We start from the raw sequence: 255,352 nt of genomic DNA on the forward strand, positions 1-255,352 counted from the left end.
CGTGTCTCTGTCTCCTAGTCACGTTGGATTGGGGCCCACCCTATGCTAGTATGGCTTTAATTTAACTTAACTAATTTTATCTGCAATGACTCTATTTCCAAATAAGGTAACTTTCTTAGTTACTGTGGGTTAGTACTTCAACATATGAGTTTGGTAGGGGAGACACACAATTCAACATACAACACATAATAACAAAAACAAAAAAGAAGATACAAACTGATAAAATCAGTAATGAAAGCAAAATCATCACTACTGTTCCCACTGACACTAAAAATACATAAATAAATAAATACCATGAACAGCTCTATGTCCACAAATTTGAGCTCTTAGATGAAATTAATCAATTTCTTCAAAACCACAAACTACCCAAGTAGAAATAGATGATCTGAATACACCTATGTCTATTAAAGATATTAAATAAATAGTTAATAACCTTTCAAAAAATAAAGCACCAGGCTCAGTTGGTTATACTACTGAATTCTACCAAACATTTAAAGCAAAAAAAAAAACCAAAAAAACCAAAACCGATTACATATAATCTCCTACCAAAAATAGAAGCTGAAGGAACACATTCTGACCTATTCTATGAGGGCAATGTCACCCTAATACCAACACAAGAAAAATGTTTAATAAAAAAAGGAAAACTGTAGACTAATATCTCTCATGAATATAGATGGAAAAATCCCAACAAGGTATTGGTAAATGGAATACAAAAATATTTAAGAAGAGTTATATATCGTGACTGGTATGGTTAGGTTTGTGTCCCCACCCAAATCTCACTTTGAATTGTAATCCTCAGGTGTTTAGGAAGAGACCTGGTGGGAAGTGACTGGATTATGGAAGTAGTTTCCTTCATTCTATTCTCATGATAGAGAGTTAATTTTCATGAGATCTGATGGTTTTATAAGCAGTTTTCCCTGCTCTTGCTAGAACTTCTCTCTCCTGCCACCATGTGAAGAAGGTCCTTGCTTCCCCTTTGCCTTCTGTCATGATTGCAAGTTTCCTGAAGCTTCCTCAGCCATGCGAAACTGTGAGTCAATTAAGCATCTTTCATTTATAAATTACCCAGTCTTGGGTATTTCCTTAGAGCAGTGTGAGAATGGACTAATATAGTGAATTGGTATTGGGAATGGGGCACTGTTATGAAGATACCCCAAAATGTGGAAGCAACTTTGGAACTGGGTAATGGACAGAGGTTGGAGCAGTGTGGAGGGCTCAGAAGAAGACAGGAAGATGTGGGAACATATGAAGCTTCCTAGAGACTTGTTGAATGGTTTCGACCAAAATGCTGAGTGTGATGTGAGCAATTAAGTCCAGGTTGAGGTGCTCTCAGATAGACATGAGGAACAAAGTGTACTCTTGCTATGCTTTAGCAAAGAGACTGGCAGCATTTTATCCCTGCCCTAGAGATTTGTGAAACTTTGAACTTGAGAGAGATGATCTGAAATTGGAACTTATACTTAAAAGGGAAGCAGAGCATAACAATTTGGACAATTTGTCTGTGCATGGTGGCTTACTCCTGTGATTCCAGCACTTTGGGAGGCAGAAGCAGGCGGATTACCTGAGGTCGGGAGTTCGAGACCAACCTGACCAATATAGAGAAACCCTATCTCTACTAAAAATACAAAATTAGCCAGACGTGGTGGTGCATGCCTATAATCCCAACTACTTGGGAGGCTGAGGCATGAGAATCGCTTGAACCTGGGAGGCGGAGGTTGTGGTGAGCCGAGATGGCACCATTGCACTCCAGCCTGGCAATGAGAGTAAAACTCTGTCTTAAAAAAGAAAAAAAAAGTTTGGATAATTTGCAGCCTGATGATGTAATAGAAAAGAAAAACCCACTTGGTGCGGTGGTTCGTGCCTATAATCCCAGCACTTTGGGAGACCGCAGTGGATGGATCACTTAAGGTCAGGAGTTTGAGACCAGCCTGGCCAACAAGGTGAAACCCTATCTCTACTAAAAATACAAAAATTAGCCTGGAGTGGTGGCAGGCACCTGTAGTCTCAGCTACTTAGGAGGCTGAGGCAGGAGAATTGCTTGAATCCAGGAGGCAGAGGTTGCAGTGAGCCGAGATCATGCCATTGCACTCCAGCCTGGGTGACAGAGACTCCATCTCAAAAAAAAAAGAAAAGAAAAGAAAAGAAAACTCTAGATTTCCCTCAGGGGAGACATTATTCAAAGCTTACTGCAAGGTACGCCAAGTAATGGGGGTTAATCCCACTTAGAGACAATGGAGAAAATGTCTCCAGGGCATGTCAAAGATTTCCATGGCAACCTCTCCCATCATAGACCTGGAGGTCTAGGAGAGAAAAATAGTTCCCTAGGTTGGGCCCAGGGCCCTGCTGCTGCTCTGGGCAGCCTCAGGATATGGTATCCTGCATCCCAACCATGGCTAAAAGGGACCAATGTACAGCCCAGGCCATTGTTTCAGGGGGTGCAAGCCCCACGCCTTGGCAGCTTCCATGTGGTGTTGGACCCATGGGGGTGCAGAACACAAGAATTAAGGTTTGAGAACCACTGCTTAGATGTCAGAGAATGTATGGAAACATCTGGATGTATAAGCAGAAATCTTCTGCAGGGGTGGGGACCTCATGGGGAACCTCTGCTAAGGCAGTGTGGGGGAGAAATGTGCGGTTGGAGCTTCCATGCAGAGTTCCCACTGGGGCACTGCCTAGTGGAGCTGTAAGAAGAGGGCCACTGCCATCCAGACCCTAGAATGGTAGGTCCACCAACAATTTGCACCACGTGCCTGAAAAAGCAACCAGGAGGGATGCTATACCATGCAAAACCACAAGGGTAGAGCTGCCCAAGGTTGTGGGATCCTACCTCTTGTATCAACATGACCTGGATATGAGATATGAAGTCAAAGGAGATCATTTTGGAGCTTTAAGATTTAATGACTGCCTTGTTGGATTTCTGACTTACATGGGACCTGTAACCCCTTTGTTTTGGTCCATTTCTTCCATTTGGAATGACAGCATTTATCCAATGCCTGTACCTTCATTGTATCTTGGAAGTAACTAACTTGCTTTTGATTTTACAGGATCCCAGGCAGAAGGGATTTGCTTTGTCTCAGATGAGACTTTGGTCTTGGACTTTTGAGTTAATGCTGAAATGAGTTAAGACTTTAGGGGACTGCTAGGAAGGCATGACTGGTTTTGAAATGTAAGGACATAAGATTTGGGAGGAGCTGGAGGTGGAATTATATGGTTAGGTTTTGTGTCCCCACCCAAATCTCACCTTGAATTGTAATCCCCAGGTGTTTAGGGAGAGACCTGGTGGCAAGTGATTGGATCATGGGGGTGATTTCCCTTGTGCTATTCTTATGATAGTGAGTGAATTCTCATGAGATCTGATGGTTTTATAAAGCAGTTTTCCCTGCTCTTGTTAGCACTTCTCTCTCCTGCCACCATGTGAAGAAGGTCCTTGCTTCCTCTTTGCCTTCTGCCATGATTGTAAGTTGCTTGAGGCCTCCTCAGCCATGTGGAACTGTGAGTTAATTAAACCTCTTCCCTTTATAAATTATCCAGTCTTGGGTATTTCTTTATAGCAGTGTGAGAACAGACTAACACAATAACCAACTGGGATTTATTCTAAATATGAAAGGCAGTTTCAGCATTTGAAAATTAATTATTGCAATCCATTCCATCAACAGGCTAAAGAAGAAACATTATATAATCCTATTGATTGATACAGTCAAAGCATTTGGCAGACTCCTACACCCATTTATAATAAAAAGCTTTTAGCAAACTAGGAAAAGAGGAGAAATTTCTCTGTTTGATGAAGAGCACCTACAAGAAAAACTACAGCTAACATCATATTTAATGGTGAGAAAATGAAGCTTTCACCTTAAGATAAAGAACAAGTCAAAGATGTTCTCTTTCTTCACTCCTACTCAAAATTGTACTAGAAGTTCTAGGTAGTATATTTAGAAAAGAAAGCAAATAAATAAGATTGGGGAAGAAGAAATAAAAGCATTAACACTATTAAAACTAATAAGACTGTTGCACCAGACAAGAGATAATGGTGACCTGGATCAATATAGTGGTGGGGATGGAGAGAAGATGGATTGAAGAGGTAAGAAATAAAATCCACAGAGCCTGGGAATGGATTACATATGCATGGTAGAGAGGGGGGTACCCAGGATGACTTTTGGTATTTGATTTGCATAACTAGAAAGGTTGTAGGGCCATTTATAGAACTTAAAGAGAGCACTGCAAGAGAGTAAATTTGGAAGAAAAAACTATAAATTATGCTTTGGTCAAGTAGAGATTGAGATGCCTTAGAGAAGTGATGTCACTCGGCCACTTTATGCTTGTGTGCGTGCGTGTGTGCGTGTGTGTGCATGTGTGTGTGTGTGTGTGTGTTCCTGGAATTCAGAGAAAAGCATAGGGCTAGAAATTAGTTTGTAAATTATTGGCATGTAAGTGGTGATTGAAACCATAACTATGAAGAAATTGCCTAAGGGGAGATTATGGAGTGAGAAGGATGCCAAAAACTGTGCTGTGGCATTTAATGGCCAAGAAGAGGAGAATGAGCAACAAAGGAGACTGAGAAGTAGCTGAAGAAAAGGGGAAGACCAAGGGTAGTGAGTGCTTCAGGAAGGAGGCATTGGTCAAGAATGTTGACTACTGCTGAGACAGTATAATGACTACTGAAAAAAATCCATGAATTTAGCAACAGAGAAGTCATTAGTGACTTTACAGAGGGCTATTTCACTAGAGTGATGGGGTCATATGCCAGGCTGAAGTGGGTTTAGGATTGAGCAGGAGGTGTGAACATTGTAATAGCACAAAAAGAAAATTAAGAATGACTGTGAAGTAAGTGATAGAAACAGTACTACAGTTGCTAGAAGTGAGGAAGTGGAGGACATGGATTTGAGTGAGAAATTCTTTTCATTTTTTGTTTTAAATTACATTCACTTGAGTGTGTTTTAAAGTTGGTGTAAAACATTCAATTGAGAGAAAAGGTTGGATAAACATGGAGAAGAAAAGAGATGATGAATGGTGTAAAGTTCTTGAAGTGAGTAATGGGGTAAAATCCAGAGCAGAGGTGGAGAGATTGTTCCCCTCTCTGGTAGTCAGAGAGATGCAGACCAGGATAGAAGCACAGGGAGGTAAGTATGTTTTTTTTCAAAATGATGAGGGAGTTTCAATCAGGTAACTTCTGTTTTCTCCGCAAAGTAAAGATTTTATATCATTTATCTTGAACGGTGTATATGTAAAATTTAACACTCTCTTCTAGCATATTTGTGAATTCTATTTGCTAGCCACATAGCTGTTTCGTTTTGTGGGTTATGGATTGTATTTTGGTGTGATGTTGCATGCTGTAGCATTATAGATCTCTTCAGATTTTTGATAGTTTATGAAAGACTTGAAATCTTTCTATAGGGAGAAAAATTACAGAGATTGCAACTGAAGGTGATTTTCTTTCTTTTGACACATTTTGAAAAATGGATGCATCATATTCCATCATATAGATGTATTATAATCATTTGCACATTGAGTTTTTTAAACAATACTGTAATGAATATACTTATACCTGTATGTTTCTCCCTTGATATTTCCTAGACATGGAGTCATGGAGTTAAGGAGTTTAAACATTTTTAAATCTCATAATACATATTGCCAAATTGCCCTTCAGAAAGATACCAGTTCATTTAGTCAAACCCAAAAAGGCAAAATATAATTGAGAGATAAATATGCTAATTTTAAACTAGGAGACTTCACAGTATCTAGAATTTGTTTTAAACTGACACTTTCTAAATTTGGACCATAGATGGCACTAAAGGATTAAGGAATGTAACCATGTTTGTAATTCTCTGTTGGAAGGGATCTTGAATGGACATCCCAGCCACCGTCTTTCATAGCAGATAAACTATAAACAGTTCTAGAAAAACAGTCCTTTCTGTCTTTAACATATATAAATCATCTTGGTCACCCATTCTAAACTTATACTTTTAGTTTTAATGGACTGTTGTACTCGTAATTCTGTAACAATGTAAGCTTATTGGAATTTATCTCATCTTCTATGCCAGTGGTCCCCAACCTTTATGGCACCAGGGACCAGTTTCATGGAAGACAATTTTTCCACAAACCAGGGAGTGGGATGCGGGGTTGGGTGGCGGGGGTAATTTCAGAATGATTCAAGCTCATTACATTTATTGTGCATTTTATTTCTATTATTATTATGTTGTAACATATAATGAAATTATTATACAAGCCATAATGTAGAATCAGTCAGAGCCCCGAGCTTGCTTTCCTGCAACTACACGGTCCCATCTGTGAGTGATGAGAGACAGTGATAGGTAATCAGGCATTAGATTCTCATAAGGCGTGTGCAACCTAGATCCCTTGCATGTGCAGTTCACAATAGGGTTCCTGCTCCTATGAGAAGCTAATGCTGCCACTGATCTGACAGGAGGGAGAGCTCAGGTGGTAATGCCAGTGATGGGGAGCAGCCGTAAATACAGATGAAGCTTTACTCACTGGCCTGCTGCTCACCTCCCGCTGTGCAGCCCAGTTCCTAACACACTGGTCCGTGGCCCAGGGTTTGGGAACCCCTGTTCTAGGCTGTGAAGTATACTTCACTATGTCATTTGAAATTTCCTTACAATGCCAGTTGTCTTACACTAAACCTTGCCACCTTTCATTCTTCTGCTTCTAAAACTTTCTCTTTTTAAAGAAGGAAACATATAGGTCATAAGTCAGAAAGGCAAAGAACTCTCATGATCTGATTATAATAAACTTAGCACTGTAAAACTCTGGATATGAATTTACGCGACATACTTAACTTGCTAAGTTGCACAGTGACTTTCTAGCTTTGCAGTGTGAAAATTGCATTTTAAACAAACTATATAGATATCAGGCTGATGTGTCCTGGTAGTGATGGTTTTGAATGTCACCACTGTCCACTGTTTTTACCATCAGTCCTTAGGAGTTGCTTTGGTGACTTCTTACCCAACATTTCTAGATTTCAATAGTCTAACGACTGAGAAGTAAACAGGCTGGCAGGGAGTCAACTTTTCTTGGAAGACCAAATGGCCCCTGCTGGTGTAGATGTAACTAGATTAAGAACTACCTGTCTTAACTTAGCTTTCCCTCTGTAACCTCCTTCAGAGATGACAGTAGAACATGTGTTCACTTATTATCTATTTATGGCTGAGAGACAGGAAAGGGAGGGAAGAAATTGGAGCATTCATGTTTGTGTCTTTTCAAAGATAGATTTAAAATGCTAATGTTTACAGCTTGCCACTTACAATAAAAATGCATTAGATGCAGAGGACATGAGAATTGAATCTACCTGTTAAAACCGGTTTACTGGCCGGGCACGGTGGCTCAAGCCTGTAATCCCAGCACTTCGGGAGGCCGAGGTGGGCGGATCACGAGGTCAGGAGATTGAGACCATCCTGGCTAACACGATGAAACCCCGTCTCTACTAAATGTACAAAAAATTAGCCGGGCGTGATGGCGGGCACCTGTAGTCCCAGCTACTCGGGAGGCTGAGGCAGGAGAATGGCGTAAACCCGGGAGGCGGAGCTTGAAGTAAGCCGAGATCGCCCCACTGCATTCCAGCCTGGGCGACAGAGCAAGACTCTATCTCAAAAAAAAAAAAAAAAAAAAAAAAAAAAAAGAAACCAAAAAACAAAACAAAACAAAAAACGGTTTACTTTAGTTAAAACAAGTAGCCATTGCTTCAGAAACCTTTCAGAGCCACAACACACACACACACACGCGCGCGCACACACACCCCTCCTTGATCTAGGCCTTTTTGTTTCTGTATAAATAAAGGTCTCACTTCTGTGGAGCAGCATGGTATTAGAGATAGGAAGTGAAATTATAGGTACCCCGTTCTAGAAATGTAAAGAATACCACCTCATCTTTCTCTCTCTGCAGATAAAAGAAGTTTGCAGTCGACCTTACTGCAATGGAAACATTGCCTGATAATATATAAATATGTATGTAGATGTTTCTACATATAAATAAATATATATATGAATATACATTAAATATGTATTAAGAGAGACATACTCATTTTGATTCTAGCTTATTAATTCTGAAAAAAATGGAATTGTTTTCCTAGCATTCTTATGCAAAGTGGAAGCCACCTGAACACTGAACAAATGAAATAGCTGATGTTCTGCAACGTTTAACTCCAGAGAGCTTGGAAGCTTTAGCTGGGAACTTTATATGTAAACACACAGCTTCATGAAGCCTCCAGTGTGATTCCACAAAGCAGCCCTTGCTGAAGTTGTCTGGGAGAGAGCAGAGAGTGATACAGACATTTACTCATTAGTTGATGACATTGGAGGGGATTCCTAATGTCTCTCAACATCAGTTTCTTCATCTACAAAGTAGGGATAATGCATCATAGCATTATTCTGAAAGCTAAGGTAGAATATATTTTAGGCATCTGGCAGAGTTTGACATATATTGCACACCAAATTACAACAATAAATTAATTAAGTGCATCCTTGAAAAACCTCTGCCTCAGGTTAGTCTTTTGCTTTCCAATTTAATGTGTTTCAATTTCAATTCAATCCAATCACATAGACTTTTAGCCATAAGAAGCAAGACCCACCAAATACTTCATATCTTTCACCAACCGTTCTGATTAACCTGGCAGTTGCCATGGTAACATTAGCCCAGTCCTCTCTTTGTTATGGAGGCTCCTTTATTCTAAGATTCACTCTTTTTCCTGCTGGACTGCAGGTGAAATAGCCACAACATTAAAGCCAAATCATTATACATTTTCATGAAAAAGTAAATTCTGGATTTTAGTGATAGAATTTTGTTTTAAATCTCTACAGTCGGTCTCTGAATCTTGATGTCCTTCCGTCTTGGCCACAGTTCCTCTCAGGTGGTCAGACCACACAGTTCAGATTCCTGTATTTGGAGAGCCGTGGGCCATGATCAGAGTCACTACCCAACACGAAAATCACCTATTTACACTTCCAGATTTTCACCTTTCAGGGATTCAGTTTAGGGGAAAGGAGAAAGGAAATTAAAGGCAGGAAAATATGGAATACAACAAGGAAAAATGAAATCAGAACAAAAAAAGGAAAATCAGGAAGAAAGGGCCAAGAAAAATTGAAAGAAAGAAAATGAGAGTAAATGAAAGGGAAGAGATAAGTGGTCTACATACTTGAGTAATTACAGAACAGTTTTACACAAATGGAATTTCAATTAAGATGTGTGATTTAGAATGTTAAGTTCTCCTTAAGCAGCTTTTTGTGCTTTATTTTATTATTGTAAAAAAATCTATGAAGCAGTACAAATATCTGTAAAGCAAAAAAGAAAAAAATATTAAGCCTCTGCACCCACTATTCCTTTCTTCTTCTCAGAGATTGCTACTAAATATTTTCTCTATATACACAAATACATAGAATTAGTATTGATTCATATGATTATATCACATGTGAATCATACCAAAAAATGGACTGTGACATATTGTTTTTCAATTAATAAGATATGCAGAACTTTTCTCCGTGTTATTATATTTAGATTTATCTCATTCTTTTTAATGCTACAATGTCCTGTTAGTTTTACTAGTATTTAACTCACCCCCTGCTGATAGGTACTTAGATTTCTTGTTCCTTTTCTTTAAACAGATCATTTGAAAACAAGAAAACCTGAAAACACTACTGGAAAAAGTTTGGACATTTTATTGACATTGTAGGTATTTGCAACTATTACACTGTGTGTAATTACTTGATAGTGCCTACACTAAGTGGTGCTGCATAAAGATGATAAGAGTACACAAGTGAGATGCCATGCTGAGTTCTCCAATGAGGAAACAAATTTTCTTTTATGTCTACTTATTAGTTCAGTTATTTAAGCAAAGGCAACAGCTTGGTGAAAAGATTTGGACTTTATAATATCTGTCTGCCAAGGAGTTATAGATATTTATGGTAAATTAATAAAAGCATGGGCCATAAAACTGAAAGGAATCCTAGAGTTTATTTGGTCCTTCTCGCTCACATTACAGATTAGACAACTGGGACTGGGCACAAATAGTGTTTGGTTTTACCTCAACACTACTGCATCAGCACTACATACACAGTACTAGTTTGCTAACATCATTTCTATTTGTGTAACCTAGTTACTAAATGGTATCTCATTTATTTTAAATTGTTTGATCTTTCCCATCTAATAGGGGAAAGTAGATGTGTGTCCAGGGCTCCAGCTGGGTTTTGTAGGCAGCATTATAGGATCATGAAAGAATCTTGGGCACTTCTGGGGAGGCTGCACAGTAGATATGACATCAGCACGGTTAGCCTTGAAGAGCAAACAAGAATATTCCAGATGGACAAGGAGGCAAATGAGAGCTTTCCATGTATGGTCCTGATATAATCTGTTGGGACGCTTTTGAAAGCAGAAGGTTTGAAATAGATGTATTTTAAGTGTGTGTGTTGGAACAGTGGGGATTTTCCTTGATGGCATGAGAAACGAGGTCAAGGTCAGAAGTTGTTAGACACAAATGAAATCAACAAATGTATGTATCTATTAACATCTAATTATGACTGCCTGGCAGGTCAGCCTCTAAGACTAAGGGCTTGTTTGAAAGTAAGAATCAGGATTTGCAGTTGGTAGATTTCTTAATGTGCAAAATCATATAGTTAAAAATTAAATTTCATTGAAATATTTCAGTAAATATATGTTAATTAACCTAATAAAATTTCACTAAAATAGAACTGTCTAAGAAAATGGTTTTAGGTGGTCATTGTAGACATGAGAATCTTCCTGATCTGGAACCAGAATATATAGGGTCACCCACCCTTCTTAAAAGATATTTATGGACATACAACAATAAAATTCATATTCAATTTTTCTCTTTAAAGTTTATTTCCAAGTTCACCTTTTGCTTCTTTAACTGCTGTTTCTTAACCTTCCCTGGCATCTCCATAATGGTGATGGCATCTCCTGAAGTTGGTGTTTCCAAGGGCATTTCCCCCTTTATTTGCTTTCTATCTCACTTCTGACGTCCACTTCCACCTGTTCCTCATTCCATACAAAATTCAATTTTAATCAGATATTCATTGTTTTTCCAACTACTCACATGCTTCGGAAGGTGTTGTCTTCCCTACCATATCCAGGGAAGTAAATTCTGAGTATTGTTTCAATCAAGGTAATCCCACTCCTCTTGCCAATAATTCCTTTAGGGAAGGGCATGTAGCATGTATGGTCAAGGAAACACTACTGGAATTCTAGTAGAGGCTTCTGGGAAAGTTTTCCTCACACCCAAGGAAGTAGCACACGAAGTGGCTTTTTCCATTTTCTGGATGGTGCGGCATGTTTATATCACTTCTGGAATTGCTACATCCATCCTGTAACCATGAGAGAAGAGTAGAAGATGAAAAAGAACTTGGGTTCTTGATGACATTGTTGAGTCATTAAATTAACCAATCCTGGGAATTTACCTGACCTTTGAACTTCTGTCATTTGAGACAATAAATTATTCATTCAGTCCTTTTAATCTGAGTTTTTTGTTATTCTCTGTCAAAGGCATTGTGATATGTGGTCCAAATTTATTTGTTAAACCCAAACCTCTCCCTGAATGTCCCTCTTGGATATACAACTGTCTATCGGACATTTCTATTTGTAATCCTAAACTAATCCTAACCTTACCTAGTTCTGAACCCATCACTTCCCCCCTTTTAAACCTATTGTTTCACAAGCACTTCCCATCTTGTGTGATGGCATCATCAAGCTCTCAAGACAGAAACACAAGTGTTCTTTATGACTCTTACCTGTATTTGATGTCCCATATCCAATAACTGGGTCTCTACAAGTTTTATCTCTAAGACTTCCACCCTATAGTCCATCCAGCGCTACATCCTCATCTTGATGATAGTAATATCTTCCCTAATTATTTATCTAGTCTCAGCTTCATCCTATAAAATCCATTTCCAAGTTTATGTAGAGTGATCTATTCGAAACAGAAATCTGGTATGATTGCTCACCTGCTCTGATGTCTCATTACTTAGAGAATAAATCCAAGTTTCTTAACTGAACACTCAGGTTCATGCATGATCTGACCTTTGTCCATGTACTCTTATTCATTCATTTTATCCTCAAATATTTCTTGATTGCTGAGATATGATAATCATTGGGAATATAGGCAGATGTTATTCCCTGCCTTCCCTGACTTTGGGAGCTTACAGTCTAGCGAGGAAGATAGACACTAGGCAAATGATCACCCTCGTGATGAGTGTAATGGGGAAGTACAGTATACTAGCTTCTTCTCTCATCAGTACTTGCCTTGACCATTCCCTGTCTTATTCTCTCATTATTACTGCACTGCTTACAGTTCTTCACATAGACCAGGCTGTTTCTTGCCTCTATGCCTTTGCCCAAGCAGTTATCTCTGCCTGAAATTCTTTCCTCACATTTCTTCACTTGGCTAACTCCTTCTCGTCCTTTGAGATTCAGCTCAGCTTCTTCCGGGAAGCCTTCTTTGAATACCCTAGACTCAATTTGATGCCCTCATCTAAGCTTCCATAGTATGCTTTTTGTTCTTCTTTCTTAATGGTGTATCATGTTGCATTTAGTATCTACTAGTATTATTATTAAATTTATTGTATCTCCTTCTTTGACAAGACTGCAAGCTCTTAGAAGATAAAGACTGAGTTATATTTATTTATTCTCTATCTTATGGCACATGAAATATAGTTAACAAGAGTTTATTAAACATAACAGAAATTTCTAATGAGATTTCAACTTCTCAAGGACTGGGCATGTTTTATAATTTTACTAAGTATACCCTCTTGGGTCATTCACGTTTTTTGTTTTGCATGACTATACTTGTCATACTCATTCCTCATATATTACAAATCTTACTCAATGTTAGCTCCTGGAATGCCCTTTCCTCTAAAGTTGGTGTGTTCCTTTCACCCACCAAAACCCAATATGCTGTAAGAATGCTAATTGGATGCTGCCAAAAGGAATTAATCACTCCTTCTTCTGTGGTGTCTCTGCATTTTTACACACTTCTACTATTGCATTTAGAACACAGTATTATAATTAGCTCTTTACATGCTTAGTTCACAGTATAATTATAGTAGCATGGTAAGGGTTTCAATACAGGTGTAATGAGAGAATTGCAGAGGACCTGACCTGCTTGGAGAATGTCACTTTTGGGAAAATCAAAGCAGGGTGGAGGTTGCCTATTTCAGCCTCTTCATGTTTTGATGGGGAAACCGAGGGCCTGAAAGTCTGAGTCAGTTTCCTCCTCTGTAAAATGTCTAGTTATCTGTGAACTGTGAATCAGAAAATATGAATTATTTTACATATAATGAGAATCAAATTTTATATAATCCCACTCTGTGACTCTCTGGTTTCTGAAGGACAAACATTTTGGTAGAGTCTCAGTGAACTGCAAGGAAAAATAGCTCCCAAAGTTAAATTTAAGTTTCTCTGGGAGGCAAATTCAAAGAAACTTGGTTATTGAAAATACAGTAATGTATTTGCCTTCTATAGATGGTGTCTTTATTAAATACAAAGAGGGCAGGCAATTCAGCTCAGTACAATTTAAAAAACTGTGCATTGTCTGTGTTCTAAAGTGTGTGTGCTGGGATGAATGTGATGAGACTCATTGATTGATCTCCAAAGACTCAGAGGCTCAGAGAGCTTCTGTCATAAACCTAAGGTGGGATTCTGCTGGGGATTTTCACAAGTGTGAAAACATTCTCCCAGTTTATGCCCTATTGATGGCAAGCAATTGAGCTGTCATCTTCCCTAGGAGCATATACAAATGAGAAAATTCTTGGCCAAGAATCAACAAACAAGTAAATAAACTCTGCTGGGAGCTCAATAATACTTGAAACTAATGAAGTTCCCAAGGTAAGGCTGACAAGACACATTTGTGTTTGCTCCATTCCAGGGTGCCATGCCCAGAGAAATCATTGGCGCATTGGAATAGACCTTGGACTTGGAGCCAGAGATGTAGTTCGGAAATCAGCTCTGCCATTCATTGGTTTAGTGACTTTAGGAAAGTCGTTCAACTCCCAGAGTTTTGGTTTCTCCATCTGTAAAGTGGGTATACTGGTTCTAGCTCACAGGGTTCTTGTGAAGATCAAAATAAGTCATGGATGTGAAAGTTGAATAAACTTCAAGCTTAATATGGTAATCACAATAAACAGTGTATCTAGGAGATGAGAAAGAAGGAAAGTAACACTGTTAAATCCAAATGCTGTGTCTGATTTCTGTGTCAATGAGGAAGATAGTTTTGCTTTCCTATTTCTTTGTGAAACTAAAACATCTATATTAATGTATATTTGAACACAAACTTTAGCGGACTATGTAGGAATGATATAGGAATATACATGGTTATATATAGCAAGGAAGAAGCAGAAAATAACTTTTAAAAAATAAATTTTAAGTAAAATATAGGGAAATAGCCACCTATATGCTAAGTAATGTGTTATCACTCAATTTTTATTATTTTAAGAACACTTTTTCATGTACATGCTCTAGTGGAACTGAAGGATCATATGAACCTTGATGTCTGAGACTATATTGCAGTTTAACTGAAATTGTTTTATTAACATGGAAGGACACGTCAGAAAACCAAGGAAAACTATATTTTAGTAGTAGGTATTTTAATTTTTTGTATAAAAGTCTATCAGTAGGATATACTCTTTAAAAATAATAAGCATCAGGAATTTGATTCTATTCCAAGTTAGAAGTGGTAATATAAAGTTAAAAACTAACACTAGCTACGATTCTGTTTAGTAATGAGGAAAGAACTTTAGGCTGGCTTTTAAAGATTAATTTGTTAATTAGGTGAACATCTGGGTTTTGGTTCATCACTTCCCTTGGAAACCTTGATTAATTTATGAAACTTTCATCCTCATTTACTAAAAAAGCAGTGAGTCATCCGGTGTTACACACCAATGACAGCAAAAGTTAATTGGATTCTAGATCCTTTCACATTTCTGCTTTCAGCAATTCCTTGCCACTTTGAGTGGAACCATGCGCTAAGGGAGTCCGTGTATTTTTGTGTGTGAGAGAGAGATAGAGAAATGAGAGGAATTACAAGTAATTGAAAAGTGAGTTTGAAAAAATGAGAATATATGTTTGTATTTTCCTTGGTTTGTGGCGAGAAACTCTGGAGGTATACACAAAATAGCCAAACCAAACCCCAAAACTAACAAACACAGTTACCTCAGTGCATGGTTTTGTTTTGTTTTTTTCTAAATAGAGTTTTGATTTGTGAATCGTGTGAATGTACTATTATCTTTTCAGAAAGGGCTGTTGAAGATTGTCTGTGGATTAAAGTGTTTCAGAATTGGGTTTAGGAAGGGGAAGACAGAGACATAGCTGCAGTTCATTGTAGTTAGTGTCTGGCCTCCAAATAAGAGATGCATCAGCAAAGAGAACACCCCCAAGGAAGGAGCGGGGGCACAAGACTGAGAAAGAAAGGGAGAGATGGAGGGAGCTGCGGTGGATGGCTGACTTACTTTCTTCTGGCCCTGCAATAGGATTGCAACCTTTTTTTTGGCTCTGCTACTTACAAATTGCATTCAGCTTAGAAATCCCTCTTTAGATATATACCTGTATATGGCACATGATCTTGGTTGTGGGAAACAATACTCACAGATGAAGGGGACCTCATCACACTGGTTCTTAATCTCTTACTGCTTTTGCTTTGCCTCTCGTTGTTCCTTCATCCTGTTTTCCTTATCAACTTTACTTTTTGGGCAGATTTTATCTTGTGATTTTATGCATTTATATGAGCTACCATGAATCTTTTCTGGAAATGGAAGGAGCATGAATGAATATGTACATAACTAATCTGGGGGAAATGCTAACAGAGGAGTAAGAATACAAGTGATTTTAATTGTTTTATGGTGAGTCTTCTGCATTTCCAAGTATACATATATTTTTACAAGGGGCATGAATTTCTTTTCTAATCAGATATAGTAGTTTTTTTTGTTTTTTTTTTTGTTTTTTTGTTTTTTGTTTTTTTACTAAATGTAGACAATAGTTGTGGTAGACCTGATGGACTTTTCCAACAGAACAATATATAAGGGTAGTAGAGAGAGAGGACCAGAAAGGAGTCGTGGGACTAAAGTCTTAATTTTCTTTTCAGCATGTGCTTCTGTGAAAATGCAGGAGGGGCAATGTACCCACAGTGGCTTGCTTAAAACTTTTAAAAAACAAATTCTATTTTTAGGACTTCTTTTCTTCTATTTAAAATGATAGGCCATTAGAGAGCAAGATGTTTATTTTTATAATTCCCTATAATCTAGACTTGATTGCACATTGGGAAGTAAGGATTAAAAAAACCAATATCTACAATTCAATTTTTGTGTAATATTTTTACTCTATAAGACAAAGAATTAAGACCACATAAAAGCAAAAACAGAATAATTTATTTGAATCCATCTTTCCTTGAAAAAAATAAAAATAAGACTTTAATAGTCATTTCCTTAAGTGTGTACAAATCTTCTCAAAAATACTACTGGTGATTGAAAAAAAAGAGAAAGCATAGTTTTGTTTTTGTGACAACCATCCTTATTACTTTGTTGTACAAATAACAAGACAGAAATTTGGAAATAAAATTGAAACATAAATTTAGGATTCCTAACACTAATAAAAATTTAATAAAACAAAGTCTGCTGAAAAATCTAACAATGTAAAGTTTCCACATTTGTAGGTGAGACAGGATAGTCTCAGTGTTGATGACAGTGGAAGTATAGAGTGGAACTAATTGAGCTTTGCAGAGATATTTCGTACAAAACGAAAGAGGAAACCCCTGTCATTTTCATTCTCCTCATCGGCATGAGAAAGACTGCCCACTGAGGAATATTTCCCCAACATGTTTTTCTGTTGCACAAGACAATGTGTATATGCTGAAAAACCTGCAGTTCAATTTGCATAAATGCCTCTATTCTGCATGTAAAGGAGTAATGAGTAAGATGTGTTGGTCTTGGTTTCTTCACTGATTCCAGATTAATATACTTTTCCACTGTTTTTCCTTAAAATATTTCTTCAGAATTTCACTCTAATGTGCTGTTTAGCCCATGAGAGTTCACCTAGTGAAGAGATATACAAAATATGTAAACAGTTCTATAGATTTTTCAGGTCTGCAGGTAAAAGAACCTTAAATTCTTTTATTCCTTTCCAAGGCTACAAGTTAGATCAATATTTTGAGCTAGCTCAAGAAAATTACATTTATCAACAAATAAATATAAGAGAAGGCAATTACTAAATTTTGTAGGTAATTTACTTTTGAAACTAAAGGTTTACTTAACTTGAATGTCCTGTTTTCAATATACTAACATTAGTCTTGGGTTCAATATAAACCCTACCAAGAGCATTTAATGAGGTCAATAGACAATATTGAAATACATCCAGCCGTAAGTTCAATAAATAAATAATTGGGCTGAGTACTAGAATATGAACACAAACCGGTTTACCAATTTGTTAAACAGCAGTCCAATTAGTTAATAGACACATGAAGTGAAGAAAATAACATTGTTAGAACAGTCTAAGAGCCAAAGAATAAAATTGTTTGGCTATCTTTCCTGTTCAGAAGTGACTGCCAAATAAAAGAAAGCAGTGAAGTTAAGATTCTTTCCCCAGAGCTGGCACATTCACATTGGGAATAAGAGATGGGAGAGTTTCACCAACCACCTATAATAATGCATTTCTCATGAAGTTGATCTTTGAATTTAATTGGACCTAGAGGAGAATAAACCGTAGGTAATCAGGAAAGAAAAATGCTCTCTGCATCTATAGGTGGCATTTATGCTACTGAGAATTATTTATTTTACTAAGAATCACTCATCTTTAGTTAAAATAAGTAAACAGTAGCCCACTAAACTATGAAATCTTTAAAAAATTGTCTTATTTAATGTCTTGCTCTAGCACATAGTAAACGTCCTGGAAATGTTTGTGAATTGATTATAAGTAAAATAAGTACAAACTAGTTTCTGATAAGGAAAAAGGAAGCATTTCGTTTATTTATTTAAAAAATTAGAGTAAGTAACACAAATCTGAATTCGAATAAAATAACACTTTAAAAAATATTGGCTCCCCATTTAGATAAAGTTAGAAGACAGAGTAGGAAAATTTTAAGAAGGATATTACGGATAAGGGAGACAGTTATGGAGAAAGAGAAGAAAAGAGAAGGGTAGACTCAGAAAAGGAGGGATTCAAAGGATGAAGGTAAAGGAAGAGAGAGCCACTGGAAGACAAAGACGTACGCAGATAAACTAACAAACACACAAAAAAAGACTGAGAAGACAAGAAGAAGGTGAGATGAGAGAGTCTGTGGGAGGTGGAGATGTCACTCAGATTGGGCTGGTAGCATGAACTGGGGTCTTGAGGGTGACTGCCTTTTGGAGGAGCATGTCCTAGTAGCAGTTTTGAATACCTTTTGAATAGCAGTTTTGAATGCCTGAAAAAGAACATTTCTGCTTTGTTTTCAGTTCTCAAATCTTATTTATGAAATAAACTTTTATGTTCTTAAGAAAGTCAAAAGAATTTGCTAGTGTCTAAAAGTCATCTAATTTCAAAGGGTGTTTTTTTTTTTGAGAATCAGTTTTTTTGACATGGAAAACAACCCAATCACTATTTTGTGTTCTGAAATTGTAGCTGCCATGTTCACAATTTTGACTTCAAATTTATTTCGTTCTTGAGAACCTTAAAAGATAAACCCCAAGTTGTCATTTGGTTTGTTTACATTCTAATGTGAAAAACTGATGGTTAGAAGAAAGGATATATAGAAAAACAAATGAATTTAAATAGGATACAAATTTTAATTAGATTAAATCTTAGAAAGGAGACATAATCTCAAAATTCTTTCAATGCCTTATATTTAACAGCAAACAAACTTCCCCTAGTTTTCTATTATAGACAGTAAAGAGAATTAGGTATCATTTTAGAGAGTTTTTATTCTTAAAATATCATATAATAATATCCTACTCTTGTGTCCTACTAGATTAATAATGCAATACTTTACAACATTTTTTTCAAACTAGAAGTTTCTAGCTCCATCAGAGTCTGTTCCTTATTCATGTGACTCTAGGTAAATTTTCTCTGATGAGGTTCTCTGAAGTATGTTGTCACTTATTTAGACCTTAAATGATGCACAGTCCCCCCAGGACTAGGTTTCCTCCCCATAAGATAATTTCCCATGGATTTGTTCACTCCTAGCTGCTATTTTTGGTATTTACCCAGAAGTGTGCATGAATTACTTTGCTGGAACTGTTTCTTTTGCCAGAGGGGAAGTTTCTGTATGTGGTTATTGATGTTCTTTTCAAAGTCAATAAATGACAAAGAAATGATGGAAGATGATCTGTGGCAGTTATGCCTGCAGGCAGCTACAGCCCACAAAAAAGAGTTCATCTTATTATTTCAAAAGGTTGTAGGCTTTATTTCTCCATGGCAGGGAGGAAAGAGAAACTTCTTAGTGACAGCCTTGAGCTTAACTGGATAAATAGGTTCCCAGCTTTGTCCTCAGCACAGGTTTTGTCCTCTATGGGTGAGAGGCCAGTCCTCAATGGGGTTCCACTCACTTGGGAATAGGCTACTTTGAATAAGAGGATGGGCATTGGTGCTGACTGTGCTGTGGATCCTCTGTAGGCTTTTATTTTACTGGTCCTATTTTTAGTGACAAATCATCATGGCTCTAAAACTACCATAGCCATTGGAAAATCATTAAGTAATCATTAAGATGGCTACAGAATTGGCATGAATATTCCTTTCATACCCAGATGTGGATTCCTTGGGGAAATATTGTGAGAAAGAAATGTACACAAGAAAAAGTTGATTCTAGAGTTTTGTATCTAGTCCACTGGCCCAAGTGCATGGCCCTAGAAGATACTTGTGTGCTTGCCTGTTTTGTTTCTCAAAATTATGTTCAGGTGGGGAAGTATGCTTAAATGTACAGATGCTGTAATTTCTTGTTTTGGTATTTTTCTTCTGTGCCTTTTAATCAATTCTGGGGAAAGCAAAAGCTAAATGCTTAGCCTCTCCATAGCACCATCAAATGCAGATTCATACTTACTCTGGCTGGTCTTGCTGCTGGGCAGGGATGTGCTGAATAACTTCATATATTGTACTGTGCAAATCTTGTCCCGATATACCATCAGAGACTGGAACAGATCTGCTTGGGATCTAGAAAATGTGGCACATTAAAAATAAAATATCTCAATACTAGTAAATAGTTTTTCCACTATGCTGCATAGTTGAAAACAACTGGCAGTAGTGATGATCAGAGAATTAGAACTATTTATCTTCCCTAGAAGGCTGACATCCTCCTTGCTACACTTTACTGCACTTACCCTATGGCAGTTTATGCAGCAGCATAGCTATAAGGTCAGAAGAAGGATAGCTTGACAAAGCTATGGCTTTTTTCTTCATTTAAGAAGAAAGGTGGCAGTGCTGGAAAGGAAATATTATAGAAAGAAAAGAAATAGCAAAAGAGAAGATGTCAGGACATCTTAGAATCAGCACATATTATTATCTTTTCTATACCGCAGTTACCTTTTTGACACTATTTGCCAATTATGTGCACAAGGGTGGCTTAAAAGCAAGAACAATATACAGCCCAATTGAGGTTCTCCCAGTAAAACTCCAAAATTGAGTAGTGATTAATCACATGGTAAGACTTAAAATTTCTTATATAAATCTCACTCCTTTCCAGTGAATTCCTAGGAATAAAAAGTGTGTATTATTTTACATAAAAAAAACTGAAACTCCTTATTCAAAAATTCAATTATAAATTTTAGCTGTTCAGTTTCCTGCTTTCCAATTCGAAGCCACACCTCAGAGTGGTGCTTTCTGCCATCGTGAGAAGCTGTTTGAAATAACTGATCCATCAAATATTTGTTTTTGTCTTTCGGTTGTGGAAGTGAAGGTGAGCCAATCCTGCCTGAGATTGAATAGGGTATTGCAAAGCCTTTGCAGGGCAGTTCTTCCCTTCATCTGTGACTGTTACCGACTCACCCTTAGGGAGGATGAAATCCAATCAGTCCCTCTCCATTACTCACATGACATTTCTCAAATAAAGTCTGTGGTCAGGAGGCTTACTGGATGAACCTTATACATTGACAGAATCCTCTGAACAAGAGAAGTCACCATTCCCTAATGGCAAATAGTCCTTTTAACAAACGGAAATGAGAATGACTGGAAGCAAGTAATCTGTTTTTATGGTGCCCTTCCTTAAATGGACTCTCATAGCAGAATAAGGAAGCAGAGGAAAATTTGGTTCTATACAAATCTGTAAAAGTGTTAATAATCTGATTTGCTCAGAGAAACATTCTGCATGTCTTAAGCAAAACTGATTGCTTTAAAAAACTTTTTTTTTTTCCCCCCGGACTGAAATGACTTCAACTCCTTGCCATCTCATGCACCTTTAGGGCAATAATAAAGATGTATACTTATATACTTTGGGCCTATATGGTAACTTCCTTCTGAAGCATGAGGTATCTTTAAGAGTGTGATCAACTGTCTTTCAAGGTTGTCAAAAGATATGAGGGGGCAATAAAGGGAAAACTGAGGAACAGAGATAGTTCAGTAAAGTGATGGGTTACAGTCACCCAAGTGATGCAGAATGACTTAAATCAGGGTCTCCTGATCCTCTGTTTATTCAGTATTTATTTATTTGAGACAGGGTCTCACTCTGTTGTCCAGGCTAGAGTGTGGTAGTGTGATCACAGCTCACTGTAGCCTCGAACTCCTGGGCTCAGTGATCCTCCTGCTTTGGTCTCCCGAGAAGCTGGGACCAGAGGCATGTGCAACCATGCTTGGCTAATTTTAAAGTATTTGTTGGGATGGGGTCTCTGCCCAGGCCAATGTCAAACTCCTGGGCTCAAGTGATCCTTCCATCTCGGCCTCCCAAAGCCCTAGGATTACAGATGTGAGCCACCGTGCCCAGCCTATTTATTCAGTTCTCCTGACTTTCAACCTAGTTAGTTCTCTCTTCACTGAGATTACCAGGTAAAGACTATTTATGAATTAGCATAACTTCCTTATTTGTGTTAGCTTTACTTATAAAGGTGAAGTAAGATGCTTTAGCTCCCCAAATCTGGCAATGCCATTCATTATGGAGTAAGTCAACACTGCTTAATGCAGTAATGGGTAACGCAGCCATTTGACCACACTGCCCAGTGCTTAAACGAATGCTGCTTACACCTCTGGTGAAGCAGAATTCTACTTCTTGGTTAATCAGCCACTAGGAAAACCAACCCGGGAAACACCAGAAGCATCTGGAAAAGCAACAAATTCATATATTCCGAAGTCATCCAGAGCATCTTCATGGCCTGAAATGTAAAACAAATACTACTTACAAACCAAATGCCTTAATTTGCTGTTGTTTTTTTAAAACTTTGTAAAACTTATCTTTATTGTCTGCTTTAAATGGTATAGGTACAAAATGAATTTAACATTTCCTAATCCCTATAGTTGTATTGCCATTAAGCAGTGTTGGAAATCACTCTTTCTGAAGCTGAGAATCGAAACTGAATTGGAACAATTGTTCTTAAGGCCAGATGTGAGAATAGCCTGTTGTATCTTTAAATACACATAGGTGGGCAAGCTTGGCCTTTGTAACTCTCAGTTACCAGAGACTCATGGTCACCAGGGCTTTAGCCTGAAGGTCACAGCAGCTCTTGATCCACCCATAGTATCTACTGCACCCCATTAGATCTAACAGAGACCATCAGAACTAAACAGAGCAAATAACTAACTGAAGCTTCCCATACATAAAAGGCAAAATACATTACAATATCAATCCACATAAACTATCGTCTACAGAATGATGGGGGTAGAGGTGGTTAGGAGGAACGAGACAGCCTCTGGGGCCCTTGCCAGCTCTGACATTCTGTCATTTATAAGTCAGGAAGGGCTAGAAAAGAGGAAGAAGGCCCACATTTATTACACATCCAGGCATCATATCAGGCACTCCACCTCATTTTATTTAATTCTCATAGCAACTTTAAGGGGGAAGTTTTTATCCCTATTATTTAGAAGAGGAAGTTGTGGTCAAGAAAAATAATTTTCCTAAGGTGATATGAGGGGAAAGTGGCACATATAAAACTGCAAATCGGCTCCCTGTGACTCTGTGGCCTGAGCAAAAACTCCATTGTTAACTTATAATAACTCAGTACAGTCAATATTGATGGTAATGAGGGTTACAATGGGGACAAAGAAGCAACCCTGGCCCCTGCCAAACCTTCTTTTCCTCTTCCCTTTGGGATGGAGCTGCCAGCATGAAACCTACCTTAGGAATGAACAAAGTGATAGAACGCTTTGGCATTTTCAAAATAATGATAATAGAATCAATGAAGTAGCAGAACTAACTTCATTGATCCTACTGACTGTGGGCAAGTGACTTAATCCCCTTCATGAGTAGTTCTCTTGACTATAAAATGGAGTTAAGAGTGCCTTCCAGGCTGATAATACAGACTTGTGTGACTTATATAAAACCAAAACAGAAGACAGCACTTTGTAAAGTGAAGGCACTAACTCAAAGGTAAGAGACTGTTATGTTAATTTTAGCTCATATTAATTATATTACATTAATAATATATAATAATATTAACACAACTAATTAACATACATTAAAACTGATAATAGCCCTTTTCAGCCTGGCCATTACCTGAAAATGTTTGAGCTTTCCTGTATTCTGTTTCTGGCCTGAAAAGACAAAATAGGTATTTTTGTCAGGGATAATAATTGAGGAAAAAGCATCTAAGGAAAGAACTATTTTCATAGAAACAGATGCATTACCTGCCTTCTAGTTTCTGTTTTATAACTAAAATCAAGAGAGAAGAAAAATGGTAAGATTCCTTTTAGTACACATATACAGCTTCAATTTTTTTTTTTTTTTTTGTAATTTTAACCTACCTTTGTAGGGTTGATATTTTTTCCATAGGAAGAGAAGACACATGGATATAATCAAAAATAGTGATATTCCAGTTATACTTGCTAAAGGTGACAATGATTTTCCTTTTTGTGCAAGCTTCTCCAGTCCTAAATAAAAAGATAAATATATTTTTAGCAATAAATTGCTACAGTTTATAACTTGACTTTTTAAATGCCTTATTTTAAATGAGACGCTATTTTAAAAAACCATATAAACATGTATATTAGAGACACAGAGAGAGAGAGACCAGATGGAAGGAATATACTTATTTTACAACACACACTAAACTCCTTAGGGATACCTGTGATTGGAAATGTGGTGCACTGCCCAAGTTAAAGCTGATTGTGTTGTATTAGATGTAGCAAATATCTCATGTCGTACTTCTCAGTTATGTTTGCCACCTTAACTTAGATCTGTTTCATCTCATCATCTCTACAACCCTAAATGCTAAGTTGTTCTCTCATTTTCCTTCCATTTTGCTTTTTTAGCATAATTCAAGTATGTGAATTTTCTAGGGAGATGGCATGTGAATAAAGGTGTGAGAGGGGAGGTGTTCATTTCAAACACACTTTAGTAATTTTTGGCCAATAAAGAAATGTCTCTTACCATAAATGATGAAAAAAATTAAAAAGAAAAAAAAGAAACATCAATTCTTAAAATAGGATGTATGTGATTTTTAAAAAAATATTTAAAGTCCCACCTTTTGACTAGAATTCACTTTGTTTCATAAGTCATTCCCTTTATTAATATCACTATATAAAATATGGTGCTAATAGCATCTGCTGGGTGCTTACAATATGTCAGGCTCTGTTCTAAGGGTGGATGATACATATTAACTCACTGAATCTTTATAACAATCCTATAAAGGAGAGATTATTTTATCATCCCTTCCAATAGATGAGGAAGCTGAGTCTTGCCCAAAGTCAATTGGGTTATAAGTGGTAGAGTCCAGAAGTTACCCCAGACTCTTAACACTAAATGATGCCTCCCTTTAATATAATTTCAACACAACTTATTAACTGTGGCTATGTTAACACCAGCTTCAGGCTATAATATGTTTAGTTAATCTATCTATCTATATATATATAATCTATATATATAGTTAATCTATATAACAAGAAGTAGTTTTAACCGCCAACAAATGAAAGTAACAGATGTCTTCCATATTAGCATGTGACTCAGATATGGGTGTGGAAATAAATCATGGCAGTTGCCTGTCTCTGTCTAGATTAATATGGCAGTGAAAGTCATGTGATGCCCTTTCTTTGGAGAACAGCCTGGAAAATCTGGGTGTGGTGAAGACCATGGTGGCTACACAGCTCTGCAATAAATATCCAGCCTGCACTGTGTCATCTTTCACCATAAAATCTCTGCTGAGATCTCCAACAGCCAAAATAAGGGGGGAAGCCTTAATCTTTTCTTTCTCTCAGTATAAACCTACATTAACTCTCTTGGCTTTTCCACCTAGAATACTTCCATTTCTTAATTTTACAGGAATCTTTTAATAATGTAGTATAGATCATATGTGCAAAAATCTAGTAAACACATCATGGAAATCGGTTATCTCTTCTAATTTCCCCATACAACACCATTCCCATATTCCCCTTAAGTCCTAAAAGAGTTTGACAAGGTTGTTTTTCATTATCAAAAATCTTCACAATTTCTGATGGGGAGTTTATAAATTTCTGACATGCATTCAGAGAATTGCATTCTTAAAATGGTCTTCTATGGGATTATAATAGCTGTGTCCTGCTTATTGCCTCTAAACAGATTTTAAATTAAACTCTTTCAAACCTTAGCTAGAAGAAATAAATGAAAGGCAGCTTCAAATGAACTAGAATAGCAATTTATTGATCCTAGATATAGACTAGGACATCATGAAGCTTATTAGATTACTTTTGCCTCATAATAAGTTGTAGAATAATTTATATTCTCCCACTGTTAGGTTGACCTTTAGATTGGAACCACTTTGCACTTGGGTAGTCTCTTTGTGAGATCTTAGTCTTTTCTCAGATATTATTCTCTTGTGGGATTGTTCTCTCTAAAGAGCTGTGTAACTTTGGGTGAGCCCCTTGACTCTCAGGGTTTTGATTTTCACATTAGTGTAATGAAGAGGCAAGAGTGACTGGCATTTAAGTTTTCTTCTTGCTCTGATACTCTATGACTTGGAGGAGCCAGAGAAGTTTACATAAAGTTATGTAAATAGGACTCTATATCCGTGGCGTGCTAGTAACAAAGTCTTCAAAAAATTGCACATATATATGTTATTTTAACATGACATATAAACACACACAATAGACTTTTAACTTTAATTTCCATTATTTTCCCCTCATTTCCTGAAGTGTAGGCAATGTAATTACAGAGCAACATTTTTCTGAGTTTTAAAACATAGTAATTTCATTATCATTAAGTCCAAAATATTTTTTAATTTTCACTGCAATTTCCTATTTGACTTATGGGTTATTTAGAAGTCTGTTGCTTAATTTTCTTAAGTTTGAGAATTTTCTAGTGTTGTTTCTATTATCGATTTTTAGTTTAATTTCATTCTTGTTAGAGGGCAATCTTTTGAAGTTTGTTAATTTTTTTAAATGACTATACAAATAGTCATATGAAGAGGGTGTATTCTGCAGTTGTTGCATGTAGTATTTATATTATTTCAACTAGGTGAGGCAGGTTTTCTCTATTCCTACTGAGTTTTTGTCTGTTTCATTAGTTACTGAAATAAATATGTTAAAATCTCTCACTTTGTGATTTTTTGGGTCAATTTTTGCTATTTATTAGGTATACTTCCTAATGCTTCTTGTCTTAAAGAATTTATCTAATTCATCTAATTTTTATATACTTTATCTTATACCTGTACAATAAGTCCTCACTTAACATCAGCTGATTCTTGGAAACTGTGACTGAGTAAAACAACATATAATGAAACCAATTTTACCGTTGGCTAATTGATACAAACAAGAGCTAAGTCTCTACAACATATTTCTGGTCAGAAAAATATCAGAGGTCTACATAAAGATGCCAAACATTTCTAATATCAAACACTGAAATAAATGTGAGCTATACATACATTTAATAAAGATTAATAAAAACAAGTAAGATCATTATTTACTCCATTTTTGGTGAATCCGTGAATGATGGCAGTGGTAGTGGTAATAGGTTAAATCAAGGAATAAATGTTTACAAAGTGAAAATTGTAAAAAGCACCTCCTAGCATCATGCAGTTCAAAAACTAACATCACAAATCTGGTTAGTCTTGTGGAGCACTTTCATATCACATCATTTATTGTCATGCATTGATATAATTATCCTAGATTTTATAAATTTTTATTTGACAATCATTCGTATTCATTCATTCATTCTCCAACCTGCTTATTCTAGTTCAGGCTTGCAGGTGGCTAGAAGCCTATCCCGGAAACCCAGGGCACAAGGCCGGAACTAGCCCCAGACAGGGTACCATCCCATTTCAGGGCACACTCACACACATACCCACACTAACTCAGACAGTGACCATGTAGATATGACAGTTCATTGAATGTGCACATCTTTGGGATGTGGGAGGAAGCTGGAATACCTGGAGAAAACCCGTGTAGGTATGGGAAGAACGTGCAGACTGCACACACACAGTGGCCCCAGTGGGAATTGATATTTTTTCTCATCAATATTATAAGGAAATGATGTTGAAATGAAATAACATTATTAGAAGACCTGCTATATAGCTACGCTGGCTTTCTTTTTTGTATGATTTATCTGTTCATTTACTTAATTTCAACCTTTCAGTATCTTCATACATAAGGTGTGTATCCAGTTTGACATGTTTTTTAGTTGGAATATTTAGCGCACTAAGACCTAGTATGATTAGTAATATATTTCAGTGTAGATCTACAATCTTATTATTTTTTTCTATATTTCCTACCTTTTTATTTCTTTTCTCTCTCCTTTCTTGTCCTAATTTAAATTAATCAGAATTTTATTTATCTTTTCTTCTCTATTTCCTTGTTAGTTATACATTTTTATTTGTCTTTTAGACTTTAGGGATTAAGAATTCTAATCAAAATTAATAGTTTTACCACTTACTGCTTCTACAATACAATAATTAGTTTCATATTACAGTTGGGAAATCTAAGACTCCAGTACTCAAATTTGAATTTAGCAAGGTCTAACAATAATTCCATGCTCTTTCCACCACTCTTGCCTAATCATTATGGAAGAAACAGAAATCCTTCCCCCAAATGAAGCCCAAATCTACTCAGTTCTACTAATTGAAGCAACAACAAATAAATCAAATCCTCTCTGTATATGAGGTCATCTTAATTGTTTGATGAAACTCTCACATCTCCCCTGAGAATCCTCTTCTTCAGATTCAACATCCCCAGATCATTTTGTTGTTCTTTACATAATAGAATTCCAGATTCTCTACCATCCTAGAGGTGCACTTTTGGAAGCCCAACAAAATTTAGTCAATTTCATTTCTAAGATACACATTTAGAAGGACCCATACTTCACTGTGGTTGTCAATAAGATAAAGGCAAATAGAATGCTCTCTGAGACAGTGACCGTGATAAAAAAGCAAAAAAAAAAAACAAAAAACAAAAAACAAAACCCCAGAAAAATTGATAAGAAATAATAAAAAAGAAAGAATTGATAAAAAATACCAAATAATAGAGTGCAAGATTTAACATATATCATATGATTTGGGCACCACTTTTAGCAAGTGAATTCTCTATTTCATCATTTTAGATCTGACAATAAAGTCAAAACTAGCTAAGGGAATTTTCAGATAATGCACAATTAAATATATATTAAATATTTTTTATATATAATCAAATGTACATTTGTTTTCCATTTACAAAAGAAAATTCATAACACCATTTACAGTTACAGATAAAGAAAGAGTCTCAGAGAAGCTAAAATATTTGCCATAGTCAGTAAGTCCTAGAATTGAGAGTAGACAGGTTTTTTTCTGACTTCAAGTTCAACTTTTTCTGTTAATCTGTGGTCAAAGATTGGTTTTTCCATTTAGTAGGTAGGCTCTTGTATATCAGTTTTTCCTCTAACTTTTTCTGACATCAGACTTCATGTGCTTGAAATCTTTCACTTCTTAAATAGCCAGACTGCCATCACCAAAATTCTATAAGCCCTGAAGACTCCTCAAAAAAGAATTCAATGCTAATTTATTTTATTCAAGTTTTTGCAATGTGCTTTACCATGAGCAAAACTGCACAAAAACACTTGAGTAGTCTCGGCTGTTTTTCTCTCTTAGAACATATCCTAATAATTGCTATTTCCAAGCAGTTCTCATTTTAATAGTGAAGCTTCACTCTGGCTGGCATCCGCTCTCTGCCAGACACTTCTGTGATTCTGCAGTCGGGCAGAAGGCTTAATATACAATGATCGCGTGTCTTAGACTAGATAAGATATATATGCTCCCTTCTCCTTCGTTTTTAACTTTTTGTCCCTTTTAATATGTATTTAGTAAAATGACTTAATTTGCACACATTCTGTCCTACAGAGGATCCCACTCTTTCCCTCCTCCATTACTTCCTTATTTCTTTAGGCTCCTTCCTTATTGCCCTCTTGCCTCTTGCCTTGGCCTGTGTTTGCCTTACATCAGAGAGCTTTCCTGTAATGACCAGTGCCTGTCAGCCCAAAACCACAGCTGGGGCAAAGGCCAAGAGTCTTCCCCATGGAGAATGAGGAATAGGGACAATCCTTTTGTCAGAAGAAATGATCTTTCCTGTTAGGCCTCTTCTCTAGAGCATCCTGGCTCTCTGCTCTCAACACTGCTCCTCTATCCGGCAACACACAAGATTTACTAGGTCCAGCATTTGAAATTTGTTCCCTTTCACGCACACAAAAAGCGCCAAATATGTCAAGGATCAAATCAAAGGGCACAGTTGTTGTGGTCTCAGCCATAGGCAAGTGTTTTTGCAAAGATGAACTTCCAGAACCTGAACTTGAAAATAAGACAGCAGGAAATTCTGACCCTATTGCCATAGAGAATGTATAGGGATCGCTTCTGCAGTTCTAGACACTTGCAGGAGCTTCCTTCTTTCTCCTTTCAGAGAGTTTATACTATTCTTTAGCACACAGCATGCCATTCTCCCCATTATTTAAACATGATGGACTCATGTGCCAAAACCATAGTGCAAATGCTATTTGCCTCCTCCTTAGGCAAACAAATAAAATGGAATAACATGTTAAGTGCAAATATGGGCAAGAGGTGTGGTATCCATGGTATTGCAACCCTGCTGTTTGAGACTGCACTCAATGCAGGACAGCCATATGCTACCAGTCTGTGTATCTATTTCTAGATCAAAATGAAGTCTTGAGATCTCTCTCATCCAATCTGTTCACTGATTATGGTAGCTGACTCATGTCCCTCCGGAGATGAGGGTGCCACGTTGAGGAGTGTGCCATTTCTACACTCCATCATAAGCCCACCTGACAGATAAAGTTGTTCAATGCTGGATGCTCATGGAGACATCACCTTAGGTCTCAGGGTCTGAATGTCAGATTTGTAGTTCCATCTTAATTGTCATTTCCAAAGGCCCAAAGTAAAATACATTTCCTAGAGGCCTTGACTTGAGAAATTTCCAGATAGAAAAAATCAGTAAATTCATTTTCCTGCCTTGAGTCTTTTTCCTGTTCTCTTCTTTAAGAAAAGATGGGGAATATAAATAAATGTAAAAAATGGTAGCTTTCTCAGGATCACGTACAAATTGAAAACATTTCCATTATGGCTAAATCTCAAACTACACCCACATGGCCTTAGGGAATTCTATTTATACAACTGAATGCCTTCATTAAATGTGAACATTTGAATTCTGATCAGATGGTTGCATTTCCATAAACATTCTCTATCTATCATCTATCATCCATCTATCTATCTATCTATCTATCTATCTATCTATCTATCTATCCATCTATCTGTCTGTCTATACATTGCATGTCACAATAGCAATTTAAGCTCAGTTAAAACTTTAAAGTAGGGACATCTGCATTCAAGGAAGTCCTTAATTAAGGTAATAAAATATTGTTTTTCAAAACACAAAGTTAATTTATTATTTTAATAATTATTCTTTTCTTGAAACATATCATAGACATTATTTTCAGTTACATGTATTTCCTAACTTTGCATTAATATGAAATTATACACATTGTAGACAAACCAGAATATCTCTACATACATAGCATTAAATTAGATAGGTGATGAGAAAGTACACACTATACTTTATGTGTGACCCTATACCTATCTTTTAGAAAGACCATATGGTTTCATCAACATTCTCAGTTATATCAAAGGAGACAGTTTTTATAGTGGTTAAAAACAAGGGCTTTGGGCCAGGTACAGTGGCTCATGCCTGTAATCCCTGCACTTTGGGAGGCCAAGATGGGTGGATCACCTGAGGTCAGGAGTTTGAGACTAGCCTGGCCAACATGGTGAAACCCCGTCTTTTCTAAAAATACAAAAATTAGCCAGGCATGGTGGCACGTGCCTTTAATACCAGCTACTTGGGGGACTGAGGCGAGAGGATCGCTTGAACCCAGGAGGCAGAGGCTGCAGTGAGCCGAGATCATGCCACTGCACTTTGACCTGAGCAACCAGAGTGAAACTCCATCTCAAAAACAAAAACAAAAACAAAAATAAAAAACAAGGGCTTTGAATTAGGATATTATTTTATCACTAGCAGTGTGAACTTGCCTATTGTCTCTGTTTTCTTTAGGATATTTCCATGAAGATATGAAAAGGTCAATTAATATCTCAAATTAGATGTGAATCATAGTCCAAAGAGGTAAAAGTCACCGTTTGCTGCAGTCTTAGAAAGGCAGAAAAACACAGAACTAATTGTTCTCTCCAGCCTTCCTCTCCCCACTGAAAATCCCTAATAAAACTTGATTATTTCCTGACTTTGTTATTTTCTTTCCACAACTGTGACCTTGGAGTCATCTCTGACTCCTTTTTCCTTTGGCTTCCACATTCTATTGCTAAAACTTTTTGGTCAGCCAAATGTTTTGCCTTATTAAGAAGTAAGAGGTTAATCTATTTCTTACAACTTCACTGGCTATACCAAACACCAGTTCGGTTCTGGAAACATCTCAAAAGCAGGTACTTTGACCTTTTAAATGATTTCAAATTCTTCACAGATCTCAAGAGTTTATTCATTAGAGTAGATGGTCAGTAGGCTCAATTGATAGTTGCAAGTGATGGTCATTTATAACTGTAGGTTGGTGTATGCTTATTGTATTCTGCAGTGGTTCACTGACTTTGAAATTTAGAAAAAACAAATATTTAACAAAACACATCAATACTATTCATTTTCTTTGCCATTTTGTTGCTGTTTGAGTTAAAGCTCTGTGGACATTTGGGGGTTAGAAAATAACTCTAAAAGCCACAAAGAGGTCACTAATATTGACAGCTCTGAATCCCTCTGAAAAATAAGCACCTGCTCTTCTTATTTACTGTAATAACAAATGCTTGGTCTTTGTACAGGTCAAACAGGTTTTTTAGATTTTGCAAAAGGTAATTATCTGACGCTAAGACTATAGCTGTCTTTAGACCTTGGTAATAAGATCTTAATCAAATATTGGGGGCTTCTGATATTATGAGAATACCTTGGCTAAATATTAATGTAGAAAGTTTAGGCCGTGGGAAAGCCTTACTGTAGTACACTTTTATACATTACAGCCATGTTTTCACTTGCAGTGAGCATGAGAAACAAGCTGAAGATGACACCTGGATTGCTACTATTTTACATGCTTAATTATGGCTTGCTGTACAATTATGTCTTGGTTTGCTACTGGGGTGAAAAGCTGGTTAAGCCTATAAAAAATTTAGTAAAACAGAAAGCAAAGGATGTACCTCAGCTGTTTATGTGTTTGCCGCTCATATTAGATTGTGAGCAGGAATTCTTGTTAGAAGGAATTACCTTTCTCATATGGTATTCTTAGTGCCTACTCTGATATTTGGCCCATAATGGGTGCTAACAAATGAATGCATGGGTGCATGGTGCTTATAACACCCTAAAACACATATGCTTTTTGGCTCTACAAGAAATATATATTATTATCTACTGCCCAAATGAAGCAACTCCGGTAAAAATTCTAGAGCTGCATTGTCTGACATGGTAAACACTAAACACGTAGTTATTTACATGCAAATTAAAATTAATAAAAATGAAATAAAATTAAAAATTCAGTTTCTCAGTTGCATAGCAATGTGTTAAGTGCTCAAAAGCCAAATAAGGTTAGCGGCTATCATAACAAACAGTGCATTGTATTCAGATTCAAAAAACCCCACCATGACAGTATATACATTCCAATATACCTAGGCGATTTTTCCTCCTGGTACCTTAAGGAGTCCCTAGGAGGAACCTATCCACTAAACATTTCTTCATCGACCTGTAGGTTTGCAATAGTCTTATAATTCTTCATGGCTCTTCAGGCACTTTTTAATAAATTCAAAACTCTCCGGAGATAAAATGTACTAAACAAGTGGTTGTCACACTTGTGAGTCCTGAATATTCAGATTCTCAGGTGCTACCTAAAAGATCCTGATCCAATAGGTCTGAGGTGTCTTAATGAAGCTACATTTTTAGCAACCTCCCTAGGTGATCTTGATGCAGAGGGCCCAAGGGCAACATACTGAAAAATTGAGCCTATGGATTACAAAAAATTATATTGTTGCATCACTTATTCAACAAAATATATTGAGTTTCTCTGTGTTATGGGTCTTTTTCTAGGTACTAGTGCTATAAAGGTGAAGAAAGAGAAGGCATCAATAGAAAAGATATCAATGAGTAGTAGCTTTTATAAACTTGTTCTTCCACCAGTCATAGGTACCTTAACCACCATGTCCTGTCCAAACCTGCACCCAGATTTTGCCCAAGTGGCATTTGACGTGTGTGCAAAGGAGAGTCTGAGAGGGACTTAGTAGTAGTAGAAGTAGTCATAGAAGAGGAAGAAGAAAAAGGAAAAGGAAGAGGAGGAGTAGGGAGGGAAAAGGCAGGAGAGAGGGAGAAGGAGAAGAGAATACAAAGAAATAAGTAAAGAAAGACAAAAGAAGGAGGAAGGAGAGAAGAAAATGTATCTGAGAAATAGGAAGGAAGGAAATGGACACAACTTGGTGACTGAATGTGGGACCAGGCAATAGGCAAGAGGAATGAGTCTGAGATGACATTTAGCTTTCTGTCTTAGGTTGGTAGTTAGTAGGACCATTCACTTAAATAGGCAATACAGGCAGAATAGCAATTTAGGGGAAAAGAAGATGGTTCAGTTTTGATATGTTGGACCTGTATGGTGCTTCTGGCACTTCCAAGCAGAGACATCCAGAGGAAGCTGGGTGTACGGTTTTAAAGCTTTAAAGATATAGATTTGGGATGTACCAGTGTTACATGAAGCCTTGGAAATGAATGAAATCATACAGAAAATCATACAGGAGAATAAAACCATTATGTAGAGAGAGAGAAAAGAAGGTGTAGAAGGATGAGAATTTGGTGGGCATCAATATTTTGGGCAGTAATTCTTAACCTTTGCAGGTTGATGATATTTCTGATAATCAGAGGATTTCTAGAGAAAGCCAAATTTCACAGACTTAGAGAATTTTGTAATTTCCAAGGTGTTGAGACTCCCCTTGTGAACTTCCATAGCTTTCAGGTGTTTAAATGATGAAAGAGGAAGGGGAGCCCATGAAAGACAGTGAGAAGGGGAATCAAATAGAAGTGGGAAAACCAGATTCCCAACTCATGGAGATTTATTCATCTGACCTAATGCAATGGTAGATACAAACTCTCTAAATGAGCAGGCTGTTTCTCTTATATTTTTGTTCATAAAACTAGGAAAGCAAGAGTGCACATTTAGAAGTAATTTATGGAATTCACTTTTTCTTCATAGCCCTTCACAATTGAATTGAATTTCTCCCCTATTTCATTTTGAGTTTTCTTTCTTTGAGTCCTAGAAACCACAGCTTTGTTAACTTTGGAAAGAGAGATTTTTAGAGTATATGAATAATCCCACAGTGATTTTGTTTTCCACATAGGTATAAGATAGGGGAAGGGCAAGGCCAGCATGCATTCATGTTTTATTAGGATCCCTTCCTTGTATGTCACACATACCTACAGAAGTGATGATAACTGTGAAATGAGTTTCATCTTGCCTGCCGGTTATGTTGTTGTAAGCACAGCACACATAGTCAGTTGTCTTCTGCGCTACGTTCTCAGATGCAACTTCTAAGCGAGGCCCATGCTTAATGATATATGTTGTATTGTCAGTCCTCCTAATCCAGGAGTAGGTGTTGGGGGGATAAGAATCAGCAGAACAGTCAAATAGGATGGCCTCTCCAAGGTCAACAGTAAACACTTCCCCTACTTTTAGCCCTTTATCAGAATTCACTTGAAGTCCATAAGGTCCATCTGCATCAATATAAAAAAAGAAATAGATAAGTAGCATAAGTAATCACAACATAGGTCTTGAGTTTGGGAGAGCTTAGTAGCATTTTACTGTTTTTGAAAGTCTTCATCTTAGAATTGGATGAGCAGGTCCTTGCTTAGACTCCCAATAAATGATGAGGACCTAAATATATTTTATTTTGATATCCATGAAAGTGAAAATTATTTGAGATTTGATTTGAAATAGTGATTTGAACTAATCTGAAATAGTAAAAGCCTGACATTTCACATTTAATTTTACAAATACTGTCATCATAATTGTGATGCTAAGGTTTTGAGTAATGTATTGATAAATCTGCAATCTTGTAGACCAAATCAATCTTTCTGTTCTATGACTAGCTTATTTTTATATGCTGATTTATTTTGTTTTATTATTATTTTTAATTGAGACATGATAATTGTACATATTTATGAGGTACAGTGTGATGTTTTGATCGCATGTTTTGATACACATATACAATGTGTAATGATTAAATCAGTCTAATTAGTACCTCCATCACCTCAAACATTTATTATTTCCTTTTGTCAGGAACATTCAAAGTCTACTGTTGTTGCTGTTTGAAAATACACCATAAATTGCCATTAATTATAGTCACCCTATAGTGCTATAGAACACAAGAACTTATTCCTCGTATCTAGCTGTCCATTAACTATTTTTGTGTCTATTAACCAACTTTTGGCTACCCTCTACCACTCCACCCTTCCCGATCTCTAGTAACTACTATTCTACTCTCTATGTCTATTAGATTAACTTTTTAGCTTCTACACATTAATATTTCTGAAATAGTCATTGTACTTGAAAATATTTTTACAACAGATTATGGCCACTATTTTCTCTTTAACAACCATATTTTCGGTACTATCTATTTTTCTTCTCAGTGCTAGGGTAGGCCATATAAATATTTATAGAAGACATTGTTTCACATGGAACACTGTGCAAATAGACATAGGGGTGTTTGGTATTTTTACAACATTTTAACAGCTAAAGAATTTTTTAAATCCTCCCACCCACGCCCCAGCTAAGCTTAGGATTCCATTTGAAAAAAAAATTACATCTTCCTTATCGTTAACTAATATGCATTGATTATCAATAAACTACTTAATCCCCTGGTGTTTTTTTCCACATTGCAGTACTCCTGTAGCATTTTACCATTTCTATGGTGTTAGGTTGCCAGTAGGTGAAGACGCATTTCCCATTGCTTTCTTCAGAGAATAAGGAAAATTTTAAAAATAATCTTCACCTAGATAGGTTTTCTCATTCATTCTAAATCCTGGCTTATAGTCTAAAAATCTTTGAGTTTTAGGTATGCTTATGTACACCTTTCAGCTGCTCATTACCAACATTTATTGGATATCTGCCATGAGAAGACACTTTAAGTGCTTATGCAGATAATAATATTTAATATCTAAAGCAACCACCAGGAGGTAGATGTCATTATTCTAATTTTAAGATGAGGAAAGTAATATTTAAACAATTTATTTGCCCATGGTCATATAGCTATTAAATAGCAGAGCTGGGACTCTAAAATATATGCACTTAATCATTCATATTACTTCTCTAGAAAGAAATAAAGTGGTATAACTTTCTATATCATAATAGTTTATTGTTGTCTAACTATAGTACTAGTTCTACAATCAATTACTAATTATATATTAATATTAATTCTGTAATCATCCAATCAAGTAATGAATCAAATATTTATTTGAGAGCTGCTAAGTATGAGATAATACATTTAGAATATGGGAGATGGAAGTATAAGACATTCATATTCTCAGGGAATTTACAAACTGGATATGGCTATGGATGGTTTGCTCAGTGATGACCTCATCTTAAAGGCCCTGATTTTTCTTAAAGTATGAGCTATTTATCTCTCCACATGCAGAATAATAGAATGTAGTAACTAAACATTAGGGTAACTGATTTTTTTCAATCATTAGCTAGGCATTCTTCAGAAGTCATTTGAATTTTTTGGGTCTCATTTTCCTCACCTTTTAATATGAAAAGATAGGTTAGAGGACTGATTGCCAAGATTCTTTCTAACCCCTTTGAAATACCAGGATTCTTGCCATGCCATTAAAAGTATGGCCAAAACTGCAATTACTTTTGCACCAACCTAGTAAAACCATTTCGGATATTGGCAAACCAATCCCAAGTTCGCAAATTCCCAGAGTGGTTCTCTATCAGCATTTTCTGTACAATCTGCCACTGAAGAGACAAATTTTCTAAGCTATAACAGAAAACGAATATACAAAACAATAGATTATCTTTAGCTAGAAAGCATAGACTAATCTATGTTTTCTTTCTAGAGTAAAAGGCATATGGAGAAATGTGAAGGAACTCTACAGGTTTTTATTAATATACCTGCATGAGGTAAGCCTGCTTTCAGAAAGCAAACAGAAGTGAGTACTTTCAATTTAAAGTAATCAGGAACTGAAGGTACAGGATTAAAATAAGGAGAGATTTCTGCCCCTTTCCTGTTACTGTATAAGAAGGCTGTTCCCTCATTTCAGGCTGTGACACAGTCTCAGGTGAAACCACTGTGATAAAAGCTTTAGAACAGAGTGCTGTAAAATGGAACTCTTTTATTCTGAATTCCACTAAACAGTAAGTAGGGTAATAGGAACAAAAATTTGTTTTTGCTCACTCAACCAAAATCAATATTGAGATTACTTTGCACATGGTATGATTCTAGGCCTCTATGATAGTGAGGACATCTGAGATGTTGATCACATGCTGTGTATGGCTATTATCTCAGGCCTTGTGGTTCAGAAGGAATCCTTCATGTTGTCAGCATTGATAGAACATTAGGAAAGGAAAGATCACCAAGCAACGGGCACGGTTATGGTTCACATCGAAGGAAACCAGCAGGAGGAATTTACTATAGTTTGGAAGAGCAAGAGACCTGAGTCTATGTACAAAAACTAAAGTCTGAGGGTCTAAGAGTAGAGCGAGGCAGACTTGACAAAGAAGAAAAATGTGGTCACAAAAACACAGCCATTCAATTTAGGTCTTCATCTTCCCCCTGGTTTTTGGGGTATAGAGAATGGGGCTATGAAAACAAATTGTCTAGTAATTTAATACACACAAAAATGAGTGTTACTCCTTTTCAAGCATGCTGATATTACTCAAAACTTTTTGGGGAACTCCTCATTTGGAGTTGCCTTAGGACCCTGCCGCATAATGGAGTATTCTCACAAGCAGTAATTCTTCAATTTCAATTTCAGAGGGTGGGTTTAATTTGTAGAGGAAGCCCATACTCATTTAGAGCTAAGGCTGGTAAATAAGGTCAATTATCTAATTTAATAAGATCATTCTGGTTTAAAATAAAAATACCTTTAAAGAAAGTAATCTGATTATCTTAGCTTATCTTCCTTAATCATGTTTATTTTGATTTTGTTACTTCCTCATTTATTGAGTTTCATGATTGGCGTAATTTTTTCTCTTCTGTCTGTTTTATTTATGTGCTATATCTGACTCTTCAGAAGCAGCCTCAAATCCCTCAAACTTCCTTGCCCCCACCTCAACACCTCTTCCAACTCTTGAACCTAACACTTTGAAGCATTTCAGTTCCTTGCTTCTGATATGTTTCTTAAAAGGTAACATAGTTTATCTATTTACTTAAGAAATGCAAGGTTTTTTGTTTTGTTTTGTTTTTTGTTTTGTTTTGTTTTGTTTTTTTTTTTTTTTGCAGAAAATCCTAAAATTCAGAGAAGCACAAAGATGAAAAGAAAGTCATTTGTAATTTTATTGCTCAGAGAACGAATATCTACATTTCATGGATGATTTTCAAGTCCTTCTTTAATGCATCTTTTTCTCTCTCTCTTTATCACACATGCACACAAATCTAACTACATCTCATACTCTACATGTTGCTTACAATCTACTTTCTTCTGACTGTACTATGATGTTATTTCCTTTATCATTAGAACTCCAGGCTGACTATCCCTCTACTTGGAGGGGCAGCCTAGTACCTTATTCAAGTGAATGGGCCATCCAATTGGAGATATTTGGAGTGATTCAACTAGAGTGACCTCTGATACTGAAGATGAAAGCAGAAGGATAATTCCATTTTGACTTTGGATTATGGTTTACTTTCTTGCCTTTGGCAGAGAGCTCCCAATAGAAATGAACCCTTTGCCTTGGGGATGGCTGTTTACTAAATGACTTGTAAAATCACATATCATCTGTTCTCTTTAACAATTTATGACTGTGTGGGAACAGTACCTAAATTTACATCATGATGCTGTTTGCCGCCCTGTTTGGGAACAGATGGTAAGTATTTACTGTGAATGACCTTTTATTTTCCCTTTAATTTTTATCACTTAGAGCTCTCCACTGCAGCATTGCCATATGTTGCACACAAAATGCAGTGGTTACTGGGTTATTATTTACAACTGGAGCTTGAAGGCGTATCATGAACTGCTAGTAGATACTTGTCTGAGTTATTGGTTTGACATTGTAGTCCACCAAGGCCAATACCAGATTATGACATCACAACCTCATAAGTATATAGTCAGTCTTAATAGATTTTGTTATACTTTTTCTGCCAAAATAAAAATTAGTTCCTACTTTCATGAAAAAACCCTTCATGGAAACAGTGCCTTTAGAAAACAGAATAGTTGATTTTGCTAAAGGTCAGGGAAAAAAGTGCCAAAGCACTATAATGAAGAAGCTGTCATCTTATAATGGGAATTTAGCCTTTTTACAGCATCGTCAAGTAACACTGGAATCTAAAAGGGATATGAAGAAAGATAATCTGTTCCATTTTAGTCCAGTTCAAGAAACTTTATTGATTTCTTAATCTCTGTCAGCTATTGCCCTATGGATACAAAGATGAAGAATGCAGAACTCTGGTTTGGGTTTGTGGTGTTCATGAGAGTCAGGGAAAATAGAATGCAGAGAGGACCAGGAATGAGAGTGCCTAGGATGCTGAAGGAGCACAATGAACCTATTAGTGACACTGAGGTGGTGAGACAAGTGGAGGCAGGCAAACCTTTCTGGAAAGGATAATGTTGTGAAGGAAGAAGAAGGTAACCAGATGAAGAAAGGGAAGTGTGAATAACACCAACCAAGGCACATATTCCCAGCTTGCAGGGAATGATAAAGATTGTAAACATCTGGATGCCACATCAACAGATAGGATATACAACCAATCTTCAGATTACAGTATACATTTTATTTAATTTTTGTTACTCAAAAGCAACAAAACCAACCAACCAAAACAAAAACAGGGCCAAAATAGTGACAGCAAGAAAAATTATTAAATTAATGGGTCTGGGTTGTGTTTGTACATATTGTATGGTAGGTAGTAACTGTTTAGCACAAATAAGAACCTGATGTTTGAGTTTTAAAATCAAATAATCTATAAAGGAATGAGTCCATAAATGAATAAATAAGTGAATGAATGAGTATCAATAAGATAAGATGTTGACCAAGTGAAGGATTCTGCATTTGAATGTAAAAATAGTGAAGACAAAAATTAGTAATGCAATGTTCACAATTAGCAATTAACAAGAGTCAAAATCTTTCTTAAGCCATGTAGATAATTCATCTTTACAATGTGTAAATGGAACCCACATTTGTAAATTTTCTAAATGTTCTATTATCTGTCATTACTCTTTGCATGTGATAGATGTTTCTCTGTGAGATTTTTCATACATAATGTTTAAAATAATGTAAAGAAGAGAGTTCAATCTGTCAGCAAATGACAGATTCTGTGAAGTGTGAACTTACTCAAATTGGGGTATTCTCATTCTTTTAACTAACATCGTGAAGGAAAGAAGTCTTAGGCGCTAAAGCATAATGTTTAACATTTGCAGGTTTGATTATGGCTTTCCTTCCCGTTTTTATATTTTCCACACTATGTATCACAGCATATTCTGTGATAATAATGAGATTGGTGCATAGACTTGCACATGTTGAAAGAAAGATCTTATTTTCATTTTTCCAGATTAATATGAACTGTATAGCAAAACAAAAGTATATTTCAAAAATGATATTTGCATGTGCCTGTAATTGCTTAAGCAATTTTCCACAGGACTTTTTCATTTAAATCTATGGCTAGAGTTTATAGGCAGGTAGGGATGGAAAGACATACAGATAAAGAGCTAGAAGAAATGATTGATGTAAAGAAAATATTTTACTAGAGAAAAATAAAGTATGTTAAATTCAGGAATGGTAATATTTGGAGAGGAAAAAAGTTCTTCTCAAGGTATTTTTCAGTTTCTTCATTGCAGCCTCTGCATTGTTCTGGGTACTTGAAATTGAGATTCTTGCATTCCACTGGGAATGAGGTCACACAATGGACTGAATCACGAAATACAACCTGAATGGCCCCTGGCCAGTATTTCAACTTGATCTTTAAGAAATAGGGTTGTGCTAGTAGACATGTTTCATACAAGACAGTGCCTAGGAGGTATGATTAGAACTACTGAACTACAATAAAGGTAAAAGCCAAATGACATCTGGTACTTATATTCTCTGTGACTATCCTGGGAGATATTCTCAGAAAACAACAACAACAACAAACTCATGAGTTAAAAAAAAATAAACTTACAATATATGATGGGCATAATGATATCACTTTCCATTTCACTGACAGGGTTCCTCACCAGGCAGCTGTAATTCCCAATGTCTTCCTTGGTCACTGGAGCAATATGAAGGGTATTGTTTTGGGGAGAAAAGGAGTAGGTAGAGCCGGTGTGGGCAGGTCTCCCATTTTTTAGCCATTGGTAAACTAGCCGAGTGCCCCCTTCCACCTGGCATGTCAGGGTCATGTTCCCCACATACTCCACGGACCCAGAGGGAGGATGAATCTGCACCACTGGCTTTGTGACAGGATCTGCAATATTAAGAGAGATAGCAATGATTTTTTTCTTCTCATTGAATTATAATAAAACCTTATGAGGTCTTTCCAATATGAAGTCCTGGAGAAATTATTCCAGCATTTTACACTGTAAATGTAGACAGCTCAGGTAATAACTAAAGAAGAGAAGAGAATAAAAAGCCAGGGAAAATGCAAAATGTCAAAATACGAGAATATCCTTTATAGTCAGAGATAATCAAATTCCAGAACTTACTTTTCAAGGATGATCTAATGAAGCCCTTTACTTTATAGGTGGCTGAGAATGGAATGCCAGCTTTCTTATTTCCTGTTCATTGTGCTTTCATCAACACCATAAAGGTACACTTTCCCAGGCAAAATTTATATGGCTATTCCCCTCTATTGACTTGTCCTAATGTCCCAATAGCAGCTGGTTGGGATAGATGTGGTGAACTCAAATTTCTATCATCTGCAAAATATACAGCTAATATATACTATACTTTTGGGAAACTGAGGGATAGTTTTAGCGAATCACATATGTACAATTATTCTTTCTATGTATGTCATGAAGCAATTATAAACTTTAATTGCTTTGCATTTGTGTTGTAACATTATGTTAGTCACTTTAACAAATTAGAGCCTGCATTTCAACACTGACTCAGTCTGAAAATAGGATAAAATATATTCTTGGGCTTTTATCAAATTAGGAGAAAAAAAATACAAATCCAATAGAAATTCCTATTGGGAAGTCAAGTCATAGGAAAATAGTCTTAGTTCATCATCTGCCACACAGTAGGCTCTTAATATTTGTCAAAGTAAATTTCCAAAAATGAGTAAATATTTTCTCTCTGAATTTTAACTGTAAAGTTGATGGATTATATAATCATGGTAGAATTATATAAGAATCTGCAACCATTTTTGGCAATTTTCTTTAATCATTGAAGTTCTTGACTTAATTGATAAAAACAGTGGCTTGCCCAGAGTTACACAGCAGTCAGTGGCAAAATGAAGAGGGCTTCACATCTGGTAATGTTTCTCTTCTGCATTTTGGAGCGGGGTGTATTTAGTAATCCCCTTCTATGTATGACTACAGGACACAGAGAGAGTAGGATGATACATAAGTGAGAGATGATTGTGTCCAATGTTTAGACTTCAATTTCCTGTCAAGCTTTTAATTAGGGTCGATGCATCTTCCTCAGGTAGATTTATTTTGACTTGTGCTTCTATTTTTGTACACTAGAAAATGTGCATTAGAGAACAAACTGACCAATTCTCCATCCCAGAGAAGATAGAAGAAAGTGAAAGGGAAAGGAGGTCGAAAGGTAACTTATAGGGGAACTGAGTAGTTCTGAAGCCTCTAGCACTTTTCAAGGAGGGTGTAATCAACTGGCTCATCTATTTAATTTAATCCTTCATCTTCCCTGGCAAGAACAAAAGATTGGGAAAAGCTTTATGTTCATGATATTATGATTTAAAAAGAAAAACAAATTGTGTACATTTAATATGCAGAAAAATCTTTTATTTCAAATGCACCTGTGTGTGGAACTGTAAGTGGTATGAGATAAATAGGTAACATATCAACAGTCTTGTATGAGAAGAACCAATCATTAGAATAGTCACTGGTATTGTGATCATACCTTTGCTTAAAACAGTATAACTCAGATGAAGAAGTTTTTCTTCTGAGAAGAATTTTGGCACAGGCCCTAAAACCCTATTGAGGCTTTACTAAGTTTTTGGTTGCATTTTCCTAAGCAGATTTAACTTTACTACTAATTAACAAGAAAGGATATTGTATTAGGAGGGAGACAGGACACCATATAGGAAATCTTCATGGAAATTCCCTTTAGATCTCTCTTGTCTTTTTCCCCACAATTGCTCTATAGGCATTTGCTTTTACCTTCTGCGTCTTTACTCCCCTGAAGTCTCCCCGGTCTCCTCTGTGGCCACTCATTTACTCCACAGATAGTTGCTGAATCTACTAGCGATCAGCAAAGGTTTTATGCACTGAGGACAAAGCATCAAATAATACAAAGTCCCTGCTCCCAGGGACCTCATATTCTAGGTGGGGAAGAGAAACAATAAACAAATAAAAATCTATAATATGCCCGGGTAGTAATAAATGCTATGAAAGAGAGAGAAGCAGAATTGGAGAAAGAGAGTGACTCTCTCTCTCTCTCTCTTTCTCTCTGTCTCTCTCTCTCTTTTCTCGGAGTGTGTGTGTGTGTGTGTGTGTGTTTGGGGAAGTGAGATTATGTTTTTTATAGCGTGGTCAGTAAAGAATTCACAGACAAAGTGACATTTGAGCTGAGACCTAAAGGAAATGAGGGGAGCATGCTAGTATCTTGGAGAAAAGCTGTCTAAGTAGAGCAAACAGCAAGTACAAAGGCCCTGAGGAATGAGTGTGTTTTGGCCTGTTCCAGAAAGAGCATGGAGGCCAGCATGACCAGAACCAAGTGAGTGAGGGGGATAGAGATAGGAAAATGGGGTCAGATAGGCACTGGGTATGTGGGGAATTGCAAATTGTTAATACTTTGACTTATACTCTGAGTGAGATAGAAGCAATGGGAGGATTTTAAGCTAAAGGAGGCAGGAATAGAAGCAGGGAGAGTAGGTGGCAAAGCTATTAGGATAGTTCAGGCCATGGCTGATTGTGGTATTGTGTGGGGCAGTACTGGGGGGTGGTAAGTGGTTGGATTTTGTCTATATTTTCAAGGTAAAGCCAATAGGCTTTCCTGTGGACTGGATGTGGGATGTGAGAAAAAGAGGTCAACAGTGACTGCAAGGTTTTGGCTGGAGTAATTGATAGAATGGAATTCGTATTTATTAAAATGGGGAATACTGTTATAAATAAACAGGTGTAGAGAGAAAAAATCAGAAGTTGGGCTTTGGGCACAGTATATTTTGCGTATGTCACTTACCTCAATAAGGAAAACAAGTGTCTGAAAGTTAGCTGACCCCACTGCCCCTCAGAGGACATTTTCAGGCATGTCCATTGTCCCTAAGTATCATTCCTGCACAAGTCTCATCCTCTTCCAAACAGTGTACTGAAACAAAAATCTTCATGACAATAATAGGGCTCTTCCCAGGGTATAGTCTATTGTTGAGAAAATAAGATTTTTCTCCATCTCATCAAATTAGCAACACTATACTTGATAGTTCCCCGGCAAACAAACAATAAGTTATATGTAGTGCTTGATTACCTATTGCTAGGCACTAGGTATATCTCTTACATGCATGTCTTATTTAATCTTCAGAAAGCCTTGTGAGGTAGATAATGTCATTAGTGCCATGAGACATTGAGGCTTTGAGGATTAATTGATTTGTGCAAAGTTGTGAAGCCAGGATCTAAAGCCGAGGTATTTTAGTCTCCTGAGCCTTTGCTAACTACCATACTAGACTGCTACCCACATACACTCACAGGGGACTCACCATCAACCGTGACTTGTATCTTCTGACTGGAGGATAGAGTTCCATTTCCCTGAATGTTGACCTTCACGATGTAATTGCCTTCATCAGAGAACTGCAGTGGGTTGATAAGCAGAGAGGCATTGGGTGGCATCATGGTGAACTTGTGTTGGTATTCCAAGTCAGGAACCACAGACTTATTCACAGAGCCCAGTAAGTATTTGGGCATCGTGTGGGATCTCTCAAATAGCCATATGATCTGGATGTCTGATGCTGGAGTGTGGAAGCCATAGTGGACGGGTAGGTAGAGGGCCTGACCTCTGATGCCATGGACAGTGTGTGATGGCACTGTCACCTTCAGCCCCGAGCAAGCACCTGTTGCAAAGGAAAGGAAAGTTGTGAAGAACTTGAGCCACATTTCACACTCTAAAGGGGCAACTGCAGAGAGAACCTGATCAGGCAATAATCCTTTTCAAAGAAGAGTGGCTTCTAGGTACTGACTATTCTAGTACGGGTTACATATAGAGGTAAATATTTGTCTCTGAAACTTTCTGCACTTTAAAAACTCCACCCAAAGACTGTGCTGATTGCACAAGATAAAAAGGAAAAGCAGAAGTTATTTTCTATGATTGCTACAGAATAATGGGAAAAGGAGAACTAAGAAAGTTTACTACTTCTAAAGTCCAATGAAACCATTAAAACATTTGGAATTATGACTATATTAATGTCTGCCATAGCATATCATAATCTAACCATGTGATTTGAGAAATACTAGGGGCTATTTCCTCCTAACATTTTCCCTCAAAGCCGTCTGAAATGACTGAATATTCCATTATTGGAAGTTCTTCCCTTTAGTCAAATGCTTGCCAAACGCAAATATCCCAAGGAGAGTGGTATTAAACCATTGTCAGTCATGACCAGTTATTTCCACCCAGAACAGGCATCTGGTTGGTGTATTTGAGAAACAGCAAGAGGCAGGTACAGATGGAGCACAGTGGAGGAGGAGGAGCATGATAAGATATGAGGTCAGTGAGGTGGCTGTGACAGACTGGCAGGACCTTAGGATCATGGGAAAAACTCTGGCAATTTTACTCTAAGATGGGGATGCAATAGGAGTTTCATGAACAGAAAAGGGCTATGATTTTTCTTATGTTTTATTAGACCTAGTTTAGCTGCTGTGAGAATACACTGGAATAGAGCTAGAGCAGGAACAGGGAGAACACTTAGGAGATGACTGCAATGTAATAGGCCAGAGACAACTGTGCTGGAGACTAGGGTGTTAATAAAAGACGTCTTGGAAAAAGACTGATTGTGACAGAAGGATTTGCTGACACTTTGAGGGTGTCAGAAACAAAGAGGATGCCAAGCTTCTTGACTTAGACCAACTGGAAGAAAGGAATTGCAGTAAATAAATTAATCATGGGGAAGACTGTGGGGAGAATAGTTTTTTGTGGGGAAGACGAGGATTCAGTTTTGGGCATGTTCATTTTGAGATGCCCATTAGACATCCAAGAGGCAAAGTTGTGAAATCCTGGTTAATGAGAATTTAAGAGAGAATAAGGGACCTGGAGGGCCCTGGGGCATGGAGCTCTGCCCAGTGGAGAGCTCTGGGCAGTGCTGGGGATTTTGGGGCCTATGCATTCACCGCTGTATCTTCAGGTTTCTTCCCAGTTTCTGGCAACTGGAGATTTCCTCATCTTACCTTAAGCCATGATATATTATTTTATGTTATTTAGCATTTCTATGTATTTGCGGGGGGAAGAGAGTCTTCCTTAGCTCGGGTTACCATGTTGCTGGAAGCTCTTTGCTTCAAAATCCTCATATTAAAAGGGGCAATATGATACCCACAACATAGGAACATTTGACATAGTAGAGAGTGAGAGAAATTTAAATGTGGAATATTTTGAATAATGAGAGAAAAAATAGACAACAGAAAAGAAACTATAGACAATGAGTATAGACAACAGTTTTTGGGGAGTTTTGCTGTGAAGAGGAGCAGAGAGATGGGGCAGAGGCTGGAGAAAGATCAAAAATGAAATCAAGAGAGTTTTCTGCTACTGGGAATGTTCCACTGGAAAGGGAAATGTTGATGAGTCAGAATAGAGAAGGGTGAAAGTGGAATAAAATCCTTAAGCGGGTGAGAAGAGATGGAAATTAGATATAAATATAAGTACTTTACAATTTTAAATTTCTCAAATGCAAAATGTTTATCCTCTTTGATCGCTTCCCCTTTTTCTTTTTTTCTACATTTTTTTCATTTCATTCTACTAGAAAGGGAGTGTTTAAGCTTCATCCAAGTCATGTCATGAAAGGTCATCAATATTAAAAAGGGAAAGGTATTAAAATAAATATTAAAAATATTAAATAAAATATTTAAAAGGTCTGTTTGCCTTTTGTGATTTTTTTTCTTGGAAAAACTCAAAGACGTAGGCCTGCTCCTATGAGGAATCCAGTTCTACCAACAGTAAATTTATCTCATTCCTTCCCAGAGTGGAGGTAGGAGCAAAGATTCCCACAGTTTGGGCCTTTGGCTAGCTATTAGTAGAGAGTGAAACTCTGGGGTTGGCGCGAAGTTAGAGCAAAGAATCCAAGAGGAGAAAACACCAAAGAGGAAGATAGTTGGTTAGAGGGAGAAGAGACTCCTAGACTCTCAACTGAAACTTACCGTATGGACTGAAAAGCAGATAACTGTAAGAGAAACATAAAGACATGTCTTATTGTCTCCTTTGCCTCTGTGTGTTTTTGTGATTAACTTCTAAGATTTTTTTTCTTCTGATAATGGACCTACTTGCACACTTTGGTGATTAGTCCAGAACAAAGGAGTTACAAAGATGAGAATTCCCTTCTGTATTCTTTTCTGCCAAGTGTAAGACTATTAAACCTGGAATTTTTCCTAATTTAAGTGATTAGAAGAAGAGAAAACTGGGTGCTGGGAATTCTAAAGAGGAGATAAAGTGGATTGCAGAAAGGAAGCAGTGGTTTTCGCAACGAAACAGTAGGAGAGAGAAAGAAGGATGGGAGAGTAAATCTATGTCTCAAAATTACTAATGTCTATGATATGTGAAGTAGAGGCTGACAGTGGTGGTGAAACTCTTAAAGTCATAGATTTAGTAAGACATTTGGCATTTGGATGGGAGATCAGCACGGGAAAAGATTCCTCTTTGTCTATCTGTTTTCTGCACAAAACAAAATGCATTTATATGCCTTTCATTGAAGTTGAAGATAGGCGGTTCCTGACAAGTTCCTGGTAAGCAACAGTTTAAAAAAATAGGTTTAGTACCTGTTATTACTAACTTAAGATATGTAAATTGGAACTTTCACTGATTGTGTTGTTCCCTCCTTTTTTTATTTTTTATTTTTTTTACACTTGGGTAAATATGAAAATATTTACAAGGGTTTCATGGCTCACTACTGATCTTGGACTCCCATGTTCTATGTCTGCCACTTGCAAATAGCCCTAAAATAATGATTTTCAAGCACCTATTTTCTTAACTTGAAGATTACTGTGTTTGTTTTTTAATAATGTTAAAGATCTACTGAAATATGAAGTCCTAGTAAAGGACACATACTTGGGGTAAAATGGTGATCGGTCAGTTATGTGACCTTAAATAAGTCATTTTAATTCTCAGACTCAGTTTTCTCATATGTGCATAGGAGGTAATACTGGATAAGGTGTAAGGCCTTACTCAACTCTCTTAATTTTATGTTCTTGACATCCTGAGGTGCTTTTCCAAGGGTAGCAGCTACCTATATTTGAAGGTGAAGGGCCCAGAGGGTTTTGACAGGATCCAAATTGAGAGAGGGCCTAACGAATTTTGAAGAATTGAGTCTCAGTTTTTGGTCCATTTACTAAGTCGTCAATACTTGGAAATCCTTTAATAAAACAGCAATTCTGTGTTTTTTTACAAAGAAATCAAGGGGAATGATGGAAGTCCATATAATTGCCTTGGGAATGCACTGGAAAAAGCTGTACCACTGCTAATAGGGAGCAGTTTTGTCATGGATATACTGGTTCACTTAGGACATTTCACAACACAGCCTAGAAACCACCACTAGGCTGAGAAGGTCTGAATGGACTCTGACCAATTTGTGCTTGTCATTTGGGAAAGCCATTGCCAAAGTCCTTCTCTGCTTTTTTTGTAATCAACTTCCTTTGTAGTTATATTTGAAAAGATTGACTGAGATGTATTTAATACTCTGGAAATGGTTGGGAGGCACTATATGACTATGGGGTGACAATATCGCTAGAATAGAAATGTTGATGACTTTTGGATCTTGACCCAGAATGTTGAATCTTACATATGAAAAGACTGGTTAGAGAGTCCATGACTAAAATTATGGGAGGAAAATTTTATTTAATGAAATATTAAATACAATACAAATATTGAAGCTCTGAGAAAAATAAAACTACATTAGTAGAAGACATTTTATATAGCATTTATGATCATTATTTAGGGGGAAAAATTAGTTTTGGGGGCTATTTTAGACTGCATCATGTAACAATACCTTAAATAATATATTGCCATCAGTATCTCTGAATAGGTTCAGTGCTTTCTTATTAAATGAAAAGTTTTTTTCAAATATGTATGCTTTTTCAAATGTTTGTATGACAGTGAGAAATAGCACAGCTGTTACAGTAACTATTTGGTTAGAGATTGCCTATACAATTTTTTATCAGATAAATTATAGGTAGCAAGTTATAAGAATGTCAGCAGGGAATGAAATTTTCTTTATACAGTATCTTATCTCAGTTACGTAAAATCTCTTCATTTTGCAGGAAAGACATGAACCTATCAATATGATACAATCTTTGCTTGTAGTGAAATTTGGGAATAAATAGATAATTGAATGCTTCCTCCACATTCTAGGAACACATACTCTCTTGCCATCGTTGTGTTACCCACTACAGATGTGATGAATTCATGCTGTCAAACACAGTAGTTTACTAATGTTAGAAAACTTAGCTTCATTTTGAGAAATTTTCAAGTGCTCTTTTCTAGTTGTATGAGAAAACCCAAAGGACTAAAACTATTGATTTTAGAAAATCAACCTCTGCATGAACAGATAAACTTCAAGAAAATAAATAATATAAAAAGGCCGATTGTGGTGGCTCATGTCTGTAATCCGAGCACTTTGGGAGACTGAGGTGGCAGATTGCTTGAGCCCAGGAGTTTAAGACCAGATTGGGCAACATGGCCAGACTCCATCTCTATTTTATTTGAAAAAATACAAAAACAAAAATAATAAACAACATAAAAATTGATGAAATTTAAATTTATTTTTAATATTCCAAATATTTGGACTTAAATGGAAATTTAGAGTCAATTTTATTATTACATTCACTATTACTTTCAGGGTATAAGAAACAAAAACTCTTATAAATTATAGCTCTGTTTAAAAAATCTTGACTTTTTGCATATAAGGCATTACACAAATCTGGAGAAACATTTATAATACTAACCATAATCTGACATACAAAATTGCAGCAATAATCCCTCCTTTTACGGACCCTCTTACATTGTATAGCAATAGCACTATAAAAAAGTGTCCAGTGTTAAGGTACACTTGAAGTCCTACTGTAGAATTTATCTATATTCCAGCAACAAAGGACTCCCTAGACCGGTTTCATTGTATTGAATATAAACATCAGATTTCACAAAGTGAACTCTGCTGTAGCTCAAAATAGCTGGCATTTACTTCCCTGTTATCATGCGTGGTATTAACAAGCATAACACAAGTATTGTTGACTGAAAATAAAATCTTGCATCTTTAGAGAAAATAGAAATTATGATGTATTTTGAATAAACTGCACAAACTGTATATTTTAGGCTTCAAATTTTTAAAAATTTTTTAAAAAGAAGAAACAAACAAAAATTCAATATTCCTAAGAGCAAAAAGATTGCCAAATCACCTGTGGTCTTTACAACACACTACCTATGGAGAAAAGCAAATTTGCAGGAGAGAGAAGGTCCTAAGGTATAAAAACTGCTTTAGCTATTTATGAACATGCTATTTTCCTAATGTACATTTGTTTTATTTTAGTTGAATTCCTTAACTAAATTGTCTCGAAGTTCTTCTCAACGCCATCTTCAAAAACAACACTTATAAAATGATAGCAGTCTTACTGTTTTAAAAATAAAAATAAGTGGGACGATGACCCAGGATACCTTCAAAGGCAAGAAAAATGCACAAAGATAGAGACAGTTATAGTAATTATTTACTTTTTCAAAAATTTTAGCAAACAAAATTCTATTATAGGCTTAAATTTGATAACATAAATACTGTAATAACTGGAACAATCACAACTCTGGGAAACTCAAAGGCTTAAAAAAATTTACAAACTGTACATTTCAAATGTGTGAGATAGGTACAACATTAGGTATGAATTTGAATAATAACATTTACAATGCAAACTTTAACAAAATATAGGAGTGAAAGTAAGGCTCTAAATAACTGAAGAAGCCTAAAAGTTAAATTGCTTAGTTTGCTAAGCTGTTCTTAAATTTTTTAAAATGTAGCCTTTTTTGAACTCCTATCTGTTGAATATAAACAAAACAAGAAATTGATTTGACTTTTAAAACTGATAAATAGGAAGAATGGAAAAGAGAACATCTGGTGAAAACAATGTTGACAGACAAGCATTCAGAATGTTGGAAAGAGACTCCTTTAAACTTTAAGGATAAAGAGGAGAATGAGGGAAAATATTAAGGTACAGAAAAAAATTTTTAAGAGGACTAGCCATTGGGCAAAGAGAAAAGCTAAAGGCATTTTGGAGTAACAGTCTTTTCAAACACGTTCTCCCTTTTGTGTAGGAAATTTTCTTGTTAGTTTGGAATCTGATCTTCTTCCATATTTCATAAGATGAAACAGATAAAATGAAGCAGTAAACAGTTTGCAACAATATCTTTAATTAAAAAGAAAACAATTTTCATAAATTATTTGGAGTTTCACTCTAAGTGGTCACAATTTCATGGCCTATTAGAATATTTGCTGAAACAAATACATCAGACTATTGAACCGATATGTATACTCTAAAAAGAAAAAAATCATTACATTTTAAAAATATCTTAATTCTCTTAATGGGTGCTATGACAATAGTTGTTGTTCCAAGAAAACAATAACAATCTATTTATTGAAACTCTTTTATCTTAAATGCTCCTGCTTCTTTGCTGAAAACAGTGTATTATTGTTAAAAGGTTCTGACCTGCTCTTCAATTATCTGAATGCATCTACAGCCTAAAGCAAATATTTACCTTATGTCCACACTTAAAAAAAAAAAAAAAAAAAAACAACCTAAGAAACAGCTAAAACAATTCACGCAGGGCCTTACCGAAAAGAAGGAGGTATAGTTTGCACTGAAAGACCCCAAGTGTGTCACCGAAGGGCTCCATGAAAGCATCCTGTCCCATGCATGCAGTGACCTGTTCTCGGTGGTAACTTGGACCAGCAGCTGCTGGTTTATTTGCTAGGGAAATTAGCAATGAGGTAACAGACCCTATCTTGCCTCTTGCTTCTGTGATTTGAATACAGAATGAATGTGTATACAAAGGACACAGGGAGTGGGAACACCTGTTATGTGCTTTGCAAGAATACAGGCTTATGGCTTTCAGAAGAGTTTCTTAGCAACTACCAGTAATTGTCTATATATTTCATAAATTATACTTAGTTATTAAAAATCACATGAAGGAAAACATCCTTTTAAGTGACTTTACTGAAAAATGGCATGTTTTCATAATGAAAGAATATTGTGAGATTTCCTTAAAAACAAAAGCTGGTTTTCTATCATGCAAAACTATGCCATTATTATTTAAAAATTAAAAAAAATAAGAAAATAGAAGTAGCTCATGTATCTGCTAAACAGTCACAAATCTTTGTGAAGTCACCAACATGTAAAAATTCTACCGACGAATCAAAAGAGAGCTCCACCATATATTCAAAACATATTTTTTCTATGCAGTGTTTCCTATTACAGTGACTGATTTCACTGAATCTTTGAATTCATCTTAGTTTTAAAAGCAAATCACAGGTGTGTTTCCGAGTGGGGCTGAGGCATGGACCATGCATAATTATAATGAAAAGCCCACGTCAAGAGATAGTGTCTGAGGCAACATTCTCACAGCAGATGCATACAGGAAGTGAACCAATGATCTAGAAAAGATCTTACCTCTATTGTAATGTCCACGTTACAGTTTCTCAACCTGGTCTCTTCATTGTCATGGCAGCAGATAGTCTGAGCATGTCTGCTTAATTTACGAAGTTATTAGTTAACCCCTATTTGTAAGAAGGCTCTGGTTCTAGCTTTGCTATATAAAATGTTAATTATATATCCAAATCTGCATCAAATCATCAAATCAAGTAAAATTCCTTGCATACATCAGTTTTAACAGTAAAGGCCCACTGAAGAAGTTCAATGACAAGAGGGGAAGGAAGAATATATCTCAAGCATAATTAAAGTGAAAAAGGAATGATAGTAATTTTGGAATGCAAGTTTGGAAACCCTCTTTGCATTAAGGCTCTGAACTCTTCTAGAAGGACTTCTATAAGCCAAGAAAATAAGTGACTATTGGGAAAACTAAGTCCTCTTCAGAGATCAGTCACTTTCAGATCCCTCCATGCTTCAGAAAAATGGCAAGAGCTCCTCACACTTCCACCACCTCCCTGCAAAATAACAACAATGCCACAACTTGCTCTGTGCTATCTCTAAATCTGGTACATACATCTATTGCAGCACTTATCTCCTTAATCTTAATTTATTTTATTGGATGTTTATTTTCCCTCTGAGCTCTAGAATACAGAGAATAATCTTATTCATTCATGGATCTTGGGCACGTAGCATAATGCTTAACTAGTATTTTTGTTAAGTTGCTCCTCCAGAAAACAAAACTCTAAGTGCTCCTTGGTCCCTGTGTTATGATTCTCAGTTGATGCGTAAGATATACAAATAAATTTGAATATTGGATTGCACAAAATACAATCTGGAAAGTAATAGGGAAGTTCTACAGATATCACATAGGCTCCCCCAACATCTTTTAGATTGATATTAATCTCCAATTGCCTTTATTAAATTAGCTCTTTCCAGTGTTTTTAAATCTAGTGCTGGATTATAACAAAGTTTGTTGGGTCCTTGGCAAAAAGAGAAATAAAGACAAGGTACTGTGTTTTTTCCTTAGTGTTAAACATACTCATTATAAAGGAGTTTTTTATTCTGAGATTTTCTTTGTTGTATTTGAAAATATTCTCTCTTTCATGACATAAGGTGATAGTAGATGCTACATTAACAAATAAATGCCAATATGAAGCTTACTTGTAATCTTTTTATTTCATGGCACACATTGAAATATACGGCACATCTAGGGAAAGGGCTACTGGGATAATCATGACAAAGCGCCCTCTAGTGGTAAACTGTAGATATAAACTCATACCTGCTGGAGTCGCTTCTGATTTCAACATGTTTATACAGGAAGTGAGAAAAAGAGTGCTCAAGCTTAACTTCAACTGTTGTTAATTTTTACATGAGTCTTAAAAATAGTTTGAAGTGTTTTATAATTATAAGATTTTCCTACCGTCCATATCTCACATCACACATGTAACCCACTGGGAAGTTCTGCTGTATCATTCCAGTCAGGAAAAAAGGTCTTGTAGTGTTACTGTTTACCAATCTTAGTTATATTTGCATTTAAAGTGAGAAGGCTGATTAACCTAAAGCAATCTATATTCATGGTGATTAAACTGCAAGCAATGCAAGGAGCCACTGGGATAGAGTGTGCGTGTGTGTGTGTTTGTGTGTGCACGCACACATGCATTTGCAATGGGATATGGACACATATACACCTGTGCAGGTGTGTGTGTGTGTGTGTGTGTGTGTTGGAGGCAGGGCTTTTTATTACCTCTCAAATCACACTACACAGTTCACAGTCTAGTTTATTTAAATTGTAGACTGGTAATACTTCATACAGTAAATGTCTGCTGCATAAATTTCAAACATCCACATTTTTAATCACAAGTAGCAAGCATGTGCATGTTTTGCAGTGGCAGAAACAATTAAGAAGGAGAGGTGGTGAAATGCCAAGGTCAATGTAGATGTAGAACAGTGGGGAATAAGAACTGGGGAGAGAAAATGTTTCTTATTGTTGTAATTAGTAGATTCTCTCCAGTTTACAGGGAGAGTTAGCTGCCAGAGGAGGCTATCATATATGCCTATGCCTGTGCTAGTGTTCACTTCTGTAAAGTCCACAAAGCTACCTCACGGAAGCCTTTATCTAACTTATATGGCTGCTAAATACTATGCAGTACTGTCTTTCTTCCTGGGCACCTCTTTAGGTCACTACTTTACCTTTGACAAGTGATCTGTTTTCTGTTATGGCCTGCTCAAGAAATGTAGTCATATCATCTTGGAGGGGCTGCATCTCTCCACTGCTTTGGTATTTGTGCAGTGGTAAGTAACTTTATCTTTCTAATCAAACCAGGATCTCAGCTTTTATTTAAGCTTCCAGATATTCCTCCTGTTTGGGCCATTAGAAATATGCCCTTATCCTACTTTACTACGAATCCTATTGCCCTGAATCAGATCAATTTACTTAACTCTCGGCTCTGATGTTCCAGTATGCAAAAATGGGGTTAGCACTTCTCTACCAAGGAATTGGTATCCAGCAAACCTTCCCTCAAGATTTGTTGGCAGACCATCTAAACTTTCCATTACTTTGCACTCGCCTATCACTAACAACAGCTCTCAGGTAAATATGAAAATCCTGAATAAATCTTACAAATAAATACCTTTTTGAAAATTGGAAAGGAAATAGCATGCCAAACCTTTTACAAAGTGTTTTTTAGGATGCCAAGTTTTTTGTTTTTTGAGCGTAGACAGGTAGAAATGAATAATGTAAGGTTCAATTATTTCATATGGTGTTAAGGTATGCTGAATTTGGAAATATAGTTTACTTAGACACCAGTGCTGACTTACTTTACAAACTTTCAATATTATAGTTACAGCCTTCAAACTTTTAGAAGACTGTAACCATCTTTATCCATTTCTTCAGTTTATAGGAAATAAAATAAAATGTAGAGTTTTGGAGTAAAACAAAGTTTTAATACTTTCTTGCTTTTTCGGTGTCAAATAGATAGGGATAACACTCATTTTTTCTGAATTTGGCCAATAGAAATACACATATTAGATTGAAAAAAAAACTTTTTTTGGGGATCATCTTTAACTTTGTGTATCTGAGTATGTGAGGGAGAAAATTCTGGGGTTGAATCTGGGTTCTAGTCCTAGATCAAGCTCTCATGAAATATGTGGCCTTGAACCCTTATATAGATACGTTTTCTCATCTTTACAGCATGGATTTGACATACTAGAGCTGGACTGCTTTTGAGAATCACAGAAGATTTTAAACACACAAACATCCCCAAATAAAATAACAATAATAACAGCACACACCTCAGGTGAATCTGAACAGTCAGGTTTGAGAACTACTGAACTCGGATCACCCCTCAGATACGCTTTTAAATTAAATTGTGAACTCCTTGTGACCACAATCATACATTATCAATCTAAAGTGCTTACTATAGTGTTGCCTTGAGCTCAATAATCAAGAAATGTTTATTGACTTGGGTTTTATTTTTATATGCTAATATGGCTGGCAGTTTTTGTTTCTTTTGATGCTTTCAGGGACTTCTAAATATTGAAGATTTTCACATCAAATAATAGTCTGACAACTAAGATTAGAGAAGGTAAAGAATAAACTAAACTAGATTTGCCCTAAATGTGACCAGAATTTCTTTAAGGGGTTAGAAATAACAAAGTCAGAGAAGCATATAGGCAAACATAATTTCAAAGGAATTGCTGAATGCAGTGATGCAAGAATGCACAAGGTGGGGCCTATCATGGGGAGGGGGGAGGAGGGAGGGATTGCATTGGGAGTTATACCTGATGTAAATGACGAGTTGATGGGTGCAGCACAGCAACATGGCACAAGTATACATATGGAACAAACCTGCACGTTATGCACATATACCCTAGAACTTAAAGTATAATAATAACAATAAAAAGAAAAAGAAAAAAAAAAAAAAAGAATGCACAAGGTGTTTCTGTTGGAGTGGAGAACCGGGCAGAATCAAACTATACCTCATAATTGTATAGTGCTTTACAATTTATACATTTCATTCACCTACATCATCTCATTTATCTTTAGAAAGCCCTATATAAAATATTGCAACCTCATTTGTAAAAATTAATAAAACGAGGCTCTAAGGGGCGAGAAAATAGAATTTCAGAATCAGAAATAACCTCTGTTAGTGTCCCCCAAACTTCGGTCATTTGCAAATCACCTTTATTAGTTTTGCCATATCTGACTACCACCCATACTATTGTTTACCCAGTATTTTTTATTAGGTTGACATACTAATTTTTTTTATTCTAAGAAATATTTTTGAAATTATAGGTTTATAAAAGTTTATGTTAACTTTTAAAAAGTTAGCATTACAATAAAATAAACTTAAAAATATTGGTGCCATGCTTTAGAACTTTCTTCAGCACAATACATGAAAATCTTAACACACCTGATGACCAATCCTTCAGTTTCTGCTTGCACATCTTTAGTAATCCTAGGCAAGTTCCTTAATTTCGCCATACCTGCTTCGTCATCTTTAAAATGGGAACCCACAGGATTCTTGTGTGGATAAATAAAGCATATATTTAAAGCTATTAGCAGTTTCTGACAGGTACTCAGCTTTCGATAACTGTTAGCTATTATTGTCAGCTTTAGGGCCGCTTTCTTTTTCTTCTTCTTCTAGTATTCTCATAATTGTAAAGTCCTTTTAAAACTGTGTCCCCAAAGACACCCCTGTTCCTTTCCCCAATTTAACTAAACTGCCAAAAGTTGAAAAGAGGACTTTAAAGTGACACGTATACTCATTATTGTTGTCGTATTTCCCGTCATCACTTGCCTTAGAGTACAGAGGTAAAATAATAGGCGGGCGTCAAAATCCTTCGATTTTAGAGCTTTTGCAGGGGATGCCAAGACTGAGGTAGAACAGCCCTAACCCTGGCGGGCCGCCCATTGGGCAATCTAGAGCACACCTTTCCTCAGGCCAAACCCAGCGCGCCCGGGGTAGTCTCGAGTTCTCAGGTCACCTCTCAGTGACAGCCCTTTCTTGAGTTCCTTCTCCTTTGCGTCAGTCTCTCGTTCCTTCACCCCGCCCCTCTATACCAGGTGAGGTTTCCTCCCTCACACTCCTAGGGGGCATCGCGTCAGTCTGGCTTATATATTGTCTCCTCTGAGTTTGATCTTTCGCTCAACTCCTAGTCACCTATGACTTAGGTTTCCGTCTCCCCAAAGAGTAGCTACCACCTAGTGCAAGCACTTTCCGTAAGACCGGCGATCGCAGTGGTCGCTCTGAGCAGTAAGATTTACCCGCTTAACTGGCGCACCCGCTCCTTTGTTTGCTGGGAGATGTAGTCCCTGGACTGGCCGCTTTAGTTCATTGTTACTACCGCCGGCGGCCAGAAGACTACAGTTCCCAGCATACCCAGGGCAAGACAGGATGACCTGGGTCGGCGCCTCCACGTGACCATCCACTATGGCTTCCCTGTGTCAGGGCCAGCTGTGTAGTGGCTCGGTGTGATTTGTTAGCTATTCGAGGCAGGGTACCCTCCTCAGGACTGAGACATGCAAAAAATTAAATCTCTCATGACCCGACAGGTAAGTCGCGGTGGCTGAAGCAAAGGCTTCCTTCATCTCGGAAGTGAGAGGAGCCGAGATGTTCTGTCCCTAACCGGTGGCGGGCGGAGACCTAAGTTATGGGTGGTGGCAGGTGTCAGGGGGACTGGGAAGCCGGGGCACACCCTGGAAAACTCACCTGGGCCGCCTGGATTGGAGCCCTGCTCCAGCAGGTACCCGCCTCCCAGAATCATTCGCATAAAAAGAAATCACTGAAGGAATCAGGATATCTTTGTCTCCCTTCCTCCTCTTTTTGCCATCTTTCCAGAACAGCCCCAGCTTCCTTGCAAGGTCTTCCGCATCCAGGTTGTCTGTCATATGTGAGCTGATAGCCTGGGTAGGGTGGTGTGGTCTGTGCAGTAGAGGTGACCTGGAAAGAGTGGAAACGGATGATTTGAAGACAGCATTTGTAGCTTTTGGATTTTGGGCAAGTCCCCAAACTTTGTAGCTTACTTGTCTGGATGTGAAAATAATTATTTTTGTTCATTTTATTTCACAGTTCTGTTATGAGGGTCATCAATAAGCTAATATATGTGAAAACTCTTTGTGAAATTCCACTTTAAAAAATTTATTTTTGTCATGGCAAAATACTGATCTTTTCTTTTTTTCCCAGAATGAAAATTCATGAATAAGAGCCTTGGCTATTTTGTAATCTGTCTCATAAATGTTAGGGACCTTGTAATAATGCCTCAGCTTCGTTTAAGAAGTGCAGAAATTTTCTTTTATGTACTTATTGATTATGACTTTATTTTAGCTACCTTTATTTACTTCAACTTTAATATTTCACTAGAATTGGTCATTTTATTATTTTAATATATTTAATATTAAAGATAATTAAGATTAGAGTTTTAAATCAACATGGCTTTTACAAATTGTATATTTCTCTTGCATAATACACAAATGACCCTTACGTGATTATTTTAGTAATGTCAGATTATTTTGTTAATGGTATGAAAATATATATCAAAATGTTCTGTGAATCATAAAAATATTTAAGTAAGTGGCTAGTAACATTTATCAGTTCCTCACGTGTGGAGTACTGGTATTATGCATCCTGCTACGTCTTACTTGACAGTGAGTTTGGGTCCTGCTGTAGCCTGTGGTAGCTGTGTGACTTTCGGCAAGTTACAAAACTTTTTTAAGCATCTGTTTCCACATCTTTAAAATAGGAATAATGTGTACCTTACATCTTTAAAATAGGAATAATGTGTACCTTATGGAGTTAGCCTGATAGTGGTATTTATATGATACAATGAAGTTAAAGAGATTAAGGTGTTAACAGAGTTCCTGGGCATTATCAAGGAAGTGCTTGAACATGGAGACCATTAGTTACATTGGCTACATTGATGGTGGGAAAGCAGGAAAACTGGAAGCAGGCTGTTGCAGTAATTCAAGCAATGGATAAGTTCATGCTGACTTTGGTACCTGTTTGATTTTTAAATCAATATATACTTTTGTATATTATACCACTAATACCTCTGAACTGCCTTTGGGAGGCTGAATTTGGACTTTTGTGTACCAGCTAAGTTTGATGCTCTCTCAAGTTTGTTGCCTGCTATACAGTTCAATGTAGTTAACATTGTCGTAATTGTATGGTAGCTGTGGTTGGTTTAGGTTTTTTGACCTCATTTTGTAAAACTGAGGAGAGAAAAAAATTTCAGATAGGAGTGATAAGTGTATGTCTCCTAAATGTAATGCAATTTGCTGAAAATGGTAACACTTAAGCCTTAGTTGTTTATTGAATTTCAGCATGTCAAACCTGTGTTTAATTGGAATGGAAAAAAATACATTAAAGAACACATACAAAAAGCTGGAACCATACTGTGTACAAAGTGAGGTAAAATTAGCAGTTTTGCATACATATTTAAAGTTACCCTAATTATATATGTTATGGCTTGACTTTCACATATTTGATACTGATGCACAGTTCCTGAATCCATGAGGTATGAAATTAGTGTGCCTCCTATTTACATCGAGGGTTTGAATTAGTACAGTTTGTTATTGGGTTAAATTTAATAGGATTACAAATAAGTATACATGGAAGTATTTCTTTTTTTGAACCTGTAGAATGTGCTAATAATATATATTGAGTTAATGTGGAGAGATGGAAATTAAGGTCTGTGAAATTTAAGTTTTTGGGCATTTCAGCTGTCCTGGGAACTTTGTTTGCAAAATAATGGGAGGAAGGGAGGCTTTGTTAGCCCTCTTTATTTAAATGAGATCTGTTCTTCATCTTTCTCCATTATGCCAGCCTCTGTTCTTTCAGTCCATTCAACAAATGTTTATTGAGCACTTTGTGCCAGGCACTATTGTAAGTAAAAAAAATAGACAAGTGTTAAGGCAGACATGGTGATAAACACTGTAGAGGAAAAGAGGATAGAAAGTCCTGGGAATTGTTGGCGATTTGAGGTCACTTATAATTTTAGATAGGATGGTCATGGAAGGCCTCACAGAGAAGGTAATATAAAAAGACCCGAAGGGAGTGAGGAAGTGAACTCTATGATGTGGATATTTGGGAAGGAGCATTTCCGATGGAAGGAAAGGCAAATGCAGAGGCCCTGAGGCAGGAGCTTGTTTGAGAAATTGCAAGTGGCCAGTGTGGGTGAAGTGAGTGAGGAGAAGAGTAGTGGGAGATGAGGTCAGGATAAGGTTAGATGACTGAGGGCAGGAAGCTAGATCATATAGTACCTTATAGGTACCTTATAGGTAATAGCAAGATCATGGCTTTCATTCTAAGTGAAATGGCAAATAGAGGAATGATATAATCAGACATAACACTTCAGACAGACTGTTCTGACCCATGTTTTAAGAATAGATTGAAGAGGGGAAAAGAGCAAAACCAGGGAGACCAATGATGAGGCTACTATGGTAATCCAGGTGAGAGGGTGGGTGTAGGCCTTCTACCCTAGTGGTAGAAGTATTCAAAGAGGTCAGATTGTGAATATGCTGTAAATGTAGAGGTGACAGAATTTCCTGACAGATGGGGTTTGTGCTGTGATGGAAAGAGAAGCATTAAGGATGACTCAAAATAGTTTGGCCCCAGCAATTGGAAGAATGTAATTGTGATTTCTTCGTATGGATAAAACTGAGGGAGGAACAGATTGAGGGAAGGGACATGGTTCTTGTACTTGTTAATTTGACAGCCTCTTAAATATTCAACTGGAGAGATACAGTAGGCAGTTGGCCAGATGAATCTGAATTTATGGCGCGAATCCAGGGTATAGCTAAAACTCTGGGAGTTACAAACATGTAGATTGCATATAAACTGGTTAAGATCACAGTGGAATGAGTGTAGATATACAAAGAATCTAAGGTTGGAGCTTTTGAGAATCCAGTGTTAAAAATTCAGGGGGAAGCAGTGGATCCAGGAAAGCAGAATGAGAACATGTAGCTCGTGAAGTAAGAAGTCTTTAGCTTCCTGAATGGCACCTGGAATATAGCAGATGCTCAATAAATATTTGTTGCATGAATGTGGGATAAAGAGAACAACCAAGAAGAGTGCCTTGAAGCCAAGTAAAGAATTGAAAAGAGTAAGGAGTGATTAGCTGTGTTAAATGCTGAAGATTGGTCAAGTAAGGTGAGAGTGAGAATGAGAAATGTGCTTTTGGATTGAGCAGCATAGAGGTCCTTGGTGCCCCAACTACAGCAGTTTTCATTAAGTTGTGGGGAGGAAAGCCTGATGAGAATGGGTTCAGGAGAAAATAGGGGGAGAGAAATTAGGGACTGGGTGTAAACACTCTTGAGTTTTGCTGAAAGAGAAGGAAACACAAATCATCACAGATGCTTCTTTGGATGGATAAGACATAGTTGCTGGTTTCATAAATGGAAAATGAGGATTAATGTAGACATAACTGAAGTAGTCTGAAATGTTAATCTGATTTGGGTAAACGAAATACAGAGGTAAGTGTTAATTTATGATGAATTTTCTGTATGTCTGAACTGGGGAATTATCAACACAAAAATCAAATACAAAAGAAAATCAAATAGTGGTAAATGATTAGCATCAAAGTTTTAACTTAATAAAGGCAGAGAACTGCAGTTAAAACCATGACTTCATGCTTTAGAGAGATGAAGATAAAATAAGCATGACTTCACTTGTTAGTAGAAATTTATAAAATTGATAAAGTTAAACATCTAAAGTACAGTTGAATGTCAGATGTGCTTTGAAACATTTATGTAATTCTTCATTTCTGTTTTGATAAAAGGAAAACATTTCTGTCATAAAATATTAAGAATTAGGGTTAATCATCACAGAATGCTTGAGATATATGAGACAGTATTTTTGGCTTCTCATATACATTACCTCTTTTACTTCTTATAATAGCCTATGAATGATCGTAGAATATAATGCACAAAAAGGATAGATAAGTTGTTCAAAACCGCAGCAAGAAAGTCAGGATACAAACTCAAGTGGTTTGCTTCGGAGCCCATTACAATAATCACTTCACTCTACATCCTCCTAACATGTACACGGATTTTCAATTTGTATTACTTTTATTTTGTACATGTGGCAGAAATTTGCCATGTATTGGTATTGAATTGTTACGTGGTGACTACTTTTTCTAGATATTGGTATATATCACATTTACATTGCATTGGTTTCTTTACAGAGTAGCGCTGGGGAAAGAGAAATTAAATATGATATATTTCTTCAGGGATTTCTGTTAGATTAGTTAAGCAAATCTATACAGATGGTCCCCGATTTACTATGGTTTCACTTAATGAATTTTTGAGTTTATGATGATTTTATTGAGATTATTAAATGTATTTTCCACATATGATGCGTTTAAAAAATTTTTTTATTTTAAGTTCAAGGGTACCTATGCAAGTTTGTTATATGGGTAAACTCGTGTCACAGGGGTTTGTTGTACAGATTATTTTTTCACCCAAGTATTAAGCCTAGTACCCATTAGTTATTTTCCTGATCGTCTCTCTCCCCCCACCCTCCACCCTCAGGCAGTCTCAGTGTCTGTTTTCTTCTGTATATTTCCATATGTTCTTGTATGATGGATTTTTTGGAACATAACCCAATTTGTAAGTCGAGGAGCATGTGTACTTTGAAAAATGTTCGTTTAAAAGACATGTCAATTACATTTTAAAAATATATTTTAGGGGTGGTCATGATTTGGAATCAAATTGGGGAGTTTTACTTTCATATGTGTATATATAATGTATATAGAAGTATAGTTTGGTAGCTCAGCCTTGCCTTCTTTACCACTTTTGATGCTATTCTCTCATGACTATTGGTAAGAATTCAAGACAGGGAAGAACAAACTGCCCAAGACTAGTAACATACTTTTTCTCCTTCACTCATTGAAAGGCATATTAAATCTCATTAGGCCTTTCTTTTTCCAGCAAGTATTCCTAGCAATTTTTTTGCAATCAATTACGTGTTCCCATGGGAACAATGTGCTAATTTGTTGGAGATTGAAACCTGACCAATGACTTCTACCTAATAATTTACTCATTTCTTTGTTGTTTACTCTGTTTCTGGAACTTCGCTAGCCACTGGGCTACAGAGGCAAATAGGACTTTGTCTCTCCCTTTCCTTAGGGCTTAAAGTTTGGAAGAGAAAGATACATTTAAAATTTAAAACTTTACTACTTTGGCTGAGGTATTGTCTTGGAAGATGTCTTGCTGAGGTATTGTTTTGGAAAATGCACATTCCTGGTCCAAATCCAGAGAAACCTATTCATTAGGTTTATTTTAGGGCCTATGAATCTTACTGTTAATGAGTTCCCTGGGTGATGTTGATGGTCATGATCCAAGGGTTATACTGAGAAATACTGTGTTCTTTGAAGCTTAGGGATTTAGGAAGACTTTGTGGAGGAGATAATTCTGAAAGTGGTGTATTGCTTTCTCATTTCTTGGAGTGGTAAGTGTGTCTGAGAGAGGGAGAAGGGGAGAGAAGAGTGGGTGGGCTAGATATTCTGGGGGTAATGAAAGACTTGGGGTTGAGGCAGAGCACTTTGTAATAAAAAATTGTAGATATGACTAGTGGTATTTTACAACAGGTAAGAGAAAATACACATCTCTATAGTTTAAAGATAAGCAAGCTCTGCTCTAAGTCTCAAGTAGTCAACATAAGCATAGCATGTATTTTGGTTACTAAGGACCCTCAATATAGGGCACCTAAAGGACAATTTGTATCATAAATCTCTCCTCAAATTAATAATAGCTAATTTTGCCTAAAAACTAATATTGCAGGGACGTTAAATGTCTGCTTTGAATAGTCTATTTTTAAAAAGAGGATTTTAAAGAAAATGCAAATTGCTGATTTCTTTCTATTTTAATAATTTCCCCAGTACAGATAAAGCTTTCAGAATCCCTCAGTTGATGTGAATATAGAAAGTACAGGGCACCAAAGAACTAAAGGACAGGTAGAAGACAGTGAGATATGAGACTTCAATCTTAATTTATGCAGCATGAATTAGATATATTGGTGGGAAACACTCAAGTAAAATGAAGGGATTACTTATATGTTAGCTTAGTTGGTTAGTATATTGTATCTGTAAATCATAATACTATTGCTTGGACTTTTTTCCTGATTGATTTAGTAATTATTATGGTATATACAAGCGCTTATATAGAATGCTTTTTGTTATGTAAGTTTCTTTACTTTTGGCTGTTTTTAAATCATAGATGACTTAGACTTCCACCATTAGTTGTAAAGTTGTATAATACTCTTTTATTTTAAAATACCAGAAGTACATCATTCTCTGATTTAATTATAGTACTATATGTATTAAATGATGATTGCTTTTAGAATGTGTGTTCCATATTTTGAAGCAGGAAAATTTCTATTTTTAAAGTGGTCATTTCTGTTTCAGTAGGTGTATTCTATCCTTTTATAATTCTTAAGCACTATTAAAATTTTCCTTATCTTATTATTTTTTTAAGGGTCTGAAAAGCCCTCAAGAAAGCCTCAGTGATCTTGGTGCCATAGAGAGTCTCCGGGTCCCTGGAAAGGTATTGATCTACACGCGTGAGCGTGACTTTTTATTTCCTTAAGAAAATATGGTTGCCTCTGGATAATGATAATTGATTCACAGAAGCTTTTCTTTCCCACAGGCAGATGGTTGTTAAGATAAGCTAGGTAAATTTTTATTGTACAGTAGGTGTAGGGCTTGTTTCATTACACATTGGGATGCAGTATGTATGATTCATTATAGCAAAGCAAAAAATGCAAACTTGACAAATTTGGAATTTATTATATTAAATTCTTAGCCTGAAAGCAGTTATATATGTGTGTATACACACACACCCAGACACACGCACACACACACTCTTATTGATTTATCTGCTGTAATTTGTAGAAATAAAATGAAATAATTGACTACTGACTTTTTATACTCTTAACACTGTGCCAAAAATCATGATTATATTTTTGTTGTGGAGCAGAGGTTTTTCAATAAACATCTAAACCATAGTGTTTATACTGAATTGTATAAGTTATCTCCTAGATTGTAGGAATTTTAGATTTTAATTGTCTGATATTCATGTGAATTTCTCAGTTTACAAATTTTATATAGGTTATTTGAAAGCTAGCTGGATTCCCCTCAGAATTATTAAGTATTGTTAAATCCCTGCTGTTTTTCTGGAGTATTGCTGCTCGGAGCTGCCCATGTGAATAGCTGCTCCATCACAGATTAAGTTGGCATTTCTGAATGTCTGTTTTTGTATTTTTTTTAATTTGAGAGGGACACGTGAAAATACTGTTTGTTTTCTGCATCAGGCATTTGAATACACCAGGCGTGCTTCTCTTGATCAGCAGTTTAAGGCCTCTCTTTACAGCTCAGTATCAGCTCCTTAGGAGGATGATTTCTCATCTCTTTCAGGTGCCTTGCCTGCTAAAGTGAATTTTGTACTTACTGTATTGCTTTTATTTTGGGTTAGACCCAAACATATTCTCCAAATGCAGTAAAATTATAACCAACTCTTTTGCATGAAATGGTTCAGACAAAAACTTTAAAAAAGCATTCCATATAGTTTTATATAATGTTATTAAAAATTATTGACTATGAAAAGGTTAGGAAATAAGAGATAGCTATAAATCCTAATTGACAATAATTCTCTTTATTTCTTTGACTTAAGAAAAAGATGATCGTGCATTATGAACATACCTTGAATTCGATTGTATTACATATTGCAGAATCAATGTTAAATTGATGAGTGAGCCTCTTTAAAAAAATACGTGACTGTCTTAATAAGAACTTTCTGTTGCGTTTCCACCATGAGCCATGATGTTTTCCCAGTAGTGGTTGGTAGTGAATTTATGGTGATCTCATTACACAGTCTTCTTATTGACTCTATACCCCCAGCTCCATCAGTGACCAGTGCTGTCTCTACTTTTAGGATAACTGGCCTTGGGTAGAGTGGCTAGTCTGGGATCACAAGGTCAGCAAATATAAATCATTCAGGTGAAGAGTAAGCCTAAAGCACTGGTCTCTTTAGCACATACTAAGAAGCTAAGTTAGTTAAATAATAAAACAGTTAATAGTAAAAAAGATATTGATGCTGTAAGCTTACATTTAACCTTACACTAAGAAATCCCTACAAGCTTCATCTGCCTGTTTGTTTTTTTCTTTGTTCTCCTATAGCATAACAAATGATGGAGGGTGAACAGAGCTGCTGCCTTCTTTCTGGGTAGTTCTGAGAACATAAGAGTGCTGGGTCCAGAGAGTGGCAAAGCTCCAGTCAGTAAACTGAGTCTTTGGATAAGGTTTGAAGTCAGTACTGACATCAAGAGTTAAGAAGACTCATATTCAGAAATTCCCTATACAGCATAGCTTGATGTAACTTTAATGTTGAGTATTTTTCACAGTTTAGATATGACTTTGTACTTAGATCATACACATATATTTTAATGATTTATTTTTATGTAATTGCTTTAAAATTAATGTTGCTGCTAGTTCTTGATGTCATTGAAAAAGATCTTTACTTAAGATCTTTTAAAATTAAGATTAAAAGCATTTTAACAAAATGGAAAATGTTAATTCAAATGATTATTTTAAAATAACCTTTGCTTTAAATATAAAATTAATGTATACTCTAAACAGAAAACATGATAAACAGAAAAAGGTATCTAAACAACAACAAAAAAAATCACAAAAATCACCAACACTGTCAAGGTTAACGTTGCCTACTGGTCTTTTCCCTATGCATATTCAACAAATTTATTGAGTTTCTATGTGCTAGAGATACTTCTTAGGGATTAGCAGTATAGCAGTGAAAAGACAAGAGTTCTCTCCAAAAGCCAAAACTTCCCTGTTGTCAGAGAGCTTACTTACATTCAAGCCAGGGGTAAGATTACAAATTAGAATACTGTGAAGGAAACAGGGCGATGAGATAAACTCTTTGAAATTGGCAGTTATTTTACAGGAAGTAGTCAGTATAGCTTTTCCACCCTCCCTCCCCAACCTTTTTAAAATGGTATTATACTCTAGAAATTATTTGGAAGCTTGGGTTTTTAATTTAGTTATATATATGTTACATAGAAAATTCTCACAGTATATTCTAGGTTTAAAAAGCAAGGTACCCATTAGTTTTGCTTAGGGGAGTACTCTTTGAACTTAACAATGTGTGCTATTTAAGTAGTCACTATAAATTTTTATATGGAAAACTTATAAACATTAACTTCATTTAATAGGTCTGCCTCACTCATAAGTGTAAGTACAACTTTTAAAAAACATTTCCCTGGTCTTCAGGAATGGTCTCCTTTCTTTTCATAATGTCATTCTAAGTTGGGACAGAGGATTGATATTTCAGTGGCATTTTCAAGAAAGAAATAGGTTAGTTTGAGTTCTGTTACATGAAAAGGTTCTAGTATAAAGGATAAGTAGGAGAAAAATATTAGGATAAATCATGGCTGTTTAAGTTTAAAATGGTGAAGTATTGGCAAATTTTATGTGCTCCAACTTGCTAGAAAAAGGAGGGTAGTGAAGGAGAATTGAAGGTCACTAGCTGTGCTTGATAAGCCAGATGGTATTATTTATTTATTTATTTTAGAACTATATAAATTCAAAGTGGGAAGAAACTATAGAAACTATCTGGTACAATTTCTGCATTTTATAGACAATCTGATCCTGTGCCCCATTTTTAAGAGCAGATGCAAGTCAAATAGTAATCTGTATACTGGAAATTTGGAATTTGGGTGGATAAAATGGTATAGAAAAGTAGAAAATATTTAAGGTTCTTTTCCGAACTTGCTAGAGGAAGGGAAACTTTTAGACAGATTTCAGGAATTTTAGCTTAAATAGCTCAGTGCCAAGATCAGTGGTGCCTAAACTTTGCTGTACATTTAGAATCAACAGTCCCCAGGCCATGGCCAATTCCAATTAAATTACCGTTTTTGGGTGGAGGCAAGTGTCAGTAATATTTAGAGATTCCCTGGTAATTCCAGTGTGGAGCCAGGTTTGTGAACCATTGGCCAAGATGAGAATATTATCTTAACAATGGAGTAATAGGAAATAGAGGAACTGTTCTAAAAAATAGTTTGAAAGTTTTACTGAGAACTTTTGTAGGATAAGATAGAATGACCTATAATTTCATTCTTCGAAATAGATTCTGTTATATTTCAAATTAGTGGGATTTTCATGCAGAGGTAAAGATATAAGAAATTAGGTAGCATTTTCTAAGCTTGTTATCCATTTAAACATGAAATGTATTTTACTTAATTGGTTACAAGAATTAAGAATAAAACTAGTATTTATTATAATATATGATAGTAGTCAGAGCCAAAATGTTCTTAGTTATAGAACTTAGTAGGACTGTGTTTGAGAGTATTTGTTGAACCCAGATTAAAAAGTAAAAATACCAGTATTCAGAACCTTATAAATCTACATCCAGCCTTTATTAGTAAACACTTTCTATAGTACTTTCACAGTGGCACAATATGAACCTGAAAAAGAGTATTGATACTAATATTGTTTTATGAATTTTTACTGAAACATTGCCTCCTCATAGTATTCTTTAATGATAAGACTTTTCTTGTCCTCAATTTAATTAACTCATAAATAGTAATGAGATTCAACTGTCTTTACTATTACATGATTGGTTTACCTTTGATTTTTTTTCATGAAAGAAAAATATAGGATGAAGTGACAAAATAAATGTCTGTTGCAGTCAACATTTGAGAATATATTTGTTTAAATATTTTATACTTCTTCCATTCAACAAGTATTTATTGAGTACCCGCCTACTCTGAAGCATTTCTGCTTGTATACATTCTAGGAATTTGAGCAGAATGTTTTCTAGAGTTTCTAGTACTTCTGTGAAATCAGATAAACCGATTTGACTTGACTTCTTAAAATCCATTAAAAGAATCCTAAAACCACATGCTAACTGCAGAGCTTGGTTTACAGTTTTACCAAAATTCGTGGAAAGTGTGCTTGAACCACAGTCAAGAGACATAGGTTCAAGTATTAACTTAAACAGTCAGCTTGTTGAAAGGAAGTCATTTTAATGCTTTGTGCCTCAGTTTCTTCATTTGTGAAAAGATGCTATTGAACTAGATGACTTTTTTAGAGTACTTGTAGCTCGAATGTTTTATAGTTTCTATATTGTAATTTTTGTAGGGGAAATATGATAGGAGAAATATACATTCTAAAGAATTTTTTGAGCAGTTTTTGTTAGAAGATTTGCATATTGGTGTCTATATCAGAGAGGATTAGTATTGAGGTTTATGACTAGGAGACTTTATTTAGAGATTGTGATAAAGACTATGTATCATTTAGGACAGGTGTCTTCTGCAGGTGGTACTAAGGGAGGCTGTAACTATGGATCTGCAAAATCATATAAGAGTTTTTCTTAGGTGCTCATGGCCAACGATATTTAGTTGTGTTCCCTTGAACCATTAATGAAATTATGCTTCTCATAGCTTCAGATGCTTTGAGATTCTTAACCCTTCTTTCATAGCAATCATATAAGTTCATTCATACAGTCCATTTGGCAAACACTTATGGTACCAGGCAGTTACTAATCATTGAAAATACAAAGAGATACAAGACTGTTCCTAACTCAACCTGAGTGGGGGAGACAAGCAAAAATAGATAATTGCAGAGGAGTAGAGGCACAATAGAGTTCAGCTAGGAGAGGGTGTGAAATAGGTAGAAGTATATTCAGGATCTTTTAGAGTTGGTGATTAATTTTTTAAAGAAATATTACAGTTTTATGGGGTGAGTTGTTGAGTAGAGGTTGGGGACAAGGATACTGATTAAGAAGAAAAAAGGAACATAAGGTATAGGAAATGGAGAAGGGTTACATTGGAAGGACATTTAAAAAGCAGAATTTGAGATTGATGATTTTATTGGATTTGGAAGGTGGAAGAACCTATAAAAGGCACTGGGATTGAAGGTGCTGTGATGTTGTCTTTTCTCAGAATAGACAGTATTATTATCTTTTAGAGAAAGTGTCTGATGAGATGTTTGAAAACAAAAGAAAAACAAAATTAAGATGTACACACTGGATTTTTCTCCATATATCTTGATTTATGATGTATCTTTTCTTCAGCGTTAGCCCCAGAAAGGACAGGCATTGGCACACATTAAAATACATCATCTTAATCACTTGATTGTGTTATAAAGCTGGATTAAAATGTGATCCAATAACCTTTTATTAAAATGTACTATAAATCATTTTGCCCCAAACCTCTTTTTAAATTGTAACTTCAATAGTATTCCACAAGATGGCACTAAAAGCCTGAAGAAAAACAGGGTAGGCTTTAAAAGATAAGTTTATTTAAAACACACACAGAAACTGATGAACTAGGAATCTTTGATGGATTATTATTGTTGTTCTAGTGGGATATTAGGAGAATGTGCCGTTTCCTCACGTAATCAGACATCTGACAATTCGTTATAAACTTATGTGGCATATGGTTTTAGGGAATCTGTGATCTTGAAATAAGTTCTGAATCCTGTTTCATTTGGAAAGAGATAAAATTTATTTCTGTTCAGTGATTTATGACTTTTGTAATACTGATTGAATATTGAAAACTTCATGTTTTGTTCTTGCTTTTAGCTCTGTTTTAGATTTTGGTGACTAGACACTTTTTTTTTTTTTCTTTCAGTTAGAACCCTAACGTGATGTTAACTTTGGTAAGATTATAGCGTCTGTTTTCCCTATAACAGAATAGATTTTTTTTTGTTGACAAATGAAGAAATGCAAACAGTAAAAAAAAGTCTTTGATAAGGGATTTGCTGTGGCAAACTCCAAATCATGCTTGCAAAATTTCTCTTTCCTTCCCAACATACACATGTACATACACTGCATTCTGCCATTGAGTTATATAATCAGCTATATAGGCACTAACTTCTGCCACTGAGTTATATAATCAGGTGTATAATATGAACTGTGATCTAATGAGCTACGTACAGAAAGAGGAGTTGGTGTGCATTTCATTTTTCTATATATTTTTAGCGGAGTTTTGAAATCTGACCTATGAAGTAAAGATTTGCATTCATATTTTTGTTTGAATAAAAACCTAGTATTGAAGATCATGAGATTCCAAGCTGTTATGTGGGTTTAGAAATTAGGTTAAATTACTTTTCAAAATTGCAGAAAATATTGAATTTAGTAATGGTAAGGAAAACTGTTAAGCTGTCATAACTAACTTTTTAAAAAAGTGAATAGAATTAAGAGCCCTGAATTTGGATTAGCAGTTTTAATTAGTGTGATATTTTAGATAATTTAAAAGTAGTGGTTAAATACAAAATTAGTAGTCTCTCTTTTTTTCCTCCTAAACTTGAAAACCATCCCTTGAGTGATGAACTCTTAAGTGGAAAATTTCTTGGTAAAGTTATAGTCTAGTTCCTTAGAAACCATAAACATACTGGGAATGTATTATAATGCCTTACATTTGAGGGCTCAAATTGTTTTACAGAGCTGAATCCCCAATTCCCATAAAATCTTTTTTGTTGTATTGTGAGGAAAAGTAGCTTGGCTAAATCAAAGATGTTGACTTAAATCTCTAATATGATTGTTTTTCTTCATTTTTCATAAAGTTACGTTTCTGATGTACATTTATGTGCATGGTCATGTAGCTTTATCTCAGACATGATCAAAATAGAAAAATAGACTGGGTGGTATTATCTGCAACCTTATTGCGTGTTGTGACTGCCGGAAAAACACAGCCTCTAACACATTGAATTCTGCTTGGTTTATTACATTAAGAAAATATTGAATATTTATGCCTGTTTTTGATATAGCACCTGAGGCAGTGATATGTGTTAAGATGTTTTATTTTTAGTGAAGAAAATATGGTTCTAATACATAAAAAATATATTGAATTTAAACAAATCTCAGTTGTTGCATTTGTCTCTTGGCGTACATGCAGGCTCTCCCTTGTGACAGTTTTCTATCCTGCGGAAGCCACCCTTTATTGCTTTAACCTGTTGTGCACTTTCCCGATGCAATATTTTTACTTTTGCTTTGCTTTATATTTGTAACCCTATTCCTCCAATGTCTAAATCTGAAATTCTACCTATTCTCTCATATTTTCCAAATGCCACCTCTTCCATCAGATGTGAACCCACCGTCTGATGCCTTCCTTCTGTTTGCATCACCCTTATGTTCTGCCGTGCTTTGTCATTTCTTACTTATTCATCTGATCCTTCCTATTACTTAACTGTTTGAGGGAAGAGCTATATTTTACTCATTTGTGTTCCTGTATGACCTAGTATGGGAAATTTTTACATAGTGAGAATTTAAAAAATTGTTAAATGGATTTTTTTTTTTTTTTTTGGAAAGATAAGGTTATAGAGCTTTGAAAGTAGGCAGGTTAGTTTCTGATGATAGTATGGGAGAGAGATTTGATTTATTCATTTTTTACCTTTTATGCTTTTGTTTTCTCCTCTTTGTTATTCCAATTCATTACTTTAATTGTAGTTTTTTCTCCAGCTTTAATTCTCGGTGATGCTGATATACTTTTTGCTTAGTTGATTACCATTGACAGCAAGTTGTGTGGCAGCACATTTGGTAGCCTGTAGTTGTTAACAAATTATTTTTGGATTTTCAAGTTTTAGAGAGCATTTATATCACTATTAATGTGACTATGTATTTATTAATTACTATGTGACATAAAATTTATTATAAAAATGTTTTAAACATTTTTAAGGCTGAAATATTTTATCCCAGACTTAGTTTGAATATCTAAGATTATTCTAATTTTTTTCTTAAATCACATGTTTAAATATGGTATAAGAAGTTTCATTTGGTATTCATTTTCCCCAATTTTGCCTTGTAATTTTTAAATAGGAAACCTTTTGTTTGTTTTGTTTATGTAAAATTTGGCCTCACACCTATGTATTGGTTCTATTTTAGGTGAAGAATTGTGTATTTTTGTACATCTCCCACCCTAGGAAATCAGTTTCTATTAAATTATGGAGTAATTGTGTTAAGAATATGCAATCTGGATGCTTCTGTTTATTTTTCTAATTTACATGTATAAAATATTCCTAAATCAGTTCATATTGTTATCTCTAATTAAAATAAAGAAATGTTTTACTAAGAGTTTGTGGAAAATTTTGACTATTGAAACAAGAACATATTGTCTTTTCCTTTCCTTTTGTCTTATATTTATTTTTTGGCAATTAACTGTAAATTAATTTTAGTTTGATCAGTGATTACTATCTACGGTGTGCCTTGGCACTGTGGAGCAGCATGATGCAGAACGAAGAGAAATCACAGTTCTCAAGAAGCGTACAGTCTGATTGATCAGGCATCCCTAACAGCGATGAAACGTTTGGACAATGATTAGGTAGAAGCAGAGCTTTACAGACTGCTAGTTCAGTGGGACTAAAAAGAACATGGTGATCGGGATTCTAGTCAGAAGGGGGTTTGAATAAGTTCCAGTTCAGATGTATATTTTCACATAGAAGCTATGAAATTGTTTTAAAGGAGAGGATATTTTATAGGCAAATAATGTTACATGGGGGCATTTGTTTTAGATTTAATTCTATTTTGTATGCTACATTTCTTTTTCTGATTTTCTAGGTTTTATTCCTTTCCTTAGTCCAGGTTTCTTATACTTCAGAGTGTCAGGTGTTCCATGTCAGTTCTTTGAAATTATATGGGGTTGTATGCTTTCTGTGATACTAATTGCTTAGTTCTTCAGGAAACAATAGCATTTGATATACATATACAGATTGTACTCCTTTTACAGAGTCATCATGTTTTTGAAATGTACACTTGTGAGATACTTATAAATTATGTTTTTTCTTTGGCTTTCTTAATAAATTTGGATATTTGTTTCACTGTCATTTTGAGAGAGACCGAGACAGAGAGAGACACACACACAAAGAGAGAGAAAGAATACATGTTTGCCCTTTACAGGTGGGAAAAAAAAAAAAAAAAAAAAACAAAAACTAGGCATGAAGAGACTAAGTTGCTGAGGGTTAATAATGGAATTGCAGCTAAAAATCCAAGTATCTTTACCTTCTTATTAATCAATTAGGCACTATATGGAGAACCTCAGCATGGTGTTATATGTCATTGACATTTATGCTTTTAAAATGAAAGTAATCATTGCAGTCTATTTTAATTTCTAGCTTGGCTCCATTTCTGATTAAAAAAATCATAACAGTTTTTGTAATCTTCAAATATTTTGTCTTGAATGATATCAACTGCATTTATTTGCTCATATTACTGCAGACTGCAGAATTCCTAGGGAGGCAGTGTTGCCATGTCCTCACTTGGGCCTTATTTCCTCCCCTCTCTTAGCTTACAGTATTTGAAGCTGGTATTTCAAATGTCTGTGGACTTTTAGGGAAAGAGATTGCCAGGAAGTTCAGACCTCCTCTTCCATTTCATGTCTTACTTTCATTTCATATTTCCATTGGATGCACGGAGGCTGCCTGTTGATAGGCTAGTTGGTAACCTTCCCTTCCACACGTGTGAGTTTTAACCAAGTCTGTGTGCAGCACCACTGTCCAGGGTGCTAAATGGATTCATGTGTTGTAGATAAACCCCTTTGGGAATATAGCTCCCACTGTTAGGACCCCGGATTTCTTACTGCACTCATAGTAGCTGATCGCAGGCTGACTCAGTGATAGCTATGTCATTGACCTTTTTTTCTCAGTGTATTTTATGAGTTAGTACAGAAGAGGGATTTTTCCTTTCCAAGCATTTTTTATTATGCAGGTTTGATATTTATGAGTTTGCCTTCTCTTTTAAGTTTATTGGAATTTACATTTAAACAGTCAACTATTTTCTTGAGTTTTAGATTTGTTCTATTATTTTTAGCTTGAAAGTACTAATAGGGAATAATTTTATAGTTAATTTTACAAATACAACATGTAAGTTAAACTCTAAAAGATATCTGAGCAGGGCTCTTTTTACAAATAAAAAATATGCCCCACAATAAAATAATCTAGAATGTCTCTATTTGAAAAATATACTGTTCTTTGATCTCTGACAAAAACAAGCAATGGGGAAAGGATTCCCTATTTAATAAATGGTGCTGGGAAAACTGGCCAGCCATATGCAGAAAGCTGGATCCCTTCTTTACACCTTATACAAAAATTAACCCAAGATGGATTAAAGACTTAAACGTAAGACTTAAAACCATGAAAACCCTAGAAGAAAAGCTAGGCAATACCATTCAGGACATAGGCCTGGGCAGAACTTCATGATTAAGACACCAAAAACAATGGCAACAAAAACCAAAATAGACAGATGGGGTCTGATTAAACTAAAGAACTTCTGCACAGCAAAAGAAACTATCATCAGAGTGAAAAGGCAACCTACAGAATGGGAGAAAATTTTTGCAATCTATCCATCTGGCAAAGAGCTGATATCCAGATTCTACAAAGAAATTAAAGAAATTTACAAGAAAAGAAAAAAAACCACCCCATCAAAAAGTGGGCAAAGGATATGAACAGACACTTCTCAAAAGAAAACATTTATGCAGCCAACAGACATATGAAAAAAAGCTCATCATCACTGGTCATTAGAGAAATGCAAATCAAAACCACAGTGAGATACCATCTCACACCAGTTAGGATGGCGATCATTAAAAAGTCAGGAAACAACAGATGCTGGAGAGGTTATGGAGAAATAGGAATGCTTTTACACTGTTGGTGGGAGTGTAAATTAGTTCAACCATTATGGAAGACAGTGTGGTAATTCCTCAAGGATCTAGAGCTAGAAATACCATTTGACCCAGCAATCCCATTACTGGGTATATACCCAAAGGATTGTAAATCATTCTATACAGACACATGCACACGTATGTTTATTGCGGCGCTATTCACAATAGCAAAGACTTGGAAGCAATCCAAATGCACATCAAGTATAGACTGTATAAAGAAAATGTGGCACATATACACCATGGAATACTATGCAGCCATAAAAAAGGATGAGTTCATGTCCTTCTCAGGTACATGGATGAAGCTGGCAACCATCATTCACAGCAAACTAACACAAGAACAGAAAACCAAACACTGCATGTTCTCACTTACAAGTGAGAGTTGAACAATGAGAACACATGGAGGGGAACATCATACACTGGGGCTTATTGAGGGGTAGGGGCTAGGGGAGGGATAGCATTAGGAAAAATACCTAATGTAGATGACGGGTTGATGGGTACAGCAAACCACCATGGCACGTATATACCTAGTAACAAACCTGCGCATTCTGCACATGTACCCCAGAGCTCTAATAAAAAATAAAAAGAAAAAAAGAAAAATATACTGTTCTTTAATCGACCAGATAATTTTTGTGTATTTCCTTAGTATTTTTGTGTTGTTTTAATTTCTGTAAAATGACTTAAAACAGTATTTCCTTTTTGTGTATATAAATGTATTTGAGGTTAATTTGAATTAAAAATCAAATGGCTAACTTGTTATGTGTCTATAATAATGTCTTGATTAACTAGTGTGGCAGGGGAGTGGGTATCTGAATTGTAAAAATTTACTAGTTAACTGAAGCTTTATCTGATTGTGCAGTGAAGTTGCATAGGATATGGATGCTGACATTGGGTTTAGGGATTTGTCTGTTAGGCTCTTCTTCAAATCCACATAACCTCCATTCTGTATCGTTAGAAAGAAAGCATTTTATCATATACAGAAATTTAGATTCATAATCAGATCATTAATTGTAACAGCAATCCACTTTGAAGGAAGCTTCTTAGAATTACAGAACTAAATTTGTGAACCTTTTCTGGAGCCACTGTTTCTTAGTTGAGTGCTGAGATTTTTTTAGCAGAGTTGATGTTTTCTGCTCAGGGCTCCAAAGTTGATTGTGACCCAGAAGTTGTTGAGGTGTTCTTCCCTTATTATCTGTTGTGAGACAGATTTTAGAATGTTATTAAATATTCCAAATGTAAAATGTATATATCTGTGATATGTATGTATGATAGGTTTAGGTAGTCACTTTTTTTTCTTTTGTTGAACATTAGCATTGTTTTCAACCTTCTTGACATGCAAGGAATTGAGGATAAAATCTGAATATTCAAACTAGCTAGTTTTCTTCCCTAGTTGTTAGTCTTAATGGTTGGCTATTTCCTAATTTCCTGTGAACTTTTCTGGTTTCTGTTGGTTTGTTTCCTTGGTCAGAATTGTACCAGGTAGATGTGACTGTTAAGACAAATGATCATTTATTTCCACGCAGGTAGAATTTTAACAGCTACAATTACTATAATTATGATTTTTTTTTTCTTAAAGGAAGAATTCAGGGAACTTCGAGAACAGCCAAGTGACCCTCAAGCTGAACAAGAGCTTATTAATAGTATTGAACAAGTATATTTTTCTGCGGATTCATTTGATGTTGTTAAATATGAGCTGGAGGTAAACAGAATTTCATTAAAACATAACTAAGGCGTATTTTGTTCAGTGATTGGATTTGTGTGATTTGGATGCTTTTTTGAGGCATTTATATATTTTTGGTACCAGAATAGGTCTGTGATTACCACATTGTGATTAAATCAACTGTCAACATTGTTTGGCGATGAAATTATTATTTTTTAGATGTAACTTTAAATACAGCCGTTCAGGGAAACATTTCTGTATTTTTGATTTTCAATTGTTAGCATTTAATGTGTTAGTATGCTCTTTCTATTCTATTTTATATTGTCTATGTTTAGAGAAGCTCAGACTTTTAATTATGAAATATGTATTTACATAATTGTTTAGTGATGATAAAAATTCTTATACCATAGTGTTTATAATACTGACATTTTAAATTTGTAGAACTTTAACAAAAGCCAGAATAGTGAAATTTAGTTTTAGATACAACCAAATGCCGTATGCATATATACTTTATATGCATTATTCACAGTCAGTCCCCAACTCAGTTTGAAGTTTCATCAATCAGTTGACTGAGAGTGTTTCCCTGTATATACAATGGTATGCATTTTTTGGTTAGTTTCCCATACTGTCCTCTGAAAGTTGAGGTAATCTAGAATGTAGTCCAACAATGGTCACACAGTCGTATTTATGGTTTGTAATATTCCAGAGGAGAACTCTGTTTTGAGTTCTGTCATAAACAAATAGAGATATATCTGTGGATAGTAGAATTGGGGTTAGGTTAGTTACTTTCTCACATTCTCCTGACATAGGCTGTGGCAGCAGTGTCTGTTGGCCTAGGGTCCGGAGTCCCAAGTGGTAGTGGGGTTTCTCAGAAGGCAGAGCAGCAGCAGTGGAGGTAACAAGGCTGAATGAGGGATGGAACCAGAGGGCTAAAGATGTATAGGTTTTTGTGGTTGGAGCCTAGGAGGGAGGTTGGGAGAACAGGCAGCATGGAGGGCAGTGGGATGTGACATGTTTTGTATGCAGAGTTTGTAGTTCACTAGTCAGAAGGGTCCAGGTAAATGAAACCAAATTCAACAATTTATTTTTTCCTTTTCATTCATGAATTTTTTTTCTGCAGAAGCTTCCACCTGTTCTCAATTTGCAAGAATTAGAGGCGTACAGAGACAAATTGAAACAACAGCAAGCTGCAGTAAGTAAAAAAAAAAACACATTTCTTTCTGACAAAACTCTAGATGAAACACAACAGAGAGGTATAATGTTGGCAGATTTATGGTTTTAACTAATAATTAACATAGAAACAAATCTTGTTATTTAATATGACTGATTCAAATGATGCATTTATATTAAAAATTTAATGCATATGGTTTTCCTTATGTTACCTTGATAGATTTGCTTCTAGAGCTTGGAAGTTTCTCTCTGGAATCCTAAATGTGATCAAAGAACTTTGAACTTTGTTTTAGATTAGTAAGTACCTTTAGGCTCCTAGGCCCCTTGTCATACACATATGATTTCCCTATCCATAGTTTTGTAACTGAGTATTCCCTTTTGTTTTTTGAGACAGGGTCTTGCTCTGTTGCCCAGTCTAGAGTGCGGTTGCGTGATCATGGCTCACTGCAGCCTATCCCTCTTGGACTCAAATAATCCTCCCACCTCAGCCTCCTGAGTAGTTGGGATTAGAGGCATGTGCCACTAGTCTGGCTATTTTTTTAATGTTTTGTAGAGATGACATCTCACTATGTTGCCCAGGGTGTTCTCGAACTCGGGCTTAAGCGATTCTCCTGTCTCAGCCTCCCAAAGCACTGGGATTACAGCTGCAAGCCACTATGCCTGGCCCTGTAATGGAGTATTCTCTCGGAATAAAAGTCCCCCTGAGATTCAGAAAGTCTGAGTTGTAGTCACTATTTATTTATGATGTTGAGTAAATCATTTAACCTCAGTGACTCCCTTTTATTTATCAGTAAAGTGATAGATTACTTTACTAAGTAACCTAATAAAGAAAATGCAAGAATTTTCTTTAATGCTGTAAAATTCTCTGATTCTATAATTTCTTCATGTTAGGCTAAACCCACTTTATGAAATTTAAACTCTACTGTAGGTATTAATTAATGGTAGCATGTGGTCTTTTAATTTTTTTCAATAAAAGGACCAGTAGTAATAAATGTATCTGTTTGAATTTAAGATATGATTTTTAATAATACAACTGGCAAACAAAGGAAGGTATACTTTTCTATTACACTCAGAAGTCGCAGTGGGTGCTAGGGTCTGCTTGGAGGTAGCAGTGTTGGTGTAGGGCAGTCTTGGGCAGGAGAAGGGATTTGAGCTCTAGAGCAGTGGTTGCCAATTCTTTTGGCACCAGGGACCAGTTTTGTGGAAGACAATTTTTCCATGGACTGGCAGGGGTGGAGTGGGGATGGTTTCAGAATGATTCGAGTGCATTTCATTTATTGTGTATTTTATTTCTATTATTATTACATCATAATGTATAATGAAATAATTATACAACTCAGCATAATGTAGAATCAGTGGAATCCCTAAGCTTGTTTTCCTGCAGTTAGACGGTCCCATCTGATGGGAGACAGTGACAGGTCATCAGGTGTTAGAATCTCAAAAGGAGCACACAACCTAGATTCCTCGCATGTGCAGTTTACAGTAGGGATGGAGGTAGTGCTCTTATGAGAATCTAATGGCACCGCTGATCTGATGGGAGGTGGAGCTCAGGCAGTAATGCAAGTGATGGGGAGCGGCCATAAATACAGATGAAGCTTCGCTTGCTCACCTGCCACTCACTTCCTGCTGTGTAGCCTGGTTCCTCACAGGCCACGAACCAGTACTCTCTATTACTAGACAATCCTGTGGAACCTTTGGAATTCTTAAAATGATGTTTAAGATAATATTGATATTTCTTCATTAATTGAAGTCTAAAACTCATTTACAATTTGATTTTCTTAACCTTAATGGAATCCCTCTTTCTAGACAAAAACAATGAATGTATCTAAAATTTGATTTACATAATTTCAAAGATGCTTGAAGCAGATTAAGAAAATGTGAAAGGATTAATGCAGTAGTGTAGTAGGTGTGCAATGTTTTATTCTCAGTTGGCCTGGGGAAGGGGAGCCAGTTGTGTTTCTGGAGCAAACATTCCCTAAATACTTTCTGTATGTCCTGCTTCATGCTACATGTGCTATCTCTGTTAGTGAAGTTGGCAGGGGCCCTGAAATGGTGGAATTAGAGCCTCATGTTCAAAATCATTATACTTCTAACCTGCATACATTAATATTATTCATGGAACAATACACACAACCTTAGATATCTTCATAGCGTTCCAAAAAACATGTTTTCAACTTTTCAGAAGTGGAGAACCAAACTACTTGCTTGTCTTCTTAGGCAGCATAAAGGATCTAAAGGATATAAGCAAGTTCTTTTTCCCAGATATTGTCTCCATAAATTCATTTGATTAAAAATCTGCTTAACAATTTCATCTTTTTCAATCAAATCCTATTCCCTTAAAGATGGTTACACTTTTTGGTTAATGTTAGGTAAATCAGATAATGATATTCATATTATTAACAATAATAATGACCATTTATTGAGTTTCTGTTAAGGACCAGGACCTGTGCTATGTGCTTTATTATATTACCTCTTTTGCTAATTTCATAACCCAGGGAAATGTGTATGGCCATAGTATGCCAATATCTGCTCTAGAAGTTATTGGGGAGATCTATGGAATATTCTTTTAAAAATTCAAATATAAAATATCCTAGAAAGCATGAAGCTTATTCTTTTGCTTCCTTTGTTTGATTACTTCTTCTTATAGGTATCTAAAAAAGTGGCAGATTTAATCCTTGAAAAACAGCCTGCTTACGTAAAGGTAGGATAACATTTGTTATTTTTTGTAGTAGAATTTTTAAATGTTTGAGTGATTTACACTTGAAACTGTCAAAATATTGTATTTTTTGTCAATAATTCTGTAGCAACATATTGACTGTCTTTGGGAGTGTTTTGTGTGTGTATGTATGTACGTATGTATGTATATTTTTCTTTTCCATTTGGGGTAATTTACCAGACGGAAGCAGCAAAGGGTTTTTATATATGATTCTAAAGTGATCTCGGGTTTTTCAAACTTAAGAGCCAGTGAAAATTTGCTCCCATTAACATTTAAACAAATAGATTCACCAATATTGACCACTCAATGGTGATATAACAATCTGGCTTTAAAATATGATAAAATTGGAACTAACTGAATCTGTGTTTTCATCAGAAAATCAGAGCCTTCAAAATCCATTGAAATGTCTACCAATGTTCAAATGAAGACTTTCATTGTCAAAGCATCTTAGTAAACAGAAATCATGTTTGTCATATCCTTTAATTACCTTGTGAAGTTCTCTTGGGTAGAAATTTAAACAGATATATCACTGGTATTTGTTTATTCCTGTCTACAACAAGTTGGTCTAGATTTCCTTACAAGCAATACTGACTAAATATTTTGTCATCTGTCATTGTGAAAATCAGTTACAAGTAGTCATTTTAAGTAATTTTGTGAAAAATATACTAACATTTTTCAAGTTCAGGTATTTTTGTTGCTACTTTGTTTTTCAAGCAGATTTTCTTTGAATCTGACTAGAGTTTTTGTTAGAGTACTATATAAATAAGATAGAAAAATAAAATTCCTCCAACAGTAACCCGTACCTAATCTTTCCGTAGGAACTTGAAAGAGTTACCTCATTGCAGACAGGTCTTCAATTAGCTGCTGTTATCTGTACAAATGGCAGAAGGTATTGGTTTTGATGATATTTTGTTCTTTACGCTGGACAATATTTCAAGAATAACTATGGAATCTATAATTTATAATTTTTTTTTATTATGGCTGTGGTTTCTAGAATATCATTCCGTAAGCGAACATATATTATGATCTAAAGACTACACTAAGAGGGTTTGTGGGAAATATCTCTAAATGTACTTATGGGTTTTTAAAAAATTACTATTTTTGTATTATTTAGACTAGTACTTCACAAACTGTTTGCCATGAAGGACCTATTTTTTTCTTTCTAAAATTTCCAATCTATTATAGGCTGTGATTTTTTAAAAATGCAATAAAAACAAATTACTAGGCAAATGAAATAAAGAAGGAAAGACCTGTAATACAGTCTTAATTTTTTAAATTATTTGAGTCACAAAGAATAATTATTCTGTTAGCTTTTGCAGTAAGTACCTATTTTGCAGTAAGTGCCTATTCTCAGTTTCTGTAATTTTTTGTTACAGACCACTAGCAGGTTGTGAATTGGCACCAGTCTTCTCGTGGTATTCTGAGTAATGCTAGTTTAGACTGGCCATTGAGTACATTTGTCAAATAGTAGTTTAGATCCTTGGTTTTAAAAGTAATCCATTTCGTTGCTTTATTACTTACCTAATTGTTCTGTGTGGATAGTATTCTTATTATAATAAAAAACTTTTAATTATTTATTGTTCACTTTTGCAGACACTTGAATATTGCAAAGGAAGGTTTTACTCAAGCTAGTTTAGGCCTTCTTGCAAATCAAAGGAAACGTCAGTTGCTGATTGGACTTCTGAAATCTCTGAGAACTATAAAAACATTGGTATATATGGGTCATTTTAAAAAAGTTAAAACTGAATTTTGTGGTTGAAACAGATTTTACCTTTGATATTTGTTTTTTCAGCAAAGAACAGATGTACGGTTAAGTGAAATGCTGGAGGTAAGTTAACAAGTTTTGGAAATTTAGGGTCCTACTGATACTATATAGAAACATTAAAGCAGGCAAAATTCAGAAGTGCATTTTTCTCAAATTGGTTTATAATATAAAGAATATTTTTAGGCATGTAAAGATACTTGTTCTGGAGCCTTTTTCTATTGACATGATATATACTTTATTTAGAAAAGCAAATGTATTTGGGGAAACATTTGTCTTCTGATAACATTGGAATGTTAACTTGTTTGGTTGTATTACATCCAAATAGCAATAAAAATTAACATCTTTTTCACCTAACATATAGTAGTAATTTAAGGACTGTGTGATACTTTAGTTTTGTTCAGTATCGTGTATTAATTGCTTTTCTGAGTGAGCCATCTGTTTTTTCTTTGATGCATTCTTAGCATTTTCTGTCTACTTCTGTCATAAGGGTCTCCAAAGCGTAATGTAATATGTGTGTTTCCTCATAATACTTGAGCTCCTTGGGGTAGGTACTTTGTCGTTATCAGCATCACCAGTGGTTTGAACTGCATCTGTTGAATTTAGAATTGAGCGTAGGGACAAGTTTTTGTGGTTTTCTGTATAATTGCTTTATTACTTCTCAACTATTACTGCTAACTAGGGTTTCAGAAACCCATATGAAAAATTCATTTGGCATTAAATTACTGTTAGGTGATAAAAATACTCTGAGTTTATTAATTAGTATATTGTTTTTTTCTAAATCTATTTCTTTAGAACTATTTATTGATTTCTTGGTGGTAAATTGTTGAATATCAATTACAAATAGAATGCATACTATTTTGAAACATTTTATATAGGCATTACTGAAAGAGGATATGTTAACAGTTAAAGAAAACCTTCCCTGTGAAGCAGCTAATGATTTAATGTAGGATTTATCCATAAGTCATGGTCTTCAGGGGGCTGTTACTTTGAAGGAATAGAATATTTTAAATATTTCTTCTATGTATATATCTTAGGCCTGGAACTAGTTGCTTCTTATATTTTGTCACTTACCTATCATTGATATTCTAAGAGGAATTAACATTTTTTGATTCTGCAATTTTTGGTTAGAATATGAACAGAGGTGTTTTTTTTATCAGGAGCTTTAAGAAAAAAATGTTTGTATTCTAATGACTTCTGTTGTTGTTATCTTAAGGAGGAAGATTATCCAGGAGCTATTCAGTTGTGCCTTGAATGTCAGAAAGCTGCCAGCACTTTTAAACATTACAGTTGTATAAGGTAAGGTCATGTAAAAGGTTTAAAGCAGATTCTCTTGTCAGCTTTTTATGTAGCAGTTGTGTAAAAATGTTAATAGACGTTGAAAGTTAGTATAAAGTGTTGTGTTCTAGTTTAACATTCATATTTATATATGGGCAGTACAATAAAATTATAAATAATAGATTTTAAGGTGTGAAAGAGTAGATAGTTTTCATTCCTGCTTTTTCTTGTCACCTCATTGAAACTCATTTTTCATATTCTTTCCAATCCAACGAATTCTATTTTTATAGAGTTGTAGACAAGAAGAAATTATCTGTTCATGTCTCCAATGCACCTCTTGGGAATTCTTCCTTAACTTTGCCCAGCTTATAAATATTGAGGATATTATTGCAGCTTGTTTTTAAGATCCAGATGGTTCTAGTGTTCGGCTCATCATGATAAAAAGTCTTTTGGAAAATTGAAGTATAATTTCAATGTATACAATAATCATGTTTGTAATAGTTAAGTGATTATGTATTCTATGTGTTATGTCTTTTATTATTAAATGTACAACAGAAAAATAGCCACGGCATATTTTGCTATTATCTCTAACTTTATTAATAGCGTTTTGGTTTGCTTAAAATGAGGAATTTGCATTACTTGTGACAGTCTTGGAGAAGCTCTAATCTCTAGGTGTAATTTCCAACATTCCTCTAAAGCCATCACAAATAAATGTACAATCTAAGTAAAATAGTGTGCTTGCCAAACAAATCCAATATCAAATTAAATTCATACCCATCCCAGATTGCATCCCCTTTGTCTCTCTTGTATGGAAATTCTGGCATTCAGTGAGCATGACTCACTGTTGTTGTAGATGTTGATTGCTCGTACCTGAAAACTGAAAGCATTATAGTAGAGCAAAGCATTAATATAGATTTGAATTAATTTAAAAAAAAATTATCTCATATTATAAGGGTTTGCTGGTTATAGGCTAAGGGCTAGATATTTTCCTTCCAGAAATGCTGTTTAAGTCTCTATGGTATTTTTTTTTTCTTTAAAATGTGCAGATTGAAGTTACACTTTTTTTTTTTTTTTTTTTTTAGATAGAGTCTCACTCTGTCACCCAGGCTGGAGTGCAGTAGTGTGATCTTGACTCACTGCAACCTCTGCCTCCTGGGTTTAAGTGATTCTTCTGCCTCAGTCTCCTGAATAACTGGGATTACAGGTGCCTGCCACCATGCCCAGCTAATTTTTGTATTTTTAGTAGAGATGAGGTTTTGCCATGTCAGCCAGGCTGGTCTCTAACTCCACCATGCCCAGCTTGAAGTTACACATTTTTTATTCCGTTAGGGTATAAATTGAGTAGTACCAGTGACACTTTCATTTTGCCCATTTTGAGAGTCATTAACTGTCATTATTAGAAACCTGATGATGTCATTTACACTTATTAGGTTAAGTAAATAGAGAATTAGTTTTAGTATGTTGAGTGTATTTAGAAATTTCTAACAAGCCATTCTGGGTCCTGAAAAAGCAAATCCATTTGAACCAAAGCATCCGTTTAGTTCATTTTGTAGTGACAAATCTGTTATATAGTAACAGCTTGTTTATTGGGTGAAAGTAATTCAGGCAGTTTACAAAGTGTTTATGCCAGGTACTTTGCTTTAAAATTGTCGGTATGGTGATAAACCACATACAGTGTAATCAATATAATCCCTGGTGTCATAAAGAACATAATCTGTCAAGAAGGACTTATATTAAAGTAGGCGCCCATAGAATTAGGCTGTAGAGAGAAGGAAGTTGTGCATACAGTGGAAGCTTTCGGCTCTAACTCTCCTTCCGGGGTCAAGACTAAGGAGGACCTGAAGGAAGAACAGGAAAACTTAAGGTAGGCCAGGATATGAGGGTGTGAATAGGAAACTGTCTACACCAGAAATGAAATCTTTGTTGTGGAGATACCAAGCAAAATGAAGACTGAAAATATGTATCTATTGGATTTATAGCAACAAAGAGGTCATAGTTGACCTTTTGGGGACAGATTTGGTGGGAGTTGGTTGAACTATCAAGTGTAAGGTGAGGAAATTTTGTGACGAGGACGGATATAGAATTAAGAAGGAGAAACCTCAATATTTGAAAATTGGTGGGAGAGAGTGAGAAGCTGAAAATAAAATAGCATAATAATATACTAAGGCTTTGCAGGGATTATTGCAGAGATTGACTTTGAAAAGGTCACTGTCTATTATAATAGGGAAGAATGAGCGTGGAATTGGTTGGCAGGAAATTGAGGGAGCAGGTGATGTGTTGAAACTTTTATATAATTAAAAATCTATTTTAGCTATGCTAAAGTAAATGTCTTACATGATGAGTGTTAACTGTAAAAAATGTCTTTGAAAGAAATTCTTATTTGGGCTTTTAAAAATTGATATCAAGTGGCTTCTGAGCACTTTTTAAATTAATGGATATACTGATATGTGGAGGAGGTGTGGCTACAGTTATCAAATGAGGTTAAAAGGTTGAAATGAAAAGATTTAAATTAATATTTATTTTAGGTAATACAGTGTATAAGAAGCATGCTATGTTTAGATATGTGAGTCATGCATGTGATAATAAGAAAAATTGGTCTTATTCTCTGCAAATAGGTAAAAATACATCACACATACATTCACATATCCCAAGGAATTCTTTGTAATGGGGTTTTACTTTAGATATCTTACGAAAACTTAGATAAAGTTTTTAAGTTGGTGATTTAGTGACAGTGTCAGGGTGACTTAGAGAGTGGGGCTATCAGTTGGAGCTGTCTGATGGTGACAATAGCCCCTCTGCTAGCATCTCTTCTCCACCCCATACCAGCACAGTGTCCTTTGCCAGCCACCATTCACCTGCCTAACACCATTCCCTCTTTCCCTTCACCTGTTGTTTAACTATTTTGTTTATATGGGAGAACATAATACGTTTGTTCACTTCTTTTGTAGATGATATAATGTGGGATATAAGGATAGAGTTAATTGACACGTAGGTCATGTTGAGTCCACAAAGATAAAATACATTGTTATTCTAACGTTCTTTTATTTTTGTCTTTATAAATTTGATACACCTCTTTTTTTTTTTTTTTTTCTGTGCGTTTTTGCTCTTTTTTCTCTGGTCTTCCCAGTACAGTGTTGCACCTGTTCTTGAGCTCTCTAGTTGGGCCTACTCATACAGGATTCATCCACACTTTTAAAATGTATTTAATTGACTTGGGGCTTGTGGAATTTAGCCAAAGGCAAGATTTAATCTTTACTTGGACTTGAGTGAATTAGAGTGAATAAGCATTTTGCCTTCTAGTAGTCTTAGGAACACTAATTAACTTCCAACTGAATTTATATATTCTCAATTTTAAAAACATTTATATCTATGCTAATTCTTGTTCATGACTAGAGAATCATAAATATTTTCCTTTTAGAAATGATTTTTAAGAGGATCACCCCATGATGTAGAACATTTCTGAATTCTGGTGTGATGTTTTAAAAAATATTTTAAGCAAGTTTATATGCAAATGTACCTACTTGTCTACTTGTTAGTTTTTTCTTGGCAGATTGAGTGTTCCTCTTTTCTTTCCTAGTCACATCATTCCTTTATTGGAAATAAGTTTTTTGTTTTGGGTAGAGAGCAAACTCTCCAAGGAGAGTTACTTGGAGTAGCTGAGATGGAAAAACTTTGGGCTGACTCTTATGATTCTGAAAATAGGAAAAACAGAATTTACATATTTGCTTCTGCATAAAGAGAATCTGCCTCTGTATCTTGTAAGTCTCAGATTATATAACTAGGTAGTTTAACACATGAAATACCAAGTGTAATCGGCTCTCTGTATCCATGTGTTCTGTATCTCTGGATTCAACCAGCTGGAAGTGGAAAATATTTGGAAAGAAAAAACAAGAACAAAAATAACAATACAACCCAAAAAATCACAATGCAATCATAAAAATAATAAAAATAATACAACATAACTGTTTCATACGTTTGCATTGTATTAGACATTATAAGTAATCAAGATGATTTAAAGTATAAAGGAGGATGCGGATAGGTTATATGCAAGTACTGTGCTATTTTACTTAAAGGACTTGAGCATCCATGGATTTTGATGCCTATGGAGGGTCTCAGAATAATCCCCCACAGAGACTGAGGAATGACTGTCATATAATGATGCACCCAGTTGATTGAAAAATGAAAGAGAACTGACACTTCCTCTGCACCTTGTGTCTTCCTTGAGATGTGCCATGTTTCAGCATCTTTAATAAAATATACAGTAATCTGAGTTTTGTTCACTTTTATAACTGACAGAGAACATTTTAACATTGTCTGACATTTCCTGAGTTGATTGACAGAGAGTCATATAGTTGGGATTTATTGAGAATAAGAATCAGAATGTGTTTATGCTAAAGTGCATCTGTAAATGAAGTACTTAATTTCTTTTTCACTTGAAATTTGTCTCAATTTGTTTCAAGGAAAGTTATTTTTAAAAGTCAAAATTGCTTTATTATTGTATTTCATTTGAAAGAAACTACTTGAGGGAGCCTGATAGCATTTTGTGTTATGCACTGTAAAGTTTGCATACTACTGAACTGGTTTGTTGAGTACTGTACTTTAACATAAACAGATGTATTAAATGTCTCATAATCTTTCAAGAATTCCTTCATTTTTTCTCAGAATATGATCCTGGTAGTTTAGTGAAAATTGTAGGTTGTGGAATGTCTTTACGTCATATGGCAAATGAACAAAGCTTACAAATATAGCAATACTAGGAACTTTTCTTCCCCTGTTGCGTTTAATTTCTTTACAGCAAGATGTGTCTGCTTTCTTCCTGTAAGATCAGGGACATAAGGAGCCCTGCCTTGAGTAATGTTTGAACATTGATTGTTTCTGCTAGGTTTCCAGACCTTCTAGCTTGATCCATTGTTTAGATCCTGAGTCCTTGTTGCTTGGTCAGCTTGGACCAAGTTTTGATAACACCTGCACTCTTATCTTCTATTTTAACTTGTTTTTCTCTGCCTCTCAGCACAGTCTGCCGTGCTGTGCTGTTTTAAATAATGTAAAATAACAGTTTCACATGGCAAAAATCCTAACAAACAAGATTTTAAATAAAAAGCAAATGGTTTTCTTTATGCCCCATTCACCCTTCCCTTTCCTAATCCCTGGAGTAAACCAGGGATTTTACAGCTTACTAATTTTTTAAAAATAATTTTAAAAAGTCTATACATTATATATATATATACACACACACACACACAGACCCATATACACACATATATCTCTTTCCTATTTTAACTTTTATCAGTTCACCAACTAAAAGTTCTTCTGCTGAACTCTAGCATGACTTGGCAAACTGTCTTTAAAGGGCCCGATAGTAAATATTTTAGGTTTTACATGTTGTGATGTCTCTGTTGCAACTATTCAACTCTGCCTTTGTAGTCTGAAAGTAGCTGTAGACGAAAAGTAAACAAAGGGGTGTGGCTGTGTTCTAGTAAAACTTTATTTAGAAACATAGACTGCCAGCTGGATTTGGCCTGTGGGTTCTGATCGCTGATCTAGAATTATAGTTAAGAAAGTTGGAGACGTTTTGAACTTATTAGTGTTGGACTCTGAGCTTTGTGGTGATAGATTAGGTCAGGGATTTCTTTTCTTTTCTTTTCTTTTTTGAGACAGAGTCTCATTCTGTCACCCAGGCTGGGGTGCAGTGGTGCAATCAGCTCACTGCAACCTCTGCCTCCCTGGTTCAAGCGATTCTCCTGCCTCAGCCTCCTGAGTAGCTGGGACTACAGGCGTGCGCCACTACACCTGGCTAATTTTTTTCTATTTTTAGTAGAGATGGGGTTTCATCATGTTAGCCAGGCTGGTCTTGAACTCCTGACCTCAGGCAATCCACCTGCCTCAGCCTCCCAAAGTGCTGGGAGTATAAGCATGAGTCACTGCATGAGTCACTCTGGCCAAAGTCAGGGATTTATTAACAGAGTTAAGTGAAGTTAAGTGAAGACAGAGATCCAGTTAGATCCAAAGTGATCTTAGACTTTCTGTTATAGCCTGGTTATATATGGTTTGAAGGATCATATAGACACTTCATGGTACTTAAGAGTTGTTGGTTTAGCTTCAGAATGTTGAAAAATCAGTTTCTCTGAGGTCTGCTGATAAATTCTCTACTTACTGTAAGTAGATTGAAAACCACTGGAATAGGCTCTGATTTAAACAGACTGGAACATCAACATCTTCAGGCCATGGATATACAGTATAAACTTGGAAGTACTTTTACTTAAGCTCATTCTAAAAGTTTTAGAGCTTTACTGAACCATGTACAAATTGGGCAATTGAGTAACTTGTCTTCAGCATATAATAGAATCATGAAACATTAGAGCTGGAAGCAACCCTTGCTATCTAGCCCACCTTTATATAGGAAACTAATGCCCAGAGATATTAAAGGACTTGACTTAAATCATATGGTTCATTAACAACAGACCAGGGAAAGATCATTAAGATATTATCGCTGTGCCATCCTGTCTTTTTGTATAGTCAGATTTGTTCAAAATCTTGATTTATATGCAACCTTTCTAGGACTCATGCTTGTGAGTGTATATGTGTCCTAGATCAGTTGTTTAAAGAACACTATTAATTAGTTCTTTATGGATAAATTATTCTTAATATTTCCTGTAGTGATGGTAAAAATGCTTTGTAGAATTCTTTGATTCATTCCATTCAGCTTGCAGATAGCTTTTAAAGGCTTTTAGCCTTCCATCTTAGAACTGGTAATTTTTTGACCATAATGTAGCATTTATTTATCAAAATGTTTATGAATAGATCCTTTTAACATACTTTGATTAATTGATCAAAATGGATTGAATTCATGTTTCTAAATGATGGGTAAGAGCTTCTTTAAAAGCTGTACAGTTAATGTCCACTATTTAATCACATAACTTTTATATATGTATTTTTAATTAGTAGCAAATTGTTGTCAAATTGCAGTTGTACATTTTGAAAGCATTTTTATTGAAACCAAATTTTTGATTTATAGATTTTTATGTTTATAATCTTCCGCATGCTGTTTACCTTACCACATTTGCATTAAATCTTAATAAATAGGATGTAGAATCATTTACCTTTAATAACAGCCATAAAAACATCTAGGTTTATTATAATTTCATAAACTAACACTAAAGCCCATTTGTTTTGATAGAGAAGTTGAAGAAATCATTGCTGTCACCTGTGAATGAATTCAGATATATTTGTTTTTCCTCCAAACTCAAAATATTCCCTAAAGGAATATGTTTACCAGTTCTGAATTACTCATTATTCCACTTGTCCTTGGCTCTCTGTTTCTGTTACTCTAGGATCAGCCTTGGGTGAAATTTTGAACTTCATATGATAGTGGAACTGTCTTTAATTCTTACTCATCTCTCTTCTCTTGCTAAGGCACCTGCAGACCCAGAGTTCAGTGTGGTTCTTTTTCTTCTAAAACATTCTTTTCCCTTTCCTTCTATCTCTGTAATTTTATTTATTAAGGTAGAGAATAGGGGCTAATGGAATGATGGCAAAATTTTGCCATTTTTCTTTGAATTACAAATTTGACTTAGAATATTTGTTACCTATCTTAGTTAGGTAGTAAATTTAGTTCTGGGAAGTCACTAGTGAATAAGCCACAGTGCCTTAAATGCTTGTGCCTTGGAGACACAGCCACCGGTATTCCTTACTGTAATACAGGATGCTGTAAACAGAGTATTATGAAGATTGTGGGGGTAGTTACTTAGCAGGGAAAGACTTCCCAGATAATATGGCATTTGAATTACGCCTGGAAAGATAGATGGATGCTTGTGAATGAGAAAGGAAGAAGGGGTATTCAAGTTATTGTGACCACTATGTACAAGAACTGAGGGTGTGAAAGTCTGGAGTTTGGTTCAGGTGCTGTGCACAGTACATATGTCTAAAATATAGGCAATGAGAAGTCAATGTGAAGTTATTTTTTTCATGTCAGATTGTTAAAAGTCTTATATGCCATACTAATTTGGGGCTTTTCTCCTTAGTTTAATAGGGAGCCGCCAAAAGATTGAAAGCAGGAGATTAATGTGGTTTTATTCTTGCTTTACTTAAGAACTGCACTCAGATGTCTTTAGGGACCAGGCAGATAACATAAATGTGAGGCTGCCAGATGTAAGACCACAGGAAATGGTAGAGCCCACGGGACTAGAGAGCACTTGCCTTGCCTACAGCCGTTCACATACAAGCCATTTGACAACACTGTGTCTGCCAAATCATGTAGAATATTGACCAAATCCAATGTAAAGTTAGACCCCTGCTCAGAACTATTTCTGACAGCTTTTTGAAGGATGTTGTACAATGTTTGGTTGATGGTATTTGTCAAATAAATGGATGGGTTGATTAAAGTATGTGTGCTGCATGTGCAGATTTGTTAGGAGGCTACTTTTTTTTTTTTTCATTATTTTAAGTTCCGGGTACGTGTGCAGGATGTGCAGGTCTGTTACATAGGCAAATGTGTGCCATGGTGGTTTGCTGCACCTATCAACCCATCACCTAGGTATTAAATCTGGCATGCATTAATTATTTTTCCTGATGCTCTTCTCCCCACCCGTCCCCTGAGGTCCCACCGTGTGTTGTTTCCCTCCCTGTGTCCATGTGTTCTCATTGTTCAGCTCCCACTTATAAGTTAGAAAATGTGGTGTTTGGTTTTCTATTCCTGTGTTAGTTTGCTGGGGATAATGACTTCCAGCTTCATCTATGTCCCTGGAAAGGACATGATCTGATTCCTTTTTATGACTGCATAGTATCCCATGGTGTATATGTGCCACATTTTCTTTATCCAGTCTATCATTGATGGGCATTTGGATTGACTCCATTTCTTTGCTATTCACATGTCTTTGCTATTCACGTGTCTTTGTTATCGTGAATAGTGCTGCAGTGAACATACACGTGCATGTATCTTTATAACAAAATGATTTATATTCCCTAAGCAAAAGGTAATAATGATTGAATTAGGACATAGAATTGAGAAAAGATAAGCACAGGTGGATATGGGAAATCTGAAATGAAATGGTAGAATCATCAGGATTTGATTACCAATTACATATAGAGAGGGAAGAATGCAAGATGACTGAGATTTTCAGCTTTGTTTGAGTAAGTGGTGATGCTGTGAATCGAGACAGAGAACATGGGAGACAGAACAGCTCTGAGGGAGAGAAGATACTGATTTGTTTTGTTTTGCTTTTCTTGGGGTTGGATGAAGATTTATTTAATTCTTTGAAAGTGTTAAGGCACTATCATAGCTATTCTTTTGGGGGAATTATTTTGGGGGCAGTAGTTTTCATTCTTCATTCACTCATTTATCCATTCTTTTTTTTTTTTTTTTGGCAGGAATTGTCCTAGAATCATTTTTTTAACAAAATTTCAGTCCTACCTACAAGTATTCCCTTAATCTGCGTCTGAGGATTTGGCTGTATTTCAGGCACAAATCCTGGTTAGAGATCTTACTTTTTCTAATAAGGTATCAGACCTACACTGTTAATTGTCAAAGGATATAGTTTTGCTCACTTCCAGTTTTTGCCGGAAAATATACTCTCCAGTCCTCAACTTCAATTCAAAGTATGCTTATGATAAATACTATTTGCAGAAAATGATCTAATTTCTCTAGATGTTTGGACATTTATCATTGAGAGCATCCAAAACTGTGTACTTGTATTACATTGGTTTTACTTTTCTGACAGATTGCTATCTATATCTATCTATATCTCACTCTGGTATTATCTCTTTAGCTTGCATTGAAAGGCTCTATAAGAAGCAAATGCAAAGAACCCATTATTGTATGTATTGTAAGGATATTGTCAAGGGTGTTGTGCCTTTGGAGATCAAGACACTGGCAAAATTTTCTCTCAGAACTTAATGCCAACAAAAGTGATTTTTTATATTTTTGTTTTCATTTATTTTTCCCCCTTGAGCTACTGGTATGTTCTACTGTTTTAGACTCTGAATTATGTACTGTGGCCCTCTCTATTTGCTTTGGCTGCTAGGAATTTGAGAGTCAAGTTTATTATCAGTAGATAGCAATTTTAAAAACCTTTGATTTTGGTGTGCTAAATGTCTTTCACTTGTACTATTTTAAGAACAATTAGGTTTTATTCTTTCTTGTTAAAATATGTTCTCTGTGATTGCATTTATTTTGTTAGATATCACATCATTTTTAGTAGTGAGATGTAATTCAAATAATGTTAGTTCTATTGATTTTTTTACTGACCTTGTAAGAATTAAAGGGGGAAAAAAATCTAGATTCAATAACATGTCCTAAGTGTATGAGTATAACTCAGTAAACTTTCATAATGTAAACATAGTTATGTAATTACCACCCAGAAGTAGAAACAGAGTATTTCTGACACCCCACAAACTTCTCTCATGTCTCATCCCAGTCATTCTTCTAAGGTAAGCACTGTTCTGGCTTCTGTCACCAAAATTAGTTTTGCTTGTTTAAACTTTAAATAAATGGAAGCATACAGTATATACTATTTTTACTGACTTCTTTTGCCAAATGTGTTTTTGGGGTTCACATAAATTTTAATTGCTATAAGATTTTATTGTATGAATATATCATATTTTACTTATCTAATTATTCTAGACAATTGTGTTGCCTCAGGTTTTTGCCTATTAAAAATAATGCTGCAAGGATTCTGTGTGCTTTTCTGTTCGGTATGTATCCAGGACTAGACCTGCTGGGAGATATAGTGTGTGTTGTTTCAGTAGATATTAGGGTTTTCCAAGAGGTTATATCAGTTTCCCCTTCCTCTGGCATCAAATGAGTGGTTCTGTTTGTTCAACATCCTTGCCAACATTTGGTGGTGTCATTTTTAATTTTAAAAAAATATTTTTAGCTATTCTTTTCATTTGTTACAGTGTTTTTATAGTATTAATTTGCATTTCCTGAATGACCAATACACTTGAGACAGACAGAATAAAAATACAGGGTAAAGGTCTTCAGATCACTGAGAAAGAGGATATTCAGTTGACTGTTAAATATACAAACATTGTTTTATGTAAAAGTTATCTATTTTAATTCTTCAGTTTTTTTAGTTTTATCTGTAGATTCTTTCTTTCTACTCACACAATCCTGTTGCTGCTGGTAGTGACTCTTATTTATTCCCTTCTAGTACTTTTTCTTATTGCACTGTCTATATGTAGAATTCAGCAGCATGCCTTACTGTCTATACCCTTAATCTTTGAATTTACTGATTAATTATTCAGTTAGTATGTATTTATTTAGCACTTAGTTTGTCTCTTTTAGAAATAGAAAAAAAACTGTGTGTGTGTTTTTTTTTAATAGTGAACTGAATTCAAAGCTGCAAGATACTTTGGAACAGATTGAGGTAAGAAGGATTATATTGTAACCTTAATGACTTTTTCTTTTCAGAAGTTTTTGAATAACATAGGTGCAACATTTTGTTTTGGCTTTTATGTTATTACCAATGTCTCTAAATCACTGTATTTCTTGATTTTCATTTGGGATATCTATTTATGGTCAAGTTTGTGTAAAAATTTACTTGTAAATTATGGGATGTCAAAACAGTATTTGAAAATGTTACCATTTCCAAGAAAAATTTCCAAACTGTTAGTCATAGGTATGTTCTCATAAAATTATATAATAGCCATAATACATTCTATGTATTAATTATATTTTAATTATCAGTTACTTTGTTGTTTAGTATAGTGCTAGTGAGTTAATTTACTTATAAGTAATTATTGGCTGATGAAAATCCTCCAAAATTCCTAAACCTCATAATGATACTCATATAGTTCTTCAAAAATGTAGAAACTAGAAAGCAAGAGATATGTAATTGTGGGCATGAAGCATGTTTTGCCTGTTACATGTATTCAAAATTCATCTCTTTTTCCTTGACAATCTTTGCAAAGGAGGGTATTCATTTTAATAAATAAGAATTATTTGTTTTCTTCTAGTCTTTTATTGTTTTCCTGATAAGAGTATTTATAAAAGTTGAGATTGGACTTTCAAATTACCTTTTGAGAAAGTAATTTTTGACCATAAATGCAATTATTTGCTATTAAATAATTATGAGAATAACAGTTTATTTGATAGTCACAAAAACAACTGCTTTGAGTGGCTTAAGTTAACAATTCTCTGAATATTTTAATGAAGTCTTTCTTTTGATAGCTCAGTATTTCTTCACTCTTAATAGATATTATTCTGTACTTATATTAAAAGCTCTTATTTCAAAGTAAAATCATTGAAATGGAAATCCATAAAGCATAGTAATTTAGATATAAGAGCTTAAATCTTGAGGAATATACTTTTAATTTCTATGTAGTTTTGTTGAGAATTCCTCTTCATTGATTAGAGAAAGATTGTTTTATTGTTTTCCAGTAATTCCAGTAATACTACAAATTCAGTTTATATAAGATTTTAGCAGATGCTTGAGGAAATGTTAAGTAGTAGTAAGAGTAAGATTCATTACAAAACTATTATTTTGTTTCCTGTAAAACACTAGGCATGGGTTTTAAGACATAGAAATTCATATGTTAATATCTTGGTAAACTTGATTATAGTTGCTAATAAATTTACAATTGCAATTTATAACTTTATTTAATTTTGTTTTTGACTTCTAAATCTGGTATGATAGTAAATGTTAACTAAAAGTGAGAGATTAGTCTTAATATTTTCCTCTCATTGCCTTGAAAACATAATTCCTTAACCATTTCTTGCTTCTTTTAATTACATAGGAACAGCTGGACGTAGCTCTTTCCAAAATCTGCAAGAATTTTGACATTAACCATTATACCAAGGTTCAACAAGCTTATCGACTTCTTGGAAAAACACAGGTTTGTTTCAAAAGCATGTTTGGATTTTTCCTTAATCAGGAATTTGTTGCCCTTCATGATTAAGTCTGAATATTATAAATCTCATGTCCTTAAAAAGTTTTATTTAACAAAGTATATTTTTATTCTGAATTAACAGTGATAAAATGGTTATTGTCATAGACTCAGAGGGTATATACTGTGATTAAAACATTACAGGAGTTTGTTTTGAACTATGAAATACTTGTCAGTTTTAATATTTTCACAATTTTATGTAGATTTTCCAAAAAGTATATTATAAGATAATTCAGTGGGAGACAATATGTAGTCTCTTTTAACTCAGCTCTTGGTCTGAAACAGGACTTCCTAATTTGCAGCTTCATGTGTGGTTAGATAGGCCAGCATGACTCCCTCAAAATGATATGTCAGCATTGTACATTTTGTACATTTATCTGTAAAACAGGTCCATTTTATTTATCAGATATTTCAGAGGGCCCTTTTATCCCCAAAATGTCATAATTTCTCTCATAATGTATGGTTTTTCATACCCTTATTGTTCAAGGGCTTCCTTGAAAGACTTGAAACAGGTGCCATGGTTTTGCAAGTTAATTGTATCTTTTGTTTGTATAGGATTATATGTTTACCTAGACAACATTTAATGTGATAGATGTAAATGTTTTCTTCCCTTAAATGCTCCCCTCTTTTAGAAGGAAGTTTAAAAATTTACTAAACAATTTAAACTCTACATTTTGAAATATGAATAAAGAAATTTTACTGTTTATTGTAATTTAGTTTTCATGTCTTAAGCTATACCCAAGAAGAAATCTAAGAAGAAAGAACTTAGCAATTTTGAGGGATATGTTTAAACACCTTTGAAAATAGGATTATAATTTCTCATTTCCCCCATAAGATTAAGTCTTAAATTCCATTAATATTTTTGGTACCTCCTACGCGCATTGTTTCAAGTGTCTGGATGTAGGCTTTTATGTATCTTACCTTTTAGTGAGGGATACTGGCATACCTCTTTTTATTACACTTCACTTTATTGTACTTTTCAGATACTGTGTTATTTACAAATTAAAGGTTTGTGACCAACCTGCGTCAAGCAAGTCTGTCAGTGCCATTTTTCCAACAGCATGAGTGTGCTTACTTCATGTCTGTGTGTCAGGTTTTCATGATTCTTGCAGTATTTCCAACTTTTTCATCATTATTATATCTGGGACAGTGATTTATGTTTAGGGAGCTTCATATTAGTATTGTAATTGTTTTGTGGTCCCTGGACTGTACCCATATAAAATGGTGAACTTAATTCACAAATGTGTGTGTTCTGACCACTGCACCAACTGGCCATTCCCCCTTCTCTCTCCCTCTTTTTTGACCCTTCTATTCTCTGAGACACAACAGTATTGAAATTAGGCCAATTAATAAACCTACAGTGGCTTCATGTCTCTCACTTTAAATAAAAAGCTAGAAAGGATTAAGCTTAGTGAAGATGGCTATGCTAAAGGACAGATTTTCAGTGTACACGAAATGGCCTTCTATTGGAAGAAGATGCCACCTAAGATTTTCAGAGGTACAGAGAATAAGTCAATGCCTGGCTTCAAAGCATCAAAGGACAGGTTGACTCTCTTTTTAGGGACTAAGGCATGTGGAGGCTTTAAGTTGAAGCCAATGCTCATTTATGATTCTGAAAATCCTAGGGCACTTAAGAATTATGCTAAATCTACTCTGCTTGTGCTCTATAAGTGGAGTAACGAAGCCTGGATGATAGTACATCGATTACAGCATGGCTTACTGAATGTGTTAAGCCCACCGTTGAGACCTCCTGCTCAGAAAAAAATTTCTCTTTCAAAATATTACTGTCCATTGACAATGTACCTAGTCCCCTATGACTTGGATGGAGATGTACAAGAAGATGAGTGTTGTTTTCATGCCTGATAATATAACAGTCATTCTGCATCACACGGATCGAGGAGTAATTTTGACTTTCAAGTCTTACTACTTAAATACATTTTATAAGGCTATAGGTACCATAGATAGTTATTATTCTGATGGATCTTGGGAGAGTAAATTGAATACCTTCTGGATTTACCATATGCCATTAAGAACATTTGTGATTCCTCTGCTGGATCTCAGGAAAGTCAATTGAAAAGCTCCCATAAAGGATTCACCATTCTAGATGCCATTAAGAACATTTGTGATTCATGAGAGGGTCAAAATAGCAACATTAGCAGGAGTTTGGAAGAAGTTGATTCCAACCTTCATGATGACTTTGAGGAGTTCAAAACTTCAGTGGAAGAAATCACTGCAGATGTGGTAGAAACAGCAACAGAAGTAGAATTAGAAGTGGAGCCTGAAGATGTGACTGAATTGCTATAATCTTATGATAAAATTGAATGGATGTAAGAGTTGCTTCAAAGACAGTGGTTTCTTGAGATGGAATCTACCAGTGAAGATGCCATGAACGTTGTTGAAATAACAAGAAATAATTTGGGATATTACATAAACTTAGTTGGTAATGCAGCAGCAGGGTCTGAGAGCATTGACTCTAGTTTTGAAAGAAGTTCTACTGTGGATAAAATGCCATCAAACAGCATCGCATGCTACAGAGAAATCTTTTGTGAAAAGAAGAGTCAACTAATGCAGCAAACTTCACTGTTGTCTTTTCAGAAATTGCCATAGCCACTTCAGCCTTTAGCAGCCAGCACCCTGATGAGTCAGCAGCCATCAACATTGAGGCAAGACCCTCGACCAGAAAAAAGATTGACTCGCTGAAGGCCCAGACGATTATTAGCATTTTTAGCAATTTTTTTAAAATTAAGGTTTATATGTTGTTTTTTTAAGACATAATGCTATTACACACTTTAAATAGACTATAGTACAGTGTAAACGTAACTTTTATATGCACTGGGAAACCAAAAAATTTCCTTTGTGATTTATGCCTGTAAATGAATATGATATCAGGTAGTAACAGATGCTACAAAGAAATATAAATCAGGGTATGTGGATGCAGAGATAGAAAGTACTGATTCATATTGGCTGGTCATGGGAGGTTCCCTGAGAAGATTACCATTGAGAAATGCACTGAATGATATAAAAGAATGAATGCATGCAGAATGATGCAGAGGGTAATTAGAGATATGGTTATGTACAACATATTTAAGAAAGAGCAAGATGAGTACCAGTTATAAATAAAGAACAACAGAGCAGTGTTCACGAGTCACATTTATTTTGAGTGCTCTGATAATCTGGTTATGTGAAGGGTTATTTGCAAATAATATACCCTACAGTTATAATTCTGGGGAAAATATTATCTTTGTGTTCTAACTATTATTTGAAAACATGTTTCCCTGGGTTTTTTCAATCTGTTGAAATTTATTTATTTTAATAATGTGAAATTATGTTGTGCATTTTTTCTTTCCACAGACAGCAATGGATCAACTTCATATGCACTTCACCCAAGCCATTCACAACACCGTGTTTCAAGTTGTTCTTGGTTATGTGGAACTATGTGCAGGAAACACAGACACAAAATTCCAAAAGCTGCAATATAAGGATCTCTGTACAGTATGTAGTGACTTAATTACTATTCATATATCTCTGCTTTAGATTTTAAATTTATATTTCCTTTATCTTGGCACCTACCTATCTGAAGATGCTACTAAAATAAAAATAAATCTTTGCCAAAATTTTTTTTTCTCCCAAGTTGTTCTTTTCCTCATAGAGAAATTGGAGGACTCAGTCACACAAATGGTAAAGGTTACTGAGATTGGAGCATGATTGCTTCTCAATCGACTCTGCCATTTCATAGCTTCTTTTATCCATCTCTCTCCGGCTCCAAATTATCTCCTATGATTGCATCCAGTAGGCTTCTAAGCAACCATCATTGCTGGTTTTCTGTACAGATTTTCAACCAGTTTTTTCATGTGTATGAATGCTGCCTTTGTCAGCATCTGTAACTTTTTTTTCTTTTTCTTTTTAAAGAAACATAGGTTTTTAAGTAATATAACCCAACAGGTGAGAAGTGTACTGACTTGGGTTCTGTTTTAGAAGTAGGTCCTGCTGATGAGTTGATGTAGAGTGTGAGGAAAAGAGAGTGATGAATAATTGGGAGAATGGTAGTGCTATTTGCTTTTATAGGGAAGACTGGGAAGGAACAGGACTTAGGTGAAAAATCGTGAGGAATTAGTGTAAAATTAAGTAATCTTCATCCTTCAGTGAATTGTCATGACAATGAGTTGTCAAACCTGCTGGTTATATGTCTGTTGGGTACTAGAGAAATTTTCTTACCTGAGTTACAATAAGTATCCTGGAAGGGTGTATTATATATGATGTATTAAAGATTAAGTTAATAACGACAGTGGATGTATGTTAACATATGTGGCTAAAAATATCTTTTTAAACTAATTGTAGAAACCATGAGGACTGTTTTACAGATTTTATGATTACTAACTTTAAGTGTGATGTAGTTGCATAATTTTGTCTTTAAATGTTCAGTTTTAAGTACAGTTATCATTTGGTAAATATTAATAATTTTGAAATGTGTTGTTTATTGTTATTTTTCTTATGTTCTTACTTTGATAGTATATATTATAAAATTACTCAATCACCTTTTTTATTCTAATAAGTTTTATTAATTTTTTTATTCTAATATTGCTCTCACTAATAGATGGTAAACCAATTTATTATGTTGGCAATTTTTTTCTGTTAAAGCAGAAAAGAACTCTTAAAAATTAGACCAAACATTTTAAGCAAATTAGATTTTTGTCTTTTCATCTTTTTAAATTTGGTTAAATCTGTTGAGTATGTTTGTGTGTGTGTATTTTGCTTTCTTTTATTGACCACTTTTATATGCTTTTAAAACAATCAAGGACATATATTGTGCTCATGCTTCTTGAGAAAGCCCCTCTGTGCATTTATATAATAAAAAGCTGAACAAAATTTTTTATGAACAAAACTTTGTGCTCAAGGTGTTTATCATTATGTTTCTCCTGAGTTTCTTTCACTTTTTAAAAAAGCTGACTGTAGGCCGGGCGTGGTGGCTCATGCTGTAATCCCAGCACTTTGGGAGGCCAAGGAGGCCAGGGGTTCAAGACCAGCCTGGGCAACATGGCAAAACCCTACTTCTGCTAAAAATACAAAAAAAAAAAAAAAATTAGCCGAGTGTAGTGGTGCATGCCTTTAATCCCTGCTCCTGGGGAGGCTGAGGTGTCCAGCTGGGGCGATAGAGTGAGACTCTTGTCTCAAAAAAAAAAAAAAAAAAAAAAAAAGCTGACTATAAAATAATCTTTTGAAGTAGCTGTGTATATATTTAAATTATCAGATAACAAATAGATTATCCTTGATTTCATCTTTAGTAAATACTTGTTAAAATTATCCCCAAGAAACTTCTGGTACTTTATTATAAAATTATACATGTATGTGTGATAGTAGGTGATATATGTATATACATATGTATATAAAATATAGTGGTTAGCTAAGGAGAGGAAAGTCAGAACCCTTAGGAGCTGAATAAAAAGCTGATGAAAGAAAATCTAAATACATTTTCCTGGTAAGAAAAAATATCAAGGTTCTGGCATAACTCAGGTAAGAGAGATAATTCATGAAGGAACCTCGTAGTAGAATGTAAGCTTCTTATTTTTCAATATGTGGCAGTGGGGGATCATTTTAGCCTCTGACTAAGAATAACTGATAATAATTATTGAAGATATACTTGTGTGAGAGCAAATGTGGCAGTGGAGCGTCAGGTGAGCAAGAAGCAGGAGAGTCCTCAAAAGATGTGCAGGGTGTTGACTGACATGAAATGAGAAGAAAGAGTCTAGGCATTTTGGCAGTTTATATCCTCTGCACAGTAGCAATGTTTTGAAGGAAGTGTTTAATTATACATAGAGCTTAAAAATAACATTGAAAATTAAGATGAATGGTACAGAGTTAAGAGGGAGATTGAGTTCCTGTGAACAGGGAATAATTGTGCTTCCTTTAAATGGAAAGAGTGGAAATGAAAAGAGATAATCATCTGCTTGCTTTATTCATAGTATCATTTTAAACCATTCTTAGATATCAGCCTAAATGAGCTACAGTGAAATTGAGCTAATTAAAAAAAAAAAAAAAAAAAAAAAACCCTCTTGGATATCTGGGATGAAATTAGTGTTCCATTTTTATTTACTCTGGTATACAGAACCTCAAGTTCTTAAGGCCAGCAGCATCCTTTCCCAGTCAATTTTCTGCCATTTGTTTCCATTCACCATTGCTCTGAGTTTAAAAGTTTAGTTGGTTTTGAGCTTTTTGAAATTATTTTGCAATTGAATGTACTTTTTTTTCTTTATTAAACCATATTTTTTGAGTGGTTTAATTAGATGCATAGTTTTTATTGGTTGTCTTTTAGTCTGTTTTCCCTGCTTTTCTTGAATGTATTGGTTTACTGCTTTTACACCAGCTGTTTAGGTACTTTTCTAAAAAAAGCGGGTACGTTATTTTGAAACCCAAATAAATTGGTAATACTTAGCAGCAAGATTTCCAAATGAAAATTCATCATACTTCATTTCTGGAAAGGGACAATATAAAGGGCTCATAGTAGTACTTTTATTTACTTAAACTATTAAGCCTTATTTGTGATTGCATTTACATTTTGATGTACCCTACATATTTACACCAATTTGCGGAGATTTATAGACAACATTTGGAAGCTTTTAATTTAGCACCTTTGTAGATAAACACTTTGTGGTTTATTTGAAAGTTTATGAAGTATTCATAAGGATTTTTTTTTCCTTTTTAAAGATAACTTTACTTTGGCAGACTGATGGGTTTTCCTGGGGAGCTTATTTCAAGATGCTAATTAGGATGTTATTGATTAATTTTAGGATAATAGAGTTGGCTAGGCTGCCTGAAGTTTTCTCAACTATTTTTGAAATTGTTCATTTCCAAATGATCTTAATGAGCTTTGAGTTCTGTTTTTATGATGAGTTTCATAATGTACTAAAAATATGTGCTATGTAAAAATATACTCTCTCTCTATATATATATACACATATACATACACACTCATATATATTATTTGGGAGAAAATAAAATGTTTCTGTTAGAAACAGCTTTTGAAATTATTTCATTATGTATTTTCATAGTGCCTGGCACATTGGAGGTGTTTCCTTAGTAATTGGATTGCCATATTTGTCTCCAATTGGTGTGGTGTTGGCACAATTAGTCTGTTTAGGTTAAGTGAGAGGGAAAGAAAACCAACACTGAGCACCTTCTCTGAGCTGTGTACTTTTTACAGGTGCTTTATATTAGTACATTATAGACAAACTGTAATATTGATCTAATGTTCCATTCTTATAGGCTTTTAAAGTTGCATTATTAAAAATAATATTTTTTGTTACTGAATTATAATCCTGTCAGTTTTTTGAGAGTGAAACAATATCTTTAGTAAGGTGCCTATAGAAGATACAGTTTATTTTGTTATTAGTATAAAACCCCAAAGACAGATTCTTTTGCATGAAAACATGTTTCTGTTCCTAAATTCTCAGGATTTTTGTGAAGAATTAATATTTTCTGTCATCCAATACTGTGAGAGTGTATTGACTCTCTTTACTATGGATGATAAGCTGCAGGAAGTTAATGCTAAAGTTAATGTTCATGTTTAGTACCCATTTTGTTTTGCACTCTCTATAGAATTAACTGCTACCTCCTTATCCCTTTTCTGTTTTCCGATTTCTTAAACTGGTATGTTATTTATATGTCTTTATGTTGTTCTCAGTCTTTGTAGGGTTAGAGATGATGTGAGTTATATAAATAGTGACTCAAATTAAGCAGTCATTAATATACATTCTCAAAAATGTGCATATTTTAAATTAGAAAACTAAAACATTAATTGTAGGAAAAGCACAAGCAAAAAGAAGAAAGTAAAAATTGCATATGTCTGCATGCAAAGCTGGTTCTTTCAATGTGTATAAGCTGATAGCTTTTAAAAGTAGTTGCACAAACTGTCATTATAAACAATTTTTCCATTTCAGTATAATTTTTAATGACCAAATGGTATTTCACTGTAAGAGATCCTGTGGATTAATTAACTGGTTTCCTGTTCTTGGATATTTATGTTATTTCCAGCTTTTGTCATTATGAACAGCACTGTAGTAAATATTCTTAAAAGCTAAATCTTTGTGTACATCTTTAATTGTTTCTTTAGGATAAATCACAAGAAATGAAATTGCATTGTTTGTCAAAGCTTTACATTTTAAAGGCTTTTGGTTTGTCTTTCCTAAATTGCGCTATAAAAAATTATATTTCAATTTACACTCCTGAGCAGCAGAGTGTGCGTTTCTCCCTTTCCCTGAGCACGTGAATGCTGATTATCTTTTATTTAATACCATAATTGTCAGATGCCAGAGGTAGCATATCAAAAATAATTTGTGTTGCATACCACTCAGGCATATTTGGGATGGTAGGGAGGTTAAATGACATTTCATTGATTGTTGAGGTTAATTTGCTTGATGTGGTTGGATAGCTGAGTAGACCTTTCTTGCTGAATGTTACAAATTTGAATATTTGGTTGAAGAGAGAAACCTTTTCACTTCAAAGAATATTATCATTTACTTGGTTTGCTCAGGTCAGTTTCAGAATGAACTAAAAATTCAGTTGTCAGATTTATTCTTATCATATATATGGACTACCTAGCTAATTTTGTAGTATATGATTTTATGTAATGATTTCTAGGTTAAGTAGGTTTTGATAATTTTTAAAATTAAAACTTAATGACCAAAAGGTAGGCAAAGAAAGTTTATTCGTTTCTTCCTTTTTTTCCTGCCATTTTCTCTCTGGATCATCAAAAATTGTGAAGAGTCTGAAATTTTATTCTACTTGCAAATTAATAAGCTAGGCTGTTACTATTTCATAGATGCTGGTAGAAGACATAGACTTCATATTCTTAGCACTATAACTTGTTAAGTTCCCTTGTCATTACTGAGCTTTTCTTTTTTCTTTTTTCTTTTTTTTTGAGGTGGAGTCACCTTCTATTGCCTGGGCTGGAGTGCAATGGTGTGATCTTGGCTCAGTGCAACCTCCGCCTCCCGGGTTCAGCAGGTTCAAGTGATCCTCCTGCCTCAGCCTCCTGAGTAGTTGGGATTACAGACTCCCACTACCACACCCAGCTAATTTTTGTATTTTGAGTACAGATGGGGTTTCACCATGTTGGTCAGGCTGGTCTCGAACTTCGGACCTCAGGTGATCCGCCCACCTTGGCCTCCCAAAGTGCTGGGATTATAGGTGTGAGCCACCGTGCCTGGCCTACTGAGCTTTTCTTACACAGTCATCAGTTTTCTTACTTAGTCATCAGTTCAGATCAGCAAGGACACATAAGACTTCAAAGTAATCATCTAGTTAAGGTCACATTAATTATGATCAGAGGTAGAGTAAGAAAAGGTCAAATGGCATAAAGTATCCAAGGGGTCAAAATACCTCTTTAAGGTTGGCAAGGGAGGAAAAAATTGGGTCTTAGATTTCAACAGGCACAACGGGACAGTGTGTGTCCAGGAATGGAAAGGAAATATCATGAGCAATGCCATGAGAGTAGGAAAGCACAGGGTGGGTGAAAGGAACAGTAGATTATCTGGCTTGGTTTAACCGGATTTTTCAGTATGGTGGTTTGTTTGTTTCTAATGCACCCAGGGAATAATGAGTGCCTATGGAGCACATGCTTTGGGTAACCATTTGTCTGGGTAACCAGTGTTACTCTCTTGGCTGGAAGTGGAGGGGTGTTCTCTTCATTTGAAACTGGCCCAGGTCTGGCAAGGCCTCTATATTGTTCATGTCTAAGAACCCTTAACATTATCAGTGTAGTTTAGACTGCTGGGTGATTTTTTCCGGGAGGGGGATTGGATTGGAAGTAAAAAAGAGCCAACCTATGGTGGCACACAGCTTCCAGCAGAAAGGAAAAATAATATACTAGTAGGAAACCATTTTTGGGCCACCTTGCCCAACAGGAAACTATTTTTGAAACCTGCTAAACACCTGATTATTTGATAGTGTCTTTATATTTAAATACTACCTTTTTTGTGTGATCTCAGGCAGCATGGGGGTTTATAGCATCTTATCACTTGAAACTTTGAAAGATAATTATATATTCTGATTATACATGCTTTGCTTGTTTTATAATATTGAGCTATCTATTTGATTAAGGCCATTTAGCAGCAATTAGAATAACCTGCCAACTAAAGAAGAACTTTTTATTTCGCAATTTAACGAGTGCTAGTTACTTAATTCCAAGTTGGGATTATTTATATCATACATATTACATGTCTTATGTGTATATACATATTTAGCATTAATGATAAAATGCCTGGTAGATGAGAATGAGTGTTTTTCTCCCCGTTTATAGTTGTTTTTAAATAATGAATGAAACCAGTGAGTTACAAGGAAAGTTTTGCTAAAAGCATATGCATAGTTTTGTCTATGAGACTCATAGCTTTTAAAGCTTCAGAGGGACTCTAGGAGATTTGCTTTAATATTTGGAGTTTAGATACAGGAATTGCTATGCAGGAGTCATGATCAAGTAAGTTGCGAAGTTGGGCTCCAAGCCCAAAAATGTTTCATCTAGTTCAGTGCTCTTTCCACTATGCAGTACTACCTCTCTGGTTTCCAATGGTTGGAAACTTCTTAAGATAATCATATTTCATATAGGTAGGCCCTCACAGAAGTAATTAGATATTGGAGTAATTAAATTTTAGATACTGGCCCAGACGCTTCTGTAGGTCCAGAGTTACCGCGAGCTGTTTTCAACTCCCTGGGCCTAGTGCTGTTTTGACCAGCAGCATATTTTCAGAAGCCACTCAGATAAGCAGGATTCTCCCCAGCAGCTTCTGATGATGTGAGCTTATAGTGCCAACAGCATTCATCTAAAGATACTGATAACTCTTTGTTGTTTTTTGAAATCAGTCTATCACTGTGTGTGTGTTCTGGGGGCTGGAAGCACTGGGAATTTTGGATCTCTGTGAGGATGCCAAAACATCTGTTCCCTTTATGTTTGTTAGGATGTGATTAGAGTGCTAAATCAAAACGTGGAACAAGAACAAAATAATTCATTACGACCATCCCTAAGATTTTTCATTTTGACGCTCTAATATAAAAAGCATTACTTTGAAATTTTTGTAGGGATTTAGTTATAGAGATTTCTTATGAGTATTAAAGTAAATTATAGAATAAAAAGCAAAAGACTAGCAGCTTTTCCCCCTGTATTTACTGCTTTACTTTGCATTTAAATAACTTTCAGAAGACAATATTCTCTTATTGTGTGCTTCAAACTTATAAAGGCTGCTTATATTAATTTCTGGATTTATACTGTTCTTTGAAAATGGCCTCAACTTATATTTTATAATCAAGACTCAGATGTTGCTGGTTTTGATAAGCTAGTTTATCATTTTTATTTTAACCAGGTGGGTTGGTTGAGATGGTTAATAGTAGAAATGGAAGGTGCCAAGTGTTACTGTGAACTGACAGTGATAAGAGATGGGAAATCAGATTTGTGGATTTTGTGAAAGTGTTAATCAAAATTGGATTAAGGAGTGAACTGTGGTGTTTGAATGTGAAGCATAGTGGAAATGCTGTGAGCTTCTTGCATAGAACATCCAGTTTGTTCATATTCTCCAAATCCTTCCTCCTAGGATATTTGTTTACCTTTTATGATCACCACATGTATTAGACATGTATGTTGTCTCTGTTATAGAGTTTATGGATTTTTTAAAAATTAGGATGCTTAAAATTTCCTCTTTTTTTCTGTGTATTTCTTGGGATATTTTCCAAAGATTATATGCCTATTTTATCTTTTCCCCTCACTTTATAATCTTTGCTAAATAAATTGATGCTACTAGCTTTCAGTTGTAGTGTAGCAGTGGAAAATAGCTTTAGAACACAGAGAAATATTTGGTAATTAAATTGCGATTTCTTATCTATTCTTAAAAAAATTTCAAGATGTGTTATTTAGCTCTTGGGGTGTCTTACTATGTGAATATTTTGTAAATTGATTCAATCAAGACTTTCATTGCTATTTTCCATATGTGATGTGAACATAGAACTGGGTTATAGTATGGTGCTCCTCTGCTATGGTATTCTTAGTATTATGCCAGATGAGTCTCCCCTTAGCCTGAACTGAGTTTCAATGTAGGTATTTAGTAATCAATGAATGACTTCAACCAGTGATGAAACAGGAAGATACAGGTATCTTTAACACGTTTATGAAAGGCGAAACTGAGAACCGGAGTAGTTTATTATCTAAGGCATGTGACTGGTAAGTTGTGGAACTAGTGCCAGCTGGAATCCAGGGATTCCAATTCTTAATTTAGGTCTCTTTCCATTATGCCCTGCAGATGTGAAGAACTGATGTTTGGGTGGAACACTTAGGTTCCTCTTGTTAGCCTGCCTTTTATTTTTTGATTACTTGTGTAATTATTTGCTTATTCTCTGGCTTCATTGAATCTCTTTGGTTATGATTCATTTATGTCTTTGCAATAAAATTCTCTATTTGAAATTTGGAGGTGATTTTTATAAAGTAGAAAATACTGGGCGGCAGTCTTGATTCTCTTTTGGCCAGCAGTTTTTAGGTCCGTCAGTACTGCACTGCAAGAATGGCAGATTTTGGGATCTCTGCTGGCCAGTTTGTGGCAGTGGTCTGGGATAAGTCATCCCCAGTGGAGGCTCTGAAAGGTCTGGTGGATAAGCTTCAAGTGTTAACTGGCAATGAGGGCCGCAGGTCTGTGGAAAACATCAACCAGCTGTTGCAGTCTGCCCACAAAGAATCCAGCTTTGACATTATTTTGTCGGGTTTAGTCCTGGGAAGCACCATTCTGCAAAGTGCTGAGATTTTGACTGAAATCGCCTGGATCCTTCGGCCTGGTGAATGTCTTTTTCTGAAAGAGCCACTAGAGACAGCTGTAGATAACAATAGCAAAGTGAAGACAGCATCTAAGCTATGTTCAGCCCTGACTCTTTCTGGTCTTATGGAAGTGAAAGAGCTGCAGTGGGAGCCCCTAACCCCTGAGGAAGTACTGTCTGTTTGAGAATATCTTGGTCATGAAAGTGACCGCCTGCTGTTTGTTCAGATCACAGGCAAAAAACTAAACTTTGAAATGGGTTCTTCTAGTCAGCTTAAGCTTTCCATCACCAAGAAGTCTTCTCCTTCAGTGAAGCCTGCTGTGGACCCTGCTGCTGCCAAGCTGTGGACCCTCTCAGCCAACGATATGGAAGACGACAGCATGGATCTCATTGACTCAGATGAGCTGCTGGATCCAAAAGATTTGAAGAAGCCAGATCTGGCTTCCCTGTGGGCTGCTTCTTGTGGAGAAGGGAAAAAGAGAGAAGGCCTGCAAGAACTGCACCTGGGGCCTTGCTGAAGAACTGGAAAAAGAGAAGGCGAGGGAACAGATAAGCTCCCAACCCAAGTCGGCTTGTTGAAACTGCTACCTGGACGATGCCTTCCGCTGTGCCAGCTGCCCCTACCTTGGGATGCCAGGCTTCAAACCTGGGGAAAAGGTGCTTCTGAGTGATAGCAATCTTCACGATGCCGAGGAGGGACCTGACATGGGACCCATCTGCTCCTCCAGCCAACTCCTGTCCCTCACATCCCACCATGGTGGCTCCTCCTACTTCCTCTGGATTTGTTCACTCTGAGATCCATTTGCAGAGTGGGTACTTAGCAGACAGAGTGAAGCTGGCTGCGGGGGGCGCAGTGGTGTGTAGTGCTGCTGTGTATGAAAAGACCAAGGTATTATGGGGCCCAGTTACTCAGAATGGGATGGATTTCTTCACCTCATGTTAAGAGAAGGAAGTGTGTCCTGAAGAAGCCCTTCTTCTGATTTAAAATGCTGGCCAGAACACTCTTGAGCCCAGGCATCCTTGAGCATTTACACTCTGTGACAGAGCTCTAGACCCCTGCCCCGAGTCTCATCTCAGCAATGCTGCCACCTGCTTGTCTTTCAGAGTTGTTAGTTTATTCCATTCTTTGTGACACAAGCCAAGTGTCTCACCACCTCCTCAGGGCACCAGAGGACTCACTCACTGGTTGCTGTGATGATATCCAGTGTCCCTCTGCCCCCTTCCACCCCCAACCACATTTTACTGTAGCATTGCATCTGTGTCCTGTTGTCATTTCTGTAAACCTTCAGGTATTAAACTTGCTGCATATCTTAAAAAAAAAAAAAAAGAAAGAAAATGCTAGTTGCAAATGATTTTAGTTATATGATGTTAAAAGGATGAGAAGAATTTGTCACTGTGAGAATTGACACCAGTTGGTTGTCACTGTGAGAATTGACACCAGTTGGTTGCATGGCATAATGGAAAGGGGCTCAATTTTAAAATGAAATAACTCTTTTAACTTATTGCCAGTATAACCATCAGAGATTAACATAGCTGGGCTTAAATTTATTGAAAACATTGTTTTTTGTTTGTTTTTTTTTTTAATCTACCCCACTTACCTTTTTTCCTTAAACTGTTTATTGTATATGTATTTAATAAAATGGTCCTTAAATTTGTTCCTATTTTACAATATAAACAGGCAAGAATCATCTTGTTTGCTGGTGCTGCATATATCATAGTCTTATGTTTGTACACGTGAATATATTTGAAGATAATAAATTTGGGTTCTTTTGGGAGACGTTTAGGTATGTGCAGTGGTTTAGTTAGATCTCTGGATTATTTACACTTGAATCAGTTCAGTGAGAAGAAAGCCTTGCTATAGCTTCACTATGTAACTTTAACTTTTTTTGAAAAAAAGATTCACATAAACATCTGTGTGCATATATCTCATCCAAACCCATTAAATTTCAGCAAATCTTCAAGAGATAACATAATGAAGGACCTCCTTTTTTTCAAATAAATAGGCAGATAATGAGCTGGACAGTGGTTGGGTGGAGAATAGAAGATAGTAGGTCTAAGTTTTAATTTTCTGGTTTGTTAAACTGTGACAAGTATAATAGAAATTAATTATAGGACTATAACACAATTATTTGTACAGTCATAATTTTTCTTTGGGAAAAAATATGACTAACACTGCCTTTCTCTTATCTACCAGAAAGAATGTTGGGCTATACTTAGATCAAATTTGTTTGCATAATATATAAATTTATGCAAAGTTGGGCTAATAAAAGTTAGAAATACTGACTTGTACAGGAGTACCTTTATGTGGGTGTATGATTGCTGAGTTGCAGCCCAGAACTTTTTGGGACTTTTGTTTTGCCTTGTTCTCGGAAAAGGTTTTTAGTCTTTTCCTGATCCTGTGCATTAGTATTGGCTTTCGTCATATGTGTATGGTATAAGAGGTATGTCAGGTATAATTATGTGCTAAAACTAAACCAAGTGTATTAGTCTGTTCTCACGCTGCTAATAAAGGCACACCCAAGACTGGGTCATTTATAAATGAAAGAGGTTTAATTGACTCACAGTTCCACATGGCGGGGGAGGCGTTATAATCATGGCGGAAGGCAAACGAGGAGCAAAGTCTTATCTTACCTGGTGCTGGCGAGAGGGCTTGTGCAGGGGAACTCTCACTTATAAAACCATCAGATCTCATGAGACTTATTCACTATTACGAGAACAGTATGGGGGAAACCGCCCTGCCCTTGACACATGGGAATTATTACAATGCAAGGTGAGATTTGAGTGGGGACAGTCACAGCCAAACCATATCATCAAGGGAAAACATTAAGACTGGCTCATTGTAAGGGTAGCGATTATAAAAGTAAATGTGAGAAATTACCCAAAATTGTTTTTCACAGCTGCAAAGTACTCTTTTGTATGTATGAATAATGTTATACCAATCTCCTGTCTTTGGACATTTAAATATATTTCAGTGTTTTGCAATTACAAATAATCCTTTAATAAATAACATGGTGCATATGTATTTTCACATTGTTTGAGGTATATCTTCAGTATAAATTCCCAAAAGTAGAATTGCTGGGTTGAAGAAAAAATACACATGTAGATCGTGACAAATTTCCCTCCTTGGGATTGTACTATTTTGCATCAGTAATGTATGCGAGTGCCTGTTTCATCACAGCCTTGCCAACAGAGCGTATGTGATGTCAAAGATAAAGCCAGGTACTAGTTAAAGTGTTGAGGGCGGATTTTAATCAGAAGATATTATTGTAATAGGGAAAATAGTCCAGTGTGAACTGACTCAACTTTGATTTATACAATGGTGACTGGGCATTTTTTAAAGGGAAAATGAGGGAAGGGGTTGAGCAGGGCTTAGTGGAGTCAGAAAAGTGAACATTTACAAAAAGTGAGAAGGGGGTTAGTCCATGTGAAACCCATTTGTATTTGCTAACTGATGTTTATGGAAGTTAGGCTCCTACCCTCTCACAGAGACTGGGGAACAGGGGCCCTATCTTCAGATGTTGGAACAAACAGTACATTTTTTTTTTTTCAAGTACATTGGCAACCTTAAGTTTTTTTCAGGCTGGCACTTTAAGGGGGGGCTGAAGTCATCCTACGGGTGTGACTTGAGTCATTAGAGACTCTGTTAGGTGTTTCGTCCAAGTTTTTTTAGGCCATGGTTAAGAAGATAGCTGAGAGGAGCCTCACTAGAGTTTAGTTAAGGAGAGAATGTCAGTGCTCAGCTTTAAGATTGAGATTGGTGAGAATCTTTGAGATTGGTGAGAATTTGCATCTTATTGTAGTTTTAATTTATATTTGTCCTATTACAAGTAAAGTTGAACATGCTTTTCTGAGTTGAAGGGCCATTTTTATATCTCTGTTTATGAAGTATGTTCATGTGCATTTTTTCTCATTTTTTTTGATAGGAGTTTTAGTCTTTTTTTTTTCCCCAAACTTTTAATAATTCTATATAAATGTGAAATATCAGCTCTTTATTGTGAATATATATTATGAATATTTTACAGATTTGTCATTTGTCTTTTGACCTCACATATGGTTTTTTTTTGCTATATAAATTGTTTATTTTATATAGTAAAATCAAATGTTACTTTTATTGCTTGTAAATTTTGTGTTGTAATTAGAAAGTCTTTTTCTATATCACTGTTAGAGAGACATTGATTCATGTTTTCTTCTAGTATAGTTTTATTTTTTACTTTTAAATATCTTATTCATTTGGAGTTTATTCTTACGTATTCTTGAGGAATATGTCTAATTTTATTTTTTTCCAGCTAACTATACAGTTTTCCCAACACCATTTGTGAAGAAAAGACTATCTTCATCTAAGTGATGTGAGATGCCATCTTTATCATATACCAGATTTTTATATACGACCAGATCTTTTTCTGTACTTTTTTATTGGTATCTCAGTAAATTTATAAATTTACTCGGGAAGAATTGACATCTTGATGATGTTGAGACATCCTAACCAAGAATAAGGGATTTCTTTCCATTTGTTCAAGTCTGTTTTTATGTCTCTTGGGGGTGTTTCATGGTTTTCTTCTTGGTTTTCAATCATTTCTTATTAAATTCCTAAAAATTCTCTCTTTTGTTATTATAAATGAGGGTTTCTCATTCAGTATCTCTTCTAAATGTTTATTTGTATACAAATGCCATTGGTTTGGGCATGTACATTTTATAACTTGCTTCCTTGCTGAATTCTTTTATGGTTTGAATTAGTTTTATTATTGGTTCACTAGGAATTTCCGGGCATATTTTTATGTCATTAGCAGATGTAGTTTTATTTTTTCTTGTCCTATTCTTTTGCCTCTGTTTTCTGTAATCTGATTACATTGGCTTGTACTTCTGAATCGTTGTTAAATACCAGCCCATCTGCTGTGAATCAAACAAAGAAATTATTGAATTAGCAAGTGTTCTCATAAATAGCAGTGTAAACAGTTAAATAGTAATGGAGATAATGGGCATCATTTGTGTGTGTGTGTGTGAGACCACAGTGGTTGTGCCTTAGAGTTTTCTCATATTAAGGAAATACTTATTCATTCTTATTTCTTCATGTGTTTTTGTTAGGAGTGGGTTTTGAATTTTCTTAAAGCCCACTGTGAGAAATTTTTTTAAAATCAGCATCTATTGAGATAATCACTTGATTTTTCTCCTGAGACCTATTAATAGAGCAAATTATATTAATAGATTTTGTAAGATTAAGCCATTCTATCATTCTTGGCATAAACCCCACAGTCTGTTTCCAGAGCTTAACTTCTTTATTTTAGTACTTCCTAGATTAGTTTCAAAGATTTGATATACTTAACGTGGAAGTGTAGTAAATCATGTAAGTTAGTATTTTTATTACTTGCCAAAACAATGTTTTGGTGAATGAGTTTAGAGGGAGAGATCATTACGGGAAGAAAAAGCCTTTTGAAAGAGCAAGGACCACTACTAACTGTGACATCATGAGCATCAACCATACCATGGCAATACTTGCCATAGCCTATTTCTACTAGCTGTTTATCTTGGGGAGTTTACTTACACCAGAGTCTTCATCTTTCAATATTTCATCAGCATAAGTTGTAGTCAATTGATCACAAACTAAAGAAATGCTAGAAAATCTCAAATGATGGAGCAATTGCTGCATTATGACAAATGGGAAGCCTACAAAATAAAATAAAATAAAAGGGCAGAATGGCAAGTTGGTTGTTTTTACAAAGGGAAACAAAATTCATGTACTTCGATTAGGGAGAGGATTTGAGTTCATATATTGTTTCATAACCTTGTTTATGTTAGAAGTTATTTTAAAATGTTATTGTCAGACATAGAGTATCTATTCCATATGATTTAAAAATCTTAGAGATTGTCAAAGATATTTACTTAATTTACACAAATGAAATGGTAGAGTTGTAAATCCAACTTCCTTTTTGCAAGTTGTGACTGAGGTCCAGGCTATGTAAAGCTGTATTTGCATGTTTAGGATCATGTCTTTCAAAAAATGCATTTGGGGATGTTTACACTGCTATTTATGGGACCAAGTGCTATTTCAGTAATTTCTTTATGGTTCTATAACTACAGATTGATTCACAGCTTATGGGCTGATATTCTTAATGTGTACAAAAAAGCCATGTTGAGATGGGAAGTATTTAAAATATTTTTTTCTCACCATTGAGTTTTCTCTTTAGATAAGTCAGTTGAAGACATTTTCTTAGTTATTTCTAATTTTTGAATGTATTTGATTAATAACATATTTTATTATAACTGTGTTAGAGTAAACATAATAATTTGAAAGTTGTCTCTTCTCATTTTCTTTAGCATGTTACACCAGACAGCTATATTCCATGCCTTGCAGACCTATGCAAAGCACTGTGGGAAGTTATGCTCAGCTATTATAGGACTATGGAATGGCATGAAAAGCATGACAACGAGGATACTGCTTCAGCTTCTGGTAGGAAAATATTTTTATTTTATTTTAAAAATTGAACTATAAATATCCCACATTACTGGAGTAAGAAGAAAGGAAAGGGGCAGGAATACCTTTGGGATTTCGAGGATTACAGTGACGATAGGCTAAATATTGAGCAAATAAAGTGATTCAGCTACTTCAAATGTTCTATTACCTTTAGAGAGTAACTGGGTCAAAGGACTTTTTAAGTGGCACATAGTACCAGTTTACAGAAGTGTGTGCTGATGGCTTTAGGACTGAATTTATAAATTTTTGTTGTTGTTAATATTATTAGTTGCAAACTAGATAAGACATTGGTCTGTCTAAATTTACTGTGAAATTAATGCTAGATGGTCAATATTAATCTATTTGGCCCATTTTCAAGTTGCAGTAATAAAGCTAGGTTCTAAGAATCAATAATTATATTGATACTTTCCTTCCTGAAAACGAAGCTAGAATTTCATTTTAAAAATAATGTCTTAAAATATTAATATTTGAATGGAAAATATAACTTTAAATGACTATGGTATAGTCAGCTAAATAATAAAGAACAAGTCTTTGAAAAATAATTGTATTTATTAATCATTCTATTTAAATTGCTTCATTTGTATAATTATTTATCTTAAGTGATTATCCTTGAACAGTAGCTGAGATTAAATATTCAGAATACTTATAAAAACAGTAAATGATTTTATCAGCGTTTTGTTTAATATGGACAAAATAAATTATACTGCACATCTTTTTTTTTTTTTGTATTACATACAATTTATTGTAGCTATTCAATCAAATTACTTTAGTAACTTCCAGTTTCTTAGGTGCTTATTTTCTGTTGTTGGGTGAGTGGACAACACACCCAAATCTCACTGTTTGATTAAACGTTTTGGTAGTTTAGAAGGCATTAGTTTAATCTTTGTCTTGACTTACAAGAAGCTTGTAAATATAGAAAACAAAATAAGAGGAAAATTATATGAATGGATTTTTATCTATTTAGAAGTATTATTGGGGAGAGTAAAGGAAGGGAGAGAAAGAGGAGAAGGCAGAGAGAAGGATGGACACACAGCCAGGATTCCAGGTCAGACTATTTTTACCCAAAACTTGTACTCTTACCCTGTACTACCTCTGGGACCATGGGCTCTGCAATCTGAGAGGTCTGGCTTCAAGTTTTCACTTACGTTTACCAAAGGTGAGAACTTGAAGACACTGCTTATTTTTTCCACTCTTCAGTTTGCTCCTAAAAGTGATCAGTTAAAAAGCAAAGCAAAACCAAACCAAACACTTAAAGAGTAGTAACACATGTACCCTACAGGGTCGTTGTAGAGTTTGGACAGCATGTAAGGTACTTACATTGGTGGTGGTTAATATGATGAAAGGAAATGGATCAAGAGATAATATAATAATAGTGAAATACCTGGAGACTGTTAAGACATATTTGCTTTTCTAGTACATTATTCAAGGAGAAACCAAAGAAAAAGTTTGGAATAGAATTAACACATATTTTAGATATCAGAATTTAGGTGACTGTTATCTATTTATTCATCATGGTAAAGCTTGCTTTTTGCTTTAGGCCAATAGTTTACATTCATTGGAGTACTGAGTCAAACTTAAAACTCTATTTGATCCTTATTACTCAACCCTCTTTGCTAAAATTTCTTCACCCTAATATGTATGTTTTATGGATATCAAGTGCTCAAGTAGTCAGCTGGTAGTATCTAGGACTGTAAAAAGTTATTTGTTCACCTGAAATTAATCATATTATATTCAGGACTAAAATTGTAGAAATTAGTAAATTGAAAATTACTCTTCATGGAACTTCATAAAACTGAAGAGGACTCTAGACTTTATCTGCTGTATCTCTTTAATGATAATATTTGATATTGTTTGATAACTTAATACTTTAATGTTCTAAGATAAAGCTCTAAAGCTGTAGTTCAGATGCACTGCTTTAGGCTGCTGGATCCCTAACAGCCATACCATGCGTGTAATAATAAGGCTTATGTTTTAGGAGTGCTCAGAGGCAAACTAGTCATGTATCTATGTATCTGAGGCCTGGCATTTCCAAGGACCTTTTACTAGTTATCAGTGGACACCTTCCCAACCTGAGACAAGATGATGACATACTTGCTTAGGTGTTCTACACAGGATATTCACACAAAAGCTTCATCTTTTTAATATGAATGTGTATGTGTATTTTTCAGTTGTCTTTAGGGGGAGATTGGTGGCAGATCACTGATCTTACCTATTAAACTAGACATTGTTAAATTATCTGGAGTGGATAAAACTATTATTCGTCATGAAAAATATAAAATATATGCATTATCACCTCACTGCCTGAGCTGTTAATGTAGACTGCCCTCTTAGCATGCATGCTAATTGATAATTTGGTTAATTGGTCCTGCAATGCCCTTCTCACAGCCTTTTACATGGTCTTGCAGTAGGCAGTATTAAGAACCTGGTCTTTGGGCCCACACTGACTCAGGTAGATTCCCAGCCTCAGTCACATATGATCTCAGTGGTCTTAGGTATAGTTAGCATTTCATAGTCTAAGTTTATTTATCTTACCAAATGGGTTTACTTCTAATACCTATTGTTTGACATTGTTTTGATTGTATAAATATCAAACATATTTTCTGTATCTTACATAGACTTATAATGTATGAGAGGCGAAATAGAAAATATTTGGAAAACAAACACAAATTGGATTAAATCTAAAAATATTTATGTCTTTTATTTTTAGAAGGGAATAATATGATAGGTACTGAAGAAACTAATTTTGATCGTGGCTACATAAAAAAGAAATTAGAACATGGACTTACACGAATATGGCAGGTTTGGTTTTTTTAATATTATTTTTTTCACAGAAGCAATATAATTGTCATGTCAAAGTTGTTTTAGAAATTCAGTTTTAAGTTTTCTATATGTGTATTCTTTGCAGATTTAATCATATGTTTCTGTTTGGAATTAGGCTATCATTTAATTTCTGTAATGTATTTGGTGATTGTATTTGCACTATGAATGGCAGGAAGAAAAAAGACTTAATTTGAAAATCTCCATTGGAAATATTCATATATGCCTTGAGTACATTTTTTGTTTTAGAGGCCCAGAGAATTTCCACTATCATAAAGAAATGTATGTTTTCTCAGTGAGATGTTCTGTTTATTTTTATTTCATTTATCTGTGTTTCCTTAATTTTTTTTTCCTGTTAATTTTAGAAAAGGAGTAACTAAGTAGGTAGCATACTTAGGTCAGATTATAGCTCAGAATGAACAATTTGTTTTTTTTTCTCAGTCAGTGATCTTTGTGCCTTGAGGGAATCTTACATGCTAATTGGCTGAATATATCTGGTTTTAGCCCATTTGGGCTCCTATAACAAAATATTCTAGACTGGTTAGTTTATAAACACAGAAGTTTATTTCTCAGAATTCTAAAGGCTGGAAGTCAGAGAACCGGGTGCCAGCGTTGTTGGAAGGGCCTGCTTCCTGGTTCATAGACATTGTCTTGCTGTATCCTCAAATAGTGGAAGGGATGAGGGAGCCCTCTGGGGTCCCTTCTATAGGGGAACTAATGCCATTAATGACGACTCTACCTTCTTGATTTAATCACCTCACAAAGTCCCCACTTTCTAATATATTATCACCTTGGAGGTTAGAATTTCAGTATAGGAATTTTGGGTAGACACAAACATTCAGTCCGTAGCAGTATCTTATTAAGTTTTTCTTTGCAATTTAGTAGCTCAGTTGTTATAATCAGATAATTTGTTACTTCTTAGATCACAGTGTAATTTCTTTGAAGATAACTTACTCTTTTTGGACTTCTTTGAACCCTGGAAGACTATAGACCCTTTGGCCGTGTTATGGTCTTTTAAAATGTATTTTTGATTTTTCTAATGAGGCTGATCTTTATTTTGACCATCTTTTTTTTTTTTTTTCTTTATATTTATTTATTTACTATTTTTTGAGGCAAGGTCTCATGTTGTCACCCAGGCTGGAGTGTGGTGGCAGGATCATGGCCTAGTGCAGCCTCGACCTCTTGGGCTCAGGTGATCTTTCTGCCTCAGCCTCCTGAGTAGCTGGGACCACAGACATGTACCACCATGCCTAATTTTCTTAAATTATTATTTGTGTACATGGGGTCTTGTTACGTTGCCCAGATTGGTCTTGAACTCCTGGGCCCAAGTGATATTCCCGCCTTGGCCTCCCAAAGTGTTGGGATTGTAGGCGTGAGCCACAATGCCCAGCTTGACCATCTTTTATAGGATGTGTTTTGAAAAAAATTGTTTAGGAAAACTTATTTTGAGAACGTAAATTTCTTCATGAATCAGTATTTATAATTTAGTGCTCTTCTATTTTTGATAATTTTGTATTGGATATGCTATTTGATTTTATACTTTAGTATTTGAAATTTATTTATGTAGTGGTTGTAAGAGGTTTGACATATATTTTCTCATTTGACTGTATTAAACTCATATAACCATATTAAACATTTATTAAAATTAAATAAATAATGTATCATTGTGGATTTAGGCTGACTTTTTTCTGAATATTAATGCATAAAAAGAAAGGAAAATCTTATAGTTATTGAATATACACCCAGGGTCAGATATGATTTGTTTCTGACTTAGTCTCCCAGTAGGCCTTAATTGTACTTAGTTAAAATTTTACAATCTATGATAGAATTTCTGGTAATTCAATGTACTTGGAAATACTGACTTGGCACTTTATGTAGCTAGTTTCCATTCAGTTTGGCAACCTGATGGCATTCCTGATATAGGAAATGGGATTGTCTCTATTATGTCTCCCTTAAGGATGTTGGCTATTGGCCTAAATAGATACTTATTAACAAATTAGGAATATATTCCTGTCTCATTTTAATCTGGAACTATAGAGTAAATGGTTCTGAAAACTTATTTTCTGTATTTTGGGTTTGCTTGATTTTTTTTTTTTTCTTTGTCTTACAGGATGTTCAGCTAAAAGTAAAAACCTACTTGCTTGGAACCGATTTGTCTATATTCAAATATGATGATTTCATCTTTGTTTTGGACATAATCAGCAGGTAGTGTTTAAGATCTTGTCTTATTCTTTAGTTTGAGTCATTCAACCATGATAATCAAAGAAATCATGAACCTAGTGAGCTCTCATCTATAACTTCTTTATGGAAATGAAGATAATTTTTGCTGCTAAGTTTGTGAGTGTATTTAAATATTTCTGCCCTTTGGATGTTTGTAAACCTTTATGAATTTGTGGTCTTTAGAATTTTTTTCACATATCCAAATTTTAGCGATTTTTTTTAGTCTTTGAAGAAAGAGAACCCGCACTTCTTTTTCTCTATAAGGATGTTGCTGAAATTTACTGAAACCTTTTTATCCAACTAGGTTGATGCAAGTTGGAGAAGAATTTTGTGGTAGCAAGTCTGAAGTTTTACAGGAATCTATTAGAAAACAAAGTGTCAATTATTTCAAAAATTACCATAGGTAAGAACTCTAATAAAATATGAATGGACTTATTTAGGTAATGAGAATACTTTTGTCTAATACTTAATCTTATAGCATTAATTGATTTTAAACCATTACTTTTGAATTTGAATGTGTTGCAGCTTTTTTAAGATGGCTAAGGATTTTTTTAACCAAAATATGATGAAATGTTCTCATTACATATTCATTGTACATTTTAAAATATTCTTTGTCTTGAGGGGCTTAAAATATTGAACTGATTTCTTTATGAGTAAAACATGATTATTAGATCAAGGTTCACAGAAAGAATTTGGCTGCTGTTCCATTACCTGCATACATATGCGTGTGCTTATAAGGAATTTAAATCAGTGCTCAGTGAGGGGGTGCTTGAGAGTATCTATCTTTTAGAAGTAAGAAGGCTTCTACAGGAGAGGATGTGATATTCAGAATTTCGCTATAAAGCCAAATTTGTATACTTCATTGCTTTGCAAAACAATCACTGCTAATATTTAAAAGAGTGACTAGGAATGATTTGGGTAGAGGAGGAAGGTGGGAAAGAATGTTCATAATAGTGGTGTGATTATATGCTTACAGCAGCAGTAAATTGAAGGAAGGGAGAGCTAACATTAGATTTTTCTTCATATAAGCTAGACCCCAAGTTGTATCCCTTACATGTATTTTGTCCTTTGAGTTGAGTTTCATGTTACTTTTTATTCTGAACTTTTACTTTTTACAATTGAATTTAAGTTTTGATTTCCTTATTTGGTGCCAAAGAGAGTCATGATTTGAAATTCTGCTTTTGCTCCTTGTTCATAGTCAGTACCTGCTCACAGTGATATATGCCGTGTCAAAAGAGAGATGACTGAACACCAAACTGTTGATTATTATTAAATATATTTGAATACAAGTTGTCTATGTTAATTGTAAACAAGTAAATTGTTTGAAAAAGATTTAAGTTGAACTATACCAAAGCAAAGCCCTTGAGTTTCACAACTGAGAGTGTTTAAAAATTTTTTAGAAACTTAATTGAATAAACCTCAGGGAAACGGTGGGAAGGGACCAACAGGAAACCCTAACACTGCGTTTATTTATAACTTCCTTGTCTGCTAAAACTTAAGCCCTGACTAAATGAAAAGGCTGGCCCTATTAACATTCCTGTATAGAAGGGGGAGGGGCCTGTTAATCATGGATAGGGAAATAAAATGGAAACACAAAGGAGCCAGAAGCCTCACTTTCCTTGCAGTATGAAGGCACACCAAATGTCTCTCTTCCCAGAGATTGCTTCATATCCAACATGACAACTGGGATGACTTTTGGTGTTCCCAGTGTCTAGGATGTGTGTACAATATAAAAACACTGATTTATTTAGTGGCTTCCATTCTGCATTCTGTTTTACTTATTATCAAAAGGTGTCTGTCATCTGTAGCAACTAGCTAGGGGCATTTTGACCATAATGGAAATTCCTCACAGAGTTCACATTAATGAAATTAGAGAATACAGAAACGAATCACTTAAATCTTCCCCAAACACTCAACATTTTAAAGAACTTCTCTTAGAAACATTTGTGAAACTTATTTCTCATTGAAGTGGCTGTGCTATATTATTAGAAGTAAAGCTGGGTTGAGTAATGGTAGACTTGGGTTATTGTCCCATTTTTTGCTGCTTACCAACTGTCTGATATTGGCAAATCACTTAACCTCTCTGGCCTGTGATTCTATGAATTGTAAAATGAAGTGGCCAGATTAAAAGGTCTCCATAAGTGTTGCCTAGACATCTTGACCCGTTTTCTTGCAGTATTGTATATTGTAAAAATTGGGGCAGGTTAAACAGCAAAGATTTAATTATTACTTAGTATTCTTCTTTTTCCCTAGTATTTAAACAGAAGTTTAAGGTAGTCTAGTTTCTGTCCTGTCTGTAGTCATTTTTGCTCTGACAGTTGCATCGGGAAAATTATGGTGGAAGTCATTTCGTAAAGTTGGTGCAAACCATCAGTGTGTTCTAAGGTACATTTATTTCTTTACAAAACAAGGTAAACTTGACACGAACTTTAGAAATGATGCTAGTGTCCATACATTGAATTGACTAAAGTCATTACATTAGCCAGTGATAAATCTAAATCTGCAAAATCCCAATTTAATATTCCCTTTGCCAATCATACTAAATAAATACTGAAAAACTATATGGAACATGGTGAAATATAGATGAAGTGTGTTCTTACTTTGCTAATAGAAGTGTTTAAATGTGCATACAGTTTGTTTCATGGTCCTCTGCTGCCAAATAGAGCTCTTGAGGATGAAGAAATTCTTGAACCAAATTATTCTGACTTTGAGTCCATTTAAGCTATTGGTTTGAAGTTACAGGGATAATAAAAAGATAAAAATAGGAGCAGTTTCTTTTTGGTGGGGCATCTACTTATGAAATGTATTAATGTTAGTTGTGGTAGTCGTATAAAAGTTTGCATTCCACTATCTTTTTCTAGGATAAAACTGTATGAACATATGAGGGAACACAGCCCCTATTATTGTTTCTACTTCTCAAAAGTATAAGTTTCATTTCCCCCCATTTTTTAAAATATTCAGATACTAAGTTTATGTACACCCAAAGAACACTATTCTGTCAGATGTTGGAGAATTTCTAAAAGCATAAATATTCTAATTTAAACATTAATGACATAAAAATTATACAGCAATGTATAGTTGTCAAAATATTCTATTTAATAAGTACATTTTATTTTGTAATTACTCTAGTAATCAAAGCTTATAAAATGTTTTCAAGGATCCTAAAATTGCATTGACTGGTGTTAGAAGAGAGAAGTCACCTATCTTTTTAGAAGAAAATACAACAAAGTAGATGAAATAAACAAATTCCTTATAAAGCCAAACTTAATGAGCTCACAAAACAAAATATAGAAAATATGAATAGTCCGATGTCTTTTGAAGAAATTATATCTGGGCTTCAAAACATTTCCATAAAGAAATCTCCAGGCCTGCTGATGTCACTGGTAAATTCTACCAAACTTTAAAGGAGAAAACAATACTAACACAACTTTTTCATAAAATAGAGAAAGAGGGAATGTTTTATAACTTATTTTATGAGGCCAGCATAGCATTGATACCAAAGCATAACAAGAGGACATTAAAAAAGGAAAATGACAGACTAGTATCTCATAAGAACATAGATGCAACATCCTAAACAAAATATTGGCAGATTTAATTCAGTGATACCTAAAAAGGTTAATATGCTGTGAACAGGTAGGATTTATTATAGGAGAGCGTGAGTTGGCTAAACGTTAAATTAAGAAATTTAATTTACCAATTGACAGAATACAGGAAAATATCATAGTTATTATTTTAATAGACGGAGAAAATAATTTTGATAAAAATTCTACCCCAGTTCATGATTTTGAGAAATTGTGTTTTTGTGTAATTTTAACTTTCCTTCTAATTATGTTCTCATATTTAAAGTGTGCCCTTTGTTAACAGCTTATCAAGTTTGGTCTCGTTTTGTTGTTGTTGATGTTGTTTTACCAACTGAGAAAAATATATATAATATAAAAAGTAAAAATATATATGATTGATCCAAAAAATGCAGAAAGAGAAAATTTCTTTAAAATATTTAACATTTTTAGATATCAAACAGCAATATGATGGGTTTAAACCTATTAATAATTATGTCAATAAATACATTAAATGTAAATGGAAAAACGGTTATATGAAAACATAACAGTTGTCAGACAAGATTTTAAAACAACATTAGGGGCCAGGCGCAGTGGCTCACGCCTGTAATCCCAGCACTTTGGGAGGCCAAGGCAAATGGATCACGAGGTCAAGAGTTCAAGACCAGCCTGGCCAAGATGGTGAAACTCGGTCTGTACTAGAAATACAAAAAAATTAGCTGGGCATGGTGGCAGGTGCCTGTAATCCCAGCTACTCTGGAGGCCGAGGCAGGAGAATCGTGTGAATCTGTGCGGCAGAGGTTGCAGTGAGCCAAGATCACGCTACTGCACTCCAGCCTGGGCGACAGAGTGAGACTGTCTCGGAAAAAAAAAAAAAATACATTCTTGTAATGGTTACCGCCAACATTTCAATATGCACTTATGTTCTACTGTAGTCTACCTTAGGTGGTATACTTCCAGAATAATGCAGGAACCAACTTTGTAACTGCGTTTACCTTCTCTTACCTTTTTGGTGTTTTGTCATATACTTTTACTTCATATATTATTTTGTATACATTTTTTATGCCTAGGGTTGACTACGCTTCTTCAATCTGGGTTGTACCTTTTATCACTGTATTAGTTTTAAATTGCTGTGTAATAAATACCACAGCAGATTATCCCCTAGGGCCTCCAGAGAGTGGAGCTCTGCTAACACCTTGATTTCAACCCACTGATACTGATTTTCAGGCTCTGGCCTCTAGAACTGTGAGAGAATAAATTTCTGCTTGTTTAAGTCACCTAGTTTGTGGTAATTTGTTACAGCAGCCACAGGAAACTAATACAGAGTAGAACTACTGGGTCCTGTGGTAACTCTCTCTGTTTAACATTTTGAGGAACTGAATCACACTTTTTTCCAAAGTCATGATACATTTTACGTTCCTACTAATACTGTATGAGGGTTCCAATTTCTCCAAAACCTTGTCACCACCTGTTGTTTTCTGTCTCTGATTATGGTTGTCCTAGTAGGCATGAAGTGGTATCTTATTATGTTTTGGGTTTGCATTTCCCTGATAACTAATGATGTTTAGCAGCTTTTAAGGTGCTCATTGGCCTTTTGTATATCTTCTTTACAGAAATGTTTGTTCAAAGCTTTCATCCATTTTGAATTGGGTTATTTGTTTTTTATTATTGAGTTGTCAAGTTTTGTACATTTAGTTCTTACCTTAGGACTGTGATCCACTTGAGGTAATTTTTGTATGTGGTATGAGCTATGAGCACAATCACTTTTGGGAATTCTTGGCCTTTATGTCTTCAAATATTGCTTTTGCTTATTCTCTGTCCTTTCCATCCAATTGCCTGCATAATAAATGTTTTGACTATCTCACATATCTCTTATGATCTTTTGTTTCTTCCTTTTTTTTTTTCGAATTTTTGCTTCAGTTTAGATATTTTCTATTGATCTTTGAGTTCATGAATGCCATCTTCAGCCACCCCTAGACTGCTGTTTTACTTATCCAATCAGTTTTTAATTGGAAGTGTATTTTTCAGTTCTTGAATGTCTATTTGATTCTTTTATTGTTTGTTTTTCTTATTGCAGTTATTTGAAATTCTCTTTTCTATGCATTTTATACATTTTTTCTATTTTATTTAACTTATAATAATTATCTTAAAGTCCTTGTCTGTTAACTCTAGTATTTGGAGCAATTCCTGATTTTTACAGATTCATGTATTTATTGTCTCTTTATTTTGAACCTGTGGATTTAAAAAAATCTAGATTTCATTTTTAGCATGGTACTAACAACTTGTGGTAGAAAGAGGAAGAACAGGGCAGGCACTGGCCCTTTTGTCAACTGAAAATAAGGTTTGTTTTTCTGGGACTGCCTATATCATGTGCTGATTACTCAGGATAGACAGTAAGAACAATAGCATTAAAGAAAGAAGAGATCAGTATGGCATAAGTGATTAGTGGAATGTCAAATATATATGTGTCTTACCTGCTCACGTAATTTGTAAATGCTTTGTAGAGACAGGCACTGAGCTAAATGTTTTCAGAAAGTGATAATTATCTTGCTATTGTAGCTTTACTAGGTATGATTCAGATCTGTGCTGTTTAACGTAACGTGTTAGTATTTATGATCTCATATAATCTGTAGATTTTTCTTTATGTTTTAGCATCGATATATGTATCAGCTAAGGATATTTATGTGAGTTAGAGACAAGCTTTTAATTTAGTCCCCTAATAAAACTGTCATTTCCTATGCATTACTTTTGCAATATAGTAAAAATATTTAGTTTAGTAACATTTGAGAGAGTTTTTCTGTCAAGGATGATAAGATACTAACTAACAAAAGTAAACATTTCTGTCTACTGTATTAATCCCAATGGGTTCTCAGAGTTGATTATGATCATGACATTAATCCTATAATTATTTGTATTGTACATTATTTCCTCAATTCTTGTGTGCAGTGCACTTTTCTCACTTTTTGGAGTGTTCATTTTCTTTTTTTAAGAACACGGCTCGATGAACTGAGAATGTTCTTAGAGAATGAGACTTGGGAACTTTGTCCTGTTAAGTCAAATTTCAGCATCTTGCAACTTCATGTAAGTGTTTCTTAAGAACAAAGAAATCTGTCGTTTAGTCATCTTTTTTACCCTTTTTCTTTGAAAAAAAAGTCTGCAAATATATGGAAACATTTATAAAATAAATTAAGGAGCAGTCTCTTATCTTCCTTCCTTGAAAGTCATTAGTTTTACAGGAATGACCCTTTTATGGTTGTGAAAAATCAGTCTTCTTTTATAAAATTCAGTTTACATACTTCAGGAAATCTCTTTTGCCTAAAAAGAGTTACAGTTAAAGTGATATTTTTTGTTTGTTTTGAATTCCAAAAAGGGCTGACTGCTGTATTTAAATTTTGCAAATAATTAATTAGCTATATTTTGGCATAGTTTAATACATATACAAATATAATACAAATAATTATATTTATAGAATTTTTTTATTCCTTAAAGGGGCTAGTAAGTTCCTAATTTGTGCTGCAATTCTTTGCCTGTAATGAAAAAATGCCTCAGATATAAAAGAGGCACTTATAAAAAATACTGTTAACTAATTTGTATTAGTTAATCAGTTCCTCAAATACTTACAGAATAAGCAATCTGTGAAAAAGTCTTTAATTAGTTTGATTTTTCCCTTGGTTGAAACACATTGTAGATAAATATTCCTGTGTGAAAGATTGTGTTCTGCAAATACCAAGTGTCAAAATGCAGTGCATATAGTTAGATTCTTGTTCAGAAAGTACGGGGTCTTTAGTTTTTGCCTTTGGAAGGAATAGCTTTCTAGAAAGCAACTTTCTTACTCTGGATAAATGTACAGAATACGTAATTAGAAGTTTTTTTTGATAGGGATTGATTGTCTTTATGCTCATATTGTACAATAGCTTCTTATCCAGTTTTTTTATATTGTTTTCCTATTATAGAAATATTAAAAACACTGGAACATAGTGATTATTAAATGCTTTAAAGACAGCAAAATTGATGTTAATGTTAATTAGTATTAACATAACAATTAACATTAAATTAACATAGGATTTACGAGTTCTCAAAGATTTAAGGTAATTCCTTAACATTATTTAGAATTCTAAGTTTAACATTCATTTTAGAATATCTATTAAATAATTTTATTTGAACTCCTTTTTAACCATCAGATTGTGTGTGTGTGTTGCGACATTGTCACACTTAGTATAATTGTAAGACATGTTTTTTAAAAAAGGCATGTTGAAGCATTCCCATCTAGGTGAACATTATCTCCTTTAAAGTAGTTACCTTGAAAACTATTCACAACTTAGTGTTCACCTGACATGCATTCCTGTGGATTGGATTTTCTAAAAATTAGTCTCGTTTATGTATATTCACTCCTTGTTTAGAATTATAAAAATAATGGCATGATTCTTAGGCATTATTAATGTATATGATTAAATGTATAGTTGAAATGTAAAAGGAAAATAAACACATATCATTTAATACAACAAGTCAATGTACCTTTCAAGAATTTTAAGAATACCTTTCAAGAATATCATTGAAATTTATATTTGGGATTTAAATATTGGGATTATTCCATTTAGTGAAAAGAAAAATGTTTGTTAAATTTTGTGATAAATCATTAAATCAAGATTTTGGTAATTCAAAGGAACTTTAGAGATTATTCCCGCTTTTCCTCTAATTAGCTGTGTGAGGTTGAACTTTGCACTGAATCCCTTCAAACTGCCTCAGTTTCCTCATGTGATTAATGCATAATTTAGACTAGGTCTTACAACTCTTTAGCTTTGCTAGGAGTAGAGGACACATCATATGACTTTGGCATATATGTTCGTGTTGTCTGTTTCTTGGTATATAGAGAAAAGTAAATGAAAGTTTGTAGGCATCAATGTAACACATATACACTTCATACTTTGTTTCTGATGTATTTGTATAGAATATCTTAAGTGGTGCCAACATATGAAAAAGCATAGTGTTTTACTTTAACAATTAGTTTTCGTAAATGACTTTATTGATTAGGATTTTTGCTGTTCTGTTAAAATTTTTAGAAGACATCATTCAGATTTCTTAAGCTATTTTAAAAGATGATCTCCGCAGTTTCTTAAAGGAAGCCAAAAGTAGTTTGATGCAGATGATACTGTTTTAAGTGATATCATTCGCTGAGTTGTCTTTAGGAAAGCCTTTAGACATGTATTTCTAAGTGTGTACTTTTAGATAACTTGAAAGATTTAAAAGTCAATAACTTGAAGATCAAGATGTTGTTTTTCTGCTAAGTCTACATTTATATTGAGGGATTCAGTTTATGTGTTAGAATTTTATTGTTGCTAAAAGGTATCTGGCTCCTTTTTTAACATCTAGGAATTTAAATTCATGGAACAGTCTCGCTCCCCATCAGTTTCACCTAGTAAGCAGCCAGTCTCAACTTCTTCAAAAACAGTGACCTTGTTTGAGCAGTACTGTAGTGGTGGGAATCCATTTGAAATTCAGGCCAACCACAAAGATGAAGAAACAGAAGATGTCTTAGCTTCTAATGGGGTATGTGGTGTATGTGAAACATAAGTGAGATTTTTTTTAGTTTAAAACTGTTCTACTCAATGAGCAAGGCAATTTACTACATTGGCTATGAATTATTATTTAAAAAGATATCCATTTACTACCCATTTATGTATCCATTTACTACCACCCTGCCCACCTATATACTTAATGTATCTATGATATTACATTTATAGATAATGACTTTACAATATGCTTTGTTGACCTTGTCCTCTTGAATAGTAAATTTTCCCTTTATGTTTGCTTTATGTTCTTATTACATGATGTTCTTATCAGGTTGCTAATCAAATAGTAGTATAATTTCTTCACTGAATATTTATGTGATATATTATGTGAATATGATGTGATATATTGTGAGATGAGTGAGGGAATGGATATCATCTACCCTTTTTCTCGCCACCCTTTATGGGTCACAGATTGCTTTTGTTCCATGTCCCTTTGTCTAAGAGAAAGTGGTAATGTCTTGCTTAATTGCTTGGCAGGGATATTTTTTTGAGATTTAGAAGTACAATGTTTTAACAACACTTTTTAGGACCTCAAAAACAATATTAACTGGATGTAGTGTGAATTAATGTAAAGGATTTGAAGGCAGATAATGAATATCATCTTTATTATTTATGCGCTGTGTGGCCCTTGGCAAATTATTTTAACTTTGTGACCCTCAGTTTCTCCATATTTACAGTGAGAGGAATGCTTGCTTCACAGCTACTTGCATGGTATTTTCACAGTATTTTACTTGATTTAATAAGTTGTTTGATGGTTTCTTCTGATCTTCATAATTTCCATAATGACTCAATATAATTTTTATTTTTGATTGATGAAGCTAAAGTGAAAACCATTCAGATGTGACAAAAATATGTTGAAGGATTTGTCTTTATATTTTATGTTAGTTTTAGAATTTATTTTTCATTTGGTGAAGATGAAATTCATGAAGTTTAAATTGTTTCATAGTAAGCCATATTTAAAATTATGATTCAGTGATTCTTTGTGACATTTTGCCTCTGTGAAATTGACTAAACTGAGAGGAATTTAAAGTCATTCCAATTATTTTGGAATGACATATCTCTCTATAAAAGTGATTCACTAACTAAAACTTACATAACCTTTGATTCCCATTATTTGCAGCAGTGTGTTCTATAAAGTTGCTGTGAGTATTGATTTAACAAATACTCAGCCATTACTCCCAGAGCAAATATAGGATTAGGTTCCTATAAACCTCTGGTTACAACATATTTATCAGCCCATCAGTACATAATCTGAATTCATAGTCAACAACACCATAACTCTTGCCTAAATGAAGCTTATCAGACACACATATTTTATTTCTAAGGCACATCACAGCCTTCTTGTGCTTAGAAACACTAGACAGCACTTCAGGGCTACACTTGTGGTGGCATTCTAAACAGTTAAATCACCAACAAAAAGCACAAAAATACAAAGCACTTGGCACTAAATAGGTCATGAAAAGGAAACTTGTTTATAGTATGAGAGCCTAAGCAAGAAGACAGAGCATGCTTTGTATTCAGCTGGGAACATGCATGTTGGATGACTCAAACTTTTCACTGTTCTGCACATTTATGAATGACTCCAGAAATACCATAAGTGTTGACTTTAGGGTTACAAATAAATTTCAGTGAGCAGGCAAATTTGCAAACATTGAATCCTCAAATAATGGGTATCTGTGATACGATGTGGTCACAAAACTCTGTTGTTGTAATCAGGACATCCTAGTTTGTGTAGAATACCTTTCTGCATAGCATCAGGATCACATTGTGTATAAGTATAAAGGAGTACCTGTAAGGCTTGTTTGCAGTTATTAATGTGTGATCCTCATCTTCCCAGGTGCAACTTATGTCCTTGAGAATCAGGGTCCACATCTAAATACGACCTTTTTATTAACAGACTCTAAAAAATAGTTGTTGAATTAGGGGACTAAATTATTTCCATGTTGTTATCATACTGGTTTTCTCAACTGTCATGTGGAGATAAAACTTCCTCAGAGAAGTGTCTGTACAATTAAATGAGATAATTCATGAAAGAACTTAGCATAATACTTGGTTAAAAACTCAATGTTAGCTATTATTTAATCATACTAATATTAGCCATTATTTAATCATATTAATCTATAACATTAATAGATGATGATGATGAAAGTGCTGTCACTGCTTCCTTTACTGTGCATGAATTCCACTGTCCTTTCCCGTGCTGGCATTGGGCCATGGTGCCATAAAGATGATGAAAATGTTAGGAAGACATCTTTCCTCTCAGGAGTAAATCCACCATTTTTGTCCTCATTCTCAGCAGGTCACTGTGTTCTAAGCTTAATTTTCTAAGCTGCCCTTGAAATTAACTCTTATAGTGAATTAAAACATCAGCATGTGTGTTGTGCATGTTTATTAAGCTGAAGTAATACTTCCAGAGTGCCAGAATTGGATATTGAACCTCTTTTTAATGAATTTTATTAGCAAATTGGAAATAAGTATGGTGAAACTTCTGAGAGACTTTAAGTAAAAAAAAACAAAAAAAACAAAAAAAACGTGCTTATGTGTACTCTTCTTCTCTTTTTAGGCCTAGTGGAATGTTTGTTAGGTTTTCATTTATGGTGATTTTATTTTGTTGCACATTTTCAAGCTTTTATAGGTGTAATATTTTTCTTTTGTGCTGATTAAGGTAGAATGATGAAGACAATGGAAGAATAATCAGATTCTTGGTGACAACATTAAAACTAAACTACGGATTTTCTTGTATTTAGCGGTTTCTTGTAAAATTGAGTACTTTCGCTGTGTTGAGACACCCCACGAAACGAGGCCCTTTATACTCATTTTTTAATATCCTGTGTTTTCTTCAGTATGAATCTGATGAACAAGAAAAGAGTGCCTATCAAGAGTATGACAGTGACAGTGATGTTCCTGAGGAACTCAAACGAGACTATGTGGATGAGCAGACAGGAGATGTTCCTGTGAAAAGGTGATTGTTCTTAAATTGTGTGGTATTTAGCATTTTATCTTGTGCTCTTAACATATAGGATTTCCTTTAAGGTTAAGAAGAAACAAAAATTATGTTTTTTGGTACTTATTATGTCACCTGACAGAAGTTAGTATGTTTTAAATGATTCCTGGAAGGCTAAAAATGTGTTTTTCCTCCTAACATTTCATAACTGGATTTCATGAAAAATAAAATAGTTATATGAAAAGTTCTGCCTAGCAAAACCTTTGCCAGCATCTCACAAATCAGTTCATTTAACTATGAACTGGATTGTTAATGTGTCAAAAAAGAAATTGATTTAGCCATTTAAAAGTTCTTAAATGGCTAGTTTTAATGTAGCTTTCCTTTGAGTTATGTAGTGTGTTTGACATTGCTTTTTGTAGCAAGATTCTAATTCCTTTTTTATGGCATCACGAAGTTAGTCATTTTTAAAAATCTGTTAAAATTATTGTCGAAAATATTGGGCATAATCAAAGAGATTAGTTTTTGCAGAGGAAAAAGCCTTTAGATTTATAAAATCAATCCTGCCTTTGGTGGCCATTTATGCGATTTACATAGATAAATAAAAAAACCTCAAGGAGAAAATGATCATTTGTTTTGTATGTGGAGTTCTTGCTTCAATCTTGTAAACACAGAAAATCACCACTTATTTCCCCTGTGTCATTTTTGTTCACTATTTGAACTTTCCACCAAGATGTCCTATTAGTGGTTGAGTTTTGTTTTATGATAAACTGACCTCTTCAAAACTATGATAATTATAACAGAATTTTTTCTTACCTTTTGCCAGTTAAATGGGCCTGTTTCTGGAATGTTGAAATGACTTGATTTCATGACTATCATACGTTTAGTGACTATAAATGTACTTTTTTTTCTTAATGGTAGTAACGATAAGTATACTCTTACCGTTTAACGCCAAGCTACCTATTTAATACTGTTTAACTTGAAATCCCGACTGAAATAATACTGTTTTCAAAAGTGAGCAATTCACCAAATTGTAGCTATTTTAATTGAAAAAATTTGTTCTATTGGTTTTTGCATATGTATGATATTAAGTGTCAGTATGATCTACTGTGAACTAAATAGAACTATTTTGTTGGAATTCTTTATTAGATGTTTTGGGCATATTTTGGCCAAAAGGAAAGGTCTATTTGAATTGAAATATACAAGTAAGATAGTGTCTGCCATGTGTATATACCTCCTTTTTTGGTAGGGTTACTGCAGCCCCCTAAACTTACCCCTAAGAAGTTTGAATTGAACGAATTAGTGCCTGAAGCCAATACATTAAGAGTTATTATCAATTCTAACTTGTGTCTCTTGAGTTGACCACTTTTTCTGGCATTTCACCACTACCATTATAGTTTATCCCAAAATTATCTCTGTGCCAGATTATTAAATCAACTCCTTTACCTTGGATTCTTGTCTCTAGGCTTGCCCCATTCCAAACAACTCTTAGATTTAAATTTAGGGTTTTTTTTTTCATAGTTACAAATTTAATCTTGCTGTTTTTCTGGTTAGCTTTTAGTGACTCACCACTGTATTCAAGATAAGGTTCATATCCCTGAGGTTTGATTGCTTTCAGGGATATCCGGCCTTTACTTGCCTCCTTTCTTATTACTTTCCCCTCTGTTCATTTCTTCTACTTGCGAATGTGGTGAACTCCTTGTACTTTTCTGAGCACACTCTGTTCTCTCTTATCTCTAACCCTGTTTTATGCTGGCCCTTTTTTCTGTGCTGACCATATAACTTTTACTTTTCTTTTGAACCTAACCTAATGCTGCCCCTTAACCCCAAATACTGTCACCAATATTCTCTACTTAATTCAGATTCTTAGGAGGGTATTTTTTCATGTTTATAAGTTTCTGAAATCAAGAAACATAGTACATCTGCACCTACATATGTAATTATCTTGGAAAATTTGTTTTTTAAAGTGGTTAGTTTTTTTAGTGGTTGATAATGTTTTATAATCGAACAAATGCATTATGGTACTTTATTTTTTTGCTTACTTATTTCCCTTACTTATGGATTGTAAATTTTATAAGGATAAGAAGTTAATCTCTGTATCTTTACCTAATGCATAGTACGATTTTCATTAAATAATTAGTTAATAAAGGCTATGGACTAATCTGAGTAACTTATTGGTTTATTACTTGACAACTCTAGCAACTCTGTTTTGTTTTTTCATATAAAGTGTTTCTCGGGAAACTCTAAAAAGCAGGAAGAAATCAGATTACAGTCTAAATAAAGTGAATGCCCCTATCTTAACAAATACAACGTTGAATGTAATAAGACTTGTTGGTAAGTAGCTACACATTTAAAAACAAAGAAAAAGAAACATTATAACAGTTAAATTAGTTTGTTACTGAATGACTTTTACTTGTGGTTTTCGTTGTCTGGTATACTGCAGTGCTCTCTGCAATAAGGGATTTAAGGTTATCATATGTCTATGCTTCTCATTTTATTTTATTTTATTTTATTTTTATTTTTTATTTTTATTTTTGAGACGGAGTCTCGCTCTGCCGCCCAGGCTGGAGTGCAGTGGCCAGATCTCGGCTCACTGCAAGCTCTGCCTCCTGGGTTCACGCCATTCTCCTGCCTCAGCCTCCTGAGTAGCTGGGACTACAGGCGCCCGCCACCTCGCCCGGCTAGTTTTTTGTATTTTTTAGTAGAGACGGGGTTTCACCGTGTCAGCCAGGATGGTCTCGATCTCCTGACCTCGTGATCCGCCTGTCTCGGCCTCCCAAAGTGCTGGGATTACAGGCTTGAGCCACCGCGCCCGGCCTTATGCTTCTCATTTTAAATGTTCCAAATACTATAATACTAATAGTAATGCCAGTTTCTCTTTTTAAGTTACCTGTTTATTAAGTCTTTGTATCTTCCAATTTTTCTAAAATATTTCAGTTAATTGAAATGTGATGAAAAATTCTCTAGGTAGGTTAGAGGTACATGTAAGATAAGATAGTACCATTTCACATTTATACAATATTTTTCTACTTTGTTGTTTCATAGATCTTTACAGTATTCTGTCAGGCAGAGTGAATAGTGACTTTCTGACATTTTCAGACTTAAGGGATTTACAAGCTAAATGTTCAGATTATAGGAAATGTTGTTCTTATTACAGATAAGACATTTATTGATGATTTTGTAGAAGGGAAACAATATGAAGAAATGACATTTTAAATATTCGGGTTTGAGGATGATGTGGATTTTTTTTTAATGTCAGTATTTCAACATCTTGTATGTTTTTAGCCTTTCTATCTCACTAATAAGTCTATCTATTTGACAAATAAGTTATGGAGATGTCTTCTCATATTAACCTTCATTATTCCAATCAGGAATTTTAGTGGTTTTCTATAAAAATCTCTATCTATGGAGATGGTATTTACCTATTGCCTTAGCTCTGTTGAAATAGTCCATGTTCTTTAAGATAATTATTAAATGTAATTAATGAATAGGATAAAATGTATAGAATGCTTTTTAGGAGTCACGGTTTCTCTAGAAAGAGCAAAAAATGTTACTGAACTGAGAAGAAAAGAAAGGTATACATTTTCATGATGCTCAGAAAAAAGGATAGATTCTAAAAAGCTATTCTGTGACTAATTATTGCCAGGAAACTAAGCTTTTCTTCTTCTTCCAAGAGAACTGACTGAACATAGTGTCAGAAATAACTCTCTAGAATTTGTAGAATCAGAATTGGAAGAGTGCTGAGAGGTCATTGGTGTAAGTTCCCATGAAGTCGGTTGTCTTTCTGTAATGTGGCTGTCTAGCTTCTGTTTCGTGATTCCCAGTCACTGGAAACTTAGTGGTTTGCAAGACTACTCATTCTATCATTAGACTGATTTCATTAGTAGAAGTCTCTTCCCCAAGGTAAACCAAAACCTGTCTCTCTGTGTTCCTAGCTTTTGGTCTGTCCTTTTGGTCTAAGAGTTCTGCCCTTAGAAGCAAGAAGAATAAGTTCGTGCTTTAAAAAAATTTTTTTTTCTATTTCTATTTATTCTGTTCTATTTCTTTTATCTTCTCTTTCTTCTATTCTTCCATGTGATCACTTTTCAGATATGTGGTGGTAGTTGTCCTGTCCTTCCTTTTCTCATACCAACCACCCCACGATCCATTTTTCAGGCTTCATGGGCTCAGTTCCTTTATCTTGTCCTCACTGATAGAAATTCAGACATTTCAGAATAATTGTCATCCTCCTTAGCCTTCTAGACTCAGCACTTTTCAGTGTCTGAACACATCACTTGAGATGTAGTCAGCTTTTGCTAGATTATGTTGAAGTAACAAGCAGCTCTTGGTGCATCAATGACTTTCAACCACAAAGTTTTATTTTTCACTCGTGATACGCATTGTCTCCTGATTATATGTAGCTCTGCTCCGTGTGTCTCTTCATTCTAAGATGTAGGTTGAAAGAATAGTACCAACCAATCTGGAACATGGGAAGAAGAGCAAGAGCAAACTCTGTTATGACTCCTGAAGCTTCTGCTTCCATGTGTCACCCTTGACTTCCTCTGACATGTCATGGCCAAAGCAAGTCAGGCTTGGCAAAGGGAGGGAGAAGTATGCTTCTGCCACAGGAAGCACTGCAAGTCAAGTGGGCAGGACTGTATCATGCTCTTATGGGAAATTGGGAAAAATAATATAATTAAACACATCTAAACAGTTGTTTATATTTTTTACCTTACCTAGTTCAAAAGGGGCTGGAGGTAGTCATGTTGCTGTTTACTCTGAAGGCATATTTTCATAATAATCAAATAAAATAAAATACAAGGATAAGGCAAAGTTGAGGAATGGGCACATCATGCTTTATCATTCATATTTAATGCAGACATCAAATACAGTGCTTAACTTCTTGGTAGGCATAAGGGAATTCACAAAACAATGTATTCCACTATCCTTATTATCTGTGAAAAAGATACAGGCCTTTATAATAATGGTAGAAATATGCTCCTGGTGCTGAATTCAGACGATAGTAACAACAAATTCTTATATGAAGATTGCTGATCAACATAGTGGGCCTTGCTTTTGAACAGTGGGTTTATAGGAACTGAGAAAGCCACATTCAAGAGCCTTTAAAGTATGGCACAGTCCTGAATAAAATCTTACTCTGTGAAGAGAATTTGACTATTGCAATTTCAGCTTTCTACACTACCATATCTTTTACTGGACTTGCAATTAGGAAACAATGCCAAGAATGACAATTTAACTTTTATATCTTTTCATTTAGGACTGGGATTAGGTGCTGCCATTGTCACCTCAGTTGGGATCCCCAGTAGACTTTTATTCTTATCATTTTCTCTCTCCCTGGGATGTTTTTATCTTCAGTTTTTAGATATATACAAAACAGAACTTTAAGGAAGCCACTGTCTCAGAGGTCTCTGACTAGTAAATGCACTATTCCATCCACTGTTGTTATTGCATAGAAGTGCCTGAAGATTATAAACTGGCAAAAGTCATGCCTCTTCCTACAAAGGGAAAAGTATGGTTATGTAAATAAGACAGATTAATTTTTGATACTTGAGAAGATGAAGAAACTAATTATTGAGTATTTCGGAAACACATATTAGAACATTAAAGGCATATTTAAAATGTCCCTTTCAAGTAGTATTTACTTGGCAGATAATTAGCAGAGAGTAAACAAAAGAGTGTTAATGGGGCTCCCTTACCCCAGGTGGTAACTAAATTTATTAGAAAGGCTCAGGGAGGCTTTGCACTAGTGGAGAGAACTGATCAGAAGACTTGCTTGTATTATATAAAGAGAAAATTCTGTCAGCCTGATGGTTTCTTGCAGACAGAGAAAGAGAAATTTTAGGAAATGTGTCTCATCAGTGAAATAGCCTTGGTATTCATGGTTCTCTCTCCTGGAGACAGCTCTCACTTGAGCAGGTATGATAGGTCTGAGGAGCAGGAGCTAGATTACCAAAGTCCATGCTTATAACAACTGCCGACAACAACAAAATTACCACTTTAGTAGCTAGAAAAAAATATACCCTAGCACGTGCATCAGTATTTAAAATGAAAATAGGATATGTGCATCTAAGGGATATTTAGGTGTAATATATATTCTTTTAGGTATAATATACATTCTTTTCCTTGGGGGAAGGTAAAATACTAGATGACAGACTGTTGAAGTTTCCCAGCACTTTAGTTTGCTGGCATACTCTTTATCATTGAGCATTTTAAATTGAAAGGTAATGCATGAAAGTGGTTAAAAATTAAAATACCGCAAGGTATAAGCAGAGCCCCTGAGCTGCAAATCTCCTTCCCCAGACAAAACGACTCAGTTTCTCCTGTTTTCTTCTGGAAATATTAGTGTTAGTACAAATATATTTAATATGTGTATCTCCTCTCTCCTATTTTTTTGTTGTTGTTTTGTTTGTTTCGAAAATTGGATTACACTATACTGTTTTTATGTTTTTGTCTGGCTTTTTTACTTAAAATATCTTAAGGTTACACTTAAAATAACTTAATGTATTACTTAGTATGTGTGGATTTCATTCTTTTTTCCTATTGTATAGATGTAATATTATAAGTGCCACAATTTATACGTCTTCTACTTTTCAACATATAGGTTACGTCATTTCATACTACAAACTGCGACAGCAAGTATCCTTGAAGAAATATCTTTGTGCATATACCGATAGAGCTATAGAACAAATTCCTATAAATGCTTCCTCTAGCTGGATGAAAGAGTATATACATTTCCAGTTTTGATGGACATTCTCAATTTACCAATGAGGTTACTAACGAGCTTACTAACAGAGTTCTGTTAGTTTACTCATTCATCAACAGTATTTGAGGGTAGCTCTTTTCTTAGTCTCAGCAACACTGTATATCCTCCAGCTTTGGGTCCTTGCTAGTCTGATAGGTTAAAAATGCCATCTCATTCAAAAATGTGTTTAATTATGAGTGAATTGAAGCATCTTTTCATATGCTTAAAAGACATTTCTATTTACTTGCGAACTACTTATATCCACTGCTCATTTTTATGTAATAAGGAAATTATAGGTTTTAATTTCAACATTAAGGAAATCAGTTCCTTTTTTGCCATGTATATTGCATCCATCAGTTTTAGTCCAACAGATTTTTTGTTTTTTTGAGTCACTACTTTGTTTCCAGCTAGCTGTTGGAGATACAGTCATGAAGAACCCATAGTCTTTCTACTTAAGGAACCCAACGAGGGAAATAGCATACAAATAAAAAAAATTTACAGTGTGTTGTTATAAGCATAAATAAACAGAAAAGAGGCGAGAGAAAGAATGATGATTAATTTTCCTTTTTGGGTGGGAAGTGAAAGGACTGATTCACTGTGGGGACTGACACCCTAATTGAGTTTGAAAGATGAATAAGTTCTCATAGATGAAGAAGTTGGTAAAGGCATTTTGGACAGAAAGAACATGTGCAAGACATGATGTATTCAGAGACCCCAGTAGTCTAGTATGCTGGAATGTAAGAAACATGATGGAGGCTGGAGGCAGAAGCAGGGGAGACGTGACGAGAAAGATGGGCAAGAACCGATTATCAGAAGGCCTCATAGACTGTCCTATGCAGCTTGGACATAAGCGCCTTCAGGGATTTCTAACAGGGGAGATACCCCAGCAGATTTGTTGTTTTTAAAAAAGTGTAAATAAGGGATTGACTTTGGCTAAGGGGAAACTGGAGAAGGTCAAAGACTGGATGGCAGACTGTTGAAGTCTCCCAGGCAAGGGATGATGAGGACATAAGCCTGGATATGGATGGCAGTGGCCATTGTAATAGAGAGAAGGGCAGATTAGAGAGATTTTAGAAATACAACAGACAGAATCGGTGAATCAGTGATGAGCGATCACTCAAATTTTAGGATTGTGCGATTAACTAGTGATAATGTCAGAAATGAAAAAGGAAAGATGAGAGGAAGACCAAGTTTGCAGAGCTGATGATAGGGTAGACTTTGGACGTATAGAGGTACCTCTGGGACGTTTAAGTAGAAATAGTCTATAGGTAGTTACATAGATGGATGTGGAGGTCAGGAGAAAAAAGATGATCAGGATACATAATTTGAGTCATTGTTATAAAATAGTTAAAACCGTGGTAGTGGATGAGTTTATCTTGGCAGAGGCTCTTAACCTTTTGAGTTCATAAAAAATCAGACAGAAGTTCTACTACCCTTCCTACACACAAAAATGTATAACACAAGATAGCTGAGTGTGGAAACCTAGGAAACAGTAGTGGATATGGATATATTAGAAGGGCAAACACAAGATCAGACAGTGAAGAGGTCATGAATGAACAGCAGAAAGGCAGGAGAAAAATTAGGAGGTGAAGTAGAAGTCTTGAAAACCAAGGCGTGAGAGCCTGTGAAGAAGAAAGAAGAACTGTGCTTTATTGTTTTATTCATCTTTTATGGTGATCTAGCCTTTGATTTTTAAATTTTGGCACGCACCAGAATCACCTAGAGGGCTTGTTAAAACGCAGATTGCTGGCTGGGTTTGGTGGCTCACACCTGTAATCCCAGTACTTTGGGAGGCCAAGGCAGATGGATCACTTAAGGTCAGGAGTTTGAGAGCAGCCTGGCCAACATGGCAAAACCCTGTCTTTCCTAAAAATACAAAAATTAGCCAGATGTGGTAGGGCACTCCTGTAATCCCACATACTTGGGAGGCTGAGGCATGAGAATGGCTTGAACCCAGGAGGCAGAGGTTGCAGTGAGCCAAGGTTGCAGCAAGCTGAGATTGCACCACTGTACTCCAGCCTGGGTGACAGGGCAAGACTCTGTCTCAAATAAACAAACAAAACACAGATTGCTGTCCCCCACTCCCAGAGTATCTGATTCAGTAGCTCTAGGGTATAATCTGAGAATGAGCATCTTTAACAAGTTTCCAAGTAATGTTGATGCAGCTGGTCTAGGGACCACACTTTGAGAACCTTTGGTTCCTTTCTGTTATTTTCCTAATTGAAATGTAAAACAATGTGTATTTAACGGGAAAATTCTTGACTGCATAATTAAAATGGTAGCTTCTTTTGTTTTTTTTGAATATAAGTTGTTTTTAAAGTATCCTTGTTTCAGATATTTGGATAAAATTAGAGTTCAATGAAGTCATAGTGTAGTCTTACAGAAGTATCACAATACTTTTTTATGTGTTTTAAAATTTTAAAACCATGTTTTATGATTATCTTTTAAGCAAACAATACTTTCATATGTAATGTTTAAGAAAAAAGTTTCTCATTCTCTTTAAACTACATGCTAGTATTTCTGTTTATAATCATATTATAATAATGATATAATTATATCATTAATATACTATAATTAATATACATTATATAGTATATATAATATGTACATTAATATAATAGTATGTAGATAATATATACACTATACTATATATTATATATATGCTACTATATATACTATATGTAGTATAATATATATACTATACTAATATATATACTATATATTATCTACATACTAATACTATAAGATAATACTATGAGATAACATATATTTAGATGTTATTTACATGAATTTATATTTTTAACATTTAAAAATATTTTCTGAATTGCTATCTGTATGTACAGCCTTATCTTTTGAGAGCATAATCCTAAAAGCACCATCCCTCAGTACGTGTCACAAGAAAATGACATTGGAGATTTGGGGGGCTAAGATATAATATTTAAAAAATAAAACTGGTAGCCAGGCACTTAGGTAATGGACTTGTTAATTTTTTACTCTGGTCTTCACTTCATTATTCAGTACCTTTTTCTGAATTGTCCAAGCTGAACCAACTTTCCTTTCCTTTATGCCTCCTTTATAGCTTTTCCAGTTTGTCTTATGTGCTATTATGGCTTTATATGCCATTTATATTCATTGATGGTTTCTTAAATTAGTGTACTGAAATAAGAATAATGACTATTCTTCCGACTCAGAATCTGTTCCTGCTTGTGTCCCATCAGGTTATAAACTCCAATAGATGAGAGCCTTAAATCATTTTTGTAGCATCTATATGTGGCACCTGGCCAAGTGCTTTTTACTTTTGTAGGAACCCAATAGATGTTGGACTGATAAAACTTAATTTTTAAAATCTTCAATATAGGAGAAACCCATTTTCTCTCTTGTCATATCCACAATGGGAAAAATTTCTCCCCCGTATTTCCAGCATTGTTATGGAACTCCTACACTCTTTTACAAATGACACTATACAAACAACATCAGTTCTCTTTTCCAGGAGTTTCCATTTAAAATAATTTCTTTGAAAATGTGTAAGTTTAATAGAGTAAAATACAATATATTTAAGAAAATATTTATTTTTATAAGTTTATATATAGATATATAGCAAAAGTAGAAAAGCAAGAGAAAAAATGATACACACAAGGTACTGCCCATTCCCCTGAATCCTAGCCCTGTGAAATCTTGGGTCAGAGGCCAAGAACATTTCTTTATCACTATATCATTCAAGAGCACAATATCCACCAGGTGCAAAGAAGATATCTTTCTCATTCCTTTTTTTGGAAGATGCCAATATCGTATTCCTTTTCCTCTAAATATATAATCAGATATAGTCACAGAAAAAAAAAACAATAAATTAAACTTCTGCATTTACAAACTTGCTAATGTATTTGAAGCATTCAAGTGTGGTAACCATACTTCTCTCTGTGTCTCCCACTGATGAGTTGGCTAAGGCAGGCCCACTATTCATTCTCTTGTTTCTAGTTCTTGTACATGCTGCTACTTGGTTGGTTTCTTTGCCAGTCCCTCTGTGTATCTCTTCCTCATGGTTTAGTTATTTCCCAGAAAAGACTGATAAGAAGTAAATGTTTGAATTCGTGTCAGTCTGAAAAATGTCTTTTTTTTTTTCTCTTTCACTTGAATGACAATTTAGCTATGAATAGACTTGTAGATTAAAAATTATTTTCTCTGAACTGGAACTTCTAGCATTCTATTGTGTTGCAGATGAATTTCTCTCTCTGTCTGAAAGGTTTTAATGTTTTTTTCCTTGATGCAGAATTTTATGTTGATGTGTCTAGGTATGATTTCTTTTTCAGTAAGTGTGTTTGATAGTTTGTGGACTCTTGATCTGAAGACTCCTGTGTTCCTCAGCTATTACTGACACTAGTATTTCTTTGATAATTTCCACCTTTGTATTTTCTTTGTTCTCTCTTTTTAAAACAATTTCCTCCATTACTAAAATTGGTCCTTTATATCTGTTTTCTCAAATGTTTCCCACAGTATTGTCTTTTACTATACCTTTTAGGAGACTTAATTTAACTTTTTATTTTAAACATTATATTTTTACCTTTAAGAAGTCTTTTATATTCTCTTTTTTTGATAATCTTTTATTATTGAGTTCTACATAATTATTATATTTCTGTTTTTAGCTTGAATTATTCTGTTTTGTTTGGGATCAACTTTTCTTTTTATTTTCACACTCTGAGTTTTCTTTGTGTGCCTGGTGATTTTTGATTATCTATTTAGATTTAAAATGGAAGGCTTACATAGCCATTGTGGGTTTCTTGTGAGTAATTAGAACTATGTTCGAGCTGGCTCTTTCTCTTCAGTAGAAATTCTGACTGGGAACTTCGTGTGAAATAGGAGAGGGCTTGGGTAGATTTACTGGCAGTCTTTATGGGGACGGATCCTCTAAATCCCAGAATTAGGTAGAAGCCTTAGCTTTTCAGTTTTTTGTTTTTTTGTTTTGTTTTTAAGTTCGTTTGCCCCCCCGTCTTTTTTTTTTTTCCTCTCGGTTTGTTTATCATTTCTTTCTTTTTCTTTTCTTTTTTTTTTTTTTTTGAGACGGAGTCTTGCTCTGTCGCCCAGGCTGGAGTGCAGTGGTGCATCTCCGCTCAATGCAAGCTCCGCCTCCAGGGTTCATGCCATTCTCCTGCCTCAGCCTCCCGCATAGCTGGGACTACAGGCGCCCGCCACCACGCCCGGCTAATTTTTTGTATTTTTTTTTTTTTTTAAGGGTTTCTATTTTGTTTTGTGGGTAAATTCTAGCAGCCTACACCTCTAACTGCTGGAGAGGAGAGGGGAATAGTGGTGGTGCTGGGGAATGTAGACTGATAACAGCTTGTCCCATGTGAACCTGTAGCTTGATCCTTTTTCAGCCCCGTTTCTCACTCCTACCATTCCAGCTTGATTCTAAGTAGTTACTGTCCTAGTGAATAGCTTCCACCTCCTTTGTGGCCCTCTTATGGTTTTATTGCCTTCTTATGTTTTTCCATCAACCTGTTCCTATCTACTGTCTGTCATCTAGAACAGACGTTTTGAGATGTCAAATGTTTTGAGCTGCTGGCTACTTGTTTTTGTAAATAAAGTTTTATTGGCACACCCATGCTCATTTGTTTGCATATTGTCTTTCTGGAGCTGCTTTTGTGCTACATTGGCATAGTTGAGCAGTTGAAACAGAAGACAGCAGAGCTAAATAGTTACCACAGAGACTGTGTGATATGCAAAGCCTAAACTATCTACTCTTGGGTCCTTTACAGGAAAAATTTGCCCATCTCTGGTCTAGAAATGTTTTGACATTTTTCATTTTCTTGTGCTCAAACCTACCAGCCTCACCTTCACACCCTCTTCATAGATAAGTATTAATTCATTGTAATGTTCTCTTTTAATTCAGTAAGATCTGAGGAGGCATATAAGCCTCCTCAAGCCTCCAAATGTCTACTGTCTGCCTGTTCTGTCCTCTTGAACTGGAAAGACAGAGTCCTCATTCTTATACTCTGTAATATACTGATGGTCTGCTTATTGATTATTGTCTTCCATGTATGACCTTTTGAGGTGCAACAGCCAGGACTGTGTGTAATTCCTTGTTCCTTAATACAAGGCCAAGTATACAGTAAGCCTTCACAACATGTTTGTTGAATGAATAAATTAATATCCTTATGTTTGAATTTTCTTTTCAAGGTGGTGAGGAACAGCTATTTTTTTTTCTTCTGAATACACATGTAAAATTCCTTTACCTATTAATAATTCATTTTTATATCCTTTTTCAAGATTAGGTGTATAAACAATGGTTAATCTTATCGGGAATGGAGAGGACCTCGTGTTCGAGAGGCATGCCAGCCTACTTATTTGCATTCTACCTCTTTCTACTTTTTCATGTTTGTTTTTTTTTTAACTGAGTAATGCAATATATTATTTTTTCTTCACAACGTTGCATTATTTTATATGTTAACAAGTTGTGGCTTAAGTAACCATATGTTTTGTAGCTGAGGAACTACCTGCATAATGATCCAGAGTGTTTTAGGAACAGTATATTTCAAATATTTTTCAAATGTGATTTTTCAAGAAAATGTCTGACTGTGTGAAATGATTGCAAAGGATGATTGTGAAACAGAAGAATTTTAAAATAGGAATAAGAATAAAATCTTAGTTGAGTAGTTTTTACTGTGTTTTGATGTATATTTTTGTTTGTGTTTCTCTTCTCGACCATCTGACTATTATTTAAAATCATTTCCCACATAAATTAAGAACGACGCACTAAGTTCTTAAAGAAATGATTTTGATAGTAGACATTTCCATTGGAGTACATTTGTCATTTCTTGTACTGCAGTGAATGTGTTTTCTCTTGAGTCATGGTGTCTTTAATAGTACCAATTTAAAATGATAGCAGTACGTGAAGTAGAGTCAGCACCTGAATTATTGGCTTATTTGGAAATTAAGTAAATGGCCTCTTTTAAGATCTTCTGCAGAAGAAAGTATAGAGCATTTTTAATAGCTATGTTTCTTTTCCTATTATTTCCCATAAAGAAGAAACAGAATTGGGGACTTGTAGTTATTTGTTATTTGATTCATCCCATCTCTCTTGAACTCTTCCAATACATTAGCAAGTTTGTAAATGCAGAAGTTTAATTTATTGTGTTTTTTTTTCTGTGACTATATCTGATTATATATTTAGAGGAAATGGAATGAGATATTGGCATCTTCCAAAAGAAGGAATGAGAAAGATATGTTCTTTTCACCTTGTGGATATTGAGCTCTTGAATGATACAGTGATAAAGAAATGTTCTTGGCCTCTGACCCAAGATTTCACAGGGCTAGGATTCAGGAGAATGGGCAGTACCTTGTGTGTATCATTTTTCCTCTTGCTTTTCTACTTTTGCTATATATGTATAAGCTTATGAAAAATAAATATTTTCTTAAATATATTGTATTTTACTCTATTAAGCTTACACATTTTCAAAGAAATTATTTTAAATTGAAACTCCTAGAAAAGAGAATCAATATTGTTTGTACAGTATCATTTGTAGAAGAGTGTAGGAGTTCCATAAAAATCTGGGAAACAGTAAAATGTAGTCAGTGGAAAATATCATTGTAGTATTTACATTAGTATTCTTCAGTATAATTTTCCAAGATGATGGAACTATTCGTAATCTGTGCTGTCCCATACAATAGCCATTAGCCACATGAAACTACTGAGTACTTGAGACATGGCTACTGTGAAGGAGTGCAATGTTTCTTTATATTTAAATATTTTAGTACAGTAATTTTATTGTCCTTTTGTAATTATAGACTAACATTTTAATTTTGTTCTACTTAATTTTTGATTCTTTTTTCTTTCCAGGAAAATATATGCAGATGATGAACATTCTTAAGCCAATTGCCTTTGATGTTATTCATTTCATGTCTCAACTATTTGATTATTACTTGTATGCAATATATACCTTTTTTGGTCGGAATGATTCAGTAAGTCCACCTTTAGAGGGAAAAAATTTTTCTTCTAAAATTTATTTTATAAATTTCAAAGTTTTTTGTTCTCTTTGTAGAAGATACACAAATAACATTATTTTGGGGAATGCATAAAAAACAAAATTATTGATACCAGCTTTCTGTCTGCCTTATTGCCTTACTTTTATATTAATTTTAAGCTTTCGTATGCTAAACACATTCAACTTTTTGGAAGAAAAAGTGCAATGTCTGTTTCTAACTTTGACATGTTTTGGCAATGAAAAATGTACAGATTGCTTTATTTAAATCTGGCTCCATGTAAAATACAAAACAGTAAATGAGACATTTTAAATATTGGCTAACAACCTTAGCAGTCACTAGTACATCTAAAAGATAATGAAAAATATTTATTAAAATAATTGAAAATCTGAACTGAGCCATCTACCTGCCATAGAATTAATGTTTTTCTGCACCTCCTTTTTGCGTTTCCAAAACTGTTATTGAGTATATCTTTTTCTACTACTCACAGAAAATAACACAATATTAGGCAAGTAACTAATTTGATACTTTAAAATTAATTATGTGATTTGCATAGATGTTTGACAGTTTTCTGTGTAAAAACATTCCATTGAGTCCTATGAATATAATACTGTTATATTTCACATCTTTTTAAAAATGTAAATTTCAATGTATAACTACATTCATTATATAAATATTTATATCCTTGCTGTGACCACAAGTATGTCAAAGACATAATCATTTTATATAGGACCCGAATTTCTGGGGTTCTTAATTCTGAAAAATATTTCTTAGAAAGAATGCTAATATGACCGGTGACAAAATGTTGCTGCAGAATTTATATACTATAAAGTATGTATTAATTCATCACCCTGAATTTGGAAACTCACTAAATATTAATCAAGGAAGACCTTGTAGCGTTTTAGCTAATTGTCAGAATGTTTTAGTCTTGTAGGTGAGCCTTACTTTGTCTTTTGGGCCATGCCTCTAGACCAGTCCTGTCTAAGAAATTTCATAATAGTAGAAACATTCTGTATTAGCAATGTCCGGTATGGTAACCACTAGCCACACATGGCTGTTGAGCACTTGAAATATGTATGACTAGTGACTTAGGAACTGAATTCTTAATTGTGTCTAATTTTAGTTAATTTACCTTTAAATATAAATAGCCACATGTGACTACTATCATATGGGACAGAACAGTTCCAGAACACATTATTGATAAGGTGTGTTAAAATAAGATCTTTCTGAAACTTTTGGGAACCAAATGGTTTTGGATGTGATTTCCCAGCTGATTATATACTGACACAGAATTTTTTCAGAATGGCATTCTCTAGTACCCCAGAAATTTAGCAAAGTATAGTTACTTATTGTAAAATATATTGCATATTTGATTTAAGATTTGTTATGAACACAGTATTCTGATATTTTACATTTAAACCATTTTTAATTCTGTAAGACTCAGTAAGAGCTATTTAATTATACTGAAACAAAGAAAATCTATACATAAATAGCACAAATAAGCACATGCATGTGTATAATATTGAAGTGGTAGTTTTTAATTTCCTAAGAGAATAAGCTTTTCAGGCCCATTAGAAATCATAGAAGTTTTCATACTCATAAAAATAAATAAATACTCCAAATTTACCCTATTAAGTGTTGAATCTTAGTGGTACCAGGGGAGGGGGAATCAGGTAATGTGTAGAATGGGAAGAACAGGTTATATGGTTGTATCTGCTTCTCTGTCAAAAGAAAGGGACTTGTGTGAGAGAATTTAGATGGATGCTTCTTGTGGAAAAATAAGCATCTTTTTCTCAGGGGTTCTGGCTTCTAGAAATCATTGGTTGGGGACACAGTATATACATTAGTCCAAAGGATTCCTCCTATTAATACTATTTCCTCCAGAAACTCCTGCTGTTAACTGAACTGGTTATTACCTACTTCCTCATGCTCTATTTTATATCTGATCCATTGGATTCTATTATAATAATGTTATTCATAGTATTGCTTTATCTTGCCTTGTCCCCAGCTTTCCATTGTTCACCTCTTAAGTTATGTTTTCTTTGGTCTTTCTGGTTCACATTTTTTTGTGAAGACCATCTGTAACTTACTTAAAACAGTAGTAAACACATAGTAGACACTCATGGTGTATGGATTGATCTTCTAATTATTTGCCATTCCAGTAAATCTTATGAACATTCTTATTTGACAACAGTTTGTGAGCCTCGTTTAAGGTTACCTTTCATTAGTAAAACTGTTTCTTTGTAGAGAGCCTATAAATAGGTATCTGTATATTTAAGAAATGAATTAACTTCCAATTCCAGGTATGACAGACTAAAACCTTTCTAGATAATATTTCCTGCAGAAAACAACTATAAAATCTGAATGTTATAGAAAAGGCAACTATTTGAAGACACTGGAGAGTAAACAGAAGCAGCAAATAGACTCTGGTGAGGGGTCCATGCTAGTCTGCAGATGGGAGAAAGGGGAGCTATGAAAATAAATTTTATCCCCGTGGCTTTTTAGCTCAGGGCTAAGTGCAGTCCATGTGGCCCACGGGTAGAGACAAGCACAGGAAGACCTGAAGTTTTTATGGACTGGAGAATCAGAAAAGTGGAGCCAGAAAACTGGAAACACTAAAAATAGTAGAGGAGGCTCAAAAGAAAAAAATCCAGAGAGGGGATTTCCAAATTCAGTCCACCTATATCTCAGACTGTGAAATATGTGATTCCATGATCCATGATTACATGGAACAAACTGACTGCAGCTCAGTGAAAGAAAAAAATATAAACAGAGACCAAAGCTGCTGCACAAGAGACAGTTTATAGTTAAAGCCCAGCCAAGAAACTTATGTACTGAAAACAAAGGAAATGATGTTTATGGGAGAAAAATGACAGTATCCAGAATCTCCAGAATGAAATCGGTGATGTAATCTAACTTTACGTAACAGACACAGCACCAAATCAATCTAGTTTAACTCTAAGATACTGGAACCAAGGGATAAGGATTTTAAATGGGCTTTTATCACTGTCTTCAATGAATTAAAACAAAATATATTTTAAATGCTTGAACATCTCAGCAGAGAAATAGTAAATTCTGGTAGTGACAATTAAAAAAAAAAAAAGGAAATCCTAGAAATGAAAAATATAATTTCAAAAACAACAAAAAAGTTTATATACTTAATAGCCAAATGGACATGACAGAAGAAAGAATATGTGAACATAAAGATAATCAAAATTATTCAAAGTGAAAAGCGTAAAAAAGGATTAAAAAGGATTGAAAGGAAAAAAATCTCACAGACGTTTGATTATATCACATGGTAAAACATACATGTGATTGGAATACTAGATGGAGAAGAAGAGAGAGAATGAGTCAGAAAAAATATTTGAAAAAACATTGGCCAAAATTTTGCAGCTACAAGGTGCTAAATGGACAGCGAGAAGAGGAAGCATAAAGAAATGTACAGCGGAGTACCTATGATGAAAATTTTTCTTGAAAAACATAGTAGATATATTATATAAAAGGGACCAATAATCTGATTAACAGCTGACTTCCCATTAAAAGGCTATGGGGGCTTTTTGTACCTTGAAGGTACAAAAGAAAAAGAAATACTGTCTATTCAGAATTTTATATCCAGTAAAAACATCATTTGAGAAATGAAAGTGAAAATTAAGATACTTTTAGATTAAAAGAACAAAAAACTAAGAGAATTTGTCACAAGGGACATATAAAAATTCCTAAGGGAAGTTAATGAGACTGAAGGGGAATGATAACACATGAAAACCTAGATCCTCAGAAAAGAGTGAAGAGCATTGGTAATGGAATCTACCTGTGGAAATTCAAAGATAATTTTTTCTTTTTCCACTTACTTTCTTTATAAACCACAGGGCTGTTTAACAGTGAAATCATAGCATAGTCTTCCTGGAGTTCATAATACATGTAGATGTATTACATTTAAAAACTATAACAAAGTATGTGGGGAGGGTGTGGACGTATAAGATTGCAAGATTTCTGTATATTAGTAAAGCAGTGATGAATATCATAATCCATAGGACAACCATGAAACATAATACAAATAACTTTAACTCTTTAGCTAACAGGAATATTAAAGTAGAAATCTAAAAATATATTTATATAATTACAAAAGGCAGGAAAGGAAGAACCAAGGAGGGAAAATAGAGATAAAATATAACAGTAGGTGCAAACTCAACTAATCATTGCATTAGATGATAATGGACTAAACTCTCAAATGGCAGAGATTGTCAGAATGGATTAAAAACAAAGTCCACACTAAAAAACAAAAAGACGTACTTTGAATATAAAAAAGAGGCTGGACAGGGTGGTTCAGACTTGTAATCCCAGCACTTTGGGAGGCTGAGGTGGGAGGATTGCTTGAGCCCAGAAGTTCGAGACCAGACTGGAAAATTTGGTGAAACCCAGTCTCTACTAAAGAGACAAAAATTAGCCAAATGTGATGGCTTGCACGTGTAGTCCCAGTTACTCAGGATGCTGAGGCAGGAGGATTGCTTGAGCTCTGGAGGTCGAGGCTGCAGTGAGCTGTGATCACACCACTGCACTCCAGCCTGGGGACAGAGCGAGACCCTGTCTCCAGAAAAAAAAAAAACAACCAACCAAACAAAAAAAAAACCCAAACAATTGTGCTGAAGATCCTAACCTTTGTCATAAGATAAGAAATATAAGGCATATGGATTGGAAAATAAGTTAAGTTGTCCTTAATTGCAGATGGCATGGCAAACCCTAAGGAATCCACAAATAAGCTTCTAGAACTAATAAATAATTCAGCAAACTGCTAGAATATAAAGTCAGTATACAGAAATCAATAATCCAGTTTGAAAATGAAAAAAATTTTTAAAAAGCTTTACTTACAGTAACATCAAAATTTTTTAAGAAATTTAACAGATAACTTGATAGGTTTGTACACTGAAAATATTAAATCATTAGAAAGGGAATTAAAGGCTATGTAAATAAATAATGAGATACACCATGTGCATATATTAGAAAACTCAGTGTTGTAAAGGTGGCAGTCTTCCCCAAATCTATAGGTTCAGTACAATCCCAATCAAAACTATAACAAGGTTTTTTTTTTTTTCAAGAAATTTAGAAGTTTATTTTAAAATTGATACAAAAAGCCAAAGATTCATAATGGCCAAAACATTTTTGAAGAACAGAGTTAGAGGATTTTTATACCTGACTTCACAAAGACTTAATCCAGAGCTACAGTTGTTGATAAAGTATGGTACTGGCCTAACAGTAGATCAGTGCAACAGAAATAGACACACTTACATGGTCAATTGATTTTTAAAAACGGCACTAAGGTAGTTCATTAGAGAAAATAGTTTTTTTAGCAAATGGTGTGGGTACACTTGGATATAAGTATGAAAAGAAAAAAAAAGCCTCAATCCCCCTTCTTCATACCATACACAAGAATATAAACATTGTTTATAAGACCTAAAGAAGTTCCAAAACTATGAAACGTCTAGAAAAAACTAGGAGAAAATCTTTGTGACATTTGGGTTAGGCATATGCTGCTTTGAAAAGACACAAAAAGCATGAAGCATAAAAGAAAATATTGATAAAATGGGCTTCCTCATGGTTAACAACGTTTGCTAAAGAGGCAGAAATACGAAAAGTCAAGTCAGACCAGGAGAAAATTTTGCAAACCATATGGAGAAAGGCCGTGTTCACACAAAGTATAAACAACTCTTATAGCTCAATAAGAAAACAACTCACTTAAAAAATGGGAAGAGATTTTATCGGGTATCTGCACTGCAAAAGAAGATATGAGAATGGCTAATTAGCACACGAGAAGATGTTTGACATCACTGTCATCAGAGAAGTGCATGTTAAAAGCAATTGCAATACGTCTGTGCAACCACTAGAATGGCTAGTTTAAAAGCACTGACAGTATTAAGAATTGGCAAGTTTGTGGAGTCTTTTAGTCTGCTCCAACTTCCGTAGCAAAATAGTGTAGACTTGGCTGCTAAAGAACGGAAATTTATTTCTCAGAGTTCTGGAGGCTGGAAGTCCAAGATCAAGGTGGTGGCCAATTCTTTTTCTGGTGGGGGGCACCCTTTCTGGCTAGCAGATGGTTGCTTTCTGCCTGTGTCTTCACATGGCCTTTCCTTTGATCACGTGGAAGGAGATAGTAAACTCTCTAGTGTCTCTTCTTAAAATGTCATGAATCCCATCATACCAGGGACCCACCCTCATGACCTAATCTAAAACTGATTTTATCTCCCAAAAGCCCCATCTCCAAATGCTATCACATTAGGGGTTAGGGCATCAACGTGCATTTTGAGGGAAAACACATTTAGTCCGTGACATGGAACAACTAGAATTCACATACATTGTGTGTGGAAATGAAAACAGTATAGCTACTTTAGAAAACAATGTGGAAGTACCACATTGTTAAAAACATATTTAGTATATGAATTAGAAAGTCCATTTCTAGTTATTTACCCAAGAGAAGGGAAAATAATATGTGTCCAGAAAAGGACACACACATGAATGTTCATAGTGACATTATTCAAATAGCCTAAACCTGGAACCCAAACGTTAGTTGACCGAATAAGTAAACTGAACAAGAGATTGTACTGTATCCATACTACTAAATACAATGAAGCAATAAAACACTACAAAATACCACCAGACCCAACACAGATGAATCTCAAAAGCATTCTAAGTAAAACACATCAAACACAGAAGATTATATACTATGTGAATCCATTTATATGAAATTTTAGAAAAGGCAAAAACTACAGTGAGAGAAAGCAGGTCAGTGGTTAAGGGTGAGGGAAGGGGATAAGGGCAAAGGGTATGAGGACATTTTTAAGGGTGAGAAAACTCTATCTTTTTATGGTGCTGGTTGCAAGATTGTATGCAATTACCAAATTCATCAAACTATACTTAAAAAGATTGAATGTAATTTATATATAAATAATACCTTAATGAAAAGAGAAGAAAAATGGATTAATGAAGTTTATAAAACCTAGAGAAAATAAAAGGTATTACATATCATAAAATTAGCATATAAAATCAGTTCATGTTTTGTTGCACAGTGTTATGGCACAACTATTTTCACTTAAGACTCTCTGACACATGTAAATAATTTCTCATTCTTGTGTCTCAAATGGGAGAAGAAGAGGAATAATAAATGTTCATGTATGCTTGTGTGTGTGTATATAGTCACATAGTCATACATACATAATTTCTGACTATGTTAATGACATACATTTTATAGCTTACTCTTAATAATGTTTTAAATGTATTGGCTCATAGAGAACATTGTAACATTTTTCCAAATGCCTTTAACTATGTATGATTACCTCTAAATTACCTTTATTTTCATCAATGGAATCATCACACAGGGAGCTGACTAACTGGCTTTTCATGTCTTATTCTTACCCTTCTCAGTTATGCTCTTGTGAAGGTTTTTATAAATGCTTTGGCTTTGTTGTAGTGAATAGATTTCTATCTATACTGTGAAATGTTTACCAAGCCTAATAGAAAATTGTATTGATTTTTGAATGAGGATTTAAGCTATCACTAATTTGTATAAGAAAAATAAATGAGCAAAAAATATAAATAACTTTATGTTGTTATGCTGCTACATGAACACAGCACAGCATATCTTACATACAACAGAGTATAATATCTTTATCTAAAATCTCAAGTTTTACAACTAAATGTAATGACTCTTGAGAAAGAAATTCTGGAGAACTCTCTTGATAATTCTTAAGATTGATACTTGTTAGTGTGTCCTGTGAATGCACACAGGTAAATGTTTCTTTGGTTCCCTTGAGATTTGACTCCTTTGCTTGATGTATTAGAATTTGTAAATGCAATTTGGAAACCCTCTGAAGGCTAAGTATCTGAGTGAAAACTCATCAAATACCTTGGTTAATTTGAAGATGTAACATTTGCAAGATGATCTCTAGAATGATGTAACAAGCCTTTTTCTTTTTCAGTTGGAATCCACAGGACTCGGCCTTAGTAGTAGTAGACTAAGAACAACTCTAAACAGAATACAAGAAAGCCTTATTGATCTAGTAAGTAATGAATTGGAATATATTCTTTTGGATTATATAAAATGCAAATTAGCTATTCAATCAGTTTTGTATAAATGTGTCTATATGTATATTGAGTAGCGGAGTCCTCAGAATTAAATGAGTACATATAGGAAGTAAAACAGATTGCTTATAGTCTGATCAGAGAGAAACTAGTATACATAAAAGAATATGATATTGGTCATATGTCTAGCACAAGTTCAAAGAAGAGAAAGGTTTATGTGAAAAACTAATATCAGAGGAGGACTAAAGGAAGAAGTGACACTTGTGCTAGACTTCGAAGACCAGGCTTAGGATTAATGGGAAAGGGAAAAGTCTTTAAATTAAGGTACACAGGGTGAGCAAGGGCCTTGAGGTGGGTGCAGTACGAAGTTTGACAGATCTTAGGATTGGGACACTGGTATATGCTGCAAAGTTAGGTTGCATTGAGTGTTTGGGACACTTTATAAATGGCTTTGAAATTCAAGGAGAAAGTTTGGGTTTAGTTGCTGTGTAGTAGGGAGCCCGGTTTTTGACTATCATCATAGGATGAAGTGCATGTTTTAAGAAGACAGGTTAGATAGCAGCACAGGGTTGACCTCCTGTAGTGTTTCCGCTAACATAAGCATTTAAAATGAGAAAAACTTTCTCATGGTTGGTCACTGTAGCCCGAAGTTTATGTTGTTTAGATGTTTCTCCACATCTATTTTAACCCCAGGCTTCTCTGAATTTTCCTTTATTCCTTCAACCTAACACGAACAAGCGATCATTTTCCTCATTTTTCATAAGCTCTACATTGTGTGCATACTTCTGTTATTGAAGCTTTTTATAAAGCCATGATTATTCTTTTAAGGAATACTTATTGTAACAATTGGTATATGCCAGGCATTGTTATAGAGCTGGGAATTCATCAGTGCACAGAAGAGATATTTCCTGTCTTGGAACTTGTATTTTATTGGAGCAGAGAGACAAACAAATGTATAACATAGTGTCAGATACTCATTGAATACTAAGACAAAACTGAAGCAGTGATAGGATGGGGATCTTGAGCAGAGCTGCGAATAAAGTGAGTGAGGCATGTGCTGATATCTCAGGTGAGCGCTGTTTGGGCAGAAGAAATAACTGGTATCCTTCTCTCTTAACATTTGGAGATCCTTTTACCCAACATATTTTTAAAAATATAGTCATATCACTTACCTTGGCACATAGCATTGCTTCAGTAAATGTTCATAGAGTAGATGAATATACTCCAGTCCCTTAGTTTCTTGTTTCTTGGCATAACTTGGCTTGTTTCCTCGGTTATGATATTTGTTTAATCCTTGATCTTCAATTTCAGAGTCAAGGCTCCTTATTTGACCCAGCCTTTTTGTTTCTCTTTTTTCTTTTCTTTTTTGTTTTTAGTCTTTGTTTTGTAAAATCCACTGGTCTCAGCCCCACTTGCAGTTTTCTGTGTTTCAATTTTGATTCTTCTTATTCGATACTTAAGTATAACCTTGAGCATCAAATCTTATTCTCCAGATCTTATTCCACAGCTAAAGTTTTTCTTGTTTCTGACTGAAAGGCCCAAGATTAATGGGCCAAATTTTACCACTAGAGCCATTCACCCTGGCATTTCTGTGTCATTCCTGCTAGCTACTGTCTTGTGATCATCAAACTCCAGTTCTAGATTTGACCCTTAAGATGTGGATTTCTGCTTCAGAAATTGCCACATAGTGTATAATGATTACTCATACTGATAAACATTGGTTTGTTATTTTAGAAAATATATTTGTCATTTATTAGAACTTGCTTGATCTCAGGATTTTTTTTTTTTTTTTTTGAGACGGAGTCTCGCTCTGTCACCCAGGCTGGAGTGCAGTGGCCGGATCTCAGCTCACTGCAAGCTCCGCCTCCCGGGTTTACACTATTCTCCTGCCTCAGCCTCCCAAGTAGCTGGGACTACAGGCGCCCGCCACCTCACCCGGCTAGTTTTTTGTATTTTTTAGTAGAGACGGGGTTTCACCGTGTTAGCCAGGATGGTCTCGATCTCCTGACCTCGTGATCCGCTCGTCTCGGCCTCCCAAATCTCAGGATTTTTTAAGCTGGTATGTATTAATTTTCTTCACTTCATTAATTTGCATTTACATTGGCAGAATGCATTAATTGATTTCTTGCTACTCAATACATTCTTTGGCTACTGAAATAATTTATAGCTTAATCAATCTGAAACCAACAAGATGGAAGAAATATTTTTCCTTGTATTTCTCTTGCATGTCACTTAAAATCTTAATGAATACTTTTTTGGTAATTTTATTTTCTCCATATAGATATTCTAAGTTTTACTTCTCTTTAAGCTGTAAAAGTCAAAATAGAATCATTGTGGTCTTAAAAATGCTGCCTGAAATAATTTATCATATAAATTCAGTGTAAACTAAGAAAATTTGTTTGTCACATCAAATAAAAGTTTAAGAAAAGTTGTCTAATAGGAAAAGTAAGAAAGGAAGCTGGTATAGGTGATAGTGACAGCAGGAAGGTGAATTTTTAGTAACCCATTTGGTTATGCTAACTAAATTGTTTGCTTTAAGACCTTTAGCCAACTTATTTATTCATTTATTATTTATTTACTTATGAGACAGAGCCTTACTCTGTCACCCAGGCTGGAGTGCAGTGGCAAGATCTCGGCTCACTGCAACCTCCACCTCCCAGGTTCAAGCGATTCTCCGGCCTCAGCCTTCTGAGTAGCTGTAATTACAGGCTGTCACCACCACGCCTGGCTAGTTTTTGTATTTTTAGTAGAGATGGGTTCGCCATGTTGGCTGGGCTGGTCTTGAACTTCTGACCTCAGGTGATCCTCCTGCCTCGGCCTCCCAAAGTGCTGGGATTACAGGCGTGAGCCATTGCACCGGGGCCTTTAGCCAACTTTAAATTTTTGATAATAATATTTTAAATCTGTCCAGAAAAATTCATAAATATGAATTCTCTTTGTAGTAGCACATTGGTGGTAGGAAAGGTTAAAAAATATGACTCTCACAGTGAGAATAAAGGTGGTTAAGGTTTCATTTTTCAGTCTTTAAAGGGTTATAGCCTTTACTTACTGCACTCTTGTAAACTGAAAAAGCCAGTTTAGCAGCTTTTTATTTAAGTGTGCAGTAAGCACATACCATTTATTTATGTCAGCTTGACATTTTCGTAACTCTCTTGTTCTCTTCAAGCGTATTTTCCTAAATATAAACACAGAACTTTAGTCTTTAAGCAAATAATTATCATAAATTTTATGCCTCAAATGCCAGGCATACAACTGGGAACAAAGGAAGGTATTTTAATGAAAACCTTTTGAAGTGGGGGCAACAATTCCAGTGATCTTCTAAAGAATGCTTTTGTGAAAGAGCTCCCTGAGTAGAAGGGAACTCAATGCATTTGTGTTGGAGGCATTAAGGAGGTAGTTAGGTAAATGCTTTTGGCTCCTCTTGTCATATGAAAGATAACTGTATTCTCTCGACTATAGATATACCCTCTCCTTGCCTTCCATTATTTTCTAGAGCCACCTCCCTGTTCTATCCCTAATTAACTAGTTAGTACCTAAATTCAAAGAAACTTTTAGTTTTATAGATATATTGTGTATATGATATCTAATCCGAAAGAGTGAAATCTAAAATTAACTGCTATTATAAGTGTTTGGTATTCATGGAGATCCTTGAGCTATTTTGAGTTTGAGATTATACAATATTGTCAGAAAATTCATATTAGATTTAGCTTAATTATACACTATTTTAAAAGCAGAAGTGTTTGATGCTTAGAAGGAGTTTTGTTATACTGTTGGAGTATAATCTTCCAAGATTTTACTCATAGAAGGAAACTTATCTGTGCTCATTTAACCTGCACAGCATTCATACATACCTAGTAACCATAAGCTTCTGCTTGAACATCTCAAGTGATGTTTTTTTGAGAACTAATAACCACCCAAAGCAGCCCTGCTTGCCTTACATCTGCCTGGTAGAATGTGCTTTGTTATAATGTAACCAAATATGCTTATCTCTTGAACTATTTTCTCTTATTTCTATCTCTACTTCTTTTGGATCACTTTAAGTAGCCTAGCCATTTTGCCCAAGTGAGTCCTTTCTTCTCCCAGTTCCTTTATTCGTTTTTCATGTTTCAGAGTTTTACATCTCCTCATCATTCTTTGACTTGTTCTGAAATAGTTATTTACAACTCTGAACTAAGAAGAAAATTGAGAACACTATAAGAGGTATGGGAAGCAGACAGAAAACGAGCTATGTGATGAGGGTGCAGGATGAGATACAAGATAGTTGGATAGCTATCTTTATTACTAATTCATTCAACAATACATATTGCATGCCTAGGTACTTTGTGGTAGACTGATGGCCCCCAGAGGAGGTAGTTAAGGAATAAATGAAGATCTAATTTAACGTTAGATTGTGTTGAGAGCAATGAAGAAGTTAGGTGAAAAGTACAGAGAGAGAAAGGGTGTAATGTTATTTGGGCAGTTAGAGAAGATCCCTCTAGGAAGGACCACTGAAGCAGATCCCTAAAGGAAATAGGAGCGTGAGCCACCCTTATTCAACAAATGTTTATTTAGTGTCTGTTTGTTGAACACTCTATATGGTGCCAAGCACTGTTCCAGGAATTAAGGATACAATTGTAGGGGAAGGTGGGGAAGCCAGACAAAACTCCCTACCCATGTAGAGTTTATTTTCTAGTAGGGGGAAGATAATTTGGGAAACAGTGTTTTAGGCTACAGTTAGTTGTAAACAGGTAATATCATGGTAACATGTTTAGACTTTTTCCTGGAAGGAATGGATTAAGGCTTTAAAACCAGGGAGTGTTATGATCACATCTCTATTTGAAAAGCTCACATCAGTATTGTTGAAAAATCAGTCAGTTAACTGTATGGAAACTGGCATAGAAATAGGAGAAGCTAGAGACAGAGCTCTCTATTCATGGGCTTTTAGAATAGTCCAGTCAAGACTGCTAAGGAACCTGTGACCTGTTTAAATAGTAATATCGGGAAGGAACAAATGAGAGGTGTCTGTTTAGGCATGTTTTAGTGATTAGTGATTGATTGAATGTGGAAGGTGAAGAAGAAGTGAATGACTTTAAGGTTCCTTACTTGTTTCTTATCAATAACTACCAGAATTAAATAGGATAGACAACCAATTGGTGCCAAACAGTATTTAATTTTGTAAAAATTTTTTCTCCTTTTTTTTTTTCTGCTGGAGTAGGGTTTTTTCCTTTTTAGAGGGAAATGAATGATGGAGATATGACATTAATTAACTTGCATGGATCCATGATCCTGCTTCTCCCTAGAGGAAGCACAGCTATTCCCAAACTAACCTTTAAATGCTAATTGAGTAATTAGAGATTGAAAAGAGACACTGTCTTTAGGAGAAGATAGGAAATGAAAAAAAAGATAAAGAATTAAACCATTTTCTAAATTGAAAGGTTTTATAAATTTTATTTGCATTTTGCTAAATTTATAGGAGTAAATTATATGTATGCATTTGATGTCTCATTTATTCATATGGAAAATAATTGGAGATTCGTTACTATAAAGTTGCTTTAAAAAGTAATCTGGCTTTATATATTGTACACTATTAGATGTGTTTACATCCAGTTTTGTGCTAAATTTTCTTTGAGGTTCTTTTAAAGCTATTTTGCATTTAAACATTTAGTTTTGCTATCTGCCTACTCATATGTTCTCACCTTTAAACTCCATAATAGAGATAACCATGGAGTGTTTTCCACACTGAAAGTAGTACATAAACTGCAGGGGTTGTATTATATAATGTTTAGCATCTCTTCTAACTCTGTCATTCTATGGTTCAATCAACATTTTAAAACTTTGAGTGGGGGCAGGGGTTAACTTGTATTCAGGTTAACTTTAAAAAACATAGCTGCACTTTTGTACTATGAGCTATTGCTTAACTTACACAGCTTTTATTCTATTTTTTTTCTTTTTGTAAATTTCTCTCATGAAATTTTTTTTCAAAATGTAATGAATGGAGTTTGTTGCCATGTCAGTACTGCAAAACTCTATACTTAAACTAAAAGTATAATGAACATTTGTAATTCAAGCTCATTGTTATTAGAAATATATTTGGTTATAAAAGTTCTTAATGACCTTCACAGTGAAGTGACTCTGGATTATACTGTCATCAGTAACATTAAGATTCCTACAGTCTCACTGCCTTGACCTCTCTCCTTTGTGCCCCAGAAAACAATAATTAAAAGTCTCTTTCTCTGACCTGTAATGCGGCAACTATTCAAATAACTATTATGATGATGTCAGTATTCTAAACAGCCTTCTTTCATGTTCTCTGTACAAAGGGAAACTTATTCACTGAAATAAGTTTATATTAAGTTAAATATTGAAATATTTGGAGTGATTGGTAACTCTTGAGCTGGCAGTCTTCTGGTACTCTGTCAGCTCCTCCAGGTAGCCAGCCTTGTGCATCTTTACCCATGATCTCAAGATATTCCCACCCTCCTGGCAAAAAAGATGGCCAGTATGCCTGTGAGTTGAAGTGTGTTTTTGTTTTTTTAACTGTTTGCTAAGAGCTTATTAAAAAATGAGTCCCTTGCTATGTATTGAGGAGAAGTTGAGTAAGTGTATCTTTGAAACTCTTCCTTTGCCAACCTGTTTGTTTACAATATAGGGTATGTTTATATGAAGTCAAAGAATGTACATAACTCATATCCAAGGCACTCCTTGCCTGGCATCAGAATACCTAGAAAGGTAAATTAGTAATGAGAAGATTTCTAGTGAGTATATCATCAGACGAAAGTAAAACTGAGAAATTTGAAGTCTGATGAGTTTTCCTGACCACAAATTAGACTGTATCACTCCTATTGACTACATGGCTGTATACCTGAATCAGTGGTTCTCTCCTGGACAGTGCTGAAGGGCCTGGCACATCCTGCTTCCTGGGTATCCCTTTCCTTTGTTCACATTGACCATCTTCCTTCTTATCAGTAGTCTGTCCCCAGATATATACAATACATTTGGCTCTGTTCCAGTTTATAACTTCATTCTAGTCCTGCCTCCTTGAGATTATATACCAAGGTAAACTTCATTAAAATTTAGGTGCGAGATGGTTAATCAAACCATAATTTTGGATTTTATCAGTGTGGTTCTCAAGGAGTAATCATATTTCTCTCATTTACAAGTTCTTGAGGGCCATCTCACTATTGTTGCTATGAAACCTCTGTCAATTCATAAAGAGTCCTTGTGTTGACAGACTTTAGGTCATGCACAGATGGTAGCATTTAGATTTGGATGATATTATATAGGCTCATTGTCAATTAGGATTAAAAAGAAGGTTCCAATAGTTACAAAACATGACAGCAGGATAAAAAGAACTGAATCTAAATGTAATTAACGTATGCCCCAAGAGTATTTTAATTTTAATTCTAGTTATGTCAAAATCACGTGATTTATTACTGTTAGATTTGTTATTCCAGGTTATATATGTATTGTATTTTCAGGAAGTTTCTGCTGATCCTACTGCCACACTCACAGCAGCAGAAGAAAGAAAGGAGAAGGTGCCAAGTCCACACCTCAGTCACCTGGTGGTTTTGACATCTGGGGATACATTGTATGGGTTGGCAGAAAGAGTTGTAGCCACGGAATCCTTGTAAGTTGTTCAAAACAGTTGCATTGCCATTAAATATTTAAGAAAGTTTATAAAAGTAAGCATTGTTTAATTAGACTTCTAGTTAGCTGCATACATCTACCACTTCTAAATGTCACTTATATGTTTCTGACAAGTATATTCTAACACAGATTACCAACTGATTTTTTAAACTGCATGGTTGGTTTTTCAGTTATAGAAATGGAAAGAAGGAAATCTTTTAATTTTCAGTCTTTAACAACATGATCCACACTTTAAGTATAGCTTTAGGAAGTGTTATACTATGCTTCATATTTTCCTATTGATGACTCATGATCCTAGGAGAAGCTGTAATTGCATTGTCAATTTAGTGCTAAGTATAATTGACCCTTGACATCAATAAGAATGCTTCCTGACCTTTATAAATCCCCAGAGTTACTAATACAATTAACCCATATAACTTCTGCATTTCTATAAAATGTAGTCCAATATAACGTAAGAGTTTTTGCATTAATAACAAAAAGCAGAAAAAGACAGTGCCTGGATGCAGTGCATCTGCAGGCAGTAGTCCAGGCTCCTTCACCAGCCCACTGACTCCCATTCCTGTATCCAGCCTCTGGCACCTGTCGTTCATTTGTGATACTCAGCCAAGTTACAGTTTGCTGCCTATTAGAAATGTTGGGGTTACTTCTGAAAAGTGTCAGATATTAAAAGTGTCAGATATTAAATCTGAGATTTCAAGAGTCTGTTGTATATAACTGAATGAGATATTTAAAAGAAATCCTTTAAAAAATACCCTTGTGTTCTTTTTTCAACCTGCTACTCTGGGCTCACATCTTACATTTGAAGCACATGACCCTACACCTCATCGTAAGCTGCTTGGCTCCTTTGAAGTTGCTTTTCTTTCTCTTAAACTTCCATTCAGTCATAAACTCAGCATTATTTATTGTGTAGATTATAAATGAACATGTCAAGTGGTATTACAGGGTCATCCACTAAAGTGGAAAGTAATTTTTATTGTTAAAGTTTTGCTCAGAAATGTTAAAAAAATACTTACATGAAAACATGACAGGCTCTAAATCCTACACAATTTGTTTACACAGTGGGTTATTTATTCCCTTTAGGGTATTCTTGGCTGAACAGTTTGAGTTCCTTCAGCCACATCTGGATGCTGTGATGCCTGCAGTCAAAAAGCCCTTTCTTCAGCAGTTCTATTCTCAGGTCAGATATCGTCTTGTATGTCATTTCAACTGTGAGCAAGATAGGACACAGATTATTTAGATTTGTTTGTTTGTTTGTTTAACTAGAAGTCAGTCTTGAAAACCCAGGAGAGCCAGATAGAGTGTTCATTTATTCACTCATGAATTCCTGTGTTAAATACATACTATTGAGCACCTCATGTAACTTTTAGACTAGTGAGAGAGAAAGCACCAGTTAAAACTATTAAAATAAAGCATGATAAGTACTGTGGTAAGGGGAAAGTGCCATGAGGGTATTTAACCCAGAGTGGAGGACAGGAGAGGCTCTGGGTGGGAGAAGGTTATCTAGAAAGGCTATCTAGAGGAAGTAATGTTTAAACTGGACCAGCAAGGTAGAGAGGGTGAATGAGGGATGGGTTCTAGACAAAGGGAATGGCATATGTGAAGACCCGTGAGAAAGAGCATGGTGCATGCGAACAGCTGAGGAAAGCTCGTTGGAGTAGGGAGGAGGTCTGGGAATGAGAAAGATGGCTGGGGCAATCAGCAGGAGCCGCTGGCATATAAAGCACCCTGCTTCAGGAGTTGGACTTCATTTGGAGGGCATGGAAGCTCCTGGAGGGTTTGAAACAGGTGAGTGGCATGGCTGGATTTGTGTTTTAGAAAGAGTTTTCTGGGGGCATTGTGAAGAAAGAACTGTAGACAGCAGTCCTAGAGACAGGAAAACTAATTTGAAGGCTGCTACAGTATTGCAGGGGAGAGATGGTGGAATCCTGACATCATGTAGTGGCAGTGGAAATGGAGAGAAGTAGAAGAATTTGAGAAGTAATTGCTAGGCTCCATGAAGAGCTCTAGTTCTTTTACAGTTGCAGTGTCAATGGCTTCAAGTTTATTGAATGTCTCAAAATTATGTTTTGAGTAAGGCCTTTGCCTTCACTCAAATATTTAAAATATTTTTGTAATTTAAATCTCCAAATATATAGTGTTTTATTTTCAGATATGATATATACTGGAAACAGGGGCAAGTATTCTTTATCAATATGATACTTTTAGAAAATAATTGTTTCCATTTCTGTGAAATTTATTTCAGACAGTCTCAACTGCCAGTGAACTACGCAAACCAATTTACTGGATTGTGGCTGGTAAAGCCCTTGATTATGAACAGATGCTGCTCCTCATGGCTAATGTGAAATGGGATGTAAAAGAAATTATGTCACAGCACAACATATATGTAGATGCACTATTAAAGGCAAGTGTTCTGGGAAACACCTTTGCTAAAGATCAATCTACTAAGAGAAGTGTTCCTTTATTGCAGTTGCTCTAAAATAGTAAGATTATAGTTATTACCACATTTCTAGCATTGTGGTATTAAAGACCCTGAATTGAAATAGGCTTATTTTCTGAATTTGTCTTCTATTAGATCTAAGAATACATCATAGACTTTTTTAGCTTTGTTCACTAGTTTCCCATTTTGAATTGTTGTATGTCGTGGCTGACTTTCATATTATGTAATCCCAGTAGCCATCACTATAATGACAAGAAGATATTTCAGTTTAATTAGAAATTATTTCTGTAGTTTAGCATAATATTCATTAGCAAGAGACCATGCTTCTGATTATTCCGAGTAGAAAATCACACTACTTTTGCAGTGTGTCATACAAACACCTCTTTGGAGTCAGTGACCTGTGTGTATACGTTTCCTGGAAAGAATTGTGGTTTTTTTTTTCACTTATGCATGAATAGATACCTGTAGATCACCTGGCATGTGCCACACACTGATAGAAGTGCTGGCAGTATAGCTGTGAATTCGGGAACTTATGTGCCCTCAAGGAATTTACATGCCAGGGCAGAGATAGCAGTAAAGAGATAAATTGAGATATAATGTCAGATGATGAATAATGCTGTGAAAAAAACCAAAATCATCTGAAGAGAGACAAAGAATGACAGGATGTGGGTGGAAGAGGAAGACCATGTATTTGTCATGCTCGGAGAAGGACCCTGATAAGGTGAGACTGGAGATGAGGCCTGCGGGAAGTAAGGAAATAAGGTGTGGAAAGAGCATCTGAGAAAATGAAAGTAACTTTCAGAAAAATTTTTTCATTTTTGTAACTGAAAAGAAAAATGTCCCTTCTTAACCTCCTCACTTTAATCTCATTTACACAATCATTCTTACCTGCTTAGACCAAGTCAACAAATAAGAGCCTAGGACATCTGAGAACCAATGAACAGAACCATAGATTTAAAATGGAGATGGTAATGGAGTTTCTTCAGTCACCAACTCCCAGCAATTTATGGTCCCCTTCGGAGGCCTAGGTTGAAGACCGTGAGGCTGTCTCCAGACTCCGGGACTAATCATGCCAACATCAGTAAGCAATTGCTAGGAGTTTCCATAGAGATCTTAGCGGGGAGTGACACCAAGGGTGCTCTGTATTTTCCACTCTGGAATTCAGAGATTATTGACCTTGAAAGATAATCAAAGCAATAACTTGGTTTCTAGAGCACCCAGGAGATTTCAATTGCAAATTTTCATTTGGAATGTAAAAGACAAATGTGATTTATAAATAATGATACCCCCTTTTTTTTTTTTTTTAACAATTCTGTTTTTGAAAAAGTGGTTCTATTTTTTATGACATGCTGTCTTAGTCCTTTAGGATACTACAACAAAGTTCCACAGACTAGGTGGCTTATAAGCAGAGCAGTTATTTCTCACAGTTCTGGAGGCTGGGAAGTTCAAGATCAAGATCACGGCTCAGGCAGATTTGGTATATTGTGAAGGTGCGATTTCTCATAGATGTCACCTCACATGGTAAAAAAGGCAAGGCAACTCTCTGGGGCTCTTTTATAAGGGTGTTAATTCCCTTGGTGAGAGCTTGGCCCTCATGACCTAATCACTTTTAAAAAGCCCCAACTCCCAACACTGTCACCCTGGGATTAGGATTTCAACATATGAATTTAGGGAGGACACAACATTCAGACCATAGAACATACTAACCATGGACCTTATAGGGGTGCAAGAGAAAAAGACTTCTGTGCTCAACAAATACACATACTATGAGGAGGCTGCTTTTTTCAGTTATTTGTTATTCCAGTTATAAGAAAGAACTCGTGTTATTCAGATTATTAACCTAGCCCAATTTTTAGCAGCTTAAGGCCTTCTTTAAGCATAAAGATTAATTATCTGTGATAACGTTTGTTCTTTCTGTTACTTTTCTAAGTCTCAGCATCTAAGTCTAGACAGTTTGCTTATGTTGCCCCAAAAGAATCATAAGAAAAATGAAATGTTTGTATGATTCATTTTATGACAAGCATTTTTGAACATTGAATTTAGCAATAAGTAGAATGTTATTTTGTACAGAAAGCATTTTATACATATAGCTTTATCTTTTAAATATTGATGAAAAATATTGAATTATGACTCTTGAAATCCAAAGCAGTTTAAGGAATGCATAAATAAATACAGTAACAAATACTACTACTCTCCTAGATCCATGAAATGAAACAACAAAGAGCAATTATTTATACAGTTTTGATTTTTCAAAGATAAATTTCATGAATTGACAATCCACTTCTTTTTAATGATTAAAAGCAATTAATTGTTAAAAATAAATTAGCAAGAAAAATTGTGATTTAGGAAGAAGAAGCAAAAGAGCAGAAGATAACACAGTTATCATTATGTGACTGCCTGAGTGGTGATCAGATTAGATTTTTTTTCTCCTATGTATTGTTAGAAAAGTTGAACACATGTCAGTCATGTTAAACATTGTGTAGCTTCTCTATTCAGGTAACTAAAGAAAAATGTCATTTTAAGATTTCTTTTTTTTTTTTTTGAGACGGAGTCTCGCTCTGTCACCCAGGCTGCAGTGGCAGGATCTCCACTCATTGCAAGCTACGCCTCCCAGGTTCACGCCATTCTCCTGCCTCAGCCTCCCGAGTAGCTGGGACTACAGGCGCCCGCCACCACGCCTAGCTAATTTTTTGTATTTTTAGTAGAGACGGAGTTTCACCGTGTTAGCCAGGATGGTCTCGATCTCCTGACCTCATGATCTGCCCGCCTTGGCCTCCCAAAGTGCTGTGATTACAGGCGTGAGCCACCGCCCCCGGCCCAAGCCTTCTTATATTTGAAATATATTGCCAGGGAAGAGTCAACAGCATTTACTTCATTAAATATTAAATGAGTATATTTAAATAGTAATAGTCCAAAGAGACCAAAAACACATTCATTGAAGGCTAAACCTTCTGCTGTTTCCATCTAATTATTGGACTTGTCTAAATCAGGTATATGTATTTATATTTTTAGTACGATCATGCCATAAAAGACAATAAAAATATTCAGTTTTTCTGTAGGTAATAGAAACTGTGTTTTATTGTTTCCATTGTACTAAAAATTTGTGGATAGAGTATGATTTTTTAACCATTTGGTATACAGTTGAGCATCCCAAATTCGAAAATCTAATATTTGAAATAATCCAGAATCTAAAACTTCTTGAGTGCCAGCATGACACTCAAAGGAATTGGTCACTGGAGCATTTCAGAATTCTGGTTTGGGATTTTCAGATTTGGGATTCCCAACCAGTAGGTATAATGCAAATATTCCAAAACTGGAAAAAGTCCAGAGTCCAGAAATGCTTCTGGCCCCAAGCATTTTAGATATGACATCCTCAACCCAAATAATTATTTACTTTTAAAAAATGTTTAGGAAAAATGATAATGTATTAGATTGCACTCTGAGGAGTATCGCTACAAATCACAAATAGTTCTGAACTGAACACATATCAAACCATGTTTTTAAACCTGGGTTTCTTGAAGATATTTTTGAAGCCAAATTAGGTCATTCAGCTGTATTAATCTGTACTGACAACCATAGAAAATTTTGAGACATTTGGACATTGTTAACATGGTTTAATCAGTTAATGACACTTACTCCTTTTGCAATAAAATGTAGTATACTCTGTATTATAACATCATCTATTCAAACTAGTGCATATATATTTTTAAGACCTTCATACTAAGTCCAAATTATCTTTGGCATTATCTTTTTTTATTTTACTTGGTTTGATTATAAGTCTTTTTAAATCTTTTTTATTTAAACCATTTTTATGGGAGAGCATTGTGGCATTTTAATGATATTCACAAATGGCTACTATTTGTCTTCTTAGGAATTTGAGCAGTTTAACAGGAGGCTAAATGAAGTTTCTAAGAGAGTTCGAATACCCTTGCCTGTGTCTAATATACTTTGGGAACATTGTATACGATTGGCTAATCGAACTATCGTAGAAGGGTAAGTTTTTCATGAAAGCTTTATTTGTTTCTTTAATGACAAATTGTAATATATGAATAACATATGGTATTAATGGTTGGAGAGAATAAGTAGAAATAATGATAACTAGCAGACAAGTTTGGGATATAATTAGAGAAAAAAACCTTAGACCCCACTGTGTCTGTCTTTGTCTCTGCTTTCTTTTCTTGCTAGTGGCATAGACCCAGCTAGTAGATGAGTGAGGAATGCAGAATCTAATGGTTATCTGAAAGTTAAAACTAACAGTTATTATTACCTAATAATAAAATTATGATGATGATGATTGTTATACCTAACATTTTTTGAGCATTAACTATGTGTTATTTGCTGAACCAAACATTTCACAGGATTATATCACCAAACCTGAAACAAACTCTCTTTGCAAGGTACTATGATTCTGTTTCATCAATGAGAGAACCTAGTCTCAGAAAACCGAGGCTTAAAGAGGTTAGGTAACAAGTTCACACAGTTTTTAAAGGCATATGTACCCCTGATTTCTTTTTTTCTTTTCTTTCTTTCTTTTTTTTTTTTTTTTTGAGACAATCTTGCTTTGTTGCCCAGGCTGGAGTGCAGTGGTGCAATCTGGGCTCACTGCAGCCTCCGCCTCTCGGGCTCAAGCAATTCTTGTGCCTCAGCCTCCTGAGTGGCTAAGACTACTGGTGTGTGCCACCATGCCTGCTAATTTTTTGTATTTTTAGTAGAGAGAGGGTTTCACCATGTTGGCCAAGCTGTTCTAGATCTCCTGGCCTCAAGTTGATCTGCCCACCTCAGCCTCCCAAAGTGCTGGGATTACACGTGAGCCACTGCACCTGGTTGTACTCCTGATTTCTGATGGCAAAATCAGCCCTCAAAACCCTTATATCATCATTAATAATAATCACCATCATATCATTGTAAGCTGTATAAATCTTTCATGTGTTGAAGTTATAGATATATTAATAGTAATTTTCCCATTTACTCAGAGACCATGCTTACTCTGCCCATAACATCTAGGATACAAATAAGGATCAGTAATACATTTGAAATATCCCTGAGAAGCAAACAGCTATTTCAAAGACCCTGTACAGTGCTCTAGAATTGCACATCAGTTGAATTTTCACACTATCATTTGTCTGATTTTCCTTTTGTTCTCATTTGTTATACAAAAGAATGTATTAGAAAGTGGGAAGGTGACAGTGACAAGCTGACAACAGTCTTGGCACTCTGTATTGAAACCAAGGGTGCTATAAATTATAAAACAGCTGTGTTAACAATCATGAAGAGTATTTTAAATAAATTTGTTTAATTAAGTAGAAATGTGAATAAATATTTCTGTATAAAATACTCTTTATTTTTTTTTAAAAAAAAGCTTGGTCATTTTAAATAAAATAAGCTTTTATTTTCTTGTAACTTTCTTTAGGGTAAGTACCTCATTCCCACAGTTGAATTTTCCATGTTTTGTATGATTGATTGAAGAAATGAAACACTGACTTAATGAATAATAAAGTGTTGTATTGTTAGGGTTAGTATATTTGTCTTTATTACTAGGCCACCTTAAAACACACTGTTTCAGTAGTGTAGAATGTCAGAATAAGTCTATAAACTTTTTATCACGAAAAATATGTATATACTTTCTATGCTTACATGCTTACACATTTCTTTATGTTTTCAGAGTATTCATGGGAGAATTATTTCATTTGTTTCTTTTGCATCGAATACTTACAATATTGAACAGTTTCATAAAACTAAGATTACTTTGAAGTATTTAAAGCTTAGTTTTATAATAACTCTTGGCAGCCAGATTAACTGGAATACCAGTTTAACTTTCTTACAGACGATTATGTTAATTGAATACAGAGAACTATGGTCTGTAGCACAACAAAGTGCCTTGAACTCATTGGATCTCTTTGCAAATGAGAAAATTGAGGCCCCCATAGGTAAAATGACAGGGCACAAACACAACCCAGTCTTTCTGACTTAAGACTTATGTTCTCTATTTCCTATAACCCTCTCATTTCTGGGGAATCTGTCCAAATATAGGTTAGAGAAAACTTCAAATACCCGACAGTTTTTGCTTCTAATTATCCTATAATGTATTTTTTTATTGTTTTGCATCTTAGATATGCCAATGTCAAGAAGTGCAGTAATGAGGGTCGCGCCCTGATGCAATTGGATTTTCAACAGTTTTTAATGAAACTTGAAAAACTAACAGATATTAGACCCATTCCTGATAAAGAATTTGTGGAAACTTATATTAAAGCCTATTACCTAACTGAGAATGACATGGAACGCTGGATCAAAGAGCACAGGGTGAGAGCTGGAAAACAGTTAATTAAGTTTTTATTCCTTTTTCTTCGTGCTGTTCTTGTCGCGTGTGTTATTTAATCCAAAATCATGAGAGTGAAATATAAAGAAACATTTACTTTTTTAATACAAACTACTTAGGTCAGTTCTTTACCATTTTCAGACTAAGGGCACTGTATCTAAGCAGTACCCTTTGACTCATCAAATCTTTTTCAGCCCTTTGTGAACTGTTACTGTAATTATCTAGAAATACAGCCAAAGTCAAGACATTAGCTAAATTTTTCCTGCAACTATATTATAGGAAAAGGCTGAAGTTGATAAATGCTGAGACAGATTGAATACAGAAACAATGAAATGATTCATAAGCCATAATCGATTATGTAACTTAAACCTCACACAAACCTTCTCGTACTCCTCAGCAATGAAATGGTAACATCGTACACACTGACATGTATTAGTGATGATTGAAGACATTAATATTTAAATGGCTAAACTTAACTTGCATCTTACATTAGATTTTACCTTTAATACAGATTTGATTATTTTTCTTTTGTATGACTATATAGATAAAGAAAAATACTATTGTTATGTAGGATGCCGAATTTTTGACACAGTTCAACTCAGTGTGCTTGGTATGGGAAGCTTTTCTGTATATGGTATGTGTTAAAATCATCACCAAATCCTCGTTACTTTGATAACTCAAGGGTTCACATTTTCTTAACCTATGAATGTCATACGTAAAAGCTAAGTCAAGTTTTATTTCATTTGGGTAAGGAAATGAATTATTTGTATATACCTGCTCAGACTCATCCTTTCTGGCCTTAATGCTGTAAAGAGATAAAATGAACATTAGCCTAGAATGTTCACATTGGCCTGAATCTTATGTGAATGTCGCCACTCTTAGTTGGTTTTGGATCTTTAGAAGCAAAGTAGGAATGTATGTGTTATTTTTAATGAGTTTGGCCAGTAAGCCAGAATGAGAAAAACTTCACCACGTGTAGCCCCACTGACATTTGAGAACCAAAATGTTAAACCTAGATGCAGATGGACTGCTGAATGTTGCTAGAATCCATTTAGTAAAGTAAGCTGTAAACACTTCTGGGTTGGTACTGAGGAAAGGGTTTTGGGAAAGAGTACAAAGTAGCTGAGGAGAAAAGGCGCAGCTCTAAATACACATTATTTGATGCAAGAATGATGCCCATTTTTTGGATTTACTCTTTTAATATAGTGGACTGATTTTTTCTTTTCCGCTTAGTACTTTGAAAGAGCTTTAACTGATTGATATTTGTAATTCAGTGACATTTCCCCAGCAGCAGCAGGGACACTCTTTTCTGTCTTTGAAGGAAACTCCCCAAAATGTTGAGTCCAGTGATTACTGACGATGGATCCTCACTGAGTGCTGAGTGGTTAAATGAGATTACTTACCAAGTGGGGACAGGTGCTCTCAGAGATCAGATACACAAGCTGAGCAGTTTGCTAAGTTTTTAAAATCAATTCTTTCTCCTGTTTTGAAACTGCACTATATTTAGTGGTTACCTTCAATAAAGACACATTTTCTTATTAGATAATAGTACACAGCTATCTTTCCCTATCTGAACTCTTGCTATTCAACCTCCAGTACCAAATCAATCTGCAGAAATTTCTGATGAATCCCTGTTTATTCTCATCCTGGCAATTCAATATCTGAAATTCAGGAACCAGATGGATTTGGATTGCAAAAGATACTTGTAGTCTTAATTTTATTTGCAGCTCCCCTGACTTTGTGTTCTTTGTTACCTTATTCATTCGTTGTATCTTAGAAGAGTTGTTGTTCTCTTGTTGGAGATTTTTTTTTTTTAACTGAAGTGTTTACAGAATGTAGAGGACCAGAAAAATACTTCATCAGTAGCATTTAAAAAGTTTGAAATGTCAATGTATTTTAATGACTCAATAACAAAGACTATCACAGAAACAAGTGTAAAGTGTGTGATCATCAAAGTAGTAAGAAGCATGTGCATGTCAGATTACTTTGCCATGTTAAAACAGATTCTAGTGCTTACTATTTGAAATGGGTACTATAGTATTCTTCTTTCCTCCTTTTACAGCTCAGTAAACAATTTGCCTTTCATTTGCCAACTGTAATTTCCACTGTTTTTCACTGGTTTATAATGCTCAGTAACTATCCACTGCACCTGAATATCCGCCTATTCTTTTGTTGCACCAATCAGATGCATTCCTTTTAGGGTACTAAATTTGGATCTTTCTTCTTTGAGCAGGAATATTCAACGAAGCAGTTGACAAATCTGGTGAATGTTTGCCTGGGATCCCATATCAATAAGAAAGCAAGACAAAAACTTCTAGCAGCTATAGATGATATAGACAGACCTAAAAGATAATGAACACTGCTCTTTTTCCTCAATGGCATTGATCCTCACTCAACATATATGACCTGAAAGCCAGTTTTTTAATGCACTTCTGACAACTATCTGCTAAAAAATCTTTGTGCATGTTTTTTTCAACTGGAAAGTGAAAAACATTGAAATGTGTGTGGTGTTCTCATGACTTTTATATGCTGTGGTCTCTTCAACTTTTGGTCTCATTTGTTGTAATCTGAAATGATATTGTTGCCTTGTCATAACAATGGTTATGTGACTACAGTTATACATTTTACAGAAGAATGTACCATAAGTATATAATTAGAAGAACAGTGGCTTAATATATGTATGGGAAGTTTATGGAGAATGAAGTTGGCATTTTTCTACCCTCTGAGCTTGGTTCTTACTAAGCATAATGTGAGGGTGAATGTGTAGTATCTCGTAATTATGAGCACTGCATGAGAATTAAAAAACACGTGTAAGTAACATAGATGAAAAATCAGTATGTTCTCTGTTTTTAAAATGTCAAAGTTTATGTCAGGGTTAATTTAGTTATAACAAAGTGATCATAAATGATGAAATGTAATAAATATACTCGAGTATGATCAGCCTATGTGAGACTACATTTTGATTTTTTGTGTGGCATGCAGATGTCATGAACTATAGTGCAGCTTTTAGCGTGTTCTAATTTTAATTGTTTTGTATCCTGAAACCAATGGTGAAAAGTAATTTCATTGAGTGTGCCTTTTCAATGCCTGAGTAGCATACAGAATCATGATTATGAGATTTTCTTTTCTCTTTCTTTATAAACATATGGTTTTTTTTTTGTTGAAAGTTTTGGTCTCTTTAAATTCACATTTTGTCCTAGGACAGTAAAACCCAGGTCAACTGACTCAGGAAGCAGTTGTCTGCTAGTCACGCATATATGTATGGTCATATGTTCACTCTTCTTAAATATCTGCCTTTTGTAACACAAATGTAAAATAATATCAGTCTAGCCAATGATGAACTCTGGAATCCACTTAGTCTTCAGTAAGTATGTGTTGTTCCTCTAAACTTTGCCCTGAAGCCAGGGATCTTCTCCTAATATATGTGACATGAAAATCCATTTTCCATGTACTCTTACCAACTATCTGATAAGGAATTTTGCGTGTGTTCTTTCTGACTGGGGAGTGGAAGACATCTAAACTTGTGTGGCGTTGGTCCAATGATTGCCATGCATGACCTGTAACATCAACAGCTGACAGAATCCTAAGGAATCATGTGAGAAACAGGCCTTGGGTCTTGTGAGTCTCTGGGACCTAAGGTGATGAAATGGATGGCACAGGATGGCATGTGATCAAGCATGGAGGTGATAAGGAAACAATTGCTACTCTGTGTCCATCAGCCCCTGCGAGGTCTGTAAGTGCACAGTGTAATGTGAAGCACTTTCAGAATATGCTTGTGTGTGTCTGTATGCTGAGTGTTTTCATCCTCTCACTTCACAGTTCATTTACTGTCAGTTTAAAACTTTCCTCTTGTAAAAAGGTATGAGTTTGGTGCCACTGTGATTTGCTTGTGGCTAGATTATGCACTCGTGAAGTAGATTCTGCCTGTAGCCATTATTTATATGCAGCCGCTTGAAGAAAACAAACATGAGATAAGCTGGGTCCTTGAGTTTAAATGGCATATTCAGCTGGGCACATAAAGAGCTAATCAATCTTTTTAAATTTTCAATTGATGAGGAGCTGCTTATTTGTCTTTTCTACGTGGATTTTATAGTTGCTTCCTTTAATTTCTACTTTAGTTGGCCCTAGATAATATGAACAGTAATTACCTGCCTGGTAGAGCCCAGTGTTTTCCAAGGTAATAGGAATTGATACAAAAGAATTACTTATCTTGTTAGAGACTCAGCCATGCAATCTGACAGACATTTTAACCTACCCTTACTTTGCTCTCTCCATCTTCAAATGAAATGGTGAATATTTTTAATGCTTTTGAAAAAAGTTTCTTTGGTTTTTGGTTTTTTTTTTTTTTTTTTTTGCATTAAAAGGTGGCTTAATAAGTGCTAGCTAGCATCAAAACAGTAACAGGAGATTTGAGTCATGAAATTACCTAATCACAAGAGAGTTACCAGGCATTTCTCAAATACTTTATACAGTAATATTGAATTATAACCATGTAACATTTTGTGAAACTAATTTTAAGATAAATAGAATTGAAAAGCTGATAACTTAAATAGAATTATACATGTTCCAAAAACTACTATCATTACCAAAAATGTATTCTTTTTGAGTCTAAACTTTCCTTAACTTTGATATTTTCCATGAAAGTGTCCTGTAGAATTTACCATGGGAGCATGGTAAATTAGCATTCCCTGAGAAAGAATGATTCTTTCTACAAATACATTGTCTTGCATTTAAAAATGCTAGGGGGACACATAGCAATTCAAATGAACTAGTTAGCTTTGGTTTATAAAACCAACAGAGATCTTGTAAGTTCACTTTAACTAATAAACTCATTTACACAACTTATGAAATGAATTTCTCTTGAAACCAGGGCCATATGGTATTTTACCATATCTTTAAATAAAATTTCGTTTCAAAATTTCTATTTGGCTGAGTGCTAAAGTGAAACTTTGTTATATTAAATACCTTTTTCTTTACTCACGGAAAAGTAGTAAAAGGCTTGTAATTCAATTCACCTTGTAAGCATAGTTGTCTTTTGTAATAAAAAATCAGATCTGAAGATGAATTGATGAATATAAGTTGTGCTCAAAGCATACAGAAGTACAGGGTGGGGGGGATTTCCATATATATATATACACACACACACACACACACACACACACACATATATTTCTCTTTTGGAATAATTTTGATTCAGATAAGTGGTTAACAAAATGATACTTGGCTTCTGACAATGATTAATGACAAGAGAATTATTAATACTCTGGTGTAATCTTTGTAAATGTTAAGTCTGGTGCAGCTTTCTACAGATTTTTTCTTATTGTGGAAAATATTTGCTCAATTCCTATCATCCACAGATTTATAAAGGCCATGAAAAAGTTTAAGCAGTACAGCTCTCACAAGGACAAAACTGTGTCAGATTTATACAAGAGAACTGTTAGCTGTTTCAAAATGAATGGAGAAAAATAATCCATTTACTTTGATATGCTTTTCTTGATTGACATATCCTTTTTGAATATTGCTAAGTATACCTAGATCATTTTTTTCAATATGAAAACAAAACCACAGCTAAATATTCTCCTTCACTTAGAAGTATCCCTCTGGAATTTTAGTCCTTTATTGATACGATTAATATAGAACTCTTTTTGGTCTGTTTTTGATAAAGAACCATTTTTATAAGTTAATTTAGACATCACTTTTTGATCCCAAGACTGAGAAGACTTGGCCCTGCTGAGGATTTCCAAATTTGCCCTGTAGGTATTTTTTCTCACTGAGCTGAGCCTTTCCATCCAGGGAAGGGATTTTCTTCATCAGTAGTTTTTGTTTTACTCTGTTCCTTCCCAATCCTAGGTCCCAAAAGGATTTCTGCTTTAAAGAAAAGGCATTTCCACAATGTGGGCATTTTAATCCAGCTACACCAAATAACAAGCATGCTAATCTTCACCCAAAAAGAAAGGACTTTGTAGTCAGGGTTTCCATTTTGACACCGCTCAGTACTACAGCCTATGCTAAAGTGTAGTGACACCATCAGGTAACCACTGGGAGACTATTTTTGCTGGCTTCCTGCTACCTGCCTTACCTTACTTCTGTTATCCCTGCTTTCCTAATCACAATCCCACCTTTAAGCACCCAAGCAAAATGCTATCCTTTCTGTGAAACTTATCCTTCCCAAGGAGAGATGCTGTGGAGAAAAACTGATAGGGAGTTGTGATGGTCACGATGATAGCACGACTTTAACAAGGATCGTGGCAGAAGGCCTCCCTTGGGAGGAAGGAAAGAGTCTTGCCATGCAGATGTCTGAGCGAGCGTTGCAGGCTGAGGGAATGACAAGTGCAAAGGCCCCAGGGTGGAGGCTGCTGTTCAGAGAACAGCAAGGAGGGCAGTGTGGATGGCATAGTAAGCAGAAGAAAGAAAGAGCAGAGAGAATGTGGCAGGAGGGGACACATACAGGGAAGGACTTTGGATTTCACCTTCAGATGGAAGCATTTGAAGGGCTGTGAACCAAGTGATGACCTGATTTGTGACTTAGGGTTTACCAAAACCACTCTGTATATTTGAGAAAGGGCTAGAGAGGGACAAAAAGCAAAGCAAGGAAACAAGGTAGGAAGCTAATTTGGTAAACCATGGGAGGCTAGGATTGCAGTAGCATTGCAGGATATGATGAGGGATGGGCAGACGCTGGACATATTTCGAAGGTAGAAACAAAATGATTGATATTTGAGAAAAGTGTGCTTAAAGGCTTTCTGGAGGAAGTAGAAGTCTTTGGGGAAGACTGGGTTTGTGAACAAGATCAAGAAAACAGTTTTGGACAGAGAAGTTTGAGATACTTGGTGATAAATTGTTGGAGGTGTAGGAGAGGGTACCTGCATGCAAGTCTGGAGTTCAGAGAAGAGGTCAGTAGATGTAAATGTGGGAGTCATCAGAATATAACGTAAAACCAAGATTTATTTAGGAGGCAGAAAACTTGCAAGCATAGGACAGTAAAAAATTTTTAAAAGGCACTTCTCCCCATCCCCTTGCCATTGTTTCCATGAGAGATGAGACAGGACCAGGGTACTGTGCTGGAGGGGCAGTTTTCTGGAGCAAATATGAGAACATCTTGCCACCCAGGGACCTACTGGGTGGACATTTGTAACTCCTTTAACTGGACATTGTAACTCCTTTAACTGGGAAGCCATCACTCCTGCCGGAAGATGCACTCTGGTGCAGCTTGTCATCTGGGCGACTGAGTGAGTTTCAGGACCATGTGGTCCCAGAGTGTCTTCCTCCATGACACTGGCTGGGCATTAAGAATGCTCTAGTAGATAAGACGAATGACGTGTGCCCTCAAGGAGCTAAAATCTAGCAGGATAAATAGATGTAAAACAAACATTTTATTACATATTGGTGAGTATTCCAAAGGAAAATGCTGGGGGTTAGTGTTCAGGAAAGACTTCCGTGAGGAAGACATTCAAGTGGAAACAGGATGAGTAGGAGTTGAATGAGGAGGCTGAGGGAAGAGCATGTTTGAGGATCAGAAAGGGCAGTGTGTTTGGCCTATAAAAGGGAGGCGGAAAGAGGCACAAGAGGCGGAGGAGGAGCTGCAAACATAGACGTCTTCAAGCAGGAAACATGCAAGTAAAGCAGCAAATGTTATTCAATAATGAGTGACTAGCATTTTGAAAAGTGGACAGTGTGGGCCAGGCTGTACCTACAGGCACTTGAATTATAATTTTAAACTGCATCCAAATGAACTAGTCACTCCTGCTGGCCCATTACTTGAGGGGAAGAAGGGAGTCTGTAGAGAAGAGAGACCCAGAACTTCATCTGTGGGTTCTGCTGTGCATCCTCGACAGCATCTGGCACAGAATCTCAGCTAAAATGGATGAAACCCTCTACTCAGGCCCTTTGAATTAGAATTTTTGCCTAAACTGAACTAAAGAGTTGGTGAGTTCCTTTGGGGCAGCACTGGCACATATATACTCCTTACACTCCAAAGCTGTCTGTCCTGGATCAAACATGTAATACTGATTTTTCAATATTGTTGAAAGAAGACTAATTACTAAGTAATTGTTGAAGAGAGATGTGCATTGGCATTTGAAGCTAAAATATTAGTGGTTTATAAAGAAGCAAAACTTACCTCAATTCCTTTTTTTTTTTTTTTTTTTTTTTTAACATTTGCATGCTGTGTAAGTTGAAACTTGTCTTGTTGTATTAGACTGCCCCAGACCCCTGGTTCTAAAAATGTGGTTCCCAGTAGCTTCAGCATTTATTACCTGGGAACTTGTCAGACAGGCAGATTCTCGGGTCCCCCTACCCTGCCCCTAGACATGCAGAATCAGAAACTTGGGAGGAAGCTCAGTGATGGGCATTTCAACAAGCAATGATGCACACTAAAGTTTGGGAACCATTGCCTTGCACTTACTTGTATACACACACACACACACACACACACACACAGAATGAAAGCGATCCAGAGAAGTTCACCTGTAACTTTCCCCTAATTAAAAAAAACTACCGTATAGCTATTCCAAACAGACGGAGGAGAAGGCCTTGTTTTAGTTTTTAGAAAATTATTTATCTTTTATCCACTTAATAATTGTTACTATTCTTCAAGATAAATCTTAGACACAGAATATTATTACCTTTCCTGAAGGAGCCTCTAAGTGACTGGTGTTTGAACAGGCCAGCAAGCATGTTGCATGTCCTTCACACTGACTTGAGTTGATTAACCAAGATTCTCCCAGGAGATTTTTAATTGGTGCATGAGTCATGAGCAGTGAGACAGGTGGAACTATAAGAATAATGTAATGTATCTTACGGTGATTTGGTCTTTGATTTTCTTAGCAGTTAATTGAATCAGGTGGAGAGAGAAGCCAGGTCATGATCTGGTAAGGGAAGCTAGCCATCCAGATGGTTATTGTATGTGAATCAGCTTATAAAATTTCACTTTGCTGAGAGTCCCCCAAATCTAAGAAGTGCTAAAACATCTGACAGAATTGGTTAATGTGCAACTTTGTATTTGCAAATACAGAAGGATTTGTAGAGGCACCTGTTTCTATTACAAAGCCACAGCTGGACTCTGTAAAGGTGGTGTTCAAGAACATCTCTTTTAGCTTTTAAAATGAAAAAGTGGAGTTATTAAGCTGAAGTTATTCTGAAATTTCCACAAAGCTCAACACACAAAAAAAGGACTATTATAATTCTTTTCCTAATAGAATACATCAGGATGATTGAATTCATCAGTCAGAATTACTGGGGGAGGGGATGGTTGGAAAAGTGACTTAAAATCAGGCACAAGGCACAACATTTTTTTTTTTTTGTATGTTCCTTATAAAGCAAATTCTAAGAACTACACTTTCTGAGAACTTTCAAAGATCTATCCTTTCTCAAAAGAATATGTGTCCAACTTACTTTTGTCTTGCAGACAACCTACAAAGCAAGCCTCCTCCCATGACCTGTCTCCTCTGTATGGACGCCATCTGCCAGCTCCTCCCAGCAGTCCTTTGCTGTCACTACCTCTTTAATGGCCTCTGTTTCTATATCCACATTCACCCAGGAATCCTCTCAGTGACGGCTTCCTGCCAGCAGCATCAATTCCCCAGCCTACCACTTACACCACATTCCAAGCTCTTCATGCTATGTTATCTTGGATATATTACCTTGGCTTGTCTCCTGTGCAAGGGGCTATCCACCACATTTATGTGTCTCCCACAACACTCGAGCCAGCACTGAACAATTAGTCACAATAAACTGAGTGTATAACATTCACCAAGCATGCCTTAAATGATTTACCTTTATACATTTAATTCTAACAAATCTGTGTGGCAGCTAGCATTATTATTACTCCTACTCTCTACAAATGAGGAAATTATATAATCCATTTAATTTCTGTGTAACTCAGTAAGTGAAGGAGGTGGGTTTGACTCAGCCAACGATCTACCATGATTCCACAGCCTGTGCATTTATCTATTACCCTAGAAGTCATCTGAAGCAAATAATTTTTGTTTGATTAATTTAGGAAAGACATGTCTCATTCTAGATAGAGTTAATGTAGCATTCCTCTCCTGTTTGTTTCCATGTCAGACTCACCACCAGCCTGACATGAGTTAATGGTTGGGGCTCTATTGAGTTCATTTGTTTCCTTGCCTAGTCTCCAGTTACCCTTCTGTGCCATTTCCTTTTCTCCAAGATGGGAATAATAATAGTATCTACTTCCTAGGGCTATTGTAAGAATAAAAGAATGAAAAAATTCTCAGAACAGTGTTTTGTATATAGTTCAGTGAATGGTAGTCATTATTATTAACCTTGTTTTGTGGAGGAGGTGACTGGGGCTCAAGAGTATTAGACAATTTTCCCAAAACCACAGTGCAAGGGGTCGAACCAGATCTTGAATCCACCACTCTTTCCGTCACTGCTTCCAGCAGCCATGTGATCCAGGTATGGCCACTGATGGACCTCATCACATTTCTTCAGGTCACTAGTCTGCCAGATTGCATCCCAGTATCAATTCCATGGCTGTGTATTTCACTCCTTCCCAAAGGGTTAGTTAGCATACTCAGAACGTATGCTGGTCCTAAGTGGAACTCCTTCAATTTTTAGTGCCTGCAGATTTCACAGCATCATATTGCTAGTAGTGAGTAATGTGACCCAAAGCAGGGGAAGTAAGAATCAATGGTTATTCCATATACAGGTGAATGCTTTAAAGCCTCTTCCTTCATGCATTCTTTTGATAAACCACCTAAGAGACACTATTCTGACTGCTAAGAAATTCATGTGCCCATGGCACTGTTTGTGCTACCACACAAGCTCCTAAGGAAATTCCAACTGTTATGTTCACTTCTACTTCAATTGTGGGGAAAGTTTTCCCTTTATCCTTCTCCCCATACAAGGTATACAGCTCTCCCATCCTATATTCAGGGGGCTTAAGTTTGGAGTTGCTGGAAGGTAGGGAGCACAGGTATTAGAAACATCCACACTTAGGGCAGCCCAGCATTGAGTCCCTTTTACTCCATTGCTTTACCCACACAGGAAGTGATCTGCAAGTGGGCACTTTTTAGTTCACGCTTAGATCAGCAATTCCTTAGACTCCTTTTCAGCTTGTTTGAGGGTTGAAGGAGGGAAAATGACACTTGGATGCTAATGAGATGCAAAGAAAACAGAAATACACAGAAAACCAACAGAGGCATTAATAGGGAAATAACCCTGCCATTGATCAATATCTTATTAATAAGATTATTGGGAGAGTACTCTCATTTCTTTTAGAAGAATTCTTTGTAGTTTGTATATTTATAAATACAAAAACCTAATATTTTCATCTCCAAGCTCACAAGCTCATATGTACACACACACACACACTTCCTCCTGCCCTAACATCACTGACTAAACAAATCTACTGCCTGGTATGTGTTTCTTTAGATAATGGGATGGTTATTTTAAAATCTATTTGAGCTGAGGTCCATCAGTTACCACTGCTGAGTCATTAATCTTTGAGACAAGGCTTGCTGCAAGCAAACTAATTGCAGTTTTGTCCCTGAGAGTTAAGTGTGTGTCAATAATAAAATTCTAAGTGAGATTGTAATTAGTGCACATCCAGGGACTGAGATTTGTCAGTGCTTGATAACTTGTAAGTACTTTGTCTTTAAAAGCTCACTTGTTGGAAGCTGGTTCAAATACTTTTTAAACCATCTTGGAGAGATGAGCCACTTGATCACTTTCAGCATATTAGTGGAATTTTCAATATATTGGCAATTTGAAATCTTGTTTGGCTGGAATTAACCATGATGATAGGAACTTGGCTTTTGTGAAGATAGTTAAACCATTCTGATGCTTTTTTGTTTGGTTTGGTTTTTAGCTAAAATAAACTTGGTCTTTTCTTGTAAGCGGTCAAATATCCTCTTTTCCTTTGGCTATTTTTTTTTCCTCTTTCGGCTCTTAGATTTCATCTTCAAGAGAATATGAACTTTGGGAAGAGATTATGATTTGATTAAACTAATGGTGGCATAGAAGACTTTGTGCCAGGATAGGGTGGCAGGGATTGACCAGGTGGTGCTATGAGCTGTGACTCTTCAAGCTTCAGGGACAATGTATAAATGATATAATTGTGGCATTTGAAACAGGAAGATTTAGCAATGACAGTATCACACTAGAATTGTCCACCTGGCAAGATAGTATAGGAAGGCAAAAAAATTTTTTAGTAAAAACATACACTGATCGTGCAGAAGAAAGACACGAAATTATCTCTGCCATGATTTAGGAGGTCCACAGTGGAATGGCAGGGAAGTGAGGAGTGGTGATTTGGCAGGTGGTGTCAGCAGTCTTTTGTGAGCCTGAAGTCCAGGAACATAATGCTTACCTAGGATCCAGTAAATCTGTGTGGGAGTCAGCACATGGGCCTGGCAGCAGGGATCTCAGAACATGTAGCTGCAGGGGATAACACGACTGAGAAGCTTTCAGAGTAAAATATAATAGTTTTGAAGCTAGTAGGAAGCTTAGACATCACCTAGTACCATCTTCCACTAGGAAGGTTATGGATATTTATTATCCACAGGTCTGTATTCTACAGCACTCTTAGCTACTTCCTAAGAATTTCCAGTGATAGGAATTTTGTTTCCTTCTGAAGATAGCTTTGATCATCAGAGATCTTCGTAGATCTGATATTGCACTTCACAGAGTCTACAGTCATTGTCTCGTGTTCTGCCCCTCTGACCAAGGAGAATACAGAAACCTGTGTATCTCCCTTCCATTAATGCTGTCTGCAGCTGCATTGACTGACAACAGCCAAATCATATACAGAATGTTAATTCATTTTGGGCATGTTGTCAACTGAAACTCTTGTTCATTCAGTGCTATTAAAGTCTATCCCCATCAACATGCATATGATGGGTTGTTTGAAATGTAAATAAATGTAAATTCAAGATTTTGAGAAATTTTCTTCTAAATATTATTTTATTACTTCTGGCTTTGTTGCAGCCTGTCTGGAATGTTTTGGTTCCATATTCTCTCCTTCAGAATATCCAGCATGTTCCACTTTGCTACTCACGTGATAAAGTATTTCTTACAGGTCATCATCCAAGTGGATACAAATGTGAGTGGGATAGAACCAAGGGCAGAGCTCTTGGGCCCAGCACAAGGCAACTCCAGTAATCAGACCTCTTTGAACAGATGTATTCAAGCCACGATGCACTACCTTTTATCATTTTTTTCATGCTTTTCCAGTTTGACCACAAAGGTAATATGAAATTTTGTGAAATTCTTTGCTAAAAATAAAATACCAACAACACCCTCAAAATGAAAAGTGGAAATATTTTGATATTCTTGTCCTCACTTGAAACTACAATGGCTTTTAGTGATGATCTTTTATTTTTCTAAGTACTCATAACCTATTTTTTAATATTCCATTTTTGAAGTCTGGCAAATATTCCATAGTAAGCTCACCGGATAATTGTGAGAGCTAATTCCTCTCAAATTAGAATGTTATTCACTTAATTCCAGATTTCAGACACTTCTCCACTCATATAACTGTGCAGAAATTTTTTTCTAGTTCTCACTTCTAGTTCCTTTATAACCACAAAAAAGGCTTGAATTCATGTAAAATTTCTAGTTGTTTCTTTACCCAATGAGGTATCATTGATATCTGGCTCTCATTTATATTAACTGTGTTTGTTCTTTTCTTTCTAATTATAAATAACTTCTTTTTTTCCTTTAAACCTAATACATATTATTCTATATGCTTCAAGCAGTAACATGTTTTCATCCTTCTTCGCTCTTAGAACACATATGTAAAAACCCTTAGAGTTGTCCTAAGTCACCTTATATTGCAGGCCATGCTACACGTTAGCCTCCTGGAAGGTCTCTGCCACTCTTTGGTGTGTGATTCTGGTTTTGCACCGCTCTTCTTATCTTTTGTACTATTTACAGTGGGGTGAGCAGAATATGCTTCACTCAGGCACCCTGGCTTCTTTAGATGACTTTTTCCTTCCTCAGAATGATTGTTTTGAACTCCACAGTTACAATTTCTTTGTTTTTAGTCTTTTTTTTATTTTTAAAGTGTTCTTCCCCTAGAGCTAAATTCCCTTCCAGTTTCTGCACACAATACTATGATACCTTTTCCTGATCATTTTTTAAAAATCTGCTTCATTTTGGGAGAGACAGTATAAAGCATAGTGCTTAAGCAACTCCAGATTCTAACATGCTAAGAGAACTTGGGCAACTTACTTAACCTCCATGTGCCTTGGTTTCTCATCTGTAAAATTGGAATAATAGAATAACATGTCATGGGATTAAATTAGCTAAAATGTGTAAAATACAGAGTAAAGTAAAGCACATACAATATAGGCATACCTCCTTTTATTGCATTTTGCTTTATTGTGCTTCACAGATTTGCATCTTTTACAAATTGAAAGTTTGTGTTAACCCTGCATCAAGCAAGTCTATACATTTTTCCAGCAACAAGTGCTGACTTCATGTCTCGGTCACAGTTTGGTAATTCTCATATTAAACATTTCCATTATTATTACATTTATTATGGTGAACTGTGATCAGTGATCTTTGATGTTACTATTGTAGCTGTCCTGGGGTGCCACAAACTCCACCCATATAAGACAACAAATTTAATGGATAAATGTTGTGTGTTCTGACTGCTCCACAAACCAGCCGTTCCCCCAACTCTCTCCCTCTCTTTGGGCCATTCTATTCCCCAAGATACAAAAATGTTGAAATTAGGCCAATTAATAATCCTCTAAGTATTCAGTTGAAAGGAAGAGTCCCATGTCTGTCACCTTAAATCAAAAGTTACAGACTATTAAGCTCAGTGAGGAAGGCATGCCAACAGCAGAGACAGGCCAAGAGCTAGGCCTTTTGTACTAAGCAGCCAAATTGTGAATGCAAAGGAAAAGTTCTACAAGGAAATTAAAAATGTTAATGTAATAAACACACAAATGATAAGAAAGTAAAATAACTTTATTGCTGATATGGGGAAAGTTTGAGTGATCTGGACAGATGATCAAATCAGTCACAACATTCCCTTAAGCTGAATCCTCATCCAGAGGAAGACCCTAATTCTCTTCAATTTTATGAAGGCTGAGAGAGATGAAAAGCTACAGAAGAAAACTCTAAAGTTAGTAAAGTTTCATTAATTGAGGTTCAAGTAAAGAAGCTGTCCCCATAATATAAAAGTGCATGGTGAAGCAGCAAGTGCTGATGTAGAAGCTACAGCAAGTAAACTAGAAGACCTGGCTAAGGGAATTGATGAAGCTGGCTACACCAAGCAGATGTTCAATGTAGACAAAATAGCTTTATAGTGAAAGAAGATGTCATCCAGGGCTTTCATATCTAAAGAGAAGTCAATGCTTGGCTTCAAAGCATCAAAGGACAAGCTGACTCTCTTTTTAGGGGCTGATATTAGGTGACGTTGAGTTAAAGCCAATGCTCATTTACCATTTCAAAAAAGTAGAGCCCTTAAGAAATTATGCTAATTCTGCTTGTGTTCTGTAAGTGGAAACACAAAGCCTGGATGATAGCACATTTGTTTACAGCCTGAATATCTTAAGCCCACTGTTGAGACCTACTGCTCAGAAAAAGATTCTTTTCAAAATATTACTGCACATTGACAATGCACCTAGTCATCCAAGAGCTCTGATGGAGATATACAAGGAAAAGAATGTCATTTTCGTGCCTGCAGCCCATTGAATCAAGGAGTAATTCTAACTTTCAAGTCTTTTTCTTTAAGAAATAATTTCATCCTCTTACTTCCTCTCTTGCCATGTGATACGCCTGCATCCTCTTTGCCTTCTGCCACAAGAGGAAGCTTCCTGATGCCATTACCAGAAGTGGATTCTGACATTACATTTCTTGTACAGTCTGCAGAACCATGAGCCAAGTAAACCTTTTTTGTTTATAAATTACCCAGCCTCGGGTATTCCTTTATAGCAATGCTAACAGGCTGACACTGAAAACTTGTACCAAGGAATGAGGCATTGTTATAAAGATACCAAAGATGTGGAAGCAGTTTTAGAACTGGGTAATGGGGAGAGGTTGGAAGAGTTTGGAGGTCTCAGAAGAAGACAGGAAGATGAGGGAAAGTTTGGAATTTGTTAGAGACTGGTTAAGTTGCTGTGACCAAAATGCAGATAGAGATACGGACAGTGAAGGGAAGGCTGATGATGTCTCAGATGATAATGAGAAATTTTGGGGGAACTGGAGCAACGGTCACCCTTGTTATGCTTTAGCAAAGAACTGGACGGTATTGTGTCCATTCCCTGGGGCTTTGTGGAGGGTCAAACCTAAGAGTGGTGACCTGGGGTATCTGGCAGAAGAAATTTCTAAGCAGTAAAGTGGTCAAGATATGCCATGGCTGCTTCTAACAACCTATGATCAGATACAGAAGCAAAGAAATAAAATTATAGTTGCAACTTGTATTTAAAAGAGAAGCAAAGTGTAAAAGTTTGGACAATTTGCAGCCCATCCATGTGGTAGAGAAGGAAAGCATTTTCGGGAGAGGAATATAAGAGGGCTGGGGAGCAACCACGTGCTAGAGAGATTTGCATGACTAAAAGGGAGCCAAGTGTTCATATCCAATACAAGGTAGGGGAAGGCCACAAAAGCTATTCAGAAGTCTTTCAGGCCACCCTTCCCATCACAAGGCCAGACACCTACAGAAAGAATAGTTTTGGAGACCAGGCCCAGGGTGCCACTGCTGTGCAACACCTTAGGAGACTGCTTTCCTGCATCCCAGCAGCTCTAGCTCCAGCCTCAGTTCAAAGGGCCCAGATACTGGTCAGGCCACCACTTCAGTGGGCTCAAGCCATGAGCTTTGATGATTTCCATGTGGTGTTAAGCCTGCAAGCACTACAGAATGCAAGAGTGAAGAAAGTGATAGCTTCCATCTAGATTCCCAGAGGATATATAGGAAAGCTTGGGTACCCAGACAAAAGCCTGCTGCGGGGGAAAAGGCCCTGTAGAGAGACTGTACTAGCAGTTCCAAGGGGAAATGTGGAGTTGGAGACCTTACACAGAGTCACCACCAGGCACTGCCTAGTGGAGCCGTGGGAATGCGGCCACTGCCCTCCAGACTGCAGAATAGTAGAACCACCAGCACCCTGCACCTGGAAAAGCTGTGAGCACTCAACTCCAACCCGTGAGAGAAGCCACAGGAGCAAAGGTGCCCAAGGCCTTGGGAGCCCACTTCTTGTACCAGTGTGCCCTGGTTGCAGGACATGGAGTCAAATGAAATTATTCTGGAGCTTTAAATTTTAATGCCTGCCTTGCTGGGTTTCAGACTTGCATGGGGCATGTTGCCACAGTGCAGTGCAAACATAACTTTTATATGCACTGGGAAACCAAAACATTTTTGTGACTTACTTTATTGCAAATATTGCATGTTTCACATAAACATGATCAAAGTCATGTTTTTGATTTTACAGGCTCATAGGTGAAAGAAACTTACCTTGAGTATCAAACGAGACTTTGGACTTTTTAGTTAATCCTGGGAGACTATTGGGAAGGTACAATTGTATTTTGCAATGTGAGAAGAGCATGAGTTTTGGGGATCCAGGAGTGGAATAATATAGTTTGGATGTTTGTTCCCTCAAAAGCTTATGTTGAAATGTAATCCTCAATGTTGGACGTGGGGCCTGGTGAGAAGTTTTGGGTCATGGGGGCGGATCCCCCATGAATGGCTTGGTGCCCTTCCCATGGTAATGAGTTCACATGTGATTTGTTTTTTTTAAAAGAGGCTGGCATTGTCACCTCTCTCTCTTGCCCCCTTTCTCACCATGTGATACACCTGCTCCCCCTTTGTCTTCTGCTGTGAATGGAAGCTTATTGAGGCCCTTACCAGAAACAGATGCTGGCACCATGTTTTTTTTACAGTCTGTAGAACTCTCAGCCAAATAGACCTATTTTCTTTATAAATGAAAAAAAATTTCATAAGGCTATAACTGCCACAGATAATGATTTCTCTTATGACTGAGCAAAGTAAATGAAAACCTTCTAAAAAGGATTCTACCATTTCTAGATGCCATTAAAACATTCATGAATCATGAGAGAAGTTTAAAATATAATTGACAGGAGTATAGAAGAAGTTGGTTTCAACTATAAGGGATGACTTTCAGGTGTTCAAAACTTCAGTAGAGGAAGTCACTGCAGAGATGGTGAATATAGCAAGATAACTAGAATTAGAAGTGAAGCCTAAAAATGTGACTGAGTTGCTGCAATCTCACAATAAAACTTGAACAGATGAGGAGTTGCTTCTCATGGATGAGCGAACAAAATGATTTATTGAGGTGGAATCTAATGCTGGGGAAGATGCTTTGAACATTGTTAAAATGACAGCAAAGAACTAACTTGATAAAGTGGCATCAGCATTTGAGAAGATTGACTGCAGTCTTGAAAGAAATTCTACTGTGGTAAAATGCTACCAAACAGCATCACATTTCTACAGAGAAATCTTTCGTGAAAGAGTAATTTGATGTGGCACACTTTTATTGTTGTCTTATTTTAATAAATTGTATATAAAAATGTACATGCTATAAAAGCCACCCCAACCTTCAGCAATCACTATTCTGATTAGTCAGCAGCCATCAACATCAAGCCAAGACCCTTCACCAGCAAAAAGATTATAACTTGCTTAAGGCTTGGATGATCACTAGTATTTTCCAGCAATAAAGTATTTTAAATTAAGGCATGTACATTTTTTCAGACATAATGCTATTACACATTTAATAGACTACAGTGCAGTGTAAATATAACTTTTATATGCACTGGGAAACCAAAACATTTTTGTGACTCACTTAATTGCAATATTTGCTTTATTATGGTGGTCTGAAATTATACCCATGATATCTCTGAGGTATGCCTGTATTTATCCAAAGACCACAAAATCAGTATGTTGAAGAGATATTTGCACTCCCATTAATATTGCAGCACTATTCACAATAGCCAGCATAGAGAATCAAACTAAGTGCCCATCAACAGATGAATGAGTGAATAAAATGTGGTTTATATACACAATGGAATATTGTTCAGCCATTTAAAAAGAATGAAATCCTATCATTTGTGGCAACATAGATGACCTAGAGGACATTATGTTAGGTTGAACAAACGAGGCCCAGAAAGAGAAATATTACATGATGTATTAGTCCATTTTCATGCTCCTGTTAAAGACATGTCTGAGATGGGGCAATTTACAAAAGAAAGAGGTTTATAATGGACTTACCATTCCACATGACTGGGGAAGCCTCACAGTCATGGCAGAAGGCAAGGAGGAGCAAGTCACATCTTACATGGATGGCAGCAAGCAAAAAGAGAATGAGGAAGACACAAAAGTGGAAACCCCTAAAAAAACCTTCAGATCTTGTGAGACTTATCCACTATTATTAGAACTTATGGGGGAAACCACTTCCATGATTCAAATATCTCCCATTGGGTCCCTCTCAGGACATGTGGAAATTATGGGAGTAAAATTCAAGATGAGATCTGGATGGGGGCACAGCCAAACCATATCGTTTCACCCCTGGCTCCCGCCAAATCTCACGTTTTCACATTTCGAAACCAATCATGCAGTTCCCCCAAAAGTCTTAACTCATTTCAGCATTAACTCAAAAGTCCACAGTCCAAAGTCTCATCTAAGACAAGGCAAGTCCTTTCCGCCTATCAGCCTATAAAATCAAAAACAAGCTAATTATTTCCTAGATACAATGGGGATACAGACATTGGGTAGATACAACCATTCCAAATGGGAGAAATTGAACAAAACAAATGGGCCACAGGGCCCATGCAAGTCCAAAATCCAGTGCAGTGGTCAAATCTTAAAACTCCAGGATGATGTCCTTTGACTCCATGTCTCACATATAGGTCATGCTGATGCAAGAGGTAGGTTCCCACAGTCTTGGGCAGCTCTGCTCCTGTGGCTCTACAGGGTACAGGCTCCCTCCTGGCTGCTTTCATGGGCTGGTGTTGAGTGTCTGCAGCTTTTCCAGGTGCATGATGTGAGCTGTTGGTGGATCTACCATTCTGTAGTCTGGGGGATGTGACCCTCTTCTCACAGCTCTGCTAGGTGGTGCCCCAGTAGGGACTCTGTGTAGGGACTCTGACCCCACATTTCCCTTCTGCATTGCCCTAGCAGAGGTTCTCCATGAGAGTCCTGCTGCTGCAGCAAACTTCTGCCTGGGCATCCAGGTATTTCCATATATCTTCTAAAATCTAGGTGGAGTTTCCCAAACCTCAGTTTTTGACTTCTGTGCACCTAGAGGCTCAAAACTATGTGGAAGCTGCCAAGGCTTGGGGCTTGCACCATCTGAAGCCACCATCTGAGGTCTATGTTGACTCCTTTCAACCATGGCTAGAGTGGTTGGGACACAAAGCACCAAGTCCCTAGGCTGCACACAGCTCGGGGACCCTGGGCCCGGCCCATGAAACCACTTTTTCCTCGTAGGCCACCAGGCCTGTGATGGGAGGGGCTGCCATGAAGATCTCTGACATGCCCTGGAGACATTTTCCCCATTGTTTTGGGGATTAACATTCAGCACCTCATTATTTATGCAAATCTCTACAGCCAGCTTGAATTTCTTCTCAGAAAATGGGATTTTCTTTTCTATCGCATTATCAGGCTGCAAATTTTTCCAACTTTTATGCACTGTTTTCCTTTTAAAACTGAATGCCTTTAACAGTACTTGAATCACCTCCTGAATGTTTTGCTGCTTAGAAATGTCTTCTACCAGATACCCTAAATAATCTCTCTCAAGTTCAAAGTTCCACGAATCTCTAGGTCAGGGGCAAAATGCCACCAGTCTCTTTGCTAAAACATAACAAGATTCACCTTTGCTCCAGTTCCCAATAAGTTCCCCATCTCCATCTGAGACCACCTCAGCCTGGGTTTCATTGTCCATATCATTATTAGCATTTTGGGCAAAGCCGTTCAACAAGTCTCTAGGGAGTTCCACACTTTCCCACATTTTCCTGTATTCCTCCGAACCCTCCAAACTGTTGCAATCTCTGCCTGTTACCCAGTTCCAAAGTCGCTTCCACATTTTCAGGTATTTTTTCAGCAACAACCCACTCTACTGGTACCAATTTACTGTATTAGTCCATTTTCATACTGCTGATAAAGACATACCTGAGACTGGGCAATTTACAAAAGAAAAAGGTTTATAATGGACTTTACAGTTCCACATGGCTGGGGAAGCCTCACAATAATGGTGGAAATCAAGGAGGAGAAAGTCACATCTTACATGGTTGGCAGCAAGCAAAAAGAATGAAGAAGATGCAAAAGTGGAAACCCCTGATAAAACCATCAGATCTAGTGAGACTTATTCATTACCGTGCGAAGAGTATGGTGGAAAATGCCCCCATGATTCAATTATCTCCCACTGGGTCCCTCCCACAATAGATGGGAATTATGAGAGTACAATTCAAGATGAGATTTGGATGGGAACACAGAGCCAAACCATATGACATGATGTCATTCATTTGTGGAATCTTAAAAAGATGATATTACAGAAGTAGAATAGTAGTTACTAGAGGCTGAGGAGGGTAATGGGAAGGCGGATAGGGAGAGATTATGCAATAGGTACAAAATTACAGTTAGATAGGAGAAATAATTTCTGCTGTTCTGTGGCACAGTAGGGTTGACAATACTGTTAAAACTAGAACAAATAACTAGAAGAGAGGATTCTGAAAGTTCTCATCACAAAGAGATGATAAATGATGTGATGGATATGCTAAATAACCTTATTTGGTCATTATACAATGGATACATGTATGGAAACAACATATTGTACCTCAAAATTATGTACAATAATTGTGTCAATTAAAAAGAAAATAAACTTACAAAAATAAAATAAAAAGGGAGGTGCAATGTCAAAACTTACAAAGATAAGTATATAAACTCAGATTGAGTTTTACTGAATCCTAAGTATTTACAAAGTTGTCAAATGATTCAGCCTTTTAAAAATCTGGAATAGTTTTTCTTCTTTACTAGTAAGAATCTAAAAGGAAGGAAAGTCACATTTATATTTTATCTTATTCTTTGAATCACTATTTACCACCAACAAGAGAAAAAAGCAACATAATAAAGTAGGACTATGAACCATGAAAAAAGAAATCAGATGTTTGAAAATTGTTCTTCCAGAACAATGGTACAACTAAAAGCAATTTCTGATTTCACGAACATTTGCAACTTTAGTTACGTTAATTACTAGTTGACAGGATTTTAAGGAATGCATTTAACTTAATAATACCCTCAAACAGAAAAACAGTTTGCAAACGGTAATTTCAGTCTGTTAGGTGTTTACCACAAGTCTTACCCAGCTTGGTAAATATTTGAGTGCCTGCTAATGGTTCAAAAGTGGTACTGCACCATAAAGCCTCATCTGTTCTAAAGCTGCGGAAATTGAAGGGTCCTGTGTAGTTGATTGAGAGTCTACAATAACCAACCAACTCTGTTTTCTGTTTTTAAAAAACTGAATCACTTGGGGAAAATAGGAAAATAAAATTTAGTAGATGTTATTTTAAAAAATACAACCTACAAATACCATTTCCATTTTCTTGAAAACAAAGCTTCCTTTCTGCAAGAAACAATGACAGGTAAATGTGAAGTGAGCTGGAGTATGCTGAAAGGACCGTGGATATGGAGACCAAACACCAGTGTTCTCAGCCTAATACTGTCACATTCTATGTGTTGATTTCCACATCTAAAATGAGGCTTTTTCTGGCTTTACAATTATGACCATAGAAAAAATTCCTCAGTAAAGATTAAACTTCCAAAAATATAAATAAAGTGGTTGTTTTCATTTTACAGCATTTTATAACTGAAATTATAGCTAACAAAAGTTAACAGAGGTTACCCTCATTGATGGACTCAATTATTTTTATTTTCTTCTTTAAATTCTTGGTTTTGTTCTGAATTTTCGTAGTTAGCATAGATAACTCTTACATTCATAAAATGGGTTTCTTTTTCAAATTTGAAAAAGAAATAAGTGAACAATAGTTCTTTCAGTAGTATAAGTTACATGGCATCCATGAAAATTTTCCTCCCCATTCAATCCCAGCAATAAAGAACATATACTAGTAATAGTCATTTAGGCCATCACAGAGCTATGTTGCATTTTTAATGTGGCTGATGGGTGTTTCTTTTAATAAGAATAAATTAAAAATGGAACTTTTTTTTTTTCATTTCGAAGCATCTTGATATAATAGGAAGAGAATGGGTTTTTCCATCCCCGTATGTCTAGCCAAGAATCCCATCCCTTCTGTTTCCCAGCTGTGACTTTGGGCAAGTTGGCCAACATTTCTGAAGATGAGTAGGGTTTCTGTATGGGATTACTGACAAACTGTCTCTTGAACATAGTGCTAACACTCTCTTCTGTATTCCATTCTGGGGTGGTAAGTCTGAGGCTCTGGAAACTTCATAACCTAGGTTTCCTTGCCAGCTGGATTCCAGTATGGTTTCATCAATGTGAGCCATTGGCGGGTGATTGACAGATTTCTAGATTCTCTCAGCATCTGCCTAGTTGCAGATGACAACTCCAGCGCCAGCTCCAGTTTCCAGTTTCTCTAAGCGCTCTCAGTCCTAGCTGCACTAAGTTCAGAATAGCAGCTAGCTGTTCTGCATCAATTGGTCCAAGCACTCCACAGTGTGGGCCCGAGAGGTATCAGCATCAGCCACACTGCACATCTCCTGCTCTATGTTCTCCCTCAAAAAACCAAGCACCATGGGGCTGGGCCCTCACCTCAGGGGTTCAAGCATCAGCTCTGGAAATGGAGGAGGGGGGTCTCTTCTTTGATCCCCTGGGTTCTAACAATTTAATTGTGCCCTTCTTTTACCCAATGTGAATGCCTACTAGTCTAACCATATAACTAAGAAACCCCTTTCTTCATTTGTCCTTGCAGTGGTTTTGTATCAAATTTGTGCCGCAGCAAAACACATATTTTCGACCTTTTGGGTTGCTTATGAGTTGTCCAAATGGTGTTTTTTAAAGTCGACCATGTCATGGATCTATTGTACTTCTTAAAACTGTTAATAAAAGATCAGTCAATAAACCTGACTACATCTGCACATCTGCAAAGAGTATTTCAAAGTCTGAAAATTCCTTTATCCTCTGTAAAGGCAATTTAGCCCCAGGAAGTTCCACGTCTTAAGCAGGTAAGTTTCCAGTTGATCAAATAACTGATTTCCCCAAATAAAATTTTAGTCTTTCCCCCAAATCACTCACTTTTGACTCCTTACACCTTCATTCCATTTTTTTCTTTTGGGTGGAGGTAGGGAAGCAAATAAACTATAGTAATACAAATTGTTATTTTAAAAAAGACCTCTACTTTAAAGTTCCCTAGAGTCCCTTAAATTTTTTTCAGTCAGTAGGTACTCCCCCCAAGATAATGCTCAAAGTACTAAGTCTTTTTATTCATACATTCAACTTTTAATTGTGACAAGACATTATCACTGATGTGATATATACATGACATATACAACTTCTCTCTCTAGGTAAGAAAAAGAATACAACATATTTCTAGCATTTCCTGACAGATTCAATAATCAACAAGTAAAAGAAATCCCATCAGCCCATAAGTTTATTAGTCAATATAGGCTTTTGATGGATGAAGTCATTTTGTGAAATTTCCTAAATTCTAAGGTGTATAGAAGGAGGATAACTGGATCTCGATTGTCCTCTGAGTCCTGTGCTTCTCTGGATCAATTTTAGAGAACATGAAGTTTTAGTCTCTTTTTCCACTTTGATCACTTTAAATCAGAAGGAGTACCTGGATGAAACAAAAATGAGTTTTCCCAACTTCCATATTGACTACATGTGCTCCAGCAGTTTCACAAGTGTTGAGTTTCTTTGTCACACGGAAGTTTCAGGATTGCCTTGTCATGCTCATTTAAATGTATGATGGATTGATTTGTCTCGCTTTACTTTTCTCTCCTACTGCTTGAGGAGGTTCCTGGGAGGAGTTGTTTGGAGTGAAGGGAGAAGGGGATGGTCTGAAAAGCTTTGAGGTCTGTCTGGAAACAACTTTAGATGTGTAAATTCTGCAGAGCTTAAGGCTTCTCCTTCCTTTGTGATACAGACAGTTCTCTCAACACAGCGTGAGTGGTCCTGGCGGGCCCTAAAGGAAATGCAGTCCTTTCGAGGTGTGTAGGATGAGGTGCTATTGCTGGGGCAACACAACAGAGTCTAATTGCAGGAGTTAATTTACTACCTGGAAACCAGAGGAGGGCTGTGAAAAGAAATTGTGGTGGCATCTGATCCTGGACCAGCTAAGTTTTGAGTCTTTAAGAGGAGGTAGTTTTCAAGCAGAAAGTGAAAAAAACATTTTCACAAGAGACTTGGTGAGACTCAGAGCACAAGAGGTAATGCTCATGTCCAGGTACAAAGTTATGCTCAGTGTGGGAAGACAATCACCTTGACACAAACCACAGAGTAGCTCAGGTACAGTAAGGATTGAAGGCATAAAGCACTGTTTCGTGGCAAAACCTTAGGGTTTTGCCATTTTAGCAATTGAAGGTGATTATACTTTGGGCTGCTTCTTAGGACAATATCCAGGAGGATCCACCATGGGGATGTGACCAAACACAGGGAATGACTACATAGCTTGGCGAATGACCAGAGGACAAGGCAGCATGGCCCAAGCTGAAAGAGGAGCAGCACCCTGCTTCGGGGTGTGAGTCACTCCTGGGGGACAAGTGTGCTGGGAGCTGGTCCTTTCCAGTTAGACACATGAAGGTTACCAAATATATACCCACAGACTGACTGAAAGTGGACAATTTCAGATTACACCTTACTTATATATTTAACTTTATATTACCATCATATGTTAAACCTCACATGTGTCTAAAATGAAGTTATCAAATGTTTGACTTGCAAAATATTTTCCAATCTAAAAGCCATAGTTTTCATTGTTTCATCAAGACCATTTTTCTTGAGATATCTAGTTAAGTGTCTTTAATTCAGTCTTCTTATCTTCGTGGTTTTCCAATGCCACCAAACTAAGACTCCAGTTAAAAACCATTTTCCTTTGCAATGACTAAAATCAAACATCTTCGATTTTTCTATCCAAATCATTACCCTATTTACCATTACATTTCAGTTCTGGACATGTCTGAAAGTAAAAATAAAAATGTTTTCTATATCACAAGAAAGCATATTTGAATAGGAACTTCTGGTTAATCACAGTTTCTATTCTACCTCTATTAAAAGAAATAAGCAAACGCAGGAAGAAAGACCTCTAAAGAAACATTTTAGATCTCCTCTGGCACTTTGTGTCTTGATGAATTGTGCATTTACTCCAGTTGGGCTTTTCTGCTTTTCTGCTGGGTTTTGCTGTGTGCATTTTGATGGTGAAATCTAAAAATGTGTCACTGCTGCACTAACGTGGTTTACTGCCAAGCACCTGGACCATTATAATGGAAACTCTGAGCTTGTGAGACACAACCACTTTTTAAAAAAATTTAATTTACCTTTAGAATCATGTCTTATTTTTCAGCAAGAACTTGTCTTTATATTTCCCACTAATTTCAGAGGAAAGCCTGACAAGTTAAATGTTAACAATTTTAATTAATTAATCAAAACAAAAAAGGTGATTGCATAGTTGGTTCTATTTGGCTTTCAGCTGTCCATAGAGATGATTAAATGTTTTGGCAAAAGTACAAAGGCTCAGCAGAATTTGATAGACCAACTCTTTCTCCACTAACGGACGTGGCTGATACGTAGTCTGGGAAAGGAGAAAGAGAAACTGTTTTTGATAGTGGATTAGAGGCTGACCTCTGCCACGACCTAGAAAAGAAAGTGCTAAGATGAACTTTCCCTTAAGTTCTTGAAGGGAACTTAATCCTACCTCTTTCCAGAATGACTATTGTATCTTCTTTACTGCTGCCTGGCTGGGCTTGGGGTTCCACTGACCTTACTCTTCCTGTTGATGTGCAGAACTTCCTCCAGCATTCAGAAAAGTGGGGATGTGGCTCTGGGAGAACGTGTGGATGACACTATGGTATAGTAAGTAACGCAGGACCAAGAACAGGTAATTTAAATGCAATCCTCTATTAAAATTACTCCAGATGACAGAATGTGTCCCTGGGGTCTGCAAGGAAATTTGTTAAACCTCAGGGACAGAAGGACTATATACTTAACCCAAAGAGGATGTTATCTGAGCCATCTCAGTAAGAAAAACCCCACATCTTTCATTAGAAGACCGCCAGAGAAGGCAAGCCATGTCTACCTCATTCTAGTACCCTGGAAATATACCACTCTGTCAGCTAGGATGGTGTTCCTGAGTACTTTCTCTGGTTTTCTAGCCAAACCACTCTTAAGCTCACCAAATCTCATCCTCACTTTACTACTGTTGACATTTCTAGTGCCTAGCAAACAGTAGAATATTTCAAGTTACAGAATGTTCTTTGCCAAGAGCAAGCAAGAATTGTGAACTGCTCATATATCAGCAGTCAGCACTTTCCAAAATTGAAGCAACTATTTTGTTTTATTTTGGATTGATAAAGGGCTACACTTTTCCCTCAAAAAATAGAAAATAAAATACATATCATAAAATGACTGTATTTGCCTGTAACTTTTCATTTTTAATTCAAACATTATCTCAGCTCGAAGATCCTCCCTCTTACCTACCATCATTTGGATTGGTAACTTCAATTTATAGTTACACTCTTACTTTATAGAACATCACAGTTAGAGATGTTATTTTAGGAAATAACTTCACAGCACTGTTTCTCACATTCTACAAGTGTTAGTGAACAGTGGCATTATACTCTCTACAGCTACAGAGAAAAAAATTAATCCTTAAGGAGCTAACAAATTTTCATTCCAAGCTAATTGAGTCCCTCATTTCAGGCACCTAAAAGACCCTTACAGGCTAGCCCAACTCTAGCTCCCCATAAACGGAATTTTATGCTCTATGCTCTACTTGCTTTTGATTACAGCATTTTAATGACAATCTTCTATGAATGTGAAAACACTTCTCTGAATGTATACATGTCCCAGGGTTCAGATGACCTGTTCTGAAATCCCACCTTCTTATTTTCGGAGAAACTGAAAAAGTACAAAATAACTGAACATGAAAAAAATAACTCTTCAGAACATGTTGCTAAATCCCTTGTAATTGATGGTGTAGACAAGGACAATGGCTTGAGATTATCTCCTTCCAACATCCTATTCAGATGTACACATTTACACTTCAGCAAGCACCCGGAGTAATTTCTAAATAATTTTATCATAGCTTAAATCAACTTTGTATTTAATCTAAATATGGTTATTATTTTGAAGGTTTGCCAGTGCTAAACACTATAGAAATAAACACATAGAGACTAAAGTTAAACAGAATTATTTTACCAGCGCTGAAGAGGAATGCTTAGGTAGACTAACATTATCCTTCCAAAGAAGATGTTAGCATGTAAAGAATGAATACACTACTGACCTGTCTTTGCATCATTGCTAATTTATGAAAAGAAAAAAAATAAATTGTGATAATTTGTAGCCCCATTTCCATTCTCACAAGGTTCTAGCTTCCACCACATGATTTACAGCCCTTTATCCACAGTGTGATCAATCAAGTACTACCGAGACCAAATTTCATATCCCAGGTATCTATTTAGCCATTTCTCTGGCTCTTACTCTAATTAACATGTTTCTAGATTGACTTTTCAGTGGCTCACAACTTGCCACTTAATATTTATGGGCTATGGCTTCTCATTTTAGAAAAATATATTCCCTCTTTAACCATTCCCTCTAAACAAGTAACAAGTTTACTGGTGTAAGCAATCACCTGCCCTTGTAGGATGGGGCCTTTCCATGATCCACAGGCTTTACCATTGCCAGTTTACTTTTTTCTGGGTTCTGCATATGTTTTACAGCATAAGACTCTGGTGCTAATTCTGAAGAGCTGAGAACCTTATTCATCTCTCCAGTTCTATGATCTAAATTCTTCCATTTCCGTTTAGAGGCCAGTCCACAACCTCTTCTCAATGAGGACTGCATCTGTCTCCTGTCTCCCAGCAGGGCTCCAGTCTGAACCATGCTGTGTAGAAAGCATGAAACAGCAGCCTGTGGAGCTACTGAGAGCTGTCTGTCTTCTCCTTACATTTGCCGTTACAGAGCACATGAGTAGTAGCTGAATTATAGTAGTGGGAAAATCCCTGACCCACTTTCCACCTTTCCCTTACTTCTACTTCACATGTCAGAAAGAAAGTTTGGGCAGAAGAGAGCATGAGGAATGTACTTCAAAAGCATGTCCACATGACACTTGCACAGCTTCTCTCCACATCTGTGCTTCTTCTGCTCTATTTTTTTGATATGACAAGGAATGTACCATCAGCAGAAAAAGGAAGGTGGTTTTAAATCTATCATCACCTTTTCACATAGGAGAGAATCAAGGTGCAAATGGCATTAAACACATTGCCCCTAAGTTTGGGAAACTGGTGAGCAATAAAGTTGGATTAAATAAATGAATGATTGGTCTGGGTCAACACCAAGCCCATGATTCTACTGTTCCTCAAGGAATGCTTCAGACCCTAGGTTCACTCAAAAGTGGCATGTGTATTGAGGTTTAGCTTTTCTCCTTTTCTTCAGCTCCCAACTAGACCCTTCCAATCAGCCCTGCCCCAGGTCAGGATATAGGACATGCAGGGGCATTTAGAGGGTATTAGAAAAAATAATAATGATACTGGAAGTATGGGGAGGCTGATGAAGGGAAAAGGAGTATAACATGTTTCTAGTACATTCTTCCTTCTCTTTTACCATATACTCTTTCCTGCCACATAGTTCAGAAGGGTAGGAATTGCATGGAAACTGTCAAAAGTTGCTTCTGATTTGAGCCTCAGCGTTAAGGTCTATTTTGCCATTTCTAGCATAAACCAAACAGAGGTTTAAAAATGGCATGCTTGGGAAACCGTGGGCTGCCATGGTAGTATTGAAGGATCAATACAAGAGACTCGAATGCAATGCAAAGAATTTCACAGCATTAAAGAAGGACAATGGCACAATGGATGAAAAATGGTAAATATCAGAAACATGTACTCAAGATAGAGAGTATTTTATTAATTCAAGCAGGACATACTAAGAACTTGGAATCAGCCAATGGTAGTGTCAATGAAAAGGAAATAGCAAGTATGAGAGGAACTTTGTAGGCAGAACCAACTAGAATTAGTATTCCATAGGTTGTGGGAGATGAAGGAAAATGAGGAGTTGGAAATGGCTTCAAGATTTCCAGTCAGGAGACTAGAAGGATGTTTACGGCATTAACTAAGAGAGGAGCTTGGTGAGAAGGAAAAGATGTGAAGAAAGAATATTGTAGGTGGAGAAAATGTTGGGTTGGATTTATAATATGTTTCAAATATAAATAAAAGCATGAACAAATGAACAATATCGTCCAAGTTTGTCAAGAAACTTAAAGATTGACATTTTATTCTTTTTCTTGCTGAAATTTATAGTCTTACCCAAACCCAGTTCTTATTGGGAGATTAATGACTAAATATATATTAAACTTTCTTTCTCTAAAACTCTGTTCCTCTCTGTGGGAGATAACAACTAACAAATTATGACCAAGAATCAAGAAACCTGTAATCAAATAGTTCATAACTATGAGTAGTTCATAAACAAATCACTGCTTCTTTGAAGCAGGCTATAGATTCACACTTCTCTAGCAGCCTCTAATTTTAAGCAAATAAGTGAGTATGTATAATTTTCCATGTTATTAAATAAACTTATAATGATAAGCCATTAGAATAATTATGTTCACCATTTTCATAACAATAAAATGTCCAAAAGATTAGGGCAGACACAGTTGGAAAAGGAAGAATATTCCTTATATCATGCTCAATTTAAATTTCCTTTACAAACTTAGTAGTTATACTCAAAATATATAACTTTACAAGATTGTATAATCTTTAAAAGTATAATCCAGCATATTTCAGTGATCTGAAGCTATAGTCAATTTCAGACTTTTGCAGCAATGATTGTTCTGCTTTTGGATAAAGCCAGCAAGTATTTTCCTAATAAACTAAAGTGACAGTTTGAGTGCTCCTCTTTAGACTTCACGTTTAATTCCCACGAAAGGTTTATGGAAGGTTCTTCCCTATAAAACTAGTATGTTATATTTAAATTTCAGTTATATGACAAGTTACACTCATTTAACCTTTCATGCACGATTTCTGCTCTCTGAGTTATAGTGTTTCTGCTTCTTCCAAGTGATAATATTTTTTTGTGAGCTTAAAGGCAAAAATCACCATTCACCCAAAGCCAAAAAAGAGAAAGGTAAAAGACAGGTAAAAGGCCTTTTTATTTAATAACCTAGATCAATCCATCATTCATTTATTCATTTATGTATTCGTGTAACAAGTATTATTGAGTATCTCCATGTACAATTACTGTGATAGATAATTGCAGTTACAAAGTTGACCAACATAGGCCCTCTCTTAAAGTTTAGTAAGAGATGTAGACACGTAAACTAACAATTACAAATACTGAATGATCACAGCAATGATGGAATGACTTACCAGGTGATGTGGAAACACAGAGGATGGAAGACGATCTATACCACAATGGAGGAAGTCAGAGAAAACTTTCAAAAAGGCTAAGCCTCAGGTGAGTCTTGAAGGATGAATACAGCCCCTGTCTCTTTAACAACTATGCTTGAATAGAATACAAAGATGCCAAATGCTATGACTGAAAAGACCCTAAATGTCCTTCCTTATAAACATAATCCCTACTAACATGCCACCTTGTAAGTCATTTTATATTAAGACTCTGCCTGAGGAAGACCATTGTCAGATGAAAATTTAACTAGAAAGGTTAACACAGGAGTAAACAACCATGCATATATTTACAGATATACTTCATCTATTTCTCAGCCATGGGCTGGATGAAGAAATGGGATTCCAAATAGAGATATTTGGCAGCAGGGAGCAAGAAGAGTCAAAATCCCACAGAATTCTATGAAGGGCAGATCCCAGTGGGGGTACAGCTATAGGGGCTCAACAGATGCTAGATTCTTGGCAAGGTTGTGGCTACAGGTGGATGAGGAATAGAGCAGCCCTCAAGAGAAGAAAAGGGAGAAGTGGACCAACTCATAATTTCTCCTCATGTTAAATCTTCCACTTCCCAGGAAGGGAGCAGAAAACGCTTGATAGTTTTGATCTCCTCAAATTAGAAGGAAGCCATTCCAGTGAGCAAAAGCCAAAAGGCAAGCTTGGGCTTCAGTTTTTGTTTGTAATTGAAAAGGCACCAAACATAGCCACTGAGCTGTCAAAAAGAATATGAAGGTCAGAATCATGTATAATTGCAAACACAAATCAAATGTGCAGCGTTGACTCCAAGCTGGCTTAGAAGATAGGAAACTGACATCTATTCAGCCCACATACATTGAAAAGCAAGCAGTAGGTAGCCTTGCCTACAACAAAGATATTGTAAGGATTCTGGTATTTTATTTTTTATTTGATTATTATTTTATTTTTTAAAAACCATGCTGAGAACTTGCACTCCCAGGAAAATGAAGTATATGTAAATTTCTCTATTCCTCCCTGGAATAAAACCCTGGAGATGATACACGGACAGATCATAGATAGATAAGAACTCTGAAAGATGCGAGGAAGAAGACAGACAAGCTAGAAACCTCAGGACTCCCTGGCAAAAAAAAAAAAAAAAAAAACGGTGGTAAATCCCTTTAGTTTTCTTTTTGCCTCATATATCCCAGAGTAGAAGTTGAAGAAGCCAGCAACACAGGAAAACCAATGGGCACAGATCAGAATGAGCCCCAAGAAAAGCCTACTCTCTCTAAGCAAAGGACCAGGAAAGAAGCTGTGATGGTTAACACTGAGTGTCAACTTGATTAGATTGAAGGATGCAATATTGATCCTGGGTGTGTCTGTGAGGGTGTTGCCAAAGGAGATTAACACTTGAGTCAGTGGGCTGGGAAAGGCAGATCCACCCTTAATCAGGTGGGCACATCTAATCAGCCACCAGTGAATACAAAGCAGGCAGAAAAACGTGAAGTGATGATAAAATCCTAGCCTCCCAATCCGTATGTTTCTCCGGTGGTGGATGCTTCCTGCTCTTGAACATTGGACTCCAAGTTCTTCAGTTTTGGGTCTTGGACTGGCTCTCCTTGCTCCTTGTTTTGCAGACAGCCTATTGTGGGACCTTGTGATCATGTAAGTTCATACTTAATGAATGCTTAATAAATATGTGTGTGTGTATGTGTGTGTGTGTATACATACATATATATATGTGTGTGTATATATATACTGACTAATACAGAAGACTAGCAAAAAGAAAATATTTTAGAAAAAATTACCCCACTGCTCAAACACCCTAAATAAAATGGTGGACCCACCCTCATCTAGGCTAGCAAAGGCTAAATGAGGAGCCTAGGCTTCCACCACAACCAAGCTATAAGGAAGCATCCCAGTCTACCCTGACTTTCATCAGGGTGTTGTCAGGGAGAGCTGAATAAAGAGGCAGAACTTTTATCCCCACAAGGCAGTGCCAAGGTTCACTCCCCATCATCACACCTGCTCACTCCCCACCTCACCCTACTCTCTGTACTTTCTTCCTGATGAGGGGCAGCAACCAGCAGAGAGACCTAAATGTCCACCTCTTCTCAGCAGCATTACAAGGAATAAAGAGAGCAGACACAAATTACCAATATCATGAATGAAACAGAGGATGTCACTATAGACTATACAGGCAACAAAAGGGTTAGAAAGGGCATACTACAGATGACTCCACACGTACATTTGAAAGCTTAGATAAAATGAACAATTCCTCAAAAAACAGAAACTACTATATCTCACCTAGCATGAAACAGATAATTTGAGTAGTTCTATAGTTATTAAATAATTTAAATTTGTAAGTTAAAATTTTCCAGAGGGGCCGAGAGCAGTGGCTCACACCTGTAATCTCAGCACTTTGGGAGGCCAAGGCAGGTGGATCACTTGAGACCAGGAGTTCGCGACTAGCCTGGCCACCATGGTGAAACCCTATCTCTACTAAAAATACAAAAATCAGCTGGGTGTGGTATCAGGCATCTGTAATCCCAGCTACTCGGGAGACTGAGGCAGTAGACTAGCTGGGAGGCAGATGTTGCAGTGAGCAGAGATCGCACCATTGAACTTCAGCCTGGGCAACAGAATGAGACTTCATCTCAATAAATAAATAAATAAATAAATAATTCCAAAAGAAAAAATAAAACCAAATCTGTGTAATCTCTCCCAGAAAAGGGAAGAAAAGAAAATGCTTCCTAATTCATTTTATGAAGCTGGTATTACCCTGATACCAAAATCAGACAAAAACATTTAAAAAGAGAGAAAACTACTGACCAATATTCTTCATAAATATTGATGCAAAAATTATTAGGAAAATATTACCAAATGCATTTTGGCCATATATGGTAAGAATTATATACCATGACCAGGGGGTTTATTCCAGGAATGCAAAGTTGGCTCACTAGTTGAAAATCAAAGTAATCACTATCTTAACAGGTTAAAGGAAATCACATGTTTGTGTCAAGAAATACAAAAAAATTATTTAACAAATTTCAGCACACATTCATGAGAAAAAACCAGAAAAACTGTAGTAGAGGAGAACTTTCTAAACTTGATAAAGAGTATCTTCAAACAACCTACAGCTAACATTATACTGACTGCTTTCATTCTAAAATCAGGAACAAAGCTAAGATGTCCACTCTCTTCTTATTCAGTATAGCACTGGAAGTTCTAGCAATTAAAGAAAGAACAAATAAAAGGAGTAGAAATAAAAGTCATACAGATAGGAAAGGAAGAAGTTCACCTGCCCCTATTTGCAGGTGACATGAATATTTGCATGAAAATTCCAAGGAATGTATAAAAATACTTTTAGAACTAATAAAGTGAGTTCAGCAGAGGCCCAGGATACAAGATAAGAATATAAAAATCAGACTTAATACAAAAAAAACCCCAAAAAACCAAAAAAACAAAAACACACACACACAATGAATCACAGATAAATGTAAAACTATAAAAATGTTAGAAAAACACAGGAGAAAATCTTTGAGATCTAGGGCTAGGCAAAGAATATTTAGATTTAACACCAAAACATGGTCCATTAAAAAAAAAACTGATAAACTGTACTTCATCAAAATGAAAAACCTTTTTGCAAAAAACTCTCTTAAGATGATTAAAAAACAAGCTTCAAGCTGAAAGAAAAATTGCAAACACATATCTAGCAAAATACTAATATCTAGAATAGATAAAGATTTCTCAAATCTCAATAGTTTAAAAAAAAAAAAATCCATTAAAAATTGGGCAAAAGACACAAGAGATTTGACCAGAAAGGATACACAGATACAAATAAGCACATGAAAAGATGTCAAACCATTAGCCTTTAAGGAAATTAAAATTGCACTGAAATATCATTACATAACTATCAGAATGGCTAAAATAAAAAATAGTGACAACACAAAATTCTGGAAAAGATAGAGAAATTGAATGACTCATTGCTGGCAGGAATGTGAAGCGGTACAATCACCTAGAAAACGGTTTTGTAGTTTCTAAAACCTAAAAATGTAATTTTCATATGATCCAGTAATTTCACTCCTAAGCATTTACTCCAGATAAATAAAAATTTATGTTCACGTGAAAACACACACATGAACATTCATAACAGCTGTATCCAGGATAGCCCAAACTGAAAGCTATCCAGATGTATTTCAAGAAAAGAATGGTTGAAAAACTGTGGTATACTCATACCAAGGAAAACTATTCAGATACATGCAACAACCTGAATAAATTTCTATATAATTATGCTGAATGAAAAAGCCAATTCTAAGGTTATAATCAGTATAATTTCATTTATATAGGATTTTGACAGGATAAAATTAGAGACATGAGAACAAATTAGTGATTGCCAGGAGGTAAGGAGGAGGTGAGAGTGAGAGGGAAGTAAGCATGTCTTTAAAAGAGCAACAGGAGGGATCCTTCTGGTGATGAAGACATCCTATATCTTGACTATATCAATGTCAACCTCATGCCTGTGGAACTATAGTTTTGCAAGATGTTGCCATTGGGGAAAATTGGGTAAAGACTAAAGATGATCTCTCTGTATTATTTCCTACAACTTCGTGCTAATATACAATTATCTCAAAGTAGAAAATTTAATTAAAAAGTCAAAACAAAAAGTGTGCTGTTTCTCTACCTAAGGAGACCGGAGAAACTACATGGGGGCCCAGAAAATAAGAAAGCAAGAGCCCACTCAATCCTGGCTAAGGAATTAGAAACAAAGAAGAAACTAGGAAGTAAGACGAGATTTCCTTCTTATGACTCGGTAAAGCTGACAGTTGAGCCTGACATGGAAGGTTAGGTGGTTGGGTTATGGTCAATTGCCATTTGCTATATGCTCAGTGTATTAGTCAGGGTTTCCCACAAAACCAGCAGGATGTGTACATAGACAGAGAGAGATTTATTTTAAGGAGTTGTGTGTGGTGTGTGTGTGTGTGTGTGCATGCATTCAAGCAAGTCAAGTTTTAAAAACTAGGAAAAAAACCATGACTCACCTGGTGGGAAAAGATAGTTATAACCATCAGACAAGGCATCCTATAATTCCATGCTTCTTTAACACTAGCAGAAAAAGTAACTCAATAACTCTGCTGCAAGATGACTGGCTGTTTTCTAAACTATCTGAAGTTCTCTCAAGCCATCCGTGGGATAACTCCATTTTATTTTCTCTTCTATAAATATTTTAGGTGTATTCTCGCATGCCACAATTTGTCACATAGGTCACCTGGGTATGATGGTTTGATTCATAAATTTCTCTTATTCTCTGCTAATTTTCCTCTCTCTGGTTCACCCCCAAAGCCCAAACTTCTCTTTTAACTCATAAGACATTTTAAAGATCCATGATCTAAGCCAGAGAGGCCAGTCTAATTGAACAGCATTGTCAAAAAAGGGGTTAATATTATATCTCCAAAAAATTGTGTAGTTTTTATTATTAGAATGCTTTTCTCTATACTGTGCTTTAAAATCAGAGTTGTTTACATTTTCTTATATCTTTACATATTTTAACACTTCAAGACTTTAAAAAATTTGAGCTTAGAATGGACTCACTTTAAATGCTTTTGTAAATTAAACACAGTACGAAATAAATACACCCTGAAAGGTCATAATGGCTTTGTTCACCTTTGCGTTTGGTTGAAGAGATTGAACAGAAAAATCTGAAGCACAGCATGGTTTTTGGAACATAGCTTACTTGGTCCAAATTGCCAGGAGTGCATCAACACATACAAGACTCTTAATGCAAACTAGAAACATACAGATGGCCTATCTTGACAGAAAAATTACACACACAGAGGCCCCTTCCTCTGCACGGCCTCTTGAAGCTGGAAGTAACTTGTAGGGGTTGGTCCCGGAGGAAAGGAAGATTTTCCATTTTTGAGGGCTGAGTGCATAGTAGGATACAGCAACTCTATCACTACTTCTTGTGAAAAAAGTCACATATGCTAGACCCTTAAAGATTCTGGTCCAGTACACTTTGAAGTTGCTCACCCAGCATCACATATCAGCATCCTGAAAAATGTCCTTGTTGGTTTCTCTATCCAGTTTTACGTGCTCATTTTGGTCCTTTCCACCACACCCCCCTTCCAAAATAGTTCTACCACACTTACGGTAGTTCTACTACACTACCATGGTGCTACTTCTTCATGTGATGTTATCCCCTCACTGTGTGCTCAGCTTGGCCAGTATTTCTAGGTGGACTATTGGACTTTTTTGTATCTTTCCCTGTGGGTTAGATTTTCAAGGCTATTGGTCATGTCTGCTACTTATCTCTGAACTCCTTCCATTTTGCCTACACTTCTCAGGTAGTGAGCTGCTCACCACAGTATAACAGAAGGAACACACAGCCTCCCAAGATTATGATGGAATTCCCTGGGGTATGCTATTTGGTAATTTAAAAAAATTAATGTCCCATTTAAGATTTGAACATAATTTTATGCCTACTAATAACTTTAGTTATATTTCTTCTCCTTGGATTTATCTTTTTAGTTCAAAAGTTATTTGTGAAAGTATTTCTCCAAATGGATTAGTTTTGGTTTTTAGAAAGTGTCATATTATTTGTATCATTTGCTTTTTTTTTTTTTAGGCAGAGTCTCACTCTGTCACCCAGGCTGGAGTGCAGTGATGCAATCTTGGCTTATTGCAACCTCCACCTCTTAGGCTCCAGCCATCCTCCCCACTCAGCCTCCCAAGTGGCTGGGAATACAGGTGCATGCCATCACACCTGGCTAATTTTTGTATTTTTGGTAGAGATGAAGTTTTGCCATGTTGCCCAGGCTGGTCCCAAATTCCTGAGCTCAAGTGGTCCGCTTGCCTGGGTGTCCCAAAGTGCTAGGATTACAGGCATGAGCCACCGTGCCTGTAAAATTAAAATTTTTAAAAATTATCTTTTAAAGGTAATTTTTGTCCTTATTCAAGGTTGATAAATGTCATGTTCAATATCCTAAAATGAACAATTTACAATTTTTTTTGTAAAAACATGTAAAGATGTAAAAATACATCTTTAAAAAGATGTATTTTTCAACCTGAATCTGACCAAAAATTTTGCATAAATGAAAATTAAAAAGTACTCTTTAAAATGCAAAATCTTTCAAGTACCCTATTCGAAATCTGTTTAGAGAGTGCCAAGCTAAATCTATTTACATAACAAATTCCTACAAATTGCTTTTTAAAAGCAGGATTAAGGTGCATTATAATTAACCTTCTGCTTTAACACAGCATCAAAATAACAAAGTACTTTGCAAATTATGTAATTTTCTAGTTTGTCAGGGGAAAAATGTTCTCAAGTGTGTCTTATATAAGAATGATCATTCCTGACTATTTGAATTATAGAAATACAAATAATTTTAGAATTTTTAGGAAATGTGAAGTAAGCAATAAAAAGAATCTTCAAATAATATTAATTCAAATGTATATATTCATAGCGATTTTTTTTAAGAATAAGACATCACTCTGTGGGGTAGTAAATACCAAAACAAACAAAATTTACTGGTTTTGTCAAAGAAGAAAATAAAACCAATCAAAACAAAACTCTTCTTGTCCATCCAGGCAGCTGAGGAAGGCAGGAAGGCAGGTAAGGTCAGTTCACTGAAAATCAAATGCTTTACCAAAAGTAAAGAACCATTTATTAAAAAAAAGTCTTGTGACCACCAAAAGAACTACCACAAAGAAGAAGCTGTCATGGCCACGTGTGCCTGTAATCCTAGCATTTTGGGAGGCCAATGTGGGCAGATAACTAGAGCTGAGGAGTTTAAGGGCAGCCTGGGCAACATGGTGAGGGTTATGCCATGTTGTGTGTATGTAGGGTGTGTGTGTGTGTGTGTGTGCATGTGTGCGTGTGCGTGCATGTGTGTGTGTGCGTGTGTGTGTCTGGAGCAGATTCTGACTGCCCCAGACTCACTAATGCTGCCTCCTGGTTGTATGTGCTCCAGGAAATAGTTTTGGATCCTTCATCTATTATAAAATTAATTTTGTGTGATTTTCTCCCTTTTGCATTATATTGCATGTTATCAGCTTAAGGAAATAATCCTTTGGAATTGTTAAAAAAACAAATAAGAAGCTGTGATGTGACGATGAAAAACTGCTGGGTCTTAAAATATTTGTAAATTGTGCATTTTAGGATATTTAACATGATATTTATCAACCTTGAATAAGGACAAAAATTATTCATAAAAGAGAGAATACACTAAACAAATGTTGTCTAGTTGTATTTGACAGGAAAGGTTTTCCTCTTTTTAAAAAGATAAATCATAGGTCCAGCCCTGCCAAAGAGCAACACTGAATCATTTCACGTAACTGAAGCATTGACTTGTTTTCACCTGAAAGTTTTCAGAATATTCTATGTTTATTACCAAATGGTAAGTCAGGTATAATAAAAATAGACACCAACCATCCTCCTAGGAAAGACTTGAGTAGAAAGTAATGGGATTCTTATTCCTTTCACACAAAAGACACATATGGTAATTAGTTTATTCTCCTCATGTATGGTGTAAATAGCAAAATGTGACTTTGAGTGGTTATTGTTGGCACTCTTTCCTTAGAAAGAGTTTCATTAGAGTTTGAAAGTATTTCTGGGAAAACATCAACCAAAATATTCCACGTTGCTAACTGCAATGTATGTAAATGGGGTTTTCCACCTTTTGGTGACGCGTCTTGACTTGATCCTTAGCCAGAATTAGGAAATTCCTAAATTTATATGTGGAGGAAACATGCTTTGGGGCTTCCCTCCCCAGTAAACTAATACTTAATGTAAGCTTGACTTCAGACACTGTTATAAACCGGGGGTCGTAGTTGGCCCTGAAAGATTTAACTTGTGTTGTAATAGGACTGGGACTATGAGGAATCAGATGTAGGATCCAGAAAAGGAAGATTTTTTGGACTGACATAAATATCCAAAATACCTTAATATTGTACTTCAAAAGTAACTTGAAGCAATTTTTAGTAAACCATACATACATATTTAAAAAATAAATCAGACATACATGAAGAGTGAAAAACACTGTACCAGGTTTCATTTCCCAGAGAATTACTGATATAATACAAAAGCATTTGTCCAATCTTCATGGCAGCTGAAGAGAAAAGGAAAATAGGGCATGTTATGTGGAAATCAAGTCTACTTAAAGGCAGTTCCAGGTACATTTATAGGGATCAGAATTGAACTGAAGCTTGTACCTTCTTATGAAACTTTTTTTTACAAGACAGCTTTGTGTTGGAGGATAACTCCGCTTGCAGACAGAACACAAAGGAAGAGGCCCTGGAAAAACTTATAAGAATTCTTTATTAAAATACAGTCATCACAGGATATCCATGCGTCTCTCTCTCAGTCATCCTGTCTGTTTATCTGTCTGTCTAATCTATTTATCTTATCTGTCTGTCTATCTTTCTATGGATCTAATCTATATATTCTGTCATCTATCATCTATCTATCTATCATCTATCTATCTATCTATCTATCTATCTATCTATCTATCTATCTATCTACCTATCTATCTCCTATATCTGCTTTCAGATATATAGTCGGTATATCTATAGGGACTAAAATAGAAAAGACCCATATAGTGTACTGCGATGCAAATCAACTTATTTTCATCTTATACTGTTCAGTTTGCCCTGCCTTCTTTTGGGAATTGTATCTTTCATCTTCTGGGAAACTTTCTTTCCACCATTGCAGCCATAACAGAACTCTCATGGTTTTATCCAAAGTTGTCATCTCCTGGCGACAAAAATTAATCCAGGCCGGTTTCAGTGGCTCACGCCTGTAATCCCAGCACTTTGGGAGGCCGAGACGAGAGGATCACGAGGTCAGGAGATCGAGACCATCCTGGCTAACACGGTGAAACCCCATCTCTACTAAAAATACAAAAAATTAGTCGGGTGCAGTGGCGGGCGCCTGTAGTCCCAGCTACTCAGGAGGCTGAGGCAGGAGAATGGCGTGAACTCGGGAGGTGGAGCTTGCAGTGAGCCGAGATGGCGCCACTGCACTCCAGCCTGGGTGACAGAGCAAGACTCCGTCTAAAAAAAAAAAAAAAAAAATTAATCCAAGGATGGCACTACTTCAAGCTGAGCCAGTCATAACCCTTCCCCGGGATTTTAAAAACTGAATCCAGAGAGTATAATCTTAGTACCCTTTCATGGGTGAAGCTGAGACTGGAGATATTAGAAGCTGTAGATACCCATGTTTCCAGCATGGTAGAGTCCAGGCTGAGAGAATGAGCCTGGCACACAGGACTAGCACAGACTTGAAGAGAGAGACTGTCCTGGCAGTGTCTGAAGTTCCTGAAGCCCAGCTACTCTTGTGCATTCCCAGTAGTTTGACTTTGTGAACCAAAAATTTCTTTTCATTGTCTAAGTTACAGTTGGTGGTGTTGTTGCATGTGGTCAAAGGGTCCTGACTACTTTTGATAGGTATTTGTAGATTTTACTAGTCCATCATCTTTTTCTTCTGTTTCTGGTGACAGCACCTTGATTTTCTTTTTGTGAACCACCCCTCCTTATTCTGGTAAATTGGATCACACAGACTCTTACATGCCCGCTTCTGGCTGCAAGCATGGATATATAATCCAGGCATGGCTAATGAGACTTATTCTCAATTTTAATTGTAGCTGGGGAAGAGAGAAGCTAGAAATGTCTGGGATTATTAATTATTATTAATCAGAGAAGCTTAAGATATAAATCCATGGCTCATTGTAAGTCACTTTGCCTTGAGAATACATATGTGTCAAATTTTGATATATAAAACTTTACAACCAAACTGTGTTCAACAAACGGTAAGAAGAATGGAAAAGTGATTTTTTACCTAATGAAAACCTTAAATTTACAGTTACACTTCACAGTTTGCAAAGTAACTTGGTGAGGCTGTCAGTGTCAGGGCTGTTGCCATTAGTATCTCTAGAGAGGCCCAGTGATTCATCTAAGGCCAGAAACCCTGGTCTTGGACCCATGCTCTGTCTGACCCGAGAGCTCCTTCCACCACCACACTCAGCATTCCTCAAACAGGCTCTGAGGGGCTCCCCCAGTGCCCTGGGAAGACTGTGCTCTTTGTCTGAGATTTGTCATTATCTTCATGAAGAGATTCTCATAAATCATGACTTTTTCTAATGCTAAAAGTCCTCTGCCAAGTAAACACAAGTGCTTATTGCAACAGTAAAATCTTCAAAGTGTTGGTTTTTACAAAGGCCACGAAAAAGGTTCTTTTAGCTAAACCTCCCTATACTATTTATTAAAGTATAGCGAGGACTGGAGAATCACATTTCAACATATAAAGTCACCTAGAAAAGTGTTTTTCCAAGACTGTTCTCCCAAGATATTCCCTGAGCAAAATATACCCATGGTTTTATTAGTTTCATATGGCAGCTGTGTAACAAATTACCAGAAACTGGGTAACTTAAAACAACAGAAATTTATTCTCTCACAGTTCTGGGGGTCAGAAGTCTGAAGTCAAGGTATTGGCAGTGTTGGTTCTTTCTGAGGGTTCTAAGTGACAATCTGTTTCATGCCTGTCCTCTCCTATCTACCAGTGACAGCCAGCAATCTTTGATACTCCTTGGCTTTGAGGTGCATCATTCCAATATCTGCCTCCTTCTTTCCATGGCTGTCCTCTCTGTATGTGTCTCTTTCTTCTTATAAGGACACCAGTCATATTGGATTAGGAACCTGTCCTACTCCATATGATCTTATCTTACCAAATTACTTCTACAGTGACACCATTTCCAAATAAGATTACATTCTGAGGTACTGGGAGTTAGGCTTCAACACATATTTTTTGGGGGGGAAACAATTCCACCCATACACTGGTCAAATAAGGTTGAGAAATATTGCACACTATACAATCCTCTTTGCAAATGTGTATTAGCACATTAAAGGTTTTGAAGTCAATGAATCATCTGATTTTCTTTTAACCTAGCATTTCCAAAATGTGTGCAACCACACATTATTTTATTCACTTAATATCAATTAACATCCTGAGACTCAATGTTCTGAGCGGCACACCATTTGAAATGTTCATCAGGATGGCCTTCAGCATATCAGCATATCAGAGACACTCCCTCACTTCCTAGTTGTTAATGAGAACCTCTGTGGCTGACATGCTCAGTTTGTTGGTCAGTTATAACAACATGATTGGAAACACAGCAAAACTCTTTCCATGATGCTATATAACCAGCACCTGTGCATCTCCTTATAATTGACTCACTTAGCAATATGGCAAATTCATCCCAAAAAAGATGTGGGTGAGAACTTGTACTTAGGTAAATGTAAAGCCTTATCCATTGCTGGGACAAGATAACTGGAAGAACATATCCTGTGGCTATTAGCTAAGAAGCACTATGAAACTTTTTTTCCAGTTAGAAAAGTTGTGTGTGTGTGTGTGTGTGTATGTATGTATTCATCAAGGGCCAAATTTACACCTTCCTCATGTTCATGTATTCTAATTTCCTAGTACAGTGCTTTGGAGTCACCAATTCATTTAACATTTATTTTTAAATATGTCCACTGTAATTAATCCAAAATGTATTTATTGAATACTAAGCACTGGGGATGCAGCAGTGGATGAGAGGAACAGAATCCCTGGTCTCGGGAAACTTGTATTCAAGTGGAGTAAAACAAAAAGTAAACAAGAATAAAAATAAATAAAATTTCACCAATACTGATAAATACTATGAAAAAAGAAAATGAGTCAGGGTGACATAATACAGAGAAACTAGGTGACTGCAGGGAGAATGATACTTTAGATAGAGTTACCAGTTGAATGAGTCAAAGTTTTCCAGAGAAATGTGTGTGTGTGTTTGTGTGTAAGATATATATAAAATAAGGATTTGGCTTATGGCATAATGGAGACTGGAAAGTCCAAATTCTGCACAGCTGAGGTCCCAGTTCAAATCCAATGATCAAAGATGCTGTAGAACCTGGAAGAGCTGATGTCCCAGTTTAAAAGTTGTCAGGTAAGAGAATTCTCTTACTCAGGGGAGGTTCAGCCATTTGTTCTATTCAGGCCTTCAACTGATTGAATGAGACCTACCCACTCTAGGGAGAACAATCTGCTTTACTCAGTCTGTTGATTTAAATTGTAATCTCTTAAAAAAAATCCTCATGGAAATACTCAGAACAATGTCTGACCAAACGTCTGGACACCCCATGGCCCAGTCAAGTTGACATATGAAATTGACCATCACAACGGGCATCTTTGAGCAATTTAGATTTGCCCTGAGGCCTAAGTCATGAAAAAAAAAAAAAAAAAGTCAGCCAGGGGAAATCTGCTGGGGAAATAGACACCCTCTACTTAGCAGTGTATGGTCTTTAATTTAGATGCATGCCTCGCATAATGTGGGTAAACTGAACACCAACTGAAATAGAAACTAAAGTTGGGGGAAGAAAGCCTCACCACAGTCCTCTCCTGGGATTTAGCATAATGGAACTTCTTTATATGTACTCTTCTGAACACTTTAGGTTTCACAATCTGAGAGACACAAAGGAAATCCTGAATAGCATCTCTGAAAAAGGACATGATACACTAACTCTAAGCTTTCAATGAATTTCTTATGCTCACATGGCAACTTTACAAAGGATCTACTTTCAGGCACTGTTGTGGTTTCTCTTTCCCTTTACTTTCCCTCTTTAATTCCTTTTCTTCCCACCCATTCAAGACATCCACTAACCAGAAATCTACAAGGAATCCTTTTAGAATGTTTAGGAACACAGCATAGAGTGTTCTTCTCCCAAAACCTGCAACCCTGTTTTAGAATACGTCCCACATCTGGTGCAGCCCAACTAGACCTGGTTGGTTGGTCAATTCAGGGACTCCAAACAATGCTAAAGATTGTATTTTTCACTTATAAACTCACTAGACAGAAGACTGCTCACTGCCAAAAGCAGAAATGGTTTAAACAGACATGCACATGTTCACTCAAATGAAATTTTGGTTTTACTCTCAGTGGGAATATTTTTCTGTAGCTGACACAGAAGGAGAGACTCTGGTCAAAACAATGACTTTCTGAAATCACCCATCTTTTCTGAAATGGCATATTTCATATGTGTTAAAGCTGTTGAGCTCAGCAAGATAAATGAGACCAGAGAAACTAGCCAATACTCCTATCTCTGCAGGGTCCAGGAGGATGCATTCAAACTAGGGAAACTTATTGGATTAGAATTCCCCAGAAAACACTAAACCAATAGGAGATGTGTGTGTGTGTGTGTGTGTGTGCACGCTCTTGTGTGATTTAGACCTTTAACTGATTAGATGAGACCCACCCACATTAGGGATGACCATCTACTTTCCTCAGTCTACTGATTTCAATGTTAGTCTCATCCAAGAATAACCTCACAGACACACCTAGAATACTGTTTGACCAAATTCCTGGGCACCCTATGGCCCAGTCAAGTTGACACACAAAATTAACCATTACACTTCCAAATAAAAGTATACCTTATGCCAAACATTACAATTAATTTTTTGATGGAGGTTATAGAGGCTGTTGTGGGAAGTCAGGGACCCCGAATGGAGGGACTGGTTGAAGCTATGGCAGAGGAACATAAATTGTGAAGATTTCATGGACATTTATCTGTTCCCAAATAATACTTTTATAATTTCTTTTTTTTTTTTTTTTTTTTGAGACAGAGTCTGGCTCTGTTGCCCAGGCTGGAGTGCAGTGGCCAGATCTCAGCTCACTGCAAGCCCCGCCTCCCAGGTTCACGCCATTCTCCTGCCTCAGCCTCCCAAGTAGCTGGGAGTACAGGCGCCGGCCACCTTGCCTGGCTAATTTTTTTTGTATTTTAGTAGAGACGGGGTTTCACCGTGTTAGCCAGGATGGTCTCGATCTCCTGAACTCGTGATCCGCCCATCTCGGCCTCCCAAAGTGCTGGGATTACAGGCTTGAGCCACCGTGCCCGGCCTACTTTTATAATTTCTTATGCCTGTCTTTACTTCAATCTCTGAACATAAATTGTGAAGATTTCATTTTAATATGGGCATTTATCAGCTCCCAAAATTAATACTTTTATAATTCCTTATGCCTGTCTTTACTTTAATCTCTTAATCCTATTATCTTTGTAGGCTGAGAATGTTCGTAACCTCAGGACCACTACTATACAAATTGATTGCAAAACATGTGTGTTTGAACAATATGAAATCAGTGCACATTGAAAAAGAACAGAATAACAGCAATTTTCAGGGAAGAAGGGAAGACAACCATTGGTCTGACTGCCTGTGCAGTTGAGCAGAATAGAGCCATATTTTTCTTCTTGCAGAGAGTCTATAAATGGATGTGCAAGTAGGGAAGATATCGCTGAATTATTTTCCTAACAAAGAATATTAATAATTAAGACCCTGGGAAAGGAATGCATTCCTGAGGGGAGGTCTATAAATGGCCGCTCTGTGAGTGTCTGTCTTATGCGGTTGAGATAAGGACTGAAATATGCCCTGGTCTCCTGCAGTACAGGCTTATTAGGGTGGGGAAGAAACCCCACCCTGGTGAATTTGAGGTCAGACTGGTTCTCTGCTCCTGAACCCTGTTTTCTGTTGTTTAAGATGTTTATCAAGGCAATACATGCACAACTGAACATAGACCCTTATCAGGAGTTTTTGATTTCGCCCTTTGGCTTGTGATCTTTGCTTTGCCCTATGCCATATGATCTTTATTGGCCTCAGAAGCATGTGATCTTTGTTCTCCTTTTTGTCCTTTGAACCATGTGATCTTCATGACCTACTCCCTGTTCATACACCCCCTCCCCTTTTAAAGTCCTTAATAAAAACCTGCTGGTTTTCCAGTTCAGGTGGTCATCACGGTCCTACCGATATGTAACGTCACCCCTGGAGGTCCAACTGTAAAATTCCTCTCTTTGTACTCTTTCTCTTTATTTCTCAGTTGGCTGACACCTAGGGAAAATAGAAAGAATGTATGTTGAAATATTGGGGGTGGGTTACTCCAATAAGAGGCAAAGACTTGCCTTTTCTCATCCAAAAATTAATGCTCCACTCAGAATACCTTCAGGTTAAGGGTGCCAATATGAAATACTGGAATTTTTATGCTATAATTTTTGTGTGCAATCTGAATTATACCTCATTAAATTTTTTGCATTCAAGACTTACTGAAGTTATTTAAAGATACAGATTCTCTGTCTATTGTCCCTGTCATTAAACAACTCATAAACTTCCTTCATGAAGGATCAAATTGTCTAGATATCCACTGACCAGCTTCAGAATAAAGACAAAATCTCAACCACAAGTTTGATTCAATATCATTTTTGATTCAGTAGCATTCCTTTTGTGAAAACAGAATACAGTTAAAGAAGCACAAATCACAAGATTTAGTGAAAATACTAACCCCCCAAAAAGGACAGATACAGTTGATCTCTTTCATGTATATTGAAATGTTTGAATTTTAAGACTTAATTCTGAGATTGATGACTCTCAGTTACTATAAGGTATTTAATCACTGTCGAAACAAAAACAAAACAAAAAATGTCTCAATTAACCCTCAGCTATTTACCAATAGTGTGCATTTACCAGACTGAGATATTTTAGAAACATTATGTCAATAAATATTAGGCCCAAAAGAGTTTGAAGGTTCTGCTTGAGTTTTAGAGTCAGGCAGGCCTCAATGATAACAAGTATAATGACGTATGGGAGTAGAACAAGTTTCAGAAGGGGCTTTGTGTTTTGTTCTCACTGCCAGAGGAACCTAAATGTGTTTTTAGTGTGGGTCCCCTTTCCCAAGGAGACTTCAAGATTTTGTGCTTCCTCACTGACATAGAGCTTGTTGGGTACTGCTTCCTTTTACATCTCGCTTCTGTGCAGGACTCCAGATGGGGCTAGGAAGGCAAGGAATGTTGCGGAGGGTAGCTGCAGAGCCCTAAGATGCTGCGGGGGCCTCTGGGTCTGAGCCTTTGACTTGTAAATAACAGGGAGTAGGTTGTCTCTGAGGTAAACCCACGTATGATGACCCAAGAGCAGAGGTAGAACCAGACCCCACAGCAGCATCAGTAGCAGCAAAGGTCAATGGGAATGGGGAAGACCAGGTTCCGCACCCATTTTCCAGAAACCACGGGAGACTCTGTAATTCTTATATGGTCTTAGTGGAGGGAAGGGCCCCTAAACATGACTGAAATTGAACTTCTTAACATTGTAGCAAGTGTAAAATAATACATGTGTATTTTTTCAGCAGTTTTATTGAGGTAAAATTGACATACTATAAACTGCACTTAAGATCCCTTAATAATAGCTAATGATGTCGAGCATCTTTCCATAGTCTTATTATAGCCAATATATCTTTTATGCTGAACTATCTATTGTATATTTTACTCATTTTTAATTGGGCTTTTGTTCCCTAATGTTTGAGTTTTGAGGGAATTTTAGATACTCTAGATGTAATAGTTTCATCAGATATATGATTTGCGAGTATTTTCTCTCAGTTTACCACTTGTCTTTTTTCTTTTAATAATGTCTTTCAACATGCAGTGCATGCCTCTACTAAAGTGCAGAAGTTCTTATTTTTTATGCAGTCCAATTTATAAATATTTATGGAACATGCTTTGGATGATGAGTCTGAGAAATCATTTTTTTCTTTTTTCTTTTTTTTTTTTTTTGAGATGGAGTCTTGCTCTGTCACCCAGGCTGGAGTGCAGTGGCTCGCGATCTCGGCTCACTGCAAGCTCCACCTCCCGGGTTGACGCCATTCTCCTGCCTCAGCCTCCCGAGTAGCTGGGACTACAGGCGCCCACCACTATGCCCGGCTAATTTTTTACATTTTTTGTAGAGATGGGGCTTCACCGTGTTAGCTAGGATGGTCTCGATCCTCTGACCTCGTGATCCAGCCGCCTCAGCCTCCCAAAGTTGCTGGGATTACAGGCATGAGCCACTGCGCCCGGCCGAGTTTAAGAAATCTTTAATCCAAAGTCAGAAAGAATTATTTCTGTTTCTTTCTAGAAGTTTAATGGTTTTAGGTTTTATATTTAGGTTTATAATTCATTTTGAGCTAATTTTTGTATCTGATGCAAACTATGAATCCATTTTTTTTTTTTATTTTGGGGGATTTTTGAGAGTGCTTTTTTCTTTTTCGTTTTTCATACAGATATCCAATTGCTCTGGCACCTCTGGAAAAGACATTCTTTCCCAAGCAAATTATCTTTGTATTTTGTTGAACCTCAATTGACATATATGTGGCTCTATTTCTGGACTTTCAACTATGTTCCATTTGTCTATATGTCCATCATGACAGCACTACCAAACCATCTTGATTACTGCATCTTTATAATAAATCTTGGAGTAAAAGCAGGTAAGAGTGTTGAGAGCAGACATCCTTGTTTTGTTCCCAGTCTTGAAGGGAAATAATTTAGTTTCTCACTGTTAACTACAATGCTGGCTGTAGTGTTTTGGTAGGTACTCGTTAGCAAGAGGAGTAGGTTCCCTGTTATTCCTTTCCTTGAGAGTTTTTATTATGAATAAATACTTATTTTTCTCTAAATTGCTTTTTGTGTACTATCCTGTCACCATTGAATTTATTCCAACGGAACCAAACTGGAATCAATAGCAAAAAGCTAATAGAAAAATCTCCAAACACTTGGAAACTAAGCAACACACTTCTAAATAAACTATAGGTCAAAGAGAAAGCCTCGAGGAAGTCAAAACATAAATTGAACTAAATGAAAGTAAAAATACAACATATTAAAACTGGTGGGAAGGAGCTAAATCACTGCTGAGAGTGAAATTGTACCAAATGCTTACATTAGAAAAAAGTCTCAAATCAATAATATAAGTATCTACCAAAAAAGAAGATCAAAGTGTTTTGAGAGCCTCCAAGTAAATTGGGGTTTCAGTACCAGAGTGGCTGGCAATCTTGCCCTAATAGAAATTGAAGAGGAGCTGGGTGTGAGTGTTTACAGCACGCCTTTCATGGGAGATCCTTTTTTCTTTTCTTTTCTTTTCTTTTCTTTTCTTTTCTTTAACCCCGGAAGATGGCCTAAAGCCTAGTTGTTTGCACAGGGATCCTTTATGCCGGATCCTTGTTTATAGTGGTAAATGCCTTTGTGGTTCTTTTCTTTATACCTGCCTGGTCTTTACTCTGGTACTGGGAGCCCAATTTTGTGCTCTCCCTGTCATTTGGGGAAAACTCAACCTGTGGCAGCCGTTACTTAGTCCTTCAGATGGAAGATGCAAATTCAATATGCTACTACAATAGAGAACAAGTTCAAAGATTTTTGCTTACAGATTCTGGGCAAGGAGGGTGCAATGAGTTGGGAGGGCAGGCCTTGTTTGGGTCACATGAGGCAGGAATGCAGAGTCAGGTAGGGAGAGATGAGCACAGGGCAACTGGCAGTACATATAAGGGATGAGGATGTGGGTCACTGTAAGTTCCCAGGCAAGAACTTGAATGGTTTGTCCAAAAAAGTGGAAAGAAAATGAGGAGAGATTCCTCTGAATTCCTATCTCTGGCCACCAGCTTGAGCCATCTGGATGTGTTGTACATCTGGAAACTGTGTCAAGAGTGAGTTTCAAGTTTATGAAAGTAAAATTCCCAAAGTCAAGGGTGACTGGGCTCTGCTTCTGGCTTGAGAAAGTTAAATTTGTATTAAAAATGAATACTGAGGCAACATAAAATTATAATTAATTATACAAAGGAACCCAAAGAAAGAAATTAAAGAAAAAAAAGAACAGAAGGAAATAAAATTGGAAACAGAAAAGCAATAGAGAAAAGTCAGTGAAACAAAAGGTGGTTCTTTGCAAAGGCCAGTAAGATTGTCAAACCTCTAGCAAGATTTACAAATACTAAAAAAGAAAAGACACAGATTACCAATATCAGGAATTAAACAGGGATGTCACTATAGACACTGCAGACACAAAAAGGATAATAAGGAACTATTACAAGCATTTGATTAGCTCTGTATCTACTAAAGAAACTATAATTGTAATTTAAAATTTCCAAAGAAGAAATCTCCAGGTCCAGATTGTTTCACTGAAGAATTTTATCAAATGGTTAAAGAAGAATTAACACCAATTCTAAACAATCTTTTCCATAAAACATCAAAAGAGGAAATATATCCCAATTCCTTTTATAAAGCTGTTATTACTCTAACACCAAAACCCTACAAAGACCATTCAGAAAAGAAAACTACAAACCAATATTCCTCATGAATGTAGATACAAAAATCTATATTCTAATCTAATTAAAATATTAAAAATACAATTCGGTAATATATAAATGAATTATAAACCACGGTAAAGTGATGTTTATCCTAGAGATGCAATATTTCAATATTTCTTAAAGCAACCAATGTAATCTACACAGCAATGAAATGCAGGAGAAATTACATGTGGATTACTCTTTCCTCACTGCCCAGAAGTGCAACTACATTGCAAACACGGAAACGTTTTTCCACCAGACCTTCTCTGAGCATCTCTCTTCATTTACAAAAACCATCAATTTATCAATCCATGCCACAATGATCACCACCCTATTATGGTGCTCCACCTACCTTGAAAATTTCTCTGACCAACCAGAAAAGGAAAAAGGGGGTTGTCAGTTATTTTTAGGAGAACAAAAATTGATAAGAAGAAAGAGTTGGGAACAGCACTTCTGGCCTCAGATATTTAGCATGTACTGAGATTTGGCAGTAGAGGGAAGACTCTGAAGTAATGACTCAAAAGTATCACCACAGCTGGGAGGACTGAGACATTTGATGGGAAAACAGTGATAGAAGAATAGATCTCGTTAAAAAGAAACTGATCTACAAGAATGAGTAGAGAGTAGCACTGGATATAAGGACAATGCCAAACAGGGAGCATTTGTGTTGGGACAGAAGGAAATCAAGTTTAACTATCATATGCTTATGCAACAAATCATCAAGCTAGAGGTTGTGGTGGGGGCGGAGTGTGGGGCTGAGCAGTGGAGGACTATCTCCATTCACTCACCACAGTACGACTGTGTGAGGATCTGTCTCAAGCACTTTCACATATATTGTCTTATGTTGACCCAATGTCAACCGTTAGATGTAATTCCCATTTTACAGATGAGAGAACTATGGTTAGGAGCGTTTATAAAAGTAAAATTGGCCGGGCGCGGTGGCTCAAGCCCGTAATCCCAGCACTTTGGGAGGCCGAGACGGGCGGATCACGAGGTCAGAAGATCGAGACCATCCTGGCTAACACGGTGAAACCCCGTCTCTACTAAAAAGTACAAAAAAAACTAGCCTGGTGACGTGGCGGGTGCCTGTAGTCCCAGCTACTCGGGAGGCTGAGGCAGGAGAATGGCGTAAACCCGGGAGGCGGAGCTTGCAGTGAGCTGAGATCTGGCCACTGCACTCCAGCTTGGGCGACAGAGCGAGACTCCGTCTCAAAAAAAAAAAAAAAAGTAAAATTCCCAGTCACAGATCGAGCAGTGAAGTCAAGTTAAAATTAGGCTGGAGATCCACTGTAGCATTCTATCATCTTTCCTTCAGAGGCAAGATAGAGCAACGTGGTGAACCTCAAATCTGAGAGTACCTTCTATAAGGCTTATTCTGCTAAAGGAAGTTTATTCTGCTGAGGAATTCTTGTCTTGCTTTCCTGATGGTTTCATCATTCAGGAAGTAGTGGAATGAACAAGGGACAGTGAACATTTTTGAGAGGCATTTGTTCCACTGCAGTTGATATGAATATTGTGTGCCACCGCCAAAATTGTGCAGTATACAACATGCAGCCTCAGGAACATCTACTTTATTTTTTTAAAATTTTAATATAACTTATATTTTAGGTTCAGGAGTACATGTGCAGGCTTGTTATACAGGTAAACTTGAGTCATGGTGGTTTGAGATACAGATTATTTAGTCTCCCAGGTATTAAGCCTAATACTCAAGAGTTATTTTTTCTGTTCCTCTCCCTCCTCCCACCTTCCACCCTCTGGCAGGCCCCAGTGTCTGTTGGAATAACTACTTTAAACATCATTCTTCAAATAGTAAACTGACTAATAAGGTAAAGATGATGAGAACCTTGGTAGAATAGAATCTGATTCTTAGGATTCATAGTAGCATGGTCAAAAATGGTCCCTAGACCATAATAATAACTTAATATTTACCCAGCAGTGGGATTGCTGGATAATATGGTAGTTCTATTTTTAATTTTTTGAGAAATCTCCATACTGTTTTCCACAGTAGTTGTACTAATTTACATGCCATCAACAGTGTATAAGGGTTTCCATTTCTCCACCTCCATGCCAGCATTTGTTACTTTTGGTCGTTTTGATAATAGCCATTGTAGTTGGGGTGAGATGATATCTCATTGTGGCTTTGATTTGCATTTGTGTGATGATTAGCGACATTGAGCATTTTTTTTTTTTTCATATAATTGTTGGCCATTAGTAAGTCTTTTGAGAAATTCCTATTTAGGTCTTTTGTCCACTTTAAAATCAGATTGTTTTTTGCTATTGTTTGAGGTCCTTACATCATTTGGATATTAACCCCGTGTCAGATGCATGGCTTGCATGTATTTTCTCCTACTCAGTAGTTTGTGTCTTCACTCTGTTGATTGTTTCCTTTGCTGTGCAGAGGCTTTTCATTTTGATGTAATCTCATTTGCTGATTTTTTATTTCATTGCCTGTGCAAGAAAAAATCCTTCTGTATACCATGAAGCATTTATGCTGTCTTATCTTCTAGTAGTTTTATCATTTCAGGTCATACATTTAAGTCTTAATCCATTTTGAGTTGTTTTTTCATAAGGTGAAAGATACTGTTCTAGTTTCATTCTTTTGCATAAGAATACTCAGTTTTCCCAGCACAACTTATTGAAAATACTCTTTCCCCAGTGTATGTTCTTGGTGTCTTTGTTGAAAATCAGTTTGCTCTGTGTGGGTTTATTTCTGTACTCTCTGTTGTGTTCCATTGGTCTATGTGCCTGTTTTTATGCCACTACCATGCTGTTTAGGTTATATAGCTTTGTTGTGTATTTTGAAGTCAGGTAGTGATGCCTTCAGGTTTGTTCTTTATGCCTAAGGTAACTTTAGCTATTTGGGGTCTTTTGTGGTTCAATAAGAATTTTAGGATTGTGTTTTCTATTTCTGTGAAGAATGCCATTGGTATTTTGATAGTGTTTCTATCAAATCTGTAGCTTGCTCTGGGTAATATGGAAATTTTAACAATATTAATTCTTCTAATCCATGAATGTAGAATATATTTCCATTCGTTGTGTCTTCTTCCATTTTGTTCATCAATGTTTATAATTTTAATTGTAGTGTTCTTTCACCTCCTTGGTTACATTTATTCATAGGTGTTTTATTATTTTTGCACCTATCGTAAACAGAATTGCTTGTCTGATTTTTTCCCTGGATAGTTTGTTATTGGCATATAGAAAAACTACTGAATTGTGTGAGCTGATTTTGTATTCTGCAACTTTACTGAATTTGTTTATTAGTTCTAACAGTTTTTTTTTCTTTTTTTGTATGTGTGGAGTCTTTAGGGTTTTCTATATATAAGATCATGTAATCTGCAAAGATTAGCAATTGGACTTCCTCCTCTCCGATTTAGATTCCCTTTCTTTCTTTAAACTAGTTTCTCTGGCTAAGACTTTCAATACTATGTTAAATAAAAGTGGTGAAAGTTGGCATCCTTATCTTCTTCAGATTTGAGAGGAAAAGTTTTCAACTTTTCCCATTTCAGTATGATGTTGGCTGTGAGTTTGTTATATATGGCCTTTATGCTTCTTTTATGCCCCATTTGTTGAGTTTTTAATCACGAAGGGATGTTTTCTCAAATGATTTTTCTGTGTTTATTGAAATGATCATATGGGTTTTGTCTTTGATTCTGTTAATGGGACGAATCATATTTATTGATTTGCATATATTGAAACATTCTTTCATCCCCAAGATGAATCCCATTTGATCACTGTGAATGAGCATTTTAATGAGCTGCTGAGTTTGTATGCTGGTTTTCTGTTGAGAAATTTTTCATCTATGTCCAACAGGAATGTTGACCTGTATTTTTTTTTCGTTGTTGGATCCTTGTCGGGTTTTGGTATCATGATAATGCTGGCATCATAGAATGGGTTCGGAATAATTCTCTCTTCTTTAATTTTTTTTCTAATAGTTTGCATAGGATTGGTATTAATTCTTTAAATGCTTGCTAGAATTCAGTAGTGAAGCCATCAGGTCCTGAGCCTTTCTCTGATGGGAGACTTTTTATAACCCATCCAATCTTGTTACTAGTTAACGGTCTGTTCACATTCTCCTTTCCCTCATGATTTAATTATGGCAGGTTGTATGTGTCCAGAAATTTATTCATTTTTCCCAGGTTTTCCAATATGTTAGTGGAGAGTTGTTTATAATAGTCTTTTATGATCCTTTGTATTTTTGTGATATTGGTTGTAATGTCTCCTTTTAAATTCCTTATTTTAATTATTTGAATATTTTCTTTTTAAAGTTCATTTAACTAGAAGGTTGTTGATTTTGTATACCTTTTTAAAAAGCCAACTTTTCATGTTGTTAATTTTCTGTATTTTTTTAGTCAAATTTCATAAATTTCTGCTCTGTTCTTTATTATTAATTCTTTATTATTTCTTTCCTTCTACTAATTAATTAATTAATTCTTTATTATTTCTTTCCTTCTACTAATTTTGGGTTTGGTTGGTTTTTCCTTTTCTAGATCCTTGAGGTGCTTCTTTAGGTTGTTTATTTGAAATCTTTTTACTTTTTTGATATAGGCATTTATTGCTATGAAATTCTCTTTTGTACCAATTTTGCTGTATCCCATAGATTTTTGTATGTTGTATTCACATTTTCGTGTATTTCCAGAAATTTTTGATATCCTCCTTAATTTCTTTATTGACCTATTGGTCATTCAGGAATATGTTTTTAAATTTCCTTTTATTTATACAGTTTCAAAACTTCCTCTTATTATTGATTTTTAGTTTCATCCCATTGTGGTCAGAAAGGATACTTGATATTATTTACATGTTAAAAATGTGTTGAAACTTATTTTGTGGCCTAACATACAATCTATCCTGGAGAAATTTCAATGTGCTGATGAGAAGAATGTGGAATGTTCTCTAAATGTCTGTTAGGTCCATTTGATTTAGAGTGTAGTTTAAATCTGATGTTTCTTTGTTGATTTTCTGTCATGATGATCTGTGAATTGCTAAAAGTGAGTGTTTAAATTCCCTATGATTATTGTATCTCTTTTTAGATCTAATAATATTTGCTTTATATTTTTGGGTGCTCTGGTTTTGGGTACACTTATATTTACAGTTATATCCTCTTGCTAAATTGACATCTTTATCATTATATAATAATTGTCTTTGTCTCTTTTTACTGTTTATGATTTAAAGTCTATTTTATCTGATATACATATAGTTATTCCTGTTCTATTTTGGTTTCCATTTGCATGTTATGTCATTTTCTCTTCCTTTAAGTCTATGTGTGTTTCTACAGGTTACCTGACTATCTTATAGACAGCATATGGTTGGGTCTTTTTAAATTTTAAAAGTGGGGGAATTTAAAATTTAAATTCTCCCACTCTATACCTTTTAATTGGATAATTTAATCCATTTTCATTCAAGGATATTAACCCTTGCCATTCCGTTAATTGTTTTCTGGTTATTTGGTAGACATTTTTCCCTCTTTTTTTCTCTCGTTTACTTTTGCAGTTTTGTGGATTTTTATAGTGTTGAGCTTTGTTTCCTTTCTCTTTCTCATTTGTGACTCTGCTGCATTTTTTTCATGATTACCTTGAGGCTTACATTAATAAATACTATAGTTACAGATGACTATTTTAATCTAATAGCAACTTAATTTTGGTAGCACATAAATATTCTAGACTTTTACCCTCCTGGTCACACTGTTAATTTTTTTGCTTTAATTTACATATTTTTATATTGTGTAATCCTTAACAACTAATTTTAGCTATGGTTATTGTAGACCATTTTGACTTTCCCCTTCATACTAGACATTTGAAAGATTATATTCCACCATTAAAGTAATAGAGTATTCTGAATTTGATTATGAGTTTACCTCAGTGAGTTTTACACTTTTGTGTGATTTCATGGTAGAAATTAACATCTTTTTGTTTCTAACTGAAGCACTCCCTTAAGCATTTCTTGTAGGGCTAGCATAGTGGTGATGAATTCTCTCAGCTTTGGTTTGTCTGGGAAAGACTTTTTTCCTCTTTCATCTCAAAAAGGTAGCTTTTCTGGGTATAGTATTCTAGGATGGAAGTTTCTTTTTCTCCTTCTGCACTTTTAATGTATTATTCCATTCATTTTTTCTTGGTCTGCAAGGTTTCTGCTGAGAAATCTGCTAATAATCCAATGGGAATTCCCTTATATGTGAATTGACACTTTCTTTTGATGCTTTGAAAACTCTCGTTGTGTTTGATTCTGACAGTTGATTACAATATGCCTCAGAGGGGACCTATTTGGGTTGAATATAATTGGGATCCCTTGGGCTTTATAGATCCGGATATCCATATTCCTCTAAAGACATGGGATGTTTCCAGCTATTATTTTGTTACATAAGCTTTCTGTGCCTTTCTCTATCTCTTTTCTTTATGAAAACTCCATAATGTAAATTTTTGTTTGCTTAATGGTTTCTCATAGGTCTTGTAGGTCTTTTTTTGGTCATTTTCCATTCTTTTTTCTTTTTATTCCACTGACTTATTTCAAAAAGCCTGTTTTAAGTTAAAAAATTCTTTCTTTGGTTTGATTTAGTCTGCTGTTGAAGTTTCCAACTGTATTTTTAATTTTTTATTGAAGGCTTCAGTACCAAGATTTGTTTTTTTAAAGTGGTATTTATCTCTGTTAAATGTCTCATTCAGATAATAAACTGTTTTTCTGATTTGTTGAATTATCTATCTGTATCCTCTTGTATCTTGCTGAGTTTCCTTAAGTTCATTATTTTTAATTCCTTTAAAGGCAATTCATAAATTATGATTTCTTTGGGGTCAGTTACTGGAGAGTTACTGTGTTTCTTTGATGAAATCATCTCTCATTGATTTTTCATATTTCTTGTATTCTGGCATTGATTAATATCTGTGTGTCTGGTGGAGCAATTACCTTTTAAAATTTTATAGGGTAGCTATCATAGAAAAAAATTTTCGCTTGCAGTCTTGTTCTAGGGTATTGGTTGGGTAAGGTGCATTGTCTTTGGTTCCCAGTGTGTGTAGTGTAATCTCTGTGCAGTTTCTTCAGCCGCACTAAATGTCAGTGATGCCTGTGAGTGCCACAGTGGCCTAGGCTGGAGGAGTTTTTGCAGATGCTCTGCTGAGTCAAATCTGGCTCCCCCATTGGGGTTGGGGGTGCTGGCTGTTCTGTGTCCTGAGAGTGTGCAGAGGATGCTCTGCTTGGTCAGGTGTGGTCTCCCAACTGGGGACAGGAGCACCAGGCTATTCCTCATGCCAAGGGTACGTGGGAGCTGCTTCGCTGGATTAGGCACAAGTCTCCATACTGTGCAGAACTGCCTGTTCTCTAGGGGACAGGACATTACATGAGTTTAGATGCCAGAATTATGGCTGTTCAGCTGGACTTAGGCTCTGAGTAGTTGGGTTTGGGGTAGTGCAGCCATTAGGATGGGGAAGATGGAGTGCCTCCCATGTAGTTTATTCCCAGTGTGTATGAAGCTGTAACTACTCTGCTGGGGAATAGTGTTAGCATGTATATGTGCCATGTAGTGGCAACAGAGCCTCAGAGATGGAAAGATGCAATACCTACTGGCCCCTAGAGCAGAACCTGCTTTAGAAGTGACTCTGGTTTCACAATGGGGCTTGAATCATGGGAGAGAGGAGAAGGGGAACAACATGAAAGTCTTTTTTGGAGTAATTCATCCAATATGAACTCCAGACAGCTTACTGGACTGGTTTCAGGGCCTATGAGGACTACAGGGTTCTCGAGCAATGAAAATTGTAGATGTCTGCAGCTTTAATGGGGACAATTGGAGGTCCCCTGCTTACCCTTTTCTCACAGGGAGAGTCACTCCTGGTCCCAGGCTGATCCCAACTGGGAAGACAGAGTGGCATAGGCAGAGTGGGCTTTTTTCCCCCCTTTTTAATGTGGGCATCCTGAATCTCTGCTTCCCAGAGTGTCTGCCATTCCCCTGTTGTACTCCAACCCTCTCCTTCAGACACTCTAGTCGAAATATGATTGTTTTATTAATTGTTTTGGGTGCTTTTTCTGTAGGGGGATGAATGTTAGGCACCTTTAGTAGGCCACCTTGTTGATATCACTCCAGAATATTCTGTATCCCTTATAAGACTAATGTGATATAAAGGTTTGATTCGTGTAAATCCATAGATATTATGAATTAGTAAATCAATCAGAATTTCAATCATAAAAGGTGTTTCCATTGATAAGAATAAGATTTTTTTTTTTTTCTTCAGTAAATGAGGTATGGCATGGGCTTACCTCACCCAAGGTCTGTTCCAGAAGTCTAAGAATTTGAATTCTTTGTTTAGTCTTTCATTTTCTTCACATTCATTTTGGGAAACATTCCCTGAACTATAATTTTTAAAAAGTGAGAGGTGGGCTTGTCTTTTTAGGCTACAGTCCTGGTTTAGATTTCCTTGATTTAGCTGATTTTAAAAATCTTAACTGGAAAAATGTATGGCTGTTCTCTCCTAGTTGAGTGTCTCTTGTCACTTAATGGTTGTGTGACATTGAGCAGGTTAGCTGGCTGAGCCTTAGTTTTGTGATCCATACAATAAGAATATTACCTTTGTGGATACAATGTTTCAGGCAATTAAATGAGATGATGTAAGTAAAGTGCTCAGCATAGCATATAACCAAAGTAAAACCTCATTTATCCTCATTGAAGAAACTCTCCTGATTTGTCAGGTGAAGCCATGTTGTTTCTTCCCTTTTTAAAACATACTAGTGGGTGCCCAGGGCATGCTGAATGTGATATTTAGTTAAATTATGTAATTACAAAAGTAAGAGTAACTAGTATCAAATGACTTGGGAACGAGTACTTGTTATGCAGGTGTGGTGCATAACACATGTTATGCATGTGGTGTGGTCAAGGACGAACAGCAGTTGGCATCACCTGCATGATTATCTGATGTTAGTAACCCAACCTCAGACCTGCTAAAGAGGAGTCTGCGTTTTAACAATCCCCAGATGATTCATAATCACTAAAGTTTAAGTGATTCATAGTCACTATTACAAGAATATCTGCATAACAAGTACTTGTTCCCAAGTCATTTGCTACTAGTTACTCTTGCTTTTGTAATTAAATAATTTAACTAAATATCACTTAAAGCTAATAAGAGTGTGAAAAGAGAGTTGTTTTTTTCTGAGAAAATTAAGTTAGATTCTTTGGAACAACAACGATGAGTGAGTTACAAAAATTATTGTTGAACTAAGGATGAGTGAGACAACTGTAAAGATTGGAAAATGCTAAAAATATATACAAATATTACTCTTTAATTCTTCTCTTGCATGTTTTGCTTCTGGACTTTACCTTAAAGAAATTTAATAACATTTAATCATTGGCTGGTGCCACCTTGAGAAGAGTGTACACTCAGCTTAAAAAATGGGTACTGGGTAGCCAGTACTTTCTGAGAGGGGTAACCAAATGACACTCTCCATGTCTGTCAAAACCCCAATCTGTGTTCTTTTAAATATGTAAAGCTGTGGATACAAGCTTGGTATAAATAAATAAGCCTAGGAGGCCAATGTCTCACTTACTTTGTTGGATGAAAACTGCTGCCAATGCAAAGACTTTGAACATCCTGGGTGCAAAAATAATTTATAAATTTTAATGATGGTGCTTGGAACTTGGCAAACAACCAATTATGCTCTCTGCACAGTAATCTCTGTAAATATAATCATCAACGGTCATCCCCAGAGCTGTGAATTAGTTCCTATTTTCAAATTATTGTGTTTTTGCTAACTAATCAAAATTCTGAACACAAATGGGCTTATTGCGGATACATGATGCATGCAATACTAAGCCACCAGGGAAGTATCTGAGTGGGCTTAGTAATATGTCTTCCACCACTTCTATTAAATTTTACAAACTAGAAACAGTCAAAAAAAAGAAATGTTTTTTCCTGAAGCACCTACGTATATCTCAAGCTTTGGCACATAAAGACAAGCTGATTTGGCGAAAGAAGTGAGATTTGGAGTATGAAAGCCTGTGTTTAAGGCTGGCCTCTGTCATTTATTTCCTGACTTAATGTCATTAGGAAATTGGTAATGACCATATTATCTGCTGGAAGCTTGGGAAGGAAAAAGGAAGCTGATTTGTTGATTTCTTACAATGAGTCAATAATGGTGTTATATTTACATATGACTAATTTAATTCTCAAAATGCTGAGAAAATTAGGCATTATCTTCATTTAATAGATGGAGAATATGATATGCAGTTACTAATGGCAGAGGTAAATTTGAACCAAATTCTATTCAATAATAGAAGCTGTGTTCATTTCATTATACCAACCTGACTACAAATAAGAAGTTTGTGAAACTCATATACATATATGTTAGTATTATAAATAGAATGTCAAAATGTGTCCCATTTTTAACTGAGACTAGAATGGCCAAGAACAATATGTTAGGTGTCTAATATCCCTACAGAATGCCTGAAAGCAAGGTGTTAGCCCACACTGGAAGTCCCAAGGTATCGTAAATATGTTTTCCCAATATTGTTCTATCATGCACTTTGAGGCACTTAAAGGATTGAAGTAAAGAGGCCTGAAGAGAAAGGATTTCCTTGGAGAGTTGTAAATATGTAACAATCCCCAACTTCCCCTTTTCTCCACCGATGGCATAAGGAAGGCAATGTCTTCCTTTCCATCATAAACCAGAGTAGAAGTGCTGAAGAGTCGCATTGAGAGGAAAGAAGTTGATATACTGAAACGAATGTAAGAAAAAGGCAGAGGTTAGATGCCCACCACAGAGCCTGTAATTGTGAGACAGATTGAAGCTGCCCTGCCTTAATGGCAGGTAGAGAGGGTTTCTGGGCTTGCATTCAGTGGGGTAAAGATGAATGCTCTCCAGGGATCAAATGTGAACTTAGTGAAGGAGAGTCAGCCTGGAATGAAGAGGTGAACTTACCAGAGGGGGTATATTGTGGAGTCCCAGGCTGAGAGAAAGTCAGCTTATAAGAGAGTAGTGTCTTCCCTTACCCTTTGCCCCCATAAATAAAGCCTCCGTCAGAGGGTCAGAGGGTAGCAACCTCTGGGCAACGATGTCTGAGGACCCTGCACTAGAAACAGCCAGAAACTCTAGGTCCTACACATCCAGAATGGATAAAGATAGATCACAGATATAACTACCATGTAAGATAACTTTTTTCTCTTCTAAGACTGCCATCCCTATGCCTAACTCTGGAGGAGTCAGAAACATCAGGTAGAGTGTGGGGTAGAAAAACTGATCGGCACTATCTCCCCTACCTCCACTGTAGTTTTCTCTGCTTGAGCCTAAGGGGGGAAAAGGTTTTAGGTTGAAAGAATTTTGAAGTTATGTGCTTATTGCACTCTCTTAAACATTTTAATTCCAGACATGAGATTGTTCTTCTGAATGCAAAGGTGCCTTTCCCAGACATTCTCAGGAAGTGTGGAAGAACCAGTTTACAAAATGAGTTTAAAGGAAATGATGAGAATGAATGAAAGTGCTTTTGATTTTTCCCTCAAGAGGTGAGATCATTCACATACCTGCTTTACGATTATCATGCAAAGTGTGGACTTGCCACTGGTCTTCATTCACACTCACCAGGTTGTAGGTGATGTTAGAGGTCAGGTGATTGAGGTTTCCTGGTGTGGAATTAGAGATCTGGAAGAAATTTTTATAATCATTGACTATCTAGCACCCAGCACACTGCTCCACATCTTACAATATTAAATGTTCCATCAACACTTGTTGAATTGAATGTAAGCCAAAAATCTTCACTTTACAGATTCGGAAAGTGACGTTCAGAAAGGTGAAGTGGCTTGACTAAGGTTGGATAACTAGTCAGGAGCATAACTGAGACTGTCTTTCATGCCATGATCCCTTTATTACATCTCCATTCTAGTGTAAGTTGCTTCAAAAAACCCAGTTATGAGTCTGAGTAGGCTAGGTTATATTGTTGTAACAAATTAGCTTACAAAATTTGGATTTAACACAACAAAGTTATTTTCTTGCATGTCGCACATGGCTGATGCTGGCTAGGTGAGGGCTTTGCTGCAGGGAAGCCAGGTTGTCAGAGGCTCTTTTGCCATCTTACGTTGCTGTGACTTCTATAGTTGCTGCAGCAGAGAGAGCAATGAATAAAGCACACTTTTCTCACTCTCTGCACATCATTTTCTACACTCAGGCCATTGGCCAGAATAAGCACATAGTGCTGTTATGTGCAAGGAAGCTGGGAAACCTTCCCATGTGCCCATGACAGAGAGAATAACTGGATATAATGAAGCTAGTAACTGCTCTCACGTGCAGAAATTAAAACTTGTTTTAACCTTTGTTTTCTTGTTTATAGACCCAAACTCAGAAATGGTCTCTGTCAATCGTAAGGTCACATAGGAGGACTGCTGATGGATTTTTCTTCTTCTTCTTTTTTTTTTTTTTTGATAATAGTCATCCTAAGAGATGTGAGGTGACATCTCATTATGGTTTTGATTTGCATTTACCTGATGATTCGTGATGAATGTTTTTTCATATACCTGTGTTGCCCATTTGTATGCCTTCTTTGGAGAAATGTCTATTGAAGTTTTTAGCCCATTTTTAAACTGGATTAGTTTTTTATTGTTGTTGTTATTGAGTTGTAGGAGTTCCTTATATATTTTAGGTATTTATGCCTTCTCAGATATATAGTTGAAAAATATTTTCTTCCATTTCATAAGTTGCCTTTTGCTCTGTTGATTATTTCCTTTGCTGTGCAGAAACTTTTTAGAATGATGTATGTCCATTTGTCCATTTTTTTCTTTTGTTGCTGTGCTATTGGTGTCATATTTATAATCCTTGTCAATACCAATGTCATGAAGCTTTTCTCCAATGTTTTCTTCTATTAGTTTTACATTGTCAGTTCTTACTTTTAAGTCTTTAATCCATTTTGAGTTGATTTTTGTTTATGGTATAAGATAAGGGTCCAATTTCAGTCTTTTGTAGGTGGATACTCAGTGTTTCCAACACCATTTGTTGAAGAGGCTACCCTTTCCACATTGTGTATTCTTCACACCCTTGTTGAAATTCAGTTGGTCATATATGCATGGATTTATTTCTGGGCTCCCTATTCTGTTTCATTTGTCTATCTACTTGTCTTTATGCTGGTACTATTCTGGTTTAATTATTTTAGTTTTGTAATACATTTCAAAATCAGAAAGTGTGATGCCTCCAGCTTTATTCTTTTTTCTAAGGTTAATTTGGCTATTCAGAGTCTTTTGTAGTTCCACAGGAACTTCAGAATTGCTTTTTCCATTTCTGCTAGAAAATTCCATTGAGATTTTGGTAGCAATTGCATTGAATCTGTTTATAACTCTGGGTAGTATAGAAATTTTAACAATATTAAATCTTCCAATTCATGAACACAGAATTTCTTTCCATTTTTGTGTGTATTTTAAAATATATTTTATCAATATTTTCTCATTCTTAGTGTTAAAGTATTTTCCCTCTTTAGTTAAGGTTATTTCTAAGATTTTCTTTTTGGTGTTATGTTATTATAAACCAAATTATTTTCTTAATTTCCTTGTCAGTGAGTTTTCTGTGTATAAGATTATGTCTTCTACAAACTGGGACAATTTGCCTCTTCATTTTTTCTTTTTTCAGGTTTTCTATGTAGATTATCATGTTTTCTGCAAACTGGAACAATTTACCTCTTAATTTAGATTTTTTAAAAGATTTTTTCTTCTTTTTATTGTGGGAATTTAGTGCTATAAACTTCTCTTTTATTACTGCTTTTGCAGCATCACATAAGTTTTTGTATGCAGTGTTTTCATTTTTGTCTCAACGTATTTTCAAATTGCTCTTTTGATATTTTTCTTTGACCTAGTGTTTGCTCAAAGAGTGTGTAGTTTAATTTCCACAACTTTTTAAATTTTCCAATATTTTTCCTGCTATTGGTTGTTCCATTCCAATTTGTTAGAAAAGATACTTGGTATGATTTTAATCTTAATTTTGTTAAGACTTGTCTTGTGACCTGATATGTGAATTATTTTGCACAATGTTCTGTATGCACTTGAGAAGGATGTGTATTCTGCTCCTGTTGGGTGTAATATTCTGAATTTTTTTTATGTTCATTTGTTCTACAGTGTTGTTCAAGTCCACTTTTTCTTTATTGATCTTCTGTCTGAATGTTCTAGACATTATTGAAAGTTGTGTATTGAAATAAACTACAATTGTTATATTGGTGTGTATTTCTTCCTCCAGGTGTCTCAATGTTTGCTTTATATATTTGGTTGCATATATCTATATAATTGTGATAACTTCTGGGTGAATAGATCCTTTTAGCATTATAAAATGTTTTGATTTCTCTTGTGATGGTTTTGACACTTAAAATCTATTTTGTCTGATGTAAATATGGCCATCTCTATTCTCTTTTGGTTACAATTTGTGTGGAGTATCTTTTTCTATCTCCTCACTTCTGCTCTATATGTGTTTTTAAATTTAAAGTGAATCACTTATAGGCATCATATAGTTGGATCTTGTTTTTTTGGTCCATTCAGTCACTTTATGTCTTTTGATTAGGGACATTTTAGATTTAAAGCAATCACTGATAGGAAATAACTTATTATTGCTTTGTTGTTAATTGTTTTCTCTCTGTTTTGTAGTTTTTCCCCCTTCTTTTCCTCTCCTGCTGCCTTCCTTTGTGTTTTGTTATTTTTTCGTAGTGACTTTGATTTCTTCCTCATTTTTTTGTGTATTTTTGGCTTCAATCAATTTGTCCTTCAAGCTTCTTGAGTCTGGATGTCCATTATCTTCCCCATATTTGGGGATTTTTTGGTCACATATCTTCAAATCAACTTTCTGTTCCTTTCTCTTTCTCTTCCTCTTCTGGAACTCACACAATGCATATATTGGTTTGCTTGATAGTATCTCATAAGTCCCCTAGGCTTTCTTCCTTTTTTTCTGTTTGTTTGTTTGTTTGCTTGTTTGTTTCTCTGACTGGATAATTTCAAATAATCTATATTTGAATGAACTGATTCCTTTTTTTCTGCTTAATCAAGTCTTCTGTTGAACCCTTATAGTAAAATGTTCAATTCAGTTATTGTATTTTTCAGCTCAAACATTTCTGTTTCGTTTTTTAAATATTTGTCTTTGTTTGAGATTTTTATTTTGTTCATGCTTTATTTTCCTGAGCTCATTGACCATCTTTATGACAGTTATTTTGAATTATTTATCAGGCAATTTATATACTTCCATATCTTTGAAGTTAGCTTATTTTATTTTTTGATTGGGCCATATTTCCCTGCTCCTTCCCTTTATATGTAAGCACTGGTTAATTTCTTGTCACTCTTCTTCCAGTTCATGAATTTGCTATATCTCTGCCTAATCTCCAATAAAACTATCCCATCAACTCTATCTCAAATATTATAGTTTTCATTGTAGAAATTATGTTCAGTTCTTGTACCATTGCATCACACTGTATAATTGTTTTATCATTTGCATATATCTTAACATTTTAGTATGTTTAAACATAGTCAGCAAAGTTGTTTTATAGTCTGTATATAGCAATTTCAATACTTGATATCTTCTCATACTTTTTTCCCAATTGTCTTCATATAGCCTACTTTCTTATGCGCTGAATTATCTTTGACTGTGTGCTGGATAACATATTTAACTTTTTCTTGTTTGACTATTAAAAAAGCTTACACTTTTGCCAAGCACTTGGGAGCATAAGTATTTCTGGAGAACTTAAAATAAGTTCAAGAGTTTACACTAGGGAGTGAAGTGAGCTTATAACTCCGTAAGAGTTGTTTCTTTCTAATTCATCCTTATCTTGAAGGGGATGCCAGCTTAACATGGGGAGAATTTTTTTGTGTGTTATTTGCCTGTTCTCCTTTTTTGTCAAAATTAAGATTTACATTGGCAAATACCCTCAGTGTGCAAGTGGCTTCTTCCTATTGTTTTCTCTTTGCTTTTCAATTTTAGGCTTCTTTTCCTTCCTCTTTTCACTTCTATGCTTTTAGCAAGATGATTTTAACATTTAATCAGAAATTTTAGTTGTTTTCTGAGACAAAATTATCTGAATTACCTGATTAAGCACTATAGAAATAAGAGCTTCAGGTATGCATTTTTCTTCATAATGTGCTTCATGCTGCTTCCAGAGTTTTCTGAATAACATACTGATTACTTTAGATGCTCTTTCCCCCTCTCCTCATCAAGTCCACTTTTGGTTGTACAAGCAAAACAGTGATTTTTCTATACATTTGTAAATACTATTCTGGTCTTCCACCCCTTCAATAGGTGAGTCCTTAAAAAAAAAAAAAACAAAAAACAAAAAACAAAAAACAAAAAACAGAAAGCTGTCACATTTTTTAAATTGCTGCTGTCTCTGTAACTCTGTAATATCCATGTTACGTTACTTTTCTATTGGTTTTCAAATTTCTAATTCACCGTGGTGTTTCCAAGCTGCCCTGTTATATAATGATTGTAGGACGTACAAATTATTTCTGACTTTTCCCTAGATAATTTCCCATGAAATGTATCCTATTCTTCTCCTGTGATTCTATTTTATCTGTCTGCTGGGCTCCTCCAGAAAAGATTTTAGAGTTATATGTGGAAACCATTATCCCTTTCTGTCTAATGTTTCAGTTTAAAAATGTCTTCATTTTACCATAGGTTTTCTGTCCAATGGAATCCTTTCAGCCTTTAGGGTGGACAAACAGGCCCTCAGCAGTTACTCAATGTGCTGTTGCAATAAGACTCAGAAAATCAAATTCCTTTTTTCACTGATATCCTCAGATGGATTATTGTTATTTTATCTTCATTTCTGGCAAAGCTGCTACTTCATTTGGAAGAATAAATGAAAACTATCTGTGCTTTCATGATCTTCAGCTTCTTACCTATAACCCTCTGTGAAAGGAAACATATTTTTGACATTACTATATATTCTCATGGGAATAAGAAGAGTATATCTGTTCCATGTAATGAACCTTTGTAAGCTTTTGTTCAGGGCCTACATATATGGTCTTAGAAGCTAATTATTCTAGCCAGGCCAAGTTGTGTTTTTAGGAAAGAAACCCACTCAAAGTATTTTAAGACAAAAATGGATTAATTGTGAGAATACAGGCAAATATTATAGAATTCTGTTGTGAGAAATACAGCCATGTCTCTTAAGATAGCATTAGGAGAAATACCTAATGTAGATGATGGGTTGATGGGTGCAGCAAACCACCATGGCACATGTATACCTATGTAACAAATCTGCACGTTCTGTACATGTACCCCAGAACTTCGAGACAGAGTGTGTGTGTGTGTGTGTGTGTGTGTATGAATAATCAAGCAACTATTTGGACTTATATCTCTAAGGTCCATCACCATGGTTACTAGTTTTTATATCTCTTATTTAAAATTTCCGAGAGACAATTTGATTAATCCAGCTCAAGTTAGGTGACTGTCAACATCCAATGTTCTATGGCAAAGACAGCAAGGTCACCTGGTCTAGACAGCTCTGCCAAAGCCATGGGTAGGGGACAGTCTCTTAGATAGTGGTGTGTACGAAGAGGTAGTGAGTGGCTTATTAGTATATCAACACACTCACTGTTCTAGAATGGGTAGAGATTTATCCATTTTTTAAGTACATGAGTTGCCTTCTTTGATTCAATCATTTCAAAACATATACTGAGAGTAGGCAGTAGACATGTTATTTCTTATTATTAACCATCTTGTAGGCTGGTGGGTTTTCTCTGTTATTATTCTTGCTGTTGACTAAACACTCCAATTTTACTCTCTATGATCACTTAGCTATCTCACAAATCACATAAAGTTATCTTTTCTAAGTGTGTTTTTCTATTCACTAAGTTTCAAACTTTGACTTCATTTCCTTTCTGATATTTCAGAATTACTTTGTTCTATTCTTTATAGTCTTCCAATAAACTGGAGGAGGGTTGGTTTCCCCCAATTAGGAATACCTGTTTGTTCCTAAAGTACATAACATCTGTGACAACTTTTGAGTCAGACAAATATAACGGCTACTTTTCAGGTTCCCCTCTGTCACAACATTGGGTAGAAACTCTGGTGGTTCTCCCGAGAAATACTAAATACTCTGTTCCTATGTGTAATAGAGGCATCATTTGAGTAAGCACTTGTCTGCTAATTAATGAGTCTGTGCCTATCTTCACATACTTGTTAACCTTTTGGATTACCTCTGTTGCCTCTTCTGTAAACTGCCTGTGCATATCCCTTATCCATACTTTCTTGTTGATTTGCTGAAGTTCTTTTTATGTTCTAGATATCAATTCATTGTCACATTTGTCCTTAATGCTATCATTTGTCAATTCAAGTTATCTGTTTAATAAGGGACACTATTTCTTGTTGAACAAATATTTGTATTTTAATGTAAACAAATATTTCTTTCTGCCTTTTGATTTATACTGTTTGATAATTTTTTTCCTACTGTAAAATATTTTCATACACATTCTTTTTAAAAATGTATAGATTCATCTTTTAGAATTAGATACATTTTCTCCTAGGAATCTACCTTTTTATGTGAGATTTTTCAGAGTTCAGTTTTATTTTTCTCCATGTTGTGAACCTGCTTTTCTAACATCATCTATTAAGTAACTAATTATTTTTCCCTGATTTGTAGTGCCACCTTCATTATATATTCTGGAAAATCTTATATATTGGAAAATTGTTTTAAGATAAAAATTAATACTTCCTCAATACATTTCTTTCTTTTCTTTTTTTAACTATAAGTTCTAGGGTACATGTGCATAACGTGCAGGTTTGTTACATATGTATACTTGCGCCATGTTGGTGTGCTGCACCCATCAACTCGTCAGCACCCATCAACTCGTCATTTACATCAGGTACAACTCCCAATGCAATCCCTCCCCCCTCCCCCCTCCCCGTGATAGGCCCCAGTGTGTAATGTTCCCCTTCCTGAGTCCAAGTGATCTCATTGTTCAGTTCCCACCTATGAGTGAGAACATGTGGTGTTTGGTTTTCTGTTCTTGTGATAGTTTGCTGACAATGATGGTTTCCAACTGCATCCATGTCCCTACAAAGGACACAAACTCATCCTTTTTAATGGCTGCATAGTATTCCATGGTGTATATGTGCCACATTTTCTTAATCCAGTCTGTCACTGATGGACATTTGGGTTGATTCCAAGTCTTTGCTATTGTGAATAGTGCTGCAATAAACATACGTGTGCATGTGTCTTTATAGCAGCATGAGTTATAATCCTTTGGGTATACACCCAGTAATGGGATGGCTGGGTCATATGGTACTTCTAGTTGTAGATCCTTGAGAAATCACCATACTGTTTTCCATAATGGTTGAACTAGTTTACAATCCCACCAACAGTGTAAAAGTGTTCCTATTTCTCCACATCCTCTCCAGCACCTGTTGTTTCCTGACTTTTTAATGATTGCCATTCTAACCAGTGTGAGATGTTATCTCATTGTGGTTTTGATTTGCTTTTCTCTGATGGCCAATGATGATGAGCATTTTTTCATGTGTCTGTTGGCTGTATGAATGTACTCTTTTGAGAAATGTCTGTTCATATCCTTTGCTCAATTTTTGATGGGGTTGTTTGTTTTTTTCTTGTAAATTTGGTTGAGTTCTTTGTAGGTTCTAGATATTAGCCCTTTGTCTGATGAGTAGATCGCAAAAAATTTTTTCCCATTCTGTAGGTTGCCTGTTCACTCTGATGGTATTTTCTTTTGCTGTGCAGAAGCTCTTTAGTTTAATTAGATCCCATTTGTCAATTTTGGCTTTTGTTGCCGTTGCTTTTGGTGTTTTAGACATGAAGTCCTTGCCTATGCCTATGTTCTGAATGGTATTACCTAGGTTTTCTTCTAGGGTTTTTATGGTATTAGGTCTAACATTTAAGTCTCTAATCCTTCTTGAATTAATTTTCGTATAAGGAGTAAGGAAAGGATCCAGTTTTCGAAAAACTTTCTATATGGCTAGCCAATTTCCCAGCACCATTTTACTAAATATAGAGATCCTTCCCCATTTCTTGTTTTCTCAGGTTTATCAAGATCAGATGGCTGTAGATGTGGTATTATTTCTGAGGACTCTGTTCTGTTCCATTGGTCTATATCTCTGTTTGCAGTACCAATACCATACTTTTGATTACTGTAGTCTTGTAGAGTATAGTTTGAAGTCAGGTGCCCATTATGCACTCAGCTTTGTTCTTTTGACTTAGGATTGTCTTGGAATCTTTGGGCTCTTTTGGTTCCATATAGACTTTCAGCAGTTTTCCAATTCTGTAGAAGAAACTCATTTAATTGCTTGATGGGATGGCATTGAATCTATAAATAAACTTGGGCAGTGTAATGCATTTCCACGATATTAGTTCTTCCTATCCATGAGCATGGTATATTCTTCCATTTGTTTGTGTCCTCTTTTATTTCACTTTGACGGTGGTTTGTAGTTCTCCTTGAAGGAGGTCCTTTACATCCCTTGTAAAGTTGGTTCCACAGATTATTTATTCCTTTGGAAACGGTGTGAATGGAAGTTCATTCATGGTTGGCTCTCTGTTTGTCTGTTACTGGTGTATAAGAATGCTTGTGATTTTTTGCACATTAATTTTGTATCTGGACTTTGCTGAAGTTTCTTATCAGCTTAAAGCAGATTTTGAGCAGAGACGATGGGGTTTCTAAATATATACAATCATGTCATCTGCAAACAGGGACAATTTAACTATTCTTTTCCTAACTGAATACCCATGATTTCTTTCTCTTGCCTGATTGCCCTAGCCAGAACTTCCAACACTATGGCGGAATAGGAGTAGTGAGAGAGGGCATCCTGTCTTCTCCAGTTTTCAAAGGGAATTTTCCAGTTTTGCCCATTCAATTATAGTATTTGGCTGTGGGTTTGTCATAAATAGCTCTTATTATTTTGAGATACATTCCATCAATACCGAATTTATTAGAGAGTTTTTAGCATGAAAGGGCTGTTGAATTTTTGTCAAAAGGCCTTTTCTGCATCTATTGAGATAATCATGTGGTTTTTTGTCTTTGGTTCTGTTTATATGCTGGATTACATTTATTGATTTGCATATATTAGACCAGCCTTACATCCCAGGGATGAAGCCCACTTGATCATGGTGGATAAGCTTTTGATGTGCCTTGGGATCGGTTTGCCAGTATTTTATTGAGGATTTTTGCATCGATGTTCATCAGGAAATTGGTCTCAAATTCTGTTTTGTTGTGTCTCTGCCAGGCTTTGGTATCAGGATGATGTTGGCCTCATAAAATGAGTTAGGGAGGATTCCCTCTTTTTTCCTATTGATTGGAAGAGTTTCAGAAGGAATGGTACCAGCTCCTCATGTACCTCTGGTAGAGATTCAGCTGTGAATCCATCTGGTCCTGGACTTTTTTTGGTTGGTAGGCTAATAGTGTGCCTCAACTGGAGCCTGCTATTGGTCTATTCAGGGATTCAGCTTCTTCTGGTTTAGTCTTGGGAGAGTGTAAGTGTCCAGGAAATTATCCATTTCTTCTAGATTTTTCTACTTTATTTGCATAGAGGTGTTTATAGTATTTCTCTGATGGTAGTTTGTATTTCTGTAGGGGACAGTGGTGATATCCCTTTATCATTTTTTTATTGCATCTGTTTGATTCTTCTCTCTTTTCTTCTTTGTGTGTAGATCTTGCACTAGCAGTCTATCAATTTTATTTGATCTTTCAAAAATAACTCCTGGATTCACATTGAGGATTTTGGGTTTTTTTTTTTTTGTCTCCTATCTCCTTCAGTTCTGCTCTGATGCGTTATTTCTTGCCTTCTGCTAGCTTTTGAATGTGTTTTGCTCTTCTCTAGTTCTTTTTTAATTGTGATATTAGAGTGTCAATTTTAGATCTTTCCAGCTTTCTGTTGTGGGCATTGGTGCTATAGAATTTCCCTCTACACACTGCTTTAAATGTCCCAGAGATTCTGGTATGTTGTATCTTTGTTCTCATTGATTTCAAAGAACATCTTTATTTTCTGCCATTTCGTTGTAGTACCCGAAGTAGTCATTCAGAACGGGTTCCAGTTTCCATGTAGTTGAGCAGTTTTGAGTTGAGTTTTCTTAGTCCTGAGTTCTAGTTTGATTGCACTGTGAGGTCTGAGAGACAGTTTGTTATAATTTCTGTTGTTGTACATTTGTTTGGGAAGTGCTTTACTTCCAATTATGTGGTCAATTTTGGAATAAGTGTGATAGTGCTGAGAGAATGTATATTCTGTTGATTTAAGTGCAGAGTTCTGTAGATGTCTATTAGGTCTGCTTGCTGCAGAGATGAGTTCAATTCCTGGATAGCCTTGTGCTTTCTGTCTCGTTGATCACTGTCTAATGTTGGCAATTGGGGTGTTGAAGTCTCCATTATTATTGTGTATGGGAGTCTAAGTCTCTTTGTAAGTCTCTAAGGACTTGCTGTAGCCCTCTGGGTGCTCCTGTATTCGGTGCATATATATTTAGGATAGTTAAGCTCTTCCTGTTGAATTGATCCCTTTACCATTATGTAGTAACTTCTTTGTCTGTTTGATCTTTGATGGTTTTAAACTCTGTTTTATCAGAACTGATTGCAACCCCTGCTTTTTTTTTTGTTCTCCATTTGCTTGGTAGATCTTCCTCCATCCCTTTATATTGAGCCTATGTATGTCTGCATGTGAGATGTGTCTCCTGAATACAACCAGACTGATGGGTCTTGACTCTTTATCAATTTGCCAGTCTGTGTCTTTTAATTGGAGCATTTAGTCATTTGCATTTTAAGGTTAATATTGTTATGTGTGAACTTGATCCTGTCATTATGATATTAGCTGGTTATTTTTGCTCGTTAGCAGTGCAGTTTCTTCCTAGCATCAGTGGTCTTTACATTTTGGCATGTTTTTGCAATGGCTGGTGCGGTTGTTCTTCCATGTTTAGTCCTTCAGGGTCTCTTGTAAGGAGGCAGGCCTAGTGGTGACAAAATCTCTCTAAGCATTTGCTTATCTGTAAAGGATTTTATTTCTCCCTTCACTTATGAAACTTAGTTTGGCTGGATATGAAATTCTGGGTTTTAAAATTCTTTCTTTAAGAATGTTGAATATTGGCCCCACTCTCTTCTGGCTTGTAGAGTTTCTGCCAAGAGATCTGCTGTTAGTCTGATGGGCACCACTTTGTGGGTAACCGACCTTTCTCTCTGGCTGCCCTTAAGATTTTTTTCCTTCATTTCAACTTTGGTGAATCCTGGCAATTATGTGTCTTGGGTGCTCTTCTCGAGGTATGTGTGGCGTTCTCTGTATTTCCTGGATTTGAATGTTGGCCTGCCCACACTAGGTTAGGGAAGTTCTCCTGGATGATAAACCATCCTGAAGAGTGTTGTTTTCCAACTTGGTTCCATTTTCCCCCTCATTTTCAGGCACTCCAGTCAGACGTAGATTTGGTCTTTTACATAATCCCATACTTCTTGCAGGCTTTGTTCATTTCTTTTCTTTAGATTCTCTTCTTGTTTCATTTCATTCATTTGATCCTCAATCACTGATGCCTCTTTCTTCAGTTGATCGAATTGGTTACTGGAAGCTTGTGCATTTGTCCTGTATTTCTCGTGTCATGGTTTCATCTCTGTCCATTTGTTTTATGGCCTTCTCTGCATTAATTATTCTGTTTATCAGTTCTTCACTCTTTATTCAAGATTTTTAGTTTCTTTAAGCTGGAGTGCGTAATTCCTCCTTTAGCTCTGAAGTTTGATGGACTGGAGTCTTCTTCTCTCTCATCTCGTCAAAGTCATTCCTCCGTCCAGCTTTGAAGTCCATTGCTGGAGATGAGCTGCGTTCCTTTGGAGGGAGATCGGCTCTTATTTTTTGAATTTCCAGCTTTTCTGCCCTGCTTTTCCCCATCTTTGTGGTTTTATCTGCCTCTGGTCTTTGATGATGGTGATGTACTGATGGGGTTTGATTCAGGTGTCCTTCCTGTTTGTTAGTTTCCTTCTAACAGTCAGGACCCTCAGATAATAGGTCTGTTGGAGATTGCTTGGAGTCCACTCCAGACCCTGTTTGCCTGGGTGTCAGCAGCAGAGGTGCAGAAGATAGAATACTGCTGAACAGCGAGTGTACCTGTCTGATTCTTGCTTTGGAGAAAGCTTCCTCTCAGGGTGTACTCCACCGTGTGAGGAGGTGTGGGGTGTCGGTCTGCCTTGCCCTTAGTGGAGGATGTCTCCCAGTTAGAGCTCTACTCAGGGTCAGGGACCCCTTGAGCGAAGCAGTCTGTCCGTTCTCAGATCTCAACCTCCCGTGTTGGGAGATCCACCTCTCTCCTCAAAGCTGCCAGACAGAGTTGCTTTAGTCTGCAGAGAGGTTTCTGCTGCTTTTTGGTTGTTGTTGTTGTTGTTTAGCTGTGCTATCCCCAGGGTGGAGTCTACAGAGACTGGCAGGCCTCTTGAGCTGCTGTGAGCTCCACCCAGTTCGATCTTCCCAGGGCTTTGTTTACCTGCTTAAGCCTCAGCAATGGCTGGCCCCTCACAGCCTGGCTGCTGCCTTGGGTTGGGCCACTTGAACTGCTGTGCTAGCAATGAGGAAGGCTCCGTGGGCGTGGGACCCTCCCGGCCAGGTGTGGGATATAATCTCCTGGTGTGCCCGTTTGCTTAAAAGCGCACCAGTATTATTGGGGTGGGGTGCAATTCCAGGTGTTGTGTGTCTCAGTTCTCCTGGCTGGGAAAGGGATTACCTTCCCCCTTGTGCCTCCCAGGTGAGGCGATGCCTCGCCCTGCTTCAGCTCTGGCTGGTCGGGCTGCAACAGCTGACCAGCACGGATTGTCCGGCACTCCCTAGTGAGATAAACCCAGTATCTCAGCTGATAATGCAGAAATCACCTGTCTTCTGTGTCGCTCACGCTGGGAGCTGGGGACTGGAGCTGTTCCTATTCGGCCATCTTGCTCCGCCCCCTCCTCAATACATTTCATAGAACTTAACCGTAAAATGATCTCAGCCTGTAGTTTTTGACTACGTGTTTTACTCAAGTTCTCTTTTTGTGCCTATTTTGTTCATATATATGTATCTTTAGAAATTTGTTTCATCTAAGTTTTCAAATTTATTCATGTATGCTTGCATACTGAACATATTTATGTGGACATTATAATTACATTACTGTTTTTATAATCTCTGTGGTACCTTTATTATCCACCCTTTTATTACATATATTTGACATAAGAAGCCTCTTTACTTTGATCGGTCTCACTAGAGACCTTTTTTTAAATATACTATATTTTCAGACACCAAATTGACATTACTGTTAAACAATCTTGTGTTGGAAACAAGAAATATTTCTAAATAACTCTTACTTTTTATAGAATATTAAGAATTGTAGAATGTTGCCTCAGTGTCAGGTTAGTTTTAACTAATATGGTTAATTTTGTTAGTTTGGTTTTTTTGATCTTCTCTCTTACTTTTTTTCCTCTCTCATTCCTTATTTCACTGATTTCTGTTTGAAACACTTGTCCCTTTGAAATATGTGTTTGATGAGTTATTTTAGAACATTCGATTCTACTACAGAATGAGGAAAGTGAAAAAGAAGTATGAATAACAAGCAGTTAGTAAACTGTGAGATATAGTAGACAAAGAATGAGTTGAATAGAGCAGATGTGTGTTTAACATAGATTTAAATCTTCTACCCATGGTGACACCTATTCTACTTCTTGTGTCCTCTGCCCAAGAAGTGCAGATGAAACCCATAGCTGATAATAATTAGAAAGCTCAACAGTAGTCACAAGTACTTGTCCCTGCAACTCCTTGATAGAGTAAGTACTATATGTTGGCTGTAGTCACTTTTCATATCCTGTATCCCATTGCTAAGCCTCAACTCTGGTTTCTCACATCCACATCTTCAGCAGGGAATATGTGATTAGAGAGGACATGTGAACACTGTACTAAAGGATTGACGTAGTGTGGCTATACTACCATGCTAATGCTCTATCCTAGGTGTGCTAACCTACCTCATCTCCTTCCTAAAGCTTTCCACTAATTGCTTAAGTAAACTGCATGATTTGAGCATCTTAACTTAGTCTGTGAGCCTTCCTGGGATAGCTTGCATGCAAATATACTTGGAGGTTATTGTTACATGAAGGTAATGTCTCATATGACATTGCCCTCCTTGTGTTTTTGCTTTTACTCTGTTGCTGACTTTCTGATTTGTTCTTAAAGGCATCTAAATTTTAAGCTTCCTTCTAGGAACTGCTCTAGGCATGTTCCATAAATTTAGAGATGTAATGGTTTCTTTATCGAAGTAGTATTAATACAGTTGGCCCTACATAGTTGTGGATTCCACACCTGCAGATTGAGCCAACTATGGATAAAAACTATATTTAAAAAACAGTACAATTAACAATACAACTCCTGAAAAAATGCAAATGGAAAATATATTATAGTAACTATGTATTATTTACATTGTGTTAGGTATTGTAAGTAATCCAGAGATAATTCAAAGTATATGAAAGGATGTATGTAGATTGTATGCAAATACAACACCATTTTATATAAGGAAATTTAGTATCCTTGGATTTTGGTATGAGGGAGGGATTCTAGAACCAATCTCCTGGTGGACATCCAGGAACAACTGTAGGTAAAACTAATATGTTTTGACTGATATAAGATTGATACCATTCTCTAATTCTTACTATCCTTTTAAAGGCAAGGATTGTTTAGATATGTTTATTGTCTCCAACATCAGATTACTTAGGCTACAATTTGCTATTAATTTCTAATTTTTTTGCATTATGGTCAGAGATCTTTGGCATGGTATACATTCTTTAGAATTAATGGAGGTTGTCTTCAGGATCTTAAATATGGCTGTTTAGTAAACATTCTCTGTATATTTAAAAGAATGCACATTTCCTGTTTGTTGAGTATAGCGTTTGGTATATTTTTAATTGCTTGAGATTGACAGTTGTATTTTTTCAGGTATTTTACCATACTGCTAATATTTTATTTGTTTGATCTAGCATATTCTAAGACAGATGTGTTAAAATCCTCAATTACAACTGATAAATCATCTGTAGGGTCTGAATGTTTGTGTTCTCTGAAAATTCGTATGTTAAAACTTAATCCCCAATGTGGCAGTATTAAGAGGTGGGGCCTTTCTGGGAGTGATAAAGTCATGAGTGTGCCTACCTCATGAATGGAATTAGTGCTCTTATAAAAGAGGCCTGAGATCCCAGTTACTCAGGAGCCTGCAGCAGGAGAATAACTTGAACCCAGGAGGCAGAGGTTGCAGGAGCAGGGATCATACCACTGCACTCCAGCCTGGGCGACTCAGCGATACTTCATCTCAATAAATAAATAAATAAATAAATAAACAAACAAACAAATAAATAAATACATAAATTAGGCCTGATGAAGCTCCTTTACCTTCTTCCACCATGGGAAGACAAATAGGAGATAACTTCTTTGAGGAACAGGCCCTCACCGGACACCAAATCTGTTGGTGCCTTTGTCTTAGACATGTCAGCCTCTGGAACTGTGGGCAATCAACTTCTGTCTAAATAACCTAGTCTAAGGTGTGCTGTTACAGCAACCTGAATGTATCAAGATGCTGCCCTTTATGATATTTTTTTTGTCCTAAATTCTATTTAGGGCCAGGCCCAGTGGCTCATTCCTGTAATCCCAGCACTTTGGGAGGTCGAGGAGGGTGGATCACCTGTGGTTGGGAGTTCGAGACCAGCCTGACTAACATGGAGAAACCCCATCTCTACTAAAAATACAAAAAAATTAGCCGGGTGTGGTGGTGCCTGCCTGTAATCCCAGTTACTTGGGAGGCTGAGGCAGGAGAATCACTTGAACCCAGGAGATGGAGGTTGCCGTGGACCGAAATCGTGCCGCTGCACTCCAGCCTGGGCAATAAGAGCGAAACCCCATCTCAACAACAACAAAATTCTATTTAGTCAGATATTAAGAGAGAACTTCCAATTTATTTTGGTTCATATTTCCCCAGCATAACTTTTCCCATTCATTTTTGATCTTTTGTTTTCTTATTTTCTTATGTATATCTCTTATTTCCTGTTGTGCTTTGTGTCTTATGTGCATCTCTTGTTGTCTGTGGGGTTTTTTTTCCAGTAAGAGAATCTCTGTTTCTAATTGGCAACTATGATCACCTTATTATAAATGTTATATGAAGACTTATTTCACACATCTTAAGACCCATACTCATTAAGTTACCCACACTGCTTTTTAAATTACCAAATCTCTCTCTTTCTCCTAAAAGAGAGAATCTTTATCCTGCTCTCAGGTCACGATTTCTTCTTGTCCTAATCTTGTCAATATTAACAAAACTTTTAGCTTGGGGCATTTATTTGGCAATTTTGGAGTTATTGCTAGTTGAGGTCTTTTGTCTTTAACCATAGAGAGTTTTAAAACATATTTCTGTGAATATGTCCCCTTCTCCATTTTCATTTTTGTGTCTTTCTGGTACTCCTACTGTTGATATTGGCAATTCAATTTCTATATCTCTTGGTTTTTCTTTTCTGCTTTGTATCTCTTTATTATTTCCTGCTTCCTCTGAGATTTCCAATCTAGTTTTTAACTCACTAATTAATTTTTAAGTAGTGTCTAAATTATCACGTGTTATTTATTTCAACTATTCTGTATAGTGTTACTTCAGGTATTGCATTTTTATAACCAGTAAGTCCACTGGCTTCCTTTTTTCCTGTTGTTTCTTTTAAAATTAATTACTAATTATTGACATGCGTGTGTCCTCTCTGCTTCTATAATTTGTCCAGGGTTGGTATCCAGAGAGGGAACTAGCACCCTAACCAGTTTGCTGTCTTGGCTGTCCCTCCCGTTCCTCAGTATCTCTTCTTTCTTGACTCTCTACCTTTTTTCATCATCTGTTGCATAGTTGAATGGTGAATGATATTCATAATCTTCATCACCCTATCTATTCAGACCCCAATTCTCGAAACTAATAAGTGGAAATCCTGCTATAAACAGTATTAAGTGCAGCCCTGACTACTTATATGTAGCTTTTTTGCAGGCCTCAAATTAGGACTGGTGTGTCCATTGAGAAACCATGAAAAGTTTCCCAAAACATGTTTTGTCTCTCAAATATCTGCACAAAGACAACATTCAAAGTGAAGAAGCTGCAAACTAGTGTTGTGTGTGAAAAACTCGCTGGCTAAAAATAGAAATCACCACTATGGAAAGAAACCCTTAAAACTATAGAAAAATAAATTTTATCTGAAGACCCTTTTTGGTTGAAGGAATCTATGGACAATGAATTAAGTTAATTTTGGACCAAAAAGATACATGTTGTGAATGATCTCTCTTCTCTTAACCAATGGGAATTTAATATGCAATATTTTTTTAGAGCTAAAAAAGGGGAACAGCCTTACCTCGAGAGGCTGGCTGTTATAGTAGGACCCACCAAGATGGCAATTTAAAAAACAGAGGCATTGGGCAGCCTTGATTCAAATCCTAGCTCAGCTACTTACTAACTGTGTGATTGTGGTAGAAAATTTACCCAATTTCTCTTC

General features: G+C 35.9%; 2 protein-coding genes, 1 long non-coding RNA gene and 1 pseudogene across 17 annotated transcripts; 2 read left to right on the forward strand and 2 right to left on the reverse strand.

Annotated features, from left to right (window-relative positions):
* Positions 1-10,821: 10,821 nt before the first annotated feature.
* HEPACAM2 (HEPACAM family member 2) lies at positions 10,822-58,937 on the reverse strand. 12 transcript variants are annotated; one of them, XR_001901008.3, is made up of 11 exons: positions 52,885-53,249; positions 45,579-45,929; positions 41,883-42,167; positions 34,993-35,289; positions 23,860-23,985; positions 23,743-23,767; positions 23,612-23,649; positions 22,201-22,274; positions 20,018-20,127; positions 13,117-13,259; positions 10,822-11,327 (listed from the first exon to the last, which is right to left on the reverse strand). XR_001901008.3 is itself a non-coding variant. In XM_009203413.4 (10 exons), exons 1-10 carry the CDS (start codon positions 52,961-52,963, stop codon positions 11,317-11,319), a joined length of 1,392 nt encoding a protein of 463 aa, XP_009201677.2. In that variant the 5' UTR covers positions 52,964-53,251; the 3' UTR covers positions 10,822-11,316. The 12 variants fall into 12 exon arrangements, 11 of the variants coding, with proteins under 11 accessions (XP_009201677.2, XP_009201676.2, XP_009201678.2 ...); XM_009203413.4 differs by lacking the exon at positions 13,117-13,259 and having other exon boundaries at positions 23,747-23,767; positions 52,885-53,251; XM_009203412.4 differs by lacking the exon at positions 13,117-13,259 and having other exon boundaries at positions 52,885-53,247.
* A 158-nt stretch (positions 58,938-59,095) lies between these two features.
* On the forward strand, positions 59,096-177,289 carry VPS50 (VPS50 subunit of EARP/GARPII complex). 2 transcript variants are annotated; one of them, XM_021936035.2, is made up of 29 exons: positions 59,096-59,251; positions 66,170-66,238; positions 78,931-79,053; positions 80,135-80,206; positions 82,832-82,885; positions 83,719-83,789; positions 84,494-84,611; positions 84,693-84,728; positions 85,879-85,961; positions 97,261-97,303; positions 98,673-98,771; positions 102,174-102,314; positions 117,918-118,050; positions 119,039-119,119; positions 120,782-120,873; positions 123,002-123,096; positions 123,416-123,514; positions 129,659-129,749; positions 132,039-132,215; positions 135,082-135,200; positions 137,407-137,513; positions 149,753-149,874; positions 157,863-157,943; positions 165,423-165,571; positions 166,672-166,768; positions 167,834-167,992; positions 171,900-172,021; positions 174,139-174,328; positions 176,578-177,289. In XM_021936035.2, the coding sequence occupies exons 1-29, from the start codon at positions 59,219-59,221 to the stop codon at positions 176,695-176,697; spliced, it is 2,976 nt and encodes a 991-aa protein (XP_021791727.2). In that variant the 5' UTR covers positions 59,096-59,218; the 3' UTR covers positions 176,698-177,289. The 2 variants fall into 2 exon arrangements, with proteins under 2 accessions (XP_021791727.2, XP_021791728.1); XM_021936036.2 differs by lacking the exon at positions 119,039-119,119.
* LOC101013552 lies at positions 107,936-112,917 on the forward strand (annotated as a pseudogene). Its single transcript, XR_002521083.2, has one exon. The product of XR_002521083.2 is annotated as an anamorsin pseudogene (transcript).
* Positions 116,407-164,982, reverse strand: LOC103883077. 2 transcript variants are annotated; one of them, XR_004183208.1, is made up of 3 exons: positions 164,807-164,982; positions 117,145-117,266; positions 116,407-116,495 (listed from the first exon to the last, which is right to left on the reverse strand). It is a non-coding gene; the product is annotated as an uncharacterized LOC103883077 (long non-coding RNA). The 2 variants fall into 2 exon arrangements; XR_002521084.2 differs by lacking the exon at positions 164,807-164,982 and adding an exon at positions 157,790-157,866.
* Positions 177,290-255,352: the final 78,063 nt, after the last annotated feature.

This window comes from Papio anubis, chromosome 4, assembly GCF_008728515.1.
Source record: "Papio anubis isolate 15944 chromosome 4, Panubis1.0, whole genome shotgun sequence".
NCBI lineage: Eukaryota > Metazoa > Chordata > Mammalia > Primates > Cercopithecidae > Papio > Papio anubis.

Coding starts and splice junctions, on each gene's coding strand:
- HEPACAM2 (XM_009203408.4), bottom strand. CDS start 52,963: ATGGGACAGGATGCTTTCATGGAGCCCTTCGGTGACACACTTGGGGTC. Junction 35,290..41,882: donor CATTATGCCCATCATATATT/GTAAGTTTATTT, acceptor ATATTGATGCAG/ATGGACCTTATGGACTTCAA. Junction 20,128..22,200: donor ATGCTTCTGGTGTTTCCCGG/GTTGGTTTTCCT, acceptor CACATTTTCTAG/ATCCCAAGCAGATCTGTTCC.
- VPS50 (XM_021936035.2), top strand. CDS start 59,219: ATGCAAAAAATTAAATCTCTCATGACCCGACAG. Junction 85,962..97,260: donor AAACATTACAGTTGTATAAG/GTAAGGTCATGT, acceptor TTTTTTTAATAG/TGAACTGAATTCAAAGCTGC. Junction 118,051..119,038: donor GGATACTGCTTCAGCTTCTG/GTAGGAAAATAT, acceptor TTATCTATTTAG/AAGTATTATTGGGGAGAGTA.